The 240411-nt window shown below is 42.5% G+C and overlaps 5 protein-coding genes across 22 annotated transcripts; 3 read left to right on the forward strand and 2 right to left on the reverse strand.

The window, feature by feature from the left end:
* Positions 1-2708: 2708 nt before the first annotated feature.
* LOC144322066 (uncharacterized) lies at positions 2709-187054 on the reverse strand. 8 transcript variants are annotated; one of them, XM_077911595.1, is made up of 10 exons: positions 186768-187052; positions 143385-143533; positions 109078-109119; positions 89122-89278; positions 35274-35410; positions 4400-4505; positions 4274-4309; positions 3577-3687; positions 3221-3262; positions 2709-3136 (listed from the first exon to the last, which is right to left on the reverse strand). In XM_077911595.1, exons 1-4 carry the CDS (start codon positions 186830-186832, stop codon positions 89235-89237), a joined length of 300 nt encoding a protein of 99 aa, XP_077767721.1. In that variant the 5' UTR covers positions 186833-187052; the 3' UTR covers positions 2709-3136; positions 3221-3262; positions 3577-3687; positions 4274-4309; positions 4400-4505; positions 35274-35410; positions 89122-89234. The 8 variants fall into 8 exon arrangements, 3 of the variants coding, with proteins under 3 accessions (XP_077767721.1, XP_077767719.1, XP_077767718.1); XR_013387624.1 differs by lacking the exon at positions 109078-109119 and having other exon boundaries at positions 186768-187054; XR_013387626.1 differs by lacking the exons at positions 89122-89278; positions 109078-109119 and having other exon boundaries at positions 186708-187053.
* On the forward strand, positions 10409-12658 carry IL3 (interleukin 3). Its single transcript, XM_077910937.1, has 5 exons — positions 10409-10661; positions 10743-10778; positions 11788-11880; positions 11996-12031; positions 12145-12658. Exons 1-5 carry the CDS (start codon positions 10503-10505, stop codon positions 12250-12252), a joined length of 432 nt encoding a protein of 143 aa, XP_077767063.1. The 5' UTR covers positions 10409-10502; the 3' UTR covers positions 12253-12658.
* Positions 22867-26939, forward strand: CSF2 (colony stimulating factor 2). Of its 5 annotated transcripts, none has more exons than XM_077911590.1 (6): positions 22867-23629; positions 23990-24110; positions 24596-24810; positions 24893-24934; positions 25624-25749; positions 26475-26939. In XM_077911590.1, the coding sequence occupies exons 3-6, from the start codon at positions 24652-24654 to the stop codon at positions 26580-26582; spliced, it is 435 nt and encodes a 144-aa protein (XP_077767716.1). In that variant the 5' UTR covers positions 22867-23629; positions 23990-24110; positions 24596-24651; the 3' UTR covers positions 26583-26939. The 5 variants fall into 5 exon arrangements, with proteins under 5 accessions (XP_077767716.1, XP_077767717.1, XP_077767714.1 ...); XM_077911591.1 differs by having other exon boundaries at positions 22867-23611; XM_077911588.1 differs by having other exon boundaries at positions 22867-24110.
* Positions 28338-30270, forward strand: LOC144321610 (uncharacterized). Its single transcript, XM_077910938.1, has 4 exons — positions 28338-28647; positions 28726-28758; positions 29177-29314; positions 30058-30270. The coding sequence occupies exons 1-4, from the start codon at positions 28495-28497 to the stop codon at positions 30184-30186; spliced, it is 453 nt and encodes a 150-aa protein (XP_077767064.1). The 5' UTR covers positions 28338-28494; the 3' UTR covers positions 30187-30270.
* An 8226-nt stretch (positions 187055-195280) lies between the features above and the next one.
* Positions 195281-228387, reverse strand: P4HA2 (prolyl 4-hydroxylase subunit alpha 2). 7 transcript variants are annotated; one of them, XM_077911600.1, is made up of 17 exons: positions 228273-228387; positions 227602-227736; positions 223523-223747; positions 219690-219813; positions 218976-219072; positions 218461-218612; positions 215324-215461; positions 212424-212663; positions 210783-210976; positions 209859-210035; positions 206007-206077; positions 205671-205770; positions 200774-200827; positions 200158-200223; positions 198348-198416; positions 197915-198011; positions 195281-195748 (listed from the first exon to the last, which is right to left on the reverse strand). In XM_077911600.1, exons 4-17 carry the CDS (start codon positions 219769-219771, stop codon positions 195678-195680), a joined length of 1608 nt encoding a protein of 535 aa, XP_077767726.1. In that variant the 5' UTR covers positions 219772-219813; positions 223523-223747; positions 227602-227736; positions 228273-228387; the 3' UTR covers positions 195281-195677. The 7 variants fall into 7 exon arrangements, with proteins under 7 accessions (XP_077767726.1, XP_077767722.1, XP_077767727.1 ...); XM_077911596.1 differs by lacking the exon at positions 223523-223747; XM_077911601.1 differs by lacking the exons at positions 200158-200223; positions 223523-223747 and adding an exon at positions 200273-200332.
* Positions 228388-240411: the final 12024 nt, after the last annotated feature.

Genomic DNA, 240411 nt, shown 5'->3' on the forward strand with positions numbered 1-240411 from the left:
AGAAAGAAAGAAAGAAAGAAAGAAAGAAAGAAAGAAAGAAAGAAAGAAGAAAGAAAGAAAACAATCATTAGAGAGGTTAGGACAATTAACCTACAAAGACCAAAGAGACCCATGACTCCAACTTCACTTCTAACCTGCTGTCTGTGGTCTTGTGGCCCTTTTGGCACAGACATCTGGGCAGGCAGAAATGTAGTGTGGCATTCCAAGCCATGGGCCTCCTCAACTCACCCCAGCCTTGTGGAGTACTTACCAGACAAGTTCCCTGGAATGATAAGACTGAGACTCAGGAGCTAAATCTGAAAAAGTTCTGAGTTGAAAGAGTCCATTGTAAACCTATGGGACCCAATACACAAGAAGATGTTTGGAAAACGTTAGTGTTCAATAGTGGGGCAAATGTTTCAATCTAAACTTCCACAAATTAGAGATAAGATATGTAAGAAGCCAAATAGAGGGTCCTGTGTGCAGAAGGGAGGAGGTGACAAGGAGGTAGAGGACCCACCATTTGGGCACAACACATAGAGGATAACAGTCGCAGAGCTAAAGAGCTTATGCTCCCAAAAGAATTGGCCAGAGGAGGCTCTGAGTCAGAGGGAGACAGGGCAGAGAAAATGGGTGCAAGCAAGTTGTCCTCCTGTCTCAGTGAACTTCCTCTCACTTCTAGACCTGACAGACCTACAGAAGCAGCTAGTCAGGGCATTTGAATGAGGAGGAAGATGCAGGGGAACAATGGGCTGGATGAAGAGCATGGATGGAGCTTCACAGGGGCACAGGCAGCAGCGGGGAGCAGGCTCTGTAACTGTGAGCTGTGAGAGGCTGCCAAATGACTGGGGCGCAGAGGCCGGCACACACAAACCACCACTTATTCCTTTTTCAATCATCGTCTTTATCTGTGTCCCTTCCTACCACTCATTCCTGACTGGTCAACTTCTTGAGCAGATTCCCAACTATTGAGTCCCTTGCAGTCTAAAAGAAAATCGGGTGCAGCTTGGAGCCAATGTGACACTCACTTTTCCCCCTTCCCTAGGCTGGTTAGTTCTGCCTTGGAGAGCTGCCACCCAATGAGGGTGGGGGAAGGCATGGCTGCATTTTCTCTTTTCCCCTTCCTCTTCAGGACCCCTTCCTCCTTGGGACATTGGAGTGGGGAGGATTGAGACCCCTGTCTCTTACATGACAGGCACTGTTGTCATCCTCTTACTTGTTGTTGCTTTTCGGGCTAGACTTGCCTGACTGCAAGGCTCTCTGTGGCAGGTGGGTCCCATGGGTATGTGTCTGCATCCTTTGGGATTCTGTGAAGGAACAGGCAGGAACCTGCTTACTCCATAGCTCCCCCTCCAGGAAAAACCCTTCATTCTACCTCTTCTGAGCCCCCTGCTCCAGTCCCTGGGATCATCCTACAGTATCTTCCTGAGTTCCTCTCATTGGCAGGTAGCCTTCTTTACCAGGGCTTTAAGCCCTTCTAACTTCTGGCTTTCTGCTTAGGCCTTAGAAAACCACATATTCGGGCAGCCTGGATGGCTCAGCAGTTTAGCGGCGCCTTCAGCCCAGGGCCTGATCCTGGGGACCCAGGATTGAGTCCCACGTCAGGCTCCCTGCATAGAGCCTGCTTCTCCCTCTGCCTGCCTCTCTCTCTCTCTCTCATAAATAAATAAAATATTTTTAAAATGTTTTAAAAAAAAAAGAAAAGAAAACCACATATTCTTGCTCCATCACACTGTGGGAGGCCAGAAGGCTCCAAGGCACTCTGTCCCACTGGTTGTCTTCTTGGGTCAAAGAGGCATAAGCTTGGATGCTGGTTGTCTTTTCTAGGACAACAGGCAAAACCCTACTCAGCATCCTGTTAAACTGACATTTTATCTTGAGACAGTAGTTTACAACAAGCAAATGTCCTCTAGTTGACAGCTAACTAGGAAGAAGACACTTCATTTGCTAACTGTCTGGCCATTAGAGTTGTGTTTTATCGAATCTGGAGGGTTTTAGAATATAAAAAAACTGGAGCATATTTCACATCATGTGGTGTGGACTATATTCTTCTCATCCAGGTGTGGCCCCCAGGCGGTAGAAAAGGACAGGGGGGTGAGAGAGGACCAAAGACTTAAATAGGTGTGAGGGGACTTTGGGAGATCAGGATCCCAAACTAACAAGGGCTATTCATTCTCTGTACCGAAAGAAGCCATATGGATCCTCAATGGGGACTTCATTAGGAAGAAAACCAGAGTGTGTTTCTCCTGGGGCCTGGTCCAAGTGGGCTAACCCTAAGTCACTAGAGGGACAGCAGCAGGGCGGCTGTGGGCAGAGAGGTGTCCAGCTGCTCCGGCACCTTTGAGAAAGAGGATGGGAGCTGCCTGGCCTGGGAGCTGTGGTGGGAATTCCAGCAGTCAGGTCTGGGGCCAGATAGGGGTGGTGGTGCACGTGGGAATGATGAAAAGTGGACAGAGCAGAGAGGTGCTAGGAGGCAGATGTGGGTAGTGAGGAGAGGGATGAGTAGGGGCGTGGGGCTGATGGTGGTGCCTGAGCCAGGGAGAAGGAAAAGATCTGAGTGAGCCCATGCAGGGGATAGGATAGGGAACACCAGGGGGGAAAAAAGACAGAATCCCAAGAGGAATCAAAACCACAGAATTAAAGACATTAACCATGGATGTAGAAACTGCAACCCAGACTCAGATCAAAGAAGAGAAACCCTCTAGAAATGCAACATTGTGCACAAAGTAGCTCTTCATAAAACATTTATTTCTTGCAGAGAAGGAACCCGTTTGCAATCTGAAGTACAAATGATAACAGCTTCACATCTCCTCTGAGCTCTGCTCAGCAGCTCCTAAGAGGGCTCCATTATTACAATAAATAACTCCATAATAGGGTGAACAATAAATAAACTGTTACATAAATAGGATTGTCAATGAGATCTGTGACAGATTGGAACATTAACTAGAATATCAAGGAGGAGGGTTGGAGACCCAGGACCTGAGCCCAGCTCTGAGCCCTGGGAATACAAAGCTCTGGACTAAGACTTTTTACATGAGGCTTTGAAAGTTCCTGGGCATTTCAGTAAGGGCTTCAGGAAATCATCCAGGGCTTCCAGGAAGATTTTCAGCTTCTCTGAAAACTCATTAAAATCTTCTGCTTGGATGTACACTTCTCTCTTTGAAGAAATAAGAAATACGGGTCAGATGTGAAGGAGGCAGAAGGGATATGGTAGGTTCCATGCTCAGTCTGGGCAGCTCACCTGGGGTGTGGGCATGGGCATGGGCAAGGTTTGCAGCAAGTTCTGTGGTCCAGAGACAAGAAAAGCCAGTTAGTTGACCTTTTAGGGGAAAGCCAAGAAGGCAACAGGAGTCTCACTAGGAGCTGTTGGGCCTCTGTGTCTCCCTGCCAGTGACCCTACTCAGGAAGGTACTAGGTGGTAACTGTCCCCAGCCATGGAGGGGTTGGCAGCAAGGGAAGGAGTAGGAACTCAGGTATCAGGGTGAAAATGCTGCTGCTATTTAGGAAATGGGCAAGATAAGGCCATGCACTCTGATCTGGAGTGGGCTCCTTTGTGGTCCTGTAGACCCAGTGCCAGAGAGACCCTCCCCAACACACCTCCAGCTTCTCCAGATTTTTACTGATGGATAAAGATGCATTAGAGACACTGAAGAACTTCTCTGAGATGTTCCGGAAGGCAGCCAGGTTAGACTTCAGAAGGGTATCTTTCTGTAGGACAAAGAGTGATTGAGGGAGGGTTCAGAAGGGGCTGTCCTCATGGTGTGGTGTGTCATCCCTCCTGCCTCCTTTCTGGGATGCCTTTGCTGGCACCCTCCACCACTTCCCCTAGCTTTCTGCATTGGTGCTCTGTCCTGCCCCAGACAGACCAGAAAGAACCCAGCTGCCCCATGAGCGCAGGACCTGAGGTGGTCACAGCACATTCCAGCAAATCCCAGTCAAGGAAAGGCCTGTCCCACCACCTGGCTCCAGATGGGCTCTGGAAAGAGCCTGGGTGAATTGGAAACTTCATGACCCAGCTGCCAGAAGAATCCAAAGGGAAGGAGGCCTGCTTTAGCAATCTAAAATTTTAGAACTCCAATACTTGGAAATAAACATCTACTCTACAACCCCCACATGAGGCAAAGAACAGGTGAATCCAAGTATCTGCCCTTAAAATGGCAGGTAAAGGATAAAAGCTCAGGTGTGACCATCCAGGTGTGCCTGAGCCAAACACTCCCAAGCCCAGGGCAGTGACCAGCAGCATAATGGCAGTCACTGGCAGGGAGACAGTAGGCCCCTGGGCCTGAGCTCTCACCTCCAGCTCTAGCCGCAGATTGAAGTCTTCAGGTGTCTGCAGGGGAAAAGAGAGAACTATGAGTGCCTCTGGCCTGAGACTGCCAGGCCATTCCTACCCATGCCCAGTGTGTCCCCAGCTACTCACAGAGGTAATGTTCAGCTTATAGTAGATCTCAGGGATGGTGCTCCAGTACTCGCAACAGGCCTGCTCCTGGTCTCCAGGGGTCACTGAGAGCAGGGATCTGGAGAGGCTGAAAGGAAGGAAGATGAGAAGCTGAAGGCAGAGGGACGTCCACATCTCTGAATTTCTAGGAGCAAATGTGGTCCTCCCTGGCTGTATGGGATCTGAAGTGGCCCAGCCTCCTTCTCTCTTATAGACCCACTGAGGGGGGTGGGGGTGAGGCAAGGCGGGAAACGGGGTGATGCGGGATGTTCAGAGAAGCCCCAGATGGGCTGATACCCTTTTCTGATAGGGAACCTCCATGACAAACTTATCAACTTATTCATCATTTTCTGGAACTTATGATCAGTAAACTTGAAAAAACCTTCTCAAAGTTTCACCTCACCTCAGCAAGGACGATAAGAACCGCTGCTCACCAGACAGAGTGGGCAACCTGGCTCTGAGCTCACCTGGGCCTGTTTGTGGCTCTCCCAAGCCAGGATCTGGTCCTGTTTTCCCCTGAACAGCTCTCTCTGTCACCCACCTTTCCTGGCCTCCCCTTCCCTGCCTGCAAGGCAGCCAAGATTTTGCCTGGTAACATCATCTCCATGGCTAACCATCTGCATGAAGGCTCAATCACTTAGAAGAGCAGTTCATTTAAGGGGGTGGAACACTGTGTTATTAGCATGTACATCCCTTCACAGTTTTGGAGCAGCTTCTTTGAGAATGGGAAGTGTGGGGGTGAGGGCCCTGTATGTCTGTCCCTCACCTGGTTCCTGGTTTTATCAACATAATAGGCATGCATGTCCCGAATCTTTGTGTTCCAGGTGGGCCATGAGAGAATGGCAGGCAGCAAATGCACATGTGTTTTTAAATAACAAGAATGACATGGTTACCCCCAATTACCAGATTATCTGAGTTGAGTTTAGTAGACTTGAGACTGACAGAATGCCTGCATCCCCACACCCAGCTGTACTGGGGAGCATTCCGTCTATATCATGTCTAGCTCTGCACTCTCCTTAGCTTAGCTTTCCCTTCCTCAGTCTTCCCATATCGTCCAAGCTGGGCGAGGCTGTCCCATTTCCAGGCTTATTATTTTAAACTGTGATTTTCCATCTGTCTTCTCTATGATTGGACTTGGGGAGGAGGTCCATTTGGCACAGTTGGGCCCCAAGGAGGCCACATCCACAGCATGGGATGGAAAGTGGAAGGTCACAAGGGTGAGGCTATGCAGGCCCCAGGGCAGGGGTACAGAGCTGGATGAGACAGGAGTCCAGACCCCCTTTTCCCAGAGCTCTTTCTGTTCAGGTGAGCACATGAAACCTAATAGCACTGCTTGGCCAGCCAGGAGCCCTGAGTTGCCTTCTGTATTGACAAAACCAGGCAGTGTGGTCAGGGTTACCAACGGAAGGTCATGGGCAGACAAAATCTGACACAGGAGGCAATAGAGAGGGTGTAAAGGGTGTCTGTCATGATAACTGAGGTCTGGGTCCCTGCTGGTGGTGGGCACCCCAGAAAATTCCACTAGACCTGTGTGGCTGAGTAGGGTGAGAGGAAGGAGCAGATGTGGATGGGTCTCAAAGTTCACAAGCTTGAACACTGTGGCCCATTCCAAGTGAATCTGTACCACAGGCCTATGGAGACCTATGGGATGGGGCCCAGAGACCCACCCTGAGTCCTTTTCTGCAGACTTGGGTCAGCAGTACTGGCTGGGTTGGCTCTCCCACCCCAGCTCTAGCAGGGCCTCCCTGGTGCCACCTAGAGCTGGGCACCCTCAGCTCATTTCCCTTCCTGATTGCGATCAGCCCAGCCTACAGAGGAGGCTTTCCCTAGGCTAGGGTGATGTAAATACCAGGGGTAGAGTCACTTTATTACAGGAGGCCAGGCCTTTCCAAATGGTTGGGCATGACTATGGCCTGCGGGAGAAGGAGGGGGTTCCAGTGATTTGACCCAAAGCAGCTCCTTTAGAGCCAAGGCAAACCTCAAAGGAGACTCCCAAAGGAGGTCAGTCCTCTGGATGCCTTGAGAGGTCACAGAAGCACTGGGGAGGATACCTGGATGTCCCCTACAGCAGCAGCTGAACAGCCCTCTCTGAAGAATATTCGCTTCATGAAATGCAACTCTCTGTTCCTTGCACAGGGATAAGTACTGGCTTGTTCTCAAATGGCCTCTCCAAGGGGACTGGGCCCACTACCTCCTGCCTGACTTGCTCTGGCCATCCCTGCTCCTTTCTCAGCCCATCATGGCCTCCTCCCATGGCCTCATCACCGTGCCTTGGGGGCCCTCCATTCTATACTTTGGACCTCTCACTTTGAATCCAAAGGCTTTGGATTCTCTCAACCTTCTTGTATTTTAAGCCCAGGCTACCAGCCCCTTATGGTTATCTCCAGACAATCAGCTCACACACTCCCAACCATGGCAGCCTCCATGCCTCTAACCCTACCCACCTCCCTAAATCTTTAGGAGTTGACTTTGTCTATTTCACAGGGGACACAGAAAACCATTTTCCTCTCCTGCCACCAAACCAGTGGACACAATCCATTGCACCCCCACTCCCCACCCCCGGATGCACTAGCTGAGCCCTCTGCTCAGATGAGCAACGTGACACGTAATGCCAGGAGCCTTCCCTGTCCAACCCACTCTCAGCTCAGCTCCAGCAGACAGATCTTCAAGCTTCCCTGTCTGGAAAGATCCTCTCTGACTCTTTCACTCCTCTAGCCACCTACCTCTCTCCCCTTCTCTTCAGAATAAAACTTCAAAGCATCTAGTATCCTTTGTCCCACCTTCATTCATCAGCCTACCGCCACCAGCTTCTGTTCTACTGCACAATAAAACTGCTCCCCCAGAGGCACCAGTGTCCTCTTGTCAGTCATTCCAGTGGCTACATCTTATTCTCACCACACTGTCCCCCTCCTACCACCCTGCATCACCCCTTAATCTATTACTTTCTGGAACTCAGCCTCTAGGGTCAGACAGACCTGCTTGCATTCGATCTTGGCAATGCCACTTTCTATCTGTAGGAACTCAGCCTCCCTGAGCCTCAGTTTCCTAGCTGTGAAACAGTGATAATGAGAAAACCTGCCTCATAGTTTCACTGTGAAGATTAATGAATCAACTAGGGAAAAGAACAGAGCACCCAGCATTTGCTAAGTGTCACTCAGTGGAAGTTAGCTGCTAGATTTTACCTCCATGTAGTTCTCTGCCTCTGCACCAGAAACAACCCAGGCTAGCCTCTCCACCATCTATGGTCCAGAGATGCTCCCACACCCCCTCACTGGCCACCCTGCTGTCCTGATTCTTCCTAGCCATTCTCCCCACAGTGGTTAGACTGGGCTTCCTGGAACCCAAACATTTCAGGGCTATATGCTTCCCTGGCTGGATACCTCACAGTGCTTCCAAAGCTTCTGGCATAAGGCCTAAGACTACCTTCTCCCTTGATAACCTTTGTAAGATTTTTAAAAACAAGGGTATCACTGGGTGGTGCAGTGGTTTAGCGTCTGCCTTTGGCCCAGGGCGCGATCCTGGAGACCTGGGATCGAATCCCACATCAGGCTCCCTGCATGGAGCCTGCCTCTGCCTGTGTCTCTGCCTCTCTCTCTCTCTGTCTCTCTCTGTGACTATCATAAATAAATAAAATTTAAAAAAAGATAAAAAAAAACAAGAAACAAATACTATAAATGTCAAGATTTATAGTAGCATTGCTCGGGTTTTCTTTGCTATAATGCAATACAAAGTCAGGACTTTTAAAGGAGCATTTGCAGGAATGCTCAGCTTTCCTAGCTTCAAAACTGACTGAACTTTAAAATTCCCTCAAAAAGTCCTTTGATTAAAAAAAAAAAAGTAGAGGTTTTTCTCTGTAAGAAATCACATATTTTTGTGTTCAGGTCCCTAAAACTTTTATAAAGAAGGTTAACACCAACCCATGGTAGTAGTCAAGAAGCCCTGTGTCTCTGAGGCAAGGACCCTCAGCCTTACCCAAGCTGAGTACTCTATTTTTTTTCCAGCTTTTAAGCTCAAAGTCTAATAGGGCAGACAAGAACAAATACAAAGTGAAAGTGTTGTATGAGGCCTATACAAAGTTTGTAGGGAGAGCAGATAATAACAGCATCTCACATTTATTAAGCTCTTATGTTATGAGTTCAGTACTTAAAATCAGAACTTCTGCAATGTCATGTGAATCACCTAAGGGTCTTGTCAAAATGCAATTTTTGATTCTGAACGTCTGAGATGAGGCCTGAGCACTTGCACTTCCAATAAGCTCCCACGTGCTGCTGAAGCAGTGGTTCTGAGGTCCAAGATTAGAGGAGCAAGGCTAGCTGTTGGCCTCTCCTCACAAGACTATGCATTTCTTAAGGAGAAGAGCCAAGGCTGTTCTATTCCCAGGGCTTACACATAGCAACTGTTGGATGATTGATGCCTAGTGAGTACCTAGCTATAAGGTTCCCTGGTGTTGCCTCATTTCACTGTGCCTTCAAGACACTCCCTGTGTTTTCTGAGGATGTTCTGGGCCCAGATTCCAGGACCCTTCCTGGCCCATGGCTGAGCAGGACGCCATGTATACTGGCTAAGGGCGTTATTCTCAAAGCAATGCCTTGGGTCACAGCTTCTTCACCTGCCTTCTCTGCAGCCACATCCTGGTCCTTGTCTTTACCAGATCTGCTCCTTGGTCAGAGGCCCGAAACACCCCAGTTTCCCTGCCTCAGCATAACCTTCTATCCTTCATCTCCCCACACTGTATCACATCTCACATTACACTCCCCACAGATTGTATCACATCTCACCCTGACCCCTGGATCTTCCAGCCCGCCTCTCCTGTTCCGCCTCCCCAGGCCCAGTTATCTCAAAGAACTCTTCCCCACACCCTGTCACATTCACCCCTTTGCCAAAACCCTCCGTCCTGGGCTTGAGTCAGGGCCTGACATGCCTCATGGGACAGTGGTCCCCTTCTCCCTTCAGGGGCTGCCTCTGGGCCCCCCTAGCCTCCTGGTTTTCCTGCTTCTTCTCTAGCTGCTGTTACTCTGGTTCTCTATGGGCTTCTCATGGTCTGTCCCTGCCTTCTCCCCGACTCTGCAAAGCCTTCCTACAGGGCCTGTGCCTGCCAAGTCCATACTCCCTCAGACTGGGATCCAGACCCCTGTAACACAGCTCTCTCTGCTATTCCTCTGCCCCCATTGCTAGAGACCCAGTCTGAAACCAAAAGTTGTCTTCCCCTCTTCCCTTGCCTCAGCCCTCAGAGCTTCCAGTTCCACCTCCTAAACCTTCCCAGGCTAGCCCCTTCCCCTGTCTCCCAGGGATAATTTCCTCAAAGGCCCCAGCTCCTCTGTGCAACCAAAGGGAATATCTGGGGCTTGCAGGCAGGCCTCCACTAGAGGTTAAGACCCCAAAACCCAGGGCAGAGTCAGGCTGTCAGATCAATGAAAAAAGAATGAGTGTCTGGTGCCTGGGCTCCATCTGCCCCCCACCAGGAACAGAAAGTGTTGAGGAGAAGCAGCCCACAGGCCATGGGGCAAACCCTAGGGGGCTTTAACACCAGTAACTCAGCATTGGGGTGGGGGGTAGTCAGGAGATGTGCTTCTCAGTGGATGAACCCAAAGGTGAATAGTTAGCTGTGTGACAGGCTTCCAGACAAACTATCGTCTGTTCCAGTGGGCCTTCACTTGGACACCCACATAGGACCAGGGAGTGCCCGGCAGGGTGGTCAGCAAACAGTCAGAGCTGCCCAGGGGATGGCAGGCAGGAGACTTAAGGTAGCTCAGAGTCAGGCAACCCCTCACCTGTCAGAGGGATCTTCTCACCTATTCCACTCTGCCCAGTGGCTAGCCCATCTCTTATCCTCCTTGCAAGAGGAGGAGATAACCTCTGAGTAATTTTTTTTTTCCAAGTTTCACTGATCTCCAGTACTAGAAAGTGATGAATAAGTCTGTGGTTTGCTATGGAGGTTCCATGTCAGATAAAAATTCTTCCGATCCGCTGCTCTCATCGGGGTGTAGGCACAGTCTCGGGGCATAAAAGACAGGACACTGTGTCGGATGCTTCAGAACGCCACAAAGGACCGGGACGAGACAGACTACACCCTGCCAGCCTGAACATGAGCAGCTTCCCCATCCTGCACCTTCTCTTGCTCCTGCTTGGATGCCAAGTCCCACAGGCACAGGGGAGGCCTTTTTCGACAGACCTGCCTAAGCAATACTTCACAATGATCAATGAAATTATGGAGATGTTAAACAAGTCACCCTCGCCTTCAGAAGTAAGTAACTGGGATAGGTTGGCAGAGGGTAGGGAGGGGCTGACAGAGGCCTCACGGCTCTCTCTCCCTCTGCCCCCACAGGAACCCTTGGACTCAAATGAGAAAGAGACCTTGCTGGTAAGCACTCAGCCCACACTTGGGCACCTGGATCCCAATCCACTTCCCATTTGGGTGGCTTAGGGCAGGTCACCCTACCTTGCCTAGCCTCAGTGTTTCATCTGCAAACGGGGTTAACAGTGTGTATCTCAGTGGGGTTGCTATGAGAATTATGTGGCACCAGTGAATAGAGTCACTGGACCAGTGTCAGGTGCTAACAAGCATTCAAAACATTTTCCCAGCTGGGTCTATAATGAGGAATTTTTTTTTTTTTTTAATTACAAATGAAAAGGCAGCTCTAGGTGAACAACTTAAAGGTCTTAACTCCTCATTTTTTAGTAGGGGCAACCTACAATTTCCCCCAAGAACTTTCCTGCCTTCCTTTTCCTTAAGACACTGAATTCTGTTTCTCACACTGACTAGCCCTGGGCATTACCATTTACACTTACTTTTCCTAGTTTCAGTTGGCTTCCATGGTTATCTCACCTTTGTTTGCATGGCATTCCTTAGGTCCAACAAGAGGCTGAATCTCTCCTGAGTTTATTGGCCATGTGTATCCCCCATTTGTAGGCATGCACAGTTCACAGGCTGCACCCACATCCTGCTGGGGTTGGCCTCTCTGTGATTTTCTTCCAGATTTCTAGGAGCCCTTCATTCAGTCAAGGCATTAATCCTGTTATCTGGTCTCTTAGCTGCAAATACTCCCCTGGCCAGCCCTCTACCTTTTGTAGATCTTCTTTTGGACAATGCTTTTTCCCCCCAAGGGCAGAAAGATCCACCCAGGCCCTTGTAGCTTACCTGGAGCCAGGGGTTTGGGGTCAAGGGAAATAGGCCTTGTTTGGGGTATACACTCACCTATAGGCCTGTGCCATTAGGGGTATCTCAGGGACCCACCTGGGGCAGGAGGGGGACTAGCAGAGGACTGTCCAAGGGTGTCACTGAAAGCAGACTTGAAAAACTGGGGATGACTTCAGCCATGTTAGAAGGCTGAACCCTGACCTTTTCCCACGTGTTTTCTTGGTTTCCTTAGGAAGATACCCTTCTGAGGCCAAACCTGGATGTATTCTTGAATGCTTCCAGCAAATTCCACAAAAATGGATTGCTAATCTGGAATAATCTTAAGGTGGGTAAAGCTGTTGAGGGTTTTGAGGATCCCTGTGTTACCCTGATCAGCCTCTGGGGAGGCTGCTCTTTTTCCAGGTGAGTCTCTGACTACCTGCTTTGGTTTCTTCCCACAGGAATTCCTGCCACTCCTGCCCACTCCCACACCCAGGGTAAGCTGATCCCCAAGATGCCCCAAGATGCACGTGGTACGCTCAGCCATGACCTGACTCCTAGCCTGTCATCTACCTTCCACCCTAATATCACCTTCCTTGTTTCTTCACAGGGAGAACCAATCTCTATCATGGAGAATAATTGGGGTGATTTCCAAAGGAAATTGAAAAAATATCTGGAAGCCCTTGATAACTTTCTGAATTTCAAGAACAAACCCTGAGTCCTAGAATTCTCAGTCTGAGGCCTTCTCATCATGGGGCCTTGGATGTCAGATACAGCAGAACACCTGAAGACTCTGGGATGTCTCTCATCTCTCCAGTCCAGGACTGGAGGGATTTCATTTTCTCCTGTGGAGTCAGATGAATTGTCCATTATCTAATTACTGAAACGTGCTGCCTCCATTTGGCCTTTCATGACTATATTCTCATTTTTATCCTATTTATTTATTTATGTATGTTTTTATTTATTACCATATGCAATGGGAAGTATATTTATTTTAGCAAAAGAGTCTATGTCCTGTTCCTTCTAAACAGGACTCAAGAGGGGGACATGGGGCTTGTTCATTTGTACCTCAGGTTTTAAATTGATTTCTACATCTGAGAAAATAAACCACACTCTCTGAACAACTGCTTTGTTGCCAGTGTATTGATTTGACTTAAGTCTTAGTAAACCTGTTGCCTGATGATTGAGCAGTCATCTACCCTCCACCCCAGAACTTCTCCCTGCCACCGGATGAGCCCTGGAACCCACACCCTGGCAATCTGTGGTCTACTGGGGAGCCAGACTGAGTTTTAGAAAATGCAAATCTGACCAGGTTGGTCTGATACTTAATTTCCCAGTCCTCAGGGGATTCTGGACCTTGTCTTTATCCTTAGGATAGCAAAAGAGACCTGCCTCCACCTGTTGCTTCTATTTCCTTATGCCCACAACTACCGATCTCCTTGATGTGCCAGCCAACAGAAGCACTGTGGCTTCCTGGATAAACCACATACCTTTCTTCCTGCCTCTAAACTTTTAACCACACTGACACCTCAGCCTCAAATGCCCTGATCCTGACTCCGCATGGTGAGTTCCTCCTTCAGAAACCAATTCAAATGCTGCCTACCTCTCTTGTCCAGATTATTCCAGGACAGAGCTCTTGTCTGAAAGAGGTAGGTAAATAGGGACCCACTGGAAGGACAGCCATGTAGCCCAGTGCAGCACAGACTGATGTAGATGCTGGGGGCTAGGAGATCACAGACTGTGGTTTCAGTGTGCACCTGACCCTTGAGGTCCAACTGACCCTTTAGCCCTGAGTGCCTTGCTCTCTGGTTCCCCAGCATCCCTCTGGGTGTATCTTCTCCAGTCTGGGGCTGTGGGGGAGAAAGGGGAGAGGAAGACTTCCTCTGTCACCATGCTAAGGAGCAATGTCACCACCCCTCTGATTTCTCACAATCCTCATAAAGGCTTTGGATGCTGACACCAGATGCTGCGGTCCTGAACCTCTTCTCCTGTTTGCTACCTTGATCCACCTCTCCCCTTATGTGATGGATAAGGAATAGCCCAGCTGCTTGAATGGGACAGCAGGAGGTAAAAGAGTGATCTGCTACTACCTCAGAAATATATTCCTCCACTTTTTTCCTCCCTATACAATTTTCTGTTCCCACAAAAATAATTTTTTTCTTACTCATCCCCCCTCTCTCCAGCCTGGACCATGCACAGCACTGTGCGTGCCCAGGGAAGATTCTGTGTTGAACTTGGCCCTGGGAGGAACAAGAGAAGCTCCTGCAGTTTCTGGTAGAACCACTAGGGGGAAGCAGGCCACCAGGTGAGAATGATCCAGGATCCTGGGGGAGGATCTGAGAGTGTGCCCTCAGAGTCCTGATTCCCAGCTGGCTTTCCCCGCTTCTCCTGCTCGCCTGCCCTACTCACTTTTCCACCCACACCTGGTGGCTGGTCCTAATTTCATCCTGAGGCAAGCATTTGTGCCCCACTTCCATGTTCCCCGGCATCACCTCCTTTTCACTCCCTAGAGAGTGGGTCAGCAGCCTTCCACCTATGCCAGCCCTGTTACCCTCTGTCCTGATGAAGAAGAGATGGACCTTGTGGCCTGTCCTGCCATGCTTCTCCCACACCTTGTCCTCAGCAGGCCAGAGCCAGTGGTGGATGGAACCAGCTCATACTGGTCTTTTAAAAAGTTGCCAGCCAGTTATCAGAGCATCTGTAGCCTGAAATTGGCCACAGTGAGAAAATTTACACTGTGGACATTGGCAAATGCTACAAAAAGTGGACTCCTGGCCACTGAGAATCTGCTGAGAAAGTTTGACCAGCTGCTGAAGCTTCTCTTACTTGAGGTGTGGGGAGGTAGCTGGAGACTGCCATTTTGTTCTTACCTGGCCATCCCCATTCAGGGCCCCTTCTCGAAGCTCCTTTTGTCCTGGAGCCACACTAATCTCACTCCAGACTGGATGGCACTACATTCCTTCAGCGCCTTTGAATTTGTGTATTCAGCGAATTCTGACAGAGCACCTATGTGTCAGGGCTCGTATGGATGCTGGGGACATAGCAGTGAACTAGCCAGATGGAGGTGGTCTACAGAGCTTGCTTTACATTGAGTGGTCTAGGAAGGCCTTTCTGAGCAAGTAACACATAGGTTGCAACAGGAATGAGGAGAAAGTACCTGTTGCATGACAACTGGGGAGGAGAGAGCTCTGGACATAGAGAACAGTGCCAAGATCCAGAGACTGAAATGGGCTGAAAGCATTCATGGAACAAAGAGACCTGTGATAGGAGTAAATGCTGGTGGGGAGCCCACAACCCTCCTTTGGCCTCTCCCCTTTCCTTCCTTAGGCCCAGGCCCTGTTTTAGTGACTAATGACTACTGGAGGTGAGTGGTCAGATCAGACACAGACTTGGTGCAGGAAGATCTGAGGCGGTGGCTGGGGGCGGGGGGTGGGGGATGTCAGCAAAGATAAACCCAGAAAGCAGGCAGGGAGACAAGGAGCAATGACACGCTTGAGAGGAGGTGAGCCTTTTCAGATCCTCTGGGGTCTCACCACTGCCCTTCTTACAGAACAGTCCAGCCTGCTCCAGATTAGACTGGGATGAACATAAGCCTGATCCACTGAGGCTCACCCCTGATCCCAAGACTCAGACCCTGCCTGGGCTCAGCATAGCCCCTGGACTGGAGCCTAGAACCAAATCATGGTCTGTTCCCAGTCAGGTTTGGGCACTTCTACATCATGCTCAGCCATCTGCAGGGAGAAGGTTGGTGACTCCCTGGCCCAATGGGAGGTCCAGGAGAGCTCACATTTTCCCTGGAGGACTTTCAGTTTCCTGTCTTCTCTCTGAGCCTGCTCAGACCATCCTTAGTGCCAGATCTATAAGTCCATTTGCCACTAGTGGGCAGCAAAACCCCATCATAAGTCCCAGGAAGGCCATCTGAAAGTCATAGTTCCACCTTCACAAATCCAAGGGGCCTTTTCAGCAGGAAAGTAGATTACCTCAGCCAGGAATTTTATTTTTTATTTCAACTTAAGAAACATTATAGCTTTTCTTTGGAAGGGCAATATAAGAGTATATATGCTCTTTTCTGAAAAACTTGGAAATACAGAAAAAGAAAGCAAAGAGAAATTGCTAGGAAGGCAAGCCTGTAAGGAGAGGTATGCTCAGAGAAGCATCGCCACCTCACTCCATAGTGTGAATCCTCCTGCTCCAGGGAGGCTCTGCTCTTCCCAACCTGTCCTGGAAACTGCACTAGACTCAGTTCAGTAAACACCTGGAGGATCCTCCACAGCTTACCTAGGCTGGGGCCAAGACCTGGGGAGATGCTGAGTCAGGCCCTTAGGGGCTTCTTGGCTATGTCCAGTTGGCCCAGCACAGTGTGGTGGGGGTTAGCACAGACAGGGCAATGGATGAACAGATACAGGTCTCGTTAGAGGGGCTTCCTACAGACAGTGATGCAAAGGGAGCTTGAGAAAGGACTAGGGGTTCATCTTGCAGAAAGAGGCACAGAAAAGGATGGTAGGCAGATGACAATGGAAATGTGATCTGCAAGAGAATGAAGATCTAAGACTATAGGGTAACCTGGGAGCATGGGGAGCATCTACACCACTTACAGGGTCAGACTGTGGGTGCCAAGTGGCTCAGTGGAACCAGGGCCTCCAGAACTCCCTTTGTCACTGCCTTTGACCCTGGAGCCCAGTCACCCTGGGTATTGGGGACCTCTGGGTCTCAGCCTGACCCGCTCCTTCATTCATTCCTCTCTGATCTCAGGATAGCCCAGCCTGCCTGGCCACTGTGGAGACAGCAAGACTGAACAACCATGGCCTGAGGAGTGCTGCATGTATGGAGGGAGAGGGGTAGGACGGTACCACATCAGACACCATGTTTAACATCCACAGGAAGGAACCAGAACAGAGAAGAGAGATGCTGAAGGAAAGATGGGCAGTCCAAGCAGAGCAGGATCCTTGGGCCCAAGGTAGGCAGGAGGCAGAGTAGAAGCTTGAGTGAATTCCCTCTGGGGGGCAGGGCCTCACATTTTCCCTTGAAAACCTCAGGCCAGGCAGGGGAGATGGATCAGGCAAAGTTGCTGCTGCCCTCCTGGACTGAGAAGGGGCTCAGGGAAACCCCTCAATGACCCCATGAAGTCTATGATTAACCTTATTTTACATATGAAGAAACTGAGACACAGAGAAATTAAGGGAGTCTGATTCCAGAGCATGGATTTAAGGATCCACTGAATCACAGGAGCCTTTCAAGTCTAGTCCCCTGGCTGGACCCAGTCCTCTAGAGGTACCTCCCAGCTCTATAACCTCGTGGTTCCAGCTCCAGTGGCAGCACAGCTACAGAGCCTCAGCTCCATCTTCCACTCACTGAGCCACCATACATTCATCATCCAAATCCTCTACATGCCCACTCTCCCTCCTTTTACTCAGTGCTGCCCACATACACACGCAGTGAGGTTTAGATCCAGAGCTTGGCCTCTGTGCTCCTGTGTCCCCCCCCATCCCCATGCTTCATAGCCCCATGGCTCACATCTATCTCCTGCCTTGGCAGGCAGTCAAGGCCTTTCTCCTCCCACCCTGCTCCTGACCCCAGGCTCAGCTTGTACCACAGCTTTGGCTCATTCTTTGACACCTCCCTCTTTCCCCTCCCCAGGCCCTCCATGCTCCCCAGACCCACAGAATCCTAGTCTGAAGCTTTGTTACTGCTTCCTCAGACAGGTGCTCCCAATCCCTACCTTCAGCAGGCACCATGTAAGTGTCCTGCCCGAACCCTGCCCTAGAGGGTATATGGGCTGTGCTGGAGACCAACTAGGTGCAGCCAGGACAGCACGCTATGTGGATGAAGATGTCCACCTCTGAGGTGGCCATGTCAGGGAGGCATAAGGAGGGTGGCCTCTGGAATGGGAGGGGAAGACGAATGGCAGGCTGTAGCTGGGTATCAGAGGACACAGACATAGCACAGAGCTATAACAGCATGAGAATGGCAAGTAGGTTGGTTGGGTGCTCCCTCCCCTCTTCCTTCCACTGTTTGTCCTGATCCTTGTGGACCTGCTGGGGCCCTCCTGAATATGGTAATAAAAAAAAAAAAAACCCAAAAACCAAAAAGCAGACAGCCACTACTTCCCCTCAGAGGGAGGGTGAGCCTTGAATCAGGGAGGAAGATGAAACAACAGGGAAAAACCCACCTGTACTGGTGGGTACCCAATGAATAGGACTCCATTCTCCTCAGGCTGACGGCCTGACTCAATGACTGCCTGTTCCTACAAGACAAGGCCCTGGGCCACTGGCAGCCTGCGACCACCTCCTTTCCAGAATAGGGACAGGGGTAGGGAGGACAGTCTCCTGTCTTAATGTTCTCAGCTGGCTCTTTTCCTCTGACTGAGTGACTTCCTAGTTAGTGGACCTCAAATATCCAGGCTGCGGAGCAGGGTCTGCCTCCTGGGGCTAGGAGTAGGGAGGTGTTTGGGCACTGAGGAGGGGTCTGCACAGGTAAACTCCCACTCAGGGAACCCTACCTCCAGGCTATGAGAAGGCTATGGAGGCTGGTCTACATCCCAGGAATCACTCTCCTCCCTTAAGGCCAGGGAGATAGAGACCAGAGGTGGGGAGGCACCCAGTCAGCCAAAATAGAAAGTATCCCTCCATGTAGCCCCCCAGTGCTCTCCAACAACTGCAGAGTAGGACTCCATCCTTTTGTGGAGAAGAGCCAACTGGGGCTCAGAGGTGGATGTCATAGCCTGAGGTCATACAGCAAGAAAGGCCCAGCTCGGAGGCAAGCCTCCAACTCTGCATTCATTGTAAAGGGAGCTGCTGTGTCCCAGCAGGCTGCACAGGGAAGGGAACTCAGTACAACTCATACTCAGGGAAGAAATAAATATATGTTCAAGGAGAGAGAGTTTTGAGTCTATGGTCCCAAGGCTGAGAGGAGACATCCCCAAGGACTCCCTTCAGGCATCCCAGAGACACTTTGTGGGCCACTCCCCTCCATAACTACCCCCATTCATTTTCACCTTTATCACTCCTCCTAGGCCCTTGGTCTGAGAACAAAAGTTGTCCACTCCTGTGAGGGGCTAGCTGCCCCCCCTCCCGAGTAAAGTGCCAGAAGGGGCAGAGTGCTCTGCCCAGAAGCCGAGGTACGTAACAGGGAGTAGAGGAAGGCCCTGAGGCTCAAGGCCAGAGCCCTCTGGGACCCAAAGAACCGGAAGCAAGAGACATGCCTGCCCAACAAAAGCTTCACCAAGAGTCTGAGGGAGCCCTGGCACTGCAGGAATTTCCTGACAGAAGCTTATTCCAGAGCCACCAGAACAGAAAGCCCATATCTGCAACCTTGAATCAGGCTCATCAGCTCCGGGGTAGGCAGGTATGGGAGCTGGGCCCAGATCTCTAGGCCCTCACCCAGCACACTGGACTGGATTCCAGCCCCAGACACAAAGGGCAGTTAGGGGCATGACAGGACTTTAGGAAGTTGTAAAGGCTTCTGGTCTAATGATTTCTCTTCCTTTTCATTTTTTTAAAAGATTTTATTTATTTATTCATGAGAGACATGAGAGAGAGAAAGAGAGAGGCAGGGACATAGGCAGAGGGAGAAGCAGACTCTATGCAGGGAACCTGATATGGGACTTGATTCCAGGACTCCAGGATCACGCCCTGGGCCGAAGGCAGGCGCTAAACTGCTGAGCCACCCAGGGATCCCCACTTCCTTTTCATTCTTAATGCAGCATCGGACAGTTCTTCCCAAGGAGGCAAATAAAGGAAGTGGCTCCTTCTGGACACCTGATGACACTCCTCACTGGGGATGAGGCCAGGGGACAGGGATTCAGAGATTCACAGGCAGAGGATGCACTTCCAGCCCTGGAGAAAGCACACTGGGCATGAGGCATAAGTGGTGGGGAGGGCATCATGGAAGGCATGCCTACACCCACCCATGGGGTGTCACTGGCCTGAGTGTGCAGTTGTTAGGTCCTAAGGAAATAGCAAGGAAGCCCCAAGAACCAAGGAATGAAGCAATAAAGGGTGTGTCATCATTCTAAGCCCAGCCTTACAAGTTGGTACCCCTGACTACTACCCAAGGCCTGGCTTACTCCATGCAGTGCTTTGGTGAGAACTTCCTCTTCACCAATGACTTCCAAGTGTCTTAGGCCTTGACCTCCCTCTGACCTCTGGGCCCATATAGCCACAACTGACTGAGACTTCCTGGAGGTCCCCTGGCCTCTCAAACTTGCCATATCCAGTCCAGTCTAGAATAACTCCCCAGACCTCTCTGTTATCTTGGGTCTCTCCCACTGCAGCAAATGGCCTCACTATCCACCTAGCTTCCTGAGCCAGAACCCTGAGTACCAGGCTCCTCACTCACTTCCTGCCCCAAACCCACACATGCAACAGGTCCCTCTCAAGGACTTAAATGTTTTCATTCCTACTTCTTGATTGCCCCTCCTGTCTGTTCATTCTCTGTGCACATGCTGGTTGATGCCCTCAACACTGTGTCCATGAGTCTGGGCATCACCTTTCCTGCTCCCTACCTAGTATGACCACCAAACGTGAGTTCTCAGTGCAGGGGACATGAGGTTGGCCACATGTGGTAGGCCTTCCTATAAGCTTGGCTGTATGGAATCAGAGTCCCCACATGGCTAATGGTTAAGAACCCTCAGATCCTTCCAATGCAGTCAGAACCACCAGTGCCAGAGACTGGGGACACCCAAAAAGCAGGATAAGAACTGGGATTGGTTTGGACAGGCTGGGTCTTTTTGGGTTATATCCCTGGGGACCTAGACAGAGGAGATGCAGGAGGAGTATGCCTGGAGCTATGACTACATAGGCCAAAGATGTTGCTTCATATGTCTGGTGTGGCCTGTAGTGATCCCATTCCCTGTGGAGAATGAGCCACTCATGGTGCTATCCCTGCACCAGGATCTCTTAAGCATGATACAGGACCCTTTGAACCCTAAGTCTGGGTGGAGTCCGGGCTTTCTAATTCACTATATCTGCAGAAAGACATTGTCAGGTACTAGGGTTGGGCAAGGGGAAGCTGTCCCTGCAAATTCCATCAAGGCTGAGTCTTCTGCCCAATTGGGGCTTCAGAAACCTTCCAAAGTGGAGTGAAGAGCTGAAGAAAGTTTGAAGCCTCCCTGGGAGGTTTCCCCCACAATGTTTCTAGATAGGCAACAATTTCCTCTGTGAGGCAATGAAAATTAAACCCATTGTAGAGATAAGGGAGCCAAGGCTTAGGGAGGAGGGAGTTACTCAGGGATCAGTGGTGGACAGCCCAAATCTGAAACACAGAGGTGCCTGGATGGCAGGCTCTGTTGGGGGAAATTCTGCCCTTGACTCCCAGGGCTTCCCTGGGACATTCACAGGCCACTCTAGCTTCTCTGCCAACAGTTGGAGGAGTCTCCCTCTACAGCTGCTCTGAGGGAGAACATCCCCATGCTGGTCTAGCCAAATGAACAGCATTTCCTGACTTTCTGATCCCTAAAATGGTAGCAGACGTCAGAGGAGCAGGAACAGATATGGGTTCAAATCTTCTCTCTGCCATCACTGTGTGGACTGGGCAAGGCCACTGGTCTCCTGGATTCCCACACCAATGGCTCGCAGGCCAGAGTGGGTGAGATCAGCTGAGATGCCCATGTAGAGGTCCCACGGGATGTGCACACTAGGAGGCCTGTTTCCTTCCCATTGTGATAACTTCCTCTGTGATAAGGAGCCTGGGGTGGCCACAAGCCCCCGTTTCCTCCACAGTCTGTGGGAGGACACTCACAGGAAACCCCTTCCAGAGGGTTTTCTCCTGGCCCTGTGGGAAGGTGGAGCAAAGAGGAGTCACACTGCCCACCGCGGTCCCTGCTCTCACCCTCCCACAGTCCCATCCGGGGCCCCTGAGTCAGCACACGCATTCGATGTTATCGCTACCACTTTCCATGCGGTGCAATCTAGGAATGCCTGCCCATGTCATGGCCTCAGCCTTGATGTCATCTTTCCAGAAGAATGATGTGTGGCTGCCCACGAACCTCACGGTTAAACCCAGGAGCTCTGTCCTTCACAGTGACTTTGATGCCTGTGGGCTACCTGCTAGAATGAACTTCTCCTATGGCTCCTGCTTCTTCTCCTTTTTTTTTTTTCCTTTTAAATATTTTATTTATTTATTCATGAAAAACACAGAGAGGCAGAGACAAAAGCAGAGGGAGAAGCAGGCTCCCTGAGGGTAGCCCAATATGGGACTCGATCCCAGGACCCCAGGATCACGCCGAGCCGGAGGCAGATGCTCAACTGCTGAGCCACTCAGGCGTCCCTCTTTTCCTTTCCTAATCTCCCAGAACCTTGGCCCTGGCAGTGGCTCACATCTCTAGCACACCCTTAGCCCTTAAAGCTGTTGTGTTGGCCCTTAGCCCTTCTTGGCTAACCCTCTCTGGCCTTAGTGATTGCATGGACATGGACCATTTACATCTAGGTCCGTCTCCTGCACAGGCAGCCTCCAAACCACTGAAACTTCCTGTGGGTCCTTAGACACTGCAAACCTGCTCCTTCATCCCTAGGTCCCCATCTTAGACACCTAGACAGTGTCCCTAACTCTCTTTACTGCACCCTCTGGGGAGGGTGTTGAGTAGATTAATCTCACTTCTCCATACATGGGGCTACTAAGTACATAAAGGCAGGGCCATGTTTTCCACCATCCCTGTATCCTCCTCCCCTGCTGGGACCCTAGTTGGTGATCAATAAAAATGAATGAATGACTGAATTACTCCATTATATCATCAAGTCCTCAATAATTCTACTTCCTAAATCTCTCTGGAACCTGCCTCCTCTTCACCATACCTGCTCCTAAAACTTTATCTCTTTGTTCCCCAAACATTCTTCCACTAGTCTGTCCTCTCCCTCTCTCCTACAATCTGACTTGCCCACCTGGCTGTACTTACCCTTTCAGCCTGTCCTGGGAGGTGGCATCTCCCAGGAAGCTCTTTGGTCTCCTGTGGACCCCTAAACTGGGAGGTGTTTCCTTGGGATCCCTCAGCTCTGAACTTTCCCCATCCCAGCCTGGATCCATACAATGAGATCCAGTGCTATCTCCCCTACCAGGCTGGGAGCCTCCAGGGCCAGATGTGAGGGCCAGTCAGAGGGTCCCATTCATTTCCTTGCCAGCACATGGCCTAGTGTGGATTGGAAGAGTTTGTTGACTAATTGTCTGATCTGTGACGACTCATTTCCAAAAGGAAAATGACCTTCCATCTCAGAGGGCCACGCCAGCTCTGTGCCTCCTTAACTACCAGTTGAGCCATTGCCTATGGCCCTTGCTTTCCACTACCCAGGTTCCAGAACACTGTCTGCCACAGACCTCCACTCTATGACATCTGTATCTAGTGTTCTTCACCTCTTCTGTACTTCCTAGGAGCTCCTTGGAAGGGGCTGAGCAGAGCCCTCATGAAAAAGCAAGAAGGACCAGGGTTTGGATGTGCCATACTCTCACCCCAGCCTGTCAACCTAGGAATGTTTCAGCAGGTTCAGAAGGTCAAGGATGGCATCAAGTTGGGTCCTAGTGGGGTCTGGAGGACTAATGTCTGTCTCCCTTGTGCAAGAGCAGCAATCATTCTGCCAATTGAAACTTGCCAGGGCCTCAGACTCAGGCCATAGGACTTAGACCGTGAGTTCTCCGTGCTGTCTACTTGAGCCCAGCAAAATATCATCACTTGTATCCTATCCCATCAATCTAGACTAACTCAGGGGCCCCAAAACATCAAACCCAGTTGAAAAGCTTCTCTATATCAGAGGGGTGCATGCAGGGGCTCACATGGATGCATCTCATATAAAATAGCCCCCTGACACACATTTAAGTACAGAAATGTACACGTGTGCACCCACACCTCTATGGCCACGAAACTCACAGCATGAGGCAGCAAACACAAACTCGTGCTATCCTCTCCAAACTCCATTGTGAAAATCAAACACTCGTCAGCCTCTCAAGAGCCTGTGGCTTTTTTAGAAGCAGTTCCTGTTCCACAGAAGAGGCCTCTGGACCTGGAGATGTGCTGGGGCAGGGGCCATGTAAAAATTAAGCTTGGAAGACCTTGTTCGAGAAGCCGTTGTTCCCCGAAGCTCCTCGTACCTGTGAGATGTGCCCACCAGGTTGGGGGGGGGATGCCCCACCCTGCTACCTTTTTCCCGAATGGTGGGGGGATAGCCAGGGGCTACACATAGGAGCACGGTACCTAGCTCACAAGAGTGGTCTGGACTACAGAGAGTGGTGAGATTCACAGAGCTCAGGGGGAAGAGTCACTTAGCAAGGTGATACTAGAGCCAGAACTTGAGCTGAGGGCCCTCACTACTCCCACTGAGAGCCCCAACTCACCCCTGCAGCTTGGGGGTTGAACACAGCTGTGAAAACTCTGACTATTGCTGTCAGATGGGACCTTACCATGAGGAACACTCTACAATCCTGCTGGCTGGATGTGATATGTACACACTTGTCATTCTCCCTGCACACAGGGGCTATGCAGCAGAGGTCCCTGATGGGAAGAGCTTGCCACTACTCTGGATCTTTGCTGGGAGCTGTCGCAGGACTATGCCATTTGGCTGGATTCTGCCTAGGTGGACAGTGTACAGGCCTGTGAATGTCTTCTTCCTACTCAGATCTCTCGCTGTGGCCAGAGGAGAGGGATCTAGGAGGAGAAGGGGAAGCTGGTGTTGGAATGGGCCCCAGGGTGGGCACAGCCAGCCCAAAGGTTTCTTGCGATTAGAGGCAGGGTGGAGAGCGTGGGTGTAGGAGCTCGATCTAGTATCTCCCAGGCCCCTCCCTGGCCACTCCAGGCCAGGAAGTCCACGCTGTGCCCAGAGGCCCCTCAGAGGGAGGGGGCAGCCTCACTGGCCAAACTACCCAGGGAGGGCTGGAGAGTGCTCAACAAGGCAGGCGGATGCACTGCCAATTCTTGGAAGGGCTCATTAATGAAAACCCCTGAGCCTGACCACCTGGAGGAAAGGCTCACCGTTCCCATGTGTGATAAGGGCCAGGAGATTCCACAGGTCAGGTAGTTCCCCCGCCTCTCTGGCGTTTTGTGGTCACCATTAATCATTTCCTCTAACTGTGTATATAAGAGCTCTTTTGCCAGTGAGCCCAGTACTCAGAGAGAAAGGCTAAAGTCCTCAGGAGGATGTGGCTGCAGAACCTGCTTTTCTTGGGCACTGTGGTCTGCAGCATCTCTGCACCCACCCGCTCACCCACCCTTGTCACTCGGCCCTCTCAGCACGTGGATGCCATCCAGGAAGCCCTGAGCCTTTTGAACAACAGTAATGACGTGACTGCTGTGATGGTGAGTGAGGGAGGGACTGCAGTCTGTGCCTGGATTGGCCCTGCCTGTCAGCTTAATAAAACGGTATTTTGTTTTTCTACAGAATAAAGCAGTAAAAGTCGTCTCTGAAGTGTTTGACCCTGAGGTAAGATGCTTCTCTCTGACATGCCTTCCCAGAGACCTCTACCGTGGGGGGGTGAGGGGGGGTGGCTCCATTTCACATGGACTCTCATAGGGTGGTCAGTCCACTTTCTCCAGTCAGCTGGCTGTCCAGAGGGGCCTCGGGAGGCCACTGGCCTTGCGCCTGTAGCAGTCATGTGAACTCCTTCATTAACTGAGCAGCCATGGACAGACCTAGCATTCAAGGGGCCAGGGGTCACCAGGGGACAGGTAGGTGAAGTGGGAATTACTTCAAGACACAGGGCTGTGAGCTTGGGGGACTCATGAGACTAATCTCGGTGGAGACAGAGTGTTGGTTACAGAGAGGCACAGAGATTTCAAGAATAAGCCTTGTTCACATAGCAGGTTGGAGGAGATGCCCCACCCTTGCTACCTTCTCCCCGAATGGTGAGGGTATAGGGATCTCCTCTCCTGGGGGCTGGGACCCTCTTGAGATGCCAGGGAATGTAGTTATGCTAGCTGAGGGTGGCCTGAGCTGAATGGTGCAGATTCATTTTTGCGTGTATGACTGGACCTAGCATCATCCTGTGCCCCTCCCAAGTTCTGCTCTTGGGGGACAGGGCTGAGGACAGGAAAAAAGTGACAGGAAGAGTGTCATATGCCCACCAGAGGGCACCTGTCCACTACTCACCAAGGAATGGACATTCTCCACAGGGGCCAACATGCCTGGAGACCCGCCTACAGCTGTACAAGGAGGGCCTGCAGGGCAGCCTCACCAGCCTCAAGAATCCCTTAACCATGATGGCCAATCACTATAAGCAGCACTGTCCCCCTACCCCGGTGAGTGCCCATGTCAGGTCCTAAAGCTGAAAAATTTTGGTCTAGGAGGGTGGAGGACTGGATAAGGAGGGACCTTTGGCTGTAGCCGTTAAAGACCCCAAAGGGTTTTGGTGTCAACAAATTTGTAATGATTAGCAGAGCAAGCTTCCCTGCCCATTTTCATCCCTGGGAGTTAAAGCCATGGAGCTCCAGATGCCTATACAGTCCCTAGTGGGAGACACTTCTGTCCTATCATTAATGAGGTCAAAGGTGAGGCAAACCCAAGGAAACTAAGGTCCAGGGTATATTCCTGGGCCCAAGTGCCACCTCTCTGGCTCCTTGTGAGGTGCCTAATTGCATGGGGCAAGGAAGGAGTCATACCCAGACTGAACAAAGGCCCCAAACACTCCTTTCCTGTGGAGAGTGAGGTTTGTGGCCTTAACTCCTCCCCTTTCTAGACAGCTGGCCTAAGAGCAAAAGAGGTGTTGACCCAACTGCCCAGCCCAGCAGACCAGCCTCGGGTTGGCATTTTGTCAGTCCCCAGGGCCTGGCTGCTATTAACAGAGTTGTGTACCCTTTGGGTGACACTGGGTGGCAACCTATCATCTGACCTAGGTCAGCAGGCAGGCTCCAAATAGGCCTTCTGGCCTCTGAGTTCTAAGGGGCAGTGCAGAAACCCTGGTGCTCCCCCATTACCCACTCACACCTGGACTCAAAGTTTTATTGTTCTTATTTATTTTTTTAAGGAATCTCCCTGTGCAACCCAGAATATTAACTTCAAAAGTTTCAAAGAGAACCTGAAGGATTTTCTGTTTAACATCCCCTTTGACTGCTGGAAACCAGTCAAGAAGTGAGGCAGGCCAGTCCAGCCAGGAGCCAGCCCAGTCCAGCCAGAAGCCAGCCCTGAGAGCATACCTCATACCTCACAAGTCACTGCCTTTCTACCCATGGATTGCTGAAACTCAGGATCTTCACCTTTGAGGGACCACCGGGTGGACCAGGGCAGTAGAGGGGGCATGGACTTGCTCTGGGCCATGCTGCCCGGATACCAGCTTGGTATGGGGAGCGGGGAATGTTTTATACTGGCAGGGATCAGTAATATTTATTTATATATTTATGTATTTTAATATTTATTTATTTATTTATTTAAGATCATACTCTGTATTTATTCAAGACATTTTACTATTATAATAAATTATTAAAAGCCTGTTCTTATTTGTGCACTTTCCAGTTTGTTTTCAACCCTGAGCAAATGCTGATGGTGCTCCCCACAGAGCAATGGGTGGAGAGGAGCCATAAGGTTGGGGAGGGGGCAGGGTGCTCTAGCAGGTTGGCCACTGTCTGAGAGGCACCAATGGCAGAGCAGAGCAGATGAGTGGGAAGAGTTGGCCTGGGTGCTGCATCACACACACCTAGATCTGCTTCCCTGGATACTCAGGGCTCCAACTGCAAAAAGAGGCTTTCAGGTTCACTTGGAAGTCTAAGGCACCTGGTCAGTGGGAACTTTGCTCCAGTAAAAGGCCATCATACTTCCTGAGAAGGCTTGGGGGTTCCTGGGGCTTGGCTGGCCACTGGCTGAATGGGCCTGCCCTAGTGTGAGGCAAAACACCTGTGCCCTTCAGAAACCTGGGCCTGTGGGCAGCCCTGGTGGTGCAGTGGTTTAGCGCCGCCTACAGCCTGGGGTGTGATCCTGGAGACCCAGGATTGAGTCCCATGTCAGGCTCCTTGCATGGAGCCTGCTTCTCCCTCTGCCTGTGTCTCTGCCTCTGTGTGTGTGTGTGTGTGTGTGTGTGTGTGTGTCTCATGAATAAATAAAATTAAATTTTTTTTTAAAAAAAAAGAAAAGAAACCTGGGCCCAGTGGCCACACCCTAATCCTCACACCCAGGGCTTCAACCACTCCTAAGGTAAACCAGTAGATAGACTAGCTGTTTAAGCAAAAAAAAAAAAAAAAAAAAAAAACAAAAACAAAAACAAAAAAAACGAAAAAACAAACCACAAGGGTCAGAGCCCACCATATTTACCAAACTTTCCCCTAAATGGGTGATCTTAATCTGTGAGAGTCAGAATCTATATTCAGAATTTGTCAGTACATGGTTCTAGTATGGCATTTTTCTGAGCTGGCTTTTGTTTTTACATGAAGTTCTACATCTAATCAGGTGCCTTCCTCTAAAATCCAAGGCCTTCAGGCCAAGAAATAGCAGTGCTCTGCCCTTCCCTTGGTTTGCCAGCCTGGTTGGAGGCTGTTGTTCCGGAACCTGTTCCTCTGTGTCCCTCCTGGGGACTATGAGGAAATAGGTATGTCCTCAAGAGTCAGGCATACAGGACAGCAAAGCCAGCCCTCTCCTTGACAGGTGGACCTGAGGAAGCTGGCTTAGTGCAGCTGCTGTTCCTGCCTGGCTCTCTCTCCACCCTACCTACTCTCTCTGCTCAGGCACCTGCAGACAGCACCTGTCCTGGCCAAAGACCTGTCCCAACCATCAGGCATAAAGGTCATGACTCAAAATGTGATTACAAATAAAAATTCTTAGACCAAGCCTGATTTTCAGCAAAGACAAGAATCCATGAAGTGTGCTGTGGTCATAGAAAATGCATAAAAAGCACATCTTGCCCGGCGATAAGGTCCTCTCTGTCTTCCACGTAAGCCAGTGATGACTGATAAGAGATTTAGCATTTCCTTAGACTCACATATATAGGTACCCCTCTCCACAGAAATGCTGCCAAGCCCAGTGCTCATGTTGGCTTGGAGCTACCCTCAAGTACTACCATGTACCTGTACGTGCTCCTGGCTTGTGCACTCTGGGGATCAGAAAACCATTCTGCCTCCATGAAGACAGCCAGCGTGTCTGCCTATGACAATCACACGGCAGTCTGTGCTGAAATTCAGAAAGAACTTTCGGCTGACACCATGACATACAACGTAAGTCTGGGTCTTCATCAAACAACACTTTGCTCTCAGTGGCCCTTTGTGCTTCTGACCAATTTCTCCTGCTTTCAGGGTTCCTTCAAAAGGCCCCAGAACACCAGTGAGGTAAGGTGCAGATGCCGCATGGACTTTTCTGACCACCTTTGAAAGGGACCATCACCCCAGTCAACACCCAGGACAGAGACAAGACCAAAACATACTAGAGTGAGAAATCTGGGAAAAAAGCTGAATTTTGAATTTGCAGCTTTCAGCTCAGCCCACAGAGGAATCAGTGGTCAGTTTCCAGGCTTCTCCAGGGTCTCTGATCACCACCACAGATTAGCCTTGGGCCTGGGGAGAGATTAGACACCTACTGCAGCACTCATATTGCACCTGTGGGACACCTGTGGGACAATCAGGGTAGGGCCTGGAATTTGAATTCAGGGCTTCATCTAGCCAGAGTGACCAGGGATGGATGGGCTGGGGGTTAACTGGTGCTCTGCTGTGCACCACCACCATCCCAGGACCCTTAACCCTGTTTCAGGAGCCCTGCTATGGGGAATTTACAAAGGATTTCATCTCTACCCTGAAGGAACTTACGAAACATAACGAGCATGACCGTCACATACAAAAGGTTTATAAGGACATGGAAGAACTCACCAGAATCTGCCCCAAGCTGAAAGTAAGTTGCTGTTTGCTCTTAGACGAAATTTAACGCTACCACAGCCAGCGGCCCAGAGGAACAAAGGGCTTCTTAGAGCTCCCACTTGCCACATGTGAGGCCTTAGGTACTACTTTCTGATCCAAAAGAAATACACTCACTGACAGGGGCTGGGGCTTAGGAGAGTGGGGACTTAGAGGTTGTTTTGGAGGTTTCTGTTATGCCCTCTGCCAGGTCCCTATACACAGGGGTCAGTGTGGAGCAGGTCTGAGACAGGTCAGAGCAGGGCTGGTTGTGTAATCAGACTGGGGAGAGGAAGGGGCTGCTCAGTGCCAACCCTAACAGGGCAGCCAAGGGAGGTCCGGTTTGCCCTGTCCCACTGGAAGCCCACTATGTGTGGATGGGCAGTGGCTCAGGGGGGCATGTTCTTGGGAAATGACTGAGGTATGCCTCTGTATTTGCCCCCTGCTTATACAGTTCTCCTGTGTGCTCTCATCCTGCTTGTCCTTGTGTCCTGTCCTGGGCAGCTGTGAGACATGCCCACACTTAGCTGTTTTTCTCCCTGTGGCTACAGATGGGCCTCAGATCCTGTGTTCCACTATTACCAGATGGCCCCCAGTGTCCTTCTAAGATAGATGAAGAGGGCCTGCCCGAGTTACCTCCTCAGCGATGGAGGGCTTACAGGACCCTTGTGGTTGGTAGAAGAGAATTTGCTTTACTTTTTTCTGCTAAAAATATGACTTAAGTATGTATTTTTTATTTAGCCAACAGAATCACCCAAGAACTGTACTACTGAGAAAAGTAATTTTTCACAGTTCAAGGAAGCCTTACAGAGTGTTGTCATATCCATAGAAGGATGGAAATCCTGTAAAAGGGTCAAAAGCAGTCTCTGAGACCCCATCTTCTCACTGGAGCCTGGTTAGAGCTGCAAGAAATGGGATTGGAGGAACCTTGGGGAAAATTTGTAGCCAGGGTGGGGTGGGAGTTTGCTGGCTCTGGGCTGGCTGACAAGACTGTGGGTGGGTATGGGGGCAGGGGTGTGCCTGAAGAAATATTTCTGTAACTGATACAACAGCAGCCGCTACTTCAATAAAGCTGGGTATATATAAATGCTGGCGAGTGTGAGTTGTGATAGAGTCCAGTCTCCCAGGGACTTTGAAAGACTGGAAGGGGGCGGGGGGCTGGGATTGATGGCCCCATAACTAGGACTCCTGACCTGGAGAGCCAGGAATCTCCCAGGAGGAGAGGCCTAGGAGGGCGAGTAGGAGCCCCCCCCTCATCAGCTCCTCTGCTGCTCCTCCAGTGCCAGTGGGCACACAATGGGGGCTCCTTCAGTGTCTGTGCAGCTTGTTACTACCCCTGTGTCCTTCAGAACTCGAAGCAGTTCCTTTCCCAGATCTCTCCTCCCCCAGCCTCACTCAGTACCCATCCACCCCTGGATCCAAGAGTCAAGACTCAAGGCTCAAGTCTCTTCCCTGTGTGATCTCCACTCCTGTTTCTGGGGGCTCTAAATCTAATTCATTATGCCCTCTCCTCTGCCTCCTGCTGAGGGCTGGTATGACCACAGAAGGGTCAGTCCTGGTAAATGGCTCAGGGGAGTGTGGACCTGCAGCCTTCTCACAAAGGACTAGGTACAGTGGGGAACCTGGACCAAAAGAGGGGTACCCACAGGGACGAGGGACATCTCCAACTCCCAGATTTCTAGATCAGCAAATAGCTATCTGACTTCAAAGCAAAGCCCCTTACCTACAAAGCCTCTCACAACACCCTTCAGAGCCCCCTTGACTTTTATGCTCACTCCCTGACTACTGTTGCTCCTACTCCCCCAGAACATGGGGGCACTGCCTGTGGTAAATCCATCAGTTGCTCTGGTCCTGAAGTGCTGCCAGACTGAGCTACTGAGCTCTGACCCTCTTACCCTCAATTCTAACCCTAACCCTGATTTGATGGTTTTTTTGGAGGTGACAGCCCCCTACAATCCAAACCTCTCAGACCATGAGCTCCTTCACCAAACCGGGAAAGATAAAGACCTTTTGTTCTGGAATATGATTAGGTATCAAGCTGCAACACAATTTGGCTCAGACCAGACCTGTCTGCAACAGCTACCTTCTGATAGACCTAGCCTAGCCTTGAAGCTTCGGATTATGCCTGCAGCCAATGCACAGACCTACCATAGCCCTGTCCATTCCAATCCCTTGCTCTATACTTCTCAGACCGCTCTCTGCTTATCTCTACCTTGAGATGTCACATCAGGCTGGAGGCCAGCAAATGTGACTGAGTGGAGCTGCCAAATTATCTCAGAACATGGAGGGGTAGCTCTGTGACTCAGGTCTGGGTGTCAAAGCTGATGGGGACAGGGGGATGGTTAAACCCCTGAGGAAGCCCCACAGTGCACTCCCCAGAGGCATGAGCTCCTGCCCCTTGGGCACCCCACATGGGTGCTCAGGGTGCCCAAGGTTACTCCTCTGTGATAAGTACTAGAGCCTGCAGGATGCATGGCAGGATGGGGTTGTAGAGACTGGTGAGAAGACCTGTCACTTCACTGCCCCAGCCTCCTCTTAGCCTGAGGGATCTAATAGTAGAGGGCTGGGGGCTAGCAGGTAGGCCCTTGTCATCCCATTACTGTGTTCAGAATATCAGGGTATACACAGGCCGGACCTGCCACTAACTTGCTGTGTGATGGTGGACAGGTATCTCAGTCTCTCAGCCAGTCTAAAGGTGGGGTGGGCTCTAGCCTCAGAGGACAGACCACAGCTTAGGTCCAGGGTCTTTGTAAAGCTAGAGGGCCTCAGAGTTATCTGGCACAGCTCTAGGGAAACCAAGGATGATAGGAAGGCTCCAGTGTCTCTTCTGGGAAACAGGAAAGTGGGTAAGAACACAGGTAGGAAGGCAGATTTTCCACAAAGAGTAACTGTCATCCCCCTGCCACCTTAAACCTTGGCCAAGGCTACCAAACAGCCATCCATGAAGAGGCTGTGCAGTGAGAGCCACATAGGTTTTCTATGTGCCCCAGTTTTCCCTCTAATTAGACTCATATCTGGACAGTGGTACTGTTCCTGTTGGGGGCTGGAACCAGGTGGGAGAGCCATGTGGATACTGATCTGGAACCCAGATAGGCCTGAACCCACAGTTCCCTGGGAACCTGGTGGCTCTACTGCTTCGGCATCTATGAAGAGGCTGGTACACTGGAAGGCTGGAGCTCTGGGCTGGACACCTGGGCACAAGAGGCATGGCCTGACCCCATAGTTGGCTGGGAATGGCCCTAGGCACTTCCTTTCCTTAGGAGACCAGGAAAAAGATCCTAATTATATCTCACCAAGGGAGATAACCATGGGCAGGTGTGGGTCAGGCTTACCATGACCTGAAGAAACACTCTTAGCTTTGCTAGGACCATCTCTGGACCATGAGGGACAGCAAGGCTGGGTGGCCTGAGAATAGTTCATCCATACATCAAGGCTTCCCAGGACAATAAGACAGTGGTTCTCCCTTTACTTCACAGGGTCTTCTTCAGGGACCACCTCAATTCTTTATCAACGTCTCCCTCCTGGAGGCCTCCTCCTCCCTCAGAAATTGGTAGCACTGAGATTAGAACCAAGAATCTAAGGCGTACACTAAATTAGTTGTGCAGCCCTCTTACTGGGCCTTAAGAACTGGATAGCCCCATTGGTAGCCGTGTGGCAGTCTCTGTCACAGGCCATAGCGTGATTGTATTCTGACTCAGCATTCATATGTGGGGAATCAGACAGAAGGAGAAAAGCATGATTCACAGAAACAGCCAATCTGTCATTCCATGAAATAAAATGATAGACATGAAGTTTATTACATGGCAACTTGACAAGGCACCTGTTGATGCCATGTGGGTCAAGGGCTAGAATGAAATTGGGATTTTCTCCTTGGTTTTCTACTCTGTGGTGGCTGTAAATGTGGCTGTGGCTGGATCTGAGGAAAGACACTGAGTGCCAAGGAGGTGGCACAGATCATGTGGCTCCCTTGCTTACACAAAATTTGCATCTTCATTGTCTCTAGGTAAACAGGGTCCTTGGTGGTAGCTTGCATTAAATGATTCCCTAACTCAGCTATTCAATCAAGATGCTGGTGATTAGCTTGGAAAGGGGGCTGCTTCTCTCAAAGCCCAGAGGGTTACACCCTCTTTCTAAGATAGCATGGACAACAAAAGAGACCTGGCTGCTCTTCCTCGGCAGGCAGGATAGCTCTTAGTGTAGGCCTGGAGGTTGCAAGGTACTGTCCAAGGCATCCTCAATTAACCTCACAACTGTCCTGTGCTGGGAGTCTTAGGTGGGGCTACCATCTGGCCCATACCACATAGCCCCAAGTGGGCAGGGCTGGCCCTGGAAACTAAGACCTGCGCCCTTACTCCTTCTGTTTCCTGGCTGCCTGCACATCTATGTGCTTGGGAATTCACAGTCTATGTTTTTGATTGGAAGGAGAGGGCAGGGACTGCACGGACCAGGCACATATTGTGCCAACCTGGGCTTCTGAGCAAGCTGCGATTTCTGTTTGAAGGCACATAGTTGAATCCAGCAGCTGCTGCCCTGGACTGTCCCACATTGTTAAATAGACTTCACAAAAAAGAAATCTGGCATTTAGGTCTCTCCCAGGCCTCAGTTTTCTTAAAACTGTCAAGTTGGGTTGTGGTGGGGAGGTGCCAGCCCCAGACCAGTTTGCTCTGACATAGGGAGGCCAAGACAGAGGTAGAGTCTTAGGGCAAGGTCAGGTAAGCCCTTTTCTCCTGAGAGTGCCCCGATGCTGGCCTTACTTCTCTGAGGAGATAGGAGGGTAGAATGCACATGGCGTCTAGGTCTGCAGAGCCGGTCAGAATAGAGCCAGCCCCCTAGAAGGGACCTGGGGATGAGGAGGGTCTGTCTCACCTACTGTTAGTGCTGGACACTCTGGGCTCCCGGGCCCAGAGAGGCCTGGCACTTCTGCAGGACCACACAGGAGGTAAGGTCAACGAAATCCTCAGGCCTGGTCCCGCAGAAGCCCCCTTCCTGGACCCTCCCAAACGGCTGGCCGACTTCCCTGCTGTGAGGAGACCCTGGGCTCCGGCTGCCAGGAAAGACACAGCTTCACAAGTTATTTTTCACTGTGGTTTGAGATAACAGCAGTGAAACAGTTTCATGTTGCTGCCACTGATGTTATCTCTGGCCCAGACCTGTTCTTTCAACCTGAGAGATGATTAATTAAAAACCCGTCTCCCTTTTCTTTTTCTTAACTTCAAGGGAAGATCAGCACAAACTCCCCAGGTTCTGCCCTCAAATGGACTTCCTGGACCCTCACTCAAGGGCAAAGTCCACATCTTCTTTAAGATCCTGCAGTTCTTCTGGTGGTGGAGAAAAGCCTTTTTTTTTTTTTTTTTTTAATTATTTTGAGTTTTCATTGAGTTGTACATTAAGTACATTTCAGTGAGTTTTTATATAGGTCTATACCAATATAACCAGCACCCAGGGCAAGATGCAGAGCATTTTTTAGCACCTCCAAAGGTTGCCTGTGCTTTCTTCCCCCTCAATAGTATCTACCCCACTGAGTCTCCAACCTCTATCATCATAACTTCACCTTGTCCTTCTTCAACTACATTTAACTGGAATCAGAGACTGTGCTTTTATGTTTGACGTCTTTTGTTCAACATTATGTGTGTGTAATTCTTTCTCGTTGTTGCATGGAGTTGTAGTCTATTCTGCTTTGTTTCTGCAAAGTAGTCCATCATGTCCCATCATGTACTTCCCCATTTCACTGCTGATGGATGGCTGTTTCTTCTTTTTGGCTCACATTAATAAGACTATGAACATTCCCATACTCCTACTTTGGTGAACATTATGTATGCAATTCTCTTGGAAACACTGGAAATGGTGTAGAATTACTGGGTCATTAGATAAACGTATTTTTAGTTTTAATTAGATACTGCCAAGTCTTTTTCTAAGGAAAAGTGTTTTATAAACAATATTATCATTGATTTTCTTGCCTTTTGTAGAAATTGCTTATCCATCAGATTCTGGATCTCTCCTCTCCTTTCATATGATCTGAAGCTGCTTCCCGAAGTCCTCCTCATTAATGGAATTTCTTCTCTGCATTGGTCACTCTTGCCCAACTGTGAACATTCTGAAAAGCCAATTGTTGGGAAACAAAACCCAAATCCGATTAAGCCTGGACCTCAGACCTTGCTCACAGGGCCGTTGGACCTGCCCATGGGGAGCTTGGCTTGGGCAGGCTGCAGGGAAGTATGCTCATTGATAAGAACAGAAATTAGCCAGTTTATACTTGCCACTTCCCCATGCTACTGCAGCTGTGTAGGGGCTGCCTCCACTTCTTGCATCTCCTTTTGGGGGCACTCAGCTCAAAAGGGCCCAGTCTGACATGAATGTGGATGGTGTCTAGCCAGTGTATTGTGCAGTGCAGCCCTTGTCCATAAGCCTCTTGCTCCAGAGTCTCTGGGGGACCCTGAGGACACTAGGAAACCATCCTAGGGGAAAGACCAGGATGAGGGGCTCAGCCCTGGGTAGTGTCCTGGGCTCCTCTAAGGGTCTCTCCATCCCCTAATTAATCCCCTACCATCTCCTCATGCTTTCAGTTTCCTGGCCCTTTCCAAATCTGCCCATTTCTCCATTCCATAGCCCTGCCACAGCCTAGCCCACCTCTTCCACACAGACCACCACCTCAGATGGTACATGGGCACTTGTTTCTACATAGACCTCTCCTGCTTCTCTCCTCATGGCAGCCAGATGGATTTATATACTTATGAATCCATTCAACAAGTATTTATTGAGTGCCATGCTCTGCAGGGAACTCAACCCTTGAGGTACCTACATTTTAGGGAATTAGTCTATGTCCTGCATGGGCTGCCTGTTGGCTTGGTGTGAACTGCAAGCTCTAAGTTCTGGTCTAAGACCCTGCCCTGCCACTCTGGTTCTCAGGATCCCTCCAGACCACTCCCCACCCCTAGCCTCACCTCTCACAACCCGTCTCCCTTGTAGTGGCCCTTGGCCCCAGGAACAGAAATCAGCCACAGCTCTCCTACCATCCCCTGGCTCCTGTGCTTGGAATGTATCTCAGTCAAGTGCCTGACATCCATCCTCGGGAGACCAGACCAGTGTCCAGTAGGAATGGACATGTCCTCTACTGGGGTATACTCCTCCTCAATGCTTACCTTGAGGCTTGCCTGCTCATGTCCTGGGCATTAGGGTGCACTACTGCTCTATTCCCCAGGTTTAAGGAGAACCCCTCACTGCATGGATGCTAGCAGTGGCCATATTCTAGAGTCTGATGAAAGTGAGCCTTTCTCATCTATGATTAAAAGAAATGCACAAAGGTTCTATGAAAATCAAGATGAAAAAAGCAGTATGAAATTTCCCAAAGTTTAGAAAATGCTCTGTGGGACAAAGATCAGCAAAAGACTACAAGATACTCATTTACAGTGAGGGATGTTGTTATCATTACCCTTATCAACAGCAGCATCCAAGAAGTGAGCTAGAATATGACCGTGGGCTACCCAGGAGCCAGGGGAGCTGGGAACCCAATACCAACACAGCTGCCAGCTCCCTTTTCCACCTAATGGATTAGGGTACTCTCTCAAAGGAAACAGGAAAAGGGAGGGAAGACTAGCTCTCTGTTAGTTGTGTCACACTTCCTCCTGCCCAGAGCCTGGGGCAGCCCCGAGCTCTCCTGGTGGAAGCCCTGGCTCCTGCCCATGCTTCTTCTGCCAGCAGGGCTAGAGAAGGGTGGAGTCATTTCATGTGCTGGGAGCCGAAGCCAGGGAATCAGCAACTGCTGCTAGAGCCACAGCTTCTAGTCAGAAACTACATGTTTCCCCTCTCCTCCTGTACCCCAGAAAGCTCTTCTTGACTGACCCCCACAGTCCTCAGGCCCTTATGCTATTGGGGTCTCTCTGGGGAAGCTATTGTGGGCACCTCCCAGGTTTTCAACAAAAACAGAAGCTCTAGCCCTCCCCAGGGCTGGGGACTAGGCTGAACCAGGCTCAGACTCACAGAAAGACTGTGACTCAGATACACTCTAACACCTTATCCCTTACCAGCTCGACCCTTGGAGATGCATGCCATCCAGTGCTGGAACCTAGGTAGAAATCAGTGAGAGTTGCAAGAGTCTCAGGCCATAGTCACACTAAAGGCTCCTGTGCCTATGAGGCTCAGGGACAGAGACACCAACTTGGGCTCCATTACCAAAAAAACACCAGGTATGGCTATAGGCCTGGGTGCCCTAGTTACTGTGAGCCCCCATGGTAAGAAGGAGTGTCTTTTCTTAGAGTCAGTCAATCTGAAGGTTCAGAAGTTACAGGCACAGACACAGCAGGTCCATGACAGGGATAGACAGACAGACATCTGTCTGTCTCAGAGCTCCTGAAAGTAACAGATGGACAGATACTGAGAGAGTCCCTGGAACTAGTAGCCAGAGCTTGGAAGGGAAAGAGGGAGACCAGTTGGGGACAGTGGCAATGATAGACTGACAGACTCAGAGTCCCTGGCAGTGACAAAGACACAATGCTGTAGTAGAGGTAGTTCTGTCTTAAGCTTGGCCCTAGAAGCTCTTGGAGTTTCCTCTTGTCACTGTGATTAAAGGCTTTGAGGGCCTTTTACCTGGGCGATAATCCCTTCTACCTCATGGTACTCAGGAAGGGATCAGGCTGCCCTCACTGTCCCTAGAGCTAGACTCAAAAATCAATCTATTCTCTTGTCCCCACCTTCCCTTCCAAGCTTTGGGGGACAAGGAAATTCTCCCCTGTATTCCTCCTGGAGCCACCTACTCACCTAGACCTGCTTGTCCTGTAAAAGGTCTTCTTAGGGACTACTGTGAGAACAGACTCTGAGCACAGTGAAGAGTGTCAGGTAGAGGATGTAGACCCACTGTTACCAGAAAATGCGTAGCTCTAATTGGCCAATTTTTCTTTTCACACTTATGACCTCCAGGGTCCAGAGACCTGAGAGCCTAAAAGATTCTAGCCAAGGGGAGAGACTCCAAGCCAGATGAGAATGAGGTGATTAGTCCTTTTCATACATAGGGAGACTGAGGCAGACTTGGACATATTCAGCCCTAAAGAGTCCAAAAAAAAAAAAAAAAAACCACTGGGAAGGGGTAAGACATTTCTACCTTGAAGGAATCCTTTTGCTGAAACCATGACCAGGCTGTCTGTCTCAGGTTGGGTCCATGGGACAGAGACTCTGAGACAGAGACTAGCATATAGGATTGCCTGTGGAAGGGAAGAGAAGCAGGACTGAGCAGAGGGAGAAGCTGGACTCAATGCAGTCACAAAAAACGTCTCAGCTAACCCAAAGGAGGATTCTAGAGCTTAGATGGTCCTTCCAAGTTTTCCTAAGTTGGGGAGAGGAGGAAGTCAAGCCTTTATTCCATCATGTTCTTCAGTAATTGGACACATGCTGTCCCTAGATATAGGCATGATTTTAGGCAGGACAATTTTTTTCACCAAAGGAGATCCCCCAAAAGAGGCATAATATTTATCTGGAACTCAGGGCTGGTCTCTGCTGCTGGGAGGCTAGACATACAACAGTGGCAATAACTAGATCAACTGTGGTAAGAGATTACAGTCTGTGTTTGTACAGAACCTCCATACTTGCCCTCATGACTATTCTATTCATGTACCCATTGAGTCAGCACTGGGTTAGAATTAACAGAAGCTGGATGGTATCAACATGAACTTCCAGTATCAACTAGAAGAGTCAATATATCTACCTGACCTTTTTTTAAGGTTTATTTATTTGAGAGAGAGAGAGGGAGCACCCTCGGGTGTGTGCAACTGGGGGTGCAAGGGGCAGAGGGAGAGGGAAAAAGAATCTCCGGCAGATTCAGTGCTGAGCGCACAGCCCTACACAGGGCTTGATATCAGGACCCTGAGATCATGACCTGAGCCAAAACCAAGTCAGAGGCTTAATCAACTGCACCACCCAGGCACCCTTATCTACCTGATTATTGCACCTCTTCCATTGTGGTATGATTTCTGATGACCATTACCATGCAATATGAAACTCTTCATACTTGATACTGCAAACATTTGTCCACTACATTCCTCTATCTTCAACTTCCTTGTCCCAGGTTTTTTGATATTTCTCCCTCTAGGTCCCTAATCAACCAGCCAAGCCATTTGCCACTTCCCATGAGTACATATATATGTTTTAATTTCAGACTACCTCTCTATACAAAGTCAGTGGCCAGATGTACCACCTGAAGCCCTAGCCCACTGGGTTTTTCCTCACTATTGCCTTTAAAGGTTACCCTTGAGTGGGGCTGTAGTATGGCCATTAACCATCTTTGGCTTGATCTACATACTAATCTGATCTGTTTGTGAACCAAGTTTGGGTTTTTACCTCCTCCATCAGCTGGTCCTAGAGGATCACTCACGTAGTCAAAGGTGTGAGCTGAGGTAGAGGCTGTTGTGCCACAGAGGTGGATGACATGGGGTTCTGGATTACCTGTTTGTATAATATACCTGTGCCCTCCAATCTTGCTCATACTTGATTTCAGATGTATGATTTCCATCTTATAATGGGTTATTGCTAGGCCCACCTGATCTTATGGCTTAGTAAGTCTGGCAGAAACCAACTCATCACAGGTAGTTCTAGCTTCATGATCATTCCAGTTCCACTAGGGCTCAGGAGTATAACAGGAGCTATTTTTCAAAAGGTGTGTAATTCCCCAATGTAGATGCTATGGCCTTGCTCCAAAATCCCAGGGAAACAACATATTTTCTCCACTACTAGTATTTTTAAAAACCATAGGTGCTGATCATTTATATAGTGAAAATGGCCAGGCTACTTGTACTATATCCTGAAGCTGCTGCAAAGCCCTCTCCTGCCTGGGAGCTCATGCAAATGTGACAAGCTTTTGTGCTACTGTCAGAAATATGGGTCAGAATAACATTCCCAAGTGTGCAATAGGTTGCATCCATAAGCCCAAGAGGCCTACCAAACATGCTTCCTTCTTCATAGTGAAAAGTACAAGATGTAGTAATTTGTCTTATACGTTAGAGGCAATTTCCTGACATGCTATAGACCACTGGATCTCTAACTTTGCTGATGTGGCAGGTTCTGAAACTTCATAGGGCTTATTCTCTGGAGTGCATGTGTGTTGTCATGGTCAACAAAGTGTTAGTCACTTCTTGATCACTTTGTCTGATTGGCATAACATTACTGATAGAGTAGACCAGTGTGATGTTCTGTGGGATGTTCAAATGGTCCAGATAGTTGGGGTTATATTACAACAGAAGGAAGGAAAAATAACATATCCCTGGAAATTTATAATGTGTTTTTCTCTAAGTGAATGCAAACTATTTGGTAAGGATGGGAAAGAATGAAATCATCAAATCAGTGGCCACTCAATGTCCAAGGTCATGTTAATCTGCTGTAGTGAAGATACCACATCTGGTAGGCACAGTAGCTGTAACTGTGGCTACTACTTGTTAAATTGGGAGTAGCCCATTGCTGTCTTCTAGGAGCTATCTGGGTTTTACTGGTGACTTAAATGAAAGTTTGATGGATTCTCTTTAGTTCTTCAATGGTAGAAGTAATTTCTGCCAACATCTCTGAAATGTTACACTACTTTTGATATGTTATTTTGGCTGGCATAGAAAATTTTGGAGGCTTCCACTTGGCTTTCCTCTCTATGATAGCTCTTACTACATAGACCAAGGACACAATATAGGGTACTGTGCATCAAGTGTGTTTATCTGGTTATATTACTGGATGGGTATGTGGATCTAGAAGGTCTGCTATGAGCAGGATTCAGGCAAAGAATTTATTATGAACTGCATATGCTCTAACTCTAACAACAAGGTCTTTATGTTCCTTCAGATCTCCAGATAACAATTTCAACTCAAATTCTGTGTTCAAGAGTCCTTGAAACCTTTGAGTATCTATAGTATCTATAATTACACAGTATCTATACTTCCTGGAATAAATGATCACAGGTCCCTTTGGGAAAGGGCTGGAGAACATTACAATGCATACTTGCTGTAGAGTTATGGGATCCTTTCTTCTGGGGATCTGGTTTCTTCAATCAATGAGTTCTGAGTCTGAAAACTTGTTCAGATCTGGAAACTTGGCAAGGGGTTTTTGACAGGGGTGACAGGGTCATCACCCTTGATTATTTCTTTTGATTGCACAGAGTAGCTCCATAATGGTGGAACTTCTCCCCAAAGAAGGGCACACAGAGCATGTCTGGGGAATACCATGAGTCTGAGGCGCTATTTCTGGGATAGCATGTTAAGAAAAGGTAGGGACCCTGGTTGGAGGGTACAGGCCCTAATTTGGCCCTTAGACTACAAGTTTGAGATATTTAGTATTGCCAGGGAGAAAAAAAACTGAGTCCCAATGTACCTGCAAACCTAAGAGGTGGGCAAAAGTGGAGGGAAGTTGGTAAGGATTGGTCCCAGATGAGGGAGGGAGCCAGGAGTGGTGGCATCATGGAGACAGGGAAGACCAACAGGTCAGAAAATAGCCCCAATCCTGAAAAAACAGGTCAGTGTAGGGTGAGGTGGCATCTCTTGGTAGGGGCTTGGGACAGGTGGAGTGAGAAGATGATGGGGAATAAGATGAGTGGAAGAGGCCTGGATAGTTCAGGTACTGGGAAACTTTTGGACAGGTTGGATGCCAAGCAGGATTCAGGTGTGAGCAGCCCTTGGCCTGTAGACCACCCCAGGTTCTCTTTAAGCTTTCCCCAGAGCCTTGTTGGAGGAGCATGGACAGGAACTGCATTAAGATCTAGATGCCAACTCATACCTGGGTTTCCCCAGTGGGCAGGTCCAACTGGTCCACCCGTTTGTTCTGGCAGTTCTGTGTTCTTCTTGGGCAGGGTATATCCAACTGTTTTGAGGGCTTTCCAGAGAGCTACAATGTTTCTCTCCCATGGAACCTACAGGGAAACCCCCAGTTCTGACACCCACCCCCTGACTAAGGCCTCTAGAATCTGGGCCAGAGGCCAGGGTGGAGCAAGCCACTGAGTCAGGACAGCGGTTTTCTGGCTTCCTTAGTTTAGTCCACAGTTCCCCTACCATCTCCACCCCAGAATATGACCCTGGAAGGAGTAGGGAGCTGAAGCCCATAGTGTCATTGGAATGACTTACATCATTTATTTATGCTCACCACAATCATGTGAGACCACGACCCCTCTTCCACAGATGGCATAACTGAAGCTCTGAGCAGAGAAATAATGTCCAAAGTCACATGGCCAGAGACTTGAACTCTAGTCTCTGAGACTTCTTGTCAGGCACTCTTAGTTACCCATGTTGCTGTTCAGCATGAACCAGTGAGGATAAGATACTGAGATGGATGTCATATCTTTGTTATGCAGCAGTATCATGCCAGCTAGACCAGAGAGCGTCTACAGGTCTGTCCCACGCCTGCCTCAGGACCCTCATCTTGAGCTTTACCTGGCCCATCCACGTCCCTCAAGCTGCCTCTCAGCCTTCCAGAGCCTCACTCCTCCTTGAGGCTCCAGCTTGTAGTTTCCACTGAGACCCTCCTCCTAGACATTCCAGACTCTTCATAACCACCAGTGTGGTAGATCCATTTTTACCAACAGAGAGACTAAAACACAGGGGAGCAAAGGGAGATAGGGCAGAGGGCACATGGGTCCAACAGTTCCCCTAGATTGGGCTCCTAAGTGTCCAAGAATGGCAGATGTAAGGGACAACAGTCTTTTGTTTTATTTAGCCATCTCATAGAGGTCAAGGCTGAGACAGCTGGGGCAGCCCCAGATCCAGGGCCTTTGGAGGGAATCTCCTCTCCTTGTTCCCCACCGGAAGCATGTGGTTCTGTTTGGCCAGCCACAGAAGCCTGGACATCCCCACGGAGCAGCCCCACCTCTCCACTTTCTCGCCCTCTCCTCACCTTTATCACACTGACAGTCACGCTTATCTTAAAGTCTGGCTTCCTGTTGCTTTTAAAGAGACATGTGACCTACTGGCTGGCTAGCACCCCACTAAGAGGACTTTTCCCCATCTCTTGGGGTCATAGTAGGTTGTGTCTTGGTCATCTCTGAGGAGGAGGCACTCTCCTCCAAACTCAGCACTTAGGTCACTCTAGACTGCCAAACAGCTCAGTGACTAGATGGTAAGCTCTTCTGAAGCAGGTATAGATGGATGGTTGGATTGATTCATTCAAGAAATAAATACTAAGGATCTAATTATTGTATATCAGGCACTGTCTGAGACACTGAGAAAAGTGAGAAACAAGACAGGTTCTCTGCCATCTTGGTACTTACATTCTAGTGGGGGACATAGATAGTAAAGCAGTGAACAAAAGAATTTTCCAGAATTTTCTTGAATCTTCTACCCTTTGCTCCTGAGCTAGCCAGGGCTCTTGGACAGAACCAAAAGTATCCAGAAGGAAGTGGAGACACATGGTGAGGGAGCCCTTGGACCTGATCCTACCAGGGTGTGTCCTCATTCTCAGGACACCCTGATCCTGGTCATATGAAGAACCAGACTTGAGACATAGCAAGCACTCCTCTGCCTGAAGCTCTAGCACCTCAAACTGCTAGAACTTTGACAGGTAGATGCCACAGCTGCTACCCATCAACCACCTGCCATTCAGCACCTTCAAAATCCAGGCTGACATCCAGAGATGATACCCACTGAAGCTGAAGCATGTTGGTAATCAGTCATGTAAGTAGACATCCTTCCTGTCTGGAACAGCTTCTGGGCTTCTGGCCACAGAAGAGCAGAGAGAAATGTGAGACAGAGCTTAGCAACACAGGCTGGGAGAGGATGGCTGTTAGGAGAGGAACAGTCAGTGGTCAGCAGTGTTGTTCACCACATGCTCATACCATTGCTCGCCATCAAGGAGAGCTCTCCTTTCCACTCAGCATCCAATCTCTGAAGATACCAAAGCAGAAGGCTGGGATGTCAAGATGAAGGATGTAGAAACAGAGGTTAGGAGAGCTGCAGCACAAATGGCAATATCAGGGATGAAGCAGAAGCCTATGGGGGGCATTTAGTGTTTGGACAAAAGTGGTCCACTGAACCACTCCCATCAGCACAACTCAGTGGCTTGAGAAGAGAAGGGGGATGTCTGTTACCTATTCAGTGATACTCACTCAGTAAGTTGGGCACACTGCAGCAGGACCTCAAGGGTCAGAGAGTATGAGAATGGTATTATTTTTCAAGAATTGGCTTTTCTGGACTCAGAATGGACCCAGAAAAATTTAGATCAGGACAATACTAGGGTAGGTACTCAAATACACTCTGCACAATTTGATAGCTTTCTTAAGAGACCTTGTGGAAACTTAGCCTGGCTCTTGAACTATTTTATAGGCCAGTAAAGCATGTATATTTGGGATTCACTTGCTAATGCCCACATTGGCAGGTACCCAGGAACCCATCTCCAGGATTTAAACAGAGTAAGAATGAGATCATTATTCTTGTATATGCTAGTCCTAGAAGCAGCTGTCAAGAACTGGACACAGATTTGTTATCTTTGAGCTGTCAAAAGTGACTCATGTTTATGTGGAACCCTTCATACCATCAACCAGTATACAGATGCATAATAAAATCCTGGAAGAGTTCATACATTTCTGCCTGGAGCAAAGGCTCTGAGAATGAACATGGCTCTGAGTCTAGGCAGTCATCAGCCTCAGAGGAAGAGGAAAGTGTGGGCACTTCTGAGGAAGGTTACCTATTTTCCTAAGTATTCCATCTTATATGCCCAGCCTGTCCCATTGTAGTTATAGCAGGGTCAAGCTATCCCTCAGCTGAAGCAACATATCCATCAAAAACATCTTATGAGAAAGCCGGTACATCACATGGCTATGCTGCACAAACCTTAGTTGCACATTTCAGACACTTCTTAGAATTTACTCTGATGTCTTAACAATGATAGAAGTTTACTGTTAAAAATCTAAACGAGAAAAAGACATCCCCTATCCAGAGATGGCTAACTCTGGGTAGCATTCTTCAGACACCTCTTCCTCCCCATCCATAGAATCAAGTATACATTTATACCCTTTGTGAAATTTCTCACATGTTATCACCTTTTTTGTTTTGTTCATTCAGTAATAATGTGCCACATGCTAGCAATTTTATTCAGTCAATAGTTTATTTTGATTCAAAGAGTGAAGAGAAAGTCGTAATCTAGTATTATGTCAACCATCTTTTTAAAAAGATTTTATTTATTGGAGAGAGAGAGGGAGGAGAAAGAGAGAGAGAGAATTAGTAGGGGACAAAGCAGGCTCTCCACTGAGCAGGGAGCCTGATGTAGGGCTCGATTCTAGGACCCTGGGATCATGACCTGAGCCGAGGTCAGATGCTTCACAGACTGAGCCACCCAGGCACCCATCAATCATCTTTTGATAATAAAAAGTGTAAATTCCAGAGAAACTCCTTTCCTTAATCTCTATCCAATACCTTATGAGAAGGTATTGCCTCTTGTCTATCTGCCACCTGCAGTCTGACACACATGGAAAGGGTGGGCACAGATAGAGGGGCTGCCTGGGCGCCAAGGCATCATTGATGCAAAAACTCATCATCACATCATGTATCAACATTGCTGAGAAAACTTTGACAAAGTGAAAAGACCCTGTTAGCAACAGTGAAAGTTTTCTAAAGGGTGAGAAAACCACCTGAGAGGAGAATGACTTGGCATCTGATAGGCTCATTATTTCTGCAGAAAGACAATTAGTCAAACTGGCTAGGAGGACCCCCAGTGGCTCAGGCTTCAGCCACCTGTATGGGAAAGGAAAAGAGTGACATTCTTTTAAAAAGATTTTACTCATTTATTCATGAGAGACATAGAGAGAGAGGCAGAGACAGAGGCAGAAGCAGGCTCCCTGTGGGGAGCCCGATGTGGGACTCGATCCAGGACTCAGGATCACGCCCTGAACTGAAGTCAGATGCTCAACCACTTAGCCACCCAGGCGTCCTGGAAGAGTGACATTTACTGAAAGCTGACTATGTGCTAGGGCTAAGTGCTTTCATATATTATCTTTTTTTTAATCCTCACTACAGCCTGAGAAGTGGGTATTATCATCCATTTCACACATTCAAGAGTGAACCCCTGATCTTCTCCTTCAAATGCACCCCATTTATGACCTTCTATGTCTCAGGTCTCATCACACCATTTTTTGCAGCTGCCCAGGGCAAAACCCTCAGAATCATCACTGACCCTGCACACTCTCTTATTCCTCATCTACTCCATCAGCAAATCCCGATGTCTCACCCTTTTGTAATTTATCCAGAACCCAACATTTCTCACAATCTTCACTACCCACAATGATTCAAGCCACTATTATATTTTGCCTAGAAGCAAATTGACTTGTGAGACTTTTGCCTAATAACAACCTATGGACTGTTTAGGGGTTATTGCCCATTCAGGGCTGGTCCCACCTCCAGCCGCACCTGCATCCTTGCCTAGATTCAAGGCACAGTGACCAGCCTAAGAAGTGGCCTTGAGTCATCCTGAAAGGCATTCAATGTGGTCAGCACTGTTGATTAAGGTGGGGATGTGTGAGAAACACTATGGAAAGGATGTCTGTGAAAGAGGATTACAGTAATGTCTGGGGCCTGCCCACCTTTGTTATTTAAAGTCACTTTCCTATGAACTCAGACTCCTGCTTTTCTGAGGGCAGAATGGTCACCTCACTCCTACCCAGTTGTTCTCTCAATTTCTCAACTATAGTAGTATATGTGATCTACAAGCCTCCCCCTCAACCTGCCCTGACTGCAGTGCTAGTTCATTTGCTACTCCCACTTCCCCATGGGAAGCAAGCTATCTTCTTTCTAAATATCCTATCCTGAGAAGACAGTCCAGAGCTTGGAGAGTAATTTATTTCTCAGCTCCTTCTTCTGACCCTCATCAAGGGCCTGGCTATGGTGGTGGGAGTGGGAGTAAGGGGTGAAAAGGATCCTTGGAGGCTCCCAAACATCTGGAACATTGGGCCAATCCCTGGCTCCTCCAGAAAAAGAAGGGTTACTTACAAACCAAACAACCAACCAACCAGCCAGCCAACCAACAAATAAACAAACAAGCAAACAATGAATGAACCACGGTGGCCATGTTAAGACTGTTTCTGATAGAAATAAGAGCAGGAAAAGCCTAGTTCCCCCATTACTATCCCATTCTGCCTGCCACCAATGCAGAAACTCCTGCCTCCCTGTGTTCTTATCTACCACACACATGCCTTAACTGAGCGCTTAGCACAGAGGCCAAGTCAGAGATAGCTGCAGGCTTAGGGAGGAAGTTTCCCTTAAAGGCCACAGAGGACTTCACTCTTGCCCTTTCCATTTAGGAAGATGCCATCAGCTGGCAAATGAGATGCATGACTATTCCTGTGGCTCTGGGAGCAGGGCTCAGGGGCCAGCTTTCCTTAGCCCTCAGTCTGGCAGTGTTCCACCCATTCTAGGAGTAGGAATGTTCCTCAGATGCACCCAGGTGAACCCAGGAGCTGAGATGAGAAACCCAACTCCCAAGAATTTGGGAGAAGGGGCTAATTAGGCAAAATCTCCACAAAAGTGTGGGTTGCATCTAATTCTGCTTCCCTGAGTGAAGCCTTGGGATCCAGTTGTGAACATCACACAATCTCATCTTTCTAATGGGCAAGGAGCTCTGAGCCCTGCATGGTTTCCTGAAAGTGCTTTATGAAATACCTCTATTAATAGATTCCTTCAGCTTAAGATTTTCTCTTCTCTTAAAATGAAGATGCTTCAGGAATACCGGGACCTCATAGTTACTGATATCACAGAGTACAGGGGTCTTCCCTTGAGTGGATTTTCTGGAAGCTACTCTATCCATATCCCTTCATTGGTATCTTAAGGAATTTCTTGCCCAAACTCAACCTCCCAGGAAAGACGAAGCACTCAAGATGGTTATGTCAATCTTGGAATGGGGCTGTGAAGTCAGGTACATAGTGGGCCTAACTCCAATGCTCAGGGCCTCCAGAACATCTGGCATACTGCTGAAGGCCTACCCTAAGGAGGCAGGGCTTCCACACTGGAGGGCCTACCTTTGTCAGCCTGCTACAGTGCAGGAGCCAGGAGCTAGGGGGGGCAGGGATTGCTTTGGTGACTAAGAACCTAATAGTGGAAAATTACAACTTCCTGAGCTGCGTCTATCAGAGGTGGCCGCAAAACTCTTTATGATGTGGCCAAAAATTCCTCCTGCCACCACAGGCCTTAAAAATAGGTCAAAGATACCTTCAATGGAACTCTTAAGCAGAGCTTAGCTCTCACACCATCTAACTCTGTTATTAGTCTGCAATCACTAGTGATTTTGTGAGAATGCTCTCCTCCTCTCTGGATCTAAGCCCAACCTTAACTCTGCTCATCAGTTTTGCCCTTCTTGGTCCTCTTCAGGGGACTGATTTGCTATGGAGGCCAAAAAAGGACTGCTTGTTTGCCTCTGGAAACATCTATCCACAGCCTCTCTGAGGCAGCAAAGTTTCCTCTTCTATACTAAGACCTAAAGGCCTAGCCTCAGTTCTCAGGCTACACCTCACCCCACAGCAGGACAAGGGGTAGATTAAACACTGGCAGAGACTTCAATTATATTCTCCTCAGCTTTCCAGAGACCCCAGGTTTGTGGTAGGGGCTCGTGGCTGGCTGCTACCTGGATCAGACATATAGAGTTCCTTCTCTGAACGTTAGGCATCCCAATGGCAGCATGGTACAGGAGCTAGCACCTGGCCTGGCTCTGATTGCCATCTATACTCTATAACTCTGGGCCATCTCTCTTAGCAGAGTAAGACCTGATTTCTTCTCTGAGAAGAGAGGTGACATTCTCTGCTGCAGGGATTGCTGTGAAAGTCTTAGAGGAAGGGACAGCAGATGACAATGGACTCTGGAGACCATTGTGGAGGTGGGCAAAGACCATCCATCTTCCATTTTCTGTGTTTAGGCCTTGACAGACAGAAATCATTTAGTTCTGAAGGTGCTTACCAGTGGGGCTTCAGCTCTAGGAGGACAGGATTCTCTGATAGTTCTGCACTAATTCCTTTGTGTGTGTGTGTGTGTGTGTGTGTGTGTGTGTGTGTGTGTGCGCATTGCTAGAAGAAGGAATCCTAACCTCCAGGGCTGAAGCAATGATGTAACCTCTAGTGCGGCCATACTGGGTCTGAAAACCCTCCCTTCTAAGAAGCTCAGAAAGTGGATGGCCTGGAGAAGATGTCCCATTGAAGTGTCTGCTATCCAAAATGACACTTCTCTCAGGTCAGAAGCCTGAGTCATCTCTGACCCAGGCCTGAGCCTGGGTAGGGGTGGATGGCCCTGTCCTGACAGGACCCTTGGAGCCTCCATGTAGTCCTCACCAGGGATAAGAGACCTTGTGTCAGCCTGGCCTAGAGCCAGCCTATGCTGAGTCACAAGAAACTGCCTGGAGCTTGACACCAGAAACAATGACTCAGGCAGCCTGGAATCCAGGGAAAACCAGACCAGATTTTCTACCCAAGAGACCTACCCAGCTGGACATGAGCTCACCCAGCTAGACAGTGACAATGACAGAAGGATATTGTCAATCCCTTGTAGATGAGAGAAGCAGGGGGCTGAACCTTGAGCCTAAAACCTCCCCTGAAACATTCTTTGAAAACCCCATATCAACTCATCTAAAATTAGCTTTCAGCATCTAAATCACTTCCTGTTATGAAAACCACAGGTCTGATGCTTCAGTCATCACTCTGCCAGCCTCTAGGGGGTGGAGGTAAATGATATGAGTGCTGCTACAGAAAAATATGACAATCCCGAAAGACACAGCAATCAGGAGCCCCTCTCCCCTGCTGCAGAAAGTACAGCTGAGCAGGGCCCCATAAACCTGCTGCTGTAGGACCAGGTTCAGAGTGAGCGCACGTGCTCACTTATGTACACACATATGTATCCCTGCATATGCACTTATACACACAGACCAGAGCCCTCTCCATTGCTGAACAGAGACTGCCATATGTTCATCCCAAGCACATCTCCAAGATGCCCCTTTCAAGCCTGAGACTCACCAAGAGAAGTGGGTGGGTAACAGGCCCCCTTGGATCACCTGCAGCCCTGTCTTTTTCTTTCTCATGCTCCTGGCTATTTTATGCCTAATTGGCTATGAGCAAGGTTAGCCTACAATGAACTCAGTGTTTCAGCCAACACTTTATACTAGCACTATCAGGAAGCATCCTTAATAAGATTATTAAGCATCCTATAATAAGGATTATACTAGAAATCTATAGCAAACATTTTAATAGAAAAAAAATGCGGGATGCCTGGGGTGGCTTAGCCCAATAAATGTTTGTCTTCGTCTCAGGTCAAGATCCCAGGGTCCTGGGATCAAGCCCTCTGTCTGCCACTCTGCCTACTTGTTCTCTATCTCTCTCTGTCAAAGAAATAAATATAATCTTAAAAAAAAAAAAAAGAAAACATCAGAAGAAATTCCATTAAAGGCAGCAACAAGATAGTACCTCTTATCTACGCTATTATTCAATACTGTGTTGAAGTCCTATCCAGTGCATTAAGATAAGAAATATAGATATGAGGATTTTAAAAAACTTATTATGTTAAAATGAATAAAAGATGATGATTGTTATTACTATTTGCTTTGTATTAAATGCTTTGTATATTTTAACTCATTTAATCCTAACAACCATTTTATGAGGTAAGTATTAGTATCAAACCCATTTTTACAGATGAGGAAATTAAATAATAGTGATGCTGAGGTATTTGGCTAGTAAATGGCAGAGTAATATTTAAACCCAGGCAGTCTGACTTGAGGCTCTGTGCTCTTAATCACTATACTCTATTACCTCCCTATGATGTGAAACTACACAAACACAGGAGTTGAATGATATGGCCAGATATAAGAATCAATAAAAACTAGCAGCTTTCCCAAATACTCCAAAAGTCAATTTTCCCCCAATTGTAAATTCTGTCCCATTTCTGTCAAAACAAAAGTTCCTATAGAACATCTTGTGGATCCTCACAGATTGATTCTAAAATTCAAATGGAAGAATATTCAACATCATTTTGAAGAACTATGGTGGATAATTTGTCTTTTATAATATCAAATATGTTAATTAAACAAGAGGACTTAAAAAAGTATGGATGGGTACATAAATAAATAAAACTCTGCTCTTCAGTAAGCCACATCTTATAGGTCTAATATGTTTATTCTAGGCCTTGAAAATTCTTATTGCCAGTATTTTGGCAATCTGTCCTTACCTAGATGTAGAGACTTGAGGTTTTCTGCTCATGTTTATTCTTGGCCTTTCAGTAAGAAGATCTGAGTATACCATAAGTGGTATTTCATAGCAGTATGAAACAGATAAACCTTTCAGTAACAGTATTGAGGAATATTAACCAATTTTAAGTAAAAGATTTTAAGTAATAGTTTAAAGTAAAAGAAAACTCAACTCGAACTGGTTTAAACAATAAATAAATGCTCTAGCTCATGTAAAAGAAATGTCCAGAGGTAGGTTGGATTTCAGAACAAGATAGATCCAGTAAATCAATGATATCAGAAGGAACCTGATTTCTTTTGCTCTCTCTTCCTGGCCTTCCACTGTACTGGTTCATCTTAAACCTAACCTTTGTGGAAGTAAGATGATTGTCAGAGGCAACTGAGCCAATAATAAAAAGAAAGTATCTTTCTCAGAAGCTCACAGCAAACATTATTTCATGTATTACTGGCCCCCAAAGGGTCATTTGCCCATCTGAACCATTCGTGTCCTGTAGCCAGGGGGATGGGATGCACTGATTGGCTTAAGTCACGTAGGATCCAGTTTAAGAGGTAAGGGTGAGAGCAAGTCCATACAAACCACCCAACTTGGGAATTCAAAATAGTTAGCAAGGGAGGAGGGAAGGATTAATACTGGAGAGACAAACAACAAAGCCTCCACATAGCTATCACTTAAAAGGAAAAATAGGGATCCCTGGGTGGCTTAGTGGTTTAGTGCCTGCCTTCAGCCCTGGGTGTGATCCTGGAATCCCGGGGATCAAGTCCCTCATCGGGCTTCCTGCATGGAGCCTGTTTCTCCCTCTGCCTGTGTCTCTGCCTCTCTCTCTCTGTCTCATGAAAAAATAAAATAAATAAAAATTAAAAAAAAAAAGGAAAAATAAGGCTAGATTCTTTCACCTACCATTCACAAAAATAAATTAAGACATATTAAAGCCCAAGTATAAAGAATAAACATAGTAGAAAAATATAGAACAATGTGTTAATGAACCTCAGGGGAAAATAAGTCTTTTTATACCTGGGTAGCACAGTGGTTGAGTGTCTGCTCAGGGTGTGATCCCAGGACCCTGGGATCAAGTCCTCCATTGGGCTCCCATCAGGGAGCCTGCTTCTCCCTCTGCCTATGTCTCTGCCTCTCTCTGTGTGTCTCTAATGAATAAATAAAATATAAAAATTGATCATTTTACTTCAACAAAATGAAACACTTCTGATTACATCAGAAGACACTATAAAATAAACAATAAGTGAGACCCTAGGAAAAAATGTTTGTAACACTTGTAACAAAGAATTAATATCCAGAGTATATAAGGAGTATCAAAAAGTTAACAAATAATATCTTAAATACTTAACAGAAAAAGGATATGAACACATAACTGACGTAAGAATAAACAAAAATACCCAACAAATATATAAAAAGATGTTTAGCATCACTAAGGAAGTTGAGAAATGCAAAAGTCAGAAATTCTGTATGCAACATTTGATAATATCAAGACAATGGTTTCAACAGGCTGTTAGTGGATATGTAATGTTAGTGGCTGTTGGTGGGTACAACTTTTCTCTAGAGATCAAGTTGACAGACTCTCCTAAATTTAACTATATATACCATGTGAGTCTGTGGTTTCTTATGGTGTATCTATCTACTCAAGAAAGATGCTTGCTTGTGTGCTTAATGAAGCATATGCAAAAATATTCACTGCAGCCTATTTGTGGTACTGAAATCTGGGAAACACGTAAAATGTCTATCAACTAGAGATGAGTAAATAAATGGAGGTGTATTCATGCTAGAGAACACTGTGCAGCAATTCCATAACGTACATGATCTCTTTGAACCAACATGGAGAGATCTCTCAGAGATGTCCCTGACCGACAACTGTAGGTTGACATATATAGTATGTCATTAATGAGAGAGAGAGAGAGAGAGAGAGAGAGAGAGAGAGAGAGAAAAGAAGAAGAAGAAGAAGAAGAAGAAGAAGAAGAAGAAGAAAAGGAAAAAAAGAAGAGAGAAAAAAGAAAAGAAAAGAAAAGAAAAAAGAGAAAAGAAAGAAAGAGGGAGGGAGGGAGGAAAGAAGGGAGGGAGGAAGGAAGGAAAAGCCACTGAATAATCCTATTTTCTTTAGATATAAGGGTCAGTAAGGAAATGTATAGAAAAAGATTTGAAAGAATATATAACTTGCTGGGAACTGTAGTTACTTGTGGGATCTGGGACAGGGGATTGAGATCAGGCAAAGCAGTTTATTTAGCTTTATGATTATAGAATCATAAGGCTAAATAACTTCCTTTTTTAACAAGAAGAGAAGATGTTACAAGAAAACAATGTATTCATGCATAATTTGGGTAATTAAAAACAAAGTGGATTTTTATTAAAGGATTAGGAGTTGACCAAGGAAAGGCGAAAGTTTGGAACCTGCTCCCTCTGCTGGGGGTCCTATGGACCATGGTGACTTGTCTCTGCCTATGCCTCAACTGCCGTGCTTATGAATCTTCTTGACCCTTGAATGTGGGGTATGAGCCAGCTCTCTCCCTCAGCACAACTGAATGCCCACAAATAGGATATAGCCAGGGGGCCAGATGATAAGGGCTTCTGTGTTCAGAGAAGTTCAGAGACTAAAAGGAGAGAAGGTCATGGAAGGTCAAGCCCTGGCAGGTAGGTACCAACATTCAGAGTCTGTGTGCCTCTCCCCATGCCTTCTCTGTTTATCAGCAGCACCCCTACCCTCGAGGCACTCTGTCTAGACTTTGAGAGACTGCTCCTCTCAGCTCACTTTGAGGCTAGGCAGGGTGAAGGACAGAAGAACCATTTGGAATAGCATCAGAATCAGAAAAAAAGGTGAGTAGAAATCAAAACAGAATCAGAGCTGGAAAGGGCCAGAGACAGAGGCTGGAGTCTGCACCATGAGCAAAGGTCCTTTTAACATTCATGGATAGTAGTGGCGATGCAGCCACTACCCACCTCTTACCAACATGGACCAAAACATCTTTTACCCATAAGGGTGGTAATCCTACTTCCCACTTCAGTTAACCAAGTAAGAGATGAAACAGGCAGCCCACCAGGAGAGGACACAGAAAGTCATTGTTTCCACTGGAGAGATACAAACAGAGCTCAAGGTAGAGGGTGCAGCCGTCCTAAGGCATGATCCAAAGGCCTGGGCCAAGATGGCTAGAGGTGCTGATAGCATATCTGCAGGAAATGGAATCCTGGGGGTGGTGTGGTAAAGAAAAAAAACCCTCTGGTTTTAATAGATCCATTCCTAAGGTTACCCAAAAAGTTCAAACCAAAGCATCGCCCTTACCTTCCTCCACCCACTCTACAATGACTTCAGAGAAGAGTTGTGGGAACTAAAGCACTCCATCCCAAGAACAAGAAGGACTTCCTTTGAGGTTAAGGTGTGAAATGACAAAACCTACAGCATCTAAAGTCATCCCATTGCTAAGGCTTGCTGCCTCTACCTCCAGAGCCTAAGCACATAAGGGAGATGAGCGTTTTATCAAGGTTCTGAAAATGAATAGATAAGAAAAGTTTCTTTGGTATCTTTTTGAGCTGAATGGCCTGCCATTAAAAGAGAGAGATTTATTTTCCTATTTCTGAAAGGCTCAAAGGGCATAATTTGAAAAGGGGGAGAATTCTTTGTGTAATAACATGAGGTATTAATTTTACTGTGGGTAATTATAGAGCAATTTCAAAAATGCTTCTCTTTTTCCTTATGGGTTTATAATATCTAGTCTAAAAGAATTAATGGGTGGCTGTGTGTGTATGTGTGTGTGTGTGTGTGTGTGTGTATGCATGTTTGTCTAATCTAATAGTTACCAGATGGACAACTAGAATAATGAAGAGGAATATCTACTTCACACAGTGGCAGTGAAAAACCTGAACTAGCCGTGGAGAACCTATATCCATGTGGACAGTCCTGTTGGGATGTGGCAGTATTATTCTAGACCAGCAGTTCCAATAGAACATTCTGTGATGATAAGAGTATGATACACCTGCACTAGCCAATACAGGAGCCATTAGTCACATGTAGTTATTAAGCACTTGAAATATGGTTAAGGCAACTGAAGGCTTTTCATTTTATTTAATGTTAATTAATCAGTCATATTTAATTAAATAGCCATATATGGTTAAGTTTATCTTGTTTGTTTGGGGCAATTTGCCAAAGGGTAGAGGAATATGCATAACAGAGGTTGATAACAGAAGAGAGTACCAAATACATGAGAAACACTTGACAGATGAGGCCAAGAGCAAGCACCATGGCGGCATAAAACACCTCTGGCATCTCAAATCTTCTCATGGATCTGCTGTATACATAAAAACCTCATATAAGTGACATTTTCAGAAAAATCCAAGGAAAGGGGGTGTATTAGTGAAATGCAGTGATGTGGAATAGGTATAGCAAATTCAGAACAGTGGAAGAGAGCAATCCTGATGATATATAGGTGATACCTTCATCTCCATTCCTGTTAGTGAGAGGCCTCACTTTGATGACTGGCCAAAGGAAGCAGAAGGTTGGACAGTGGTGGGACTGGACTTCCCTGTCTTCTATAGGCACTGACTCAGGAGGCAGAGTGATGGGTCGAAGGAGGACTCAACTTTCTAACCTTTCAGAAGATCCCTTGGGCCCTTTGGGCAAGGTGGTGCTTTAGATGATGTGAAAACTATTAAAAGCTTAGGCAATCAGTGAGCCCGATACCCCTCCTCTCCATCCATCCCCAAGGCATGGAGTGACAATATAATCTTCTTGTCATGTACCATCTCTATTCTCAAGGCCAAATCTCCTAAGCCATATGATAAGAACATGACATCTATCTTTTATGCCCCTAGGTCAGAACTCAGGATGCACACTAGCCAGGGCCCAAACTGCAGTTGCTACTAGGAGGTAAAATTTGTACTGTTGACCTTGTTACTGCTTTGGGATGGTAGTAATCAGAAGCCACTCCAGGGAATATCTAAGAAAACTGATCAAGTTTGGGCCAAGGGAAGCAGCACCTGGGTGGCTTAGTGGTTGAGCTGGGGCCTTTGGCTCAGATTGTGATCCTGCGGTCCTGGGATCTAGTCTGGTATCAGGCTCCCCACAGGGAGCCTGCTTCTTCTTCTGCTTGTGTCTCTCTGCCTCTCTCTCGGTCCTTCATGAATAAATAAAATCTTAAAAAAAAAAAAAAAAGTTGGGGCAAGGGAAGAAGCAGAGAAGAGACAGATGAGAAGAAAGAAAAGCACAAAAAGAGATCTTACATCCTATCGATCTCTCACCAATGGAAATTTACCAAAGGAGGTTCCTGAAACAGTTCTAACCATAATAGTTCTTTCTTCCTGGCTCAAAGGCCTCCAGTACCTTCCTGCAGCCACAGGATAGAAGCTAAAGTCCCATGCTTAGCAATCAAGGCCCAAGCTCACTGGGCCAGTTTCTACCTACACAATAATCCGCATACCTCGTTCGTCCCAAAGAAACTGAACCTTTCACTTCTCCCACATACATATGATGATTTGGGCTTCTACATCATCTTTATATCAGCTACTCCTACCACTTAGTCCACCCTAACCACATCCTTCCTTTTCCAACCACTTAAGACCCAGCTAATATTGTCCCTTTCTGGAAGAATTCCCCAACTAACCAATTCAGAGGGAGGTCTTCCTTCTTTTAGTACATCTAGATTTCTTGAGAAATTTCTTTCTTTATTATTTAACTCTTCAAATGGCTGATACCCTACTAGATGGAATCCAATGCAAGAATGGGATTGATTTTTTTTTTAATCATCTGTATATTTCCCACAGCACCTAGCATGGAGTATGGAAATCAGCAGACAACTCGGTGTGCTTTGGTTAATTTCTACAAACATATTCCGAGGACTAAATCTGTTCTAGGAACAATGCTACGTACATGTTCCAGCCAGAGTTGATACAGATAACCAATAGGTGGCTCTAATTTATTAGTACATTTACCCCATCTTCAGACATAGCTGGAAGAGTCCCTAATTCCACTGACTCTCCAAGGGCTGGAGAGTTTTCCTTTGATGAAAGTGTCTATTCCCTATATCAGAACTGACTCTTCCCTTTATCACAACCTCACTCCCCATACTGCTCTTGAATATCTCAAAAACCTGAAAGCATTCAAGGAGGTTAGATATAATCCATGGTAAAATCACCTCAACTCTTAGTACTTAGCAAACTTAGCTCTCTCTGTAATGATAAGCAAAGAAATAAATTAAAATGTGAGACAAACAAATCTAACAATTCTAAAGAAATGCTCCAATCTGAGGAATAATTTTTCCAACATAATCTCAAAGGATATTGTATCAAGAGGAACAATATAACAATATCAGGAAAAAAAAACCCCCAACAATGTATGGTGAGAAAAAAAATGTGACTACAGAACTACACAAACTAAATCCCAGTGGAAGCAGTGAACAGAACTATATATTACAGAACACAGAACCAGTGAATAAGTGACAAATTTGAAAGAAATTCTGAGATTAAGGAAAAACATAAAAAGAAGAAAATAAAAAGATCCACAAGGAAACCCAAGACAAGGAAAAATAAATATAAAAGAAGTTTTAAAAGAAGAAAACTGATTAGATGAAGACTTAATGATCAAAGAAATAGCTGAAGATGTGACAGGTGACAGGTGCAGGATTACAGATGTCATGGATACAGGAATAAACAAATTTAGTGCACAAATAAATAAGACGAATTCAGTTGTTAGTGAATGCTTTAGAAGAAAAAATAAAACAACACAATAGAGTGACTTAGAGCGATAGAATGCCTACTTGAGATTGGGTGGCCAGAAAAAGATTCTCTGACAAACACACTTAATTCTAAATGAAAAGAAGGCATTGGTTGTGAGAAGTCTTCTGGGAAGAATGCCTAGTGCCAAAGCCAAAGGTAAAAGCATTGTGTGGTTAAGGGTAAGGAATAAGGCTAGTATAACTAGAGCACAGTGAACAAAAGGGTGAGTGGTATGAGAAGAGTTTGGAGAGGTAGTCTAGGGGAAGATTATATAATATAAAGCATGGTAAGAAGTATAAGTATGAGAGAAGCCATGAAAGAGTTTTCAGTTAGAAAATGATCACTTTGTCTTCAGAGTTGTGTACTGATTTAGAAAGGTAAAAGCAGAAACAGGGGACCAATTAGGATCCTATTTCAGTAGTCTAGGAAAAGGATGATAGTAAACTTGGACTTGAGTTTCTGCAGTGGATATGGACACAGCAGATGGATTAAAAATAAATAGATAGGCAAAGATACATAAAGCAAGAAAAAAATCAGAAGTAGCAATAGAAACAAAAGGCTAAATAAGGGGCACCTGAGTGGCTTGGTGGTTGAGCATCTGCCTTTGGCTCAGGGCATGATCCCAGGACCCTGGGATGGAGTCCTGCATCAGTCTCCCCACAGGGAGCCTGCTTCTCTCTCTGCCTATGTCTCTGCCTCTGTGTCTATCATGAATAAATAAAATATTTTTTAAAAGGCTAAATAAAATCAAAGTATTAATTTGTTATGATGTTCCAAAATAAAGATATTTATAAACATCTCTGGGATAAACAATAGCTTACAAAATAATTAAAACAATCAGGAAGAAAGAGAGGTAATTCAAGAAAAAATGGCAAAACCATTATCATAATGGTTACCTTTAACGTACTTATCTGTATATTTAATAACAGATTAAGTAGACAACTAAGAATATAGAGAACCTATTATTAATAATTAAACACTAGGGGATCCCTGGGTGGCTCAGTGGTTTAGTGCCTGCCTTTGGCCCAGGGTGCGATCCCGGAGTCCCAGGATCGAGTCCCGCGTTGGGCTCTCGGCATGGAGCCTGCTTCTCCCTCCTCCTGTGTCTCTGCCTCTCTCTCTCTCTCTCTCTCTCTGTGTGTCTATCATAAATGAATAAATAAATCTTTAAAAAAATTAAACACTATATCCCATTAATATTGAATATACATTCTGGTCAAAAAGTTGTAAGAATAACTTTACCATATTTCTCAAAATGAAAATTTAATTGCCCGTATTCTTCAATTACAATATTAAAACAACAGAAATAAAAATTAAAAGATTAAATAAAAATCTCAACCACCTTGAAATTTTTTTAAACTCCCTATCTAAGTAAATGTAAGCCAAAAAGTCTTAGTATCAGCTATCATGCTACATATTAAATACATATGGGATGGATTATGAAAAAAAAGTCCTTAAAACATGAAGAATAATTCCAGGATGTAGAAATCTGGGAATAGTGTTGCTCATACCCTAACAACAATGATGACAACAACAACAGTAGCTGGATAAACCAGAAAACTGTAACATTTCCTGAACCCATTAGAGATTTGAGATCACAGGACAATCAAAAAGCCTTAAGTTTAAGGAAAGACAGGTACCATCAATGAGAGATGGAACATGAGCAAAGGTTCATCTTTGGCAAAGCACAAAAAGAAACACTAGACACCACAGAAGGTAAGAAAAACTCACATAAAATTGTCAAACAAATTACTAAAGGCAAAGCATGGGCAATGTGACAATATGTGACTCTTGGGAGTCACAGACTCAAGGGAGATTCACACCTCTCACATGCAATTCTCCACAGACCTCTACTGGATGCTCTGGTTCTGGGGATTGTCAGTGATCCTGACCTGTCTCTCCATGATGTCAAATTCGTCTTTGTATCTTTGGTGGGTCTTGGTCAGGAGACAGTATTGTATCCTTCCCACAGTGGTATAACACTTCTAAAGATCTGCAGCCAGATAATTTTCTGGCCATCACCAAAAGCAATGAACTTTGCAGCCTGTCTAAGACTGAGGCCAGACCAGAATGACATAGGATTCTCACTGGTCCCCACCTCTAGGCTAGCAAACCTGAGTATCAAGCAACAGAAGATTATGGCCAAGAAGGGGTACAAGTGCACTGAGAAAATCCCTCTGAGATGCAAGTGTACTGGAAAGTCTCAAAGCTGCAGGTGGAGTGGGATTGTTAAAAGGGCATAGGGGTGCACCTGGATGGCTCGGTTGGTTAAGTGTCCGACTCTTGATTTCAGCTTAGGTCATGATCTCAGGGCCCTGGGATTGAGCAATCATCCCCCACTTTATTGGGATCTAGCTCAGTAAGGAGTCTGTTTCTCTTTCTCTCCCTCTGCCCCTTCCCTTGCTTGTATACTTCCTTTCAATCAAATAAAAATAAATAAATATATAAATAATTCTTTTAAAACTCCCTGGAAACTCACCCCTATAATAAGCAAAATATTTTGAAGCTGAAGGTGACTAAAAGCAAATATAAGAATAAAAAAGAAATGAACTATTGGGACTTCATAAATGAACTATTGGGACTTCATCAAGATAAGAAGCTTTTGCACAGCAAAGGATACAGTCAACAAAACTCAAAGACAACCTACAGAATGGGAGAAGATATTTGCAAATGACATATCAGATAAAGGACTAGTTTCCAAGATCTATAAAGAACTTATTAAACTCAACACCAAAGAAACAAACAATCCAATCATGAAATGGGCAAAAGACATGAACAGAAATCTCACAGAGGAAGACATAGACATGGCCAACATGCATATGAGAAAATGCTCTGCATCACTTGCCATCAGGGAAATACAAATCAAAACCACAATGAGATACCACCTCACACCAGTGAGAATGGGGAAAATTAACAAGGCAGGAACAACAAATGTTGGAGAGGATGCGGAGAAAAGGGAACCCTCATACACTGTTGGTGGGAATGTGAACTGGTGCAGCCACTCTGGAAAACTGTGTGGAGGTTCCTCAAACAGTTAAAAATATACCTGCCCTACGACCCAGCAATTGCACTGTTGGGGATTTACCCCAAAGATACAGATGCAATGAAACGCCGGGACACCTGCACCCCGATGTTTCTAGCAGCAATGGCCACGATAGCCAAACTGTGGAAGGAGCCTCGGTGTCCAACGAAAGATGAATGGATAAAGAAGATGTGGTCTATGTATACAATGGAATATTACTCAGCTATTAGAAATGACAAATACCCACCATTTGCTTCAACGTGGATGGAACTGGAGGGTATTATGCTGAGTGAAGTAAGTCAGTCGGAGAAGGACAAACATTATATGTTCTCATTCATTTGGGGAATATAAATAATAGTGAAAGGGAATATAAGGGAAGGGAGAAGAAATGTGTGGGAAATATCAGAAAGGGAGACAGAACGTAAAGACTGCTAACTCTGGGAAACGAACTAGGGGTGGTAGAAGGGGAGGAGGGCGGGGGGTGGGAGTGAATGGGTGACGGGCACTGGGGGTTATTCTGTATGTTAGTAAATTGAACACCAATAAAAAATAAATTTAAAAAAATTTATATATTAATAAAGCTTATGTACTTAAAAAAAAAAAATAAAAAAGATCTCAAACCCAAGTTCATAAACTAAACATACTCAATGCCCCATATTTATAGTGTAAGAGAACTGTGCACATTTCCAGAAAAATATCATATTTACATCATGATTTTACATACACATGATTATTTCACACACATAGGTAAGTATGTAAAAAAAAAAACCCTATAAGACAGGGGCTCTTGGTGGCTCAGTCAGTTGGGTGCCTGCCTTCAGTTTGATATATATCTGTGATAGAAATATTAGGTTAGATAAGTTAAAGTTCTGAGTGGAAAAAATGAATGACAGGTATGAACAGATAGGGAATTTCAGCAGAAATATGGAATTATAAGAAAGAATTAAATAGAAATTCTAGAAATAAAAAAATTTAGTAAGAGAGCTGAAGAATGCCTTTGAAAGGCTCGATGCAGACTCAACATAGCCAAGGAAAGAATTGGGGAACTTGAAGATAGGGTAACACAAATTATTCAACTGAAACACAAACAGAAGAAAATGTATTAAAAAAAAGCCAAACCCCAAACAAACAAAAACCAGAGCAGAGTACCCAGAAGCTATGAGGCAATATTAAATGGTATACCATATGTGTAATTAGGATCCCAGAAGAAGGAAACAGAGTTGAAGAAAAAGAAGAAGAATTTAGAATCTTTAGTATATTAATCACTGTTGTTTTAAATTTATGGTCTGATAATCCCAGCATCCCTGCCATATCTAGTCTAATTCTGATGCTTGCTCTGTCTCTTCAAAACAAGATTTTTGTTTGTTTGTTTTCCTTTTAGTATGGCTTATAGTCTCTTGTTGAAAGGAAGACATGATGCGCTTAGTAAAACTAACTGTGGTGAGTAGGTCTTAGTAAGTAGTGGTAAGGTGTTGAGAGAGTAGAAGTGTTTACGATCTGATGATTAAGTCTTGGGCTTTTGATAAACTTGTGCCCATGGACTGTCAATTTCACCATATTTCTTGAGTTTTCCCCCCTTTAGGGGAGAGAAGATGGCAAAAAGGGACTAGAGTTGATATTTCCCTTCTGCACATGGAAGGCAAGAGTGAACTAGAGTTGGGTAATTTCCCTCCCCCAGGATAATTAAGCTCTGATAAAACCCCAACAGATTATGCTCTAATAAAATAATTTCTCCTGAGGATAGGCCTTGTTATGAACAGAATATGATGGCATAATTCAAAATGGTGTCTTTCTCTACCCCTGTTGGAAGCATGAGAAGATTTTTCTGTGATTTTCACTGTAAGAACCTGATAGATTTTGGAGAGTAAACCTCACAAGTGCATGAAAGCCTTCTAATAACTGGGATTCCCCTGGACTTTTGATTGCTTAAACTGGTCCACACTGAACCTCCAGCAGTTTGTTAACCACAATTTAAGTTTTTCTATTCCAGTACTCATTCCCATGGAGGTGCGTTCCTGCTCCAGTAAGTTGTGATTCTATCTACCTTTATATCTCCAATTTAAGGGACAGAGGTTTGTCCTTTGACCTCACTTCTCAGATGGATCTAAAAGAGTTGCTGATTTTTCAATTCAGCTTCTTTACTTGTTAAGATGGAATGGCAACTTGTAAGCTCCTTATATGATGGACTAGAAACCAGAAGTATGAAATATCTTTTCAGGTAAATAAAAGCTGATCATTCATGACCCACAGACCCGCCCAAAAAAACTTGGAAATATACAAAGAAATAAAGGTGTCTAGAAAAGGATAAATAAAAAATATATCTTTTCAAATTATTAATCACCTAAAAGATAATTGACTGTCTAAAGCAAAAAAGAGTAACATATGATTACAGCATATGATAAAGACATTTATGACAACTATAGCCCAAAATTAAGAGGTAGAAATTGGGTGCATTACTACAAGATTCTTAACTTGAAGTAGTATGATATTACTGGAAAGATGACTGTGATTAATAAATACTGTATTATAAACCCTAGGACAACCACTAAAATTTGTTTGAAAGAAGTATAAATAACACCAATAATGGAGAAAAATGGAATCATAAAATATAACCCAAAAGCAGGCAGAAAAAAAGGGAAAAGAATAGATGGAACAAATAGGTATCAACTAGAAAAATTATAGATTTTCATTCAATTAGATTACAATTATATTAAATATAAATGTTCTAAACACACAAAATAAAAAACAGATTATTAAATTGGGTGAAAAAGCAAGACAATTATATACATATAGAAGAAACCAACTTTAAATATAAAGACAGGTTAAAATGTAAAGAGAAGTTAAAATTATGTCAAAAGAATTAAAGAAAGCCACAGACTAGGGGAAAAAACCTTAGCAAAATATATATCTGATTAAAAGCTGTTATCCAAAATATGCAAGGAACTCTTAAAACTCAAAAATAAGCCAATGAAAAAATGGGCAAATAATATCTGGCCACCTCATCAAAGAAGAAAATAAGGACATCAAAAGATGCTCAACATCACATGCCATTAAGGAATTGCAAATTAAAACAATGAGATACTACTACACACCTATTAGAACGTTGAGAAACCAAACACCAACAACACTAAATGCCAAGTGAGAATGTGAAGCAACAGGAATTCTCATTCATTGCTGATCACTTGACCAAGTGATCAGTCACTCTGGAAGATAGTTTGGCAGTTCCTTACAAAGTTTCTTACATAGTTTTACCATACGACCCAGAATGCCCCTTGGCATTTACCCAAATGAGCTGAAAACATAAGTCCACACAAAAAACAACACACAGATGTTTACAGCAGTTTAGTCATAATTTCCAAAACCTAGAAGCACCCAAGATGTCCTCTAGTAGGTGAATGTACATACAACCAATATACTTCCAAATAATATTATTCACCAATATAAAAAAAATTATCCATCAAGCCATGAAAATACATGGAAGAATCTTTTTTTTTAAAGACTTTATTTATTTACTCATGAGAGACACAGAGAGAGAGAGAGGCAGAGACACAGGCAGAGGGAGAAGCTCTATGCAGGAAGCCCAGTGCAGCACTCAATCCCGGAACTCCAGGATCACACCCCAAGCCAAAGGCAGACGCTCAACCGCTGAGCCATCCAGGCATCCCTACATGGAAGAATCTTAAATGTATGTTGCTATATAGAAGAAGCTAACCCAGGTGTGCCTGGGTGGCTCAGTTGGTTAAGTGTCCACCTTTGGCTCGTCAGGATTCTAGGGTCCTGATACCAAACCCACATCAGGCTTGTGCTCTCGTTCTCTCTCTGTCAAATAAACAAATAAAATCTGTTTTTTAAAAAAGAAAAGAAGCCAATCTGAAAAGGCTACATAATGTATGACTCCAACTACATGACACTCTGGAAAAGGCAAAACTATAGAGACAGTAAAAGGATCAATGGTGGCCAGGTGTCCAAGGAGAGAGGATGAATGAATGAATACGTGAAGTACAAAGCATTTTTAGGGCTGTGAAACTATTCAGTGTGATACAGTACAGGTGGATACATGTCATTATATATTTGTCAAAATCTATAGAACTGTGTAAGATAAAGAATGATCTCTAACATAAACTATGGACAATGAACTCTAACACAAACTATGGACATTAGTTAGTAATAATATAATCAATATCTGCTCAAGAACTGTGACAAGTATATCAAATTAATGCAAGATGTTAATAACAGCAGAAACTGTATGGGGTAGGAAAAAAGGAAAATGAGAAAACTCTACTTTCCTTTTTTTAAAAAAAGTTTTATTTAAGTAATCTTTATACCCATTGTGAAGCTTGAACTCACAACCCTTAGATCAAAAGTTGCATGCTCTTCTGAATAAACCACCCAAGTGCCCCAAAATTCTGTAGCTTCTACTCAGTTTTTATTTAAACCTAAAATTTCTTTAAAAAATTAAGCCTATTGATTTAAAAGTAAAATGATGGAAAATAATATAAAATTAAAATACAAATCAAAAGAAAGCTGGAATGGCCATATTAATAACAGACAAAATAGACTTTAGAATAAGAAATATCATCAGGTATAAGAAAGACATGATAAAAAAAGGGGTAAATTAAGCAGAGGACATAACAATCCTAATTGTGTACATACTTAACAAAGAGTTTTAGAACATATGAAGCAAAAACTAACAGAAATGAGTAGAATTCATAGATACATAATTGCAGTTAGATTTCAACCCTCTTCAGTAATAGATTAAACAAAAAGAAAATAAGTAAGGATATAGAAAATGTAAACACTATCAACCAACTTGACATTTATAGTCTGCTCAACTCAGCAATAAAATAAACATTTTTTCAAATGCACATGAAACATGTACTAAGTATGCTCTATTCTTTGTCATAAAATGATTTTCAACAGATTTAAAACTAAAATCATGCAAAGTATGTTCCCTAACAACAGAATAAAATTAGAAGTAAAAAAAGAAAGATTATCTGGAAAATCCCCAAACATTTGGCAATTAAGCAACATGGTTCTAAATAACTCATGAGTCACAGTGGAAGTCATAAAGGAAATCAGAAAATATTTTGAATTGTATTTAAATGAAAAGCCATATCATATGTATGTGATGACCTTGACCAAGTGATCAAGGTTTCCATCACCAGTAGTCACGTTGATATCACGTGCATCTAAAATGATGGAATAAGGGCACATTTTTCTCCAAAGCTCATACTTTTAGTCTAATAATGAGAAAACATAAGACAAACCTAAATTGAAGGCCCTTTTATAAAATATCTGACTACTACTCTTTAAAATTATTAATAGTATATAAGATAAGAAAAGAACAAATGAAAGAGACACATAACTAAATGTACAGTGGTGTCCTGGATTGGATCTTTGAACAAAAAGAGACATTAGTAGAAAAGTTGGTGAAATCTGAATACAGTTTTAATCTTATGATAATAGCAATATATCACTATATCAATATAGTTGTGTAAAGTTGTTAGTATTAGAGGAAACTGGGTGAAATATATATGATAAACCTCTGTCCTATCTTTGTAACTGTTTTATAAATCTAAAACTATCCCAATATAAAAAGTTTTATTAAAATTTGTGCATGATATAGCCAAAACAGGGTTGCATAGAAATGTATATCACTAAATGCTTATATAAGAATAGAAGAAACAGGGTAGCCCGGGTGGCTCAGCGGTTTAGCGCTGCCTTCAGCCCAGGGCCTGATCCTGGAGACCCAGGATGGAGTCCCACATCAGGCTCCCTGCATGGAGCCTGTTTCTCCCTCTGCCTGTGTCTCTGCCTCTCTCTCTCTCTCTCTCTCTCTCTCTCTCAAATAAATAAATAAAATCTTTAAAAAAAAAAGAAGATACACTTACAGTCACTATTTCAACCTTCTACCTTAAAAGTATAGAAAAAGAAGAGAAAATTAAATGCAGAGCAAGCAGAAAGAAGGAAATTACTGATTAGCATAGAAATCAATGGAACTAGAAACAGAGAAATAATAAGAGAAAAATCCATGAAACCAAAAATTAGTTCATGGAAAAGACCAATAAAACACAAATTTCTAGTCAAAATGATATTTTTAATAAAGAGACAAATTACCTACATCAAGGATGAAAGAAGGGCTATCACTTCATACCACTGGAAAAATTCCTTAAAAGACATAAACTACCAAAGGTTCATTCAAGAAGCACTAAGTAGAAGACCATTCAAAACAAAATTCAGGGGATCCCTGGGTGGCGCAGCGGTTTGGCGCCTGCCTTTGGCCCAGGGCGCGATCCTGGAGACCCGGGATCGAATCCCACATCGGGCTCCCGGTGCATGGAGCCTGCTTCTCCCTCGGCCTGTGTCTCTGCCTCTCTCTCTCTCTCTCTCTCTGTGACTATCATAAATAAATAAAAATTGAAAAAAAAATACTTTAAAACAAAATTCACCACTCTTTTCTTGAAAGAGGTCTGAGCATTAAGCACAACTTAAAAAATAGAGACTAAGAGAACATTATATTAAATAACTCTTTCCTTAAAATTGGCCTGGCCACAGGATTAAATCTGTAAACAGCATGTACTCTTTTTTCCTATAGTAATGTAAAAAATAAGTTAAATCTCAAAAAGACATTTTTCACTGTTCTAAGTTGCAGGATTTTAAACATTTTTTTCTATATAATGCAGCATCACTTAAAATTTTATTTAAAAGCAATTAAGGCGGGCAGCCCTGGTGGCTCAGCAGTTTAGCACAGCCTACAGCCCGGGGTGTGATCCTGGAGACCCGGGATCAAGTCCCATGTTGGGCTCCCTGCATGGAGCCTGCTTCTCTCTCTGCCTCTCTCTCTCTCTCTCTCTCTCTCTCTCTCTCTGTATCTCTCATGAATAAATAAATAAAATCTTTAAAAAAATAAATAAATAAAAATAAATAAAAGCAATTAAGGCCTGCTTTCAGATGAAAATGATCCTAACTTAGTGGGAACAATGTGCTTCAGCCTGTATCCAAATATTTCCCCTGTCATGGTTTCTCAAAAAGCATGTCATAGGTGGTTTTATACAGATGGTATCAATGCTGTTTAAAATAATGAGAAGATTGAGCTGGGCCTGCTAATACTGAAGAGAAGAAACTTGAAGACAAGGATGGTTTAACCCTTGACACTGCTAAGTATTGAATACAAGATGACAGTCAGAGGAATTTAGTTCTCAGTCACCAATCTCACAGAACCAGTGGCTCAGGGCCCTGCTACCTTAATTTCTCTTTGACCAAAGGTCTCAACATCAGAAATTTTTCACTATCTAAAAAAATTTTTTTTAATTTATTTATGATAGTCACACACAGAGAGAGAGAGAGAGAGAGAGGCAGAGACACAGGCAGAGGGAGAAGCAGGCTCCATGCACCGGGAGCCCGACGTGGGACTCGATCCCGGGTCTCCAGGATCGTGCCAAACCACTGGGCCAAAGGCAGGCGCCAAACCACTGCCAAACCACTGCACCACCCAGGGATCCCAATTTTTCACTATTTAAAAAGCTTGATGAAGCAGTTGATGAAAACTTAAGGAACACCCCTAAATACAGCATTGTCTTGTTTATATCCAATGGACTTATGTTTCCAAAGAGGTGGGGGAAAAAAGAAGAAATAATTAACCAGAATAATCTTATACTAATCAAATTGTATTCCAACAAAAAAAACACTGGGCACAAATGGGTTAACTGTGGAGTCTACCAAACATTTAAGGGAGAAATACTAGTTTTTTGTTTGTTTGTTTGTTTGTTTGTTTTTTTAATAATACTAGTTATTCTAAACAAACTCTTCTGCAAAATGGAAGAGAAAGAAACACTTCCCAACCAATTTTATGAAGTCAGCATTACCCTTCTAACACAAACCATTAAAAAACATAACATGGAGAAAAAACTATAGACCAACATTTCCCATGAACATGGATACAAAAATCTGTAACAAAATATTAGCAAATCAAATCCATCAATATATCAAATAGATAACATCATGACTAAGTGGAGTTTATCCCAGGAATGAAAGGTGAGTTCAATACTTAAACTTAATTAATGTAATTCATAACATCAAGAGACTAAAGAAAAATCCCATATGATTGATTATATCAGTGTTTAAAGAAATAGCATTTGACAAAATTCAATTTCCATTCATGATAAATACAGCAAACCATGAAGAGAAAGGAATATCCATAATCTGACAAAGTGATATGCATAAAACCTTTAACTTATATCATACATAAATAGTGAAGAACTGAATGCTTCTCCTTAAGACAAAAAATGAGACAAAGAGATTTGCCCTCACCATTTCTATTCACCATTATATTGTAGGTCCTACCCTGTGCAGGTAGGGTAAGAAAATTGAAGACCTATGTATTAGAAACAAAAAATAAATTGTCTCTATTTCCAGAGGTGCTAGTCTACATGTAAAATTGTGAAGAATTTATAACAAAGCTACTAGGATGAACTAATAGTTAAGATAGGTCACTGGGCAAAAAGTCAAAATAAAAAAATCAATTGTATTTCTATGAATTACCAATGAACAAGGGAAATTTAAATTTAAAAAAGTACCACTTAGATAAAAACTATGAAGTATTTAGGCATAAATATAACAAAATATGTGAAAGTTTGTTGTATGCTACAACAACAACAAAACTGATAATATCAATCAAATAAGACTTAAATAATGGAGACAGTGTTCATGGATTTTAAGGCATATTGTTAAGATGTTAATTCTATCTCAATTAATCTATAGATTCAATATAATCCAAACAAAATCCAAGCACACACACAAATTAGTTGTATTTCTATACACTAGCAATCAAAATCTCAGAAGCAAATTAAGAAAACATTTTCATTTAAGTAGCATCAAAAGAAAAAGATACTGAGAGATAAATTTAATCAGTGAGGCACAAGACTCATGCACTAAAAACTGTAAGTCATTGCCCAAAGAAATTAAAGGCTTGGGCCCCTGCTGGTTCAATCAAAAGAGCTTGTGACTCTTGATCTTGGGGTCATGAATTTATGTCCTGTGACGGGTGTAGTGATTATAAATAAACAAACTTAAAAAAAGAAATTAAAGACTTAAATAAGGTTAAAGATATCTCATATTCATGGACTATAAGACAATATTGTTAAAGCAATACTCCTCAAAGATAGCAATAGATTGAGTGCAGTCCCAATCAAAATCCTAATGGCTCGTTTTTTTATCAATGGGACAGCTAATCCTAAAATTCATATGGTATTGCAAGAAAACACAAATAGCCAAAACAATATTCAAAAAATTGGAAGACTCACCTTTATCAATTTTAGAACTTATTATAGGGACACCTGGTTGGCTCAGTGGTTAAGCATCTGCCTTTGGCTTAGGGTGTGATCCCGGGATCCTGGGATTGATTCCCACACTGCGCTCCTTGCAGGGAGCCTGCTTCTCTCTCTGCCTATGTCTCTACCTCTCTCTGTGTGTCTCTCATGAATAAATAAATAAATAAAATCTTTAAAAATATATAATTTATTATAAAGCTATAGTTATTAAAGCAGTATAGTATTAGCATAGACACACAGATCATGAAATAGAACTGAGAGCCCAAAAATGAATCTATATATCTATGATCAATTGATTTTTCTTTTTTTACAGCAGTATCAAGACCTAAATGTAAGAGTTAAAACCACAGAACTCTTAGAAGGAACACTGAGCTAAGTCTTCATGACTTTGGATTTAGCAATGGCTTCTGAGATATGATACCTAATGCACTAATGACCAAAGAAAAAAGCAGATAAACTGGATTCCATTAAAATTTAAAAATAGGGCAGCCCCAGTGGCTCAGCGGTTTAGCACCGCCTTCAGCTGGGGGTGTGATCCTGGAGACCTGGGATTGAGTCCCACGTCGGGCTCCCTGCATGGAGCCTGCTTCTCCCTCTGCCTGTGTCTCTGCCTCTCTCTCTCTCTCTGTATTTGTCATGAATAAATAAAATCTTTTTAAAAATTTAAAAATATTTGTGTTTCAAAGGACATCAAAAAAGAAAAAGATAACACACAGAATGGGAGAAAGAAAAGAAAATACTGGGTCTAGTACCCAGAATACATAAATAACTCGTACAAGTCAATGATGACAAAAAACAAATAGCCAAAATAACAAATGACAAACAATCCAATTTAAAATTAGGCAAAGGACCTGAACACACAACTCTCTAAAGAAGATATACCAACAGCCAATAAACACATGATAAAATGCTCAACATCATTATTATTACTGAAACACAAATCAAAACCACAATGAGACATCATTTCATAGCTAATAGGAAGGCTGTAATTTTCTTGAAAAAAGGAAAATAACAAATGTTGGTGAAAATGTGGATAAATTAGAATGTAAAACAGGCAGCTACAGTGAAAAATACTTTGGAGTTCCTCAATAAGTCAAACATAGAATTACTACATGACTTGGTGATTCTACTCCTCAGTATAAAATCAAAGAACTGAAAACAACTGTTTAAACAAAAACTTGTACATGAATGTTCATAACAGCATTATTTACAATAGCCAAAAATATGAACAATCCAGATATTCATCAACTCATGATTAGAAAAATAAAATATGACCTATACATATGTATTTGCTTCTTAGGGCTACAGTAATAATTCCCACAAACTGAGTAACTTAAACAAGAGAAATTCATTCTCTCGCAATGCTGGAGGCAGAAATCTATAATCAAGGCATCAGCAAGCTACACTCCCTCCAAAATTGCCAGGGGAGAATCTTTCCTTGCCTCTTCTAGCTTCTATTGACTTCAGACAGTCCCTGACTTCTTTGGCTGCATCGCTCCCATCTCTGGCTCTGTCTTCACATGGCCTTTGCCTGTTCTCTGTCTTCTCTTCTGTTTCTTATAAGGACACCCGTCCTCAGATTTAACACCAACAGATAATCTAGGGTGTTCTCATCTTAAGACCTTTAGTTTAATTTATCTGTGATAACCATTTTTCCAAAAAATGTCACACTCATAGGTTCTGGGGGTTAAGATGTGATATATTTTTTGGGAAGGGCCACTATTCAACCCATTATATCATGCAGTGAATCATTATTCAGCTATAAAAAGAAATGAAGTAGTGATACATCCTACAACATGGATAATTTTAAAAACCTTCTAAGTGAAAAAAGGCAGACACAAAAGGCTACTCATTGTATGATTCCATTTATATGAACTTTCCAAAATAGGCAAATCCATAGAGACAGAGGGCAGATTAGTGGTTGCCAGGAGCTGGAGAAAGAGGAAATGAGGAGTGACTGTTTAATGAGTACAAGGTGTCCTTTTGGATTGATGAAAATGTTCTAGGAGTGGATAATGGTGGTGGTTGCACAACACTAAGAATGTACTGAATGCCACTGAATTGTGCACTTTTAGAATGGTAAAGATTGATATGTATATTTTACAACAAAAAGAAAATCTCATCACAATCTTTATTTGTAGAAATCAATAAGCTGTTTTTAAACTTTACATGGAAAACTAAAACAAAAACAAAAAAAACTAAGCTACCTGCAATAATTTTGACAAAATAGAACAAGGTTGGAGTTTTTGCATTATAGAACTCCAAAGACTTACTTTAAAGCTACAGTAATTATGACATTGTGGTATTAGTGAAAGTGTAACCACACAGATTAATGGAAAGGAATAGAGACCAGAAACAGACCTATACATCTATGGTCAGTGTATTTCAACAATGTTTCAAAGGCATTTAATAGAGAAAGAAAGGTGTTTTCAACAAATAATGCTAGAATAATTGGTGATCCATAAATAAATAAATAAATAAATAAACAAACAAACAAACCTCAATTCTTACCTCACATGACACACAAAACTGGCTCAAAATGGATCACACACATAAATGTAAAGTCTAAAACTATAAAACTTCTGGAAGGAAATATAGAAGAAAATCTTTGTGACCTTTTTTAGGCAAAGATTTTTTTTTCTTTTTAAAGATTTTATTTATTTATTCATGAGAGACACAAGGGAGAGAGAGGCAGAGATACACGCAGAGAGAGAAGCAGGCTCCATGCAGGGAGCCCGATGTGGGACTTGATCCCACGACTCTAGGATTACGCCCTGGGCTGAAGGCAGACCCTTAACCGCTGAGCCACCCAGGTGTCCCTAGGCAAAGATTTCTTGATGTAACACAAAAATCATAATCCACAAAAATAGTAAATTAAAGTACTAGGAGAAGTTACTTATAAAATATATATGATTAAAAAACTTATATCTAACATACATAAAGAATTCTAAAAACTCAGTAAGAAAATAAAAAACTTAATTTTTTTAAAAGTCAGAAAAGCTGAATAGATAATTTACCAAAGAAAACAAATAGAAAAAAAAAAAAACCAGAAGGCAAAGAAGCACATGAAAAAATACTGACTATTGTTAATCATTAAGGAAAGGAGATGATGAAATACCACTTCACAGCTGTAATGACTTAAATAAAAAGTATAATGGCAATACCAAGCACTGGCAAGGATGTGAAATGACTAGAATTCTCTTATGCTGCTTGTAAGAATGCAATATCATTATAGAAAACAGTATAGACAGTTTTTAAAAATAAATATACAACACTTACAATATGACCCAGTAATCCTGCTTATTGTTACTTATGTAAGAGATGAAAATTTATGTTTATATGAAACTAGAATACAAATACTTACAATAGCTTTATTCATAAACACTAAAAACTAGAAACAACTCAACTAGGGGATCAACATACAAATGGTGGCACTTCCAAACAATGGAATACTATGCATGAGTCAAAAGGAACAAACTTCTGTCAGCGGTTGAGAGCCTGCCTTCGGCCCAGGGCATGATCCTGGAGTCCCAGGATCGAGTCCCACATTGGGCTCTCCTCAGGGAGCCTGCTTCTGTTTCTCCTGTGTCTCTGCCTCTCTCTGTGTGTCTCTCATGAATAAATAAATAAAATCTTTAAGAAAAAAATCAATAAATAAACAACAAAGGGAACAAACTTCTGATACAACATAGATGAATATTAAATGCATTATGCTAAGCAAAAAGAGCCACACTCAAAAAACGACATTCTGTATGACTACATTTATATAAACCTCTCAAAAAGGCAAAGCTACATGGATGAAAACAGACTAGTGGTTGTCAACAAGGGCTGATGTTAGGAAGAAGGACTGACTCTAAAGGGAATGATCAGGGAAGTGTTGGGGGTGACGGAACTCTTCTATAGAACTACAATGGTGGATACATGACCCCATGCATTTATCAACTACCACAGAACTGTGCATTACAAAGAGTAAATTTTAATGTATGAAAATTTATTTTTTTAAAGATTTTATTTATTTATTCATGAGAGACACAGAGAGGCAGAGACAGAGGCAGAGGGAGAAGCAGGCTCCTTGCAGGGAGCCTGATGCAGGACTCGATCCCTGGACCCGGGATCACGCTCTGAGCCAAAGGCAGATGCTCAACCACTGAGCTACCTAGGTGTCCTTACTGTATGAAAATTTAAAAACAACCACCAGGATATGGGAAGAAAGGTGAACTTCAGACCGTAACAAATTAATCTTAGTCAAACATATTTATGGCTAACTTATTAACTGTATTACACATGAATGATATAACTGTACTGAAAGACATGGAGAACAAAGGAGCAGACCTAATTCTAGAAAACGGTGTTTTGACTGCATACTATAATGCTGAAGATAAACAGAACTATATACAAATATTGTACTGGAATATGGTTGGTAAAATTTGTTTCTCAAAGGGTTTTGGGTTAGCAGCTCTAAAACGACTTTGTTTTTATTCTAGAGTTGAACAAACAAAAATATCGTGGGAAACGAATCAGGTATTTTCCCGTTGGAAAAGGAAGGTGCCATAAGGCAAAGGGGAGAGCTAGCATGAATTCTGTGGTATTGGAACAGAGATGGAGTTATCAACATGAATTCATGTTTTTTAATAACAGATAAAAAGGCAGAAAACTGAATATAGATAGGTGTGTATACTTGGATTAGTATACCTACGTTTATTTTCTAGAAGTAGCTACTGTAAAGTACTAGAAATGATGACAACTCAGCAATAATGAGCATATTTTGTTCTCATATATTTGTTTTAAATATAATTCTCAATTAAAAGAATGGCTCATAGGAGAACTTTGATTCCAGAGCTGAGGCAGGGAAAATAGAAGATGAGCCTGGACTATCTTTTGGTGTTAGAAAGTAACAAAATGCTTTTTAAAAAATGGAGACATGTTGAAAGAGCACAGGAGACCACCTCAAAAAGCTCAAAAGGGACAAACTTGGAAAAACTTGGGCAACAAAATATATAACAAAAATACTGGAATATAGCATAAAGAATAAAAAAATATGATTTCAAAGTGATAACAAAAATGATTGAATAAGCAGAGAAATGAGGAAAAAGGGACAGAAGATCCTAATAGAAGAATTCTAATTAACAAATGTAGAAGAAATGAGGGAAATAAAAAATCACCATTAGAACACTACAGTAACAATTCTTATAGTGAAGAACTATCAATAAATGCTTAAATTAGTAGGTGAAAAGTTTAAACAGGAACTGGATATTTGCAAAGTCTCAAGGTATCTCCCCGCAAATATTTAGTAATTACATGGAGAAAAACAGTAACTGCAGTGGCGAATCCTAACAGATACCATCTTAAGCAAGTGATCAAGGTTAACATCCCTGGTCACCCATAATGACATCATGTTTTCACTGACAGGGAACAGGAAGAAGAGGACAACATCTCTGTAACATCCTTTCCAATAAGGCATAAGCCCAATGTCATCATGAGACAGATGCAAAATGCAAAATGAAGGACACTTTACAAAATAACTAACTAGGATTTTCAAATTGTCACAGTCATGAAAGACTAGGAATGACTGAGGAACTATCACCAAGTGAAAGAAGCTAAAGAGACACAACAAATAAATGTAGTGTGGTACTCCAGACTGGATCCTGGAACAGGAAAATGATAGTAGTGAAAAACATCTGAATAAATTCATCACTTTGGTCACCAGTATCACACCAAGGGCAATCAATGTCCTTGCTTTAATAATCATTTAACAGTTATGTAAGATACTAACATAAGAGGAACCTATACATGAAAATGTTCTGTACCACTTTTGTAATTCTCCTATAAACCTAAAATCATCTAAAAAAAGCTAAAAAAATAAGATAACAATGGCATATACATTGAGAGAGAAATCTATAAACTGAAAACATTCTATGGTCCTTGTGTAATCTAGGAAGAAGTAAAAGTAAAATATAGGAAGAAATAAAGTACCAAGTAATATTAGAAGTTGGTAAATCAAAAATGCATGTCATATTTTCTAGGGTAATCACTTAAAGACCAGTTAATAAGAATTTATAATTTCCAAGAGAGTAAAATGAGAAAATGGAATAAAATTTTAAAAAGTGGAAAGCCAAAAGAAGGCAAAGATAAAAAAAAAAGAGAGAGAGACACATACACATGAACAGATGGAAAAAATTAAAGCACTTAGGAAAACAGTAGATTAAAAACCAAATACATGAATAATTAAAGTGAACTAAATGCAAAACAATGTAAGACTGCATTAAAATACCCAACTACATACTGTTTAATAAGAGACACAGAAAAGACAAGAAGAGTTTAAAGTGAAAGAATATAAAGTGACCTACCATGCAAATATTAACCCAAGAAATCTGATGAGACCATGCAAGTATCAAACAAGGTTGACTTTAAGACAAAAATTACTAAAGATAAAAAATGATAAAATGTATTGCAATGGTAAAAGTTAAATTCATGTGGAAGATTTAACAATTCTAAATTTGTATGTACTGAAGACCATAACCTAAAATATATACAAAGCAAAAATTAACAGAAACATAAGGGTAATTAGAAAAATCTGTAATCATACTGGGAGAGCTTAACAAACCTCTCTCAGTAATTTACTGAGAAAGCAGATTTAAAAAATCAGTAAGGATACAGAATATTGGAACATAATTTATAAATATAACCTAATTCACATACACAGAACCTTACTCTCAAAGCTATACAATATACACTATTTCTAAGTTCACTGTGGATATTTTCAAAACCTAACCACTGCTCAATCATTAAGCAAATCTTAAATTTTAAAGGACTGCAAACAGATAGATTATCTTCTGGTCAAAATTTAATTAAATTAGAAGTTAATAACAAAATATTTGGGGTACCTGGCTGCTCAGTCAGTTAAGTGTCTGCCTTCGGCTCTCATCATGATACCTGGTGTCCTGGGATTGAGCCCCAGCATTGGGCTCCCTGCTCCACAGGGAGTCTGCTTCTCCCTCTCCCTCTGCTGCTCCCCCCACTCATGCTCTCTCTCCCTTTGTCAAATAAATAAATAAAATCTTTTAAAAATTTAATTAAAAAGATTAAAAATCCCACAAATTCATAAAGTAAGAAATAACTTCTAAATAATCTATGTCAAAGAACAAAACACATGGGAAATAAAAAATATCTTGGACGGAGTAATAATAACAATGTAATACATTAAAACATGCAAGATGCAGCTAAAGCCATGCAGTCCAAAGCTAGAGGTCAATGTATTAATTAGTTTGGGGTTACTACCAAAAAGTTTTCTGTTTTGCTAGGCTGAGTCTTTTCCAATCCTCTGGCTAGAGGAAGCAGGCTTTTCTCTGGTCGTTTTTCTGTTTGTATCTGTTGGCCTTCCCAGATTGCTGGCTTCTCCAATACCAAGTATGAAATGCATGAGACAAAAAGAAAACCCAGGGAACTCACAGCTGTATCATTCTCTGTATTCCAAGGTTTCTAGCTGGTCTGCCTTCTTTTCTCTACCTTCCAGGGTATTCTTAACGTTTGTTTTCAATATCACGTCCAAGGTTTGTAGCTATACTTACTGAAAGGAATAAGGAAAACTACTCCTGCTCCACCTTTCCAGGTGCAGAAATCTCTCATGAGAGGGCTCTTAAGGTACTGACTTTATTGTCCTTTTTCTTAATTTGGTTCTCTTAGTGGTTACATGGGTGCCCACCTTATTATACCTTCCTCGGTTTAAAAATAAGCAGCACTGTAACCTGTAACAACATTACAGTTCTCATAATCCTCTACAAGGCAAGGAGGAACTTCTGTTCCACTTTGCAGCAGGGACATGCCAACCTGGAAAGCACAGAGAATACTGGACCCAGGTCAAGAACCCAAGGTCAGGGCTCTTAACCACTCAGACATTTCTACTCAGACTCCTCAGTTTGGCCTCCACAATGAATGAGTGTTGAATTTGGTAAAAATCTCTCCACTCTTAGAATCACACTGAAAATAAGACTCTCTAGGCTTCATGCAGAAACATTTTTTTGGTTAAAGCTACAACCAATGGAAATGCCAAATAAATAAATGTGTAAACAAGGTATGGGAAGTCAGATTCACTAAAATATATTGCAAAGACACCACGAGGCACTAGAAAGCTTTATTCTACAGCTGCTCTTACCCTGTCCACTGGGTACAGAGATAGGACAGACTAGCCAGAGAGATTGCCAGATCAGTATGGATTCAGCTCACCTGGGACCTGCCCTAGACTGCCTTCCCTCTGCTCTAGGCATTCACTTTTCCAAAATCTCACCTGACTGGGGCTAGAACACAGAAAGGTATCTGTCACTCTAGGTTCAAAGATGTGGGTTTAGAGCCAAGACAGGGAAGGGACAAAAAAGGACATCAGTCAACTTCTGTTGATCCACATGGCCACAAGAACTCTTGTCCTTGCTCATGGAATCACCTATTGGAAACTGTGAACAGGAGAAAGTATAGTACAGTCCTGTCATTCAGTAGCCAAGATTGATTACTGCTTCAACCTAGGTTATGTGCTGGGCCCTGGAATCAGAATTGAGTAAGATGCTGTCTTACGTCCCAAGTTGTTTATGAGCCAGTGAGGAAGATGAATAAAAGAGAGAATTGGACTTTTAAAGATATTTATTTATTTATTCATGAGAGACAGAGAGAGGCAGAGACACAGGCAGAGGGAGAAGCAGGCTCCTCGCAGGGAGCCCAATGTGGGACTCGATCCTGGATCCCGGGATCATACCCTGAGCCAAAGGCAGATGCTCAACCACTTAGCCACCCAGGCATTCCTAAAAGAGATAATTGTATATAATTCTGCCAGTGACATAAGACAGGTGTGTAGAGGTTGCCATGGGAGCAGAGTCAGGGGCATCTCACCAGGTAAGAGAAGAAAAAAAGACCCCAGGGCTGGGACATGATGCTGAATAGGAGTTATCCAGGAAAGAAGATGGATATACCAGATGATTCCTATATCTAGGGGGCCCAGGAAGTGGGAAGAGGATGAGAAAGACATAAAGGGATGAACAACCTTGGTGTGGATCAAGGACCCCAAGCAGCTTGATAACCCTGGAAAAGAACGTAGATTAGAAGCTAAGCAGGAGGAAGCCTGTCAGGACTGTGGAGGGCCTGGATGTCAACCTCAAGACCTGTGGGCCAGCAGATCCAGTCTGTGCTGTGGGTAGCAGAGCAGCAGAGCCGTTACTAGCACTATCTCACCTAAGGCTGTGCCTCAAATCCACGTGACCATGATTTCATTACTCAACATAGACTCTTTCACAATGAATAAAAAATATTGATTTTACTCCACTAATGAAGTCATAGTAATTTAAAACTATAAATTAAAAAAAAATAAAACTATAAATTAACATTTAATTTTTTAAAGTAGTAGATGCAGTTAGTTGAAACACCAAATATTTCTACAAGGCAATCTCCTACCTTCTCTTACCACCCCCTTTAACCCCCCTTCCCTACTTACAGAGCATATCCAACTTTTTTACTTGTTTCTTCTGATGTTTATCCTCATTTTACCTTTAAAAAAAGATTTAGGGGTGTCTGGATGGCTCAATCGGTTACTCATCTGCCTTCAGCTCAGGGCATGATCCCAGGGTCCAGGGATAGAGCCTCACATTGGGCTCCCTGCCTAGTGGAGAGTCTGCTCCTCCCTCTCCCTCTGTCCCTCCCCTCTGAGGGAGCTTGAGCAGTGGGGAGGCACAGAGGGAGAGGGAGAATCTCAAGCAAACTCCACACTATTCACACTAAGCACAGAGGCTAATAAGGGGCTTCAATTCGATGACCCGGAGATCACAACCTGAGCTGAAACCCTGAGTTGGATGCTCAACTGACTGAGCAACCCAGGCACCCCATCCTCATTTTTCTAAACACAATACTAATAATGCTATTTCTTGGCTTTCAATTTTAGATCTTATATATTGATGGTCTACCATGGAAGATGAGATTTGGAATTTTTTACATTTTTCCTAAAATATGTATTTGCCCTTCTTATCCCCCAGTAGTTAAATGATGAGTTTTAAATAAACTAATATTCAGTGCTTACATTATTATGTCACATAAATGCTCTTAATACAGTACATGGACATTTCTTGTACAACTTTTTTTCTGAGCCACTTAATACAGTACACGGACATTTCTTTTACAACTTTTTTTCTCCTAAAGGTAGCAATTGCCTCATTTTCTTTTTCATTTGCCTAATTTTCTGCGAACCTATCACAATTATCCCTAAAACTCTAGGAGGGTATGAACTCACTTCTTTGCAATCACTTCTCGTCATATTCTGGTTCAAGCCTCTCCATGGCTCTAGCTTCAGCCTCTGCAGTTTGGTCCCAGCTCAAGCCTTACCTCCTGGCTCCTGTGCCACAGGTCTTCCCCTATCCAGTGACAAAGGCAGCTGGTCCCCACACCTAAGATGCCAGTTTTAGCATCTTTGTTAAGGGCTTTGTTTCATGGAGGCCTAGCCTGCCGAGGATAACTGTCCCCACTCTGATTCCAGCTCTATTTCACTGCTCCTTCACCCCTTGCCAGTCATATTCAAAAAGTCTCCATCAGGCTCCCATAGTATCCTCAGAGTACTCAAGAGGCACTCAATCAGTTGTCTTGGCGCTCTCAACCAAGTGGGTACAGAGCTGACAGATGAAAGAGGTTTCTAAAATGAATAGTGTATGCAGTACCTGGCTGGCTTGGTGGTGGAGTATGTAACTTTTCACTTTGGGGTTGTAAGTTCCAACCCCATGTCAGGTGTAGAGATTACAAAAAAATAAGATAAATCTTAAAACAGTGATTGTAGAAAATTCTACACAAGTTAATTGTTTTGGCTTTCTAAGAACTTAGAAACAGTTTACTTCTACCTCAGAATCCAAGACCAACTACCGAAGCCCAATCTGAGGCCACCATGGCTAACCTCTTTTAGACCAGTTACAACTTATAGCCCATAAGCACAGGGCAAGCAGCATGTCTTGCTAGGTGGTCACCTTTCCCACTCCACAGAAAGTTAAACCAGAACATAGCTTGTAAACAAATGGCCTGTCAGAACACATCCTAGAGCTGGTTTTGAGGGAACAAATCAGAGAGGATCCTGGAAGACAATTTCTGAACTCCAAAGGAGATAGCATATGTGATGAGCATGGGATTTGTTTTTATTTAGGGAAAGTCTTCAGCTACATATATACCCATCATCCCAGCTCCATATGGTCTCTGGGATCTAGCCATGGAGTGCTCCTGAAACTCCAACCTGATAGAAAACACTCTCACTTCCTTGTGTACAAGAGGACAGAGCTCTAGAAGTCCAGGAATACTCCTCAAGCAGCATCTACCACTCACTATTGTGATGAATATGTGGAAAGTGACTTGTTCTTGTAGGAGCTCCTGCTCCTTCTCTCAAAGTAAGGGCCACAAGATCAGAGTCTAGGCCATTAGTTCCTGAGGGCATCACAGTCATAGTCAAATAAGCCAAGGAATGGGGCAGGGAAATGGATAAGGCATGAGCCCTGAAGCAATCAGTGAAAGAATAGAACTTACTTTCTTGGGTGAAATGATAACCGCTAGGTCTGGGAAGACACTGGCGTGACCTACATCACTCATCTGGGATAACAAAGCACAGTGATTGGCCCTTCTCACCTGAGGCCCTGACTTTACATGTCACTTGATTCATGGAGGTGGTGTGCACCCTGCTATTTTTTCCCTTTCCACAAATGGCCAGGCCTCAATAAAGCTCAAGTTTGCCAAGACATTTCTGATCATTAACTCTGAGGCCTTTCTCTTCCAAGAAAGGAAAAGTGTTTTCTAGAATACATTGGTTTCTGTTAATACTTTCCCTATATAGGTCCTTCTATTCAGCCGTAACTGTCCTACCTCTTGAAGTTCTCAACCTGGCAGAACAATCCTTTGCTCCAACAAGGATTCATGAACAATCTACTATGCAGTAAAACAGTTCCCAACTGTAGCACACAGTGACAAATAAAACAGGCATATACCTTCCCTTCCTCATAGCAGGAACTTTCAGGTGTGCAGGATGGCTCTCAACTTGGCTTCTACCCTGACATACTCTGTCAGAAGGACTGATCACTGCAGCCATCCACATGGGAGGGGTTTGGAGAGCACTGGAGGTAGACAGTGAAGCCAGTGATCTCTGCCAGAGTCCGACCTCTGAAGGAGTCAGTGGGAGAGTCCCAGTGAAAGATATTTAAGCCAGTGCTCATTCTATACTTCTCAGCCAGCTAATACATTTCTTTAAAGGAGCATCTATCTGGACTGACCCTCATTCAGTGTCCATGAACCAGCATTCTCAGAATTCATATAACATCTGTAGGTTGTGGTATCATCTGGCCCCTAGCGGGTAAAGCCCTGCTGCTTTCCCTTTCTTGTACTTGTACCTCTGCTCTACAGCTCATGTCTGTAGCCCTCAGCCTCATGGACAGGCCTCTAGCTTTCTTCCAATTGCCTTTTCCTTGGGATCCACAAGAAAGGTTCTATAGACAACACTTGGCCTACTTTACCATTCCCTGAGGCTTGGCATGTTCTTCTGCCCTTTGCAATCTAGTACTTCTCCCTCTCCCTGCCTCCTTTCAGCCAATCAGCCCAGAGCTCACACAATAAAGCATATGATATGGAGACAGGGTGATGAGCCATCCAGATTCTTCTTTCTGGATTAAAGTACTCCTTCTTGAAGCTGCTGGGAGTATTAGTTGCTGATGTGTCCCTTTCCAGACATTGCCCTTATGTAAAGAGAAACACCTCACCTACAGTTATCCAATGTCCCTGGAGAGGGCCTGCATTCAGTGTTTAAAATAGGTACCTTGCTTCAGTTTAAGGCAATTGTAAGGGGCCTTCCAAGTTCAAGAGCTCCTCATGGGACTGACCAAGGTCTGTGTTCTAACTGCATCTTTGTTCACCTTATTGTACTGTCCAATTCTATTTCTCTCAGTGTCATTTAGGTGTTACTCCCAAATGCAAATCTCCAGTTCAGAGTCTATATCTAGGCAAACTGACCTGAAACCATTTGGTACCAGGTAGTCCTTAGACACAGATTCTAAAATGGGATTTGGGCACTAGATCATCTTCCTGGTAGCTCACAATGAACACTTTGTCAATGGTGACAGAATGGTGTGATGTTGTGATATTTGTTCAAACCTTTATAGTGGTAAATTGAGATGGGATACCAGTGGAAAAGAATGCACTAGCTGGTGCAGTATCCCAGTTGATTGAGAGATACAAGGGTGTAGTAGAAAAATTAATGTCCCCACCACAGATGGGGTGATTCCTTATAGGATAAGATTCCTTATCCCTGGAATCTATGAACATGTCATATCACTCAGCACATGGGAGTTAATGATACATGTGGAATTCATGTTGCTAATAAAATGACTGTAAGATACAATTATCCTGGATTATCCAAGTAGATCCAATGTTATCACAGTGGTTCTTAAAATGTGGAAGAGGGAGGCAGACAGTCAGAGGAAGATTTTAAGATATTATGCTGCTGGCCTCTTTTTTTTTTTTTTTTTTTGCTGCTGGCTTTGAAGACAGCAAAGGATGCCATAAGCTAAGGCATGCAGGAAGCCTCCAGAAACTTCAAAAAACAAGAAAATAATTGTACAATAGTGTGAATATATTTAACATTAGTGAACTGTACAATTTTTTTCTACTAAATATTTTATTTATTTACTCATGAGAGACACACAGAGAGAGGCCGAGGCATAGACAGAGGGAGAAGCAGGCTCCTCACAGGGAGCCCAGTGCAGGACTCAATCCCCAGACTCAGGATCACACCCTGAGCCAAAGGCAGATGCTCAACTGTGGAGCCACCCAGGCATCCCAAACTATGCCTTTTAGGTGTTACTCCCTAAAAGATGGCAAATTTTATGTTATACTATGTATCTTTGGACAATTTTCATTAAAAAAAAGTAGAAAATGAGCCTCCAGAGGGAAAAGAAAGGTCAGAGCCTCCAGAAAGGTCATTTAACAAGAAAACTTAAAATAAGTAATGATAAAAAAACAAACCTGAGGGATGGGGAGAGCCTGATATGCATAGAAACTACATTATATACTTAAAATGCCCAGTTTTCAAGAAAATTACTAGCCATACAAAGAAACATGAAGATGGCCCATACATAGGAAAAAGGCAATCCACAGAAACTATCCCTGAGAACTGGTAAAAGACTTTAAATTAGCTACCTTAAACATGCTCAAAGTACTAAAGGAAACCATGCCTGAAGAACTAAAAGAAAATATGATAATGATATGTCATCAAATAGAAAATATCAATAAAAAGACAAAAATTATAAGAAAGGACCAAACTGAAATCTTGGAGTTAAGTTCAATGACTGGAATTTAAAAACTTAATTAGAGGGTCTCAATAGCAGATATAAATTGACCAAAGAAAGAATCAGCAAACATGAAGAAATATCACTTGAAATTATCCAATCTTAGGAACAGAAAGAAAAAGAATGAAGAAAAATTAAGAGAGCCTCAGGGACCAGTGAGGAACCACCTAAAGTCTTAGAAGGACAGAAGAAAAAGAAAGGGACATAAGGAATATATGAAGAAATAATAGCCAAAAACTTTGAAAGTCTGATGAAAAACCATAAATCTATCCCTCCAAGAAACTAGTACAAAAGTGTCCTGGAAGCAGAGGACTTAAGAGGCATAAAATTCCCTATAATCATTTTGTAATTAATGACTTTTTCCCTACTTTATCTTTGAGAAACAATAGGAAATTTACACATTGTGACTATTGTTCATTGTATGAAAGTTGGTCACCCGTGTCCATTTTCCAAATTGTTATCATATACTGCAACAAACAGAACAAATGGTCATGCTCAAAAAATGCCTGGAAGAAAATTTATCCAAATTAGCTGAGGATTCAGACTGATTAAGCAATTTATCCAAATTAGCTGAGGATTCAGACTGATTAAGCAATAAAAAATTATATTTTTTAAGTCAAATTATAAAATGTTAAAAAAGAAAAGAAAAGAAAATTCCCTGTCCAAATCAAGTTTGTTTGTTTATTTGGTTGATTTTCTGCTCATCAATCATACTACTATTAAAAGAGAAGAGAGGGTCTTCATATTGTACCACCCTCAAATTGGTTAAAGAAGTATGATAGAATTTCAATACTGCCAGTCATTTCTTTTCAAAAGCAATGTGTAAGAATGAGTCAGAAATTTTTCCTCTTTGAGGCAATCATCACTTAAGGGCAAAATTCTATGGAACTGTCTCTTACCAAAGAAGAGGCATAAATATGCTATAACTTTGGAATTAAAAAATCTTAAAAGCAGTGCAAAAGTATTTGAGTATTATCTGATATAATTTTGGGTAGAGAAAGAAAGACATTAGAAAAATGCCTGGTGTAAGTACCTAGGAATCCTGAAGCTTTTCTTCCTCATTGCTTATTTTAAAGATTAGCTCAAAAATCAAATAATTATTGGGGTGCCTGGGTGGCTCAGTCAGTTAAGCATCCTACTCATGGTTTCAACTCAGGTTGTGGTCTTGGGGTTGTGAGATCAAATCCCATGTCGGGTTCTATGCTCAGTGCAGAGTCTCCTTGAGATTCTTTCCCTTTCCTCTCCCTCCCTTTCTGCTCCTCTCACCACTTGTGTGCTCTCTCTAAAATAAATAAATAAAATCTTTTAAAAAATTAATTATTTTAAGAATTAAAAAATTAGTCTTAGTCCAGAGGAGGAAACACACCTCATCAGCAAAACAAATAGTTCTAGATCTTTACTCTTTAATGGAGAAATTGACAACCTAAGGAGTAATAGAATAAAGAAGTGCTGTATAGTATGAAAAATCCTCCAGGTGATTCTGTGACTCTTTCCTTTCCCTCTTTCTCCCTCAACTTCTTTTTTTTTTTTTCATTTTTTTAACTCTTTATTTTATTATTATTTTTAATAATAAATTTATTTTTTATTGGTGTTCAATTTACCAACATACAGAATAACACCCAGTGCTCATCCCGTCAAGTGCCCCCCTCAGTGCCTGACACTCATTCACCCCCACCCCCCGCCCTCCTCCCCTTCCATCACCCCTAGTTCGTTTCTCAGAGTTAGGAGTCTTTTTTTTTTTTTTTTTTTTTTAACTTTTATTTATGATAGTCACACAGATTGAGAGAGAGAGGGGTAGAGACACAGGCACAGGGAGAAGCAGGCTCCATGCACCGGGAGCCCGACGTGGGATTCGATCCCGGGTCTCCAGGATCGCGCCCTGGGCCAAAGGCAGGCGCCAAACCGCTGCGCCACCCAGGGATCCCAGAGTTAGGAGTCTTTATGTTCTGTCTCCCTTTCTGATATTTCCCACACATTTCTTCTCCCTTCCCTTATATTCCCTTTCACTATTATTTATATTCCCCAAATGAATGAGAACATATGTTTGTCCTTCTCCGATTGACTTACTTCACTCAGCATCTCCCTCAACTTCTAATCACTAAGTGATAGTAGCTCCTACACCAGGTTGATCACTAGAATTTTCTGGGGGTGTTTCTAAAATATAAATTCCTGGATTCAAACCCTCAATAATTTGATTCAGTGGGAACCCCTCTAGCCTAGGCTTGGTGTGCCTATAGGGCAATCCAGTACTGAGAATAGTTACATAACTTATGAATGTGGCCACATGATTCCCTGTCTCATCAGGCTCCAAAGGGTCATCGTCTAACCCCTGTGAAATTTTAGTGAAAGTGATTATGCAGGTCTTAGATTTAACTAACGAAGAAGGACAAAAACCAGTTGCTTTCTTATCCATTATAATTAAGGATGTGATGTAAGAAGAGAAACACATCACAGCCAAGTGTAGGTCACCCCACCCTCTCAGGACAGACATGGGCAGAGAGGCAGTTGAGAGCAGAACCAAGGTGGGAAGGGCAGACATAGAAACGAAGTTTTGTGTTCATAGGCAAACCATCAGTTCAGTATTTGTCAATGATGGAGACAGAAAACTCAACAAAGAAAGTGGATCAGAAAAGATGGCTAAAAAGGAATACAAGCCACCCTTAGAAAACACTGTATCTTAGGGCTGGTCAAGTCAGGAAAATTTCAGAGTAAAATCACAAAGGGGGCTTATCCATAGGACAAGACTGGCTTTTGCTTTCGAGGTCTATGTGGTTACCTCTGTAAAAGCTCTTCCTGCAGTACCAAGAATGCAGTCTCCCAGATGCCTGTAACCAATGGATCCATCCTAACTACAGAGACAGCTGCCCTCAGGCTATAGTATAGCAGTAGAGAGAGGCTTTAATCCTAGGGACATCTTTTTATGAAGGGTCAGATTTAAAGGAACAATCAGCTTAGACCTAGCTCTTCATGAAGACTTCTCTGAATGTTCGGACTATGTGCCTGTTCACTGGGTCCAAGGACCATACACACTTCCTTTATAGCACTTACTCAATTATTTAGAAAGTAGCTGTTCATATGTGTTTCTCCCCCACTGCCTCCCACAAAAAACTATGGTCTCACTATGGGAACTGGTATTGTTTCCTTTGCTCTCCTACCCCTAGACCCAGGAGCGTAACCAATACATGAAAGGTACTAAAGAACATTTGTTGTTTAGTTTGCTAATTCAGCTTGTCTTTCCCAAAGGACAAAATATCTATCTTCTCTCTCAGCCACACCAGGGAATTGTGCTGGGCTAAAGTACTGGAGCCTGCGCTAGTAATAGACTCAGGTGTTCCTCCTATCAACAGAGGAGTGAGGTCTACCTGCAGAGAAACAGAGGAGCCTAGTGCAACAGGGTCCACAGGGTAGGAGCAAAGGATTCTGTGTGGTTCTGTCTTTATCACTTTCCAGCCCAAGAATTCATCTCAATTCCAGGTGAGTCTGGCTGAGACAGCATCACATTAGGAGAAAGGGGTAAGGGCTTTTTCCTTTTTTGAGTGTGATCTTAAAACAGTCCCCAAAGGTTCATCTTGGAAAATTTAGAGACCCCCTGAGCTAGAAGACAAACCTTTTTCTATGAGTTTTGACCTTTTCCTGCCATATGAACTCTGACCTTCTCTTGCTACTCAAAACACAGCTCAAAGGAATAATATCTGGCCCTTACCAAAGAAGCCTCCAATACCATAACCAGAAACCTGGCAGTGAAAAAACCAAAACCAAAACCAAAAAAAACAAAACAAAACAAAACAAAAACAAAAAAAAAAACAAAACAAAACCAGACAGGGTTAGCTGGTGGGCAACCTTCAAGTCAGCCTAGGACAGCCTAGGAACTCTGCATTCCCAGGCCTGCTCCTAAGTAAAGACACATGAAGCAGTTTATCTAGCACCAGCATCTAGATGAGGAAATTAAAGATCAGAGAGGATATGGAACTTATCCAAGGTCACAGAACAAAGCTTTGATTCACACCCAAGATTTCTGGTTCCTGAGTTCATGCTCCTAAACCCTCAGCCGTTCATGGACCCAGAGAAAGAAGGATGAGGCAACCAATGATCAGACTAGGTAGGTTTCTGTGGGAAGGGGCAGAGAAGTGGGGTTCAGGACATTTCAAGGCCAGTGTCCTCAAAATGGAGTATGGAAAGCTTCAGACTAGAGGTAGCTATGGCTCAAATGTGAGATGGGAAATGGCAAGAACAGGGGACAGGACAGAGACTACTTACCCATGTTGCCCCCAGATAACTCCTACGTGGAGAAATTCTGCTATTTCATCTGACAGCCCAATGATGAGCTAAATCCTTTTATTTACTTGTTCAACCACAGTCTTCCTCTTACGTCAGAAATATACTGGATGGAGAAAATCAGGCAGAAGAGGAAGGCCTAAGGAAGAGAGAAAAGAGACCAATGTAATTCAGAAGAAGCAAATGGGTTAGAAAATGAGGGGAGGGATGGAGAGGTTAAGGGATCATTCCTTTTGCCTATGTCACAACTGTCATTTCTGGCTCAGAAATGCCATGTGGAAGTCTTCAGAATTCTCACAATGTCAGCATTCACAAGGCCCTTTGAATTCATCCCTTCCAATCCTATCATCTGATAAAGACAATACTGAGATGTTACTGAAGAAGTAAATTGCCCACGTTTTTAAAGCCAGTAAGTGGCAGAGCTGGAACTATAACTGAAGGATTCAAAATTTTAGTCCTATGCCTTTTTTGGTGGTATAATAGGACCTTCTGAACTTTTTTTTTTTTTAAGATTTTATTTATTTATTCATGAGAGACACACAGAGAGAGGCAGAGACACAGGCAGAGGGAGAAGCAGGCTCCTCACAGGGAGCCTGATGTGGGACTCAATCCTGGAACTCCGGGATCATGCCCTGAGCCAAAGGCAGATGCTCAACTGCTGAGCTACCCAGGCATCCCAGACCTTCCGAACTTTTAAGTAAAACTCAAAACTGGTCAAACTATAATAAGAAGGCATGTATTCAGGCTAGGACAAAATCATTCCTGGGTCCTATAAACAAACACATCACACACACACACAATCACTCATAGGCTCACACAGAGGTATGCACATACAGTTACACATACCTAAAGATAGTGTGAGACACAAACAATAAACAAATGGGGAGACACCAAGTGAACATCCAGGTGAAAGAAATCTCACATATATGAATAAAGTGGCTGGAAGAGATGTCAAACCACCCCACCCCAAGATTATCTTTGGTTGACTCTGACTTGAGATGAGTGGGCAGAAAAGTGAAGTGATATTTAAGACCCTGGATTGTTTCACCTAGGAAATAGAACCTGAGAGTGAATACAGGCTAGTAAAACAGTACCTCCTATAGTGTGCACAATTTTAGCAAGGAATACACAGGAATTGACTTCTAAATCTTCAACTTGTATATATAAATTTCATGGCTTTGTTCAATTTTTCTTTCCAAACAGCCCTTGCCCTTACTATTCAAAAGAAATACACCTATAATTTTACTGTGAAAAATTCCTCCTAGGCATAAAAACTTCCAGAGCATCAAAATAAGGAAACAGTGTTAAATACTATTTCATTGAAGTTGCCTCTAGGCTAAACAAAGCACCTAATAACTCACTGTAGGGCTTCCTGTATCTAACGTATTTGTGCTAAGTACAAAGTATGGCATTTGAAAATAGGGTATTCTGGCCTTTGTTGGGATGTTTTGAATAAAAGTACTTATAAAATAGGACAATGTAATTTATATAAATTTTTGTTTCACAGCTTTGCCTCTTCTATCCCTTCACTATTTTCAAAGAAGGCCTTACACTTGTGGGATGATCCAGTAAGGTCAATAGTAATAAAGAATATTTACATAAAAAATGGATTCATGTATCTAAATACAAGCAATTCTTTTCAACTACTCTTAACATTCATCCCTAGTATATGTCATTCATTGAAAAGAAAAGGAAATCAAAGAGCTAAGGAAAGTCCAAGCTGGTAAATGATTATTTTAAAAGTAACAGGGTGCCACAGAATACAGATATCCTTCTAAATGCAAGTCCCTCCACATATCTTCCTAAAAACCACTAACAAAGGAAAAATAAAGTCACTCATTATCCATTCCTGTAACTAGAAAACAGGGAAACTATATATTTCAATTATAAGTAAGGAAATAAACACCAGATGTCAGTAGAGCATTTCAGAAATATCTAAGAAAAGAATCTGTCTGAGGCTCCACAGATAAAGGTAAACAGGATCATAGACAGCTTTAAATATAAAAGGCTGACATAGAAGTGCAATATGGGTATCACTGGAGTCCTTAGAAAAAGGAAAAGAATGGTGGGACGCCTGGGTGGCTCAGCGGTCAAACCCCTGCCTTCAGCTCAGGGTGTGATCCTGGGATCCTGGGATGAAGTCCCACATGGGGATCCCCGCAGGGAGCCTGCTTCTCCCTCTGCCTATCTGTCTCTCTCTCTCTCTCTCTCTCTCTCTCTCAATCTCTCTCTCGTATCTCTCATGTGTAAATAAATACAATCTTTAAAAAAAAAAAGAACTAGAATGGAATTGACCTAAAATGGCCAGTTACAAGATAAAATCTTTATAAAACAGGCAAATATACAATAATAAATATAATTAACTAACCTAAAATTGTATGTCAAACTGACACTAAATATATGGATCAAGAATAGTTATTAGGATTATTATTAGTTACTATCAATTAACAAATATTAGTAACTTTTAATAACTTTAAGATAGTTATTCGATAAATATATAGATAGATATTATTAGATAGATTAATTATTTAATTATTATAATTTATTTTTATAAAGAATAAAATATTTTTAGGGGCACCTGGGTTGGATAAGTGTCTGACTCTTCATTTTGGCTCAGGTCATGATCTCAGGGTTGTGAGATCAAGTCTCAATTTGGGTTCCAAGGTAGGCATGGAGCCTGCTCAAGATTCTCTCTCCCTCTTTCTCTGTGAGGGACAGATTCCCCCGACTCCCTGTCTCTCTAAAAAATAAATAAATAAATAAAGCAATAAAACATTTTTAAATATAGTTGAGTATGCTCCTATCAGACAGACCATCCCCCTAGATAAAAACTATAAACATTGGACAAAATATAAAAATAATTACTGGAAGGTAACATAGAGTAAGTATGCAGATTATGGATGGAAGTCAATACTTGAAATAAGGGAATGGTACACTGATTTCCTGTTTTTCTAATGGCTATTGGCCTCAGGATGACTGTAGTTGACAAAGCACAGGACTGCTCAAATTCCAACTGAAAATCCAAAATTTTTCTAACCTGAAAACTACAGAGTTCAGGGCAATCACAGACGCTAAAAAGTGAAAATCAAATTCCAATAAGATGAGAAAGAGAAAGATTCAAATTCCATGTATAAATAAGTTCTGCCTAAATTTCTTGCAGACCTCTAAACAAAGCAATGCTATAACAATATAGGTTACACTGCAAGCAGCCCAGCCAAGAATAAGAGGCCTGAACTGCACAAACAAAAAAACCCAAACTCGTATTGAACCAAATTAACTGTTTGTTATTAGAAACAACAATAGGCTGTTTCAAGATGATGATGTAGGAGGCTCCCAAACTTACCTCTTCCCATGGACACAATGAATCTACAGCTATACGTGAAATAACTCCCTCCTGAAACTGAGTGACCACTACCCATACAGCAACTGAGGGGAAAAAAATGAGGGGGTAAAAAAAACACAGAACAAGTAAGGCTACTGGGACAATCACAAAGGTTTGAAAGACAACCATAATCTAGGACAAGGTTTAACACTAAGGTTCATCTCACAAATAAGAACATTGCCTAAGACTGGAAGAGACAACTATTTATCTAATGCATAGAAACCAACACAGAGAGACAAGGAAAATGAAGAAACAGAGGAGTATGTTCCAAATGAAAGAACAAGACAAAACCTCAGGAAAAGGCTTTAATGTAACAGAGAGAAGTGGTTTATCTGATACAAAGAGTTAATAATAATGGTCATAATGATGCCGGTCTCCTGAAGTCAGGAGAATAATGCATGAACAAAGTGAGAATTTCAACAAAGAGACAGAAAATATAAGAAAAAAATCAAACAGGGGCACCTGGATGGCTCAATTGGTTAAGCATCTGCCTTCAGCTCAGGAAATGATCCCAGGATCCTGAGATCAAGCCCTACATCAGGCTCCCTGCTCAGAAGGGAGTTTGCTTCTCCAGCTCCCTCTGCTGCTCTCCCTGCTTGTGCTCTCTCTCTGTCAAATAAATAAATAAGATCTCTTTTGAAAGAAAAGAAAAAAAGAAAGAAAGAGAAAAAGAAAGAGCCAAACAGAAGTAATAGACCTTAAGAGTACAATAAATAAACTGAAAAATTCAATACAGAGGTTCAAAGCAGCCTAGATGAAGCAGAAGAAAAGATAAGCACACTCAAAGACAGAACAGTGGAATTCATCCAATTAGAAAAAGAAAAGAAAAAAAAGAATGAAACTGTGAAGACAGCTTAAGGGATTAATGAGACAATATCACATTATAAGGATCTCAGAAGAAGAAAGAGAAAGAAAGGGACAGAACACTTTTTGAAGAAATAATGGCTAAAAATTTCCCCAACCAGGGGAAAGGTCACATCCAGGAAGTCCAAAAAGTTCCAAATAAGATGAACCTGAAGACACCCACATTGAGGTACATTATAATTAAGTGGCCAAAAGTTAAAAACAAAGAATCTTAAAAGCACCAAGAGAAAAACAACTAATTATGAACAAGGGAACCACGATAAAACTATAAACATATCTTTCAGCAGAAACTTTGCAAGCCAGACAGGCAGGAGTAGCACAATATATTCAAAGCACTGACAGGAAAACTGTCAACTTCAAGAATACACTACTCATCAATATTGTACTTCAAAAGTATAACGAGGGATCCCTGGGTGGCGCAGCAGTTTAGCGCCTGCCTTTGGCCCAGGACGCGATCCTGGAGACCCGGGATCGAATCCCATGTCGGGCTCCCGGTGCATGGAGCCTGCTTTTCCCTCTGCCTGTGTCTCTGCCTCTCTCTCTCTCTCTCTGTGTGACTATCATAAATAAATAAAAAATTATAAAGAGATAAACAGTTACCTACACAAGAAAAAACTGAAGGAGTTCATCAACATTAAGTTAGCCTTATAAGAAATATGACAAGAATTCTTTAAGCTGAAATAAAAGGGTACTAATTAGTGATAAGAAAACATATGAAAGTGTAATTCTCAGTCGAAAAGATAAATAAAGAGCTAAATCAAATAATCTAAGGTACTAACAGTGGCAGATTGATCATTTATAAATTTAATGTAAAGGTTAAAAGATAAAATTAATAAAATAACTAGAGTTACAGTAATTTGTTAATGGGTACACAAGATAAAAAGATGTAAATTGTGACATCAAAAACAGAATATGAGTGCAGAGTATGTAGAACTTTAAAATGAATTCAAACTTGTTATCAACCTAAAACAGACTGTTACAAATATATTTTATGTAAACCTCATGATAACCACAAAGCACAAAGTATAGTATATAACAAAAGATAAAAAGAAAAGAGAAAACCATCAAATCACACATAAGAAAAGAGAGCAAGAAAAGAAAGGAACAAAGGAATCAAAAAACAACTAGAAAAAAAATTAACAAAATGGCAGTAAGTCTATACCTATCAATAATTACTTTAAATGTAAATTCACCAATCAAAACACATACAGTAGACAAATGGATAAAATAATACCCAGCAATATGCTGCCTACAACAGACTCACTTCAACTTTTTTTTTAAGATTTACTTACTTAGGGACCCCTACAGCCCAGGTCATGATCTCAGGGTCCTCCCCACCCACCCCAACTCTTGCTCATGCTCTCGCTCTCTCTCGCTCTCTCTCTGGAATAATCTTTAATTAAAGATTCTATGTAATTATTCCAGAGAGAGAGAGAGAGAGAGCATGAGTAGGAGGAGGGGTAGAGGAAGAAGAAGACAATCAGACTCCCTGCTGAATAGGGAGCCCAAGGCAGGCTCAATCCCAAGACTCCAAAATGATGACCTGAGCTGAAATCAGAAGTCTGATGCTTAAAAAACTGAACCACCCAGGAACCCCCAGACTCACTTCAACTTTAAGGATACACACAGACTTAAGGAGAGAGATAGAAAAAATATTTCATGCGAACAGAAACCAAAAGAAAGCTGGGATAGCTATCCTAAAATAAAAGAAACTTTAAGACAAAAGACTATAATGGGATGCTTGGGTGGTTCAGTGGTTGAGCATCTACCTTTGTCTCAGGTCATGATCCTGGGGTCCGGGATTGAGTCCCGCATTGGGCTCCTTGCAGGGAGCCTACTTTTCCCTCTACCTGTGTCTTTCCCTCTCTCTATCTCTCATGAATAAATAAATAAAATCTTAAAAAAAAAAAGAAAAAGAAAAAGACTATAATAAAAGACAAAAAGTTCGTTTTTAGGGCAGCCCCAGTGGCTCAGGGGTTTAGCGCCGCCTTTAGTCCGCGGTGTGATCCTGGAGTACCGGGATTGAGTCCCGAGTCAGGCTTCCTGCATGGAGCCTGCTTCTCCCTCTGCCTGTGTCTCTGCCTCTCTCTCTCTGTGTGCCTCTCATGAATAAATAAATAAATAAAATCTTAAAAAAAAAAAAAGTTCGTTTATAGTGATAAAGGGGTCAATCCAGTAAGAGACTATAACATTTACAAATTCTTATGCACCCAACATAGAAGCATCCAAATATATAAAGCAAATATTAATAAACCTAAAGGAAGAAATACATAGCAATACAATAATAGTAGAGGACTTTAATATCTTACTTTCATTAGTGGATAGATCTTCCAGAAAGAAATCAGTAAGGAAATACTGGACTTAAATGACATGTTAGAATAGAGAGACTTAATGAAATTTTACATCCCAACCAAAAGCAGCAGACACACATTCTTCTAAAGTGCATGTGGAACATTCTCTAATATAAATCATATGTTAGGCCACAAAACAAGTTTTAATAAATTTATTAAGACTGAAATCATATTAATCATCTTTTTAAACCATACTGGTATGAAACTGAAATCAACTACAAGAAGAAAATTGGAAAATTTACAAATATGTGGAGACTAAACAATGTATTACTGAACAACAACAGGTCAAAGAAGAAATTTAAAAATATCCTGAGATAAATAAAATGAAAAATACAATATGCTGAAATTTACGGGTTGATGCAAAGGCAGTTCTAAGAGAAAAATTCATAGTAATAAACACCTACATTAAGAAACAAAAAAGAACCCAAAGAAACTCACACTTTAAATCCCAGAGACCTAGAAAAAGAAGAGTAAATGAAGCCTCAAATTAGCAGAAGGAAATAACAAAGATCAGAGAGTAAATAAATTGAGACTAAAAGAACAACAGAAAAGGTCAGTGAAACTAATAGCTGGTTTTTGGATAAGATAAACAAACCTTTAGTTAGACTCACCAAGAAGAAAAAAAGAAAGGATTCAAAGTGAGAAATGAAAGAGAAAACATTACAACTGATATCACACAATACAAATAATACAAGAGACTGAACAATTATATATCTAATAGGACAAATAGGACAACCTACAAGGAATGGAGAAGTTCCTAGAAACATACAACTTACCAAGACTAAATTATAAAGAAAGAGAAAATTTGAACTGATCAATTACTAGTATGGAGATTGAGTCAATAATAAAAAAAACTTTCCAACAAACAAAAGTTAAGGATCAGAGATGACTTCACTAGTGAAGTCAACAAAACATTTAAAGAAGAGTTAATGCCAACCTTTCTGGAACTCTTCCAAAAAGTGTAAGAGGAAGGAACAGTTCCAAACTCATTTTACCAACCCAGAATTACAATGATAACAAAACCATACAAGGACACAAGAAAAAATAATTCAGGCCAATAACCCTGATGAGCATAAATGTAATAATCCTTAGCAAACTACTATAGTTCCCCTTTATCCACTGGGCATATATTTCAAGAGCCCAGGGAATACCTGAACCACACATAGTACTAAACCCTATATATACTGTTTTTTTCTATACATGTATACTTATGATAAAGTTTAATTTATAAATTAGTCTCAGTAAGAGATTAATAACAATATGTAATAAAATAGAAAAATTATAACAATATACTACAATAAAAGCTATGGTCTCTCTCAAAATATTTTATTATACTGCATTGGCCCTTCTTGTGATGATGTGAGATGATAAAATGCCTACATGATGAGATGAAATGAAGTGAATGACAGAGGCATTATGATACAGCAGAAGGGCACTGTTGATCTTCTGACTGCATGTCAGGAGGATCATCTGCCTCTAAACCACAGATGACCATAGGTAAATAAAACCATAGAAAATGAAATACCAGATAAGGAGGGACTACTGTTATCAGCAAACCAAATTTAATAATATATTAAAAGGATGATACACCATGATCAAGTAGGATTTATCCTTGAGATCCAAGGATGTTTCAGCATTCATAAATCAATGTGATATACCACATTAACAAAATGAAGGGGAAAAATCATATTATCTCAAGAGATGCAGAAAAACCATATGACAAAATTCAACATCGATTCATGATAAAAAAAAAAAAGAAAAACTGTCAACAAATGGATATAGAGGGAACATACTTCAACATAATAGAAGTCCTAGCCAGAGCAGTTAGTCAAGAAAAAGAAATAAAAGGAACCCAAACTGGAAAGTAGGAAATAAAATATCTGTTTGCAGATGATATGATCTTATATAGAAAATCCTAAAAATCCATCAAAAAACTGTAAATAGGCAAATTCAATAAACTTGTAGGGTACAAAATCAATATACAAAAAATCAATTGAGTTTCTATACACTAATAATGAACTATCAGAAAGAAAAATTAGATGAACAATCCCAAAGCAATCTACAGATTCATTGCAATCATTAAGAAAATTCTAATGGCATTTTTCACAGAACTAGAACAAATCATTCTAAAATTTTCATGAACCCACAGGAGATCCTGATTAGGCAAAGCAATCTTGAGAAAGAAGAAAGCTGAAAGCATCATACTTTCTGATTTTAAACCATATTACAAAGCTATAGCCATCAAAAGGGTATGCTATTGGTATTAGAAAAGACACATGCATCAAGGGAACAGAATAGAGAGCCCAGAAATAAACCTGTGTATATATGGTTGATTAATTTATGAAAAAGAAGACAATAATATACAATGGGGAAAGAATAGTCTCTTCAATAAATTGCATTGGAAAAACTGGACAGCCACATGCAAAAGAATGAAACTGGACCACTCTCTCATGCAGTACACAAAATCAACTCAAGATGGATGATGTGAATATAATATCTGAAATCATAAAATGCCTAAAAGAAAAAAATAGGAGATGATATCCTTGACATTAGCCTTGACAATGATTTTTTGGATTTGATGTCAAAAGCAACGATAGGGCAGCCCGAGTGGCTCAGCGGTTTAGCGTCGCCTTCAGCCCAGGGCCTGATCCTGGAGACCCAGGATCGAGTCCCGCGTGGGGCTCCCTGTGTGGAGACTGCTTCTCCCTCTGCCTTTGTCTCTGCCTCTCTCTCATGAATAAATGAATAAAATCTTTAAAAAAACAAAACAAAACAAAAGCAACGATAGCAAAAACTGGAAAACAGGACATCAAAATAAGAAGCTTCTATACAACCAAAAAATCATCAACAAAATGAAAAGGCAATCTACAGAACTGGAGAAAATATTTGAAATCATGAATGTGATAAGGTGTTAATATCCAAATTATACAAAAGATTCATATAGATCAATAGAAGAAAAGAATGATCTAAAAAAAATGAGCACAGGATCTGAAGAGATAGTTTCCCAAAGAAGACATTCAAATGGTGAACAGATACATGAAAGGGTACCCTATCATCAATCACCAAGGAATTGCAAATCAAAACCACAGCAAGATACCACCTCACACCATAATAGCTATTACCCAAAATATAAATAACAAGTATTGGTAAAGATGTGGAGAAAAAGAAATCTTTGTGTATTACTGGTGGAAATGTAAATTAGTGCAACCACTGTGGAAAACAGTGTGGAAGAGCCTCAAAAAGTTAAAAATAAAACAACCATACAATCTAGCAATTCTACTTCTGTGTATTTATCCAGTGAAAATGAAATTACTCTCTTGAAAATGTATTTGCACCCCCATGCTCACTGCAGCATTACTTATAACAGTGAAGACATGGAAGCAACTTAAATGTATACTAATAGATGAATAACAAAAAACATCACACACACACACACAGAGATGGGAATATTATTCAGTCATTAAAAATGAAGGAAATCTTGCCATTTGTGACAACAGGGATGAAACTTGAGGGTATTAAGTGAAAAGTCAGGCAGATAAAGACAATTACAGGGTGATCTCACTTATATGTGGATCTAAAAAACAAACAGGGGCACCTGGCTGAAGCATGCTGAAGCATGAAGTTGGTGAAGCATGAGATTCTTGATCTCTGAGTTGTGAGTTTGAGACCCATGTTGAGTGTTGTAGAGATTATTTAAAATCAATAAGCCGCTGAGTGAAGTAAGTCAGTCGGAGAAGGACAAACATTATATGTTCTCATTCATTTGGGGAATATAAATAATAGTGAAAGGGAATAGAAGGGAAGGGAGAAGAAATGTGTGGGAAATATCAGAAAGGGAGACAGAACGTAAAGACTGCTAACTCTGGGAAACGAACTAGGGGTGGTAGAAGGGGAGGAGGGCGGGGGGTGGGAGTGAATGGGTGACGGGCACTGGGGGTTATTCTGTATGTTAGTAAATTGAACACCAATAAAAAATAAATTAAAAAAATAAAAAAAAATAAAATCAATAAGCCCTGGAGATGTAATGTACAGCACATGACTATAGTTAACAATACTGTACTGTATATTTTAAAGTTGTTCAAAGAGTAAATCCTAAAAGTTATCACAAGGAAAAAAATTTGTAACTACATGTGGTGAAAGATTTAACTAAGATTTATCATAGTACTCATTTAGCAATCCATACATAAATCAAATCATTACGTTGTACACCTAAAACTAATAAAATGTTATATGCTGGTTATATCTCAATAAAACAACAACATTCTTCAAAAGAATGTAAAAGAATCTAGAGGCCCAACATCATTATATTACAGAAGCCAACATATTATAATAATAAAATTATAAGACATGTGAAGAACAAGGAACATGTGACCTATACTCTAGACGTAAGACATAAAAGAAACTGACCCAAAGATGAAACAGATGTTGGAATTAGCAGACAAGGACTTTAAAGGAGTTATTAAAACCATGTTCAACAATGTAAAGAAAAATAATACAATTACTGAGAAGAGAAATCTCAGAGAACGAGATAACAGAAACAATGGTAATCTACTGAAAACTATAGAACTGAAAAATGAAACATCTTAATTTAAAACTCTACTAGATAAACGTAACATGAAAACAGAGAAGACATAGGCAGAATAATTGAGGTTTAAGGTAAACTAACAGTTATCATTCAGTCTGAAGGAAAAGAGAGGAGATTCTGTGAAAGGTGAAATGAAATGCAGTCATATATGTCCAAGAGGTTTAAAATGGAACCGAGAGGCCATTAAGGAGATTGGCTGTATGCTCACCCTCACTAGAGGAACCATGAACTTCTGAATTAGGCCAAACTGGAACTATTCCAAGGACTTAGCTGAACACACTGCACTGTGTCACTTCGGATCCCATTTCTTTTGACACCAGTAATGTTGACAAAAAAAAAAAAAAAAAAAAGGTGGGGAGACAGAGCTAAAATAAAAACCAGGATTTTATTTGGGGTCTCAGAATTGCAATCTGAGAAACACAGATTTGGGCTGCAATCCAAATAGTGCTCCCTCTAGGAGAATAAGCCATACATCTTTAAAAACAAAAAAAAAAGAATGCTTGTATCCATATTTACAAAAATATTGATTGGTATTGGTGGCAGAAAACTAATCTTGAATGAATATAACTGGTTGGGAAGGCTATCACTAAACAAATTTTTTATTGTAGCAAATGAATCACAGTCACATAGGTTCCAGGGACTCACTGGAAACTGCCAGAATTAGATCCCTATTTATCTGTTGTTGCTCAACCCTTACATGTCTTGTCTATAGTTTATCAATCTGAGTCACTTCCATGAATTTAGCTAAGCCAAAAGGCACTTGGAGAAATAAATCATAGCTTACCTGACCCTCTGACTTTGAAACATTCAAGTTGTAAGTTATTCTTTTTTCTTTTCGTTTATAAACGCAGAGGCAATGCCTCAGGTGTTTTAACCCAAAGGCATGGAGGCCAACAAAGGCCCTTAGAATATTATAGCCAGCAGCCAGATCTTCTAGCCAAAGGATTGCCACAGTGTAACAGAGCCAGAGCAGCAACTGCTAGCCTGTTGAAAAGTGTAGAATTAGTCATGGACTGTCCTTTGACTGTTTTATGTTCCTTATTCTGCAGAAGCTCTCCTTAACTCTCACCATACTGGTGCACCTGGGTGGCTCAGTTAGTTAAACATCTGCCTTTCTCAGGTCGTGGTCCTAGGTTCCTGGGATGGAGCCTGCAGTCAGGTTTCCTGCTCCTCCCTGCTGCTTGCACTCTCTCTTGCTCTCTGTCCCTCAAATAAATAAAATATATATATATATTAAAAAAACAAAAACAAAACAAACCTCTCACCATACTCAACACCTGTCTGCTAGGCAGATTAACTTCTTAATGAAATCCTACTTTCGCCTCCAAATGTCACCACTGCCAGGGTGCCACTGCTTGAACCAGCAACTTTCTTCCTCTCCCTTCTGACAAGACTCTTTATGACTGATTACAGTGACTGACCAATTACTAACTCCTAGACTGGATCTTTAAGAAACTCCTACTGACAATGCTAAGTATTTTGGTTCAGTGATGGTTCCTATTTGAAAGATGGAAAGTTATGTTCCATCTAAAGATGGCGGAAGAGTAGGGTCCCCAAATCACCTGTCCCCACCAAATTACCTAGGTAACCTTCAAATCATCCTGAAAATCTACGAATTCAGCCTGAATTTAGAGAGAACAGCTGAAACGCTACAGTGAGAAGAGTTCGTGCTTCTATCAAGGAGGAAGACGGGGGAAAAAGAAATAAAGAAACAAAAGGCATCTAAGGGGGAGGGGCCCCGCGAGGAGCCGGGCTGAGGCCGGGGCGAGTGCCCCCAGGACAGGAGAGCCCCGTCCCGGAGGAGCAGGAGCTGCACCAACCTTCCCGGGCGGAAAGGCGCCAGCAGGGAGTTAGAGCAGGACCCCAGGAGGGTGGGGATGCCCTCAGGCTCCCTGGGACACTAACAGACACCTGCACGCCGGGGAGAGTGCTCCGAGCTACCTAAGGGCTGCAGCGCGCACGGCGGGACCAGGAGCAGCTCGGGGGGGCTCGGGCGGCGGCGGCGCCGCGGAGGGGGCTGCGCGGCGGGAGCGCGAATGCAACAGCGCAGGCCGGGAGCACAGGGCGCGGGGACACAGCCCAGGATCTGGCCTCCCCCCCGGGACAGGCAGAGGCCGGGAGGACGCTTCTGCCCCAGCTGAGCAGATCAGCGGCCCCGCCCCGGAGCCTCCAGGCCCTGCAGACGGAGAGCTCAGTAGTTCCTGCGGGAGCTGAATCCAGGTTTCCAGGGCTGCCGCAGCCACGGGGGTTGTTCCTCCTGGGTCCTCACCGGGTAAACAACCCCCACTGAGCCCTGCACCAGGTAGGGGGCAGAGCAGCTCCCCCAAGTGCTAACACCTGAAAATCAGCACAACAGGCCCCTCCCCCAGAGGACCAGCTAGACGGACAAGTTCCAGGGGAAGTCAAGGGACTTAAAGTATACAGAATCAGAAGATACTCCCCCGTGTTTTTTTTTTTTTTTTTGATTTCTGATTGCTTCCCCCACCCTTTTTTTCACCTTTCTTTGTTTTTCTCTTTTTCTTCTCTTTTTTCCTTTTTTCTTTTTTCTTTTTCTCTTTTCTTTCCTTCTCTCTCTTTTTCTCCTTTTCCCAATACAATTTGTTTTTGCCCACTCTGCACTGAGCAAAATGACTAGAAGGAAAACCTCACCTCAAAAGAAAGAATCAGAAACAGTCCTCTCTCCCACAGAGTTACAAAATCTGGATTACAATTCAATGTCAGAAAGCCAATTCAGAAGCACTATTATACAGCTACTGGTGGCTCTAGAAAAAAGCATAAAGGACTCAAGAGACTTCATGACTGCATAATTTAGATCCAATCAGGCAGAGATTAAAAATCAATTGAATGAGATGCAATCCAAACTAGAAGTCCTAACGATGACGGTTAATGAGGTGGAAGAACGAGTGAGTGACATAGAAGACAAGTTGATGGCAAAGAGGGAAACTGAGGAAAAAAGAGACAGACAATTAAAAGACCATGAAGGCAGATTAAGGGAAATAAACGACAGCCTGAGGAAGAAAAACCTACGTTTAATTGGGGTTCCCGAGGGCGCCGAAAGGGACAGAGGGCCAGAATACGTATTTGAACAAATTCTAGCTGAAAACTTTCCTAATCTGGGAAGGGAAACAGGCATTCAGATCCAGGAAATAGAGAGATCCCCCCCCCCCTAAAATCAATAAAAACCGTTCAACACCTCGACATTTAATAGTGAAGCTTGCAACTTCCAAAGATAAAGAGAAGATCCTTAAGGCAGCAAGAGACAAGAAATCCCTGACTTTTATGGGGAGGACTATTAGGGTAACAGCAGACCTCTCCACAGAGACCTGGCAGGCCAGAAAGGGCTGGCAGGATATATTCAGGGTCCTAAACGAGAAGAACATGCAACCAAGAATACTTTATCCAGCAAGGCTCTCATTCAAAATGGAAGGAGAGATAAAGAGCTTCCAAGAATGGCAGGAACTGAAAGAATATGTGACCTCCAAACCAGCTCTGCAAGAAATTTTAAGGGGGACTCTTAAAATTCCCCTTTAAGAAGAAGTTCAGTGGAACAATCCACAAAAACAAGGACTGAATAGATATCATGATGACACTAAATTCATATCTGGCAATAGTAACTCTGAACATGAACGGGCTTAATGACCCCATCAAAAGGCGCAGGGTTTCAGACTGGATAAAAAAGCAGGACCCATCTATTTGCTGTCTTCATTTTAGACAGAAGGACACCTACAACCTGAAAATAAAAGGTTGGAGAACCATTTACCATTCAAATGGTCCTCAAAAGAAAGCAGGGGTAGCCATCCTTATATCAGATAAACTAAAATTTACCCCGAAGACTGTAGTGAGAAATGAAGAGGGACACTATCTCATACTTAAAGGATCTATCCAACAAGAGGACTTAACAATCCTCAATATATATGCCCCGAATGTGGGAGCTGCCAAATATTTAAACCAATTAATAACCAAACTGAAGAAATACTTAGATAATAATACACTTATACTTGGTGACTTCAATCTAGCTCTTTCTATACTCAATAGGTCTTCTAAGCACAACATCTCCAAAGAAATGAGAGCTTTAAATGATACACTGGACCAGATGGATTTCACAGATATCTACAGAACTTTACATCCAAACTCAACTGAATACACAATCTTCTCAAGTGCACATGGAACTTTCTCCAGAATAGACCACATACTGGGTCACAAATCGGGTCTGAACCAATACCAAAAGACTGGGATCATCCCCTGCATATTCTCAGACCATAATGCCTTGAAATTAGAACTAAATCACAACAAGAAGTTTGGAAGGACCTCAAACACGTGGAGGTTAAGGACCATCTTGCTAAAAGATGAAAGGGTCAACCAGGAAATTAAGGAAGAATTAAAAAGATTCACGGAAACTAATGAGAATGAAGATACAACCGTTCAAAATCTTTGGGATGCAGCAAAAGCAGTCCTAAGGGGGAAATACATCGCAATACAAACATCCATTGAAAAACTGGAAAGAACTCAAATACAAAAGCTAACCTTACACATAAAGGAGCTAGAGAAAAAACAGCAGATAGATCCTACACCCAGCAGAAGAAGAGAGTTAATAAAGATTCGAGCAGAACTCAATGAAATCGAGACCAGAAGAACTGTGGAACAGATAAACAAAACCAGGAGTTGGTTCTTTGAAAGAATTAGTAAGATAGATAAACCATTAGCCAGACTTATTAAAAAGAAGAGAGAGGAGACTCAAATTAATAAAATCATGAATGAGAAAGGAGAGATCACTACCAACACCAAGGAAATACAAACAATTTTAAAAACATATTATGAACAGCTATACGCCAATAAATTAGGCAATCTAGAAGAAATGGACGCATTCCTGGAAAGCCACAAACTACCAAAACTGGAACAGGAAGACATAGAAAACCTGAACAGGCCAATAACCAGGGAGGAAATTGAAGCAGTCATCAAAAACCTCTCAAGACACAAGAGTCCAGGGCCAGATGGCTTCCTAGGGGAATTCTATCAAACGTTTAAAGAAGAAATCATACCTATTCTACTAAAGCTGTTTGGAAAGATAGAAAGAGATGGAGTACTTCCAAATTCGTTCTATGAGGCCAGCATCACCTTAATTCCAAAACCAAACAAAGACCCCACCAAAAAGGAGAATTACAGACCATATCCCTGATGAACATGGATGCAAAAATTCTCAACAAGATACTAGCCAATAGGATCCAACAGCACATTAAGAAAATTATTCACCATGACCAAGTAAGATTTATCCCTGGGACACAAGGCTGGTTCAACACTCATAAAACAATCAATGTGATTCATCATATCAGCAAGAGAAAAAACAAGAACCATATGATTCTCTCATTAGATGCAGAGAAAGCATTTGACAAAATACAGCATCCATTCCTGGTCTAAACTCTTCAGAGTGTAGGGATAGAGGGAACATTCCTCAACATCTTAAAAGCCATCTACGAAAAGCCCACAGCAAATATCATTCTCAATGGGGAAGCACTGGGAGCCTTTCCCCTAAGATCAGGAACAAGACAGGGATGTCCACTCTCACCACTGCTATTCAACATAGTACTAGAAGTCCTAGCCTCAGCAATCAGACAACAAAAGACATTAAAGGCATTCAAATTGGCAAAGAAGAAGTCAAACTCTCCCTCTTCGCCAATGACATGATACTCTACATAGAAAACCCAAAGCCTCCACCCCAAGATTGCTAGAACTTATACAGCAATTTGGTAGCATGGCAGAATACAAAATCAATGCCCAGAAATCAATGGCATTTCTATACACTAACAATGAGACTGAAGAAAGAGAAATTAAGGAGTCAATCCCATTTACAATTGCACCCAAAAGCATAAGATACCTAGGAATAAACCTAACCAAAGAGGTAAAGGATCTATATCCTAAAAACTATAGAACACTTCTGAAAGAAATTGAGGAAGACACAAAGAGATGGAAAAATATTCCATGCTCATGGATTGGAAGAATTAATATTGTGAAAATGTCAATGTTACCCAGGGCAATTTACACGTTTAATGCAATCCCTATCAAAATACCTTGGACTTTCTTCAGAGAGTTAGAACAAATTATTTTAAGATTTGTGTGGAATCAGAAAAGACCCCGAATAGCCAGGGGAATTTTAAAAAAGAAAACCATATTGGGGGCATCACGATGCCAGATTTCAGGTTGTACTACAAAGCTGTGGTCATCAAGACAGTGTGGTACTGGCACAAAAACAGACACATAGATCAATGGAACAGAATAGAGAACCCAGAAGTGGACCCTGAACTTTATGGTCAACTAATATTCGATAAAGGATTCCTCCTTTATTATTAGACTATCCATTGGAAGAAAGACAGTCTCTTCAATAAATGGTGCTGGGAAAATTGGACATCCACATGCAGAAGAATGAAACTAGACCACTCTCTTTCACCATACACAAAGATAAACTCAAAATGGATGAAAGATCTAAATGTGAGACAAGATTCCATCAAAATCCTAGAGGAGAACACAGGCAACACCCTTTTTGAACTCAGCCACAGTAACTTCTTGCAAGATACATCCACGAAGGCAAAAGAAACAAAAGCAAAAATGAACTATTGGGACTTCATCAAGATAAGAAGCTTTTGCACAGCAAAGGATACAGTCAACAAAACTCAAAGACAACCTACAGAATGGGAGAAGATATTTGCAAATGACCTATCAGATAAAGGGCTAGTTTCCAAGATCTATAAAGAACTTATTAAACTCAACAGCAAAGAAACAAACAATCCAATCATGAAATGGGCAAAAGACATGAAGAGAAATCTCACAGAGGAAGACATAGACATGGCCAACATGCACATGAGAAAATGCTCTGCATCACTTGCCATCAGGGAAATACAAATCAAAACCACAATGAGATACCACCTCACACCAGTGAGAATGGGGAAAATTAACAAGGCAGGAAACCACAAATGTTGGAGAGGATGCGGAGAAAAGGGAACCCTCTTACACTGTTGATGGGAATGTGAACTGGTGCAGCCACTCTGGAAAACTGTGTGGAGTTTCCTCAAAGAGTTAAAAATAGACCTGCCATACGACCCAGCAATTGCACTGTTGGGGATTTACCCCAAAGATTCATATGCAATGAAATGCCGGGACACCTGCACCCCGATGTTTCTAGCAGCAATGGCCACAATAGCCAAACAGTGGAAGGAGCCTCGGTGTCCATTGAAAGATGAATGGATAAAGAAGATGTGGTTTATGTATACAATGGAATATTACTCAGCCATTAGAAACAACAAATACCCACCATTTGCTTCAACGTGGATGGAACTGGAGGGTATTATGCTGAGTGAAGTAAGTCAATCAGAGAAGGACAAACAGTGCATGTTCTCATTCATTTGGGGAATATAAATAATAGTGAAAGGGAATATAAGGGAAGGGAGAAGAAATGTGTGGGAAATATCAGAAAGGGAGACAGAACATAAAGACTCCTAACTCTGGGAAATGAACTAGGAGTGGTGGAAGGCGAGGAGGGCGGGGGGTGAGGGTGAGTGGGTGACGGGCACTGAGGGGGACACTTGACGGGATGAGCACTGGGTGTTATTCTGTAAGTTGGTAAATTGAACACCAATAAAAAATTATTTTATTAAAAAAACTGAAAGATGGAAAGTGGAAATATCGGACTGGTGATAGTATAACTTCAATTACTGAACTTTTTTTTTTTAAGATTTTATTTATTTATTCATGAGAGACACAAAGAGAGGCAGAGACACAGGCAGAGGGTGAAGCAGACCCCTGGTAGGAGCCTGATTTGGGACTTGATCCTGGGACTGCAGGATCACAACCCAAGCCAAAGATAGACAATTACTGAGCCACCCAGGTACCCCCAGTTACTGAACTTTTTGAAGCAAATCTCATATTGTAGACTTCCTTGGCCTAACAGGCTGACTTTTTGCTATAATGTGGGCCTGCCTCTTAGCAAAAGATAAAGTAGCCAACTGTATAAAGCCAATATGTTTTCAGGATTGCATATAATTTCATAATGCTCTGAAAAGAGGATTTTTAAAAAGAATTTATCTATCTACCTACTTACTTACCTACCTACCTACCTACTTACCTACCTACTTATTTATTTATGGGCAGAAGGAGAAAGAAAGAAAATCTCAAGCAAATTTCTCACTGAGTATGGAGCCCAGCTCTGGGTTCCATCTCACAATCATGAAATCATGACCTGAGCTGAAAGCAACAGCCAAATGCTTAACTAACTGAACTACCCAAGTGCCTCTAGAGAGAGAACTTAAGCAGACTCCCTGCTGAGAAGGGAGCCCCAGGTGGGACTCAGTCTCACAACCCTGAGATCATGACGTGAACCAAAATTAAGAGACTGACACTTAACCAACTGAGCCACCCAGGAGCCCCAAAACAGAATTTCCACCACCTTTGAGGAACAAATTAAAAATAGTTCTTAAGTACCAAAATTATTGATTCAATTCAAATACCCAAACATTTAGCTATAATGAAAATTCTTCAGCCAATTGAGGAAAATATGGGCAATCATATGGCAGATGCTGCTACAAAAAAAGAAAAAGAAAGAAAAAAAAACCCGTACAGCTCTACAAAATCATTCCACATTGAAATTACTATCAGCTTTAACTCCTTTTAAGTCCCGTAGTGACCCAAAACAATTAAGGACAGTTAACAGAATACTATTACTAAAGAAATAAAAAAGTGCTCAAATTGTAAATTTTATCTCAACTCACCTTTGGTAGGGCCCAAATAGGCAGCCAGTCCTCCCTGATTACCTACAGAAAATGATTTTTTAAATTATCCATGAAATGACCCATTGGAACACAGATAAAAATGATAGACTGGGAGAAACAATTTTGGGGGGGTGGAATCCATCTCATGTAATGGCAGCAGAAACTTACCACTGCTATTTAATTTGCCACAAGCATACCCTTGGGAAGCCTATTCAGAGTTCCATGGGGCATTTCCGTCCTCAGGACCCTGTGAGGTTTGGCAATGGGATTTCATCCAGCTACTCCCCTCACAAGGATACAAATATGTACTGGTAATGTTATGCATATACTCCCATTGGGTGGAAGTCTTTGTTGCAGAGCCACTGCATTAGCAATGGCCAGGGTGTTACTAGAGAAAATCATACCCAACTGGGGAATTCCACTTGAATTACATAGTGATAGAGGAATTCATTTTATAAGACAAATAATCAAGGCAGTTTATAAAATATGGCCCAGGCTACAGCATTTTCATTGCACCTACCATTCCAATTATCAGGATTGTTAGAAACCAATGGCAGGGGGCAAGATGGCGGAGGAGTAGGGTCCCCAAGTCACCTGTCCCCACCAACTTGCCTAGATAACTTTCTTTTCTTTTTCTTTTTTTTTTTTAATTTTTATTTATTTATGATAGTCACGCAGAGAGAGAGAGAGAGAGAGAGAGGCAGAGACATAGGCACAGAGAGAAGCAGGCTCCATGCACCGGGAGCCCGATGTGGGATTCGATCCTAGGTCTCCAGGATCGCGCCCTCGGCCAAAGGCAGGTGCTAAACCGCTGCGCCACCCAGGGATCCCCCTAGATAACTTTCAAATCGTCCTGAAAACCTACAAATTCGGCCTGAGATTTAAAGAGAGAACAGCTGGAATGCTACAGTGAGAAGAGTTCGCCCTTCTATCAAGGTAAGAAGACGGAAAAAAAATAAAGAAATAAAAAAGCATCCAAGGGGGAGGGGTCCCCGCGAGGAGCCCAGCTAAGGCCAGGTGGCAAGTGCCCCCAGGACAGGAAAGCCCAGGCCCGGAGAAGCAGGAACTTTACCAATCTTCCCAGACAGAAAGGCACTCACAGGGAACTTGAGCAGGATCCCAAGAGGGTAAGGGATGCCCTTAGATTCCCAGGGGCACTAACAGGAACTACGCCCCAGGGGAGAGCGCGCCACACACCCCTGCGGAGCTCCCTAAAGGGCTGCAGCGCGCGCCCAGCGGGCGGGGAGTAGCTCGGGCGGTGGCTCAGGCAGCGACTCTGGAGGAGGCTGCGAGGCCAGGGAGGGCGATTCCAGCGGCACAGGCCCCTGAGCCCAGGGCCCTGGGGGTCACAGCCCAAGATCCGGTGATCCCCCCAGGACAGGCAGAGGCTGGGAGGACACAGGACAGCGAAGACACTTCTGCCGCGGACGACCCCGAGCTTTGCACATCAGCGCCCCTGCCCCGGGAGCATCCAGGCCCTTGCCGACGGGGAGACTGTGGTAGTTACTGCTGGAGCTGACTCTAGAGCTGGAGACCTGGCCACTGCCACTGTTGTTCCTCCTGGTGTCACCTTGTACCTGGGACGGAGCGGGGCCGCCAAGGAGCAGGAGCCTCACAGGATAAACAGCCATACACCTGGAAAGAGGCTGGGAAACTCCCCCAAGTACACACACCTGAGAATCAACACAGCAGGCCCCTCCCCACGAAGACCAGCTGGAAGGACAGGGGAAGAGCAAGTTCTTGACCAAGCAGTGCTGGAAAGTTCCAGTGGAAGTCTAGGAACTTACAAAATACAGAATCAGAGGATACCCATTCTTCTTTTTGTTTTCTGTTTGTCCCCCCCACCCCCGCCTTTTTTTCTCTTTTTCTCCTTTATCCAGTACAATTTGTTTTTAGCCACTCTGCACTGAGCAAAATGACTAGAAGGAAAAACTCACCACAAATGAAAGAACCAGAAACAGTACTCTCTCCTACAGAGTTACAGAATTTGGATTACAATTCAATTCCAGAAAGCCAATTCAGAAGCACAGTTATAAAGCTACTGGTGGCTCTAGAAAAAAAGCATAAAGGATTCAAGAGATTTCATGACTGCAGAATTTAGATCTAAACAGGCCGAAATTAAAAATCAATTAAATGAGATGCAATCTAAACTGGAGGTCCTAACAATGAGGGTTAACGAAGTAGAAGAAAGAGTGAGTGACATAGAAGACAAGTTGATGGCAAGGAAGGAAGCTGAGGAAAAAAGAGAAAAACAATTAAAAGATCATGAGGATAGGTTAAGGGAAATAAATGACAGCCTCAAAAGGAAAAATCTACATCTAATTGGGATTCCAGAGGGCACCGAGAGGGCCAGAGGACCAGAAAGTGAATTTGAACAAGTCATAGCTGAGAACTTCCCTAATTAGGGGAGGGAAACAGGCATTCAGATCCAGGAGATAGAGAGATCTCCCACCTAAAATCAATAAAAACCGTTCAAACACCAACATTTAATAGTGAACTTACAAATTCCAAAGATAAAGAGAAGATCCTTACAGCAGCAAGAGACAAGAGATCCCTAACCTTTATGGGGAGAAGTATTAGGTTAACAGCAGACCTCTCCACAGAGACCTTGCAGGCCAGAAAGGGCTGGCAGGATGTATTCAGGGTCCTAAACGAGAAGAACATGCAGCCAAGAATACTTTATCCAGCAAGGCTCTCATTCAGAATAGAAGGAATGATAAAGAGCTTCCAAGATAGGCAGAAACTGAAAGAACTGTGATCACCAAACCAGCTCTGCAGGAAATATTAAGGGGAACTCTGTAAATTAAAGAGGAAGTCCGAGGAAATAATCCACAAAAATAGGGACTGAATAGATATCATGATGACACTAAATTCATATTTTTCAATAGTAACTCTGAACATGAATGGACCTGATGATCCCATCAAAAGGCACAGGGTTTCAGACTGGATAAAAAAGCAAGACCCATCTATTTTCTGTCTACAAGAGACTTACTTTAGACCTAAGGACACCTACAGCCTGAAAATGAAAGGTTGGAGAACCATTCAAATGGTCCTCAAAAGAAAGCAGGAGTAGCAATCCTCATATCAGATAAATTAAAGTTTATGCCAAAGACTGTAGTAAGAAATGAAGAGGGACACTATATCATACTTAAAGGATCTATCCAACAAGAGGACTAACAATCATGAAGATTTATGCCCCGAATGCAGGAGCTGCCAAGTACATCAATCAATTAATAACCAAAGTTAAACATACTTAGATAATAATACACTTATACTTAGAGACTTGAATATAGCACTTTCTACAATTGATAGGTCTTCTCAAAACAACATCTCCAAAGAAACAAGAGCATTATATGATACACTGGACCAGATGGATTTCACAGGTATTCACAGAACTTTACATCCCAGCGCAACTGAATACACATTCTTCTCAAGTGCACATGGAACTTTCTCCAGAATAGACCACATACTGGGTCACAAATCAGGTCTTAACCGATACCAAAAGATTGGGATCGTACCCTGCATATTTTCAGACTATGATGCTTTGAAACTAGAACTAAACCACAAAAAGAAGTTTAGAAGGATTTCAAACACGTGGAGGTTAAAGACCATCCTGCTAAAAGATGAAACGGTCAACCAGGAAATTAGAGAAGAATTAAAAAGATTCATGGAAAATAATGAGAATAAAGATACAACCATTCAAAATCTTTGGGCTAAGGCAAAAGCAGTCCTGAGGGGGAAATACATCGCAATACAAGCATCCATCCAAAAACTGGAAAGAACTCAAATACAAAAACTAACCTTGCACCTAAAGGAGCTAGAGAAAGAACAGCAGATAGATCCTATACCCAGCAGAAGAAAAGAGTTAATAAAGATTTGAGCAGAACTCAATGAAATAGAAACCAGAAGAACTGTGGAACAGATAAACAAAACCAGGAGTTGTTTCTTTGAAAGTTTAATAAGATAGATAAACCATTAGCCAGCCTTATTAAAAAGAAGAGAGAGAAGACTCAAATTAATAAAATCATGAATGAGAAAAGAGAGATCACCACCAATACCAAGGAAATACAAATGATTTAAAAAACATATTATGAGCAGCTATACACCAATAAATTAGGCAATCTAGAAGACATGGACGCATTTCTGGAAAACCACAAACTACCAAAACTGGAACAGGAAGACATAGAAAACCTAAACAGGCCAATAACCAGGGAGGAAATTGAAGCAGTCATCAAAAACCTCTCAAGACACAAAAGTCCAGGGCCAGATGGCTTCCCGGGGAATTCTATCAAACGTTTAAAGAAGAAACCGTACCTATTCTACTAAAGCTGTTCAGAAAGATAGAAAGAGATGGAATACTTCCAAACTTGTTCTACGAGGCCAGCATCACCTTAATTCCAAAACCAGACAAAGACCCCACCAAAAAGGAGAATTACAGACCAATATCCCTGATGAACACAGATGCAAAAATTCTCAACAAGATACTAGCCAATAGGATCCAACAATACATTAAGAAGATTATTCACCATGACCAAGTGGGATTTATCCCGGGGATGCAAGACTGTGTCAACACTTGTAAAGCAATCAATGTGATTGATCATATCAACAAGAGAAAAAACAAGAACCATATGATCCTCTCAATAGATGCAGATAAAGCATTTGACAAAATACAGCATCCATTCCTGATCTAAACTCTTCAAAGTGTAGGGATAGAAGGAACATTCCTCAGCATCTTAAAAGCCATCTATGAAAAGCCCACAGCAAATATCATTCTCAATGGGGAAACACTGGGAGCCTTTCCCCTAAGATCAGGAACAAGACAGGGATGTCCACTCTCACCACTGCTATTCAACATAGTACTAGAAGTCCTACCCTCAGCAATCAGACAACAAAAAAGAAATAAAAGGCATTCAAATTGGCAAAGAAGAAGTCAAACTCTCCCTCTTTGCAGGTGACATAATACTGTACATAGAAAACCCAAAAGACTCCACCCCAAGATTGCTAGAACTCATACAGCAATTTGGCAGTGTGGCAGGATACAAAATCAATGCCCAGAAGTCAGTGGCATTTCTATACAGTAACAATGAGACTGAAGAAAGAGAAATTAAGGAGTCAATCCCATTTACAATTGCACCCAAAAGCATAAGATACCTAGAAATAAACCTAACCAAAGAGGTAAAGGACCTATACCCTAAAAACTACAGAACACTTCTGAAAGAAATTGAGGAAGACACAAAGAGATGGAAAAATATTCCATGCTCATGGATTGGAAGAATTAATATTGTGAAAATGTCAATGTTACCCAGGGCAATTTACACATTTAATGCAATCCCTATCAAAATACCATGGATTTTCTTCAGAGAGTTGGAACAAATCATCTTAAGATTTGTGTGGAATCAGAAAAGACCCCAAATAGCCAGGGGGAATATAAGAAAGAAAACCAGAAAAGAAAAAGAAAAGAAAACCAGAGCTGGGGGCATCACAATGCCAGATTTCAGGTTTTACTACAAAGCTGTGGTCATCAAGACAGTGTGGTACTGGCACAAAAACAGACACATAGATCAATGGAACAGAATAGAGAATCCAGAAGTGGACCTCAACTTTATGGTCAACTAATATTCGACAAAGCAGGAAAGACTATCCACTGGAAAAAAGACAGTCTCTTCAATAAATGGTGCTGGGAAAATTGGACAGCCACATGCAGAAGAATGAAACTAGACCATTCTCTTATACCATACACAAAGATAAACTCAAAATGGATGAAAGATCTAAATGTGAGACAAGATTCCATCAAAATCCTAGAGGAGAACACAGGCAACACCCCTTTTGAACTTGGCCACAGCAACTTCCTGCAAGATACATCCATGACGTCAAGAGAAACAAAAGCAAAAATGAATTATTGGGGCTTCATCAAGATAAAAAGCTTCTGCACAGCAAAAGAAACAGTCAACAAAACTAAAAGACAACCTACAGAATGGGAGAAGATATTTGCAAATGACGTATCAGATAAAGGGCTAGTATCAAAGATCTGTAAAGAACTCTTTAAACTCAACAGCAAAGAAACAATCCAATCATGAAATGGGCAAAAGACATGAACAGAAATCTCACAGAGAAAGACATACACATGGCCAACAAGCACATAAATGCTCCGCATCATTGGCCATCAGGGAAATACAAATCAAAACCACAATGAGATACCACCTCACACCAGTGAGAATGGTGAAAATTAACAAGGCAGGAAACAACAAATGTGAGAGGATGTGGAGAAAGGGGAACACTCTTGCACTTTTGGTGGAAACGTGAACTGGTGCAGCCACTCTGGAAAACTGTGTGGAGGTTCCTCAAAGAGTTAAAAATAGATCTGCCCTATGACCCAGCAATTGCACTGCTGGGTATTTACTCCAAAGATACAGATGCAGTGAAATGGCAGGATACCTGCACCCCGATGTTTCTAACAGCAATGGCCACAATAGCCAAACAGTGGAAGGAGCCTCGGTGTCCATTGAAAGATGAATGGATAAAGAAGATGTGGTTTATGTATATAATGGAATATTACTCGGCCATTAGAAATGATAAATACCCACCATTTGCTTTGACGTGGATGGAACTGAGGGTATTATGCCGAGTGAAATAAGTCAATCGGAGAAGGACAAACATTATATGGTCTCATTCATTTGGGGAATATAAAAATTAGTGAAAGGGAATAAAGGGAAAGGAGAGAAAATGAGTGAAAATATCAGTGAGGGTGACAAAACATGAGAGACTCCTAACTCTGGGAAAGGAACAAGGGGTAGTGGAAAGGGAGGTGGGTGGGGGGTTGGGGTGACTGGGTGATGGGCACTGAGGGGGGCACTTGGCAGGATGAGCACTGGGTTTTATGCTAAATGTTGGAAAATTAAACTCCAATAAAAAAAAAATAAGAAACCACTGGCATAATTAAACACAGCCAAATGACAGAAACTTTCACCCTGGACTAAGGCTCTGCCACTTCTGTTATTAAAGCTAAGGAGCGGGATCCCTGGGTGGCGCAGCGGTTTGGCGCCTGCCTTTGGCCCAGGGCGTGATTCTGGAGACCCCGGATCGAATCCCACGTCGGGCTCCCGGTGCATGGAGCCTGCTTCTCCCTCTGCCTGTGTCTCTGCCTCTCTCTCTCTCTGTGACTATCATAAATAAAAAAAAAAAAAAGAAAAAAAATTAAAAAAAATAAAGCTAAGGAGCACAACCTTTGGGAAAAAGATATCTCTCTCTGAAATCATAACTGGAAGACCTATGGGACTAGACTCTGGGGCCTGTGAGCCCATACTGATCAAAAGAGAAATGTCTGAATACTGCAAAAATCAATTAAAGGCCTTAAAGAAAAATACACGCTTAGTAGAAAAATCTTTGCATAACACATCCTGGGAGATGAAGACCTCCTCTGCCATGATCTACCACCTAGAGAATCTGTCTACTATAAAAGACATCTCTTCAAACATATCTACAATTTCATAAAGACCCTACCAGGCACTCTTAACCAACCCTTACACAGTTAAACTAAAAGGGATTGATTCTTGGGTTCATGTTTCTCATTTAAAGAAAACTCTAGACCTCCAATCTGAGCTCCAGACATTAGAACAAATGCATACCTAACACTCAAACTGACCCAGAGTTGAAGCTCACAACATCTAGGTCAACAGCGTTCCCAAGACACTGGATCAACCCTATGTATTTCCTTGTCCTTTTTTTGTTGTTAAGATTTTATTTATTATATATTTGAGAGAGAGAGAGAGAGAAATTTTGTGGGACTTTCTTTAGTTGGCCCAAGCTTAGTTCTAACTGTGGCATAATCTCTTCTTAAAGCTAACAGCACCCATCCTTGATAGGGTTACAGGCTATTATCTTTCCTATTCGGACTCAACCCATGTCAGAAGCTATGTCTGTAGCCCATTGTCCTCCTGGTGCCTTCAGTAGGCTTACTTTATAGCTACTTTCTGCCTCCAACTCATTCAAATCTTTGAGGCATGACTCTTAGTATCTAGAGTGCTTTATAGGACATTTGCCTTTTCTGAGATACATCTTTTACAAAGCCTTTCTTCAAGACCCCAGGGCTATTAGTTTAACATTCCTTATTCTTCCCTCCCTCTCAATCAGGTAGCTTGAAATCTGAGAAATACTTTAATGTTCATTTAGGTTCGGATTCATTTTGTCTTGCTGGATCTTGAAAGGCAAGCTCTAAGGTAATGGCTTTTACTAGTCCTCGTATTCCTATTGTTCAGCTCTTTGTCTTTCAAATTCCTGACTTGGTATCTACTTGGTCCTCATAGAAGCACATGGTCCCTCTTTTGTAATTCTTGTCCCCTAGCTGTGTTCCAGTCCTGATTCTTTTCTGTCTCAAGGGGCCTCTTTTGAGCCTTTCTCTGCCCTTGGATTTTAGACTAGATTATAACAGTACTGTTCAGCCCAATCTTCAACTTTTTTGTGGGATCCTAGACTCAAGAATTCCCTTTCCTACTTCCTCATGTGAACCTACAGATGCTTTCTTTCAAGAACCTCTGCTTGAGGACCCCATTTTCTCAGAGTTTTCTGTTTAGACCTTGCTCCACCTGAGTAACCTACTGATTTAAGTGACAAGATCCTTGGAATGTATATGAGCTCTGTATGGGATGGAATTAGGCCAATAGATGGGATTGTAACACCGATCCTAGAAACTGTCCTTATTCTCTCATGCTCATGTTTCTGTACTCAAGGAATGAATCCTGATACAAGCAGAAGATGCTATGAAATGCTTTGAGCACCTATTAACGGGTAAAATCTAAGTGCTCTTTCTGATAGGTGGACTCCTTTGTCTATCCCTTAAAGAGGATTTAAGGGCTTTTTTTTTTTTCTTAAAGTGTACAAGCAGTTACTCCTGTATGTATGAGCTGTATCCTTAATTCAGAAACCCAGATGCTGTTCATCACTTACTGACAAGACAACCCAGCAGAGTTGGATAGCCTCACCTGTGGCTACATCCTCTGGAGTGCCTATGTTGATCCAGGGTAAAATGAAAACTCTTCATGTTTTGTGGCTCATGATAGGGATATCTTAGGATCTGATTCTTAGTAATTCTCACAGAACCTTAAATCTAGATAAAGAGGTCATACAGGAGACCAACCACCTCTTAACAATGTCAATTAGAGTGATAGAAAGTGGCAGCTAACCTCAAGGGGGAAGGAAGGTGATAAAAACCTGGATCAAATGTTGAAGTTGTTTGGAGCTGCGAAAATGAGGGCAGGGGACAGTTGAGACCTACTGGATCCCAAGAGAAGGCGCCTCTTATAGTAGGGTACCATAACTATGAGTAGCCTCAGGGATTCCCTTGAGGAAATGCAGCACTGCTATGGGAGGAATTGCTGCTCAACCTAACATGTATGTTAGCAGCTGGCACTTACAGACCTCATGAGGCGGGGAAGAGGGGCAGAGGAAGAAGGAGAAGCAGATTCCTCGCTGAGCAAAGATCCTAACACAGGGCTCCATTCCAGGACCCTGAGATTGTGACCTGTGCTAGAGGCAGACATTTAACCAGCTGAGCCACCTAGGCACTCCAGTTCTTTTTTTTTTTTAACCAATAACTTATTTTCTTTATAACTCCTTTTCAGAATCATCTTATTGAGGAAGCTCCTTTATCTACTTTTCTATAAAGGACTAGGACATCATTTGTAACATATATTCTTCTACTCCTTCCTGCAGACCTCTTTGCACAACATGAAGAATTCTTTCAATAGGTTTATGGTAAGGATTTTAACTTAGCACCCCACAGATTCTTTGGGAAATTGGTCATGAAGGAATGCTGGACTCAACTATTTGGGCTATTACTTGTCCTCATAAGTATCTTAATGCTTTTCGCTATATTACACATAGTAGGACCCCTTAATTGATGGTAAAACTCTATAGTTCTGGAATAAGTATGGCTGCTTTCATATTGATTATGTGCCCTGCGGATTAAACTTCTCACTTGTCAATTACTCTATCCTGCATGGAACTCATATACTAGCCAACATATCTGTTTTACTCTTAGTTTGTCCTACAATGGTCTCTGTTATTAGGAATAATTTTAGCCTCTGGGTTAACATTTTATTTTTTCTTGTGATCCTCACTGCTAGTCAAACCTTATCAGAACCTTTTGTCCTGACTCTGCAAAAACTTTCTGATTCTGCAAACCTGACTCCGTATTTGTGCCAGATCAAATCACACTCATGAGGTGCCTGAATTAAAGCTTCACCTCTATCCCTGAGGAAAAGAAAACTTACCTGCAAAAATGTAGGATTCTTTTTTGGTGTATTTGAAAACATCAACTTCTATCTGGAAAACATATCCTAGATAAAATGCCTTCTACTGGATTCCTCTCTGCTTATAAGGGAATTGAATAATAATCTTACCTTATGTTTTGAAAATATAAATGGTACTGGTAGAACATTACGTTGTCCTCCATTTGATGTTCATAACTACACACTTTTATAAGATTCAGTCACAAATTCATTCTACACTGGAGTTTACATGACCACAATGTGATTTCTCATAATTATCCTTATGATGGGGAAATGAAATCTATAATGATCTTGATAATGGGAAGCAGATGTACTTCCCCCTAATGGAACAATATGGAAAACTGATTTTAAAAATCTGAAGAATGGTGGAAACTTAATTCCATCTATTTTGTGCCTAGAAACATGCCATAGTTTAGCTTGTGTCTGATTCCTAATAATGAAACTCATTTACTACCTCAAGTATATAAAAAAGATCTATTTTAAATATATAATAATCACTTGCATAATTCCAGCAAATCAGATTATATGTACTCTGTGAAAATTACATTTGTGATCATGAGATTTCGTCCTCTGAAATTGACAAGAGAGTCTGGGCAAAGATACCCACTTAACCCTCGTCCCTAGAAGGTTCTGGATATTTTTGTGTGTATGGCACCAATATTTACTCCACTCCTCCTATTAAATGGAAAGGGTATTATGGGGTTGTTGTTCTTGCCCCAGACACCACTACTGGAAAAGCTCTTCTTTCCACTGCTCATGTACCAAATCTGAGATCCCTCTCATATCAATTCAAAAGACTTTGGTGAAGCTGAGAAGGTTAAAATTTTGGATGGATGCCAACCAGTAACTCAATGGCAGACAGAAAGGGCCTTGGTCTTTCCTTTACCTTAGACTTATTTCCTTGGGTGGGAATAATAGACTAGGAAAAAGCAATACACAACCCTATCCATAGTCATGATGGCCACCACCTTTAACAATCTTCTTTAAGCATTTGAATACCCACAAATGCAACCTGATGGCCTGGCAGAAGTTGTCCTACAAAACAGATGGGCACTTGATATCCACTTGATATCTTCATGGCGCAAAAAAGGGGGCACTTGTGCCCTATTAGAAGAATGTTGTTTTTATGTTAATCAATCTGGCAAAATAACACAAGAACTAAAAACCATAAAGCATAATGTCAACATAGCTGAGGAACGACACAGGCCAAGACTTGGACATCATTTCAGTCTCTTTAGTTGGTTATGATCAGGAATAGGACCATGTTAAGAATGATAGCACAAATGATAGCGCTATTAATCAAATGCTTACTAAAAACAGTAACCTCTGCTATAATTTGTCCAAGTGTACAGCTTATGTTTGCACAGATGACCATGATAGATGCTTTTCAGGATGGATTTTATGAACCAGAAAAACTGGAGAAATTAGTTATTGGTTTTTATAGGACACTCCACCAAGGGGCTAGATGGAACCATAGCAGGTAATGAAACCACTCCTGCCTTGAGAAACTAACATTACTGAGCTCTTATATACTTAATAATCAAACATTCTTTACAATTTCAGGTATTAATCCTTATTGTCCATGAGATTTTTAGACTATTATTATTGCTAATTGCTCTTTTATCCTTGTCATCTTGCTAAGAAAGGTCCATCCAAAACCTCTACAGGCATCTGATTATGGTCACTCCATAGACTGATTCTCCTGAACCTCCAGGTGGCTTAATAAAGCCCCAGATGAGGACACTACCTAAGAACCATTTCCTGACTGCCTCCTTGTTTCTCAGTGGGGCCTGACCCCTACAACAGTGACTCCTTGAAACGATCATTAAAATTAAAAATCGCCCCCAATGTGAGGCATGACTTCCAGGGATAGGTCCATCCAGTGATGCAGGACTAAATAAATCTATGGTTGATCAATGATGTTTTCAGAGAAAGATCTTGAAAAAAAAAAAAAAAAAGCAGAAAGGCAAAATGCAATGGAGTCCCTTATGTCCAGGGATTTTATTTCTTTAATTTTTATATTTTTTAAAGGTTTTATTTATTTGAGAGTGAGAGAAAGAGAGCACAAGCAAGGTGAGGGGCAAGGGAGAAGCAGACTCCCTGCTGATAGGGGAGCCCAATGCAATGTTTGATCTCCAGGATCAGGACCTGAGCTGAAGGCATACAATTAACCAACTGAGCCACCGAGGCACCTCTGTCCAGGGATTTTAAAATGGAGCTGTGAAACCATTAAGGAGATGAGACTCATGTATGTTGTCACTGTAAGAGCCATGAACTTTTAAACTGGGCCAAACTGCAAACATTCCAAGGACTTAGCTCAAACACCTGCAACTTGCTATAGTAGGAGATTTTGGTTAGTGACAGCCTTAGCAACCAATTACATTCAGTCAAGATTAGTTTTCTGCCATCAACACCAATCAAATTCTTTGTAATAACATATTCGAGCATTCCCTTTTGTCTTTAAAAACCATTGCTTTCTGGGGTGCTGGGAAGCTTTGTTGGTTAAGCATACAACTCTGAATTTCACCTCAGGTCATGATCTCTGGGTTGTGAGATTGCACCCCACATCAGGCTCTGCACTGGACATGAGCCTGCCTAGGATTCTCTCCTTCCCTCTCTGCTTCTTCTCTCCTCTCCTCTCTCTCTCCCTCTCTAAAAAACAACAAGTATTCATCTTGGGGTAAATTTCCCTTCTCAAAAGAAAACATTATAGACAAATTAGTAGTGGCCCTTTGGGCATTTGGAGTGATTATGAATTCATCACTTAGAATATTTTCACTAAGTTCTTATAGTACTCTGAACCTCGATCATGTCACTTTCCAGAATCCATTCAGTAAATCTGTTTATATGTATAGTCTACCATTACCATCCCCGATTAGACCATAAGGTATTCTGGGAACAGGTCGGACATATTTCACTTTTTTTTTTTTTTTTTACCTTGTACAGCATCTAGCATGTAACAGATCTCAACAAGTTTACTGAATTTTATAACAAGGTGGCCCTATACTAACCCCCTTTATTCACTGTCTTTATGCCAGAACGTCTTCTTGAAAAGTAATGAAATGCAGTTATATTAAATTTCTCATCAAACAGAACCCAAGTAAATCTGTCTGGATATTCTACTCATATGTTCTAGGGCCAACCCTCAGGGCCACAGAGAACAAATATAATCAATTGCTCCAATTCTTTAGTTAATCTCTCCTTCCTGCAATAGTTTCAATTATTCATTACGATTCTGATAATGATTACAATTTGAAGTTTTTCCAATACCACCAAGCAATTCTCTGACACCAGCTGGGTGTTCTATAATTTAACTTAATTCTGACAGTATCCACCTAGAGATAGTATGAGATTCCACAGGTTAAGATCTGAATCCTGCAAGATTGTATCCCTCCCCAACACACATCCACTTCAGAGGTACTAATCAGTGCTTCTGACTTACCAGATACAGATTCCATAAATCAGAGGTTTCCTCCTTGGATTCAATTAATTTGCTAGAGTGGCTCACAGAGCTCAGAGAAACAGATGCCCTGCACCTGGGTGGCTCAGTCAGTTAAGCATCTGTTTTCAGCTCAGGTCATGATCCCAGGGTCCCAGGATGGAGCCCAGAGCAGAGCAGGGACTCTGCTTTTCCCTCTGCCCTTACCCCCTGCTCCTGTGCGCACTCGCTTTCTCTCAAATCAATAAATAAAATATTTTTTAAGTATATAATTTAGGAATAGACAGATGGAAGATCTACATAAGGCAAACTATATGGAAAAGGATGCAGAACTTCCATGCTCTCTGAGTGCACCATTCTTGCAGCACCTTCACATGTTCACCAACCTGAACCTTCTAAACACCACCTTTATTGGTTTTTATGGTGGCTTCACCATAAGTTGAATTAGAGAGGCACAACTGATTAAATCATTGGCCTTTTCTAACCCTCAAATCACAGGGCTGTTTTCCCTGGCAACCAGCTTTCACCCTTGTGTTCCTTGGAAGCTTTCTATTAAGTCATCTCTTTAACATATCAAAGACACCTTTGTAACTCTCAGCACTTACAAAATTCCAAGGGTTTTAGAAGCTCAGTGCCAGAAACTAGAATGAAGACCAAAATATATATTCTTTATTATAAATCACATTCATTCAATACAGATCAAACTAAGTGTTTAGCACTACACAAGAGCTTAAAAATGCAATACTGGTAAAAATCAGTCTTTGTTTACTGGGGGAAAACAATAAAGGCAATATAGATGTAAATGAACAATCAAAATAAAACACAGTAAACTTCTATAGTGGAGAGACTCACAGGCTACTATGGAACAAATGGAAGGTACACTTGTAGAGGGGAAGAGATGTCAGACCAAAGTTATCAGAAGAGATGCTGCCTCAGGTGTGAGCCCTGTTACTTGAAGACAACTTTATGTCCCAATGGAATTTTTTCTTTTCACTCCTATAATTTACCTCTTTCAAATTTATACATGACTATATTGTAAATACAAATAGTTCTTGAAAGCTCATTTAGAAAAACAGGAATTACCTGTCCCTACTTTTCTCTCCTCATTCTCATGTCCCAAAGGTAGCCACTTTCTTCACCTGTTTCCTTTTGTATTTTATTGCTAAACATATGTATCAAAAAATGATAATGTTATCATTAAACCTAAGTTTGCGTAGGCCCTTAAAAAACAACAGGGCCCTACAGCAACTGTCTTCATGAAGTTAATTGATTATGACCACACCAAAACACATAGTTAGAAGTTTTTATTGTACACACAGCTCTTTAAGTGAATTTCCACTAGTATGTCAAAGACTAACTAGTTGTTCACCAAACCTGTTTCACCTTCCTGGAAACAGAGAAAGCCACATTTCCCAACCTCCCCTGAAATTAGATTGGGGCCTGATAGTTCTGGCCAAGAGAATGTGGATAGAAAGATAAATGTCATTTATAGGCCTGGACTCTAACATTTATCATGAAATACCCCACGTGGCTAGGTTGAAAGGATTCCTGCAGTAAAAGAAATCAAAATTCTTGTGTCAACATTTAGAGGAGAGTCAACCTACATAGGTCTTTTTATGAATGAAAATTAGATTTTTATCCATTTGTGTTTGTGTTTTGAAGGTTTGGGAGTTTATTTTTTACCATATGTAGTCCAGTATACCCTAATACAACTCAGTCATAAGAATTCTGTGGAATATTCCACCCAAGGCCAAGAGAGGGGTTGGTAAGTGGGGTGAAGGGGCAGGTCAACACAGAACAAATTACTTGCCATCTAGTCCCAAGAACCCTACCAAGAGAAAGTAGTTGGTGGGTGAAGTCCACAGCCCTGTGCAGGTCCCCTAGCTGGAAGCTGACATTACTGAGATTATCTAGGACCTGGACCTTAGAGATCATGCCATGCTTCCCTACATTCAGTTACTTTAGCACCTGTTGCATCCAAAGTACTGAGTGGTTAAAGTTGCTGATGCTTGGCTTGTCTGGTCTAGTATGAAGCAATCACCAACTCTCAGAGGTGAATGATACTTGGTCCCTATAAACAATTAGAACAATGATATTCTTGGGAAAAGACATGAAAAGGTTAATAAAGAGATCATTCCCACTCCCCCAAAATAGTCTTTTCACCTGTCTCCTTTCAAATTTTATCTCTAAGTACATGCTTCAGAAAATGATCAAATCATCTTTAGAATTATGTTTGGTTAAAGTAAGGGGTTTAGCCCCACAGAAGACACTGAAGTAAGCTCTCATAGATCAGCTTATTGGAGGGAATTTTATGGTTTAAAAGGGAAGGGTGGTGAGATAGAGAAACTGAAGGACTCCGTAAAAACCACTGTCTACTCCTTTTCCTGATTCTATTTTTGTTAGGACCTACACCCCTACTTTACATATGCCTCATTATGCAAACAGTATAAGGGACTAGGAGTCAATGATTTCTTTACAATAGATAACCTCTAAGGAACGATCAGGTGAAAACAGCTGAAAAAAGGCATCATATGTGCATTCTAGACTGACTGAACTAGACACCTCAACACCAAGATCCCTTCTCATGCCAAGGGATTGATGTAGGAAAAGGTTGGGGTTTGGAGCCAGCAGCCAAGAAAGAATCTTGAAAAAATTGTGAAAAGGTGGTTTTATTAAGGCACAGGGAGAGAAACGTGGGAGAAAGAGCTGCACTGAGGTCCTGAGGAGTGGCCCATTATATACTTTCAAGTTGGGAAGGGGTTAGGGATAGTTTAAGTCTCTAAGGAATTTTGGAAGCAAAGTTTCCAGGACCTTGAGGGGGGTTACTATTGTTAAGAAAAGATCATTTTCCTAAGGTCTAATAAAACCTTAGTCATGAGACCCTTCAGATGTATATCAGTGGGTCATATGCTTGGGGAATGACTGCCAACATATATCTTGGGGATGGGGGGATAGAGATAAAGGGAGTTTCCAAAGGAATTTTTATATGTTAAAGAAGACTTACAGGATCGCAGGGGGTCAGGATAATGTTAAGCTAAGATTGCCTTTTGTCCTTAGCAAAGTATTAACACTGGGGTAGCTGAGCTCCTAGAGGAATATCACTCTGCCTGTTTCAAGGACTTGTCAATGGGCTGTAAGTAGTAAGGAAATTTAATTTTTCTTTTGCATTTGTTTCCCACATCAGAATAATACTTGAACCCTCATTTTTTTGAGGTTTTTACTGGTTCCCAGTTGGCTGAGAGGACATGTACATTATACCATGACCCTCAATAAAAAACCCCAGCCCCCAAACAAGGATGAGGCTCTCTCCCTTCTGAGTCTCTAAGACACTCTGTCAATGCCTTCAATAAACTCTGCCTTCACCTCCCCCTGGCTTGTGTTTGATTTCTATCCTGTGTGCAACCAGGATCCTAGGGGACCCTGTCTAGGTCCTTGGTCCCTGCCTGCCAGCATCAGTGGAGGAAAATAATAAGTATAAATAATATACTTATTATTAATTAATAAGGAAGATAGTAAGTATGAATCAGAAAACACAGGCAAGTTCTGATCCAAGATAAAAAAAGAAAAAAGACACCTGTAAAGGCTAAGTTTGATGAAGCAGCATACTGAAAGTTATCTGCCTATTACACTAAAGCCGCTCAGGCCTAACAGTTCAATTTTTCTTGTATTTCCTAAAATCAGATCTCAGCTTCCCAGAACATGAAGCCTGATTGGTTTTCATCTCCCAGATCCCCATGAAAGGCTCATGACAGAGCCACAAGACTGATACTCTAAAAGCAGCTTCTTTCTTTGTATTTCCCAAGTCCTAAAGATAAAAGACCAAATTCTGAAAGCAAAAACAGCAATTATGAAGCAACTTGTTCACAAAGGGAACCCACAGATATTGTTTACCTGGCAGGGTCCCCTTAGAAAGAGCCTTTAGATTCAGTTTATATGTGCCCTGAAGAGGGCCTTTTAGCATCACGCTCTGCGGGTGGGGAAAGAGACAATGTAGGCAATAATGTGAACCTGGCAGTAAACTCTTTCACATACCAGAGAGGCAGAAAACAAAAGAAAGAGAAAAAAAAAAATCACATGAAATTACAAGGAAATAAATCAAGTAAAGAATAAAGCATACTATCTAATCTCAATGCAATTGACTTTTTCACAAAGCTAAAATCATCTGGAAATAGAGGGAAGGGAGAAGCTGGAGCAATGACTCTCTCAAACTGTGCTGTCCAATACATTAACTAGTGACTACACGTGGCTATTAATATTAAATTAAATTTAAAACTTAGTCCCTCAGTCATAGTACTGACATTAATAGCCAGAGATGGCTAATGACTACCAAGTTAAATAATGGAGATACAGAATATAGCCAACATCACAGAAAGTTTTATTGTACTGTACTACTCTAAAACAACTCCTGGAACTGAATAAATTTGACAAAGTTCTGTTTCAGACTTACTAGTTTATCCAAAAAATGAGTCACTGGTAGTTTACTGATACTGATACATACAAAATGTTTCTAGAGGAATTCACTTTCAAGTAGACCCCAAAGAATTTCTACAGATAAAATTTCAAGGAAAGCAAACAGCTGTCACTAAGGATAAATAAATAAATAAATAAATAAATAAATAAATAAATAAATAAATAAATACATGCAGAACTAGTCCCATAAAAATTCAGATATTAGAATTATGTGACATGGAATATGAAAAGCATATTTAATATGTCTGAAGAAATGAAACAGGGACTTAAAATATGACAAAATTATCAAAAAAATATGAAACAAACAAAAACTACCCAAATGAAATATATAACTGAATCTAAAATTCAATAGTTTGGGACTTCTTTTGGCCATGATAATGTAGCTTACATTGAACTAACTTTCCCACCAAAAGCAACTATAAAATATGATTAGAATCAATAAAACAATTATTTGAACATAGTAGACTAACTTGAGTCCTGTATTCCTTAAGAGAAGAAAGATACTGGGGCGAGCTTCAGATGCAGCCTAAACAGTTCTCTAAAAACTGTTTCATTGTACACTTAAAGAGATTTTACAGATGCAGTTCCTTAATAGAGCTGTTTAAAAAAAAAAAATCAGTGCTCCTCTATTACATGGACAAGTTCAGATACCCTGGCATTTTGAAGCTTTCTAGGGTATTAGAAGCATCCTGTCCAATAATTAAGCCAAATCCTGCCATTATAAAAGTTCTGCCCACATTTTTAGTATTTCCAACAGGTTTTTAGTTTTTTCTTTCAACTTATCCCCTCTGATATCAATGCTCTCTAAATGCTCTCTAATATGAACAGATAATCAAAAACTCACTAGGCTTTTAATGAAAACCTCCAGCATCAGAATCCATGATAATACAAAAAAGGAGAGAAAAGATTCTTGGAGACAGCACAAATAGTAGAAATTGATAAAAATTTCCCTAAAACTATTAAATAATATTTGGAGATATTTATGATGAGGACACATTAAAAACACAAATGCAAAATGCTATGCAAAAAGAACAATGATCAGAAAAATAAAAATGTTATAAATTCAAAATATGACTACCAAAATATAAAATTCAAAGGAAAACTGTCAGTTCAAGGAAGTACAAAATAGAGGTCAAGACATGAAAAATGTGAGAAAAAAGAAAGGCAACATTAGGATCAATGCAAAAGACCTCCCATCCAATTAATGTGATTTCTAAAAAGGGAGAAGAGAGAAAATAGAAGGGAAGAAATCATCAGAAATATAATAAAAATTACCAGAGCTAAAGGAAAACAAATCTCTATATTAAATAAGCTCACAAAGTGGGGAAAATGATACAAAAACTCCCTAATATTTAAATTACCATTGTGAAATTTCTAGCCCAAAGATAAAGATAAGATCTTTAAGAAAGAAAAAAATAGCCATACTACAAAGAAGCTAGAATAGTAGCTTCTACTAAGACTAGTAGTAGTCTTTCCATCAGAAACAATGAACATTAGAACAACAAAAGTTCTAAAGCAAAACTAGTTTCAATACTGGCATGCTTATACGACTAAAAAATAGATCAGTTCTATTTAGAACAGGAAAATGAAAGCTCCCTGAAAAAAACTTTAAGGAACTCATAATAACTCTATTTATATTAGGCTTAGAAAATTAAAAAAAGTTATAACCTGACTCTTCCCACAAATATTAACTGCTGCAAGACTTTCCCTTCTACCATAAATGACTAGAAAACTGGATAAAAGCAAATTAAACAACTGTTTGCAGAAATTGAACAAAAAGCATAGTAGGACTGATCCACGAGAAAAGAGAAAGAAACGTGGTGAACTATGATACAAGTATATCTTTCTGCCCAGAGACAAATTATTGACATTATTGTAGGAAAGCATACTCCAAACAGAGCTCAGGGATCTTCTTAAACTGAGGAGAAAGAGATCAGAGTTTGAGGATGATAAGGCTATGAGAAACTATAGAACAGAGTACCAAAGAGGAGGGAGCTATACACACACATGAAAGGTCCAGACATGAAAGGTCCAGAAATCTGCAAATGGATGTCTAGTCTTTGGCTGAATACCATTCTGCACATGCATAAGATGAAAATCGAAAAGCTAGACAAAGAAATACTGTGGAAGCAAAGAATAATTATCAAGAAACTTTGAGCTAAACAATTCTCAGCACTACACAATGCAGGAAATCATTTGATCACCCACCATTACATGGAGAAAAAGTGCTCAATATATGGAGCACTTAGTAAAGATGTCACCAAAAATAGGCCATGTAAGAGGGGTTAAGTAATCAATAAAATACATACTCTAGATCCACCATAACAAAAGTTAACACCAAACTTCAAAGGGATAAAACTGATCTATAGTTTAAATACTTGGTAGAATAAAATAAAGCACTCTTAAAAACAATATCATAATATCCAATGTAAAATTCACAATTCTGGCATCCAATAAAAAATCATCAAACATGGAATTAAATTGGGAAAACACAGACCATAATCAGGAGAAAAAAAAAAAAACAATCAAAGAAACAGACCTGACAATGATAGATTATGAACTACTAAAAAAGGACTTTAAGAGACCTATTATAAATACAACGAAAAAGTACAAGGATATAAAGAAAAACTTGAACACAATAAGGAGAGAAATAGATATTATTTAAAAAAGAACTAAGTAGAACATTAGAGATCAAAAATGCAATCAATATCTGAATAAAATTATCACCACATGAGATTAGTAACATGTCAAACATTGCAGAGGAAAAGGTCAGTGAATGAAAACAGCAACAGAAACAATCCAAATTTTAAGAGATTATTATTTTTTAAATCCAAAAATAAAAGAACCAAGCCTCAGTGACTTGTGGGAGAAAATAAAGCAGTCTACACATATGCAGTTAAATTCCCAGAAAGAGGAGAGAGGGAGTGAGAGAAGTGAAAAAGTGTAGAATCGATAGCCAATTTTTTTTAAAGATTTTATTCATTTATTCATAGAAACAAAGAGAGAGAGAGAAAGAAAGAGAGAAAGAGAGAGAGAGAGAGAGAGGCAGAGACACAGACCTCAGAAGGAGAAACAGGCACTATGCAGAGAGCCTGACGCAGGACTTGATTCAGGGTTTCCAGGATCAAACCCTGGGCTGCAGGCGGCGCTAAACCGCTGCGCCACCGGGGCTGCCCCTGATAGCCAAAAATTTTTAAGAAGATAAAAACTATACAGATTTAAGAGGATCAAAGAACCTACACATAGATAAAAACAAAGAAAACCACACTAAGGCACATCATAACCAAGTACTTAAAAAAAAAAAAAAAAACAGAGATGAAGATGAAATCATTATATTCAGAAGAGCAAAGACAAAATGACATCAGATATCTCATTGACACTATGAAAATATGCAACAAAAAGAAATTGAAATAACCCCTTTAGGAGCGCCTGGGTGACTCAGTTGGTTAAGCGTCTAATTCTTAGTTTTGGCTAAGGTCATGATCTCAAGGTCCTCGCATTGAACCCTGTGTTGAGCTCGTCTCCTCCCTCTGTCCTTCCCGTTGCAGGCGTGTCTGTACGCTCTCTCTTTCTCAGGCAAATAAATAAACCTTAAAAGAAGAAAAAAAGAAAACTTTAAATTGTTGAGAAAAAAAGTCCACTTTGATTTTATACTTCATGAAAAGATCTTTGAAAAATAAAGGTGTAGGATTCCTGGGTGGCTCCGGAGTTGAGTGTCTGCCTTTGGCTCAGAGTGTGGTCGGAGAAGACCTGGAATCAAGTCCCACATCAGGCTCCTGGTGGGGAGCCTGCTTCTCCCTCTGCTGTCTCTGCTTCTCTCTGTGTGTCTTCTCATGGATAAATAAAGTCTTTTTTAAAAATTTAATTTAAAAAGAAAGAAAAATAAGGGTGAAATGAAGACTTTTAAGATAAAGGAAAGCTTAAAAGTGCTCACCAGGCCTCCACTATGAGAAAAGTTAAAGTTCTTTAAGCAGAAAGAAAATTATACCAAATGGAAACTTGTATATACACAAAAAACCATGCTACAAATGGTAATTATGTGAGTCAATATAAAAAAGATTTTCCTCTTTAATTTCTTTTTAAAGATTTTATTTCTTTGAGAGTGAGATAGCGAGAGTATTAACAGGAGGGAGGGGGAGAGGCAGACTCCCCATAGAGCCAAAAGCCAGGGAATGATCCCAGGATCCTGAAACCATGACCTGAGCAGAAGGCAGACACTTAACTGACTGAACTACCCAGGGCCCTCATTAATTTCTTTTAAAAAATGACTATTTAAAGCAAAAATAATAGCAAGATACTCTGTGGTTCATAATGTATGTCCAAGAAAAATATATTATTATCACAATAAAAAGGAAAAGAAGAAGAAAATGGAGACACAGAGTTATAAAGTTTTTATATTTATGTAAAGAAGTATAATATAATGTAAAGGCAGACTGTGATAAGATAAAGATAAATGCTGTAAACCTGAAAGCAATCATTACAAATTAAGACAAAAAATTAGAGCTAATAAACCAACAGCAGGGATAAAATAGATTAATTAAAAAACTTTATTAATTCATAATGAGACAGTATAAAGGAAAAAAGGAAACAAGAAGATATTAAGAAAAAAGAATAGCAAGATGTTAGACTTAAACCAAAATATTTAGATACTTAAATTAATGTAAATACTCTAATCCCAATTAAAAGACAGAGATAATAAAACTGGATAAAACAGCAGAACCCAACTCACTACCATTGTATTAGGGATAACAAGACCATCAACAGGTACAAGTTCCTTTATTCACTAGGAAGATCTACATGTCTTGACATACAATTATACTCCTAGATATCATTTATTATAGTAAAAGAGTACAAAGCAGAACCAGCAAAGAAAAAAAGGAGCATGGAAAAACGTCTGGAGGGAATCAGGTACAAACTTGAAAGAGTTCTCTCCCAGTGGAGTCACAAGAAGCACTTAATTCTTCACAACTGTGACAAAATATATGAAATATTATCTACCAAGGAAGCTCATTAGAGATCAGTGCCAAAGGCTTTTACTAGAGATTGAATGCTTACATGCTCTGCCTAGTACATACCAGAACAGATTCTTAGAGGAATGCAGGCATTCAGTATAATCCATTGTTTGCACAGTTTAGGGATAGTGAGTCACAACTATCAAGAGAGTGGTGGGAGATGCCACTCAAAGGTCAAAAAGCAGACCTTACTAAGAAGAGTTGTCTCAAACCTGCCATGTTAACTCTTTTCTGCCCATCTGTCTAGAAGAGAAGTACTTTAAACTTAATGGCACAGATAGGTTAAAAGTAGAAAAATAAAAAAAGATAAGCCATGCAAAAATAATCATAAGAAAGCTGACTATATTGGCATCAAAGTAGAGTTCAAATAAAGTATATCACCATGGAAAAAGAAAGATATTTCAAAAATAAAGAGGGAAAGATTAATCAAGGAATTTTATCAATCCTAAATGTGCATGTATTAAATAACATAGCTTCAGGAATGAAGGTAATTAATTGCTATTAATTGCTAATTCAATTTCCTAAATATATGTAATGCCTATTAGGATGATCTATTTCTCCTTATATGATTTTTGATAGATTGAGTCAAAGAATTGATGTATCTCATCTAAGTTATTGAATCTGTGAGAATCTATATTTCATAAGATCCCTTCATTACCCTTTTAATGTCCATGGAATCACTAGTGATGACTTTTTTTCATTTATGACATTAGTAATTTATATATTCTTTTTTGTTGATTGCTTATATAGAGGCTTATCAATTTAATTCATATTTCCAAGTAACCAGCTCTTGGCTTTGTTGATTTTCTCTAATGTTTTCCTCAATTTCATTAATGTCTGCTCTAATTTTTATAATTTCTTTTTTATCCCAACTTTTGGCGTAATTTACTCTCCTTTTTTCTAGTTTCCTAGGGTAAAAGCTCAGATTATTGATTTTAAATCTTTCTTCTCTTCTAATATAAACATACTTGATGCTATTAACAACCCCCTAATTGCTGCTTTTGCTGCATCAAATCTGCTAAGCTGTATTTTCATTGTCATTGGGTTAAAATTTCTAAATTTCTCAAGATTTCTTCTTTGACCCACATGTTATTTTAAAGTGCACTGTTTAATGTCCAAGTAATTTGGAATTTTCCAGTCTCTTTCTGTTGTTGATTTCTTGCTTAATTCTGTTGTGGTCTGAGAATGTATTTGGTAGGACATATGCTCTCTCAAACTTGTTAAGATGTGTTTTATTTCTGAAGATGTGGTCTATCTTGGTGAATGTTCCACATGAGTTTGAGAATACGTATATGCTGCCTTCATTGGATGAAGTATTCTATAAATGTCAATAGATCCTACTTAGATGGCACTGTTCAGTTCAACTATATCATCACTGGTATTCTGCCAGCTCTCTGTGAATTACTGATAGTGGAGCATTGAAGTCTCTGACAATAATAGATTTTTCTATTTATCCTTCCAATTTTCTATGGGTTTTTGCTTCATGAGTCTTGATATTATGCTGCTAGGAGCACATACATTCAGGTTCATTATTCTTCTTGGAGAATAAACTTTTTATATATAATGCTCTTCTTTATCACTGATAATTTTCTTTTCTTTTTTTCTTTTCTCTTTTTTGTCTGAAATTAATATAACTACTTCAGCTTCCTTTTTTAAATTCTTTGAAAATTTTTTTATGATTTTATTTATTTACTCATGAGAGACACAGAGAGAGAGAGAGAGAGAGAGAGAGGCAGACACAGGCAGAGGGAGAAGCAGGCTCCACGCAGGGAGCCTAATGTGGGACTTGATCCCAGGAGTCCGGGATCACGCCCTGGGCTGAAGGCAGCTGCTTAATCACTGAGCCACCCGAGCATCCCAATTCTTTGAAATTTTAATTTATTTAAGTAATCTCAATGCCCAGTATAAGGCTTGAACTCACGACTCTGAAACCAAGAGTCACATGCTTTCCCAACTGAGTCAACAAGTGCCCCCTTCAGCTCCTTTTAAACTAGTGTTAGCTTGGGATAACTTTCTCCAACATATTACTTTTGATATGTATGTCTTTTTTTACAACAGGTTTCTCACAGACAATATGTGGTTGGGTCTTGTTTTTTTTTTTTTTTGTTCTTTAAATCCACCCAGATAGCATCTGTCTTTTAATTGGTGAATTTTCATTATTCACATTTAATGTTTTTAATATAGCTGGATTAATACATACTATATTTGTTATTCTATTCATTGCCCTTGTTCTTTGTCTTCCAAACTTTTTCTGCCTTCTCTGAGTTTATCTGAGCATTTTATATGATTCCATTTTTTATCTCCTATCAGCATATCACTTATACATCTTTTAAAAAATTTTCAGGGTTGCCTGAGAGTTTGCAACTAATCCAAGTCCACTTGTAAGCAACACTCTATTGCTTCATTGCTAGTATATGTATCTTAGAACAGAGTAGTCTCAATATTCCCTCTCATCCCTTATAACATTGCTGTCATTCACTTCACTTCCGCATAAACTATAATCACATAATATATATTGTGGCTATTATTATTTTGAACAAACTATTATCTGTTAGACCAGGTCTAAGTGAGACAAGTAAAAGATTTTATTTTGGAAAACAATTTTTATTTTGCCTTCATTAATTTCTCAAAGACTCTTCCTTTCTTTATATAAATCCAAATTTCTGACCTGTATCATTTTCTTTCTCTGTGAAGAGCTTCTTGTAACATTCTTGCAAGGCAGGCCTACCATCAATTCCCTCAATTTTTGTCTGAGAGAGGTCTTTACTTTACCTTATTCTTGAAGGATAATTTCATTGGATACAGAATTCTAAGTTGGTAGGTTTTTTTTTCAACACTTTAAATATTTCACTTCATTCTCATCTTGCTTACATAACTCTGAATAGAAGTCTGATGTCATTTTTATCCTTATTCCCCCAAAGGTAAGGTGTTTTTTTCCCTGTGGCATCCTTCAAGATTCTTTTCTTTGTCTTAGATTTTGTGCAGTTTCAATGTGACAAACCTAAGTGTAGAATTTTTGGTATTTTTCTTGCTTGGTGTTCTCTAACCTTGTTAGATTTGTGGTTTGGTATCTGACATTAATATTGGAAAATTCTAAGCCATATTACCTCAAATATTTCTTCTGCTCATTTCTGTCTTTTCTTCTGCTATTCTCATTATGCATATGTTATACGTTTGGAATTTCCCCACAATTCGTGGATATTCTGTTCTGTTTTTTACATTAATTTTCTCTTCTGTTTCTGAAGGTTCTGTTAAAATAACTTTGAAGTCACTGTTTCTTTCCTCAGCCCTTCTCAGTATACTGATGAGCCCTTCAAAGCTATTCTTCATTTCTTTTACAGTATTTTTATTTCTAGCATCTTCGTTTGAAACTGTCTTAGAATTTCCAGCTCTCTCCTTACATTATCTATCTGTTCCTGCAGGCTGTCCTCTTTTTTCATCAGAACCCTTAGCATAAGGGGAAAATAGGAATGCAAGATTTTCACAGGGAATTTTGAAGAACTCAAACATAAACTAGGACTCTAAAATGTCATATACGTGTACAGTGCTATGTACATTTACCAAGAAAGACCTATGAAGGCCTTAATCTCTCATATCTCACTGTCCTTGAGTCTGCACAGGCAAGATGTAAAAGTTAAGGCAGAATTATAAACTGTCTACGAGAATATTGAAGGTGAGCCCTGACACCCACACAGAGTCCCTCAGCAAAGACTGAGAGATGTTTGGTTGCAGATATTTTAGAAATCTCAGTCCAACAATTAGCTGACCATCAAGCTAGCCAAGCAGAGATTTAAGTGGTCACATGAGAAAAAGAATACGTATGTTAAAGATTTAGTATGAAAGCCACTAAACAAACAGTACAAACAACAACAAACCCTGGAAGTGAGATGAGGGGGAATCTGATTTCCAGAGTTCCCATACTATATTATTTAAAATGTGCAATTTTTACATGCTAAAAATACAAAAAAAAAAATAAAAAAAAAGTAAAGAAACAGGAAAGTATGGCTCCAGAAGAAAAGCTGTCTGGAAGCCTACACACTGGACTTAGTTAATAAGACTTTAAACTAGTTATTATAATAAGTATTTTCAAAAAATTAAAGGCAATCATGTCTAAAATGTTAAAGAAAAAAACAAGAATAATACCTCACCAAAGAAAGAATATCAATAAAGAGAATGAAAGTATTAAAAAAAAATAGAAACTCTGGAGTTGAAAAGCACAAGAACTAGAATATAAAATTCACTAGAAGGGTTCACCAGCAGATTTAGACTGGTATTAAAAAGAATCACTGAACTTGAAGAGATGTCAAATGATATTACCTAGTATAAGGAAGAGAAAGGGGGAAAATGAATAAAAATAACAGCCTGGGGTAAAAGGGAAGATACTAAAGTAGGAAAAGCCAGGAATCTATCTCCCTAAACAATAACTGCATTGCCAGAAGTTGTGTGAAGTGGCTACTGAAATTTGCAGCATCCAGGGGAAAGCTTGGTTGGTAAACTGCAATTAATATCATTTGATTTCAGACCTCAGTGGAGTTGTAGCTACCCATCTCTAAAGCAACTCACATTTCTGGCGTGGCTGAAGCCAGAGTGGGTTATAAAGGCCTTATATCCAAATATCAAGACTCTCAGTTCTGAATGAAGATTGCTATTCCTGATTGTGGAGATCAGAGGCTGGCTAGCATTGTTCTGATCCCCACAAGCTAAAGCAATGCCCAGGAGATTTAAAGAAGCACATCTATTTTTGTGGATATTCAAAAATGACTGCATATGTGATGGAATTTACAAAGTCAATGTGCATGCTCAGGGAAAGAAAAGACTCAGAAAAGACTGTAAGAAAACCTTAAGCTGTCATCTCGGGCTGTGCCTGAGCACAGAGACATCCTGTAATAACACCAACAACAAAATATTCAAATCCTGGCAGAGAGAGAATCTTGTTTCCAGAATTGGCACATTATAAAATTCATATATCTAGTTTTCAAAGAAAACAAAGACATACAAAGAAATATGAAAGTATGGCCATTCAAAAGAACAAAATAAACCAATACATACTGTATCCAAGGAAACCCAGATGTCAGACCCACAAGAAAAAGACTTAAAATTTTCTTCTGGCTCAGAGGGCCAAATAAAGACATGAACATAGAAAGGAAATGATGTATGAACAAATGAGAATGGAAATAAAGAGCAAAATATTACAAAAATGAGCTCAGAAGATATTATGGAGTTGAAAAGTACAACTGAAAATTTAAACAATAGGGATGCCTGGGTGGCTCAGTGGTTGGGCGCCTGCCTTCAGCTCAGGTCATGATCCCAGAATCCAGGATCAAGTCCCCACTGGGCTTCCTGCAGGGAGCCTGCTTCTCCCTCTGCCTATGTCTCCGCCTCTCTCTCAGTCTGTCTCTCATGAATAAATAAATAAATCTTTAAAAAAAAGAAATTTAAAAAAATATACTAGAAGAGTTTAAAAGCAGATTTGAGCAAACAGGGAAAACTAGACTTTAAATCCATAAAAGTTAGAACAGACTAAGGACATTATACACCAATTAAAGGTTTAATACATCAAGAAGATAAAACAATTATAAACATAAACACACCTAATAAAAGAGCCTCAATATATATAAAGCAACAATTGACAAAAAAGAAGGGAAAAAATAGACAGTTCTACAAAAATAGCTGGAAACTCCAAAATCCCATTTTCAAAGATGGATAAGTTAACCAAAGAAGAGGAGTAATGAAATAAGAGAACCTGAACAACAAAATTAACCAACTAGACCTAAAAGACATGTACAGAACAATCCTTCCAACAATAGCAGAATATCCTTCTCAAGTGGACATTCTTCTCAAATTTACATGAGACTTTCTCCAGGACAGACCATAGGTCAGGCCACAAAATAAATCACAATATATTTTATAAGACAGTTATCATAACAAAATATCTGCTGTGACTAGAAAAGGATAAAGTTAGAAATCAGTAACAGAAGGCAAACTGCTGGATAATTCACAAGTATGGAGAAATTTACAACACACTCTTAACCAATTAGTGAAAGAAATCAGAAGTAAAAGAAAATAGAGATAATTAAAATGAAAACACAATATAACAAAACTTACAAGAAGCAATGAAAGCAGTGGCAAGAGGGAAATTTGCAGCTATATATGAGAAAAGAAAGATCTCAAATCCACAACCTTATTTACAACTTAAACAACTAGAAAAAGAAGAACAAACTAAATCAAATGACATTAGTCACAGAAGGAAGGAAATAAGGGTTAGACTAGAAATAACCAAAAGAGAGAACAGAAAAACAATACAGAAAATCAATAAAACCAAAAGTTGGTTCCTTGAAAAGATGAACAAAATTGACAAATCTGCAACTAGGCTAGCAAAGAAATTAAGAGACAGGATGCAAATAACCAAAATCAGAAAAGAATGAGGGAACATTAGTACAAACCTCCAGACATAAAAAGGAGCATAAGGGAATTCTATGAACAACTGTATACCAGCAAGTTAGATACCATGTAAGAAAGGGACATATTCCTTGGAACACACAATTACCTAAAACAATGCAAGAAGAAATAGAAAATTTCAACAGACATACAAGGATAAAGCAGTAATCAAAAACCTCTCAATGAAGTAAAGTCCTGGATCAGAAAGCTTCACTGGTGAGTTTTACCAACTAAAGGAATAATGAATACCAAACCTTCTAAAACTCTTCCAGAAAATTGAAGAGAAAGGAACACTTCCTAACTCATTCTATGAAGCAAGTTTTACCCTGATACCAAAGCCAGATAAAGACATTACAAGAAGAAAATTAAAGACCAATTATCTCTTATGAATATAGACACAAAAATCTTCAAAAAATATTAGCAAATCAAATCCAACAGCATATTAAAAGATTGTTCACATTAAAGTGTATTTTAGTCCATAAATACAATGGTAGCTTACCATGAGAAAATGAATCATTACAATATATCACATTAATACAATAAAGGAGAAAAAAACACATGATCATCTCAAACAATGCAGAAAAATAATCACACATAAGCCAGTACTCTTTTATTATTATTTAAAAAAGAACTTTTCATAAAACTAAGAATACAGGGAAAATTCCTTAAGACCATAAAAAGTATTTAAGGAAATCCCACAGCTAACGTCGTACTTATTGATGGAAGACTGAAAGCTTTTCCCTTAAGATCCAAAACAAGAGAAGTTTACTCACTTTCACCACTACTATTCAATACCATACTGGAAGTTCTAGCCATAGCCATTAGACAACTAAAAGAAGTAAAATTCATCTAAATTGGAAAGGAAGAAGTAAAACAATTTCTATTCACAGATGACATGATCCTATACAGATCTTTAAAAAAAATCTACAAGAAAACTAGTTATGCTAATAAACTATCAGAGAAGATATTGGGTACAAGATAGACATCAAAAAAAGCTATTGCACTCCCATATACCACCAAGAAACAATCTGAAAAGTATATTTAGAAAGCAATTCCAAAAAAAAAAAAAAAAAAGAAAGAAAGAAAGAAAGCAATTCCCTTTACAAATAGCATCTAAAAGAATTAAATACTTAGGAATAAATCTAACCAAGAAGGTGAAAGACTTCTACACTAAAAACTACAAAGCACTATGTAAAGAAATGTAAAAGTGATCTAAATAAATGGAAAGACATCTCATGTTGATGGATAGGAAGACTAAAGTTATTGTTTCATATGTCAATACTACCCAAAATAATTCAAAGGTTCAATACAACCTCTACCAAAATTTCTAAAATCTTTTTTGTAGAAATGGAAAAGCTGAACCTCATATTCCTCTAGAATAGCAAGGGATTGTGAATAGCCAAAATAATCTTGAAAAGAAGAATAAAGTTGAAGGATTTACACTTACTCCCTTGAAAACATACTATAAAGCTACTACTATAATTAAAACAATATGACTGAACAGCAGTAACAAAAAACTGATCAAAAAATGGGCAAAGCACTTGAAAAGAACATTTCCCCAAAGAAGATATACAAATGCCAATAAGCACACAAAAAGATGCTCATCAACACTAATCATTAGTGAAATGCAATTCAAAACCACAAGGAGATACCACCTCATATCCACTAGGATGGTTGCTATCAAAGACAAAAGCAAAAAATAACTAGTGTTGGGGGACCTGGATGGTTCAGTCAGTTGAACATGGAACTCTCTATTTTGGCTCAAATCATGATCTCAGAATCTTTGAGATTAAGTACCACATCAACTTTATGCTCAGCAGGAAGTATTCTCAAGATTCTCACTCTCCCTGCCCCTTTGCCCATTCCTCCTCCCCCACACCCTGCTCACACGTGCACATGCATACTCTCTTTCTCAAATAAAAAATAAATAAATAAATAAAAATAAATAAATAAATCTTTTTAAAAATAACTAGGGTTGACAAGGATTTTGAAAAACTGAAGCTCTTTTGCACTGTGGAGGAAATGTAAAACATGAAAAAGAGTATGGCAGTTCTCAAAAATTACAAAGAGCATTACCAAATAATCCAATTCTGGTTGTAAATGCCCAGAAGAATTGGAGGCAGAGTCTCAAAGACTTATTATTGTACACTTATATTCATAATGGCATTATTTGTAACAGACAAAAGGTGGAAGCAATCCAAATGTCCACTGACAGATGAATGGATAAAAACAATGTGGTAAACAGACACAATGGAATATTATTCATCCTTAAAATGAAGTAAATTCTAAACATGCTACAACACAGATGAACCTTGAAGACAACTGCTAAGTGAAGTAAGTTGCTCATAAAAAAACTAATACTTTATGATTCCACAGATGTAAGTTACCTAGAGTAGTCAAATTCATGGAGACCTAAAGTAGAAGAGTAATATCCAAGAACTAGAGTGGGGGAAATGGGGTATGGAGTTTTATTTCTGCAAAATAAAAAGCTTTCTGGAGATTGGGTACATGAATGTGAATATACCTAACACTACTGAGCTGCATGCTTAAAAATGGTAATAAGGGTGGTAAATTTTATGTCATATGTATTTTGCCGCGATAAAAATTTTAAAAAATATATGTAACTGGCCTAAGGATACACACATAAACTAATGAATAGTATAGAAAGCCCAGAAATAAAACATATATGTTTACATATATGGCCAACTGATTTTCAATAAGAAAGCTACATCATTCAATGAGGAAAGGATAATCTTAAGAATGAATGCTGTTGGGGCACCTGCTGGATTAGTTGGGGAGTGTGAGTGTCCTGATTTTGAGGTTGTGAGTTTGAGCCCACATTGGGTGGAGAATTTTTTTTTAAAATAAAATTAGGAGAGGAGGGGCAAGATGGCGGAAGAGTAGGGTCCCCAAATCACCTGTCCCCACCAAATTACCTAGATAACCTTCAAATTATCCTGAAAATCTACGAATTCGGCCTGAGATTTAAAGAGAGAACAGCTGGAATGCTACAGTGAGAAGAGTTCTCGCTTCTATCAAGGTAGGAAGACGGGGGGGGGGGGGGGGGGGGGGGGGGGGGGGGCGCGGGAATAAAGAAACAAAAGGCATCCAAGGGGGAGGGGCCCCGCGAGGAGCCGGGCTAAGGCCAGGGCGAGTGTCCCCAGGACAGGAAAGCACCCTCTCGGAGAAGCAGGAGCTGCACCAATCTTCCCGGGGCAGAAAGGCGCTCGCAGGGAGTTAGAGCAGGACCCCAGGAGGGCGGGGATGCCCTCAGGCTCCCTGGGACACTAACAGAGCAACTGCGCCCCGGGAGAGTGCGCCGAGCTCCCTAAAGGGCTGCAGCGCCGGCACGCATTGACCCGGGAGCAGCTCGGAGGGGAGGGACTCGGGCGGTGGCTCCGCGCGGAGGGGGCTGCGTGTCCCGGGAGCAGGTCCGCGGCGGCTCCGGCAGAGGAAGAGGCTCCGTGCGGAGGGGGCTGCGCGGCTCCGGGAGCAGCTCAGAGGGGCTCCGGCGGCGGCTCCGCGGAGAGGCGGCTGCGCGGCCGGGAGCGCGAATCCAACAGCACAGGCCGGGGAGCACTGGGCGCCGGGACACAGCCCAGGATCCGGCCTCCCCCAGGATAGGCAGAGGTCGGGAGGGCCCAGGACAGCAAGGACGCTCCTGCCCCGAGCTGAGCAGATCAGCGGCCCCGCCCCAGAGCCTCCAGGCCCTGCAGATGGAGAGCTCCGGAGTTACTGCGGGAGCTGAATCCAGAGCTCCAGAGCTAGCCCTGGTGTGTATTTGTCGTTTCTTTTTTCTTTTTTTCTTTTTTTTAATTTTTATTTATTTATGATAGTCACAGAGAGACAGAGAGAGAGAGAGACAGAGGCAGAGACATAGGCAGAGGGAGAAGCAGGCTCCATGCACCGGGAGCCCGACGTGGGATTTGATCCGGGTCTCCAGGATCACGCCCTGATCACGCTAAACCGCTGCGCCACCCAGGGATCCCATGTTCTTTTTTAATAGTCAAAATGGTCAAGAAAAAAAAAGATATAAATCAGCAGTGAGTTAAGAATGAAAATAATCAGAGGCTCATGGGTGGCTCAGTCAGTTAAGTGTCTAACTCTTGATTTCAGCTCAGGTCATGATAATCAGACTTGTGAAATTGAGTCCTGCATTGAGCTCTACACTCAGTGTGGAGTCGGCTTGAGATTCTTCTCTTCCTCTGACTATGCCCCTCCCCCCACTCATGTAAACATGTGTGTACACACACTCTGTCTCTCTCAAAATCAATTTTAAAAATCTTTTAAATATGAATTAAAATAATCAATAATACTAATAAGTTTAATGTCATAAAGGAATAAATATAGGAACAGGTACAGTCTAATAAATTTCAAAATCTAGAAAATACAAAATGACAAAAGCTGGTACAAGAAGAAACAAGAAGCTTAAAGAGACCAAAAAACATTAAAGAAATGAAATACATCAAATACCAGTCTTTAAAAAATTCTCCAGGTCTTGATAGTTTTACTTGTGAGATCTAATAAAGTTTCAAGGAATATATTCATAAATACCCTCCCAAGCTCAGAAAGAGATTCAGAAATATAAGGGAAAGCTCATGTACACATGTGTACACCCGAGTGTACACATGCACACACACAGATACACACAGCCCAGCTTACCAATGAATGGGTCCTGAAGAACAAAGCTCGCTGCTAATGACCCATCTTGATTTAGATGCTTCAGCACCTTGTACACATCCACTAACTTTCCCATGTCTTTCTTATCGGCAGGTATTACAAGATTCAGTGCATCTCTTTTCTCGGGCCAGCTACAGGATTTGTTGAGGGAAAAAATGAGAAAATAAAAATAATTCAAAATTAAGAAATTTTACCATAAATTTTAAAAGCACCATTCAATAATAATCAAATATGAACACCTTCTTCACCTCCAACTATACAGATAAAACCAGCTAAGAGACATTAAGTTATATGGCTTCCCAAAGTCATACAATTGGTAAATAATAGAGTTAGGATATAATCTCAGGTAGGTGTAACCCAAAACCAATGCTTTTAATCCCTAAACTATAATTGCACAAATCAGCCAACACATCAGCAATATCTAGCTGAATAGGTGGAGAAAGAAGTTAAGTACATTCACACAGTCAGCTAGATATAGATAGCTAGATATAATCTTTCTGAAGGAACCCTGCAAGTCCAGAATTCGGCAATTTTATTCCTATGACTTTACCTCCAGAAAAAAAATCAGAAAGTGTACAAAGATGTTTTAAGAAATTGTTCACTAAAGCATTTTCCAAATATTTAAAATGTTAAAGAAAATGAAATTTATTAAATTATGACACAACTACATGATAAAATATGGCACCATTAAAATGATGATGAAATCTTATTCACTAACAGAAAGGCATTGGCTACCAAGACATATTATAAAACAATACTATGATTTAATTTAGATTAACACAACTAAATTTGGTTAAAAGAAAGATCTATTTTTGTGCCAGTGTATGCAAAAAAAAAAAAAAGTCTGTTCACATACATTATGATTATCTTCACTGGGCAGATTATGAATGCTTTTTACTGTCTTCCTTATTCCTACAACTGTCATGTGACTGCCAACCCTACTCTCATGCTGGTAATTCCCTTCCGGCTTCCTCTGAAAATAATTCTGTTCAAGTATCCACCCACTTCCACATAGCAATTTGCTTCAAGGAGAACTGGAGTCATCCACTGATCATGTACTGAATACTCTAAGGAACTAAGCTAATCAGGGCGGTGCTATCCCCCTTCCCAGTGATTTGTTTCAGAATGGGCAAGTAAACGCAATTCAGGCCAAGATATAAACCTACTGAGAGACATAAAAGGTTTGTTCAACATTATAAATAAAAGTAAGAAATAGCTCCTCAGCTGTATATTGTGCTATGTCTAAATATGACACCTAAAACTATTAAAGACATCTTAGGTGAAGGGGTTAATCTGAGGAGAAGCAGATATCTTAACAGCAACAAAAAGAAGATAAAAACAACGTGATGTTATAACATTGGTGAGCCGCTCGATCAACCAGCTCTGAAAGTGACTAAACTTGGGATTTCTTTTTACATGCAACATTACATCTTCCTATTTAAGTTATTATCTTTTGGGGTGCCTAGGTGGCTCAGTCGGTTAAACATCTGCCTTTGGTTCAGGTCGTGATCTCATGGTCTTGGGATCAAGCCCAGCATCAGGCTCTCTGCTCAGTGGGGAGTCTGCTTGTCCCTCTCCCTCTGCCCCTCCCACCCCGCACACTTGCTATCTCTCTCAAATAAATAAAATGTTTTTTAAAAGTTATTACCTTCTACCAAAAACATCTTTAACTAATGTAAAATATTTCTGAATAGCCTTAATTTTGTTTTCAATGTGAATATGATTTTTACATCTATACTTAGAAATCTAATGCATAACTCGAATTCTTTGCCCCAAACATGCTCCATCCACTTACAGGCTTCCCCAACTCAGCTGACAACAAATCTACTCTTCAAACTCTATATGAAGCTAAAAACATTAAACTCATTCTCATTCTCTTTCTTTCTTCTTAACTCCATCATGAAATAGTTCTGCCTTCAAAATTAAACTAGAATATGAGAAGTTCTCACCAATTCTGCCATGACCTTCTTATTCCAAGCCACCATCTTCTCTTATTTAGATTTTTCCAGTAGCTTTCCTAGCAGACCAATGTGCTTCTTCACTTACTCCCAAAAAGTCTATTCTCAATATAGGAACCAGAGAGATACTTTTATTTTTTTTAAGATTTTATTTATTTATTCATGAGAAACACAGAAAAGAGAGCCAGAGATGTGGGCAGAGGGAGAAGTCCCACATCAGGCTTCCATGCAGGGAGCCCGATGTGGGACTCAATCCCAGGACTCTATCCCGGGACTGTGGGAGCACGCCCTGAGGCAAAAGCAGATGCTCAACCTCTGAGCCACCCAGGTGCCCTAAGAGGGATACTTTTAAAACAAAAGCAGATCCTGTTACTCATCTGATCAAAATCTTGTAAGAGTTGCAATTTCACTCAGTAAAAATTAGTCTACTGTGATTACTTCATAAATCTGGCTCCTCAATGCCGCTTTGACCGTCATCTACTATTCTCCTCCTTGCTTACTCTAAGCATTCCTCATTCTGGCTTTCCACAATCCCTTATACCCACCAGATAGACTCTTCCTCTAAGACCTCTGCTACGGATGTTTTGGGGGGTTTGTTTTTGTTTTTGTTTTTCTACTTAGAACTTTTTTCCTTGTATAGTCAATTGCCTATTTCCTTATATCACTGTTTGGCTTAAATATCACTGTCTTTGATGAAGATTACATTGCATATCCTATTTAGTATGACAATTAGTCCCTTATTCCCACAATCCTTATCTCCTTCACCACCATGTTCTTTTTCTTTTTTCCATGGCTCTTCACACTTTCTATAATACTAAATAATTTATTTACTGTGTTTGTTGTTCTTATGGTCTCCCCTTGTCACACTACAACTAGAATTATGTTGTTTGTTTCTTTTACTGCTGTAGCCGAGCTCCAAAAAAAAGTGTATAGTACATGAGAAGTAATTCCTAAATATTTGCTGAATGTTAAATACATGAATAACTGGGGTAGGTGGTAATAACACCATTGTTATTGCTTCAAAAATACTTTTCAAACTTTTTTTGAGAATCAATAAATTTAAGATAGCCAGGAAACTATCCATGGGTCTTAAGAAGTCAGGCAGCTGACTACACAGTGCAGGAAAGGCTGTAAACTAAGTATTCAAGTTGCGATCAGACCCTAGGGACAACAAGGAGACACAGAGCCTGCACTGAAGTCTGGTCCTATGCAGCCAGCTGAAGAGGTAAGAATTCTTAGTAAAGGTTTGTCTTTATCCCTTTATCCCCCAACCTTAAGAACCCTGGATGCATCCCCTAACTGTCCAGGTACCACCCATCACACCAGATAGAATACATGGAACAATTAATGATGGGTTAAGTCTGAAACAGGATGGGGCAAAATGAGCAATTTCAAAGTAAGCATGTGAAATATCAAGCTCACACTTTGAGCATGAACTATCAAGGGATAGGCTAGTGGGACACCCTTCTAAATCTTAACAAGCCTTTTAAGCAGCCTAAATTTTAAATAGACCCTAAAAATAGACCACAACTGGAAATACAAATAAAAATGGGTTACCAGGCAGAAGCTGTACAAAGATGACTTCAAAACAAGAGACTACTAGAGAAAGACTGATGAGATTAGACTGGCTAAAGGAAAGGGTGGGTGTAGGGAAGGAGTGGGATTTTTTTTTTAAGATCTTATTTATTTATTCATGAGAGATACAGAGAGAGAGAGAGAGGTAGAGACACAGGCAGAGGGAGAAGCTCCATGCAGGGGGCCCGACATGGGACTAGATTCTGGGTCTCCAGGATCACACCCTGGGATGAAGGCATTGCTAAACTGCAGAGCCACCAGGGCTGACCCAAGGAGTGGGATTTAAAGCTCCAAGTGGCTAGCGACCACATAGAGAAAGGACAGTCTCCAACCTGCCCTATCAACTCTTCCCTCTCACTCTCACTGGAAAAGATGAGAAGGACTGAAATAAATTAGGGCAGACTGTAGGAACAAAAGTAACAGTGCAGCCTGGGTGGCTCAGCAGTTTAGCTCCTGCCTTCAGACCAGGATGTGATCCTGGAGTTTCAGGATCAGGTTGTCTTTTAGTTTCATTGACTATTTCCTTTGCTGTGCAGAAGCTTTTTATCTTAAGTCCCAATAATTCATTTTTGCTTTTATTTCCCTTGCCTTCATAGATGTATCTTGCAAGAAGTTGTTGTGGCTAAGTTCAAAAAGGGTATTGTCTGTGTTCTCCTCTAGGATTTTGATGGATTCTTGTCTCACATTTAGACCTTTCATCCATTTTCAGTTTATCTTTGTGTATGGTATAAGAGAATGGTCTAGTTTCATTCTTCTGCATGTGGCTGTCCAATTTCCCAGCACCATTTATTGAAGAGACTGTCCTTTTTCCAGTGAACAGTCTTTCCTGCTTTGTTGAATATTAGTCGACCATAGAGTTGAGGGCCCATTTCTGGGATCTCTCTTCTGTTCCATTAATCTATGTGTCTATTTTTGTGCCAGTACCACACTGTATGATCAAAGCTTTCTAGTACAATTTGAAACCCAGCATTGTGATGCCCCTGGCTCTGCTTTTCTTTTTTAATATTCCCATGGCTATTCAGGGTCTTTTCTGATTCCATACAAATCTTAAGATGATTTGTTCCAACTCTCTGAAGGAAGTCCATGGTATTTTGATGGGGATTGCATTAAATGTTTAAATTGCCCTGGGTAGCATTGACATTTTCACCATGTTAATTCTTCCAATGCATGAGCATGGAATATTTTTCCATCTTTTTGTTTCTTCCTCAATTTCTTTCAGAAGTGTTCTGTAGTTTTTAGGGTATAGGTCCTTTACCTCTTTGGTTAGGTTTATTCCTAGGTATCTTATGCTTTTGGGTACAATTGTAAATGGGATTGACTCCTTAATTTCTCTTTCTTCAGTTTCACTGTTAGTGTATAGAAATGCCACTGATTTCTGGGCATTGATTTTGTATCCTGCCACACTGCCGAATTGCTGTATGAGTTCTAGCAAGCGTGGGGTGGAGTCTTTTGGGTTATCTATGTACAGTATCATGTCATCTGCAAAGAGGGAGAGTTTGACTTCTTCTTTGCCAATTTGCCTTTTATTTCTTTTGGTTGCCTGATTGCTGAGGCTAGGACTTCTAATACGATGTTGAATAGCAGTGGTGAGAGTGGACATCCCTGTCTTGTTCCTGATCTTAGGGGAAAGGCTCCCAGTGCTTCCCCATTGAGAATGATATTTGCTGTGGGCTTTTCATAGATGGCTTTTAAGATGTTGAGGAATGTTCCCTCTATCCCTACACTCTGAAGAGTTTTGATCAGGAATGGATGCTGTATTTTGTCAAAAGCTTTCTCTGCATCTATTGAGAGGATCATATGGTTCTTGTTTTTTCTCTTGTTGATATGATCTATCATGTTGATTGCTTTATGAGTGTTGAACCAGCCTTGCATCTCCGGGATAAATCCCACTTGATCATGGTAAATATTTTTTAAATAAATTTATTTTTTATTGGTGTTCAATTTGCCAACGTATAGAATAACACCCAGTGCTCATCCCATCAAGTGCCCCCCTCAGTACCCGTCACCCGTCACCCTCACCCCCTGCCCACCTCCCCTTCCACCACCCCTAGTTCGTTTCCCAGAGTTAGGAGTCTCTCATGTTCTGTCTCCCTCCCTGATATTTCCCACTCATTTTTTTCTCCTTTCCCCTTTATTCCCTTTCACTATTTTTTATATTCCCCAAATGAATGAGACCATATAATGTTTGTCCTTCTCGGATTGACTTATTTCACTCAACATAATACCCTCCAGTTCCATCCACATCAAAGCAAATGGTGGGTACTTGTCGTTTCTAATGGCTGAGTAACATTCCATTGTATACATAAACCACATCTTTATCCATTCATCTTTCGATGGACACTGAGGCTCTTTCCACAGTTTGGCTATTGTGGACATTGCTGCTATAAACATCGGGGTGCAGGTGTCCCAGCATTTCATTGCATCTATATCTTTGGGGTAAATCCCCAAGCACTGCAATTGCTGGGTTGTAGGGCAGATCTATTCATAACTCTTTGAGGAACCTCCACACATAATCTTCTTAATGTACTGTTGGATCCTATTGGCTAGTATCTTGTTGAGAACTTTTGTATCTGTGTTCATCAGGATATTGGTCTATAATTCTCCTTTTTGGTGGGGTCTTTGTATGGTTTTGGATTAAGGTGATGCTGGTCTCATAGACTGAGTTTGGAAGTTTTCCAACCCTTTCTATATTTTGGAACAGCTTTAGTAGAATAGGTATTGTTTCTTCTTTAAACGTTTTATAGAATTCCCCTGGGAAGCCATCTGTCCCTGGACTTTTGTGTCTTGGGAGGTTTTTGATGACTGCTTCAATTTCCTCCCTGGTTATTGGCCTGTTCAGGTTTTCTATTTCTTCCTGTTCCAGTTTTGGTAGTTTTTGGTTTTCCAGAAATGTGTCCATTTCTTCTAGATTGCCTAATTTATTGGCATACAGCTGCTCATAATAAGTTTTTAAAATCGTTTGTATTTCCTTGGTATTGGTGGTGATCTCTCCTTTTTCATTCACGATTTTATTAGAGTCTTTTCTCTTTTGTTTTTTAATAAGGCTGGCTAATGGTTTATCTATCTTATTAATTCTTTCAAAGAACCAACTCCTGGTTTGATTGATTCTACAGTTCTTCTGGTCTCTATTTCATTTAGTTCTGCTCGAATCTTCATTAATTCTCTTCTTCTGCTGGGTGTAGGTTTTATTTGCTGTCTTTTCCCAGTTCCTTTAGGTGCAGGGTTAGGGCATTGATTTTGTATGAGTTCTAGCAAGCTTGGGGTGGAGTCTTTTGGGTTATCTATGTACAGTATCCTGTCATCTGCAAAGAGGGAGAGTTTGACTTCTCATTTGAGGTTTTTCCAATTTTTTGAGGGATGCTTGTATTGTGATGTATTTCCCTCTCAGGACTGCTTTTGCTATGTCCCAAAGATTTTGAACGGTTGTATCTTCATTCTTATTAGTTTCCATGAATCTTTTAAATTCTTCTCTAATTTCCTGGTTGACCCTTTCATCTTTTAGCAGGATGGTCTTTAACCTCCACGTGTTTGAGTTTCTTCTTAATTTCTTCTTGTGATTGAATTCAAGTTTCAAAGCATTATGGTCTGAAAATATGCAGGGGACAATCCCAATCTTTTGGTATCACTTGAGACCTGATTTGTGACCCAGTATGTGGTCTATTCTGGAGAAAGTTCCATGTGCACTTGGGAAGAATATGTATTCAGTTGCATTTGGATGTAAGGTTCTGTAAATATCTGTGAAATCCATCTGGTCCAGTGTATCCTTTAAAGCTCTTGTTTCTTTGGTGATGTTGTGCTTGAAGATCTGTCATTTGCAGAAAGCACTATGTTGAAGTCTCCCACTATTAGTGTATTATTACCTAAGTATGTCTTTACTTTGGTTATTAATTGATTGATATACTTGGTAGTTCTCACATTAGGGGCATAAATATTCATGATTCTTAGGTCCTCTTGATGGATAGATCCTTTAAGTATGATATAGCATCCCTCTTCATCTCTTACTACAATCTTTGGCATAAACTTTAATTTATCTGATATGAGGATTGCTACTCCTGCTTTCTTTTGAGGACCATTTGACTGGTAAATGGTTCTCCAACCTTTCATTTTCAGGCTGGAGGTGTCCTTAGGTCTAAAGTGAGTCTCTTGTAGACAGCAAATAGATGGGTCTTGCTTTTTTATCCAGTCTGAAACCCTGTTTCTTTTGACGGGATCATTATGCCCATTCACATTCAGAGTTACTATTGAAAGATATGGATTTAGTGTCATCATAATACCTATTCAGTCCCTGTTTTTGTGGCTTATTTCTTTGGCAGTCCCCTTTCTTTTACAGAGTCCTTCTTAATATTTCTTGCAGAGCTGGTTTGGTGATCACATATTCTTTCAGTTTCTGCCTATCTTGGAAGCTCTTTATCATTCCTTCTATTCTGAATGAGAGCCTTGCTGGATAAAGTATTTTTGGCTGCATGTTCTTCCTATTTAGGACCCTGAATATATCCTGCCAGCCCTTTCTGGCCTGCCAGGTCTCTGTGGAGAGGTCTGCTGTTAACCTAATACTTCTCCCCATAAAGGTTAGGGATCTCTTGTCTCTTGCTGCTTTAAGGATTTTCTCTTTATCTTTGGAATTTGTAAGTTTCACTATTAAATGATGGGGTGTTGAACAGTTTTCAATTTTAGGGGGGAATCTATCTATCTCCTGGATCTGAATGCCTGTTTCCCTCCCCTAATTAGGGAAGTTCTCAGCTATGACTTGTTCAAATTCACTTTCTGGTCCTCTGTCCCTCTCAGTGCCCTCTGGAACCCCAATTAAAGTTAGATTTTTCCTTCTGAAACTGTCATTTATTTCCCTTAACCTTTCCTCATGATCTTTTAATTGTTTTTCTCTTTTTTCCTCAGCTTCCTTCCTTGCCATCAACTTGTCTTCTATGTCACTCACTCTTTCTTCCACCTCATTAACCCTCATCGTTATTACCTCGGGTTTGGATTGCATCTCATTTAATTGACTTTTAATTTCGGCCTGATTAGATCTAAATTCTGCAGTCATGAAGTCTCTTGAATCCTTTATGCTTTTTCCAGAGCCACCAGCAGCTTTATAATTGTGCTTCTGAATTGGCTTTCTGACATCGAATTGTAATCCAAATTCTGTAACTTTGTGGCAGAGAGTGCTGTTTCTGATTCTTTTGTGCTGAGTTCTTCTTTATAGTCATTTTGCTAAGTGCAGAGTGGCTAAAAACAAGCTGTACTGGAAAAAGGAAGAAACAAAAAGAAAAAAAAAGAAAAAGAAAGAAAAAAACAAGGAGGAGTATCCTCTGTTTCTATATACTGTAAATCCCTCGACTTTCCCTGGAGCTTTCCAGCACTGCTCGGTCAAGAACTTGCTCTTCCCATGTCCTTCCAGCTAGTCTTCTGGGGGAGGGGCCTGCTGTGCTGATTCTCAGATGTGTGTACCTGGGGGAGCTGCCCCGCCCCCTGCCAGGTGCACGGCTCCGTGGGAGCTGTTTACCCCGTAAGGCCCCTGTTCCTTGGCGTCCCGCTCTGTCCCAGGCAGAGTGACACCAGGAGGAACAACCACACTGGCGGCAGCCAGCTCTCCAGCTCTAGAGTCAGCTCCAGCAGTAACTACCGCAGTCTCCTAGTCCACATTGGCCTGGATGCTCCGGGGGCGGGGGGCGCTGAGCTGCACAGCTTGGGGGGGCCCGGCAGCAGGAGAGTCCTCACTGTCCTGTGCCCTTCCCGCCTCCGCCTGTCCCGGGGGTAGCATAGGATCCTGGGCTGTGCTCCCGGTGACCTGGGATCCGGGGCCTGCTCTTCTGGAATCGCGCTACTAGGGCCGCTGCTCCCGAAGGCAGCAGGGCACAGCTCCCTCTGCCCGGAACCCCCACCCACCCACCGGCTGCTCCCCGAAGCCCCGCCGGGCGCACCAGCCCTTTACTGCGCTCCGCCCACTGGGCGTGGGGCACCCTCCCCCGGGCGCACATCCTCTGTTAGTGACTCCAGGAGACTGAAGGCCCCACTTCCTCTCCTGTGGTTCTGCTTGGGTTCCCTGATGAGCGCCTTTCCCTCCGGGAAGAATCTGGTGCAGATTTTTAAAGTTCCTGCTTCTCCAGGACTGGACTTTCCTGTGTGGAGGCTTTCACCCACCGGCCTTAGCCCGGCTCCTCGGAGGCTCCTCCCCCACTTGATTCTTTTTATTTTTTTTCCGCCTTCGTACCTTGTTAGAAGCCAAACTCTTCTCACTGTAGCATTCCAGCTGTTCTCTCTTTAAATCTCAGGTCGAGTTCGTAGGTTTTGAGGATGATTTGAAAGTTACCTAGGTAAGTTGGTGGGGACAGATGACTTGGGGACCCTACTCCTCTGTCATCTTGCCCCTTTTGTTTGGTTTTTAATAGCAGCCATCCTAATGGGTGTGAGGTAGCATCTCACTGTGTTTTTGATTTGCATTTCTCTAATGATTAGGCATACTGGGCATATTTTCATACGCTTATTGGCCATTTGCATATCTTCTGGGCAGAAAAGTCTGTTCCAGTCCTTTAACCATTTTGAAAACAGGATGTTTCTTCATTTTTAAACTCCTTGTGTGTATAATTATGTCCCAATTTTTCCTTTTAATAATGTTTGTGTTTTTTCTTTCCTTTTTTTTTTTTCTTGGCCAACCCAGCCAGAGAATTAGTTGTTTTGTTAATATTTACAAACACAACCAGCTTCTGGTTTTGATGATTTCTAAATTGTACTTTTTTCTCCCCCACTTAATTTATTTATGCTTTATCTTAATTATTTCCTTTCTTCTTTCTTGGGGATTTCCTCTGTTGTTATTTTTCTAACTCTTTTACTTAGACACTATAGAAATAGAAAACTGTAAGTTCCACAATTGCTAACTCAATGCATTTACAAAAATATAAATGAAGTCAGGGGCTATTGGCAAGCCTCAGTTAACAGCATGAAAGAACTCTGAAAGCAAAGACAACTCTTTAAGGTATTTTGAAAAGACAAATCATACTATGATTTTAATTAAAAGATCAATAAGGAAAAGGTCTCTAAATCTTTAATATCTATTCTTACAAAGTTTAATTTATATCTATCCTATTCTTTTTTTCTTGAGATAGAAAATGTGAGCAGGGAGTGGAGAGGAACAGAGGGAGAGGGAAAATCTTAAGCAGACTCCACGCTCAGCAAAGAGCCCCATGTGGGGCCCAATCTCACAACCATGAGATCACACCTAAACTAAAATCAAGAGTCAAGGGACGCCTGGGTGGCTCAGCAATTGAGCATCGGCCTTTGGCTCAGGGCATGATCCTGGGGATCCAGGATCAAGTCCCACATCTGGCTCCCTGCATGGAGCCTACTTCTCTCTCTACCTGTGTCTCTACCTCTCTCTCTCTGTGTGTGTATCTTTTATGAAATAAATAAAATCTTAAAAAAAAAAAATCAAGAGTCAGGTGCTTAACCAACTGAACCACCCAGGTGTTCTTATCCTTATTCTTTATCTTGTCATTATATGTAATCAATGTTCTAAGTCATGATGAAATGTTTATTTTAATAATTCTGAAGTACATTTAATTTATAACTTTGAGTCTATATGTGTTTGCTATAGCAAAGGGAGATTTTTTAAAAATAATTGTTATAGAAAAGGTGTATGTTCATTAAAGATGTAAACTGTATTTGTTATAAGAGATTGGTTTTCTTCCTGATAGTTAGGGCATTATGTCTTTATGTGCTAATCAACAAAATTACTTAAAAGAATGATAAAAATTATTTTAAACATTCAAAACATAGGGGCTTCTGGTTGGCTCAGTCAGTTAAGCATCTGGCTTTTGATTTCAGCTCAGGTCATGATCTCAGGGTCATGAGATAGAGCACCACATGAGGCTCTAAGCTCAGCAGGGAGTCAGCCTGAGATTTTCTTTCTCTCTCTTCCTCTCCTTCTGGCTCTCCCCCCACTGGCAGTCTCTCTCCTTTCAAATAAATAAATAAATCTTTTGTAAGATTTCAAAATATAAAGAGGACATTTATCCTTGTAAAACCAATTTTATAATTAAAAAATAAAGTGATTGCCGCATTTGAACCTTAAAATACACTGCAAGAAAAATATAAAATAAAATAAAATAAAATACATTGCAAGATCTTTTACTTAACAAAACTTAGTTCATTAACTCCAGTATTCTTCCTTTGTAATTTAGGAATTTAAGGCTGTAAATGTCCATCTAAGACAATCTAGATGCATCCTCAAGATTTGATATATTTTTGTTACATTCACTCCACTCTAAATATTTTCTGATTTCTATGATGATATAATTACTAACTCATTAGCTAATTATATGAATATTTTTTAAAAATTTTAAACACAAACTTTTATTTTTGTCATTTTCTAACTTCTCAGAATGATCATCAGAGAACATGGTCTGTTTCATAAACTATTCTGAAAGCTAAAGTTCATCTTAAGACCTAGTGTGTGGAGAATTTTTTTTAATGTTATATATGCACTGGAAATGAACACACAGTGTTCTGTATGTGTTCATTATGCATTGTCTTGCTCAAATCATATATAACTTTAACATGTTTTAATTTGCCTGATCCATGAAGGGCTGTGTATGTATATTAAAATATCCTACCATAATAGCTTTATCATTTCTCTCCAGTAATTTTATAAATCTTTTAGTATTTCTATGCTATATTACAATACCCAAAGTTGGTATCCCTACAATCACTATTTGCCTTAAATATCATTTTGTCTGATATTAATTTGCTATACTGGTATGGTCTTTGGCATTGATCAAAACATTCCAGGCTGACTTGTTAGATTAAGATTATGTTTCTGAGGGTGCCTGGCTGGCTCAGTTGGTAGAGTGTGCAATTTTTTTTTTTAAGATTTTATTTATTTGAGAGAAAGAGAGAGAGAGCACATAAGCAGGGGGGAGAGGCAGAGGGAAAAGGAGAAGCAGATTCCCTGCTAAGCAGAGATCCCAATGTGGGGCTCAATGTCAAGACCCAGATATCACGACCTGATCTAAAGGCAGATGCTTAACCAACTGAGCCACCCAGGTGCCCCCAATATGCACTCTTGATCTGGGGATCATGAGTTCAAGCCCCAGGTAGGGTACTGAGATTACTTAATAAATAAAATCTTTAAGGGCACTGGGTGGCTCAGGTAGTTGAGCAACTGACTTTTTTTTTTTAAGATTTTATTTATTTATTCATGAGAGACAGAGAGAGAGACAGAGAGAGAGAGGCACAGACACAGGCAGAGGAAGCAGGCCCCATGCAGGGAGCCTGAGGTGGGACTCGATCCCGGGTCTCCAGGATCACACTCTGGGCTGAAGGTGGCACTAAACCACTGAGCCATCTGGGCTGCCTGCAACTGGCTCTTAATTTCAGTTTAGGTCGTGATCTCACAGTCTCGGGATTGAGCCCCTCATTGGACTCAGTGCCAAGTCTTCTTGAGATTCTCTCTCTCTCCCTCTCCCTGTGCCTCTCCTCCCACTTGTGTGCACATGCTCTCTTTCACTCAAAGAAATAAAATTTCTTAATAAATAAATAAATAAAATCTTTAGAACACAAAAAGCCCTATGTTTCTGGGGGGAGGTTGAAACTGCAGTGAGATTATGTATTAAGCCCTGGTTTGGGGATCCCACCATTTGGGGCCTGTGTCTGGTGCTATTTTTTTTTTTTTTTGGATTTATTTATTTATTTTTAAAGATTTTATTTATTTATCTAAAATAAAGAGCATGAGCACAAGTGAGGATAGGGACAAAGGGAGATGCAGGCTCTCTGCTGAGCAGGGAGCCTGATGCAGGGCTCAATCCCAGGACCCTGGGATCATGACCTGAGCTGAAGGCAGATGCCTAACCAAGTGAGCCACCCAGGCACCCCAAAAATTAATTTATTTGAAAGAGAGAGAGAGAGAATGCATGGAGGAAAGGGCAGGGGTAGAGGGTGAGAGAGAATCCTCAAGCAGACTTCCTGCTGAGCACAGAGCCTAACATGAGGTTTGATCCCACGACCCAAGATCAAGACCTGAGCCAAAATCAAGAATCAGTCATTTAACCAACTGAGCCACCCGGCACCTCATTTTTTAAAGATATATTTATTTATTTTAGAGAAAGAGAACATGCAGGGGGAGGGAGAGAATCTGAAGCCAACTTCACGTTAAGCAAGGAGCCCCACACAGGGATCGATCTCACAGCCCTGAGATCATGACCAAGGCCAAAACCCAGGGTTAGATATTTAACAGACTGCACCACCTAAGCGCCCCTGGTGCTTTTTTTTTAGTACTTTTTTTTTTTTAATTTTTATTTATTTATGATGGTCACAGAGAGAGGCAGAGACATAGAGGGAGAAGCAGGCTCCATGCACCGGGAGCCCGACATGGGATTCGATCCTGGGTCTCCAGGATCGCGCCCTGGGCCAAAGGCAGGCGCTAAACCGCTGTGCCACCCAGGGATCCCCGGTGCTTTTTTTTTAACAATTGAATTGTGTTGCTTTCCTGTGTTTTCTATTTCTCTTTTGTGTATTTAATTATTTTAATATTATTTTTTCTTAAGATTTTATTTATTTATTTGAGAGAGAACTGAGTAGAGGGAGGGGCAGAGGGAGAGCAAAAGAGGGATAATCAGACTACTTGTTGAGGAGGGAACCCAATGAGGGGTCGATCCCAGGACCTGAAGGCAGACGCTTAACTGACTGAGCCACCCAGGTGCCCCTATGTATTTAATTATTTTAAAAATACTCATCTTTTAAGTGTCTACAGTTCTTAAGGCACCTGAATGGCTCAGTTGGTTAAACATTCTGACTCTAGGTTTTGGATTAGGTCGTGATTTCGACTTATAGATTGTGAGATCAAACCCCACATCAGGTTCTGAGCTGATCATGGAACCTACTTATTAAGACACTCTCTCTTCCTCTCCTCTGCCCCTTTGCTTCTCCTTCCCCAACCCCCAACGTATGCATGTGCTCTCTAAAAAAAGTAAAATAAAAAATAAAAACAAGTGTCAATAGTTCTTGGGGGTCTAATTTTAATTTTGCTTTCTTTTGTTTCTTCTGACAGTTTCAGTGAACTATTTTTATAATTTAGAACTGTGAACTCCAGTTCAGGAGGGCCTGTGTGGTCTGCATTTAAAGTATGTCCCTTCAGAGATTTGCCTTTACTTCTGCTAGGCAACCTAAAGAGGACCATGTTCATGTCTGGAAAATAAAGAAAGGCAGAGTCCTAGGCAAACTGTAGGAATAACAGATTACCTTTATCTTTTAATCACAGACAGTTTGGTCTCATCCAAAAGGATACATTCTTTCAGGGCCTGGACCAGTTGTTTTTTCACAGAAATTAAGCTAGCCATGTGTCCTACAAGAAGACAGAAGAAAGGGCCAGTCAGAACTGGCCAGATGACTTCCCAGCTTACATCACTGGGAGAAAAGTACCAGTGAAAGAGGCAGGTCCCCTGACCCAGGAGAGAGTCAGCTTTTTGAATTACTGGGTCTTGCTGCTTAAGGAGATCTGTCCGTCACATTGTTCTATCCTTTGGCTTCAAGGAAGGAGAGATAGGAACTCCTACAGGAATGTTAAAGACTGGGCAGCCCTGGTGGCTCAGTGGTTTAGCACTGCCTTCAGCCCAGGGCGTGATCCTGGAGCCCCGGGATCGAGTCCCATGCCGGGCTCCCTGCTTGGAGCCTGTTTCTCCCTCCGTCTGTGTCTTTGCCTCTCTCTCTCTCACTCTGTATCTCTCATGAATAAATAAATAAAATCTTTAAAAAGAAAATGATAGAGCTCAACAAGAAAAATAAGCTACCACAGACAAGGCATAATTCTGAATTTCACAGATAACTCAGTTGTCTCTATTTAAATTTAGTTCTTGAGATCAAAGAGAGAGGAGTATGTCCTGGAAAGTTACAGATCCCTCTAGAAATATAAGCAAGAACATGAATGAGCACATAACACAAAAGCTATATATTCAGACTCAGTACACATACATTTACTTTTTGAAGGACAACTCTCTTCATTAGTAAAATGATGTATCTACATATCATGATCTTCAAGGTCACCTCTAGCTTCAAACAATTCCCATGATATTTATCACACCTTGCCTCAAAAAATAAATATAAGATAGGTATATGTTGTTGTAACTCTGGAATAAGATAGCTTTTCCATTTATTAGCTGTGATGCTTTGAGCAAGTTAATTTGCCTTTCTAAGTTCTGTTTTTTACTCGGCAATGTGGTTAGCATAGGATGAAGATTAAATAATAGATATAACTGTACACATTTATTATTCTATTAAACATAACTACAGTCATTATTATTTCAGAAACAAAAAACTTAAAAAGTATCTGGTTGGTTTTTTTTAATGTTACTATGTTTATTCTGCCCTTGGTCTATTTCTCTCTATCCTTTCAATATAACAGTAACTAACATTTAACTGAATGGTTACTAGTGTTCTATATATTGTGCTTGTATAAACTTATTTAATCCTTGCAACAATTCCATGAGGGTAGGAGCTCTTAATTTCACTATTTAATAAATGTAGCAACTGAGCATAGATGCCCAAGGTCATACAGCCAGTAAAGCATCAAAAACAGGCACTATGGCTTTAAAGTTCATGTTCTTACCTACTATGCCACAGCCACCTCAACTAGCACACCTAAGCAGATAATTCCCAAATCTAGTATTCTGGTGCTTTGGATCAACATTTCAAAACAAGACTAAAGCCAGGAGAGTGTTAGAACCAGCCAATGGAATTTCTGTCCCTCTGGGTTCAATTCCAATGGTAAAAGTTACAATGACAAAAAGTACTATATTTGTAAAAATCAGTTGGTAGTGACACAGCAAGGCTCCTGCTAAGAAGTACTCTAAGATGAATTATGTTACACACTGATGGCATAGACTCAAACACATCCTTCCAATGGTAGATTTTTCTATTCCCACTTAGCCTGTTCCCATCCTCTGGAAGGTAGCTAACATTTACTGAGTGGTTACTATTTTTGAAACTGAGTTTAGGAAAAGACAATTACTTCACCAAGGTAACACAGAGTTGAGAATACAGGATGTAAGACATATATCTTTAAAATCTACTAGGTACTGAGCACCTTGTACCAGTATCAAAATATATTATAGGGCAGCCCCAGTGACTTAGTGGTTTAGCGCCGCCTTCAGCCCAGGGCGTGATCCTGGAGACCTGGGATCGAGTCCCATGTCAGGCTCCCTGCATGGAATGCCTTCTTGTGTCTCTGCGCCTCTCTCTCTCTCTCTCTCTCTCTCTTTCTGTGTATGTCTCCATGAAGAATATATTATAAATATTATTTTATTCAATCCCCATTGCACACCATTCAACCTGTTCACCCAAAAGCCATAGAGTCATCTTCAACTTCTCTTTCCCTTTCATGATACACATGAAATCCCTTACTTGTCTTTACTATGTATAACAAATGCAATCATTTATTGTTTTCACCACTACTACTCTCATCAAAGCTACTATAACCTCTTTCCTGAATGAATGCAATAGTGCCCTAGTAGTGCTTTCTTCTACCTTGCCCCCTCTATAGCCTGTTCTGCACAAAGGAATCAGAAGTGATCCTTCATGGTTTCACTCACAGGAAAATCCTGAAGTCCTTGCCCCAGACTACAACATCCTCCACTCTCTGGTATTTGCTTACTTCATCTACCAAACCTCCCCCTACCTTTGCTTGTCCACTCCAATGTGACCTGTCCTTTACTGTTTCTCAGTAAAACACCAACTGTTCTTTATCCCCAGGTAGTTTATATTTATTATTCCTTCTGCTTGAAATGCTTTTCTTTATTGCATTCAGGACTTCACTCAAAATTCACTTACCAAAAAAGACATCACTCCTCTTTCTGTGTAAAATACCAGATCCCAGGGCGGCCCGGGTGGCTCCACAGGTTTAGCCCTGCCTTCAGCCCAGGACGTGATCCTGGAGACCCAGGATCGAGTCCCACATGGGGCACCCTGCATGGAGTCTGCTTCTCCCTCTGCCTGTGTCTCTGCCTCTCTCTCTCTCTGTCTCTCATGAATAAATAAATAAAATCTTTAAAAAATATATACCAGATCCCAGCATACTCTATCCCCTTAGGTTGCTTTATTTCTCTTCACAGAGGCTAACCAGAAATAACTGCTCTTCCTGTGTTCTGTACAAATCTAAGACCATGCTCAGAGCTTATAGAAGAGTAATTTCTGAAAACAGAAAAAAAAAAAGTCTATAAAGGGAGGAAAAAAACAAAAGTCTAGTTAAGAGAAGTGAGTACTACACTCACAAACAGTATCTCTAAGAAAAAATTAGAACTCAGAATTGATGGTTCTGTGGTATACCAAAGAGTACCAGGACTCCCACCCTCCACAGATTCCTGAACCCCACTGTGGCACAGAAGCAAAAAATTGTCATCTTTTAACAAAACACTGTATATGTGAACAAACATCCACATATTATCAGCAATGATTCTGACAAAGTCAAAGATAGAGGTGTTCCTTCTATTTTCTGGGGTCCTTGTTATACGTTACTGCAGACTATGGTAGGAACTTTGCTTGGTCATGATGACCAAGAGTAACTTTCTCACTAGCACAGCAGGAAAGAGGCTCTAAGACAGACTTTATTTGAATTAATAAAAAAATTTTAAATACACTGCTTCTTGCTTAGCAGGATTTAGATTTCACTTAATACACATAAATTGAATCAACCTTCTTCAAATATTTAAATGATTCCACACCACAGTTTGTATTTCTCTATTCCTTTCTTATTCTCTTCTCTCATAGTTTGCTGGCTTTTGTCAGTGATATACTTTGATTTCTTTATTTTTTGCCTATCTGTCACTGGTTTTGGTCTGTAGTTAACATTATGTTTATATACAACATCTTAAGCATATATCAGTCTGTATTAAGTTGATAGCCATTTAAGTTTGGAACTATTCGACAAGCACTAGGTTTTTATTCCTCTGCCCCCACATTTTAGGTACATCCTTTAATTTTGTGAATCCTTTAATTGTGTTCACTGATTTTTATAGATATACTTAATTTCACTGCTTTTAAGCTTTCTACTTTTCTTACTCCTGTTAATGGTTGTTCTTTTCCACTTGAAGTCCCCTTTAATATTTCTTATAAGGCTGGCTTAGTGGTAATAAATGCCTTTAATTTTCATTTCTCCGGAAAACTGTTTCTCTCTCCTTCTATTCAGAATGATAGCCTTGCTGGATAGAGAATTCTTGGCTGTAGGTTTTTTTCCTTTCAGCACTCTGAATATATCATGCCACTCCCTTCTGGCAGGTAAAGTTTCAGCTGATAAATCAGAAGGGGTTTCCCTTCTGTGTAACTGTCTTTTCTTTTGCTGCTTTAAAAATTCTCTTTGACACTACTTTTTGTCATTTTAATTACCGTGTGTCTTGCTGTGTACCTTCTTGGGTTGAATTTGTTGAGGGCTCTCTGTGTCTCCTAGATCTGGATTTCTGTTTCCTTCCCAGATTTGGGAAGTTTTCAGCTTTTATTTCTCCAAATAAATTTTCTGCTCCCTTTTCTTTCTCCTCCTTCTGGGAATCCCTTTAATGCTAATGTTTCAATGCTTGATAGTGTCACTGAATTCACTTAATCTATTTTCCTTTTTTATTATTATTTTTCTCTCTTCTATTCAGCTTGATTGCATCCCATTACTCTATTCTCCAGGTTGCCAATCCATTTTCTGCTTCCTGTAGTCTAATATTTATTCCATCTAAGAATGGAATTTTTCATTTCAATTACTGAGTTCTTCATCTCTCAATGGTTCTTTTTTTATGCTTTCTATCTCCCTGTTGAGGGTCTCACTGAGATCCTCTGCTATTTTCTCAAGTCCTGTGAATATCTTTACCACTACATTAAATCCCCTAACAGCTATATTACTTATCTCTGTTCCATTTAGGTCTCTTGCTGTGATTTTGTCCTATTCTTTTGTTTGGAACATATTCTTCCATCTCCTTATTTTGTCTACATCTCTTGATCTGTTTCTATTTGTTAGGAAAGTTAGCTACATCTCCTGATCTTGAAAGTAGTGACCTTATGAAAAAGAGACCCTGTAGTGTTCTGCAGCATAATGTTCCCTGTTCACCAGAATCTGGGTTTTTAGGGGTGTCTCCTCTGTGTGTGTGTTGCCTGAGCCCTACTGTTATGGTTAAGCCATAGTTCCTTCAGTCCAATCATCTGCCATAGCTTTCTTTGCCTGTTGTGAGCAGGGTTTGGTCTCTGTGTTAGTAGGCCAGTCTGAGGCCACTTGGGGCTTGAGCTGGGTCAGACTAGGCATTTGCCAGATCTGCAGTAAAACTAAACTGCATGGCATTTTCACTGTACTTTTCTGGGCTATTTATACTGATGCAGGTATTCTCTAGTTGTATCTGTGGGATGAGGTGAGCCTAGGATCCTCCCACTCAGCCATCTTCCCTGGAAGTCCCACAGCACATTTTGAATGAGACATAAACTTCTGATGGTAGTCTTCAAGACTCTACATGGCCTTGCCCTTTTCTGGTGTTCTAACCTCATCTGCTCCCATGTTCCCCTTTCTTCCAATGTACCATACTTCTCTTTTAGCATTTCCAAAATGTCAAGCTCTCTTATAGCTCAGTTTGTTCCTTTTACCTACAATGTTATTTCCCCTCCTCTATTCACACTCTGATTCCTTCTAGTCCTTAGGTCTCAGCTTATATATCACTTTTACAAAGAGGCCTTCCTTGAACATCCTCTCTGAAACTCTCCTGCATCAAGATTTTCCATCACTCTATCTCTTCGATTTCTCTTAGCAAAAGGCAGAGTTTTTCAGTTTTAATAAATAAAACAGGTTCCAAATACATATTTCATATAAAAAACACACTTAAAATTCAAATAATCTATGACAATTTTAAAAGTATAAGTAAAGTAAAAGATACAACATCAAAGAGCAACTACAAAAGAGCTGGAATGGCTATGTTAATACCTGCCAAGATCGATTTTAAACCAGGAAATAGTATTAGAGACAAAAAGGAATATTTTGGGGCACCTGAGTGGCTTAGTAGGTTAAGTATCTGCCTTTGGCTCAGGTCATGATCTTGAGGTCCTGGAATTGAGCCCCATGTTGGGCTCCCTGCTCAGTGGGGAGCCTGCTTCTCCCTCTTCCTCTTCCCCTCTCCTCCCTGCTCCCCACTTGTATGTGTTCTCTCTCTCAAATAAATAAAATCCTTTTTAAAAAGGGAATATTTCATAATGTAAAAAGGGTCAATATATCAGAAATATATCACATTTATAAATGTGTACAAACATAAAGATAGTTTGCAAATACAGGAAGCAACAACTGACACAGATAATTCAACGATAGCTAGATATCTGAATTCAGCATTATTAATAACTGATCTAACACTACACAGAAAATCAACAAGAATATAGAAGATTTGAGCAATATTACTGAAGAGTAACAGAATATGGCCCCCCAAAATATGCCATTTTGGCATAAGAACTATTGTGAGAACTACTGTGACACTTGAAAAACAGCAGATGCAAGAAAGGCACTCTGACCTTTCCTTTTCTTCCTGAAAGCAGTAAATAAAACTCTCATGGGAAAGATGCCCTTCCTACACCAGGAAGAAAAAAAAATTCTTATCACCAAAGACTATGAGAAGAGGCCTATACAAATCTATACAAACAGACCTTGTTAAAGTAAGGTAAAATCTCCTACTTACTTTAGTTACTTTTCCACAACTACTACATTTTTTTCAACCTGGTATAAAAGTACTTGATCCTATCTACCTTTTGGAACTTTATTTCCCCATAGGGGCTCCCAAGTACATGTTAAACTCTATGCTTTTCTCCTGTTCATTTGTTTTATATCAATATAATTCTCAGGCCCAGTCAGAGACCCTGAAAGGGTAGAAGTGAAGTTTTGCTTCCCCTGCAGTATCAATCACTTTGACCTGACATCTATAAAATATTCCACCAAACACCACTAGAATACACATTCCTTTCAAGATTACACAAAGCATTCTCCAGGATAGTTCATAAGTTGAAACATAAAATAAGTCTCAAAAAATTTAAAGAACATTTAAATCATACAAATATTTAAAGAACATTTAAATCATGTTTTTCAATCACATGAAACTATAATTTTTTAAAATTATTTATTTATTTATTTGAGAAATTATGAGCAGCAGGAAGGGCAGCGGAAGAGGGAAAAGCAGATGCCCCACTGGGCAGGGAGCCTGATGCAGAGTTCAATCCCAAGACCCCCAAGTGCCCCAATCACATGAAATTAAATTTAAAACTAAAAAACATAAGAAATTCCTGGACATCCTCAAATATTTGGAAATTGAAAAACATAGTTCTAAAAAAACCCACTGGTCACACAAGAATTTGCAATGGAAACTAGAAAACAGGGCAGCCTGGGTGGCTTAACGGTTTAGCATCGCCTTCAGTTCGGGGCGTGATCCTAGAGACCTGGGATCGAGTCCCACATCAGGCTCCCTGCATGGAGCCTGCTTCTCCCTCTGCCTGTATCTCTGCCTCTCTCTCTGTGTGTATCTCTCATGAATAAATAAATAAATAATAAAAATAATAAAATTTTTAATTTATTTTAGTAAATAAAATTTTAGTTTCTAGTTTCTAGAAACTAGAAAATATTTTAAACTTAATAAAAACAAAAATTATGTCAAAATTTGTAAGATGTAGCTTAAAGCAATATTTAAAAGGAAATTTATAGCTTTAAGTGTTTCTATCAGAAAAGTCTCAAATCAATAACCTAAGCTTCCACCTTAAGAAACTAGAAAAGGGGCAAATTAAACTATTCTAAGCAAGCAGAAGAAATGAAATAAGCATTAGAATGGAAAGCAATGAAAGACAAAACAGGAAATAAAAGAACCCAAAAGTTAAGGACAGATTAGATAGATAAATAAACAGACAAGACAGGAGGAATGAAAGAATAGCACTACTGGGACACCTGGGTGGCTCAGCAGTTGAGTGTCTGCCTTTGGCCCATGGCGAGATCCTGGGGTTCCAGGATCAAGTCTCACATCGGGCTCCCTGCAGGAGTCTGCTTCTCTCTCTGCCTGTGTCTCCACCTCTCTCTCTGTCTCTCATGAATAAATAAATAAATAAATAAATAATCTAAAAAAAAAAATGAATAGCACTACCAACCATGCAAGAATTTAAAGGATTATAAGAAAATATTATAAACATCTTCATGCCAACAGAGCAAACAACTTAAATGGGAAAATCCTAAAACCCTAGCATCCTAGAAGGTACAATTACCAAGCCAAACTCAAGAAGGTATTAAAAAAATCTGAGAAAAACCTGAGAAGATGGTGGAGTAGGAGGATCTTAAGCTGTTCCTACAGGTACACCTAGATAACAGCCACATCACTATAACTAACCCAGATAACAAACCTAAGACTGGCAGAACAGACTCTCTCCATTTAATCATAGAGAGGAGACCATGTTGAAAAAAAAAATGGGAGATGCCTGGGTGGCTCAGCAGTTTAGCGCCTGCCTTCCACTCAGGGTGTGATCCTGGAGTCCCAGGATCGAGTCCCACATTGGGCTCCCTGCATGGAGCCTGCTTCTCCCTCTGCCTGTGTCTCTGCCTCTCTCTCTCCGCCTCCCCCCCACCCCCCACTGTCTCTCTCTGTGTCTCTCATGAATGAATAAATAAAATCTTTAAAAAAAGAAAAAAATGGTAGGAAGGGTGGGACTAACCACAAACTCAGGGACACTACAACCAAAGAAAACGGAGAGGAACAAATCCCACATCAGGCATCCCAGAAATAGGAGACCTGTACTAGAAACTGGGAAGACTAGTCCCCATAACATTTGGCTTTCAAAACCAAAAGGGCTTATCTTCTTGAGCTTTTACTGTCAGTAGCTTAACACCAGAAGCTTTAAAAATCAGTAGGCTCCACCCTGTGAAAGCCAGAGGACAAAAGGAAACAGTCCCCACCCTTTAAAGAAACAGCATATCAAACACCCCTTGCTATAGCAAAGGACAGCAGTTAAAAAAGTACCTAGGGTATATGAGGAGATTGATTTAATAATCTCAGAACTGTGGGGGAGGAGCAGGGATCTTTAGAAGACTTCTCCAGGAACAAAAGAGCTGGTGTTTTCTCTCCCCAAACCTCAACCTCCAGCCTAGGTATTCAGACACCTGTGGGAATCAGCACACACACTCTCCATCTACTTTCTAACACCCTGTGTCCTGCTCCCTCTCCTACAGACTAGCCCCATCCAACCCATGCCACTCAGCAAGAGTTGCTAGAAAGCATCTCATTTTGTAGCCTGACAGTGGCCAGCAGCACTCTAAAGTGACTCTTCCCCTAGGGAGTGAGGAAGATAACCACATACACCAGTTCAAATGCAGCCCCAGCATTAGGCTGGAAGCAAACACCTGATCTAACTGCCAGCCCACCACCAACAAAAATCTCACAGGAGGCAGCACAAAAAGAAAGCCCTTTTTAGTTCAGGGTCACTGAGATCCCAACAGACAGACTGGGGGAAGACAGCTGGTCTGACTGCAGGCTCCACCCACCAATGAAAGCCTTTCAGGGGACAAAGTAGCGAGACAGTCCCACAATTCCAGGTGACTGCAGCTCTAGAAAACTCACCAAGGGTAAGCCTCTGCTCTGACTCAAACATAAGCCCAAGATGACCCCAGAATTGCCCTTTAGCCACACAGAGACTGAACCTTGCCCACAAAAGGTTAAGATGGCAACTGCAGCCAACTGGACTAAAGGGAAACACACCTCAACTGTAACAACAGGATGCACACAAAACAAAAAGGGGTCTGGTGAACAAGGGACAATGCACAGCAGGGCACTACATTACCTCTTCTTCATAAGGCCACTACTTTCAAGATGAAGAAATACAGCTGGCATTCCTAATACACAGAAACAAACTCTGTGAGGAGACTGAGAAATATGTCTTAAGTAGAAGAACAGGATAAGGCACAGCAAAACAACAAAATGAGATGGAAATAAGCAATATGCATGGTATAGAATTCAGAGTAATGATCATAAAGATACTTACTGAACTTGAGAAAAAGCGGAGGATCTTAGTGACCCATTTGACCAAAAGGTACAAAATATAAAAAGAACCAATCCAAGATGACAACTCAATAACTGAAGTTTAAAATACACTTGAGGGAATAAATAGTAGACCAGATGAAGCACAAGAATGGAAGTAACCAAACTAAAGAGCAAAGAGAAAAAAGAATAAAAACATTAATAAGCTAAGGGAACTCAAGATATCATGACATGTAATAACATCAGCATTATAAAGATCCAAAAGGATAAGAGAGAAAGAAAAGGGGGCAGAAAATTTATTTAAAGAACAAATAGCTGAAAACTTGCTAAATCTGGGGAAGGAAACAGAAATTCAGATATAGGAGACACAAAGAGCACCCAAGAAGGTCCATAGACACATAGTAATTAAAATGACAAAAAGTAGGGGTACCTGGTTGGCTCAGGTGGAGGAGCACGTGACTCTTGATCTCAGCATCATGAGTTTGAGGTCCATGCTGGGCACAGAGATTACTTAAACAAACTAACTAAAAAAGAGGGGGGGGGGACACCTGGGTGGCTCAGCGGTTGGCATCTGCCTTTGGCTCAGGGGCTCAGGTCATGGTCCTGGAGTCCCAGGGTCGAGTCCCGTATCAGACTCCCTGCATGGAGCCTGCTTCTCCCTCTGCCTGTGTCTCTGCCTCTCTTTCTCTGTCTCTCATGAATAAATAAATATAATCTTTTAAAAAACAAAAATAAATAAAAAATAGAACAAAAAGTAGTAATGCGAAGAGAATTTTAAAAGCAGTAAGAGAAAAGAAGACAGTTACATAGAAAGGGACGTAGTATAAGGCTATTAACTGATTTTTCAGCAGAAACTCTACAGGCCAGAAGAAAGTGGCATGATATATTCAAAGTACTAAAAGGAAAAAAAACCTGCAGCCAAAAATACTCTAGAAGGAGAGATAAATACTTTCCCAGGAAAACAAAAGTTGAAGGAATTTATTCACTAAACCAGTCTTATAAGAATTTTTTGAGTGAAAATAAAAGGCCATAATCAGGCAGTAAAAAAATTAGGAAAGAATAAAATTTCATAGGTACATACAAACTTAACCAAAGTAGTGTATGTTAATCACTTACAAAACCAGTCCAGAAGTTATAGCATAACAACAGTAAAAATCAGTTACATCTACATAAATCACTCAAAGGATTCACAAAATAAAAAGATGTAAATAAAGTATAATATCATGTACATAAAATATAGGAGGGGATTAGAAAATTAGTGCTCTTAGAATGGGTTCAAATTTTAGCAACCATCATCCTTATATAGACTGCTATAAGCAAAGGATGTTATATATAAAACTAATGGTAACTACAAGTCAAAAACCTGTAATAGATATGCAAAAAATAATGAGAAAGGAATCCAAGCATATCATTAAAGAAAGCTATTATACCACACAGGAAGGGAACATAGAAGAACTATAAAAACAACTGTAAAACAAGTAACAATATGGCAATAAGTCTATACCTATCAATAATTTCTTCAGGAATAAATGGACTAAATGTTTCAATGAAAAAACATAGGATGACAAAAGAGATAAAAATGCAAGACCCCTCTGTATGCTACCTACAAGAGACTTATTCCACACCTAAAGACACAATCAATCCTTTCAATCTGTAAGGAAAGGAATGAAAAACACTGATCATGTAAATGGAAGTGAAAAGAAACCTGGGGGAACAATACTTAGACAAGAAACAGTTTAAAACAAAGATTGGATGGCTCAGGTGGTTAAGCATCTGCCTTCAGCTCAGGTCATGATCTCAGGGTCTGGGGATCAAGCCCTGCATCAGGCTCTCTGCTGAGTGGGGAATCTGCTTCTCCCTCTTCCCCCCTTCCTGCTCATGCTCTCTGACTCTCTCTCAAATGAATAAACAAAATCTTTTTTTAAAAACCAACAACAAAGACTGTAACAAGGGACAAAAAAAAAAAAAAAAAAAAAAGATACTACATAATCATAAAACAATCCAACAAGAAGATATAACAATTGTGAATATTTATGCACCCACCATGGGAGCACCCCAATACGTAAAGCAACTATTAACTTCCTTTCTACATAAAGGAAGAAATCAATAGTAATACAGTATCAGTAGAGGACTTTAACACCACACTTAACATCAATGAATAGATAATCCACACAGAAAATTGACAAGGCAATAGTGGCTTTGAATGGCACTACCTAACAGATCTAACATATATATTCAGAAAATTCCATCCTAAAATGGTGGAATATACATTCTTTTTCAAGTGCATATGGAACATTCTCCAGAAAAAATCACAAGTTACAAAACAAGTTTCAAAAAATTTTAAAAGACTGAAATCATATTAAGCATCTTATCTAACCACCATAGTAGGACACTAGAAATCAATCACAAGAAAACATCTGGAAAGAACACAAATATAAGCTACAATGAATGGGTCAACCAAGAAATCAAAAAGGAAATAAAAAAAAATAGAGACAAATGTAAATTAAAACATAACAGTCCAATATCTTTGGGATACTGTTCTAAGAGGGAAATTTGTAGCAATACAGATCTGCCTCAAGAAGCAAGAAAAATTCCAAATAAACAACCTACACTTATACCTAAACAAACTAGATAAAGAAAAACAAAGTACAGAGCCAAGAGAAAAAAGAAAATAATAAAGACTGGAGCAAAAATGAGTAGAGACTATATAATTGGCTCTATTAAATGATTCATGAATCAAGCAGCATTCCATCTACCAAGTAGAGGGGAATTCCACCTGAATTAAACAAAAGGAAGGTTTTAAAAGGCAAAGACAGGACATATAAAAAGGAATGCACTATTTAAGTAAGGTCAACCTTCTAAAGGGAATGGAAAGGGGATCTATCAATAAATCACTTATTACTGCCCAGGAAATTCCATGTTGAGTGATTAAGGGTTACATTTCCAGAGGGTTGAAACTACAGTTAATTCAGATATTAAGTCTTGGTTTGTTAACACAGGGCCTTAACCTAAGTAACTCCATTGTACACTTATGGTTTTGTTTTTAATAATGTCTCCATGTTGATTAGATGCTCAGTTTAATTGAGAGATGTAATCAAAATTTAAATTAGGGCAGCCCGGGTGGCTCAGCGGTTTAGCGCTGCCTTCAGCCCAGGTCGTGATCCTGGGGACCCGGGATCGAGTCTCACGTCGGGCTCCCTGTGTGGAGCCTACTTCTCCCTCTGCCTGTGTCTCTGCCTCTCTCTCTCAATCCTCTCTGTGTGTTCTCATGAATAAATAAATAAAATCTTTAAAAAAACCCAAAAAACAAAATTTAAATTAGTGTCACTCTCACCTATTGCTTTGCAGTCCTCAAAGCTTTTGTTTTTCTTCTCTCTAGTATTCGTAGGCCACGTTGTTTTTGTTTAATCTCTGTGAAATTCACAGGTTATAACTTCAGGTTCACAATTTTTAAGTCAGTCATCCTCTTCCTACCTTTTCTGACATTCCAATCTCAGGGAGATCATTTCCTTGGTTGTCAACAGCTGCAAATATTCGTTTAAAGCTTTTGAAAGGGCAGCCCAGGTGGCTCAGTGGTTTAGCACCACCTTTGGCCCAAGGTGTGATCCTGGAGACCCGGCATTGAGTCCTATGTCGGGCTCCCTTCATGGAGCCTGCTTCTTTCCTCTGCCTATGTCTCTGCCTCTCTCTCTCTCTCTCCTCTCTGTGTCTCTCATGAATGAATAAATAAAATCTTTTTAAAAAATGAATAAAAATAAAGCTTTTGAGAGACTATACCACACCAGGAAGATTGTTATAATTACTAAATTCAGGGTAATTCCCAATGTTTGGAGTGTACATTGGAACTAAGGCTCCCAAGACCCCCCAAAAAAATCAAAATCAAAGACTCCATTGAAAGAGTCATCTTTTTTCTTTCTTTTTTTTTTTGATGGCTGAGTAATATTTCATTACACATATACATAAAGAAATGTAAAAATATTCCATGCTCATAGATTGGAAGAACAAATATTGTTAAAATGTCTATGCTACCCAGAACAATGTACACATTCGATGCAATATCTATCATTATGAAACTATAGTTTTCACAGAGCTGGAACAAGTAATCCTAAAATTTGTATGGAACCAGAAAAGATGCTGAATAGCAAAAGGAATGCTAAAAAAGAAAACCAAAGCTGATGGCATCACAATTCCAGACTTCAAGCTCTATTACAAAGCTGTAGTCATCAAGACAGTATGGTACTGGCACAAAAACAGACTCACAGATCAATGGAATAGAATAGAGAACCCAGAAAATGGATCCTCAACATTATGGTCAACTAATCTTTGACAAAGCAGGAAAGAGTACCCAAAGGAAAAAAAGATGTCGGGAATATTGGGGGAATATTGGGCAGCCATATGCAAAAGAATGAAACTGGACCATTTTCTTACACTGTACACAAAAATAAACTCAAAATGGATAAAAGACCTAAAACTGAGACAAGAGTTCATCAAAATCCTACAGGAGAGCACTGGTAGGTCCTAATCTGACTCTGTAAATCCAGGGGAGTTGGTTAATGAGATGCCCTAGTTTCCTTTTGAAAATTAAGAGAAATTGCTCAGCTATGTGCCCCCTACCTAGGCATTCATTTCCCAAGAAGAGTAATACAGACAAAAATGAACTCTGTTGGAGCATAAATCATTCCTATCTGTGTGGTAGGATTTCTTTGTTTATCTGCTCAAGCCAGGGATCAGTTTTCCAGTGCACTATGGGGAGAAAATCTCCTAGCCTAAAAGAATGAGTCATTCTAAGTATTTTACAAAGATAAGTGGGGCAAGTGAGCTCTCTTAGGGAGTAGGGATAAGTTGACTTTGGTAAAAGTCTCCTATTGGGGTTCAACTATAGTTTTTGGTGACATTAGGAAAAAAAAGAAATTGATCACAGGGAGGACCAGAGGGTCTCTAGCATCATGGACAGATCGAAATTTTTCATGACAAATCCAACAAGCTGAAAGTTACCCCCCCCCCCTTACCAATGACCTGGGAGATACAAATGAGGAAGGCTTCTTTTCAGGCTAATGCCAGAGTAAAGAAAAGGAAAACAAAAAAAGATTAAAAAAAAAAAAAAGATTTTACTTCTTTATTTGAGAGAGCAAGCACAGAGGGAGAGGGAGAAACAGACCCCAACTGAGCAAAAAGCCCAATGTGGGGCTCAATCCCAGGACCCTGAGATGATGACCTTAGTCAAAGGGAGATCAGGTGAGATTTTCCTTAATTGAAATATGAAGTCTTGTTCTGGCATCTTGGGCAGAAGCAGTCTACTTCAATGTCAGCTTCTTCTCTCCTATCAATATGACTTGGAGGTCTCCAGCATCTCTACAGAGCAGACATCAGGTGGAGACTTCCTCAGCTGTGAGATGTATATCGAGGTTCAGTGCTCTCTAATTTTGCATCAGTGTTAGCGGTCAGGAGCACTTGGTAAGGTCCTTTCTGATGCAGGATTGTCGAGCTCAATAGTCAAGAAAGAACTGAGATGTTTTACGTTACCAAAAAAGGCATTTTTATTATAGCAGAGGTATAGGACTCATGGGCAGAAAGATCTTTTTAAGTGTGAGCAGTTACTGATTGCATAGGGTTTTCTATCTTATGACAGGGGGAAGGTGATCTTAGGGTTCCAGGAAATTGAGTCTATAGGTTTCTGGAGGTCTGGCTATTCTCAAGATTGTGCTTTTTTTGTAAAGCATTAAGACAGGACAAACTGGGGGGGGGGGGGGGAGGCTCGTGTCCTTCATGACTGTGATCTTTATCAGGTGACCATTGGCTCTTTCCTTCCTTTGTTCTTGGGCAATCATGAATACCTGAGAAGTGTTACATGAATCCCACTCCCACTTTAGGGGTGGGGGGGTATATGTGACGTGAGCTTGTCTTTTTCCCTCAGCTTGCCTTTTGTTATCTTATCATTTTCCATTGGGGCTCAAGGACTGTTTGTCTTTGATGATGTCCCAAAATACTAGTCACTGGGCTCTAGACTATGTCTAACATGATCTTTTGAACTGTGGTCAGGTAAAGCTTTAACTTGGTGATAGGCTTTAGCATAATGCATTAAAGATTTATAATAGCTAGTTACATTAGTAGGGGATAATAGAGAATCCACAGAAGGTTGTATGCTAACACACAATAGTATCCTGGTGACTATCTCATAAAGAGCGAGTTTATGTTTCCGAAAGACGGTACTGTGAAAAGTCAGCAGAGCCAGAGGCAATACCTTAGATCAATGTTTACAATTTGACTCATGTCAAATGCACATGGTGGATAAAGAAATGCAAAAATTAAAAAATGGGATTTGCCTGGGAGCTGGGAAGAACCAAGTGGCCATCTTGGGTTTCCCATAGCCCTGACTGTTCATTGAATTTGCAGCCCATTTCAATCTTTCTAATTTGAGAACAGACTATTGGCCATGTCACAAGAATATCAGGATGGTAAAAGTCTGGCAACAAGAGGTCATTCATTGCAGGATCAGAATGAACTTCATCCAAATATGCCATAACCTTTAGATTCTGTTGCTACTGCCTTTGCATGAAATTTACCTAGGACATTTCCCTGATATTCTGGTTCAGTCCTTTTAGTGTGAGCCTCAATTTTGATGACATTAACTTCAGAAAGAAGAATGGCTGTAAGAAAGCTGTTTTACTTGAATATTTTTGATTGGGGTCCCAGGGAATGGGAATAAACCCCTTTGTTTCCATAACATCCCCAAATCATGGATGACCCTAAAGGCACATCAGCTATGACTATAAATTTAACAATTTGCCTTCTGATATCTGGCATACTTTGGTAAGGGCATGGAGCTCTGTTTGTTTGGATAATTTAGCTCATGGGAAATTTCTCTTTTCAAATACCTCGTATTGGGTGGTAACACATGGCAGTCTGAAACTCCCTTTCTAATTTTTATGAGATGTGCTCGCTTCGGCAGCACATATTCTAACTTTTATGATATGGCCCATCAATGCACAAAATTAGATCAGGATTAAAGAAGTGTCTTATAAATCAGGACATGGTGTCAAGAAATGGTATGTTACTACTTGACAGTCATGGGGCTCACTTTCATCAGGCAGGGGTGGTAATGTAGCAGGACTGAGAAAGTTACAACCTTTTACATGTAGATTAGGTGATGAATGCAGAAAGATCTCATAAAAGGTTAATGGGCTGGAATAGAAATGTTGAGTTAATTCAAGAGTTAACAGGCTTTTGACAGCTGGTAGAGTTTGTGAATAAATGTAATTTCCTAAGACTAGATCAGTCGAGGCTTTTCACAATTTTGCAGCTGCCTTGAGGCAGTTTGGATAGGCTCAAGCAATTAAATCAAGTTTTATGCTACAATAGGCGGTAGGCCTAGTTTATTATCAAGTTTTTGTGAGAGCCCAGGTCTTGGTTATCTTCCATGTACAAATACGGTGAAAGGTTTTGAATACTTAGATAGCCCTAGGGCAGGTGGCTCTTGCCGGGCTTGTTTTAGTTTTATAAAGGTCTATTCATGTCTATCTTCACAAGAAAAGAGCTCCAGGATTATTTTAGTAAGCTCACAACACAGGGAAGCAAATAAAAATTAGGCCTCTAATTACCACCTAGACCTAGAAATCACAAAGTTGTGGATCTAGGAAACTCCTGGTTTAGCTTAATTCTTTTTTGGACATAGGTTCCTTCAGCACTTAAATTATGAATTAAGTAATGAAGAGTGCTCAGAGAAATTTATAATTTTTTTTAGAAAACATGTCTCTTCAGCTGTTAAAGCAATTAAATGGAATCTTTTATGGATGCCTCTTTGGTAACTGAGCACAGCAAGAGGTCATCCACATATTGTAAAAGAGCCAATTCCCAGTGGATTGGAGGGTACTTAAATTTTCATGGAGCACTTGGGAGAAATAAGAAGTTGCCTCTATGAACCCTGAAAGGCCTAACTGTCTAAGTATACTGTTGACTGTTGCAAGTAAAAGCAAAAAGATACTGGGTGTTGGGATCTACAGAAATGCTGAAAAAGGTCTGCAAGAGTAAACCATTTTGACCCTGGTGGAATTTGTGACAATAGAGTGTTCAGGTTTGGAACAACTAGAAAACAGGGATTAACTATCTTGTTTATAGCTCTCAAATCCTAGACAGATTACTATCCCCTCCCATTTCTGAATGGAAATTTATGAAGCAGCAAGAAAGAAGTTCTATAGGGTCTAGTACGGAATGATTAACCCCTGGTTATTAGTAGTATGATACCTAGCATGGCCTCAGGCTTTTAACATATATTGGGGTAACTTAGAAAGAGGTTCAGTTGAATTTTTATACGCTCTGCACTTTTTATTCTCTCAATGTCAATAATCAAAGTAACCCAAAGAATTCCAGGCACCTCAACTAAATTACGGAACTTCTATTGAAATTCATCCTCTGTATCAAGGACAGATACAAAGAACATTAGAGTTCAGATTGAGGTTGGTAAGGGAACTCTAAGGTGAGGTCTCCAGAGGCAAACCGTATTAGCCTTTTGCATTTAGAAAGGAGATCTCTAGTTAATAGATTGGCGCTGTATCATAAAGCAAAAACGAATGGTTTTCATTGAAAGGTCCCAGAGTCATTTGTACTGGTTGAGATATAAATTCTCTCTGAACTTTCTTAGTACCCTCCCTATGGAAACTTCTTTCTTACTCCAAGGGATCTGTTGTCCTACAAGAGTAGGGATTAAAGTAGAAAGAATAGCTCTGGTATCTACCAGAATTGGTCAAGCTTTTCCATTAATTTTAATTTTTGCTTCTCCTTGGCTGTTTAAGGATATTACTGGTAGTAGTTTACCAGAAAGTCTCTGACAATTTTGAAAGGGGCCCATATGGGTATTTGACTACTAAGGAATTTGCATTGGACCTTATAGGACAATTTTCTCACCAAGTGTCCTAATTGATTACAAGTGAGACATCAGCTCCTAGGCCAGTTTATTGATAATGGACTCCCAGGGAGATAAAACATGGGTGGCCTAAGTGTTAACTGAAGTCTCTGGCCTTGGAGGTGGTATAGCTATAAAGCCATTAGTTTATGATTTCAGGCCACAGCCTTTCAAAGTGTTCAGAATAGTCATGAATTCAGTTAGGCTGATGGCCTCCCATCCTATTTTGTCTATTTATCCACTAATGTCAGGGATAATCCATTCACAAATAAAGCAGCTAGAGCAGGTTAAAGGGCCTTATTTACTGTGTGAAAGAAAATGCTGTAGGAAGAGTGCTTTCAGATGGGCCTAAAGTATGCAAAAGATTGGTCTTTTGTTTGCATTCTTGAATAATCAGTTAATCAGTATGGGCAGGGAAAACTATGGGAATGAATTATAAAAGTTCATTTGCTATTTTGTGAGCCCTTTCTGGTTGAGAATCTCAAATATCACTGATGTTTTGCTATCTTGCTTCCTGCATCCATTTTCGGGCTTCCCTACGTTTGGCCAATATGTACACAAGCTGATAAAGATCTGGCAGCTTGGGGGTCATAGGCCCTGTTAGAAGGTGAAGGAGGGGTCAAAGGCCCTGTTAGAAGGTGAGGGAGGGACCTCCCCCAAAAGTGAGAAGGTACTTTGAGACTGGTCTACAAAGCAAGCCACTCCATACAGTTCACACAAGAGTTTTAGACAGGGTAACATTGACAGGGGGAGTTGGACAGATGACAATCCATTTGTGCAGTTATTCTCAACAGTATCTTAACCTTAGTCCACAGATTTTATAGAGAAAGGGGATGCACAGAAGAACACTGTAGTGAGATTAAAACATCTACATGCACCTTAAAGAGTTTGCATGAACCTGACAGTTAACCTTTAATTAGATCTTGTGGCACCACCTCTCAGTCAGGAAGGGGAAAGACTGTTATCTCTAACAGATTTATGGGAGGCCAAAATAAGTCTCCCTATATCCCAGCTTCAGTGGCATTTCTAAGGTGTGTATATTAACTTATAAGGGGCCCAAAACCCACAGGTGCAAGAAAGGTCACAAACAAGATGGAGGGCCAAAAACAAGGCTGGAGAAAACCCAGACTTCAGGAACTTCTGCCCATAGTGCATGGCACCCATAACCCCTGGGGGCCCAGCAAAGCCACATTGGATGTTTGGTTTTGTTCATTCCAGCCACCCAGGGATAAGAGGGATTTTTTGCATTGCAGAGATCTTTTACATATATATCTTTTGTTTGTAATGAGCCATTCTCAATAAACATTATTCTCACTGAAAAAAAAAAAAAATGAGTCAGTATTGTCAGCACTTCTATGAGTCCCAATGAAGACTCTAAATTCTTCAAAAAACTTTTATGCTTCCTCTGGAGGTTTAGAAAATTCCTTAACTGTCTTTGACCAAGAGATGAAAGATATCTGAAGGGGTTCACACACACCCTTAGGTAACTTAATTTTAAAAGGTAACTGTTTAACAGTGTCTCAGAGTAGAAATTCAGTTGAGAGAATTAGTGAAATTTGAGTACTCAGGTAAAGAAAAATAGAGAAGAGCAGTAGCAGTCACATTAGTCATTAGGCTTCTGTAATGAATCTCTCCATGAAGCTTTTTTAGAATCTTGAAGCCTTTTGGAAGTTTCTACATTCCAATTAAAAGAGGTATTCCATTCTGTTCATTTAATTCAGGAATCCTTACTTTCAAGTGCACTTCTCAATGAACCATCTTAACTGGAATATTCCCCATTATGGCCACTGTACTAGGCTGTTTTTAGTAAAATGTTGCCATTTCCAAAGATATTCACAGTTCTTGGTACCATAGTTTTTAGACACAAAATAAGCATGTATGCTAGAAAGTGGTAGATTTGACTCTAGAATTTAAGGATCCCAATAGCTAAGCCTTTGGGTCTCTTGGAGCTGAACTAATTCCTAAAAGGGATGTGGTGCTGAATGCGGGTTTGTGCATGTTTATAATTATAGTGTGCCTGATGTTTTCTGGAGGTCGGTAGGTGATTTATCATCAATCTCAGTGGTTCTGTAAGCAAGTATCTTAACATAGAAGTCTTTGAGTTAGGAAGCAAGCATTCTAATAGTTCTTAAATGCTTGCCCTATGCCCACCAATTTTTAGGGTTTTTTGCCTTCCAAGATCCCAGATGACAATAGCCTTTATTGGCACAAAACAAGACAGACAAATGTGCACTTCAACACATCAGGACTGACCAAAATATGTCACTGTAGATTAGTCAACAGAAGACCCCACGTGCACCACCAGCAATTCCCTACATGGACTAATTCAGCGAACCCCAGGAAATGAGAACTGCAAATGGGGAATGGGGAAAGGACTCCAATGTGGAATGAGGACTAAACCAAGGGCTAAGGACTAGTGTTCTATTAGAGCTGCCTCTGTCAAGCTAGAATGAATCGTTAATGCTGGACTGGAAAGCTCAAACAAAAAATAGAATGGGGCTGAAACTGAGAGGGACTTACCAATAGCCCTCAGAAGTAGCAAGACAGACTATAAACTCAAAGGAGTTCTTGGAGTGCCACCCATTTCTCCTTGTATCTAAATGCCATCAGAAGTTCACCTGGGATCCTGATGTCACCAAATCTATTAAAAAAAAAAAAAAAGGGATCCCTGGGTGGCGGAGCGTTTGGCGCCTGCCTTTGGCCCAGGGCGCGATCCTGGAGACCCAGGATCGAATCCCACATCGGGCTCCCGGTGCATGGAGCCTGCTTCTCCCTCTGCCTATGTCTCTGCCTCTCTCTCTCTCTGTGACTATCATAAAAAAAAAAAAAAAAAAAACTTAAAAAAAATTTTTTTAACCAAGAAATTTGAAGATCTAACTGGCCTGGGTGGCTCAGCAGTTTGGCGCCTGCCTTTGGCCCACGACTTGATCCTTGAGACCTGGGATCAAGTTCCTCGTCAGGTTCCCTGCATGGAGCCTGCTTCTCTCTCTGCCTGTGTCTCTGCATCTCTGTCTCTCGTGAATAAATAAATAAAATCTTTAAAAAAAAAATCTAATTGGCTTCTTAAAATGATTCATGAATCAGGCAGCATTCCATCTAGCAAGTGGAGGGGAATTCCACCCAAGTTAAACAAAAGGTAGGTTTCTAAAGACAAAGATCGGGAACATAAAGAGGAATTTATGAGCAGGAATGCACTGTTTACTCAAGATCACCCATCTAAGAGGAATGGAACGAGGTCTATCAGTAAATTTCCTAGTAGTGCCCAGGATATTTCATCTTGAGTGATTAAAGATTACACTTCGGAAGCCTGAAACTAGTGCAGTTAGACACTAAGTCTTGTTTTGTTGACATGGGGCCTTAACCTAAGTAACTCCATCATGGGCCTGTGATTTTCTCTTTAGCAATATGTATGAATATCTCACAGCTTAGTATCATATTTAATAGTGAAGTACCAAATGCTTTCCTGCTAAGATCAGGGACAATATAAGGATGTCTACACTTGCCACTTTTGTTCAACACTGTACTGGAAATTGTAGCCAAAGCAATAAGATCATTTTTAAAACTTAGAAAGGAAAACGTAAAACTAATTTGCAGACTACAAACAGAAGAATCTAAGAAATTCACAAGAAAACTACTAGAACTGATCAAAAAGTTTAGCAAATTCACAGAATATGAGACCAATACACAAAAATCAATTGTATTTATATATACTAACAATGAACATTATAAAAGTAAAACTAATAAAGCAAATCCATTAAAATAGCATCAAAAAGTATATAATACAGATTTAAACATGAGGCTTGAAACCATAAAAATCCTAGAAAAGAACACAAGCAGTAATTTTTTTTACATCGGCCATAGTTACATTTTTCTGGATGTGTCTCCTGAGGCAAGGGAAACAAAAGCAAAAATAAATTACTGGGACTACATCAAAATAAAAAGCTTCTGCACAGTGAAGGAAACAACAAAACAAAATGAAAACCTAGTGAATGAGAGAAGATATTTGTAAATATGTATCCAATAAATTGTTAGTATCTATATATAAAGAACTTATACAACACACACAAAGAAACAAATAATCCAGTGGCACCTTGGTGGCCTCAGTAGCTTAAGCGTCTGCCTTCAGCTCAGGTCATGATCCTGGGATCCTGGGGTCAAGCCCTGCATCAGGCTCCCTGCTCAGTAGGAAGCCTGCTTCTCCCTCTCCCTGCCACTCACCCTCTTTGTGTTCTGTCAAATAAATAAATAAAATCTTTAAACACACACACACACACACACACACACACAAATAATCCAATTAAAAATGGGCCAGAGAACAGACATGAACATGACAGACATTTCTCCAAAGAAGACATCATACAGGGATCCCTGGGTGGCGCAGCGGTTTGGCGCCTGCCTTTGGCCCAGGGCGCGATCCTGGAGACCCAGGATCGAATCCCACGTCGGGCTCCCGGTGCATGGAGCCTGCTTCTCCCTCTGCCTGTGTCTCTGCCTCTCTCTCTCTCTCTCTGTGTGACTATCATAAATAAATAAAAAATTAAAAAAAAAAAAGAAGACATCATACAGGTGACCAAAAGACACATGAACAGATGCTCAATATCACTCATTACCAGAGAAATGCAAATAAAAACCCCAATGAGATATCACCTCACACCTGTTGGAATGGCTAAACTCAAAAACACAAGGAACAATAAGTAAGGATGACAACGAAGAGGACAAGAAAACTTCTTGCCTCTTGGTGGGAATACAAATCAGTGCAGCTACTTAAAAACTAGCATGGAAGTTACAAATTAAAAAAAGAAAAACTCTATTTTGCATTTACCAAAGAAAACAAAGACACAAATTCAAAAAGATATGTGAGCCCTATGTTTATTGAAGTGTTATTTACCATAGCCAAAATAGGGAGGCAACCCAAGTGTCCAGTGATACAGGAATGGATAAAGAAGATGTGGTGTGGGGGATCCCTGGGTGGCTCAGCGGTTTAGTACCTGCCTTCAGCCCAGGGCGTGATCCTGGAGTCCCGGGATCAAGTCCCACATCAGGCTCCCTGCATGGAGCCTGCTTCTCCCTCTGTCTCTCTCTCTCTCTCTTGAATAAATAAATAAAATCTTGGAAAAAAAAAAAAAAGATGTGGTGTATATATTTACAATGAAAGGATATTACTAAGCCATAAAATAAAATTGCAACAACATGGATGGATCTAGAGGGTATAGTACTAAGTGAAATAAGTCAAAGAAAAGAATACCATATGATCTCACTTATAAGTGGAATTTAAGAAACAAAAACAAACGATCAAAGAAAAAAGGAAACAAACCAAAAGACAGACTCTTAACTGCAGAGAACAAACTTGTGGTTACTAGACAGGAAGTGGGGTGAGGGAATGGGTGAAATAGGTGAAGTAGATGAAGAGTACACTTATTGTGATGAGCACAGAATACTGTACAGAATTGCTGAACCACAATATTGTACGCTGAAATGATTATAACACTGTACATTAATTAAACTGGAATTTAAAAAACAAGTAAATGTTTAAAATTTAAAAATTGAAGGGGCACCTGGGTAGTTTAGCCAGTGAAACATCTGCCTTCAGCTCAGGTCATGATCCTAGGATCCTAGGGATCAAGCCTTGCACTGGGTTCCTTGCTCAGCAGGGAGCCTGCTTTTCCCTCTCCCTCTGCTTGCCACTCCCCCTGCTTGTGCTCTTTCTCTGTCAAATAAATAAATAAAATCTTTTTTAAAAATTAAAAATTGAAGTGCAAAAAAGCCCCCACATAACACCAAGTAAAATAAGCTAGATGAAAAAGAATACATGATATTCAAACACAAACTTTCTAAAAAGTAAAATTACAGGGGCACCTGGGTGGTTCAGTAGTTCAGTGCCTACCTTTGACTCAGGTCATGATCCCAGGGTCCTGGGATCAAGTCCCACCATCAGACTCCCCTATAGGGAGCCTGCTTCTCCCTCTGTCTATGTCTCTGCTTCTCTCTCTCTGTCTCTCATGAATAAGTAAATAAAATATTTTTAAAGTAAAATAATATATTGCTGAATTATGAAATTGAATTATTTCACAAGACCACTAAATTTCAACATTTAGTTATATATACTAAGAACAGAAAAACCTTCAAGACATATTAACAAAAATAAACTGTAGAAGGACATGTATGATGTGATTCTATTTATGTGAAATACATTCTTTATAAAATATGTTTAAGATATTGTTTAATAAAACCTGTTAATAGTGGAATAATAATAATCTACCATTCAATTCAGGAGTCACATATAGCTACTGAACACTTAAAATGTAGTTAATATAACTGAGGAACTGCATTTTTAATTTAATTTGAATTCATTTCAATTTAAACAGCCTCATGTGGCTAGTGTCTATAGTATTAGACAGTACAGTTATAGATATAGTGATTACCTCTAGAGCAGGGTTTCCCAACCTTGGCCCTAACACCTGGGACCAATAATACTTTGTCATGGGTCTGTTCTGTATACTGTAGACATTTAGCATTATCCCTAGCCTCAACCCTCTCAGTCATAACCAAATTATCTTCAGTCAGTCAAAATTATCTTCAGACCTTGCTAAATATTCCTGGGGAAGCAGAGAGGGTGGGGGTGAAATCATGCCCAGTTGAAAACCACTGCTCTAGAGATAGGAGGAAAATGGAGGAAGAAGGCATTGTAACATCTTGCTCTGTTTCTGTTTTGCCTAAATTGTTTAGAGGGAGCATATACATAAATGTTCCTTATGGAATTAAGAATTTACAAAGAAAGCCTATTTCCTCATGGAAAGGCTTATACCTAAACTTGGTATATACTAAACTCCTCAACTATCAATATTAAAAATCAAATAGATATGGGAAGTATATACCTAAACTCAACTACCAATATTAAAAATAAAATAGAAAAATAAAATAAAATAAAATAGAAAAAAAAATAAAAATAAAATAGAAACAAATAAATTTCTTGGTACAGTTAAAAAATGAAAGAAATTCACAAGAATAGTTATTAATAGCAGTGAAGAGAGAAAATGGAATCTGAAATAACACAAAAATTTGTGACTAGGAGAAAGCTATGTTTGCTATTCACAAAGATAGGTAAAACAGCAGTAAGAACCATTTAAGGGAAATAAAGTGAGCCTGTTTTGGGATATATTAAGATGGAAGAACCAGAGGGCCATTTTAGTAGCTGGAAAGCAGTAAAAATGAGAATTAAAGATTCAAGAATTATCAATTCATAGGTAGTATTTGCAATCATGAGCCTTCAAAGAAAGCAACAAGGCCACAAAGAAACTGACTATAACTGAGGAGTGAGAAAGGAGGACGAGGGGAGTTGAGAAGTTGTACCAGGAGATATGGGGGAAAAAATCACCAAAAAAACCCAAAACAAAACAAAACAAAAAACAGAAGACACAGAAGCCAAGAGAAGGGTTTAAAAAAAGAATGGCCAAAATCTCCTTAGATTTCATCATTATAAAAAAAGAAATATTAAGTAGCTTATTGGCAAAAGAAGAGATAAAAGAGATTCAACTCAGGAAAGAGTAAGGTGACTATCAAAGTAGCACTCACCATTAAAAGAATAACTCTGGAACTGAGAAATCACTAGCCCTACAAGTCACTGAAGAAGGAAGGTTCTCTTAGAAGAAAACCCCTGAAATCTCTTGTACCTCTATCATTCTTGCATGCTCAGACCATCAGCAAGCCTCAGAACCTCGGGTGTACTCTGGTCCCCAGGAGAGCAGGCCACATTCTCAGTAGCAAACACTTTCTGAAAGATCTGCAGCACTCTGGCCTCTGACCAAAGTAAAGTAGATCCCATTTGGACTATGAAACACACAATCCACAGTTAATCAGAAACTATCATGCTTGGGCTCCAGACTTTTCTTTCTTAAAGTTGCTTCTAAAGATCAAGCTTCCATAAAAGTAAGGCTGATATATTACTTTGGGTTAGTGGCTCAACAAAGCTAGAATACAATGCAGTCTCGTTGTAAGCATCTAATCTATGAAATCTATCTTCTTGATTTACGAAAACACACCATGCATATTACCATTATTTCAGAAAGCCCTACTCCAATCTGTGTTCTTGAACTACACTAGCTCTGAGAAGTTCCAAAACTAGAGGCAAAAATAAGTGTGAGAGGACTTTTATAGGGAGAAGGTCCTTGATTTTCCTAAGATTCTCAAGAGGATCTGTTACCTCAAGGGTTAACAGGCAACTGTAAGTGCCTATTTTCCTACCTTGGGTTCTATTTATGATCATTTAATAATTTGCATCCATTCTTTAGATTCATGTGGAAAGAACAGATAGATATATCCACTAAGAACCTGGATATAAGTGCCTAGAATAGAACTTAAGAAAAAGATGTGAATAAAAAAAAAACACAGTTTAACAAATCATAAGCATATAGACAGTTGTTAAAACAACAGGAGTGGGTAAGATCCTTCCTCCTACAGGATAGCATTGTGAAAAGGAAACTGGAATTAGATTATGGAACACACACTAGGGAACTAGACTAGGGAACACATACAGGAGAAAGGTGGGCTGATGAAGAGCCAGGCAGGAAGGCTGGGGAAAAAGGGAAAAACAAGAATGATGAAGTGTACTTCAGTTAATGGGGGAAAAAAAAGTCAAAAATACCTGAATTTGGCCACTAGGAGGGCTCTGACCATTTAACCAAACAATTTCAGGGAATTCCCTGGGATAGACTCACTATGTCAAAAATGAAGACAGGGGAGTGAGAAGGCAGTAAATACAGCACATAGTTTTAAGTAGCGTACCAGTGAAATCAAGAAAACAGACAAGAGGACAGCCAAGAGCCTCTAATGTACAAGAGAGGGTTTGGTTAATACTTTAGTGAGGTTTCAGGGATCCCTGGGTGGCACAGTGGTTTAGCGCCTGCCTTTGGCCCCAGGGCGCGATCCTGGAGACCCGGGATCGAATCCCACGTCGGGCTCCCGGTGCGTGGAGCCTGCTTCTCCCTCTGCCTGTGTCTCTGCCTCTCTCTCTCTCTCTGTGTGTGTGACTATCATAAATTAAAAAAAAAAAAAAAAGAAAGAAAGAAAGAAAGAAAATACTTTTAAAAAAATACTGTAGTGAGGTTTCCATGGCAGCAAATTCACGAGGTAAGGAAAGAAAGACTTTTCAAAGACAGTAATATCAGAGAGGGGAGACCTCCAGGAGGGGCTTGCTCATCCTCCACATTACAAAAGCATTTTCAGAAAGGCACTGAAAAGCTCCCTGAAAACAAAAAATTCTGGTTTTGCCAAATAGCTATAGCCTTTTCCTTCCACTTCTGTTAACCCTCAAACACTCTAAAAAAAAATTATTTTTGGGCCACCTGGGTGGTTCAGTCAGTTGAACATCCAACTCTTGATCTCAGCTCAGGTCTTGACCTCACAGTTATGAGGTCAAGCCCCACGCTGGGCTCCACCCTGGGCATGGAACCTACTTTAAAAAAAAAAAAAAAAATATATATATATATATACACACACACACACACACACATATATTATGTAATTACATATTTTAAGCAATTATATATACATATTATATATTACATTGAAAATAAATTTTTATATATGTATTTTTTATTGGAGTCTGATTTGCCAACATATAGCATAACCCCCAGTGCTCCTCCCGCCAGGTGGCCCCCTCAGTGCCCGTCACCCAGTCACCCCCACCCCCGCCCTCCTCCCCTTCCACCACCCCTAGTTCGTTTCCCAGAGTTAGGAGTCTCTCATGTTCTGTCAGCCTCTCTGATATTTCCCACTCATTTTCTCTCCTTTCCCCTTTATTCCCTTTCACTATTTCTTATATTCCCCGTATTAGTGACTAAGGAATCCGCACAAAAGTTAAATAAACCTGCACAGAAGTTAAACAAACCTCCACAGAGCAGCCTCAGCCTTGCAAATGATGTCCTAGTCACTGGGGAACTGTACCCACCTCCTCAGGGCACACCTTCTATTCCACCTGTTGACGAGCAAGCCTCTAACCGGAACAGAGCCCATTAGGGCTCACAGAAGCGGGTCCTGCCCAGCTGCTCCGGCTGGACAGGCCTGAACGGAGAGTCGGCCACAGGCTCCAAGCCTGAGCCGCTGCACGTACAGTGTCACCCACAGCCTGCCGCCCTTGACCATCTCTCTACCTCAACCATGGAAACACCACCCCAGGACCAAAGCCTTTAGAAGCCTCTGGCACCTCCCCTTCCGGAGGCTCCCACAACAAGCCCCGCCCCTTCCGGGTGCCTCCCTCTATTCCCTCCCACCAGTCCTCATCCGGGTACTAAGCTCCGTGCCAAAATTCCCTTTAAGTCGCGTGCTCTGTGGCTATAGAAGTGGGAGACGGAGCTGCTTCCCTCAAGGAGCCTCTATTCCATAAGCTAATATGCAAATAAATGCATTATTTAGTGGATGGCAATAAGTGCTATAAAGAAAACCAAAGGGGGGATCCCTGGGTGGCGCAGCGGTTTAGCGCCTGCCTTTGGCCCAGGGCGCGATCCTGGAGACCCGGGATCGAATCCCACGTCGGGCTCCCGGTGCATGGAGCCTGCTTCTCCCACTGCCTGTGTCTCTGCCTCTCTCTCTCTCTGTGTGTGTGACTATCATAAATAAATAAAAAATTTTAAAAAAAATTAAAAAAAAAAAAAAAAAAAGAAAACCAAAGGGTAACGGGGAGGGGAATGAGGACCCGTTCCTTCCTCGTAGTCATCAGTCACCTATCAGATAAGGCCTTTCACCAATCTGATAAGGTGGTATTTGATCAGCCTGAAGCGAATGAGGGCGGTAACTGTGACGACCTAGGAGAACATTCCGGGGAGAGGGACCAGCAAGCACAATGGCCCTGAGGAAGCGAGGGCTGGGGGACAGGCAGCCGGAATGGTGATGGGTGCCGACGCGGGGTTTCCCAGGCCCACTAGAGATGCCAGGTGGCCACTGGCCACTCAGCGAGGCGCAGAAGCCACGTGACTGCCCACGTGGGAGCCCGAGCCACCCCTGCAAAACCAGCAGCACTAGGGACGACTTGTCGTTGGGGCAGTAGAGCTGGGCCGGGAAGGAAACAGCTTCCTCAACCATGTAACATAACTACGTTTAGGGTTGCGAGATAATATGCAGGATGCTCACTTAAATGTGAAGTTCCGAGAGGCAGTAACTAATTTTTTGGTAAAGCTCATGCGAAATTATTCATTGTTTATCTGAAACTGCAGTTTAAGTGGGGTGTCCGGCATTTTTATTTGCTGAATCTGGCAACTGTAACGCTGGAGTTTTAAGACACCAAGTTTGGAAACAAGAGCAGCGCTGTGCCAAGCCTGAGGCAAAGGAAACATGTGCCTCTCATATGTTTTTGCATGTGCTTCTGTGTTTTGTTAATATTCCCCAAATAGTTTTAAATACTGAAAAGCTGAGAAGTTATTTTGAAATTCACATTTTGAAGTTTAAGTATTTTATTTATACTCAAAGTAAAAAAAAAAATATATCAATTTTATTTTCCTGGATTTAATGGACGCCCATAAATAAAATTTTCAAGATTTCTCTTGATCGAGTGCAATCTTAGATAATTTTTGTTTAATCCTAACTTTTTAAGATTTTGTTTACTTAATGAGAAAGGGAGAGAGCGAATGAGCAAGCGAGAGAGAGAGAGAAAGAGGCCATGGGGGAGAGTGGAGAGAGAGGGAGAAGCAGACTCCCAGCTAAGCAGGGAGCCGGATGGGGAGCTTGATCCCAGGACCCTGAGACCATGACCTAAGCTGAAGGTGGACGTTTAACCCCTGAGCCACCCAGTAGCCTCAATTGTAAGTGACTCATAATTAATATTAGTTTATTAAGACTTATTTTATAGGATGCCACCACTGTAACTGGTGGTGTTTTTTTTTTTTTTAAGTTTCTGGAGACCACTTCAATATTTGGATAGGATTCCACTAAGAAAAAAACAGGAATGTTTTGAAAGACCCAAATACAATGCTGATTTTTTTAAAAGACATTTATTTGAGAGGGAGAGCGAGAGCAAACACAAGCATGTGGGGCAGGGGGCAGAAGGAAAAGGAGTAGCAGACTCCCCACTGAGCAGGGAGCCCAATATGGGGCTGGATCTCAGGACTCCAAGATTGTCACCTGAGCCACCCAGGTGCCCCTGATTTTTTAATTACAAAATTGCTGCCTAAAACTTCCTCAGATGAAATTTCTACGGGAGTGGGGCACCTAGGTGGCTCAGCCAGTTAAGCGTCTACAGCTTCAGCTCAGGTCATGATCCTGGGGTCATGGGACTGAGCCCCACATCAGGCTCCCAGCTCAGGGGGGAACCTGTTTCTCTCTTTCTGACACTACCCTTGCTTGTGTGCTCTCTCTCTCAAATAAATAAATAAAATCATTTTTAAAAATATCCACAGGATTTAAATCATCAGGATACTATTTAAGAGGCTGCTTTCTGGGTACACCTGGGTGGCTCAGTGGTTGAGCATCTGCCTTTGGCTCAGGTCGTGATCCCAGGGTCCTGGGATCGAGTTCCATATCAGGCTCCCTACAGGGAGCCTGCTTCTCCCTCTGCCTATGTCTCTGCCTCTCTCTCTGTGTCTCTCATAAACTTTTTTTACAAAGTTGCTTTTTTATAAATCAGATGTAATTTGTACAAAATAACCTTTCTCCATTGAAAATAACAGTTCTCTAAAATATTTGAAGACATCTCCATTTATTGAACCTCTATAATCTCTTTAACTTCTGATAAACACATTTCCTCTAATAGCTGACACACTCATCAATGATTTGTACATTTCCAGGTTCTTTTCAAGTTCAGGAGGTATATTCATCTCTTGCTAATGTTTTACATTAATCAAACATACTTTCAGAGTTACTTGCTCTCATTTGTTACAAGGGACAGGCCTTCTATTAAGCATGCAACACACTTTGTATATAGTCATGGGTTTTTTAAATTGTAACAATCTTTAACTTTTTCTTAGTTCAAACTATCATCCCATTTATATAAGACAGATAAAAATTTGTAATGTCTTTGCACCAAGACACTTGCTATTTCAGCATACTGTATTTTGTCATTTGATGTTTTAATAGACATCTTTGTGTGAAGTGCTTTGACTGCATTTCTATCCTGATTCCCCTGAGGATTCATGTGTATTTTAGTGTAGTTATTTTTTTTTAAGATTTTATTTATTCACTCATGAGAGAGAGAGAGAGAGAGAGGCAGAGACACAGGCAGACTCCATGCAGGGAGCCCGACGCGGGACTTGATCCCGAGTCTCCAGGATCACACCCTGGGCCGAAAGCGGTGCCAAACCGCTGAGCCACTGGTGCTGCCCTATTTTAGTGTAGTTTTTAGGACAGGCTTAATATCCTATCTGTTCATTGAATTCACAAAATACATAAATATCCTTTGTTCAGTACTAAAAAAGGTTATATTTTAATTCCTTGAAAGCAGGATTTTTACACATTAAATTAGATTATGAGCTGAATAAGGCACAAATTTGGCATATCATTTTGGGGGGAAATAATGGCTTATATATCCTGCTGTATTTGTTCCATTATCATGATCCTGCCTCCAAGATTTTTTGTCAATACTTTTTCCAATTTAAGAATTTTATTAGGGGGATCCCTGGGTGGCGCAGTGGTTTGGCGCCTGCCTTTGGCCCAGGGCGCGATCCTGGAGACCCGGGATCGAATCCCACATCAGGCTCCCGGTGCATGGAGCCTGCTTCTCCCTCTGCCTATGTCTCTGCCTATGTCTCTGCCTCTCTCTCTCTCTCTGTATGACTATCATAAATAAATAAAAAAAAAATTAAAAAAAAAAAAAGAATTTTATTAGGCCATATCCTTTTATCTCTTCAATTATCAGTAAAACTTTTGGTTGTGAAGACATTCTTAATGCAAACATAATTGACACATTTGTTCAAGATGGGTACCTTTCATTTGCAAAGAATAAGGAAAAGTGTGTTACTTCTTTTAGTCCCAGTGTTTCAAATTTACAGGGTGTCCAATTAGCATTGTACGTTCCCCTAAAATTCATATGTTGAAGTTCTAATTCCCACCCCTACCCCAAGTACCTTGGAATGCAGTGCAACTCTATTTGGAGAGAGATTACCTAAGAGGTAATTAAGGTAAAATGAGGTCATTATCCGTGAGTTCTAATTAATACAACTGGTATTATTTTAAGAGGAGTTTAGGCCATACATAACAAACAGACTGAGGGGTATCCAGAGTAAGGACATAGTAAGCAAGTGGCCATCTGCAAGCTAGAGAGAGACCTCAATCTCAGCAACCAAACTTTCCCACACCCTGATCTTGGACTTTTAAGCTTCCAGACTGTTAGAAAATAAATGTCTATTGTTTAAGCCACTTAGTCTGTGGTATTTTATTATGACAGTCCTAGCAAACATACAAGTTGTAAATTTGTTTTGAATTTTATTAGACAAATACAGTACAGATTCCTTTAAAAAAATAAAAAGGAATGTGTACCATATTTATGATAGCTACATCAACATTATAATAAGTTTAATTAAATAAAGAAGATAGTAATTGGTTTCAACTTTTAGTACCGATCTATTTATCCTGGAAACTAAAACAATGTCTAAAGTATAACTGACAGAAGTTGTGAAGTAAAAGGGCATGTAATAGTCAATTACTTAATGTCAACTTGCCTAGACTGTTGTGACCAGTTGTTTGGTCAAACACTAGTCTAGAATGGACTAAATCATCATCAACCAAGAGGCAAAAAAAAAAAGATCCACAGAAAATTTTTATCATGGAGTTATCAAACAAAAACTTTTTTTTTAAGACTTTATTTATTCAAGAGAGGCAGAGAGAGAGAGAGAGAGAGAGAGGCAGAGACACAGGCAGAGGGAGAAGCAGGCTCCATGAAGGGAGCCTGATGTGGGACTCAATCCTGGGTCTCCAGGATCACGCCCTGGGCCAAAGGCGGGCACTAATCCGCTGGGCCACCAGGGCTGCCCCAGACAAGAACTTTTAAATAATGGCTTCATTAGTTGAAGAAAAACATGGAATAAAGCAAAAAGATCAGTTCCCCAAAGAATTAGAATCTATTAAAAATAATTGAGTGGAAAGATACTCTAGAACTGAAAAAATATAAGAACTAAAATTAAGAATTCAGCAGATGGGTTTACTTAGTATAACTGACAAATTAACTGGAAGACAGATGAAAATATTTAGTCTGAAAACAAGTGGGAAAAAAAGAATGGGAAACAGAAGACAGTATCAAACCTGAAAGAGTGAAAAGTTCCAACATCCAGATTATTGGAGTCTCAGAAGAGACACAAAAAATGAGACCGCAACAATATTTGAATTATGTCTAAGAAATTTCCAAAATTGATTAAAGACAACCCACAAATTCAAGAAACTCTGTAAACCCCAAGCCAGAAAATAACAAAAAGAAACCCACACTAGGCACATTATAGTAAAACCACTGAAAAATCTTAAGCAGACAGCAGGGAGGGGACGGGGTTGTGGGGAATTTACTTTCAAAGAGCAACAAAAGGACAAGATAGATGAATTTTTAACAGAAATGGTGCAAGCCTGGAAATAATAGAATTACATCTTTAAGCTGGTTAAAGAAAAACGTAGGTGAATTTAATAGAAAAGAGAATAAACTAGAAAACAATTTAAAAATTACCCAAAATACAGCAGTTATAAAAAAATATGAAAACAGGTTAAGAACTAAGAACAGTATGATATAATCTAATTTACATTTAATCCAAGTTCCAGAAGGAACACAGAAAATATTGAAATAAAAGAATAAAAATAAAATAAATAAAATAAAAAATAAAATAAAATAAAAATTTTTAAAAGAAAATATTAAAATAAAATGATTTAATAGTTTTCCAAAACTGAGTAAAGATACTACTGTACACTTTCAAGAAACTTGAAGACTATCAAACAGGGAAGGAAAAAACCCACCAATCATGCCAATAATTTTATTTTTATTTTTTTATTTATTTATGATAGTCACACACAGAGAGAGAGAGAGAGAGAGAGAGAGGCAGAGACATAGGCAGAGGGAGAAGCAGGCTCCATGCACCGGGAGCCCGATGTGGGATTCGATCCCGGGTCTCCAGGATCGCGCCCCGGGCCAAAGGCAGGCGCTAAACCGCTGCGCCACCCAGGGATCCCACATGCCAATAATTTTGTTGTTGTTTCTCAACTCTAAGCGAATCTTTCTATAGTCTGCTGTTATACTGGAGTTGCAATTCTATAAACTGTGTTTCCCATATTCCCTTACCAGCTGGCATCCTGTTAGGTTCTGCCAATGGAAGATACTAGAAGAAGATTACATGGTATTAGGTAAGTAGCAGGTACCCAAATCCAAGGATTTTTTTCTTTTTGGAAGAGAGATAGCTTTATATATTAAAAACCACTGAGGTTTAGAGTTTTTTTTTTTTGTAAAGATTTATTTATTTATTTATTTATTTGAGAGAGAGAGAGAGAGAGAGAGAGAGAGAGAGAGGCAGAGACACAGGAGGAGAGAGAAGCAGGCTCCATGCGGGGAGCCCGAAGTGGGACTCGATCCCGGGACTCCAGGATCGCGCCCTGGGCCAAAGGCAGGCGCCAAACTGCTGAGCCACCAGGATCCCCAGGTTTAGAGGTTTTATTATTAATGTAGCATAAGCTTATTCTATCCTAACAAAATACGTAAGAATTTAAGTAGACCCTTGTACCAACAAAAATAAAACCCAGGTATATGAAAGACAAGATTATAATGCTTTTGGAAAACATAGGAAATACCATGATCATTTTGGAGAACAGAATAATTTCTTAAGATATAAAAAGCATAAATCAAAGAGGAAAAGCCTGATAAATCTGACATAAAAATCAAGAACTTGTGTTCATCAGAAGACAAAACTAAGACTGAAAAGACAAACTAGAAAAAGGAAAATAGGGATGCCTGGGTGGCTCAGTGGTTGGGCGTCAGCCTTCAGCTCAGGTCGTGATCTCGGGGTTCTGGGATGGAGCCCCACATTGGGCTCCCTGCTCGGTGGGGAGTCTGTTTCTCCGTCTTTCTCTGCCCCTTCCACTGCCTGTGCTTTCTCACTTGCTTTCTCTCAAATAAATAAATAAATAAAATCTTAAAAAAAAAAAAAAGGAAAATAACTTGCAAAACCTATAACCATCAAAGAGTTTATGTCTATAAGATACTAAAAAATTCCAATCAGTAAGAAAAAGACTTGAAAAGACATTTAAAGAAAACTAATGACTAATAAAAAGGTATTCGATGTCATCAGTAATTATGTTAAAATAGATAACACTGGGGCACCTGGGTGGCTCAGCAGTTAAGTGTATGCCTTTGGCTCAGGACGTGATCCTGGGGTCGTGGGACAAGTCCTACTAAGTCTCTGCCTCTCTCTGTGGGTCTCTCATGAATAAATAAAATCTTTAAAAAATAAAATAAAAATAAAATAGACAATACTATGCATGTAACAAGTTAGCTAAAATGGAGAAGCAGGACAGTACCAGATATTAGAGAAAATTGGGATAACAACTCTCATTCAGTCCTGGTGAGAATATGAATAACCACCCTGGAATATGTTTGTTATATGGTAAATCTGAAAACTACTAAGACTCCACATTTCTACTGCTAGATATATATTCTTCAGTAATGTGCTTATGTGTACCAGGAATCATGTATAAAAATACAAATGGCAGCATTACTCATAACATACAAAGAATGAAACCAATTCAAATATCTTATCAACAGTATACTGGCTATATTAAGTACTGTCCTACCATATACATTAACAAAATGAAGCAACTCTACAAATTAAAACAAACTAGAGCTATATAACATAAATGAATCTTAAAAACTGTCAAACAAAAGAAGCCCAACACCTGTAAAAATAGATGATTCTATTTACAAAACATTCAAAATCAGGGAAAACAAAATGATCCTTAATTTAAGGATGTAGACACAGGTAATAAAATTACAAACAAACAAAGGAATAACTGCCACAAACAACTAGACAATGGTTACCACCAAGGTACTGGAAGCAGGATAGGAGATATGATCCAGGAAAGGATTACAAGGGTCTCCTAAGGTATAGATTTGAAAACGATCTCTTCTCTAACCTGGTCACATCATTGCTCATGTTCACCTTCATATTCTTTACATTGTATATTTACGTTTCATAAACAGTTCTGTGTGTATCTTAAAATTTTTAAGAAATTTCAAAAAAAAATATTTCAAATTCTAACAGCAAAATAGTCATGAATATACACGATCACTATATTCTCTAAAAGGCAAGGTGAGACTATTTCCCTCACTTTCCAGAAAGGATACTGAAGCTTAGAAATATAAGTGTTGAAACCACATCTAGAACCCAAGGTCAAGGTTTTGCCACTAAAGTATTCACTACCCAGATTCTGCCTCTACAGAGGAGATGCATAGGAAAGAAATAGCGAACTTGGTATAAGTTCCCCCATATTTAAAAAATACTCCGAATAAGGCTCTTTAAGGCTTCCGGCAGGGACATTTTATTTTTTGGTTAAAGCCACATTGATAGAAATGCCATAAAAACAAACATGTAAACAAGGTATCAGAACTTTGGTTCACTGAAACACCTCACACCTAAAACATCTGAGGTACAAAGGCACCTTGCTAGGTGCTAGACAGCCTTACTCTGCTGCAGCCACTCTGACCCAAGGTGGCCAGAGGTGGCACAGGCTGACCAGAGAGGTCGGGACCCAGGTCACCCAGGACCCTCCCCAGTCGGCTCTCCCTTTGCTCCAGACAAACATTCACTCCAACAAAGACCTGAGTGACAGGGCCTGGAAAATACAAAGGTGTCTGTCATGTGGAACTTGAGGACGACATGGGCTGTGGGGCCGGGAAGGGCAGAAAAGGAAGTCAGTCAACTTCTGTTGATCCACATGGCCTCAAGAATTCCTGTCCTCGTTCATGGAACCACTTATTGGAGACTGTGAACAGAAAGAAAGTATGTTACAATCCTGTTGGTTAGTTTAGCAGCCAAAATGAATGACTCCTCCATGATGAATCCTGCACTGGGCCCTGGGACTCAAACTTGAGTAAGATATGGTCTCAAACCTCAAGTTGCTCATGAGCTGGTAAGGAAAACCTATGTATAAATAGATAACTGTTCAAAGGTCTGCCCATGAAAAAAGATAAATATGTGTACATTGCCATGGAAACTGAACCAAAGGACACCTAATCATGTGAGGGAAGAGGAGACTCCAGGCTGGGACATGGTGCTGAATAGGAGTTATCCAGGGAAGAAGATGGATTACCAGATGATTCATGTATCAAAGGAGTCCAGGAAGTGGGAAGAGGATGAGAAAGACATCAAGACATGAATAACCGTGATGTGTATGAAGGACCCCAAGCAGCTTGATATTATTGATAAAGAACTAAGATATAGAAGCTAAGGATGAGGAAGTCTGTCAGGACTGTGGAGGGCCTGGATGTCAACCTCAAGACCTGTGGGTCAGCAGATCTGGTCTGTGTGCTGTGGGTAAGAGAGCAGCAGAGCCAGTCCTAGCAGTCAGTCACCTAAAGCTGTGCCTCAAATCTACAGGAACCATTATTTCATTCCTTAACACAGACTCTTAGCATGATAAATAATGCACTACTGAAGCCATAGAGCTTTTAAAATATAAATGTATTTCTTTTTTAATTTTTTTTTTAATTTATGATAGTTACACACACACACACACAGAGAGAGGCAGAGACACAGGCAGAGGGAGAAGCAGGCTCCATGCACCGGGAGCCCGACTTGGGACTCGATCCCGGGTCTCCAGGATCGCGCCCTGAGCCAAAGGCAGGCGCCAAACCGCTGCGCCACCCAGGGATCCCTATAAATGTATTTAGTTGAAAAAAATTAAACTGTCTACAAAGCTTATAGTGATAAACAGCAATCTCCTACCCACCCACCCCTTCCCGCTGCCAAACCCCACTTCTAGAGGACACTCAACTCCTTTAGTTGTTTCTTTTGACATTCAACCACATATTTCTTTTTTTTTTATAACCACATATTTCTAAATAACATGCTGATACTGCTATCTCTTGACTTTCGATTTTGGAATTCTTCTATACTACCCCTAAGACACATTACATCTTCTATCTCCCCAACAGAATTAAATCACAAATTTTAATTACATTATCATTAATTGGGCAGCCCGGGTGGCTCAGCGGTTTAGCGCCACCTTCAGCCCAGGGCGTGATCCTGGAGACCCGGGATCCAGTCCCATGTCGGGCTCCCTGCAGGGAGCCTGCTTCTTCCTCTGCCTGTGTCTCTGTACCTGCCTATCTCTCTCTCTCTCTTATGAATAAATAAATAAATAACTTTAAAAATAAATAAATAAATAATCATTAACTGCTTACATTATCATATCACATAAATGTTGCTCATGCCTGAGCCACCTAATAGTGTACACGGACATTTCTTGTACGATTCTTTCTTTTCCCTAAAGTCAGCATTTGCTTCATTTAGATTCTAAATGCTTAATTTTCTGTGAACCTACCACTATTATCCCCAAAACTCTCCATGAGGGTATAAACTCCTTTCTGCAATCACTTCTATCATCCTGGTTCAAGCCTCCCCCTCACTCACCACAGCTGCTTTCAGAACAAAGCTCAAAGCTCTAATTTCAGCCTCCATGGTCTGGTCCCAGCCTCGAGCCTCATCTCCAGGCCCCTGTACCATAGTCCTCCCCTTACGTAAATGACAAAGGCAGCTGGTCCCCGAACCCAACATGCTGGTTCCATGTGGGCCTTGCTTGACTAGGAGACCTCTTCCCCATTCTGACTCCATTTCTCTCCCACTGCTCCCTCAGAACCCCTACCAGAGTCTACTCTTCTGGGAGCCATCCTGGGCCATAAGCAATGCTTATGTAGCTATTCTCCTCCTTGTAGCCTCCTCAGCTCTTGTGGGCATCTCTGAGAATATTTCCAACCAGCGTCCTGGCACAGAATCAGTTTTGTGGACAGCTACATGGCTGGATGAAACAACCAGTTAGCAGGAAAAAAACGAAAAACTCAAAAAGGAAGACATCTTGGCACTGTGAAAATACAGCAGCAGGTATCTCCCAAATCAGTCTGACCAAAAGTGCCCAGGCTAATCCACTTACCCCACTTGCAGCCCACAAGCACAGGACAGGCAGCGTGTCTTGTACGGTAGTCACCTTCCCCACTCCGCAGAAGGTTGTACCAGAATACAGCTGTACCCTAGGAAAAAAAGACAGCCCATCAGATAACACCTCCCTAAGCAGAAACACTCTCACTTTCCCATGTACAAAGGGACAGGACTCTGGGATTCCAACAATACAGAAGTATCCACCCTTCATGGTGGGGAGGATATTTAATAACCAAGCTTCTCCCAAAGGACTTCCCTTCCCACACCATCTCCCCAGATGGACACTAAAGCCAAAAAGTCAGAGCTCAAGCAGGAAGGGGATAAAGCCCCTCACAGTAAGAATCAAGCAGGCCAGGGAATGGAACTGAGAGACATGAACAAGGTCTGAGCTATGCTCCAAACTGTGACCCACAAAAACTAGAACTTACCTTCTTAGGCCAAATTGCAGCCCCCAGATCAGGAAAAACAGTGGCACCACCAGCTTCTACATCACTCATCTGAGAATATAAGGCAGAGAGCTTGGCCCTTGTACTCAAAGTTCTCAGAGCAAGTGAGCCACAAAGGACCCAAGTATGCAGATTACCTTTCTCTGAGCAGGAGTGACACCACTTGAAGGCTCTGGTCCACAGCTGGCCCTCCCCCCAAGAAAAGCTCATCCCATACCCTAACCCTCCTAAACCCTGCTTAATCTATGCGGTTTTATTGGGATAGTCCCATGCCAGGGGTGCTTGAGAGCCGTAGCCCTGGGGAAGACCCATATCCTGGCCATCCTCAGATGGGAACAATCTGAGACTGTACACGGAAAATGCCGGACTGATGCCTGCTCTTGAATCCCCATCCAGCCTGCGCCATACCTAAGGCACTCTGCCCTTTGAGAAGCTCTACCCTAAAGCTCCCTGCTGCTCCCAACACCATCTGTAGCCCCCACTGTGGGCTTTGTTTCTCTGGTTCTAGTGCCACCCTCACCTTCCCAGAACAGTTGTTCTCCCCGGGGCCAGCCAGGTGAGCAGACAGAGAAGGCTCCACAGGTCCTGCTTTCTCCCAGTGAGGCCTCAAACTAAGTGGAACACAAGTTCCATGGAAGGGAGGCTACATTTATGCCCACAAAGCGTGCCTCAGCTCATGCCCCAGGCACCACTTCTGTCTCAGCTGGCTGTCTTCAAGTTTTTTGTCTATAATGTAATAAAACGTGGAGTTTTAAAAATATTTCCACAGGTTGCATGCCAGACAGACTAAAGAGCACTCAACAGACATATGGTAAACGAATAAGATGAAAACCTTTGATGGCTTCTCACAGCCCTGGGGATCAAATCCAGGCTCTTTTCTAGAACCCAAAGCCCCCGTCTGTCTCAGCAGCCTCTCTCTCTCCACCCGCTCTCGTCTCAATTACTACCTCTGAGTCACACCAGTCTTCTTCCATTTTTCCAACATCCCCATCTCCTTCCCTCTTCCAGGTCTCCACACATTCTCCTCTCTGCCAGAAAGCATGTTCCACCAACAAATTTCCATTCAACCTTCAAGTCTCCACCAACATATTACTCCCCAGGGAGGCCTTCTCCGAATCTCAACCCTGAGCCACTTTTTCAAGGCATTTGTCACTATGCTAACTAAATGAATTACTGGCCCTATGGTTAAAGCAAGTCCCTCATGTTAGGCTGTAAACCCCACGAAAGACCCCACATGTCCTGCTCACTAGCATGGACATAAATCTTAACTTAAACAAGACACCAAAGGAAAAGATGGCCATGGGCTGCTGTCTCTAAGTTACCTGACAGTTTGTATGCCAATTTAGAATAGGCTAAGCAGAGGGGAAAGCAAATTGCTCCTCATATAGGATGTAAACCCAATGGCCTGTGGCTGGAGGATAGGCAGCAGATGAGAGGCAGGCCACCAAGCTCTGGGAAAACACAGGGAGCTTTCATTTAAAAGGGCCTCATGGCAGCCTCCTCACTCTTCCTCCAAGGAGGGGACTCTCCAGGGCACTCACCCCAAAAATCCTGACTAGCACTGGGCCCATCAAAAGGAGCCAGGGATATGAAAATCAGGGGTGTGGGTAAGCACACAGATGGGAACATCTGTGTCAACTCCCTACTCCAGCCAAGAAGAGTGCTGAGGGCCAGAGGGGCCCAGCCACGGAGCAACAGCTGATGGTGTCAGCCCTGACAGGAGTGGATCTAATATAGCACTCTGGCCCAGGTTCCCCGAAGGCCCATTTATTATTGCATGCATCATACTCACGTAGTTTAAGAACGTGGCCACACGATTCCCCGTCCCTAAACGCTTGAAAGCATCTTGCTCATTTTTCTATAAAATTAAGTGAGAATGAACAGGTGGACCTGGCCCCAGTACTTACATAGTTAAGAAACGTCGCTAACCTATTCCCTTCCGTTTTGAGGCCGCTGTCAAAAGGTCGCTGCAACAAATAACAACTTTCACCCACATTTGCAGATAATTCCACCCCCCAACTCACAAGACTGGGGCCAAAAGGGTCAAGGGAAGGCAATAAGCATGTATTCCATACATCAGCCTGGACCATGGGCCACGGCTGCAAAGGAAACCCTGGCCAGGGTACAGGGAAAGGGGGGGCAGGAACCAGGAACAGCTTTCACAAAGACCTAATGAGGTCCTATGCTTTACAGGGAAATAGCCAGGGTGCACTGGGTTCCACAGGCCCCAGACTTCCTGTGCCCCTTAGACTTTTCCAGTAACAAAGAGTTGGTCCTGGTAAGGTTTGCGGGGGGGGGGGGGGGGGGCGGGGTGCCTAGTATAGAGACTGAAGTACTCAGAGAAGCTCCAGCTTTTTCAAAACAGCTGGAGCAGCGCCCTCTAGAAGTAGCCATGGTTTGGGCCTTACCCTAGAGAAGTCAAAATGTGGCTCATATTGTCCTCCCATTCCATAATTAGCAACCTGGTGGGAAAGAACAGCATCAGACCTTGTCAGCAGGATGAACAGTCCTGAAGCAGCCCATCTCCCCAGGAAGACTATCTCCCCACAACAACAGAAAACACTTGTACCCCTTAATAACCAGAACCCCCAAGTGCATCTTCTCTAAGGTGGATGGTAACTATGCCCTGCCAGCACAGGCAGGCCAAATGGTTCAAATGTACCTACAGCCATGTCCAAGAGTAAGGCCACAGCATAAATGGGGTTTCCCAAACACAAGATGGGGAACCTGCAGACAGCCACTGTGGAGAAACTCCAGCCCTTTAGGGACACTCAGATGGCAGGAGAGAGAGCTTTCCTAAAGGCAGGGCGTGGCCTATGTGTTTGCAAGACAATAGGAAGGTAATCCAGAGGAAAGACAACAAACCCAAGACAGGAACTTTTTTCTTATGCTAGTTTGGGAGCTCCTCAGTACCTGACACTGCTCCTGCCACCTGTGTCACTGTGCCCTGGTTACTGTTCCTGGTGAAACTGAGCAGGGAAAATATATCCCACTCCCTTTCACAGTGGCTCACCGCATAGAGCAGTTCTGCATCCAAGTGAAACAGCAGGACAGACAGCCGACAGTGGTCCCAGTGGGAGCCTGGACCTGAAGCAGCACCTGAGCCATCTTAGCTTCAGCAACTACCAGATTGTCATTGATTAGATTATAAACTATAAACACCTGACTGAGCAGTTTATCAGCACAATCTAAGTCTTAAGTCACAAATGGTTATTCTAGCCACAGTGGTCAGAATGAGACAAAATTCAAGATGAAGTACAGAATTTGACATGGAAGCTGACAGATAAAGTGATACCACCAATGTCCATCTGGGAACATCTGGCTACTGTTTCTTTCTGAAGCCCTAAAAACCTCTGGGGCTCAGCTATTAGTCTTCAGGAAGTTGGTATGTTTTGCATATCCTTTTTGGCGATTCCAAGAGTCAGATGTGAGATTTTGTAAAACTGGAAATAATGAAGACCTATAGACATGAGGGAGAGAGAGGGAGGGGGTACTTTACAAGAAAGAAAATCCTCCTCTTTAAAAAGAAAGCAATATGCATCAAATGTGATGTAGTGCAGAATTTGGAAAGCATGATTTTCAGTGTCCACATAATTTAAAATTTTGATATGAAGAATCAGTGGATGAAAATATACTATCATAGGCTGCTTTAGCCTTCAAGATTCCTACACCAAAAATACCTGGAAATTCTATCAACAGTGTGAAGTGGCCAGGTTCAACAGGTGGCCTTAAGGCTGAACGTATATCTAAGGAGGGAAGTGCTACAGCAGTTGATAAAGTGATATTGCAAACACTTTCTTTGGGTCCCGTTGTTGAAAACTTGGAAGAAAATTTTAAACATGACTGGAATTATCATGCCAATGCACTATGCAAAATTTGATCACCGCTTACTGCTGGAACTACAGGGTATGGCTGTACTTTCTAATATTCCCATTTGTGGGATGGGATGCTTTAAACTTGTAGATCCCTCGGAGAGAAAGAAGCTGCATTGCTATAGCAGGTTCATCTTTTTAGTTTTGGGAATCACATTTGATCGTCTGCTGATACTATTGTGTCTATACTATTTATTGTCCGCAAAGAATGCAAGTGTCATAGGAACTTCTGGATTTGCAATCAGCTTCACCATCTGGGCAAACTCAGAACTTTAATAACAAGCAACTATCCATCAAACCTGATTCCTTGGCTAAAATTAACAAGTCAGGAAATGATAGGTGTTGGAGAAGATGTGGAGAAAGGGAAACCCTCTTATACTCCTGCTGACAATGCAAGGTGGTACAGCCACGCTGGAAAACCATATGGAAGTTCCTCAAAAAGTTGAAAATAGAGCTACCCTACAACCCAGCAATTGGCACTACTAGTATTTACCCCAAAGACACAAATGTAGTGATCTGAAGGGGCAGTTGCACCAATGTTTCTAGCAGCAATGTCCACAAAACCCAAACTATGCAAAGAACCCAGATGTCCATTGACAGATGAATGGATAAGGAATATATATACATACACACACACACACACACACAATGAAATATTACTCAGCCATTTTAAAAAAAGAAATCTTGCCATTTGCAATGACATGGATGGAACTGATATTATGTTAAACAAAATAAGTCTATCCAGAGAAAAAAAATTATCATATGATTTCATTCATATGCAGAATTTAAGAAACAAGACAGAGGAGCATAGGGTAAGGGAAGAGAAAAATAAAACGAAATCAGAGAGGGAGACAAACCATAAGAGACTCTTAACTCTAGGAAACAAACTGAGGGTGGCTGGAAAGGAGGTGGGGGGAATAGGATAACTGGGTGATAGGCATTAAGGAGGGCATGTAATGTAATGAGCACTGGATGTTTTATACAACTGATGAATCACTGAACTCTGCCTCTGAAACTAGTAATATACTATATGCTAATTAACTGAATTTAAATTTATAAATAAATAAATCCCCCACCCCCTCCCCCCACAAGAAAACTGATTCCTGTGAGGAAGCATTCATTTGAATCTTTAGATGTGTTGTTACGAAATTAGAAGAGCCAGTCATTTGAAAAATGGGTAATTTATGATACTGAGATCAGAGTGAAGACCAAAAACAATGGTCAGAAATTACTCTTTTAGAAAGGCTGAGACATCCAATCAGAAGTGCCCTCAATCTTAGAGAATTCCTTCAGTGTAGCATCAGACAAGCCTTCATCCAATTCATAAGAAAGCCTCAATTGCTCTTTTTTTTCCCAAATGATCTAGTGCAAACACATCAACTTCAGATGAAAGAGTGTCAACAGGGAGCAGAAGAACCAACTCCTTTCCAGATCCCTAACATTCTGAGGGACCATGGAGTACAGGCTCTTGCTAGTGCCTAGGCACTGACTATACTTCAACCAATCCACAACAAATAAGCACTTAGAAGAAGGTGCTGACACCCAGGTTCCTGTCCCCCAGACCATGTAGGGTCAGGTCAAAGCTTTCAACACTGTTGGCTGGCAAAGGAAATGCCAAAATAGTTCGAAGAAGAAGGCAAACAAAAATAGGGTTTCAGCCCCTAGACAGCTATAGTCTGGGTCTTCCAGAAGAGCCTTGATTTTAAGAGTCCCTCCACAGGGAGTCCTGGCATTCAGATCCCACTCATTACTGACCTACAACATGATGAGCCAAACAAGATGGAGCCAGGGTTGTGGCAGAGAAGCTAGTCCAAGTTTTATACTGCCTTCTCAGCTGCATGTGAGATAGGGTACAGAGGGTATAGCCCGGGAGCCAGCCAAGATGGCAACAGGGGCATAGATCCCATCTAGTCTTCTCAGCCCATTGGTCCAGAGTATGGAATTAGCCAATCAAGCAGAATGCTGTCCTCCATGGTGGCCATGAGAGTCCTAACACTGGCTCTGAGAGTGGCAGATGTGTTAACAACAACAGATATGCTCCATGAAGATATGAATCACAACAATGCCAACAGAAATGAACTTAGTGCAGTGAGAATCTCTACTGCTCTTGAAATGGTGCAAGTGGGAGATGTGGCAAAAGCTCCCTTCGATGTACTTGTTTATAGAACTACTTTAAAATTAAATTAAGTTTGTGGTGCCTGTGTGGCTCAGTCGATTAAGGACCCAATTCTCGATTTCGGCTCAGGTCACGATCTCAGGGTCATGAGATCAAGCCCCATGTCACGCTCTGTGCTTAGCACGGAGTCTGCTTGAGATTCTCTCTCCCTCTGCCTCTGCCCCTCTCCCTGCTTGTACACATACCTGCACAGTCTCTCTCAATAAATAAATATTTTAAAAGAAATGCCAAAAAGAAAGAAAAGAAAAGAAAAGAAAGAAAAGAAAAGAAAAGAAAAGAAAAGAAAAGAAAAGAAAAGAAAAGGAAAGGAAAGGAAGAAAGAAAGAGAAAGAAAGAAAGAAAGAAAGAAAGAAAGAAAGAAAGAAAGAAAGAAAAAAGAAAGAAAAGAAAGAAAAAGAAATGCCAGTGAAACTTCTCTGGAGGTGTCTCAGGTCAACACTTTACAACAGAACCCAGATGTTCCAATGTTCAGAAGGGAGCATGGCCAAAACTGATTTTTTTTTTAAGATTTATTTATTCATGAGAGAGAGAGAGAGAGAGAGGCAGAGACACAGGCAGAAGGAGAAGCAGGCTCCATGCAGGGAGCCTGACATGGGACTCAATCCCGGGTCTCCAGGATCACACCCTGGGCCGAAGGCGGCGCTAAATCGCTGGGCCACAGGCGCTGCCCCCAAAACTGATTTGAACTCAATATATACCAGAGGATACATTATTAGGAGCTCTACCCAGCTGCCATGTCTTCACAATCACCTTTGAAATAAAGGCAGAAAGCCAGGGTTCCGAAGGGGCTACTTTGAAAAAAGCTCCTCACTCTCATCAGCCTCTTCAGACCTCACTTTTTCTACCAATGGATCACAGAACCCTTTATTTACCTCTAAGTGCGTATGAACCATAGGCATCAGAACTATGACCTTTGCAGATATTTATAACTCTCTTAGCAGTGTCTCTAAAACAACTCAGGATTTCAGCTTCCATAGTCAAGAGAGACAAATGGGTCTGCCATGCCCACCACTGAACCCTAGCTCCTAGTATGATACTCAGCACACAGAAGACAACCAATATCTGTTGAATGATAACTGATGGAATGACAGTAGGCATGCTTAATTCTGGCTTCCCTGTGTGAGGTCACTCCATATTCACAGCACTGTGCAGTCACATAGTTCACTGGGAAAGCTCCCCAACGCCTGGCTTGGGGCACCCTGGGAGACCATCTGCCCAGAAATGTTCCCACTTCCCAACTATAGGGGCCAGGCGTACCTGCAGCAGTTCTGCAGTCTTTACTGTCAGTCCTGTGATGTGCTGCATCCGAAGATTCACTCGAGCCACAACAGGGTCATCATCTTCCTCCAGCCACGAGCTAAGCCAAGAAAAGGAAAGTGGAGAAGGTAGCTTAGATGAGGTCTTACACTCTCCCCCTAGAGTCAGGGCCAGGACTACCAGGCAACACAGGTGTGTATTCTAAGTAGGGAAATACCAGCAAGTAGAACAAGCCAAGCCAAGCTCCCTTCAGTAGAAACTAGGAAGCCCTGTAGATAGGGTTTGAGCAGCCATCATCCCCCACTCCACCCCACCCCCACCATCATCTCTGCTAACCTTTTGGAAACTCTGTAGCTGGCAACAGTGAGGACGCCTGTCTTGGGATCACGGACAGTGGCTCGTGCAAGCTGGAAGGCAGGAAGAGAGGGCAGACTTATCTTTCTTTGCCTTGAGTGTTTTCCTAGAGAGACCGGGACCAGATCTGCCATTCAGACCAACTGGGAAAACAAGTTTTTCAGGCAGTGGCCCTAGACAAGGCACCATGATCCTGCAAGCCAGGGAAAAGCAGTAGTCTGAGGCCTCCACATTCCTGTTCTGCTGTGAGACCCTGGCCATTGCCATGCTCAGTCACTGCCGAGCCCTGCTCCCACCCAGGTCTGTGCTGTCTGCAGAATTATGCCTATGGAGTCTCCTTTGTCCATTCACCCATCTGCCTGGACAGATTGCCTTCTCACCAGGCATACATACCGCCCCTGCCTGAGCACCACCTTTGCTTGACCTGGTCCTTTTGAACCACAGCGACCTTCTCTGCCAAGAAACTATGATCCTGCTGCAGCACCTCCCACTGGGCTTCCACCGCTGTGAAGAGCAAAGAAGGGAGGCACACTTTCTATTCAGCAGCCTCACAAGATCAGATGGTAGAATCTAGAAAGGATCATACAGGCTGAAATATGTGACCTGCTGCCTGGAAGCCACTTATCTCACATGTATGCTAATGTACACACATCCACCAACACCCCTAACCTACCTCAGAGGCTCTGAATCTCCACAGACAGGTACAGTGATGCTCCCAGGAAGCACCTGATACTCAAAGCCATCTCTGCCATGATTCAGCTGTGTACTGTCCTAATGACCTCACATGGGTGGAACCAAAGACCCAGATACCCCCACCCCTACAGCACTTCCCCTTAATTTCCATAAATACTTAATGAGCACCTACTACGTGGCCGGCACTACACCGGGTGACCAAGACATGGGCCCTGTCCTCGTGCAATTCCGTCAAGTGGGGAAGGCAGAAAACTAGCTGCCCAACTGCAGCCCAACATGAAAAGAGCGGCAAATGGAGTCAGTTTAATGTCTGCAGGAGCTCAGTCTATACTATACTCAGGAATGGTCAGGGGGAGATCACCTAGCTGAAATATGTGCCGGGTAAGCAGGAGTTAGCCAAGTAGGGGAACATGACAGGAACAGGGAAGGAACAGCAATGCTGAGGCCCAGGGATGAAAGTGGGTGTGTGATACCATGACTGTGGATTAGATGTTAGAGGAAAGAGATGAGAATAGGCCAAAGAGGCAAGTGGGGACTGGGCCTGGAAGCAACTTTGTGGCAAATAACAAACAGAGAAGGCAGGTAAGGCACACTCACAATCAGAATGTGGACACCTCTGGGAAAGCTGAGTAACGTAGGGCAAAAGTGGTAACAAGGCAGCCAGCGAGGAGCTCAAGCAGAGATCAAGGCAAGAGTTGATGGTAGAAGGGATGGAGAGATGTGGCTGGATCAGAAGATTGGCCAGGAGATCCCGTAACCAGGATGCTGCGCTACTGCAGCAATTTCTGGGAACCCAACAGTGTGCCCAGGGCAGAGGGCTTCCCCAAGCTCCTGTGTACGATTCCTCCTGATGACAAGTGCGGCTGCAGCCAAACCCCCTCCAAATATCGGAGTCTCAACACTGGCTTGACATCCACAAGGAGGCTGTGGGGAAGCTGTGTTCTGCTCCCAGAGACAGGCAGAGCTATTCTGAAAGCAGGCCAAGGACCTAAAAAAGCAGCTGCCAGGCATTCCCTGCAGACTAAGGTAAGCTCATGGGCCCTACTTCAAAGCCAGAATAGCATGTGTCCCTCACAGGCTCCAGAAAGGAGAGGTCAGCTTGTAGTGGCTCATGTCATGGCTTCAATTCAAAGACAAGTTCTCCCAACACTCTCCCCACACTGCCCCTGCCACACACATATGCACACACAAACCCCACATGAATACACACACAGAAATGTTTCAGTGCCTTGGCCTGAGGGACAAGTGAGGAATCTCTCAAAAGGTCCTGGCATAACAAAGCTCTCTCGCCTGACAACCAGGGAAACAGTTTTCTTCCTTGGAGGACTTTGCAGCTGACCCAGGGAGTGGAAAGGGTGGGTCTGGGTCCCCATTCTCCACACACTTTGGCTAGACCATCCCTCAGCAACCTCAATGATTGATTCTGGGCACTAGATGTCCTTGTACCTCAAGCCAAGGTCACTTCAGGATGAGGTGCAGAGGCCAGGATAGGAACCTATTTTCCATCTCCCCACGAGTGTAGGACCTCTTGCTACTACAAGTCTATTAGAAGCAGAGTAATAGGGGATCCAGCTAAATCTCTCCCTCCCCCCCTTGCCGCCCTGTAATCACCAGAGATAGGAAAAGGGTGTGCACATGGCAGGAACTGGTTCTCTTTAAATGACGTCAAATGTGAACAAATCTTCCATGAACCAGAAATACAAAAATAATTTTATAGCCTGATGACGTACGTACAAAACAAACAGCCAACTGCATACTTAGCAGTGAAATAACAGAGGAATCCCCAGGAAATTCAGAAACAAGACCAGGATGCCAACAGTTAACAATGCTCAAAGAGTTCTGAGCAGTTCAACAAGATGATAAAAACAATGGAACCATAATGATTAGGAAGGAGAAAACAAAATTTTCCTTATTTGTAGCTGATGATCATGTCTGAACAACCCAAGAGAATCAGCTAAAAATCAAAAGAGGAAAAGTAAGTTGAACAAGTGGCAGCAATCTGCACAGATCTGTTTGCTTGTGGGTAAAATGAAGACAGTGACACAACACAGTGTGCTTAACAGACATGATACTTAATATATGTTAAGCACTTAGAATAGGGCCTGTCACACCTAAGAATTCAGGAACACAGGGGCAGCAGGGTGGCTCAGTCGGTTAAGCATCCAACTCTTGATTTCAGCTCAGGTCATGATCTCAGGGTTGTGAGAAGGAGCCCTGAGAAGGCTCCGCGCTCAGCGGGAGTTTGAGATTCTTTCCCTCTAACCTCCCCCCACCACATTCAATCACATGTGCTCTCAAAAAAATTAATTCAAAAAAAAAAAAAAACCTCAATAAACATTAGCTGTGGGGGATCCCTAGGTGGCTCAGTGGTTTAGCGCTGCCTTTGGCCCAGGGTGTGATCCTGGAGTGCCTGGATCGAGTCCCACGTCAGGCTCCCTGCATGGAACCTGCTCCTCCCTCTGCCTGTGTCTCTGCCTTTCTCTCTCTCTCTGTGTCTCTCATGAATAAATAAATAAAATTAAAAAAAAAAACATTAGCTGTGACTATAAAATATATTTTATAATCAATACTTCAATATATAATAGTAAACTAATACAACATAACCAGTAAAAATATGGTAATTAAAAAAACAACAAAAAACATACCTAGGAATAAACTTAACAAGAAATATACTAGGCATTTATGAAAAAGTTTACAAGATATAAATAAATGGAGAGACCTGGAATGCTTGTGAATGAGAAGACTGCATACTGTTCTTCCTCCAAGTCAATCACTTCTTCACAGTACTAACTGGGACCTCCATATGACCCAGGCTGGCAGCATCTATGGCAGTTCCCCCAAAACTCACTCACACACCAGTCCCCACCAGGTGAGCTGACACTTCCTGCTGTGGACAGGCCCTGCTCCCAAGGAGTCCTTCTGTCATAGCACTTGGCTGTCCACACTGGTTTCTTCAGTTTTCCTTGCCACTGGACCATGAACCCAGAAAGTCATAGTGAGTCTGCAGTACCAGAGCACCTAGACAGCAGACTTGTGCTAGGTATCAGCAAAGGCCAGAAGAGTAAGCAAACAAACCACCCCATGATACACCCCATGATACAAGGGATTAGGCACCCAGGAAGGAACTGCAGAGATACCTACTTTGGGTTTCGCGATCTCCTTGATCCTCTCGATTTCCTCATCAGACATGACATCATAATACCTGACGATATGCGGGCTGTCCCACTCATCCTCCTCTTTGAAGGGGGCGATGAGCAGCTGTGGTGTCCTGTTGCCATGGTGGTACCTACAGAAAAGCCTCTTCTGCCTCCGGGGAGTCTAGGGAGCATACACAGCAATAGGCTCTGAGCATAGTGAGTCCTAATCCCGGGTCCCAGGCTGGCTGGCTGGCTGGCTGGCTGCAGGTATAGGTCTCACACCCCATGTCCAGCAGCTGTCCCTCCTGCCCCACCACAGATAGAAACAAAAGCCTTTCAGCTTGAATGAGAGAAATGATACCCTATAAATCATGTCATGTTTTCTCTCTTGCAAGGTCCTGTGGCACAGGATAATCCCTGATCCTTCTCACAGAGATATGAGTAAGTCAGAAGGGCTGAGGCATGAGAGAGGCCATTCTAGGTAGAGAAGCCACTGGGAGGAATGTAGATATGCAGGGACAAGGCCCAGAAATCATCTCATACCTGAGCCTCCTGAGGAAGCACTAGGATCCCAGGACTTTCGAAAATCAGTGACACCAGAGACTAAGACTAAGCCGTTAGGTACTGCTGCGTCTTAACCAGAGACCACAGTTTCCCATGGGGCACATCCACACCCATGGTTTTCCTCACAGCAGGAGTTGATCAGAAGGTAGGCATGTTGGGGTAGGGAGAGGAACTCAGAAATAACTTAGAGGATCTGAACTCTGCCTGGGACATCAGGGGAGCAATATCCCATCCTGCACCTCAGAAAACACCCACCCATCAGTCTCACCAGACACTACAAAGAACTGGAGAAACATCCTCCCCAAATCTGTCCATCCAGAGCCAAAGTCTAGGTCCGTATGTGGGACCTGGCCATGTGTCTCACCAGTTTGACACCCTCCCCACGACAGAGGCTCTCATAAACATCCCTCTCAGGCAGGTAGTCCACAGGCCTCTCATAGATGCTTTCCTGCGTGGCCAGTCCAGCTTCTGTCTGATTTAATAACATTTTTTCTCTTTCTTCCTCCAGCAACCGTTCAAAGTACCGCAGATTCCCTCCAGCTCGTTCATGGCTTGGGTCTTAGAAAGAGCAGAGAACAAGAAGGGAAAGGAAACCACAAACATCTGTTAGGTCATTTAAAGACATTACTCTGTAAGTGGTTTTCTCTCCCAGCAGCTCATTTGCACACAGCATTTTGCTTTCCACGGCACCTAACCAGGGCTCACCGGTCAAAGCAGAAAAGCCAATATGGGTCTCCCCACTCCGTCAGAGATGGGAAGGGAACAACAGAGGGGGTTGCTTAGCCAGCCGCACAGGGGGCCCTCCTCTCAGACCTCCCTGGAGGGCCCAAGGGCACAGGTTGAGAAAAGCACCCAGACTCCTGCCGCCTCCTCCACACTTGGCTGTGAGTCAGTTCATCCATCCCCGAGAGTACATCCATTACTGGTGACCACATCATATGCTGGCCACAATGAGAAGGCAGGCTGAAATTCTGGCAAAAAGAACAGCCACGTGACAATGCCATAGCTTCATTGTGTGGGCCTCCCAACACAAAGGAGCAAGCTTGGCAGGATTACTGTGCCACTCCATAGATGAGGAAACCAAGGCTCAAAGATATTAATAGATTTAGGTTAAGGTTATACTGAACAGGAAGCTAGGCGTCCTGACTCCCAGGACATGGCTCTTACTAACATGATAGCATCTACAAAGCTCTCTTCCCATATCAGTCTTGCAGGACACTTTTATGGTAGCTGGCATCATATCAGACTCAAGTCCTGTGAAAAGCAACAGCAAAAGAAAGTCTTTGCTAATCTGTGAAATTCCAGATTATGACAATCCCATATATTAGTAAGAGGTGGATAGGACAGATAGGTTTTAAAGACACAGTGCTGGGCAGTCTGGGCGGCTCGGCGGTTTAGCGCCACCTGCAGCCCAGGGCACGATCCTGGAGACCTGGGATCGAGTCCCATGTCAGGCTCCCTGCATGAAGCCTGCTTCTCCTTCTGCCTCTCTCTCTCTCTCTCTCTCTGTCTCTCATTAATAAATAAAATCTTTAAAAAAAATTGAATAAAGACACAGTGCTTTTAATCTACTTCAGTCCAACACCACAAGACACTTAAAATACTAATGCTATAGCAAGTTCCCAGGAAGACCTCAGACCTCTAAGGGGTCAGGCCATGGTCACTGCAGTCATTCTGTAGCACAACTTGCCTTCTGAGCTCCTTCTGACAATGTGAAGGCTCACCCTGCAGAGTGGCAGATGCACTGCAGCACTGGATTCCTATTTTAAAAGGGAGTGTGCAGAGCCACAGGTCAGAGTGTATCCATAAGCAACTGGGCAAGGGTTAAGGCCAGCAATGAGGCAAATAAAGAGCTAACTGGCAGCTAGAATGGGCCTGAAAGCAGTAAGGCATTAGTCACTGGCCAGGCTCCAACCCAGGAGAGGGGCCAAGTTGTGGCTGATAGAATGACCAGTTCTCTGTCCAGCCCCGCATTGGCTCTGACCTTCCCCTAGAACTTCCTTACCAAGAGAGAGCAGGCGGCGGGTAAGCTCCAGGGCACGGTGCAGGTCACCCAACTGGAAGACAGCATAGCTCAGGTAGTCTAGCACCTGGGCCTTGGATGTGGTGGCCTCCTCTCCAGCATCGAGCTGCTTCAGTACCTGCTCCATCCACAAGACTGTGTGGTAATAGTCACCTTCATTATAGGCTGAGCGGCCCATCCCAAAGCAGTCATCCACACTCAGCACGGCCTGGTACTTGGTTCCTGCAGCAGGAGAAGCAAACAGTCAGGCTCTAAAGAGCCTCTGGGCTAGGGAGAATGATTCCCACACTGAGGAAGCCTGGGTCATGGGGAGGGGGGCATGATCCCAGCAGAGTCAGGGCTTTACACCATGCACTTCAAAGTGAGCACAACCAGGCTGGGCCTGCCTTGGACTGGGGTTTGCAGCCAACGTCCTGGCCACAGACTCCCCTTCTCCCATGTTGTGAAGAAGCCCAAGAAATAGTAGTATACAAGAGAATATGAAGGTCCTGTGAGCCACAGAGGAGATGTCTGCTGGGCAGCTGGCCATATGAGTCTGGAAGGTAGAAAAATCAGTTGAATATAAAAAACAGAACTGGGACGCCTGGGTGGCTCAGCGGTGAAACATCTGCCTTTGGCTCAGGGTGTGATCCTGGAGTCCCAGGATCGAGTCCCACATCGGGCTCCCTGCATGGAGCCTGCTTCTCCCTCTGCCTATGTCTCTGCCACCCTCTCTTTGTGTTTCTCATGAATAAATACATAAAATCTTAAAAAAAAAAAAAAAAAACAGAACTTAAGTGGCAGCTAAAGGCATGGATGAGTACAAGCAGTTCCAGCAAGAGTGTGAGGAAACAGTAGAGAAAGTGGCTAAAGCCAGAACCTTACAGACCACCTAGAGAGATAGGACAAAGAGTAACAATGAGAAGGACCTAAGAGGTAGCACAAACAGAGCAAGAATGGTGGGACAGATGCCAAGAGAGGTCAGAGCCAAGACTGCAGTGCCAGCTTTGACCACTAGGTGGCGGGGACATTGCTGAGCATCAATTCTGCAGGTCCTGTGACCCACCACAAGTTATTTGCCATGAGCTCAACACTGGAAAGTGACCTTGAAGATAGTCTTAAGTCAAGAAGGATGAAATATAATATGCTACCTATAGGAAAAATGTAGGATTTAGGGTAGGGGTAAGATGAGAGGGACCATGAGTGTATTCCTCAGGGAATGATGAAAAAGCAGGCCCCTTGCGGAGGTAGAATTCATAGGCCTCAGGATTCTGACTTGGGCTGCCAATGGATGGAAGTACTTTTGCTCAGGCAAGGGGGGAGTAGACATTTCAAAAGGCAATGGAGGATTTCAGTTTGGAACATGTGACCTTTGAGGAGCCCAGAGAACACCCAAGTAGAGATGCCCCACAGGCATTTGCCCTCACTGGTTGGAAGCCTTGGCGATAAGCCTTGAGAGGTAACACAGATGTGGATGTCATCCATATACATGTGATGGAAATGGCTGGGCTCACCTGGAGAAGGTGCTTAGGGAAAATTCTATGTAAGGGAATCCTGGGGATTAACTCCCTTCCACCCCTCCCTGCCTCTCCAGGACATGCAAGGGTCTGTTAACTGAACGTACAAGGTCAATGCTTAAGTGTGTCTCCCTCATCCTAACAATCACTCTACAGCTACAAGGTGAACACACCCTGCAGGTGCCCTGAGGGGCCTTCTCTCACTGGCTCCATGACCTGGCTTGATCAAACATGACTGAGGCAGAAGTATAAACTCTTTCCCTTCCCTCTGGCTCACCATACTCCTCAGCACTAGAACTCCAGGCCTTGACGAGCTGACAGACAATGCCTCTTTCTCCCACACTTTGTGATTCCTGGTTTGTGCCTCCTCCGGGGTCCCCATGGGCAAGTAGCATCCAAAGTCTAATAGGGTCTAACTGAACCACTGGGTTTAGTGGCCTCTAACAGTCCCCCAAACCCAATATATCTTCTTGTAAGCATACTGAGGCAATGAGGAGAAAGGGGCCTGTTTAAAAAATAAATAAAAATAAATTTAAAAAAGATAGTAGAAAGCCAAAAAGAGAAGCAATAGAGATCAGTGCCCCAGAATTCAAAGGAGAGAGAACATCAGGAAGACCGGAACAATGAAGGTGCCAAATACTACTGAAAAATTAAAGAACATTATCCCTGAAACTCATCCACTGGCTTAGCAGCTGAGTGGCCACTGGTGACTTGGCAGAGGCAGGATCATTGGAAAGTGGGCAAAGAGGCCAGACTCTGCGTGTTCAGGAGGACTCAGGAAGCAAGGAACTGAAGAGCGTGTGGATGACTATCCAGCAGCCTAGCCAGGTTAGGCTAAGCAAGAGATCATTGAACAGCAGAGACTCAAAGGGCCTTAGATCCTGAGGGAGGGGTTTGTAAGATGAATAAGAACCCAGGGTGTGTGTGAGCTCAGGGGGAAGAGCCAAGTGGGGTAGGCCAAGAATGAAATGGGTATAGGCTTATAACTGAGGACACACAGGACACAGGGCTAAATCCAGAGATCAGCCTTTGTCAAAAAGAAGTCAGAGGGTGTGGGGACAGAAGCAGGTCTAGAAGCAGATCTAAGTGGTGCTCTGGGGGCAGAGGCCAGGACGTCCTGAACAGCAGCCTTGGGCTTCTCTTAGAAGAGAAAGGAGAAGGTGTGAGAGGAAGAGGAAGGAGCTGAGGGGAGATGGCTGTCATGGGGCGGTAGGGGGTGGGGGAAGACGGACCTGGCACCAACTGGAAACCCAAATGAGCATCACTGCCAACAGTGATGGTGTGCCTGAGGGTAGAGACCACAAGATGGCAGTGGCTCCAGCCCTATCCAGACGCCATAGGAGACACACATGCATGGATGGGCAAAGCCTGAGGTGGTTAAGGTACCTGGAAGTTGCCCTTTGGAAATTGTGTCTGGATCCAGCTTGTATGTGTCCTGAAGTCTCATCAGGGCCTTGGCAGCTCCCATTTCGTCCTCGTCCGTGGGGAAGAACTGCCGCTGCACAGAGAGGTTGGCAATAAAACCTTCCAAATGAGAGTGAGAACAGGAAGTTACCCTTGATCCAAGGGCACAATTCCACCTGGGATCAGAAAGGTATCCACGGGACAGTTTCTCCCTGCCCCTTCCCTCAAAGGCTGTTTCCCCTTCCTCCAAGAAGCCCTCCCTGATGACTCCAGTCCATGGAGATCTCTTTCTTCCTCCTCACTGTACGGAATGCCTGTACTACTCATTTGGAATTGAACAAAGATGGCCCCACAAACTGGTTAGCAGGTCTGAGAGTCTTGGCTCCAAAGTGCTCAGTCAGATCTGGAGGAGATAGAAGAGACAGAGGACAGAAATGGTAATTGAAAAGGACTCAGGGAAGATCTGTTGATCACTTAATGGAAAATGAATCACATGGAAAACCTTGATCCAGGATCATTGCAGGGGGCAGAGGGCCAGAAAAAACAGACCATCCGGCCCACATTCCAGGTCACGAAGCCCAAGTGACAGAGGTGATTAACTCAGGGAACCTAGCTAGACACTCATTATTGACCACTGGCACTTATCATCCAGAAAGGTAATGATGACAGTCTCAGAGGGGATCTGGTGCTGTCTCCACCACCCAAATTAAGGACTAGGGGACCATCTGGCCAGAACAAGCACTGAGGTGGGCTGCTCAAGCCCAGCATGGTACCGTGAGAGATCACACTAGCTCTTGTTCTTGCTCTCAAGAGGACTCCTACTACTCAAATCTGCAATGAATTCAAAAGGCATGAGCTCTCTGAATGTAGTGCTCAAGACCATAGCCTGGAACCTAGGCTAGTCCCTGACCAAAGAAATATCCAAGGAGGCTGTTCGAGGACTCCAAGCCCTGGCTCTGAAGCAAGACATGCACTCTTACAATCTCAGGACTCCAGGTGGAGGCCAGGCCCTCTCAAACTGATTCAGGGGTTTTAATTCTGACTGTGAACTAAGAATTGGGAGGGGAATGCCATGGCCCCTTCTTTCCTGGCCTCTTCCTCAGGGCAGCAGCACCCACAGCCACCTACTCTCAGGACCTCAGGCTCAAACACCCACTTCAAACCATGCCAAACCCAGGCACCAAGAAGCTGTAATCCTGCTTTTCTCCTGGCTGCACAGTCAGGGATTCTAAAGAGTCTGGAATTCAGGAAAAAGAAAACATGCCCCCAGAAAAAGCCACACCGTCAGCAAGTCCCCCTCATCTCAAGTCGGAGGTAAAAACAACCTATTGCTCTCTGGGCCAGTCCTGTCTGCCTTCTGTTAATTATAAGGTTTTCTAAAAGAACCAGATGTTGACGGGGGCTGAGGGGGCAGGGGGGGGAGCTGGTGGTGGAAAGCAAGACCAGGGAGCGGAAGGTCATCCCGGAAGGCAGGCTTATTCTACTGCAGTGCAATGCCTGCCCGCAGAACAGCCAGTTCTGAGCTACAGCCCCAGGCTGGAAGACAGGGGGCTGGGAAAGGCAGCCATGGCTTCTGGAGGCGGTGAGCTCACTGGGCACAGTTCCAGCCTGGCTGAACTCACCAATCCCTCCCCAGAGGCCACCCTGCCCCCAGCCAAGCCCAGCCCAGTCTGGCCACATGGGCTGAACTGCCTCAGCCAGAGACAACTAGTCTGAAGTTAATCAGAACTCCCAACTCGGGGAGAAGAGTCACTGAGTTCAGGAGACTGAGCCCCAGGCTGGAGTCAGGAGGGCCCGCAAACATGCCTGCCTGACCATCTCCTGCTGAGAGGAAAATGTTAGAGCATAGAAAAATACCAGCATAGTCAAAGACATTAAGCACAGTTAAACTTTGAAAAATTTCATACTCTGACTTCCAAATACCACTTCTAGGGATTTAAACTAAGAAAAATAATCAAAGGCAAGGCATAAAGATGTATATGCACAATTGCTGATAATTTACAAACCCCACATCCACTAACTTGACCAGTTTTATACTATATCTGCATGACTTTACCGTACAGCCATTAAAGTCATGTCGTATAACATTTAACGGACATATAAAGAAGCTGAAAATTTCAGGAAAACACTGTATGCTTATGGCACAAATCTGCCTACAGATAGGTTTTCTCTAAAAGTTATGAATGGGAATGGATTTAGATGAGACCCATAATCCCTGGCTTACAATGGCCCCATCACCCAGCCTGACTCACTTTTTGTTAATTCATTTGGTCCCTCAAAGCAAGTGAGTCTGCATTTCCTGCAAAATATGAATGGGTCCATTTCTTCTTTTAATGTAAATTCAAGTGTAGGAAGACTGGAATTTTAATAGTGCTGATCACTAGACAACTGGTTAAGAATTCTAATTTTCAAGGTGCCTGGGTAACTCAGTTGGTTAAGCATCTGCCTTAAGCTCAGGTCATGATCCCAGGGTCCTGGCATTGGGCCCTATATCAGACTCCCTGCTCAGCAAGGAGTCTGCTTCTCCTCTTCTCCCTCTGCCCTTCTCACCTGCTCATGCTCTCTCTAAAATAAATAAAATCTTAAAAAAAAAAAGAATTCTAGTTTTCTTACATTATTTTGTTTTCTAACTTTTCTACAAGAACACATTAGTAAAGCATTATTTAGAGAAGTATTTAAGGGTGCCTGGGTGGCTCAGTCAGGAGAGTCTGCCTTGGGCTCAGATCCTGATCCCTGATCCCATACTGGGCTCCCTGCTCTGCAGAGTTGGGGGGGCTACTTCTCTCTCTCTCCTGCCCGAAGTTCCCCTTGCTTGTGTGCGTGTTCTCTCTCTGTCAAATGAATAAAATCTTTTTAAAATAAATAAATGAATATTTTTTAAAAAGGAAATGAAAACACTAGGAAAAGGCCAGAACTGATTATTCTCACATATTAAAAACAAAGACAGCCTAATGCTGTCCCTACAGAGAAGGGAGATGGCTACAGGAGTGGCAGTGTGCATATTCCCACACTCCCCGTGCCCACCAACACCCCACACCCAGGACAAACTCAGACACACACTCCCCAGACACAGGCACAGGGACATTCTGGCTCCCAAGCACCTGCTCACCAGTCCTCACCTGCAGCCGAGTTCTGCAGGACCAGATCCTCCAGTGCAGGCCAGTCTGTGTTGAGCCGCTTCACAAGTTTATAGGCATTCACGGGGTGAGCCAGGTAACCTTCAGGGTCAGCAGCTGACTTGCTGGTCAAGGCTTCCATCTTGTTGGCCCAGCTGTGGAAACAGAGGAAAAGGAAGACTAACACGCCCCCCCACACATATACCAGTCTTGACCAGTAATTTTGCTGGTGAGATTCAGGACTCTTTTCAGTGGAGAGGCAATAAAAAATGAACACGCAACTCCTCACTGACACTTGCAGTTCCTTAATCTAGAGAAGAGGTGAGAATCCCAATGTACATAAAAAGGCTTTTAAATAGGGAAACTAAGGTGTCCTCAGCCCATGCCTTGAGCCATTCTGGGGGACTGGCATGAAGTAACCTCCACAGCAACCCCTCACTGCTCTCTAAAGGGCTTCCTCTTATGGGCACCCTGGATGGGTTCGGGGGTGAGGGTGGGGGACTTAGGACATCGGATACCTCTTAATCTTAGAGAGTTTGGCTTCCTCCACAAGGATGTACCCCTTCAGAGACTGCACCAGGTCCTTCTCTGCATAAATTAGGTCAGTCATGTGCCCTGTAGGGAAAGAAAAAAGGGCAGTAAGAAGTGGATGAGGGACGTCCATCCCCCTTCCTTGAGGCACAACAGCACAAGTCCTCTGGGACACTGGCATATCACTTCTCTTGGGACCTTGAGGATTTGGGAGTTTAAGGGGACCTAGGCACTCCCACGGTCCTGGACCCCAGCTTCAATAAGACAGAGATGGAGGCTTCAAGGGGATGGTGAGATGAGTGCACTAGGAGTACCTGAAGGAAGAAGCCCTAATTCTCATTCACCTACTGGCACCCAGGTGGGTCATGGCACCAAGGCATGGACATCATAAGGGCTTCTTTGCTCAGAACCACTCTCTGGCCCTGAACAGAGATGGTCAGAGAGGCCAGGAAGCCCAGGAGCAACCTTCACTTCTCAGGGAGGAGACCCAGTTGAGACAGGTGGCTCCCAAGAAGGACATTCAGGTCATCGGGGCCTCAGAAGGGGAAACAGCAGCTCTGTGAGCCCCACTTTCCCCAGAACTGGTCAAAACCAGTGGATGAGCCATTCCACCTTGAGTGAGAACAGGCTTCAGGTGGTGACATTCCCTGGCACTTGAGCCAAGGATTGCTCAGGTAGATGACAGTCCTGTTGGCACATACCAATAGAAGTGAAGAATTCAGCCTGCACACAGCCCAGGACACCAAACCAGGCCACCAGCAATGTGGACACCCAGCGTTTCATGGTCACAGAGAGTAGTGTCCGCAAGGCATTCAGTGACAGCCACTGGATCAACGGGTGAAAAAAGCAACTTAGGTGAGGAGATACATACACAGGTACACACAGACACATACGGCCAAACATGCCAAAACTCTGACTAGGACACAGAAACTAAGAATATCCTGCATCAGCAGTGCAAAGAGGCCAGGGTGTGCAACCAGTGATGTGCTCAATTCCGGCCCAGTGGGAGAGCTCGCACCCTCCAGATTCCCAGTAACTGCCAGCAACCATGGAAAGGCTGAATGGTGTGGGAGACTGTCACCTCTGATTCCAAGAGTCAGTCCAAGACTGCCCCACCCCTTCTCATTTCCCAGACTGCCTGTCTTATTTCTGTCTTTCTTTCCAACACACATGTCAGGATGGGGCCAGGTGCTGGAGACCTACAGGTAACATGTAACTCGTGCCTACAAGAAGTCTGAAAGTGTAGGAGAGACAATGACAGAAAGAGAACTTGACACAATAGGCTCCAGGGAACCCACACCCCAAATGAGGTATATGGCAGATGGTTGGCCAGAAGGGGAATAAAACTGCCCCCGGCCAGTCTGCACCTGGCCACAGCAAAGGCAGGGTGGGGAGCAGGCACCCTGGGCAGACACTGCTCTTCCTGTCTGCCACCACAGCAGACACCATCCTCACTGGCAAGGCACCATTCAAAAATATTTACTGAAGATCCACACAGGCTACTCACTGAGCTAGGCACCTGGGATTCAAAAATGAATTGGCCACACAAAGCCAAAACCCTGGGACAGGCTGGCCTGTCGACAGGGATGCAAGACCAGTTTCTGTCTTCTTGTCAGCCTAGAAATAGCCAGACTCAGCCGTGAAGGCAGCAGGCACGACTTGGGGCAAGCCCCACTGGCAGCAGACCTAAGTACGTAATGGAAGCTTTGGACATGGTCTCCCAGCTCAGCCACGCAGCCCAGAGCATGCTGGGGCCCCAGCTCAGCCATGTGGCCTAGCAAGCACCTCAGCCTAAGCTCTCCCAGTCCCTTCTCTTCCTGTTCTACTTCAGTCAAGCCCCACCAGAAATATATGAAGAGAAAACAAGGAAAACAAACAAAAAAAATGCAAATGCTTCTCCCCAAAATGTAAGCCTAACCTGACAAAATTTCAAATCTGAGGTAATGCCAGTTCATCAGGGTTTCACCTACTATGGGTGATCATACAGTCAGGTCTACGACTCCTTGCCTCTGAAGAAATTTCAATCCACTGTGGTTCCATGTTAGGCTCAGAAAAGCCCAACCACAAGGCCCAACCCCAAACAGATTCCTCTATCAGAAAGAGGAGAGAATAAGCGAATGGCCACATTTGTTCATATCCCTGCCAAATGCCTGCAAAGCCATCAGCATGCCCATCACTGCCCTAGCTGTTGGGGGCCAAGATACACAAAGCAAGATCTTTTGGGCCTGAACCTGCTACAGGGCACAGAGTATCAGGCTAAGGGATGGATTATGGAGTTAGGGCAGCAGAGGAAAGCAAATCACCAAGAGAAGGTGAGCAGACCATCAGCCCTGAGGTGGAGCACAGGTCCTCCTTGTCCCAGCCACAGGTCTGCTCCCAGGCCTTACAACCTCTGCATCTCCAGTCCAGGATTCCTGAAGGCCTCTCTTCTTGCTTACATAAGCCCCTTCTATAGGAAGTAGTGCTGTTCCTCATACCTCAAGAGGTTTAACTAACTCAGGAAAGCATCTTCTATATGTGAAAAGAAGGAAGAGTAAAATCCAGGGGCAAGGGGTATCTGTGGAAACTGAGGGGCCAGCCAACTGCCTGTCAGGCTGGGATGGTGGGAGAACAGGGCCCAGGCAAGAGACCAGACCAGACACGGTTGGAAGAAGGGGAGACCAGCGCTTCTCCCCTGTTGTGTCACCAGGTTCAGGGGTATACCTCTTCAGAGATCAGGTAACAGATTCAAGGCAGGGAGATGCCTCTCTGTTCCTTTCAAATCCTCCTGGTGATACTGACCATGGTTCAGGCCTTATAGCATTCAAGAAAAAGCAGCCAGGTTCCTTCATTACATGAATACCAGCTGTCATTTCTCTGGAATGCACTATCTGGCTTAGACTAAGCCCATCCACGAATACCAGCCCCGGAGGCAGAGCCCCAAAGAATCACAGATGGGGTTCTGGGAAATGGCTTGTCAAGAGCCTGCAAAGTCCTGCTCTGCTGGGAGGAGGGGAAGACAACTCACTGGTCAGAGAGCTAGGTACCCCCAAGCAGCCCTTAGGACGCCACCTCAGGCAGGGATGCCCTAGAGTCCCAACATTTCTCCTGATCCTGACCCTGAACACTAAAGACTTTGTATAAAAAGTTACTTCATCAAAGACAGGTTGGGAAGAGGCAGCATTCAAGAAGGACTGTGCCACAGTGTGGGAAAGGCCAAGCACCTACTTGCCTTCCCCCAATCCAAACTCATACCTGTACCCAGAGCTTACTTAGAACAGAGCAGGTGGGAATGTGTGTGCATACCCAGCACCCCCACTAAGTGTCCAGTGCTGCCTTTAAAAGCCCTTCCAGGACCCCTCAGAAATCCTTCTGGATTTCCAGAATAGGCCAGGAAATGGGCAACATCAAATCTCCTTTTATGAAAAACAAAACACAAAGTGGCACCAACCCTGAGGAGAAAAACCAATACTTTTATCTGCGATGCATCCCAGGTTTAGAACAATGTCTGGCCCATTATCATGTACCCAACAAACAATGCTTCACCACAGACTTGTTCAAGTTAGAAACAACAACAGAAGATTTTACATTTTTTCCACTCAATGGATTGTTATGGATTGTTCAGAATGGATGCTGTATGCATATTAAGTCCCAAGTTTGGACCCCAACAGAGAGGTCCAACAGAGAGGTCCTCCAAAGCCCACCAACACCCCAATGACAGTGATTCAGTCACCAAGTGACCAGCACGGTTTCTAAGCACAGACAAATTCCAAGACATACAATCAGAGCCCCAACAAGCCTGCTCTTTGGAAAGGACATTTACAATCTGGCCAAATGGCCATAAAAAGTTTCCAGCTGCAAAACAGCAGCGTCCTTAGCTTCTCCCCTTACCTCATCAGGCACCGATCCCTGCCAAACTCCCAGCTGCAACCCAAACGCAACAGCTTGACTTTTAACAATGTATTTAACAGCCTAGAGACAGAACATGGGTTTGCTGAGTACAAGCAGGTCTTGCCTGGCACTCATCAAGAAGTTGCCTGCCTTCTGTGAAGGAGCAAAAGCTCTCTAAAAAGGGCGCCCCCCTGTGGCCCTGCCTCCAAGTGGTGTAGCCAACTCTGGAATGATAGCCCAGAGGACCTGTGCCTTGTGGAGAGGCTCTGGAGGCCCCAGAACTTAGGCACGTGGATGTCCATTCAGGCTTAGAAGCTGACCCTCTGGAGAGAATGGGAGCTACCCCTCCTCACCTGATGTCAGGCCTCAGTCATCACCCTGGTGTGAGCCACCACCAATTCCCCCCTACAGCCATCCTGGCCCCTGCCTGCATTGCTCTCTCCTCTCATTCAGCAGCCCTCCCCGCCCCTCCTGCCAGCTCTGCTCTACAAAGCTGCCAGCATGGCTTACTGCAGCTGCTCGTTTGGTCTCTCTCTCCACTGCCCCTGCAATAAAGTCTAAACTCCTTAGCCCCCAAAGGCCTTCTTGACTCTGTATGACATGGCTCTCCAGCCCTCTCTAGCTCTATCTCATGAGTCTACATTTCCTAGCTTCAAATGCTTACCTTCCCTGGAAAATATTCTTAACTGAGGACTTTCTTCACAGAAACCTAGATGTTCATCTGCATCCATCCTTATACTTCTCCATCAGGTACAGGAACACATTGATTTGTACTTCCCACTTGGGTACCATCAAAACCACAAAGTCTCCTGCTTCAGTGGCCAGGCAAAATCAACATGTAAAGACCAAACTGGACTTTCACTCAGGGTCTTGGCAGAGGTTTGGCAATCTAAGTGAGAGTAACTCATTAGAAGGGACTACACATGAGGACAAAATCCACAAAGCCATCTACAGAATGCCTCCCATGTACCACTTCACAGTCTCTTGGCCTCACCAAGAGGCTGGTCTTCTGGGCCCTGGGTTTCTTGCTGGGCCTCAGATTCAGTGGAAGCATGTGGGCAAGCCCCATATCTCTGGCTCCTCCTGCTACTTTCAGACTCTACAGAAGTACCACACTGGCCTTCCCTGTGGCTACTGGAGGACCCTGCTAGTGCAACCAAGGAGCAAGAGGGAGCTAGCTCCGAGGAGGCAACTTTGACCAATGAAGACAGAAGACAGGAGGAGGCCGGCAGATAAATTCCTTCACCAGGCCTCCACTGCTGAACTGTTCTGTGGCATGGAATTTCTGCAGAGCTCACCCAGAGATAACCCACATGGCTAAACAACTACTACATCTCTGGGCAAACTGACCAACTTGCTAAAGCACTACCTTGTGCTTCCCATCCTTCTTTCAGGTTTCTTTTCCCTTACCCTTGCTGTACTCCACCCTCCAATAAAGCATTAAGCACTGCCCCAGGTTCTGCTTTTTTGGCAACTAAGCTAACCACTATTTATATTTCCAAAAATCTTTCAATTCTAGCATCTAATCCTCACCAAAACCTTGTAAACTAGATAATCATCTCCATTTCAGATATAAAAACTAGATAAATAAGGCTGAGCAAGAGTTTCCTGCATACCTGACATGCTACCACAAATCAGTGTCAGAGCTGAGACTCAAACCCAAAACACACTTTGCACGAGGTATCGCAAACATTCAATCCTACTCAGTAACATCTACTGTCTTACAGCAGCAGGGTCTCCCAAAACGACGAGCAGGCCTGCCCAGGTCAAGGACTTTATCATGGTTCACAAATCAGCTCCATAACATACCAGGCTGGATCCCCACCAAAAAGTCAACAGCAACATGGAGCCTCGAGTTCGGGTGAGAGCAGTCACTCCAGCCTCAGACATCACAGCACTCAGAAATGACCAATCAGCCCAGCTCAGGGCAAGGTAGTCCTGTCTAGTCAGGTGTCAGACAATCCCAACTTCAATCTCAGCTCTACCATCACTTCCTAGCTTTGTGACTTTACATAAGTTCCAGATCTCTCTGAGCCTGTTTCCCATCTATATAATGGTGATAACATTAGGACCTATACCTCACAGTGAGGACTGAATGAGATGACAATTATCAGTGTGCAGCCTACCATCAAGCACACTTATACCACATATCAGCACCAAGGGTACTAGAGTTACACCAGTAGACCTTAAGTGGCCAGCTGCCTGGCTAATCCCTGGAAATGAATACAGTCCAGTCTAGGGGACAGTGAAGATGAAAACAAGGCAGATATTGGGCAATCTCCACATCCCACAAGGACCAAAAGAAATGAAATATTACTTTAGGAGAGAGCAGAGTCAGGTATAATGCAGCACATTGATCATCAGGAAAATAACTCTGGAAGAGGTCAATCACTGGCTCTATAGCTCATCAAGGAAAGAAAGTTCTCCAGTAAAAGGCAGGGGATTGGACTAATACTCTAGGATCTCTTGTATTTCTATGCCTCTGACGTATTGGTTCCAAGTTCCTACAAGTACCAGGCCTCAGCTCAGGATCTCAGCCACACCCTGGTCCTCAGAAGTGCCAGGTACAAAGCAAACTATACTCCAGCAAGCACTTCCTAAAAGGGCTAAAGCAGGTACTGGACTGTGAACAAGCTCAGACAGATCCAATCTGAGCTGGAGAATTCACTACCCAAATACTTAATCCTCTGGCTGGCAATGACACCATTTGAACAAAAACTCTCTTCTAAGGCTTCAAGAAGTCTAGTCCAGATTTTTCATTTCCCTCCACCCCTTCTGAGAATAAAAACTATATCCTTCATTCCATATCCCCAGCAAAAACCCCAGAGACCACAGGCGCCACTAGCCCTCTCCCTCTAAGACAGGCTGATGTCCCACTCTGGGACACTTCGAAAGTCCAAACTGCCAGATTCAAGCAATCGAAGTTTAACTCTCGCTCTAGCATTCTGTCTAGGCTTGCACGTGCCTGCATCACAGCATTTCCTGCCAATCACCATCTGCATAAAATTAAACTCTTGACAGATCCCAAGAGCCAGGGACACACCCACCAACCCAATGTACTATCAGCCAGCGTGGCCACAAATCAGCCAAGGTCTTGCATCCAGCCTCAGAACCTCCCATGGATGTGGGAGGGCAGAGTAAAAGTGAGGCTCTGTCAGGAAATGAGTAGATCCCAGATTCCCTCATCCTAGTCATTCCTCAGGGCTGCACCCACACAGTCTCTCCTTCTGATGAATATTCACTCTCTGAGCTCTTCCTCTGCCACATGGCCAGCTGCCAACTTGAAGCAGCAATCTCAGGCAGATTATGAGCTACCCACCAGCAAGGATAGCGTCAATACCACCTCCTTCTCCTCTCCCTCCTAATTCTACCCCTAGGCACGCTCCAAGTAGAAGCCAGGCACAGGGTAGGTACTCAAGGAATGAAGAGAGATCAGCTGTGTACGAGTTATAGCAGTGGCTAAGTAAGCATTCTCCCAGGCACCCCATTTCAGAACCTCCTACTGGGTAAAAGGGTCTATCACAAGTCACAGGCAATGCCTAGTTGTCATCATGTCTGTCTACTGAGCTCTTGGAGAATGAGGGTGGCCCAATAAGACATCATCTCTGGGATGAGGCCGCCAGCCAACTCACTCCATCCTTGCTACGTGGCCTCCTTGGCTGGGGATGCACAGTGGACATACTTGGCCATCTGAGAATACGAAAAAAAAACCTAGAAGAAAAAAGGATTCAAAGCACGCTCCTGTGAGTATGTTGAAATGAACAGAAGAAGCTGGGCTCTGAGTCCCAGAATCACAATGAGAGGCTGCACCCTGGACACTTCAGGGGCAGTTTAAACATCAGCCAAAGGAAATCGTGGCTCATTGAACAGAGGAGTAAATCATGGAACCTGTTGTTCCATATGTGTTTTTGCAGCAGCAGCTTGCAAAAACATTCTACAAATTCTTAGGTGGACAGCGGATTTTGGCAAAATCTGGGACAGGTGAGAATGCTCTCAGCTACAAAATGATGTCCCCCAACCCTTGCTCTCAGAACCAGCATCTCCTGCAAGAAGGCTAAGGCTCTCAGGCTTCAAAGGGTTTATAGTAAGAAGCACAAGCTTGGGGCACCTGGGTGGTTCAGTGGTTGAGTATCTGCCTTTGACTCAGGTCGTGATCTTGGAGTCCTGGGATGGAGTCCTACATCAGCTCCCTGTGGGGGAGCCTCCTTCTCCTTCTATGTCTCTGCCTCTGTCTGTGTGTTCTCATGAATAAATAAATAAAATCTTGAAGAAGAGGAGGAGGCCGCGGTGGCGATACAAGCTTTAACTGGCACTCTCCAGCAGAAACACCAGTCTCAGTCTTGGGAGGCACACTAATGTGCTACACCATCTTAAAGATGTCACATTAGAATACAAGGCCAGGGGCCCAACTGTCCCGAAGTAGGAAGTGCCCTGATCTGTGCGCCTGCTGAGCAGCACTCACATGCACAGCACAGTACTAGGCACTGCCTAGTACTCACTTGAAACTGTAGCGCATAGGGTCCACCTGGCAGCTACCCCCTTAAATGTCCCTTCCTCAACGCCTTACCTCTACTGGAGTGCCCCGGTCTGCTCCCACTCACACACACCGTTGCTCTGTCCAGGTTACCCTTCTTTAGCCTTCCTCTGACCATTCCACCTCCTCCAGGAAGCCCTCTGGCCTGAAGCATCCTGTCCTCTACCAAAGAGCCACAGCCTGGTACTCCCTCCCAGCACAGCACTCACCACACTGTTCTGGATCTGGACTTTCCCAGTCTTCAATCCGTCCGCCCCGCTGGGCTAGCAACTCCTCGCTGCGCGACACACAGAAGGCGTCGTTATTTGAATTCGTTAACTTGTTACCACAGGTCAGCCCAGCTGCTAAGGAAAAACAACGCACGTTGGAAAGGGACGTCTAGAGGGGCGGAAAAAAGTTTCTCAACCAACAGCCCGTTTCCTGGGCACCAAGGCGCACCCCGCGGGGCCAGGGGCTCCGGCCCTCGGGGGAGCAAGGCGGCCCCGCGCTCACGCCCAGCGGCCCCGGGGTCCGGCCGACGGCCCCGCCTCCGCCGCCAACCTCTGGCCGCCCTCGGGGCCCGGCCGCCCGTCGCGTTCCCGGGGAGCCTGCCGAGGCCGGGCGGCCGAGTGCCCCGCCCCGCCCCGCCCCGCCCGGCCGCCGAGGGACCGGCAGGAAGGGCGCCGCTGACCTCACCGCCCCGAGCTCGGGGAGGGCCCGCAGGCGGCGGGGCAGGAACCCAGGCGGGAGGAGAACCAGGGCGGCGGGCGGCGGGCTGCGGGCTCCGGGCTGCGGGCTCCGGGCTGCGGCCGCACTGAACGCCCCCGGCCCCCAGCTCCCCGCCGCCCCGCCAGCGTCCGAGCTCAGCCGGGGCCCGGGGCCGCGCGGGCGGGGCGCTCACCTGGACACGCGCGGCTCCCGGCGGCTCCAGAACCTCCCGCGGCGGCCCGGCCCGCTCGGCGCCTCCTCCCCCGCGGCTCCGCCTCCCGCCGCGGCCCGGCCCCGCCCGCTTGAGCCGTCGCCACGTCCCCACCTCCCGCCCCCCCAGCACGCCGGGCGGCCCCTGCCCCGGCTCCGCGCCCTGGCAGCCTCGGCCGGGGTCGTCCCCGCCAGCCGCCCGGTGTGTGTGGGGGGGGGGGGGGGCAAGGGGGGCGGACAGCCGCGCGCGTCGGGGTCGGGGCCGGGGCCGGGGCCGGGGCCGGGAGCAGGCTGCGGGCCGGCGGGAGCCGCTCCCCGCCCTTCATGCCGCCGGCAGCTCGCCGCACGTACTCGGCGCCCGCCTCCCCTCGCCCCGCTCCACCTGCGGGCCTCGGCCCTCCCTGCCTCCCTGCCTCCCTGCCTCCCCGCTGCTGCAGAAGCGCCCGCGCGGTGGGGACTCCCGGCCGGGGCTCCTGCGCATCCTCTGGGGGTCCTGCCGGGCACTGGCTCCTGCAGCCCCTCCCCATCGTCACCACTCCCGAGTTACAGGGCGGGGTGGGGGCCCCCGGGGGGCCGGGGCCCGGGCATCCGTGCAATCGACAGACCAGTGGAGAAGACCTTGAAAAATACGGGGGACCTGGGGTCCTCCCCACAGGACCAAGCTCCCCCAAGGGTTTCTGTCCGTCCCCAGCTCCAGTGTCAGGCACTCCTCCTGGTGACGTACTTATGGGTGATGGGTTGATGAGAAGCGGACCAACCAAAGGCTGAGGTGGGGGGTAGCATATTGGGGCCAACTCTTGGTTTGCCCAAACCCCTTCATTCAACAGGGGCCAAGAAGAGTGGACACCTCATTTACCTAGCCCGGTGTGTGAGGGATTGGAGGCTGGGATGCCGCAAATCTCAGCCTGAGTCGGAGGAGGCCCTGGCGGCCAAGCAGGTTCCCACGCCTGCTCTGTGAACCTTCCTGATCATGAATGAGGGGAAACACGGTCTGAGAATCTCATCAGCGAGCTAGCCCAGAGTGGGAGGTGCCCAGCCTCCGCCCAGGCTGTGTGGGGATATTCCCTATGGCACTCTGTCCAGGCTGGCGGCCCAGGCCTGGGGAAGGCACGAGCATAGGCATGGAACTACACACAGCACACATAAAATAGGGAACCAGCCACTGTTCCGGCCTGCGTCAGCCACCAGCCAGAGCTCAACTAAAACCAAACAGAAAGCTAACTGTGTCTGCTACATCCTGTTATGCAGAGGAGCCTCCCTCTGCCTGCCCAGATTTCCGAATCATACCCCCTTCTCAGGAGCTTGCCCTGTGGATCATCCCTTCTCTCTCTTGATTATTCAACTGCCCCCTCCCCTGAACTGGATTCTTCCCTTGACCTATAAATACATTTAAGCCTCTAGTGTGAAAATGAAACCCTCATTCAACTCCACCAACGACTGCAGTGTCTCTCTCCTCAATCCCAGCAAATCCCCGGAAAGAATAGTCTGTCAATCCTTGTCCTCGTTTCTCCCACCCCTCAGGCTCCTACGATGGACTTTCTGGTGTCCTCACAACACCAAACCAGGTCTCAATAAACTTTCTGTAACTTCCAAGTGTCAAAATTCAATAGCCTCTCTTTAGTTCTCATCTGCTGAAACCCGGGTCAGAATTTGACTCTCCAGCAGTATCTGACCACCACCTCCCTGGAATGCTAATTTTCCTGGTTTCCACCCATCACTCTGGCCACCACTTCCCCCAGCCTCTTCCCTCCTAGGACATCCTCGCCTCCCCCTCTCCTCATTAGTCAGTAAGATTTGGGGGTTCCTCAAAGCTCAGGCCTGAGCATCCTACTTTCTTTCCTCTTCTCTAATTTCTTCCTTTACATCAATGATTCATGTATTGCTCGACATTTACCCTGACTCCTAAGCTCCAGACTCATAACTACCTGCTGGGTCTATGTCTCCAATTCAGTGTCCACAGGTACTCCATCCACAACATGCTCAACACTGAATTCATAGTCTCTCTCCTTCTCTTCTCCACACATTTCAACTCCCTGCTTCAGTAAAGGAGCCACCTCCCATCCCCATCAGGCGCCTAACCAGAAGCCTGACAATCACACCCAGCATCTCCCTCTCTGCCTTGCCCCCAGAGCCTGTCTTTGCTCTGGGGGCAAAGATCCTGTGTCCATTCACTTTTACCGCCTAAATCTCTCACCAATCTGTACACACTGCAGCTCTGGTAGTCTCCTCAAAGTTCAGGTCTGAACCCACCACAAACAGCTTAGTAAATTGCATGGCTCTTAGGAAAAATCCTGAAGGTAGCCCGTAAGGCCCCACATGGTTTGGGCCCTGTTCACTTCTCTAGTCACGCTGACCTTCTTCTCATCCCTCTAACTAACCATCCTCTCTCCCACTGTACTGCCAGGCCTTTGTACGTGCTTTTCTTTTTGTCTAGAAAATTCATCCTTCTCCCCATTTAAATTTTTATTTTTTTATTTTTTTATTTATGATAGTCACACAGAGAGAGAGAGAGGCAGAGACATAGGCTGAGGGAGAAGCAGGCTCCATGCACCGGGAGCCCGACGTGGGATTCGATCCCGGGTCTCCAGGATCGCGCCCTGGGCCAAAGGCAGGCGCTAAACCGCCGCGCCACCCAGGGATGCCCTTCTCCCCATTTAAATCCTTAATATACCCTTAGAAGGATTTTTCTCATGTCCCTGGCCAGGTCAAAGCCTCCTTTATATTAACAGCCTCTCGTGCCCTGTGTGCTTTGTAACACTTGCCACAATTAATAAAGTTGAATGATTGTTGGATTAATGTGTGCCTCCTCCACTGGCCCAGGACCTCCAGGAGTACATTACCTGTGTATTTTCACCCATGATCGTATCCTTGGCTCCAATCACAGAACTGAGCTCAATAAACACTGGCCGACTATGTGAAAGGATAGATGTCTCTTTAATGCTCCACTGCACTGCAGTACCCAAAGACCTGGCTAAGTCCTCCACAGGCCCTCAGAGTCCTGGACCCCACTCATTCCTTAGTGCCTGAATCTTCTCTCCTGTCTCTTATAGGATACTTGCCATTGAATTTAGGGCCACCTCAGTAATCGAGACAATCTCATTTCATGATCCTTAACTTAATTACATCTGTAAAGTCTCTCCTTCCAAATAAATTCACATGCATAGGGGCCAGGTATTAGGACATGGTCATATCCTTTTAGGGGCCACCATTCAACCCACTACCCATGACATTCCATCATACCTTCCAGGAACTACTGGGCCTGGGTAAATTCATGACTCTCAGGTCTGAATCTCTAGCCCAGGCCCACTTAGACCCACATAGCCTTTTATTTGCAGCCACTTGATGGGTGAATTAATTATCATCCCCCTCCTTACCCACACCCCAGAACTGTTTCTGCTCTAGCATTTTCTGTGTCTTGGGAAATGAAATTAACATCTCCCAGTCATTTCTATTTTCTTCCCCAACACATTTCCCCATCATAGATGTTCCTTGGTAGACTAGACTTGTCTGCCCACCACCACCATCCCAAGGGAAGGACGTGGTGTCTCTCCAGAGGGATGGCAAAAACACTTGGATACCACCTACGTGGTGGATAGGTAACTGGATGAGGCTGTGTGGGTACAGTGCTTCCTTCTAAACAGAGGCCTCCTCAGACTGACCCTGATTTCCCCCGGCTTACCTGTGATCTCTGGGGAAGGGGAGTGTGGGGCAGGATACACCATTTGGCACTGAGATCTCCCTGGCTGCTAATGACTCTTGCAGACCCTGGCAACCACACAGCAGCTGCGGTGGCATGGTCCGGATTTATAAGCACCTGGTCCCACCATGAAATTCCCCAGAGCAGCGCACCCCCCCTCCCCGGGTCAACCAATGCTGCACAGAAGGCCTTGTATATGTTGACACACATCTGTACACTGCAGCACACTCAGCATACAGCTGTCCACTGGGCCCTGGGGCCACCACCTTTCCCATTCCAGTTTCTTCCCTTTAGGGATTAAGGAAAGATTAGATGTCCCAATTGACCAGTACTTGCTTCCAGGCCAGCAACAGAGTAGAAGGTGAAGTTTGAGTGGGGCCACCTAGTGGTGGCCCTACTGCTTCAGAAATAGGGCCTCCCAGATAGTCTGGTCCAGGACCAGCTTGGTGCATGACCCCGGAGAAGGGAAAGAGAATCTGGCAAAATCCCCCAGGACTCTGAGGGGCCATCCTTGAACAAAGCCAAGTAGGTCCCCAGAAAGTGCCCTGCAAATCCTTAAGTCCATTGTTGTGCATGCAAAAAATAAGATAGGCCCCATAGAATGTCCCTCCCGAGCTGCCTCCCCTGTGGACCTGGCCCAAAACAGCAGAGCCAGCACAAGCTAGGCTGTCATTACAGGGTGGAGAGAGGATTCCCAGGGCCTTCGGAGCTGTAATTACCCAGCAGGTCCAGGGCAGGCCCTAGTGATAAAGATAGCAGGCTTAGACTTTGGCTTCCTCCCTCACGGTGCCCTCCTCCCTTCCATCTTTGGCAAGAAACTTCAGCTAGTGCAAATGCCCAGAGGGCCAGGAGTCAGCTAGGTATGGTGCTTACCAATCCTGATCTTTTGATATATACAGATAAATCACACTTTTATTTATTTATCTTAAATATTTTATTTATTTATTCATGAGAGACACAGAGAGAGAGAGGCACAGGCAGAGGGAGAAGCAGGCTCCATGCAGGGAGCCTGACGTTGGACTCCACCCCATGTCTCCAGGATCACGCCCTGGGCTGAAGACGGCGCAACACCTCTGAGCCACCTGGGCTGCCCAAATCACACTTTTAAAAGTTATTATGATTGTAACACAGAAGCCCCTCATTCCTCCCCTCTCCCTGCCCTGAACCTTGAACCCAGATTGAGACTGGGTGGGGATTATGGATGAGTGAGGATGGGATGAATGTTGGGATAGCTATTAGACAACTGACTTAGCTACTTTCTAAAAGGCTGAAAGTACAGTGGTTTTAGTATATTCTCAGGCCTGTCAAAATGTCAGAAAGCCAGCAGAGAAGGAAAGGGAGAAATGAGTGGTAAGGCTGCAGAAGTCCCAGAGGAAGATCATCTGAGAGGAAGGAGCATTTGGGTTTAGGGAAAGCACCCTGGATGTCTACCACTGAGGAGAGGGGAGGAGCAGAGCCCAGAGGTGATAGGGAGGGAGGTGGCACAGAGTCTAGATGGCAGCTGATGGTGGCCTGAACTGAGAAATGGCAAGGCATACAGGGAGGAGAAATGGGTAGACTTGAGAATTATAAAGTGCTAAATAGGGAGGGCTTTTATTCACTCATTTTTTTATTCAACAAACAGTTACTAAATGTTCTGTTCCCTATTTTGAGCTCTGTTTTGGGGATAAGGACCTACCTCCTGTCCAGAATGAGGACTTTTCACCCTTGGCTTCCTCTACTCTGCTCTTAGAGCAGGACCTGCTGCAGGGAATCAGTGGCAACCCCCAGACAACACAAGAGTGGGGAGCGAGTTGGCTACCCACAGAGAACACATCAGCACCCTTCAAGGTTTCAGACTTGAAACCTTCAGAATCTTAATCACAATGTCTGGTTTCCTTAATCACCAGACACCTCTCACCATAAGGTAACCATCCATTTAATGATGGTTTTGACACTCACTCACTAATGCTACCCTTCCTCTCCCTGTGCTTCATATGCCCTCTTATGTTTCAGTGAATGTATCCCATCTTGCTATAGTGATACATGTTTGCAAGGCACCTCATATCCTTTTTGCAGTGAGATGGGTGTCAGTCAATGCATCTGTGAGTCACCCTGTGAGTCTAATTGTGCAAATTCTGTACTGTGTAAACCAGGGAGCTCCATTCACATCACAGACATTACAGATTTACATATTTGTTACAACAACCTTCCAGTAGATAAAAAATAAAATGAGGGATCCCTGGGTGGCGCAGCGGTTTGGTGCCTGCCTTTGGCCCAGGGTGCGATCCTGGAGACCCAGGATCGAATCCCACATCGGGCTCCCAGTGCATGGAGCCTGCTTCTCCCTCTGCCTGTGTCTCTGCCTCTCTCTCTCTCTCTCTCTCTCTCTCTGTGTGTGGCTATCATAAATAAATAAATTAAAATTAAAATAAAATAAAATAAAATAAAATGAGTTGAGGGCAGCCCGGTGGCTCAGTGGTTTAGTGCCGCCTTTGGCCCAGGGCCTGATCCTGGAGAACCAGGATCAAGTCCCACGTCAGGCTCTCTGCATGGAGCCTGCTTCTCCCTCTGCCTATGTCTCTGCCTCTCTCTCTCTTTCTCTTTGTGTTTCTCATGAATAAATAAATAAAATATAAAATAAAATAAAATAAAATAAAATAAAATAAAATAAAATAAAATGAGTTGAAAAGCGGGTATCCTCTGCTAATTTGTACAAAATCACCATAAGCTTTTGTAGATCTAACTCCACAGGAGCCTGTGTCACCCATGTGACTGAGGTCTGCTTACACCTGTCTCAAAGACCTCACCCTCAGGGCACCTGGGACACTCTGTGGTTGAGCCTCCGCCTTTCACTCAGGTGGATCCTGGGGTCCTGGGATTGAGTCCCACATAGGGCTTCCCACAGGGAACTGCTTCTCCCTCTGCCTACATCTCTGCTTCTCTGTGTGTGTCTCTCATGAATAAATAAATAGAATCTTAAAAAAAAAAAAGAAAAAAAGATCCCCCCCTCACCTGTGGGCTCTCTCCTGCCCTCAACTTGCCTACCTGTATCAGGTCTGGTTGTGGCTCCAACTCTCCCCCTGTCCCTTGAGTAGACACTATCATCTAAGCTTGCTGATGAGCCCTGTCTGCTGCCCCCGTGGAACACTGCCTGGGACTCCAACCTACTTACCACTGAAAGGCCAGAGCACACATTCCTCTAGAGGCCCTAACTACCTGACACCACATCAAACATATTTTAATGCACCCACATCCCACAAAATTGTGTTTTATACTTATCCAACAAACACCTGGCTGAGGCACCTTTGACCAGTTTCCATGACATAATGTTACATTTGCTAGCATTGAGTATTTATACTTTCTTTAGATAGTTCTCCCTTTTTTTTTCCTATCTCCAACATTTGTGTGAACCTATGAGAAGCCTGATGATCCCTATACCTCTGGTACCTGAAAGACACAACAACTTGGCCACAGCTTTTGGTGGGAGTGTCTTTACCCACTAAACACACATACACAGAGGAACGTGCATGCATGCACAAGCTTATGGAACGTGGCCTCTCACACAAGGAGGAAGAACTCCTCTGTTCTGTACTCTGGCTCTGCCCCTAACCTTGACTCTGACTCAGAATCTGATGTTTACTTTGAACCAGAATCTAACATTATCCCTGATCACAAACCAGCCAGATAAGGCTTGGAATCAGGAAGATTTCCACCTCTATCATTTGCAGGAAACAGAGCCCAAAGAAGAGCAGGAATGGCTTGGACAAGGAGTCTCCCTGGCTGATGAGTAAGTAATCTAGGTGGTAAAGGTGGAGAGATGGCTTTCCCACAACGGCTGTGCTATTAGACACTCTCGCTTTTCTGCAGTCCTAGGGGCAAAGAGTGCTCTCCCATCCCAACAGCTCCAGGCCAGGCTGTTCCCTGCCCTCTGCAAGATCTGGGATTTTTCTCTGTGCTCCCTCCCAGGACACTAGCAGTTATCTGTGTCCACAGGCAAAGATGCATTAGGGCCTCAGAACCCTTTTGGGGGGGAATTCTGGTCCTGCCCAGAGAGCTGCAGCTGCAAAAATGAGGTTGGCCAGCAGAGGGTGCCTGGCGCCCACCATGGGACACCCAGTTAAAGGAGCAGTCCCAGTCTCGTTGGAAAAAGCCCCGCAGGGCCTGACCCAATGCCATATCTCTCCAACCTGGGAAGGTTTAGCCAGATCCTTTGCTTACAGCTACATAAGCGTGAGCAACTGGGGCAGATAGAGATATTTTCATAGACAATGACCAATGCAACGACCCCTAGTGGTGGGGAAAGCAGGGAGGATGTTCGCAGGATCCCAAACCCCTTATTCAGCCACGGGTGATCAGAGCTCTTCAGAGCCAGTGAAGCTAACTTACAGCTTTACAGGAGGCTCAGGGCATAAGAGCCAGCAGACCTAAAGAACAAATAAAGGCTAGTAGCGCAGTAAAGTTAGGGAAGGGGCTGGGGGAGGCAATTGACAGGATTCTGGACATATCTAGAATATTCTGGCTCCTGTTGAAGTGAGACCCTGAAAGAGAGGGGCTAGGAGAACAGGAACAGGCAGTCTTTATCTGGGTTTCTCTGATGCTCTCAGCTGATTCTGGGATTGGGCAGTTAACATATGGAGCCCTTTCCCTGTACCAAGTATAAATAACACTTGGCAGACTTGGACAACTTCTACTTGTCCCTTTGGATCCATCTTCCTCTCCCCACTTTGCACCTACTCTGTGCCCTTGGCGGCTAACCTGTGTGGATGACATCAATAGGTTCTCCTGGTTCTGTGACTTCTAATTGGGTCCAACCAATGGGGAGTACCAAGGAAATATCAGCCAGAGGGAAGAAATGGATTTTGGAGAAGTTGCTACAGCTTACACTTATGGGCCTGGCTCAGTGACCTGTGTTAGCTTCAAGGCTGTCTTTGAACTGCCCTGGCCATCCTAAGGAACAGACAGGGCCATCTGCTCTAGAAGGGCTTCCACAGTAGGTCTACTCAGCCTGAGGCCTCAGAAATCCACTACACCCTCACTCACCCATAAATTCAAAGACATTTGTTCACTGGGCTCCTTCTTTGATATTTATCCTCTGCCCCTAAATTTTAGCCTCTTTAGCATTCCTGAACTCCTTTCCCCATCCTGTCTGGTAAGATTGGTGCTTTCTTCTTGGTCTATTCCCTCCACCATGCACCAGTGCAGGAAATGCAAGGTAAATGTAGAATATTTATTATAACTCCCTTTTCTCAAGAACCATAATCCTTCAATCTTTACCTGTACTGGTTGTTCTCCAATGTTCTCAAATAATTGTTTTTTACATATTTTGTTCAATTTTTATAGTTGTTGTTGGAAGGAGGATTAGTCTGATACAATTTACCATTATGGCCAGAAATGGAAGTTTTATTCAATACAATTCTGATGCCAGATTAGAAAGAACTGGAGATGGGCAGCCCCTATTGGCACAGCTGCTTTCAGCTAAATTAGATTTCTAGACACGTGTGGCATCAGATCCACATCTTGAATTAAGGCTCCCCATTTTCCTTTCCTTTCCTTTCTCCTTTTAAATTTTTATTGGATTCCAACCATGACTGAGTAATTGGTAATAAACTTACTTCCCTACTGTAAACAACTATAAAACTAGATAAAACATTTATAGCAACTGATTACAGGCATTGGACATCAAATAGCTTTCATCCTTGAGAAGAAAAACAAAAGATGAATTTCACATTCACTAAGGGTTTTGCCTGGGGCACTTTGGCACTAAGGCACCATGGGAGAGGGAAGTGGAACCCAAATGGTGCAATGGTCTCACTGGGTGGAAGAAACAGATAACAGAGATAAAAGATGAAGAGTTGGCTGAATCTAAGGGACAGGGCATCAAAGAGGAGGGAACCACATGGAAAAGGAGATCTAGAAATACACATAGAGGTCTTGAGATCTCGTCTAAGTTGCACATATGCAGGGAAAGGACCTACAAGGACTGGTGGATTAAGAACTCTGGATCTCTAAGGTGCCTGACTGGCTGTCAGTGGAACATGCGACTCTTGATCTCGAGGTTGTGAGTTCCAGCCTGATGTTAGGTATGGAGCCTACTTAAAAACAAAACAAAACTAAATAAGGGTTCCAGAGGTTACACAGTGCTGAGAGCTGTTCTGGCCAGCCAGAGTGGCAAGACCTTGCCGACCACCCTGTACATTTAATTAAAATCAGAGAAAGTCCATGCCTTAGGAATAGGAACTGCTCTAGCCATTTTGTATGCACTGTTTTACACTAACCCTAACAAAGCCTGAAATCAAGCCTCAACAGGATCATATCAAGCCTCAGGTAAATTTACTGCCTACCATTACAAACTCAGCACTCTTTAAAGGAGACAGCATAATCCAGGCTCTCAACAATGTACCATCCACAATTGCCAGCATATGATCAAATATTATCAGGCACATGAAGAAGCAGGAAAATATAGTCCATAACCAGGAAAAAAAAAATGAATAGAATCAGACCCAGAGATAATAGAGATATTGGAATTAGCGGATAAAGACTTAAAAAAAATTATTGTAATATGTCCAAGAATTTTAAATGCCAAGATGAATATAATTAATAAACAGATGAGTCATCTCAGCAGAAAAACAGAAACTAAAAAGGAACTGAATGGAAATTCTAGAATTGAAAAATACCCAAAATTAAAATTTTACTGGATAGGCTTGAGAGGAGAAACTGAAAAAACAAGTTCAATGAACTTGACATCAAGTCAATAGAAATGATCTAAATGGAAACATAGAAACATATACAACAGGGGCACCTGTGTGTCTCAGCATTTGAGCGTCTGCCTTTGACTCAGGTCGTGATCCCAGTGTCCTGGGATCTAGTCCCACGTTGGGCTCCCCAAGGGAAGCCTGCTTCTCCCTCTGCCTGTGTCTCTGCTTCTCTTTCCGTGTCTCTCATGAATAAATAAAATCTTAAAAAAAAAAAAAAGAAAGAAAGAAACGTATACAACAGAAAGAAAAGAACAAAAACACAACAGAACTTCAGTGAAATGAATTTAAAACAATATCATGACATCTAATGTATATAAAATTGGAGTCCCAGAAGAAGAGAGAGTGAAGCAAAATTTTTAAAAAAAAGGGTGTGTGTGAGTGTGGAGAATTAATTCTAAATTTGATTATAAAAATTACTAACTCACCATCAGAAGAAGTTTGGGATTATAAAACCCCAAGTGGGATAAATGCAAAGGAAACCACACCTAAGTGCATCATAGTCAAATATCTTAAAGCCAAAGAGAATATTTAAAAACAATGAAAAAAACACAAACATATTGTATTAAGAGGAAAAGTGAAAAAAAAAAAAAGTGATAAGGATTACTATTTACCTCTCACCGGAAATTAAGCAAGCCAGGGCATCTGGGTGGCTCAATCAGTTAGGTGTCTACATCTGGCTGAGGTCATGATCCCGGAGTCCTGGGATCGAGTCCCACCTCCAGCTCCCTGCTCCATGGAAATCTGTTTCTCCCTCTGCCATTACCCCTGCTTGTGTTCTCTCTTTCTCTGTGTCAGTAAGTTTAAAAAAAAAATCTTAAAAGAAAAAGTTAAGCAAGCCAAAAAACATGGAAATATAGAATAATATATTAAATATTAAATGTGCTATGAAGAAAAAATAAACCAACCTAGAATTCTACATCCAGAGAAACTGTCTTTAAAAAGGGAATGAAAAATAAAGATATTCTTGGACTAATTAAAAATCATAACAGGGATCCCTGGGTGGTGCAGAGCAGGGATCCCTGGATGGCGCTGCGGGGATCCCTGGGTGGCGCAGCAGTTTAGCGCCTGCCTTTGGCCCAGGGCGCAATCCTGGAGACCCGGGATCGAATCCCACGATGGGCTCCCAGTGCATGGAGCCTGCTTCTCCCTCTGCCTGTGTCTCTGCCTCTCTCTCTCTCTCTCTCTCTCTCTCTGTGTGACTATCATAAATAAAATAAAATAAAATAAATCATAATAAAAGCTGAGAGAATTCATTCCCAGTGGACCTGCCTACCAGAAATGTTACAGGAGATTTTTAAGGCTGAAAAGAAGTGATACCTCACAGAAATTCAGCTCTAAAAAAAAAATCAGTAAATATAATAAGTAAAAACAAAATGTTCTCATTTCTTAAGTTATTTCAGACGACTATTTAAAAACAGTAACCACATATTGTAGAGTTGATGACATTTGTAGAAGTAAATGTACAATGACACTAAGATAAAGCAAGAGAAAGGGAAAGGAAAGTATGTTATTGCAAGGTTCTTTTTAAAAAAAAATTTTTTTTTAATTTATTTATTCATGAGACACAGAGAAGCAGAGACACAGGCAGAAGGAGAAGCAGGCTCCATGCAGGGAGCCCAATGTGGGACTAGATCCCAGCACTCCAGGATCACACCCTGGGCCAAAGGCAGGCACTAAACCACTGAGCC

This window comes from Canis aureus, chromosome 10 (genome assembly GCF_053574225.1).
Source record: "Canis aureus isolate CA01 chromosome 10, VMU_Caureus_v.1.0, whole genome shotgun sequence".
Classification (NCBI taxonomy): domain Eukaryota; kingdom Metazoa; phylum Chordata; class Mammalia; order Carnivora; family Canidae; genus Canis; species Canis aureus.

Bases quoted from the DNA above. Each gene is read 5' to 3' on its own strand.
- IL3 (XM_077910937.1), top strand. From the start codon at position 10,503: ATGAGCAGCTTCCCCATCCTGCACCTTCTCTTGCTCCTGCTTGGATGC. The intron at 10,779-11,787 runs GTAAGCACTCAG...TGGTTTCCTTAG, and splicing joins ATGAGAAAGAGACCTTGCTG to GAAGATACCCTTCTGAGGCC. The intron at 12,032-12,144 runs GTAAGCTGATCC...GTTTCTTCACAG, and splicing joins TGCCCACTCCCACACCCAGG to GGAGAACCAATCTCTATCAT.
- CSF2 (XM_077911588.1), top strand. From the start codon at position 24,652: ATGTGGCTGCAGAACCTGCTTTTCTTGGGCACTGTGGTCTGCAGCATC. The intron at 24,811-24,892 runs GTGAGTGAGGGA...GTTTTTCTACAG, and splicing joins ATGACGTGACTGCTGTGATG to AATAAAGCAGTAAAAGTCGT. The intron at 25,750-26,474 runs GTGAGTGCCCAT...TATTTTTTTAAG, and splicing joins AGCACTGTCCCCCTACCCCG to GAATCTCCCTGTGCAACCCA.
- LOC144321610 (XM_077910938.1), top strand. From the start codon at position 28,495: ATGTACCTGTACGTGCTCCTGGCTTGTGCACTCTGGGGATCAGAAAAC. The intron at 28,759-29,176 runs GTAAGGTGCAGA...ACCCTGTTTCAG, and splicing joins GGCCCCAGAACACCAGTGAG to GAGCCCTGCTATGGGGAATT. The intron at 29,315-30,057 runs GTAAGTTGCTGT...TTTTTTATTTAG, and splicing joins GAATCTGCCCCAAGCTGAAA to CCAACAGAATCACCCAAGAA.
- P4HA2 (XM_077911602.1), bottom strand. From the start codon at position 219,771: ATGAAACGCTGGGTGTCCACATTGCTGGTGGCCTGGTTTGGTGTCCTG. The intron at 212,664-215,323 runs GTACCTTAACCA...CTCCTGCTGCAG, and splicing joins TTCCAAAGGGCAACTTCCAG to GAACCAAGTACCAGGCCGTG. The intron at 198,012-198,347 runs GTAAGTTCTAGT...TTTTTTTCCTAG, and splicing joins CTGCAATTTGGCCTAAGAAG to GGTACAGCTGTATTCTGGTA.
- LOC144322066 (XM_077911593.1), bottom strand. From the start codon at position 186,832: ATGGGCTCTGTTCCGGTTAGAGGCTTGCTCGTCAACAGGTGGAATAGA. The intron at 143,534-186,767 runs GTGGGTACAGTT...CAAATCCTGTAG, and splicing joins AGAAGGTGTGCCCTGAGGAG to CTGGCCCGAGAAAAGAGATG. The intron at 4,506-35,273 runs GCAAGAAAATCA...CCTTCCTTTCAG, and splicing joins ATAAGCAATTTCTACAAAAG to CCTCTCCAGATCCCTGCTCT.